The sequence below is a fragment of the Enhydra lutris genome, unplaced genomic scaffold, assembly GCF_002288905.1.
Source record: "Enhydra lutris kenyoni isolate GAN:26980312 unplaced genomic scaffold, ASM228890v2 scaffoldscaffold27, whole genome shotgun sequence".
Taxonomy (NCBI): domain Eukaryota; kingdom Metazoa; phylum Chordata; class Mammalia; order Carnivora; family Mustelidae; genus Enhydra; species Enhydra lutris.
In genome coordinates this window covers 22,518,512-22,806,869 of record NW_019154111.1, presented here as the reverse complement: position 1 = coordinate 22,806,869, position 288,358 = coordinate 22,518,512, and the positions used below count along the sequence as shown (strand labels likewise).

Sequence of the window (288,358 nt, the reverse complement as noted above, 5' to 3'; positions counted from 1 at the left end):
CTGGAGAATGAAGTCTTTAATGTGACCCTCTTTGAACTTGACTGCCACAGTGAGAATACTCTTGTTCTATCCAAGAGGTGCAGATACCCACCTGTCTTGTGCAGTTCCTTTCAGATGAAATGGACGCTGAGCTTTCTCTCTCAGTATACGGCAACTTGTGAAAACGAAGACTTCAAAAAGTGTAGTTCTTAATTCTCTACTGGATATTAATCAAAGGCAAAAGAAAAAAGGCAAAGAAAATATTATTCTGAGTGTTAACATCAAAAGTATTTTTCATTTCACCCGTACGCACAAAAAGAGGACTAAATATTAGTATTGTGACATCAGCACTTCTCAGTGAGACAGTGATTTTCTTTTAAAACATTTTCTTTAGCCCCCAGGCAGCCCTGAGTAGACAGTGATATGTCAAGGAGAGTGGCTCAGGGGGGTAATTGTGCATTTCTCCTGGCAGGACATTAGATGGTCATTTTGTCCACTCAGCGGGTTCCACCACATCTGGTTCATGCTGTCACTTAGACAAAGACTCGACTTCCATTTTTGCACTGATTCCTAAGTTGTGGCTTTCTCTTGGTTGTACAAGTCAAGGTGTGCCTTGGTTTACAGACCAGATGAACATGTGTGCTTAAAGAAAGTGTCTGTACATTCAAACAATCTCAAAATCCTTTAGGAAGCTAGATTTATCAAAGGAATCCAAGGAACATATGTGAACAAGATAGTAAATTGTTCTAACATATTAATTATAACTCATAAACATAATTTTTTGACTGCTCAATTTTCTATTATATTTGCTCTTGATAGGGAAAAGTGCTAGGAATAAAATAAAATTTTAATTTCCCACAGCTTACAACTATCTTTTTCCTTACCCTAAGGACATTGGGATGAGATAAGTGTTCGTTAGGGGCTTCTAATGTAGCTGTAATGTTTTATTTCTTTAAAGAAGACACAAAGCAACTATGATAAAATTTTAAAATTTAAGAAAACCAGGAGTGCCTAGGTGGTATAGTCACTTAAGCATCTGACTCCTGGTTTTGGCTCAGGTCATGATCTCAGGGTCCTGAAATCGAACCCCATGTTGGGCTCTGTGCTCAGCATGGAGTCTGCTTTGGACTCTCTCCTTCTGCCCCTCCTCTCTGCATGCTCTCTCTCTCTTTCAAGTAAATAAGTAAATCTTAAAAATAAAATTTAAGAAAACTAGATGGTAAGTATATGGACATTTGATTTTAAAGTATTTTTTTCTGCTTCAAGTATTTTGCAATAAAATAGTGGAAACATACAAAGATGTTTAGGTTATTCATACTTTCCTCTTTTGTTTCTTTATTGCTCTAGAAAGTATTTATATTCTCTGGAACATTTAGAAAAAACTTGGATCCCTACGGACAGTGGAATGATCAAGAAATATGGAAGGTTGCAGATGAGGTAAGGATGCCTCCTAAAATAATTTTGAAAGAGGTAGCTCGTACACACGCAGGAGTGGTCGTCATAGCTAAGATAGTTTTACACGCTAACCTTTAGGCTTGTAGGTATGTGTATAACTTTCGAGTGGAGAACACTAATATACCTGGAGCCCCCAGTACTTTGCACTAGGCCTCCCTCTTCCTCTGTGATGAGTCCCCCACTCTCAGACCCCAGAGGTAGCACTGCATTAGCCTGCTTCCCTACCAGTGTACGTCAGTGAGACAACAGACTGGGAGAGACCCAGGCACCCTACAGGGCACCAGAATTATTTGGGATTCTAAGTATCGTCTCTCCACATCTTCTCATCTACCCTTTTCTGGTTCTGAAGCTTTCCTAGCATGAGGAGAGGCCTTGGCCTGACATGATGTACTTCTCTAGGAAGCATGAGTTCAGAAATGACGATCCTTTTAGAGCATCTGCAAATGGCCGCAGCCTTCTCTGGAAGTCACCAGGAGTCAGTTGCTTTAAGAGGATGTGGCTATGAGTCTTTCTAGGCAAAAAGTCACATGACCTAGTTGTGGCGTGCACCATCCCTTGAGGTCAGTAGGGCCATATTAGGAATATATGGATTAAAATGGAATTGAAATTCCAAGTAATAAATCCCCCGTATTTACCCAATAGGTGGTTATAAACATAAACTGTTCTCTTTCATTAGCTTGAGGCTTACATCCAAAGCCCTGGTTGGTGGCAGACTGTAATTATGAGCCTTAAGAACACTGAGATTCAAAGGTCTTCTTAGAGAACAACTTTATTTCACTATTTCCCATAGTTTTGGTCTTTATTATAACCCAATTCTGTTTATCCCAAATGTTCTTTCCTTTCGTGCCTCCCTTTGGACTGGATCTTGCCAGGAGCTTTGACAGCCTTGTGAGTGTTAAACACTTATCCACTGAGTGCCCAACCTCAATGTGCCCCTCATAAAATATAGTTAGATTAACTATTTTTATTATCAAAGTTTCCTTATTACCCAACAAACAGGGATTTTAAAGAAAACATTAACTAAATTGCAAGTGGTTTATTTGAAGGTCTTTTGATGTGACTTCAGAGAATGAGCTATAGGAACACGATGTGGTGGGACAGAAACTGCGGAAGAAGACATTAGACTTTATAAAATCTGCAACTGTTGCCGAGTCACAATAAAATTTACAGGAATCAGGATCATAAAAAAATAATCTAAAATTTTAGAAAACATGGTTAAAATTTTAAACATCGCTATAGTGCGTAAATTTTACCTGTCTGTATTTTCATTTGATCAACCCTTATTTAAGTCTTTTTTACTGATTTTAAAAAACTACTTTGCTACTCATAAACCAAGATGTGCTGTCCTTACATTCATGTCATGTGCTTTGAATACTAATGATAACTTTCTACTGAGGAGGCCCAAAGATAGCATACAAATAAGCAAGGGTTCAGAGGACCTGAGAAGCAGAAAATCATTGGTTTAAAAGTTACAAGTCCTGGGCTTTTGTCCATGTGGTTGATCATATAATTTATCCAAACAGGAACATTTTGGGGTGTGTCAGTTTCTAAACTGGACGGGATACTGGGACAAAAAGCATAAACCAGTACTGTCTGGGGCAAACCAGGACACATGGCGTCTCATCTAGTCCTCGCTGTGACCTTGCTGTGACTTGTTTCAATACAGGAAAATGAACTAAGTAACAACAGGTTAGCCAAACACCTGAATCTTATCTCAACAGCACCTCCTTCATGATTCCGCTTTCCACCAAATGAAAATCACAAGTACACATGATGACAACACCAGGCCAAGAAACACTTTATTCCTACCTTGCATTTGGCCCCATACTCCAGTGTGAAACTTTACTCTTGCTGATCTGGATGAGATTTTGTGAAGCCGTGAGGATCATGCCTAGTTACTAGTTCTAAGGCTTAGAAGCAAAGCTGGCATAAATAGCTCCCTTACTCTTTGTGCCCTAGGCCCACACCTTCATCCTGGCACACTGAGACTCATCGTTCTTGGATGAAGTTAAAGCAAGTGCAAAGGAGGGCAAAAGGGTTTCTGTCTGAGACCTCACACTGAGATGGTCTAACTTTCCTATCCCCGAATGCCTCCGAGCCAGATAGCTTCTCCCCAGGAGCACTGACTTTATCAGCTGTGTAGACCAAAGAGAATTTCAAGAGACTGAATCCTAAGAGGGAAAAAAAAAAAATAGACCCCTAACATAATTGATAGAGTTGCTGTAACTTTTCTGACTTACACATATAATGGGCAAGAACAGTGCCTGGCGAATAATAGGTGTTAGGTGACTGTTAGCTATCTGATCCTATTTTCATCTGATTTTCACCTGGCCATCTCTTAAAGGTTAGTGTTTGCCCTTATAGTTAAGTCCTATTTTACTCCTTCTTCCTGGAACATTTCATGCAACCTCTTGGCTCTAATACCACAATGCTGTGACTCCCAAATCTGCCTATCAGCTCCCTACCTGACATCTCAGAGTGGACAAGCACCTTGTTTCCATAGTCACTTCTTCGGCCCCAGTGCACACAGCCATCCTGTCTTACTAATTCTAGCAAATAGCATCAGCACCTCCCAGGTGCCCCAAGCCAAGACCGGGGACTTATTCTTAACTCCCGATTTCTTCACCTCTCTCCACCTATCAAGTCCTGTTAATGCCATCTCCTGCAAATATCTAGAATGTTTCCATTCCCATCTGATAACACTCCTAACTCTCAAGCGGATGTCTGAAATAGCCTCCTAGCTGGTTTCCCTCTCATTGGCTTCCTACAATTCAGTCTGCTCTTTGTAGCTCTGGTGATCTTTCTTAACCCTATCTGATTGCTTGTTTCTCCCCTTCCTAGGGTTCTTCATCACCCTTTAAATGAAGTCCACCCTGCTTGAGGTGGCTTCCAAGGGCCTTCATGATTTGATCTTTGCTTGCCTCTCTAAACTCATGCCCCAGCCTCCCCCTGCTTACCATGATCCAGGTCCTCTAAAGTACCATGTGCTCTCTGACCTCCAGACGCTTTTTCTCATGCTGTTCTCTGAACCTGGGAAACCCTGCCAGCCCTTCAAACCTGCTTCTCCTCATCATTCATGTCTCTTCTTACATATTCCTTCTTCCAGCACCCTGCAGTCCTGAGGAGGAGACCCTCCTCACTGTGCCCTGTACCCTCAGCTCTTTCATAACATTCTTTGCGTGGGATAGACTCACCTCTTAACTTGTCCATGTTCCCCATTGGATTGTAAGTCCCTTGAGGACAGGGATTTCTGTCCCATTCACTGCAGTATTTCTAGTACCTACAGTAGTATTGGACTATGGATGGAGGTCAGTAAATATTGGTTGATTGAACAAATACATAAATGGCTTAATTCAATTTTTTAAATGAATGATTTGATTCATTTGTTTATTCACAACTGATTCACCTGTGATCTATCACAAAGACAACCTTGTGATTGGTATACGGCAGATGTTGCCATTAGTAATGAGCATTCTGAGCCTTGAGAAGTTTGAGGGGCTTGGTAGAGAACAGCTCTCTCTGCCTGCTTGGACTTCGGGTTCACAGGCTCTTACCGAAGTGAGCTTTCTTAGTCCATGGTCGGAGCAGCACATCTGTTAGTTTTAGAATGAAAGCTTTTTTTTGGTAATTGTTTGCTTTCTCTATACCTTTAACATAGTTCTCTTCCTAACACATTGATAGGTAAGTTATTTTAAAGATCAAGCTAAGTAGGAGACACAGTGGCCTTTTAACTTGAAAATCTGCCTTGGAAAACCTGCAGAGCAACAAAAGGAGTGCCTAAAGGTGTTGAGAGTGTCTGTTTTTATAGCTGCCTGCTAATGGACTGTTCAGTCCAACCACAATTCACTTTTTTGTTTTCTTTCCCCATGTTTTCTTGTCACAAGAGCAAACTCTTGTTCCATAATAACATTCCAGAGTGTGGCAATAGCAGAGTCAACATTTTGAAGAAAATGTCTGGTCCTTCACAGACCGTAGTACATTTTTTTTTAGTTTGATATGTCACAAAACAAAATTTTTTCCTTGTAAATACAGGATTTATCAGCCCAACTGGGTTAAGCTGGCAAATTCTTTTCTTCTGAAGTTTTTATTTCCAAAAACTGTTGATGCTTTTATTTACTTTCCAGGACAAGTTAGGATAAAATTAATTAGAAATGTTTGGATCCTAGTAAATTTTAATTTACCTTTGCTTAGACAGAGATAAGCTAAAATTTATATTTATTTTAAACCTACTGAAAAATAATTTGTGATATATATCAATGACATTATATCAGGAATATGTATGGATATATTATGTACATGTTAACATATAAAGAATTCTGCTACTAAATTAGATTATCTCTATGGCAATTACCTTTTCAATCCTTTTATTTTTTTTCCTCACAGCACTTTGAACAGTAATTTCTCATATATTAATTTTCTCCCTGTCTGGACCGTGAATTTCTTCAAGGAAGGGCCTAGTGTTATTCATCTTTGAATCCCCAGGTCTGCCATTGTACCTAGAATTTAATAAACCCTCATTAAGAGCCTATTAAAGAATGCATGACTCAATAGTCATTTACATTCAAATAATCTTCAGGCTAATTTAAGCCATTCTTACCAGCACATAAAGTTGGTTACACCTAGAGTATAACTTTGTATCTTTTCAAAAACAATTATTAGTCTGTCTTGCTTCCCATTTTCTCTCCAAAACCTACCACAATATCTGGTGGAAAATAGGTAATTGATAAATTTGTCAACTGTGTACTTACTTCAAAACTTAAAGTTTTACTAACTCATGTTGATCTTTCTCTAGTGAATGTGATTCAAAATTTTTTTTTACTCTACTTGATAGTAGAACAGTGAGATAGGAATGTTGCAGAATCGACCCTAGATTGTTATGTCTCACTGTCATTTTTATAATTTTGTTCTCCAAATATTGACAGTGATAAATATTTAAGTATTTAATTATTTGCCTAAGAAATAGTTTTATTTGGGAAAATACACACACAAAATATAAGATAGTAAGAGGGCTTGGGAAAAGACTATAAGATTGGTATGGATCTTGGGGGAGAATACTGTGTATGCAACCACATTTTCACCAATACCTCAACCTTGTTACTAGAGGTATAATATAAATTAATAATGTTGCAGTACTTCCTGCTAATGCACCTCCCAAGGCAACTTATGAAGGCAAAATCTTGCAAATCTTGTCTTACCAGGGTAGTGTTTCAGGACCAGGCCCCTGCCCTTGGGATTTCCCAGGTTGTACTAGTAGTTAGGGTGGATTAGGTACTTAACATGTGCAGCACTGTGTGGCAATCTCTTTCCAGAAATTATCTCACTTAATCTATGCTATAGTCCTTTGAAGTCCATACTAGTATTTTCCCCATTTTTTCCAAGGGAGGTAAATGAGACTTACAGTAACACACCTGATACCATCAGCAAATGAGTGAGGTGCAGATACAAAGCCACTTCTGTTAGACTTTGGAACTCCATTCTTTAAACAGTACTCTTATTTTTTAACTGAAGTATAATTGATGTATAACACTGTATTAGTTTCAAGTGTACAACATAATCATTTGATATTGTATAGTGTGAAAAGATCACCATGATAACCCTTGTTAACATCCATCTAATCTGTACTTTTCCTGATAGTTAATTTGACTTAAAAATTATATTAAAAAATTCTTATTAGTGTTAAGGAACTTCTAATTTTATACTTCTATTTTTAAGAGATTTTATAGAGTTTCAACGATGAGATAAAGAGGGGTGCCGGGGTGGCTCAGTGGGTTAAGGTCTCTGCCTTCAGCTCTGGTCATGGTCTTGGGGTCCTGGGATTGAGCCCAACATCGGGCTCTCTGCTCAGCAGGGAACCTGCTTCCTCCACTCTCTCTGCCTGCTTCTCTACCTACTTGTGACCTCCGTCTGTCAAATAAATAAATAAAATCTTAAAAAAAAAAATGAGAAAAAGAGAGCACACAGGGGAAGTGGCTTGTCTTAGACTGCATTCTATATTGGCAGAACAAAATCAGCCCTTGTTCACTTAGCAGGTATCATTGCTAAGTTTGGATTCATTGTTATGTTCATCAAAACCATGTTTGGAGTTTTTTTGGGGCCATCAGTGTAGGGTCTCAGTACATACTTGTTGAATAAGTAAACAAATGTTGAGGCTGACAGTACACCCAGTATTGGCATGAGGGACATAGAGCTAAAGAACATATGTTTTTACCCTCGGGAAGCAGTCTAACAGGGAAAACTTACACAGATACTACCATGGCTACGTGCCTGACTGCCCTAGAGGATGATCAGGGATATTTAGAAGGGTATGTCACAGTGTATAGGGAACTACAAGCTGTTTGCTGCTGCTGGAAGCAAGGGTGGAGGGGACTTGATTCTGGATGCCATTTATGTCACGTGAGAGAGCTTGGTTTTTATTCTGTCAGGAAGAGGTTTCAAACAGAGAAATGAGGTGGTCAACTCTGTATTTTAGAAGGATCCCTGGGGTGTTTGTGTGGTCAATTGACAGATTGACCCCTTGGAATTTACCGTGTGAAGCTTAAGGGATAATGATGGCTCCGAAATGGGGCTAGCCAGGTGAAGGATTTAAGAAGTATTAGGAATATGGCCGGGACTAGAGATAAAGATTTGAAAAATCATTAGCTTATCAGTGGTTATTGATACCCTAAAAAGGAATGAGTTCTCAGAAGGAGAATTTGGACTGTTAGGGGTGAGGAAGACTGATATTCAAGAGACAGGAAGAGGAAGAGATTCCCACACATGATAATAAGTGGTCATAGAGTATGTGGCTTATCATAAGCCAAGGAATATATGTTCAAAGAAGGAAAAAATGTTCTCTTTTGTGAGGCAGTGGTGACAACAGGCGCATCCTAATTTTTTTTGAGATTTCTACAAAGAGGGTAGATATGGAATAATAGCTAAAGTACAACCTGGAGGTATGTGATGGGAGAGACCATAGCAAGTTCACAGACTGAATCAAAGAAAAAGCAAAAAGATGAAGATGAGAAGAAAGAACACAGGTCCTCTGACTCCTCCCCAATGTCTCTATTCACATTCTCAGATCCTTGAATCTGAAAGCAGTTTTACATTTGAGTCTTCTAAGATACATCAGAGTAATCTACCTTGTCTAATTAATATGTTTACCTTCCCTACTATCTCAGAAACTCTTTTTAAAATTAATGAATTCTCACAAAGTGAGATTGCTTTAATGAGAGCCCGGTCAAGGAAAGAAGTATCACCTGCAGTACCTATCATGGACGCACAGTGTTTGCTGATCAAACATGATGATATGGGCCATCTGTGAATTCATCACTGAACTTGGGACTCTGTCCTAAAACCATAATCCCATTCTGTCTGTATTACAATTAGTATTCTATCTTCTTTCCCAGTACTAAATCCCAGATTCCCCAAGGGTAGGAACAATCATCCATGTATCTCTTTGGCCCTCAAACACTCAGGAATATTTGATGAAAAAGAAGTATTAATGCATACTTATCTGAATAAGTGATAAAAGACAAAGCTTTTAATCATTTTTGTCTTACCTTGAAAGAATTTATTTCTATATCTTGTTCACATTTTCACCTTATTATTTCCCATCTAGCTTGAAAAAATAAGCTGTTGGCCCTAACACAACTTGCATATTCCACCTCAAGATCTAAGTACCTTTAAATCTCATAGTTATATACCACTATGTTAACTTCTTTTTTTTTTTACTTCATAGTTTCATCAGTTTCTTTAAAAAAAAAAAAAAAGTTTTTATGACTTGAGGAAGCTCCCCAATTCTTTTCTCTTACCTTTAACGCTCTGTTATGACAGAGTAGGGAATGGAAGGTAGAATAAAAGAATCTGTTGTAATATACACATAACTGCATTATATACATATTATCTTTTCTAGCATATTTGATTGTAATTATTTGTGTATGTCTTTATACATCCTGAGCCTTGCAGGGGCCATGTGCCATTTACCATTTTTTTGATCCCTACTTGGAGCACCTGGCACAGAATAAACACTCACTGAAAATTTCCTGAATGAAATACGGAACTGAACCCAGTCATAGGTTTATCCTTTAGAGCTGCCATGATTATATGTAGATTTTGGTCCAGTCAAACCCAAAGAGCAAGAGTGGTGGGTCGTTGATATGAAATCGAAACTTGACCTCTCAAGTGTCTTTAACCTTCTGGTATCTAAATTGCCCTTCTAAGCACAGTGTTTTCCCTCTTTCTTTTCTGCAGGTTGGACTCAGATCTGTGATAGAGCAGTTTCCTGGGAAGCTTGATTTTGTCCTGGTGGATGGGGGTTGCGTCCTAAGCCATGGCCACAAGCAGTTGATGTGCTTGGCCAGATCTGTTCTCAGTAAGGCAAAGATCTTGCTGCTTGATGAACCCAGTGCTCATTTGGATCCAATGTGAGTTTCAGAATTCCTGCTATTGAATACCAGGATGGGAGCAGAATCTTTTTTTTTTTTTTTTTAAGATTTTATTTGTTTATTTGAGAGAGAGACAGTGAAAGAGATCATGAGAGAGGAGAAGCAGACTCCCCATGGAGCTGGGAGCCTGATGCGGGACTTGATCCTGCTACTCCGGGATCAAGACCTGAGCCAAAGGCAGTTGCTTAACCAACTGAGCCACCCAGGTGCCCCTGGGAGCAGAATCTTTGATGCTTACCTCATATTGACACAAATTCTCATTAGGCGGTCATGTCTGCAAGGGGAGGCCACCCCTACCCCCCCAGGATATGAAATGATTGCCCAGTAGAAAAGTCACTATTTGACATGAGCACAAGTGCTTATTTCCTGGTATAAGAACCCTGTGTTCTCTTCTGTGTGTAATTTTTGGAATTTCATACAAATTTACCCCCTTGTCAATGCATGAGGAAATATTTAGTTACATAGGCAAATCTGATTCTTACAATTTTCCTTTCTGTGCTATTTATACAATAAGAAATTTTTATAGCACAAAAAGAACCACTCAAGATTCCACATGATAATAAAATATATTGACTTGTGAAATTTTCTTCAAAGTATCTGTCCTGTTTGTTTATGGAAACTTAGGATCTACCCCATGGTTGAAAAGCTGATTGTGGCTGACTCTATCAGGACTATGTTAATAGAATTATTTAAGAAAGAGAAGTAATTTAAAGAACCAAATCAATAGGAAAATAAGTACATCATCAAAGGTAAGGGCAGATTATTGAGAATCTATGATGTTACTGTGGTTATTTTCTTTCTTTTCTAGATCATATCAAATCATTCGAAAAACCCTAAAACAAGCATTTGCAGATTGCACAGTAATCCTCTCTGAACACAGGATAGAAGCTATGTTGGAATGTCAGCGATTTTTGGTGAGTTTATAATTTGCTTAAGATCTCATTTCTCCTTTAATTCTTGTTAACCACATCTTATAGGAGTTCCTGCAAATCACAACACAACAATGTACAGGTCATTCCTTAAAATAAGTATCACACAGCCATCCAGCTTTGCTCAAAAGAGCTGCACAAGTTTGAGCTCTGAGGTGAGGTTAGAATCCAGTAAATCTAAAATAGCAGCATATTATTAAGTTACATTAATAAATTGGAACATCTATACATTTGAATCCTTTATTTGGGGATCAAGTCATGATAAAGTCTAAGTCCTGATGCTTTTTAATAACTAAGTCTCCCTTGGATGGGGTCCAGCACAGGCCTGCATTGTCTTGCAATCCGATGTGTGGTTTTAATGCAGTAGTTTGAAAGACTCCTTTCATTCTTCTGGTCATTGTTTGGAGCTCAGGTTAAGTGCCTCTCCCATCCACCTTCTTACCACGCTTTTAAAACTGTCACAGACTCTTTAATGTGATGTTTACATATTCCCTCGGGTTTAGTCACAAGGAAGTTCTGGGGATGTTGTAGCTCGTCCTTTCTATTAAGGCTTCTGAGGCTCCTGGAGGTAAATGCTTTTCCTACTGAAGGATTATTACCAATAAGCATCAAGTGACAAATCAGGGGGCCAGCCCACAGCCTCTTGCCTGGCTGTGGCCAGGTTCAAGAGATTGGGTAAAGCCCCTCTATCATCTGGCCTTGGGTTTCCCCCACTTGAACGTGTCAGGGAGGCCTGTTAAACTCAGGCACATCATGACCCATTTGGGACTGCTAAGCTTCAAGCTCCCTGTTGGAGAGGCTCAACTCTTTCTCATGCTGCGGATTTACATTCATTTTTAAGGTCATAAATGAGGATCTGTCAGAGATTGTTCTGGCTTACCAAGCAATGTTAGTTCCTTTAAAGTTCTCTGAAGAAGCACATTGCTCAGTCCTATACCAGTTAAAAACCAACCAAACAAAACTCTTCCAGCTGCTAAGTAGACAATTATAGCTAATTTCACAAATGGAGAAGCTCCAGAAGCAAGAGGACTCCTCAGGGAAATGAGATCTCTGACTATCCAGCCTGCCAGCCTGTGGACACCTTGTTTGCTTTTTGGCTTTTATCTTCCTTTGAGCCTCTGCCACTTTCTGTCCTTGCTCTGGTCCACCCCACCTTCTGCCCAAGACCTCACTAATGGCCACTTCCCTAGGTCATAGAGGAAAACAAGGTGCGGCAGTATGATTCCCTCCAGAAGCTGCTGAGTGAGAAGAGCCTCTTCCGGCAGGCCATCAGCCCCTCGGACCGGCTGAGGTTCTTCCCACACCGGAACTCGAGCAAGCACAAGTCTTGCTCTCAAATTGCTGCTCTGAAGGAGGAGACGGAAGAAGAGGTGCAAGAAACAAGGTTTTAGAGAACACTCCAGATACTGGCATGGGCTGCCCGCTCATGAAATTGGAGGAGAACCCAGTTTCTGCCCCTTCTTTCTGCCACAAGGATGAGTAATGTTTATTTTTAAAAGGAAAAATTTTGAGAAGCGGAATTAAGGACGCTCAGATGGGTCTGGATAAGTGGCTTCCTGGCAGTGGTCAAATTGTGTGAAAGGTACTTCAAAGCCTTGAAGATTTACCACTTGTGTTTGCAAGTCAGATCTTCCTGAAAACTTTTTCCCCTTGGTAGTAATTGGAAGGGTGGCTATCCATGTCAGCCAGTGTAATTGTTCAACGTACTGTTTAGTGAGACTTGCTAATTTGTATTATTGGAGGAGAACTGTAATCATACTACTTCGAGATATAATTAAGTAAAGATGATTGGAAACTTTAGTGGTTTATGTAAGTTTATATCACTTTGCCTCTACTCTCCCCAGATACTTAAAAATACAACTTTGCTGTCCCTTACGTATTCGGACTGTTCTATTTCAAAGCAAGTATTAGAGTACTGCAAAAGTCACCAGTCAGCTCAACACTATATACAGCATGTAACATCTAAGTATCAGGAGAGAGAACTTCCTGATCTGGAAAATCTGTGTTAATACCACTTACTGCTTTACCAAAAATCCAAATAATTCAGGCAATTAGTATACATCCCTTACCCAGGAAGAGGGCTGTTACAGTGCCATGTCAGGGACAGGATAATTGCCTTGATGCAGAAGTTGACATGACTTTCCCCAGTTTCCAGAAAGTAACAGGCTCATAAGACCTTTGAACAGAAGGATAGCTAGAAAAAAATGCTCTAATGAAAATTGGCACAGGAAATCCTTCTTGCCCCCAGAAACTCTGGAAAGAATATGTAAGCATATAGGCTGTGGGCACTGCAGGTAGATGTACATGAAATCCAAAGATGTAGGGTATGTATAGGGTAATGTCAATGCAGTTTCAAGCTAACTGTAGGCCTTTCCTCCTAGTGTAGACTGAGTGGGACAGATAATGGGAGATACAGGGAAGAGTCAATCAATTCGTTTTATATGCTCTGTTTTATAAGTTTGTAATGCAAGTAAAATTTTCTCTAGAAAATATTTATTTTAATATTTCAGACTCATAAATGGCTGTATTTTAAGAGGATTCAATTATGAATTATATTTGTATTAAAAGAATTTTATATGTGAAATGTTGGTTTTTTATGACACTAGCTCTTTTTATGATATGGCAAAATTGAAGGAAAAAAACTGGGGGGGACTATTGACCAGAAGTTACAAATTACCTTGATGGTGTGGAGAGAAGCATGGGGGCTCACAAAGATTTGCACCTCTGTACGATTCCCTGCCAGCACACAGTTTCCCTCTTGGAAAATGGTACCATGAAATCTGACCTCTCCTATCAAGGACACACACCTTCCCAACTCCAAACTAACTGTTAATATTACATTCTATTTATTACTGTAAGAAAATATCATGTGCCAATAAAATCCCTATATTTGTGTGAAACTTAGCTGTCTTCAGATGTGTTCATTACTCATGTCTCATTGATCTCTTACTTCAGTCTCTAAGAATCATGGAACACAAAACATGAATCATTTCTTTAAATACAGCTTCTTGAGAATCCCACATAAATTTAAGATGCTCTTAAAAAATGATTTATTTTTTAAAATTGTGGTAAAATACACATAACTTAACATTTATCATTTTTGAGTTTACCATTCAGTGGCCTTATGTACAATCCCATTATGACGTGGTCATCATCACCATCCCTCCACAGAACATTTTGCATCTTGCAAAACTGAAACTATGAAGCCATTCAACAAAAACTTCTATTCTTCCCTCCTCCCAGTCCCAAGCAACCTTTGTCTCTATGAATGTGACAACTCTAAGTACCTCGTGAGTGAAATCATAGAGTGCAACTGGCTTATTTCACTTACTGTGTCTTCACAGTTCATCATCTTGCAGTATATGTCAGAGTTTCCTTACTTTCTAAAGCTCAGTATTGCATTATATGGACATATCACATTGCATTTATTCATTTGTCCACTTCGGTTGCTTCCACCTTTCACTGTGTTGAATAACGCTTTTATGAACAGGGTTGTACAAATATCTTGTTGTGTTCCCCACTTCATGACTTAGGATGCTTTTGAGGGTATTTGTGTTTTGAAGGTGAGGCTAATAGAACAAAAAAAGTTGTACATTCTGTGAGTGTCCATTTATTTATTTGAAAGCCTTTTCAAATAGTGGTAGCTATCTGATAGGTCTCGATGAGCAAATCTCATCAAGAGAAATAGTATTTCTAGAAGCTGAGTGGTTTTTCTTTGTTTAAATCCTTATGTTTAATAGGTGAGGGTTCTTCAGTCTCCCTTTCTTCCTTGCAGAGTTTCTTCATGTAAGTTGCAGGGCCATGGTGTGGTAGATAGAAAGTAGACCCCTACTAAGTCCTCCAACCATGTCTTTCCTTATTTAAGAGGTTTGTTTTCACACATGACCCCAAGAGGTCAGTCTCAGAGCATGTGCTATTCTAATTTTTTTTTAAACTAATGTACCTTATATTTTAGGGCAGTTTTTAGTTCATAATAAAATTGAGCAGAAGGTACAGTCCCAATAAACTCCTTGCACTTCCATACACATAGCCTCCCCCCAACTGTCAACATTCCACACCAGAGTAGTACCTTTTTTATAATCAGCATATCATTATCACCCAAACTCAATGATTTATATGAAGTTTCACCTTTGGCGAACTCTTAGTCATCTGCTCCTTCTTCCTACTCCCAGGCAACAACTGACCTTTTTACTGTTTCTGTAGTTTTGCCTTTTCTAAATGCCACATTGTTAGAATCATAGAGTATGTAATCTTTTCCGATTGGCTGTTCTTACTTAGTAATATGCATTTAAATTTCCTTTTAAAGACATGGAGCCATGTATTTTCATGGCTTGATATTTCATTTCATTTTAGGGCAGAATAATATTCCATTATCTGGATATACCTACTGACGGACTTGACTGCCTCCACGCTTTGGCAATTATGAATGAGGCTGCTATAAACATCCTTGTTCAGGTTTTTGGGTAAATACAAGGGATCCTATGCGAGTATGTTTAGTTTTATAAGAAACCATCAAGCTGTCTTACAGAGTAGCTGTCTTTTTTGCATTTCCACAACAGTGAAGGAAAGTTCCTGTTTCTCTGCAAGCTTCCAGGCACTTTGCATTGTCTAGTGTTTGGGAATTTGACCATTCTAGTATAGATGTTTAGTGGTATCTCATTGTTGCTTTAAGATGCATTTCCCTGATGATACATGCTATTAAATGTCTTTCCATATACTAATTTTCCATTTGTCTATCTTCTTTGGTGGGGTGTCTGTTCAGGTCTTCTGTGCATCTTCTAATTAGGCTGTTTGTTTTCTTATGGGTTCTTATGACTTTGAAGAGTTCTTTGTGTATTTTGGATACTAGTCCTTTTTCAGATATGTCTTGTTTTGCAAATATTTTCTCCTAGTCTGTGGCTTGTCTTTTTATTCTCTTGACATTTTCTTTTGCAGAGCAGAAGTTTTAAATTTAAATGCAGTCCACCTTATCAGTTTTTTTTTTCACTGATTGCACCTTTGGTGTTGTATCTAAAAAGTCGACATCATACCGGAGGTCATCTAGGTTTTTTACTATGTTATCTTCTACAAGTTTTACAGTTCTGTGTTTTACATTTAAATCTGTGATCCATTTTGAGTTAGGTGTTCCAGCACCATTTGTTGAAAAAATCTTATCTTTTCTCTATTGTATTGCCTTTCCTCATAGTCACAGGTAAGTTGATCATATTTATGTGGGTCTAGTTTCGGGCTCTCTCCTCTGTTCCACAGAACTACTTGTTTATTCTTTTGCCAATACTATACTCTTGATACTGTAGCTTTATAGAATATCTTGAAATTGGGTAGTATCAGTTCTTGGATTTTATTCTTCTTCATTATTGAGTTAGGTATTCTCTGTCTTTATTTTTTCTGTGTAAACTTTAGAATCAGTGTGCTGATATCCACAAAATAACTTGCTGGGATTTTGACTGGAATTATGTTGAAACTATAAATCAAGTTGGGAAGAAGAACATCTTGACAATATGGAGTCTTCCTACCCATGAACATCGATCTCTCCCTATTTAATTCTTTTTAGATTTTGTTCACTAAAGTTTTTATCAAAGTTTATTATAATTTTCTTCATATATTGATTTTATATATATTTTGGTAGATTTGTAATTATTTCATTTTTGGAGGGCTACTAATGTAACTGGTGATGTGTTTTTAATTTCTAATTCCACTTGCTTATTGCTAGAAATAGGAAAGTGATTGAGTTTTGATATTAACCTTGTATCCTGCATCCTTGCTATAATACTTATTAGTTTCAAGAGGGTTTTTTTTTTTTCAATTCTTTTGAATTTTCTACATATATGATCATGTCATCTGTGAGGAAGGACAGTTTAATTTCTTCCTTTCCAATCTGCGTATCTTCTTTAATTTTTTAACTTTTTTTTTTCTAGATTTATGTATTTGAGAGAGAATGTGAGCCAGCTTGGAATGGGGAGGGGCAGAAGGAGAGAGAGAATCTCAGGCGGACTCCCCACCAAGTATAGAGCCTGATGTGGAGCTCAGTCTCACAACTCTGAGATCATGACCTGAGCTAAAATCAAGAGTTGGACAGTTAACCAACTGAGCCACTCAGGCATCCCAATCTGTATAATTTTTATTTCCTTTTTTTGTCTTGTTCCATAGCTAGGACTTCCAGCAGGATGCTGAAAGCAATGGTGAGAGGGGACATCTTTGACTTGTTTTTATCTTGCGGCAAAAGAGCTAAGTTTCTCACCATTAAGTATGTTGGCTGTAGGGTTTTTGTAGATGTCCGTTATCAAGTTGAGCCATTCCCCTCTATTCTTACATTCCTGAGGGTTTTTATCAAGAATTGGTATTGGATTTTGTCAATATGTTTTCTGTATCTGTAGATATAATTATGATTTTTTCTTATTTAGTCTGTAACTATGGTAGATTACGTTAATTTATTTTCTTTAGAACAAAAAAGATACACTTATTTATTTTAGAGAAAGAGTACAGGAGTGGGGCGGGGCAGAAGGAAAGGGAGAGGCAGTCTCAAGCAGACTCCTCACTGAGCATGGAGCCCAACAGGGAGCTCAATCTCATGACCCCAAGATCGCAATCTGAGCTGAAAGCAAGAGTTGGATGCTTAACTAACTAAGCCACCCAGGTACCCTGATTACATTAATTGATTGTGAAATGCTGAACCAGCCTTGCGTACCTAGGATAAATCCCACTTGATCATGGTGTATAATTCTTTTTATACATTATTGGATTAGACTTACTGATATTTTATTGAGCCTTTTGCATCTATGTTTATGAGAGATAATGATCTCTTTTCTTTGTTGGTTGAAGTATTAGGGTAATGCTGGTTTCAAGGAATTACTTAGAAAGTATCACCTCTGCTTCTATCTCCTGAAAGAAATTGTAGAGAATTGATAGAATTTCATCCTTAAATGTTTGGTAGAATTCATCAATGAACTCATCTAGGCCTGGTGCTTTTTGTTTCAGAAAGTAATTAATTACTGGGGTACCTGGGTGTCTCCGTTGGCTGAGCATCTGACTCTTGATTTCAGCTCAGGTCATGATCTCAGGGTCCTGGGATCAAGCCCTGTGTCAGGCTCAGCAATCAGTGTAGAGTCTGCTTGAGGATTCTTTCTGTGTTCCTCCACCCCTCCCCCCCATTCAAACACACTCTCTTACTCTCTAAAATAAATGAATACATAAATCTTAATAAAAGAAAGTTGCTATTGTTTTAATTTCTTTAATTGACTTATTCAGATTGACTCTTCATCTTATGTTTTAGCAGATTATATCTTTCAAGGAATTGGTCCATTTCATCTAGGTTATCAAATGTATGGGCATAGAGTTTTCCATAATATTATTTTATTATCCTTTTAATGTCCAGTAATGATTTCCCCTCTTCCATTTCTGATATTAGTGATTTATGTCCTCTCTGTTATTTTCTTAGTTAGCCAGGTTAGTGGCTCATCTATTTTATTGATCTTTACAAAGAACCAGGTTTTTTTTGTTTTATTGGTTTACTTTATTGATCTCCTATTTTCAATTTCATTAATCAGTTTTAATTTTAATTAATTTCTTTCTTCTACCTAATTTATATTTAATATGCTTTCCTTTTTTAATTTTCTAAGGTGAGAGCTTAGATAAATAAGTTTAGATCTTTCTTCTTCTCTAATATATTCATTTGATGTAGTAAATTTTCACCTAAGCACTACTTTTGCTTCATGCCACAAGTTTTGAGAAGTTATTTTTTATGTTTATGTAGTTCAAGATATTTTTCATCTATGTTGAGATTTCTTCTTTGACTCACATGTTATTTAGAAATGTAATGCTTTATCTCCAAGCATTCTGGAATTTTCCAGCTTTTTTGGTTGATTTCTAGTTTAATTCCATTGTAGTTTGACAATTAATTTCTTTTCTTTTAAAGTTGTTAAGGTATTTTATGGCCCAGAATGTGATCTAGCTTAGTGAATGTTCCATGTGAGGTTGAGAAGAGTTTGTATTTTGTTATTGTTGGATGAAGTAGTCTATGGATGTCAATTGCATCCAGTTGATTAATGGTACTATTAAGTTCTACTATGTCCATACTGATTTTCTGTCTGCTGAATCTGTTATTTACTTTGGAGTGGTAGTAAAGTCTCCAACTGTAATCTATTTCAGTTTCTCCTTAAGTTCCATCAATTTTTGCTTCATGTATTTTAATGGCTGCTGCTATTAGGCACATGTGCATTAATGAGTATCATGTAACCCTGCTATAACTTTCTTCATGCTTTTATTTTTAATCTATGCTTCTTAATATTAAAAATAGGTTTCTTTTAGATAACATATAACTGGGTCTTATTTTTTGATTCCCTCTGACAACTTCTATCTTTTAATCAGTGTTTCTGGACTATTGCAATGTATAATGATTAGATACAGTTCAATTAAAAGCTACTATTTTCTATTGGGTATTTTTGACATTCTCACTTTTTCTCCCCTTTGTGGCTTTGAGGATTTTAGATGATTCCATTTTCCCTCCTTTCTTAGCATAGCAATTGTACTTTTTTTGGGTTTTTTTAGTGGTCACCCTGAAATTTGCAATATATGTTTACAATTGATCTAAGTCTCCTTTAGTAACACTATACCACTGCATTGGTAGTATAGGCAGCTCAGAATCACAAAATATTCCTAATTCCTCTTTCTTGTTCCCTGTATTATTGCTATCATTAATTATATTTTATTTAAACATAATCATATTTATATATATAGTATATGTGATCGAATACATTGTTGTTACTACTTATTGAACAGCCTATGGTTTGTTTTGTTTTGTTTTGTTTTGTTTTGAGAGAGAGAGCAAGAGTGTGAGCAGGTGGAGGGGCAGAGGGAGAGGAAGAAAGAGAATCCCAAGCAGGCTCCATGACCAGCCTGGAGGCCGACATGAGGCTCAATCTCAGGACCATGAGATCATGACCCAAGCTGAAATCAAATCAGATGCTTAACTGACTGAGCCACTCAGGTGCCCCCAGACTGTAATTTTTTGATCAATTAAGAACAAGAAAAAAAAGCTCTCCTTTTCTCTACCATTGCAGCTTTCACAGTTGACTATTCCTCACCATGTCTTCTCCCAGGATTTTCAAGATCAAGCGATTCCTGGGCAAGAAAACAAGAGCAGAATTGTCCCATTCCCCAGTGGATTTGGATGAAAACTGGTACTAAAATCAAATACAACTCCAACAAGAGACATTAGAGAAGAACCAAGAACCTGGGTCTATAAGGAATCACACATGAGATGGTATAACTATTTATACTGCATAAAGGTCACTTGCTTGTATCATATCACTCTGTAGATATCACTATACTTGAACAATAGACATGTTTTATCAGGGAAAATGATTTTTCTGTTACCAGTTAGGTTGGTTCAGTATTAAATATGTGAGACCTTTCATTTAGGAAAAAAAAAATGAGAAAATAAAAAAGTTTTTTTTTTTTACCTTCACTTTTTCATTCTCTGATGTTCTTCTTTTTTGAATGTAGATCTGAGTTTCTGACCTAAATAATTTTCCCTCTCTCTAAAGAACTTCTTTTAACATTTCTTTTAAGTGACGTTTACTGGCTACAAATTCTCCCAATTTTTGTTTGTTTGTGACTGTCTTTCTCCTTTACTTGTGTAGGATAATTTTTGCAGAGTACAGAATTCTAGGTTGGTGGATTTTTTTTTTTTTTCCACTCTCAGTGCTTTAAATATTCCACTCCACTCTTCTTGCCTGCATGGTTTCTGAGGAATAATCATACGTAATTTTTATTTTTTCTCCTCATAGATAAAGTATATAAGTATTTTTTTTAATCTGGCTTCTTTCAAGTTTTTTTTTTTTAATTGATTTTCTGCACTTTAAATATGCCTAGGTTTGGGAGGGTTTTTTTTGGCATTTATCCTGTTTGGTGTTCACTGAGCTTCCTGGACCTGCAGTTTAGGTTTTGACATTAATTTGGGAAGCTCTCAGTCATTATTGCCTCAGATATTTATTTTGTTTCTTTCTCTCTTTTTTCTTCTGTATTCCAGCTACAGGTGTATTATACTTTTTCTAGTTATTCACGGTTCTTGAACATTCTGGGTTATATTTTTCCAGTCTGTTTTTTTCTGTGCTTTTCAGTTTGGAGATTTCTATTTTTATGTCTTCAAACTCAGGGATTCTGCCATGTTCCACCTACACGTGAGTCCATCAGAGACATTCTTCATTTCTGTTACAGTGTTTTTGATCTTCAGCATTTCTTTCTGATTCCATCAAAATTTCCATCTCTCTGCTTACATTATCTATCTGTTCTTCTATCTTGTCTACTTTTTTATTAGAGCCCTTATGATATTAATCATAGTTTTTATGCATTTCTCGTCTGATAATTTCAACATTTCTGTCATATCTTCCTCTAGCCCTGATGCTTATTTGATCTCTTTAAACTGTGTTTTTTGCCTTTGAGTATGCCTTGTAATATTTCTTCAAAGTCATACATGATATTGTAGGGAAAAGGAGCTTTGGTAAAGAAATCTTTAATTGTATAGTAATAATGTCTGGGAGGAGGCAACCATTCTGCAGTCCTCTATTTAGGTCCTAGTCTTTTGGTAAGCCTGTCTTTAGACTGTGAATTTCGCTAGTGTTTCTTAGATTTTTCTCCTCTTTTAAGTGGAGTAGGGTGATTAGAATAGACTGGAATTGGGTATTTCTTTTACCTAGGTAGGTTAGGCTCTGATAAAATAGTTTCTCCTGAGGGTAGGTCTTGGTAAGAAAAACAGAATGCTGTGTGTGTGTGTGTGTGTGTGTTCCAATAGTTAGTTTTACCCTCACTCTGCTAGAAGCAACAGATGTGAGGGTGTGAGTACCTGTTTGAGGTCCTGGAGGTAAAACATGGATGTGTTTGTCCCTCTCCTCTGAAGACTGGGTCTCCTTAGAATTTTCATCTCTCAGGTTTGTCCACACTGAGCCTCTAACAAGTCATTGGTTATAGTTTAGGTTTTCCTAACCCAGTACTGGTTCCATAGCTTTCTGCTTGGTGGTTTCTACTCAGGTAAGTGTCTGTATCCAACTCTCTTATTTCTCCACCTGTGGGGTCAACGGTTTGCCCTGTAACCTTACTTCTCTGACATATCTAAGAAGAGTTACTGTTTTTTCAGTTTGCTCAACTTTTTACTTGTTGTCAGGTTGATTGGAGTCATGACTTCTAAGATTTGTACATGCCAGATTTGAAAGCAGGAGTCTGTAGTTCATTTTGAGTTAAAAAAAAAAATAGAGTTTTCCAGGTAGAAGGAGTCAAATGCAAACAATATGTGACAAAAGAATCGCTACTTTAAGAAGAAAAGTATTGAAACAAGATGGAAAGTCAATATTGGTCACCCAGGCTCCATTGCTCGAACTAACAGTTGGCCCTTCTTTATATCAGAAGTTCTTCCCCTTCCCTTTAATGTTTAAAAAAAGTAAGCTATTTTGGTGACAGCTTCCTACTTTTAAATAATTGTTTCTATATTCAAGTTGTGAGTTGGGTTTCCCATTTCTCAGTCTATGCCTAATTCCATCTGACACACACTGTTTCATTTATTTCTTAGCCCTTTTACTTTGCAAAAAAACAAAAACGAAGTTAAAACAAATACATTTCCTTCCAGTAACCAGGGATCTTCTGGAGCTGGGAAATTGTTACATATTAGAGTGAAAGGTTAGTAAAACCCCCAATGTAAATATTTTAGTAGCTTGCTAAATAAAGAACCTCAAATACTATGTGGAAGACAATTTAGAATGAGGTTTAAAGGGCTCAATAAAACCTGCTTGGCCTGTTAAAACAGGTGTGGACTATCAACTCCATATTAAAAAACCCCTTTAAATCTTTATAAATTCAAGACAAATACATTAGGGCATGAGAACTCTAAAACAATAGGTTGGGAATTATAAGCTGTCTCCAATGTGTAGACCCAGAGACCCAAGTCATTATTTGTCATTTGAAAGGGAATTGGGGGAATTAGTCTCTATGTACTTTCTCAGAGAAGTGAGAATTCTTGGCAGAATTTTAAGGTTTAGCCTTAATTCATTATGGTAAGAATGCTCACTTCTTTTTTAATAACTCAGTTTTCTCTAGCTGTAGAATGATACAGTGTATTGGAAAAGGTGGTCAAAATTTTTTGTTTAAGTGAATATGCTAATGCTGGCTTTAATTTCAAATAGCAAAATGAATTAATGGAACAATAATGCTGAATAGTAACTTGGATAAAAAGACACAATTTATATCTTCCATTCTTCAAAGTATGGAATCTTCCAAAAATTTGGAATCTTCAGAACTGCCAAAAATCAACTTACAGAATGACCTTTAAGAACTGCCCCCTTGGGGCGCCTGGGTGGCTCAGTGGGTTAAGCCGCTGCCTTCGGCTCAGGTCATGATCTCAGGGTCCTGGGATCGAGTCCCACATCGGGCTCTCTGCTCAGCAGGGAGCCTGCTTCCCTCCCTCTTTCTGCCTGCCTCTCTACTTGTGATCTCTCTCTGTCAAATAAATAAATAAAATCTTAAAAAAAAAAAAATTATAAAAAAAAAAGAACTGCCCCCTTGTGGATATTTGGTTCTATTTTTAGTATAATTGGTTTTCCCAAAAACACATATGCCAACTACTAAATTGAGCACAGAGAGTCACACACCAACTTAAATGAACCTCCAAGACATTTTCTCCTTAAACCATTGTGAGTATTAGAAATTAAGTTAAAAGTTTTGCTGTATAAACAACTCTTTAGCTCACCTGGACTTTGATGGAATTATAGCAATGATCTTTAATTATCAGGAATGACAGATATGCTGATAAATGGAACTAAAACTGAATTGCATTCTGATTGGCAAGTATTGGCACAAAAGCTTAAAAAATACAGAAAGGTACCTTGCAATTAACTCCTATGAAATGAAAGTTATAATTTAACAAAAATTTTAATATAAAAAGTAAGTTTTCCTGTTTTCTTTAAAAAAGAAAGATTAATACACAGGGCAGAATAGTGGTTACCAAGGGCTCATATATAATCCCAGAAATTTTATAACTTCAGCTGCATATATCCTTAAAAGACAAGGACTTTTTCTCTTATTCTGTCCCCCCTTTTTGTAACATTTCCACAGTGCCATTGCCACAACCAAAAAAAGTCCTTAATATCCTCAAATATCCACTCAATATACAAGTGTCTTTGTCTCATTTTTTCAAATATAAATGGTCTTTGTTTTGCATAGTAGTATAGAACTATAAAAGTGACCATGCAAAGATAAAACAAATAATTGAAGAGAAAAATTATAATTGTTCCATGACCTTTAAAAATATTAAACAATTAAGCATTTAAAACTCCCTTACTGTTGGTTATACATATGGAAGAAAATGAAAAATCTAGTGTTAACTAATATTTACTACTGTAATTTAAAACATTATGAACATTGAGAATTAAAGTGTTTTATTTCTTGGTAAAATACTTACCAAGAAAAGTTTGAGCAGTACTTGCCTTCTGGTCGAGAGACTTACAATATGAAGACAGAATCTTTTCTATGTCTTGGCAAGCCCATCCCAAGTTTGGATTGCCTTCCAACATTTTATCCTTTGGGCCTCCAAAGTTATGCAATATCTCCAATATGTCACTTTCTCTGGGACGTCTTTGTCTTTTTGTCACAACCACTTTCCTCATTTATGTCCCTACGTTTGCCTTCACTAAGTTCTTCTGGCTGTGTATCTGCCGTCTCTTGAATGGCTGTAGTATCAGCATGTCCTCGGTCTGCTCTTTCTTCTGTAACTCGATTGAATCTCATTTCTGTCATTATTGCTTTTTACCTCTGCTGCATTTTCATCTTTGTTGGCCAGTTGTCTCTTTTGATTCTCCATTTTTGTAAAGTATCATGTCGGTTTATCACTGTGAGACAAGGAGGAAACATAACCACACACTCCACACACCTTGTTGTTTGTTAGTGTGCTGAGTAACAATTGCACAGTGACCGATCACCCACAGACTGTGAAAAAAATGATATGATTGGTCACTGAGCATGGTGCAGATCTGTTATTTAGGTAGTGATTTGTGGACTGAAAAGTTAGTAGTGACGTTTACACTTTATGCAATAATTCACTGTTGATAATACTGTGGTAACTGAAATTTGAACCAACAGTACAAAACATAGACAGCCGATAGTTTGTTTGAATCAAGATCCAGTTAAGGTTTACCTGTTGTGATTGATTCATATATCTCTTAAGCCCTTTATAGAGTGTCCCTACATTTTCTTCTCTCTCTCTCTCTCTCTCTCTTTTTTTTTTTTTCCATGCAACTTACTGGTTGAAGAACGGGATTGTTTATCCTTTGCAGTTTTCCAGTCTGGAGTTTGCTATTTTCATCTCCATAGTCTTAACAAGTTACTATCCTCCTTCCTATAAATTTGCAGTTAGATCCAGAAGCTTCTTCTTGGCTTCTAAATCTTTTTTGATACACCCTAGTAGGTTTTGATAGTTCCCTTGCATTTTGGTATATGAAGATATTCTAAGCTGACTCAGCTTACTTGCAAACATGGAATTAATCATTCCTTCAAGGAGCTGTTGTTCCTTTCAGTGGGAAATGGTGTTTGAAGACCAAAATTTGGTCACTAGAGTTGCTAAATTGGATTGGTCCTTGAATTAGTCTTTCCAATGTATTGACCTAAGAAATAAACAAAAAATATTGAAGTGAGCCAAGAAATATATCTCCATATATTTCTATTTTTATTTTTATATCTTTACCTATTTTTATATTTACTATCCTGAAAATACATCATAAGTTTATGCTATTACTTCCAATTCAAATTCTGTACTTCAGGGTTTTTGCTTACCCTCTTCTATCATCTATATGTATTTTCTTTCTTCCATGCCAAGAGTCTTGGGTCTCAACAACACCCACAATGTTAAGAATTAGGATACTATATAATTTTCCACTTGTCCTATCCCATTCCAGCTTCAAAATAACAGTACAACACAACACCAACAATGTGATTACTGAAGAATATTTAATTTCCTTTTTCTTATTTTCCCTCAAGTTGTTTTCATCTTTAGGGTATATTCCACCAGAGAGATACAGAAATATTACTATGATTTAAAATCACTTGGAAGAATCCCTCTATGTGATTAAACTACAACTGGAGACATATTTAGATTTATTTATTTTTTTTTTCTTAGCTCTTTCCCCCAATGCTCTCTGATAAATTAACTGACCCAGTGGTTTAGCTTGTTGTGCTTATTGTTCTGATGTTGTTACCAGCCATCTCAATTATTTACCACCTAAATCTCCACTGTTTCCAAGAGTGTTTTCAGGCTTGAGCTTCCCTTACTCTGTCCCAAATAAAGTCAGTTTTGGGGGGGGAGAGTTCTCTGTCCTTATGGTGTGGCTTTCCACCTAGACAAAATCTGGGAGTCAGATTTTCTGCTCCAGAGCTGGGGGCAAATATAGTTTCTATTTCTCTTGGAGCTACACCCTAGCTTTACAGCAAAGTTTTGGGTAGGCGGTGGTAGATTCTGGTCTTCTAAGCTTGCATTTCCTGGTATAGAACTTCTAGCTATGAATGAGCTGGAGTGATGGCAGTATTTTTGGCCTGCCATATCTGGGATGATCCTCTGTCCTACAATGGGGACTTGGTGGAGGAAGGGAGCCCATGACCTCCCCGTTGCACTCATCTGGAGTTAGCCTTTGCAACACAGAGCTGTGGGATAGAGGGATGAGAACTGTTGTTGACCTGCACCCCTAGGGAGACACTATGGTCCGACTATAACCTTTGGGGAGAGGGAACCCCGCAGCTGTCTTGGCCATGGCAGGTAGAGTAGAGCTTCTGTCGCAGCTAGGGGAGGCAAGAGGGAGTAAATTGTGGCTAAAGTGCGATAGACTTCTGTTGTTCTGCTAACAGTTACATATTTTCTTGCATAAGTGCTTCTTCATTTGCTGTGTGCCATTAGGACAATTTCCAGAGAGTTTAAATAGTTGTTTGATAATTTCTACCAGTAATGGTTTTTTTTCACTGGGTAGCATGTCTACAGAGCTCCTCATTTTGGTGTTTGGGAAGTTGTCCTCCAGCTTAACACTAATTCCTGTGGTTTTCAATTTTTTTCTGATCTTTCACCTCCTGGGTAACCCCTTGAACCAGCTCTTTAAACAAACAAACACACACACAAAACCAACTATGTGCCAGTTGCATTTTATATATAATTCTCATTTTGTTTCTTACATAATCTAAGGAGGTTCTTTCATTCTGAGGCTCAGAGAGGTTGCAGGTCTTTCCAGAAATCACATCTCACTCCTGAATTTTGAGCCACTGGAAAATTTAGACTCATTTCTAATCAGAGGAAAGTCGTCTGAGTTTGCCACACGGAGAGTCAGAGAATCATTTCCTAGTTTATGCTTTCATCTTTAGAGAGCCTACTGGCTCTTTTCTACCCTCCCACAGTCTTAAACTGTGGAAAATCTCAGAAAAACAGAAGGCTCACAGCAGGATCAAGCTCATGTTTTCAAGCACTACCAAGATTCAGCATTATGGCTCTGTCATCTATTTTTAATAGTCTTTGCTAATGTCTGAGTGCTTCTTTTTAACATATTCCAAAGTCTATAAAGTTGTAATAACAAAGGGTTTGAATTAGCCTGTATCAGTAGTTTCTCAGTCTGTTTAGTGGGATGTTTTAGGTTACTAGTTGTAGTAACCTCAGAGCCTATAATATGCAGAGGTTCATTTTTGACTTTATAAGAGTGGAATATTGTATGCAACGTTTCCTAGTATATTTGAGCATGCAACCCTTTTTTCATGTTCCACTTGACCTGTGTTTTGAGGAAGGTTGGCCTATAACATTTATTCAGCAAGGAAAGGACATGGGAAATCCTTACCACTGGCTGTAAAATAATTGCTTATCAACAGTGTTTCCATCTGTTATCCTTTAGGGAAGATAGTACCTGATTTTTGTTTCTTAAAGGTAGAGTTCTTGGACAAACTGCTAGTAGCTGCTAGGGTAGTGAGGGCACACCCAGTTTCCCACAGAAGCCTAATCTGCATTCCCACCTGGAGAACTCTGGAATAATCCCATAGACTAAATGCCAGTCCTTGGAAGGAATTCAGAAAAACACATTGGGACAGGTGATTAATCTTGCTATGGCAACACACTTGTATTCTCCAGTGCCCAGCATGGTGCCTTGTGAATCATAGGAGTTTAATAAATATTCATATAAATACTTTAAATAAATACTAAATCAACACAATTCAGAGTCAAACTTTCTAAAAAAGGAAAATTAGCTGTGTCCTCACTACTGGGGAGGAGACTTATTTTGAGGAAAGGGTGAGTGAAAGAGCCTCAGCTGTGGGATCTCTAGGAGCAGGTGCAGGAAATGCTGTCCCACTAAGAATTCCTAAACTCAGTCCCTGGAAAGATACTGAAGTTACTCCACAGAAATATTAATCAACCTGAAAGAACTAGACTAGTGGTTCTGAGAGGGTGATTCTGGGGCCTGTAGCATCTTAACATTCCCTATGAGCTTAGAAACTCATAGAAACCCTCCCCCAACCTATTGAATTAGAGTCACTGGGATTTGCCTGGGAAACTGTTTCAACAAACCCTCCAGGTGATTATTATTCACATTCAAGTTTTAAAAAGCCACTGATCTAGACTATCCTTTTGAAGTCAATGTGCTTCCTGTGGACTGAACATTTGTGTTTTCCCACCCCAAATTCATATGTTAAAGGAAGCAGGAAGCCAGCCAGCTCTCTCTCACCAGACACCAGATTTGCCGGCACCTTGACCTCAGACTTCCAACCTCCAGAAATGTGAGAAATAATTCTCTTGTTAGGCCACCCAGTCAGTGGTATTTTGTTATGCAGCCTGAGCTAAGATTGAGATAATCATCAGAGCAATTCTTGTGAAAACCTCCAGAACTTGAGAAGACAGGAGACAAAGCCCCAGGTCAAACCAATTAAAGGTGAGTCTTAGGAGCATGAGGTTAGGTTATTGATGTGTAAAATGCTCTCCAGGTAATTCTAATGTGCATCCAGCTAAGAATCTTTGACCATGTAGAGTGGGCTTTCAAAGTGGGTTTATGGAGTCGTGATGCTTAGGAAACCAGTGGAGCCCAGCAGCAGTTTGACCAGAGAGACTGCGGCTTGTCAACCAGGGATAAGTATAGTAGACTGGTACCTAGCACCTGAGGGTACTTTTTTTTTTAATTAAAAATTTTTTTCTCTCTTTTCCTTTTCTTTTCTTTTCCTCTTTCTTTTTTTCTTTTTCTCTTTCTTTATTTCCTTCCTTCCTTCCTTCCTTCCTTTCTTGAGAAAGGCGTGGGTGGGAAGGGCAGAGGGAGATTCCCTCTTAAGCAGGCTCCATGTCCAGCATGGAGCCCAACGTGGGGCTTGATCTCATGACCCTGAGATCATGACCTGAGCCAAAATCAAGAGTCAGATGCTTAACTGACTGAACCACCCATGTACCCCACCTGAGGGTACGTCAGAGGCATTTATTAAAAAATTGGTGGTGACATCCAGTGAAAATGCTTAACCAGATACTCAACAGATTGAGGGCCATCTCATGTGTTCTAGGTGCTAGGGATACAGCAGCAAACAAAAAGGCAGTTTTCAGTCTCGTGGAGTTTATACTCCAGTGAGCAGACACAGAAAATACGTGGTTAAACTTTGTAATATAGCAGATGGTAATTAAGGAGAAAAATAAGAAATTTAGAGGGATAATTTTATATTCCATAGTCAGAAAAGCCCTCATCAGTAAGGTGGCAATATTTTAAAGATTATTTATTTATTTGACAGAGAGCGAGCACGTGCACAAGCAGGGAGCACGGCAGAGGGAGAAGCAGGTTCCCCGCTGAGTAGGGAGACCAATGAGGGGCTGGATTCCAGGACCCTGGAATCATGACCTGAGCCAAAGTCAGCACTTAATGACTGAGCCACCTAGGGGGCCCAGTAAGATGACAGTTAAGCAGAGACCTGAAAGAAGTGAAGAAGTAATTTATGTTGGTATGGTGGAGAAAAGTATTTGCTACAGATGGAAGAACAAAAGCAAGGACAGAATCACCGTCAATACTTTGGAGGTACAGGACAGAGGCACTGTGTCCAGATTATAAAGGAAAATAGAATCAGGAATGAAGAAATGTGGAGGGTTGGGGGCAGATGATATGGGCTTCTATAGGAACACTGGCTTTTACTCCAAGTGATAAGGGAAAAAATTGGAATGTTTTGAGTGAGAAATAAAGTGATTGGAGTTATATTTTACAGGGTCACTCTGCAGCTATGTTGAGACTAGGCTGAAAGACATAGAGGGTAAATGCAGAGACCAGTTAGGAATATCTTGCAATAATCTTAGTGAGAGACCAGCCACTCAGACCAAGGTAGAAACTATGGTGTAGCTGAGAGGTGGTTGGATTTTGCACATGTGTATCTTGAGACAGAAGCAACAAAATTGGATGATAAACTAGATACTGGATGAGAAGACTCGAGGATGGTGCTAAGGTTTTTGGTCTGAGAAGCTTTAAAGATGAAATTGGTATTTACTGAGATTAAGAAATCTGAAGGAGAAGCTGGTTGAGGGATGGGACTGGATCAAGGACATATTTTAAAGATGTTAAGTTTGAGACATTCCAGTGGAATGTCAAATGAGCAGTTGAATATATGAGTCTGAAGTTCAGGAGAGTGGTCCAGAGTAGAGACAGAAATAGAAATCTATACCATATCAGTTGTGTTTCACACCTGGAGAGTGAACTAGATTTTTGCTACTTGTAGCACTGACATCATCTAAGAGCTTGTTAGAAATACAGATTCTCAGACCCTGCCCCAGGACTATAGAACAGTTGGCACTTCATCATGATCCCCAGGTGCTCTGTAGGCACTTTGAAGTTTGAGGATGCTTTCAGATTAGATGACCTAAGGTCTGAATGAATATAGAAAAGAAGATGAGAGCCTGAGACTAACTTTGGAGGCCATGGAAAAGAGATGGAGACTGAGATAATATGGGGGGAGGATTCAGAAATAAAAGTGTTCAAATCCAAGTTCAGAATGAGTTTTGAGGAGAGAGTGATCATCTTAGTCAAATGTTGAGGTCAATTAAGATGAAAGAATGAGAACTGGCTACTGGATTTAGCATTACAAATGCCATTGGTAACTTCTACAAGAACATTTCAGCCAAATTCAGAGACTGGGAAGAGAGAAAATAGAGACTGTGAGTATAGATTTTTATGAGTTTTGCTTGGAGGAAAGGAGAGAAATGGGTGGTAAGAAGATGGAGAAGTGAGGTCAAGTTTTTTTCTTTGTTTTTAAGATGAGAAAAATAACATTTCATTTAAGGGGAGGAGCAGTTGGTGGAGCTGGGGGAAGAGTTGAGAGTTGTCCCAGAATACCTTGAGTAGGTGAGAGGAAAGGGACCTGAAGCACAAGAGGAGGGGGTCTCCTTTAGTGAGGATTATGAATCTCATTCATGGGAACAGGAGAAGCAGGTTAATAGATGTGGGGTGAGAAATTATGAAAGTTTTCTTTTGATTGACTCAGTTTTTATCAATTAAATAGAATAAAGCCAGATGTTGAGCATGAAGATAGGAAAGCAAATATTGGGGATTTAAGGAGAAGGAAGTGTGAACTGTTGTCTAAGACTGCTTTCCCAATCTTTCAAAGTCATGGCACACATTTAAAATATATATATATAAAATATTTGGGTTCCACTTTTGGATAATTAGGACATTTGGAGCCCTGGGCAAGTTTATTGGGGTGGGGTCCCCCTAGCTCAGAGGTTCTGGTGGCCACAGGTCCTGCCTAGATGCCCAGATGGCTAAAGAAGGTAGTACCTTCTAATATCCTGGTTCTGTTTGGCACATGGCTTTGGAGTAAGATGTGGGAATGAATGGACTAGAGAAAAGAAAAAAGATAGAAAAAAGATAGCCAGGTATCATAAAAGGATCCATTTACAGTGGATTACATGAATCTTAAGGGAGACTGGTAAAGATGACTGGGTTTTTTAACCATTTTCAGCTATACGTATGTAGTCATGCAATAGGTAGAGACCTAGATTTAACTAGGTTTGGGGTTATGCCAGGCAATACATTGGGAAGAGAAAAAGGATGAGGGAGTTGAGAAGAATACAAAGGGAAAATGACATTTTGGAATCCAGTAATGTAAACTAAGTGAGGAGAGAAATTGGGACACAGAATGGGTGTGGTATATTGAAAAGGTCGGTGGTTCAAAGGACTGTGAATTTTGTGGGGTCTCAATGTTTTTGTAGTTGGGATACCACAGAGAAGGAGTTGGTTGGAGAATAGAATGCTTGAAATATGGTGAGATGTAGAGATTGGTAATGATAAAGCCAAGGTACTGCATGGGAGTATGTAGTTGAAGTAGGGTAGAGGAAGAGGTTGCCAAAGAGAGATGCCAGGGTATCAGGAATAATTTACCTTAATATTAAAATCACCAAAAGTGATACCATATAAGGGTAGCAGTAAACCTGGAGATAAAAACCTTCAACAAATGAGGGAGAGTAACCTAAAGACATAGCTACTATAGAAAGAAATGGTGTAATGTGGTGGTAGAGTCGGTTGTCAGAACTTCAGGGAAGGGCATTTGCGGAGGAGGAAGGTACAATGTGTGGATGGGACAGTGAGGGTCAAAGAGGAAATCATCCTCTACCTCCAGATCTGGTGGTACAAGATGTGTGAAAAAGAAAACATTCCACTTGAATGGGCCCCAGAAAAAAATAGTGTGCTTGGAAGGAGCCAGGTTTTCATTAAAACAATGTGATGAAAGAAACAGTTGGTCAGATGTGAGGGCTGTGATTCCAAAGGGTAACAATGGGAGAATTTGAGGGAGTTTGGGAGATCTGAGAGATGGGATCGAATGGGGTGGTTGGTATGTGGAGTCCCGGGGATGAGAACTCAGGTGATGAGGTGGTGGGTTTCTTGCTACTGTTACTCTGCTTTTATGGTTACAGGTGAACAAGAATTCCAGATAGTTCAGTTTTCTACCTGTGCATCTATACACTAACATCATTTTTCAGAGAAACTTTAAAAAAAAAAAAAGAAAATCTTTTTCATAATCTAGCTGAGAAAACTGCTTTGCCTTTCCTTAACACTTTCTTGAAATTTTCCTTAAGATTATCAATTCCAGAAATGAAAAATGAGCAAGAGAATCTTGTCTAATCCCCTTGCCTTCAAATAATTCATTCTAGAAAAGTGATTATCCATTTTCTTCAAGACTTTCTCTTTAAAGACTCTTTGAGTCCCCTTTGATTTGAACATTGATCTAAATCTTAACCCTGGTTCCATCTTAATCTTACATATCTGGATATGAGCCTTTGCTGTAGAAGTGAGGGTATATATGAGTACATGTGTGTGGTTGTTGGAGTGGAAGTGGTGATGTCCTGAATGCTCTTTAGACCAGATCTTTATGCATCTCTGTGGTGCTTCTATTTCCTGTAGCCTGTGGAACTTTTGTTGTGACTCATTTTGGCTAGTACTCTCTTCAAAAACGCTGTGTACTGAAGGACAGTTAGAAAATCCTAGGAATCTGTCCAAGTTCTAATTGAGATTCAATTCCCCACCCTCACAACCTTTTATTAGGCAACCTTTATGAGCAGTTGTTTTCCAAGTTACCAGATTACTCATTTCAGAGCTCAAATACCCAGAAACTTCCCACTTCCATGCCCACAATAAGAGGCAAACAACAGATGTTTGCAATCAAGTCAATCAGTAGCTAGGATAAGGGCTGGCATGTGGGGTGGTCCCATCTTTGTTGTGATCTTACAGGGAAGAGGGGAGGAGAGAAACCAGCTTTCTAGGAGGCAGTTGAGTAACCCAAACAGACATCCCATCTCATATCTTGGCAGTTGTATTAGTTTGGCTCTTGAAGGTCACAAGAAGTTCTATACACATCACCTTAGTGATGGGATTTTATTGTCCATCTATGTGAGAACATGGGATAGGATGGGAAATTTCTCAACAGCTTTACAATTCCTCTTGGTCTCAAGGTTTCAGAGCTGAGATGATGATGATGCACAACCTATTTCTTAACCTATAATCAAAGGGGAGGTAAGTAATGTGTTTTCTGTTTGTTGCTTCACACAATGGAGTGATTGAATCAGCTTTTGGCTGCTGACTGTGGGGCTACCCAACTATAATTGGGTCCCAATAATTCACCTCATTGGTGGTCAGCTTCTCTAGTATCAGAGATTTTTTTTTTTTTAAGATTTTATTTATTTATTTGACAGACAGAGATTACAAGTAGGCAGAGAGGCAGGCAGAGAGAGAGGAGGAAGCAGGCTCCCTGCTGAGCAGAGAGCCCGATGTGGGGCTCGATCCCAGGACTCTGAGATCATGACCTGAGCCGAAGGCAGAGGCTTTAACCCACTGAGCCACCCAGGCGCCCCAGAGATTTTTAATCTGTGGCAGTGTGTATCCATGAACCTCCCCAACCCCTAGAATTATATGCCTGAATGTGGGTCTGTCCATATGTCATTTTCTTGGAAGAGGATTCAGTCCCATTTCCAAAGAGGCCTTAATCCTTCAGTTGACTGGGACTAATATACCAGATTTGCATGTTAATCATGGCCCATGACAGAGTAGGCAGGCATGAGTTTGTCCAAATCACTACCCTCAAAGGGGATTCCTGTTCTGGCAGGAACAGGAGGCTTCGGAGACTCCTCTATAGCTGGTCACATAGTAATGTATTATGTGAGGCAGTTTTCTCAGTTCCTCAAACTGATTTCTTATACCTCCTTCTGGTCCTTCCATGAGTCACAGAGATTTCCCCATCTGTCTGCAAGTGCTCATATACAACCCCCTGACCTGGAGACAGAATGCAGATAGTTTTTCCTGTGTGGTTCTAAGATTAAATCAATCCCATTCAAGCTGTTCAAGTAGACTCTGCTTTATGACTTTAATGCCAGGTTCCAGAGTTCCGCCTGGTTCTGTTTATCTCCTAAGTGATTGAAGTTGAGTAAGTGAAAGGTATTCCAGGATTTTCACTTATTAGAATGTAGACGGTTTAAACATCAGTCTCCCACACTCCAGTAGCAAAGATTCTACAAATGCATATACAAAAGAATTCCAGGCAACCCCAAAGGTTCTTCTGGTTCATGCCTTTGTGCAGAGGTAAATTTTTAACTACCTCCAACAGGGTTTTCAGTATTAGGAGGGTTGACTCAGGCCTGATCAATAACAGCATAAAAAAAAAAAAAAAAAAGAACAAAAAACAAACAGCAAGTCTCAGAAGAAAGTCTAAATGGTGTTCTTCAATCACAAAGGTGGAATGGGTGACATGAATTTGTGTTGTTTTTTTTTAGTCGTTCTAAGTCAAATTCACTTCCCTCTTAATATAATTCACCCCTTTCATGATTGTAGGTCTGCCCTGGCTTCAGACTGAAGAGTTAGAGAAAATGGGAAGGACCATGAATACTCTTTGGCTTTGGAGAAATGCAACATGTGGTTGAAATTCAACCTGATATCATTAACTCTGTAAGTGACTTAGCCAGTAGCATTAACCAAAGCTAGGAAATAAAATTTATTTCAACAGAGTTTTCAGTTCACTGACAGTGAAATGGTATAGAAATATGATAATGTGAATATATCATAAACATCTTATAGTTTTTAAAGGCAACTCTGTCGAAAACAGACATGGTCACTATTCTGTTAAATTCCATTGACATCAAGGGTTATTTCTAATTTTTGTAGAAACTTTCTCATGGTGAAGATCAATGTAATTTATAAGAAATACATTTATTCTTTGGAAAAGCTAAACTCTTTTTAAAAAGGGAATGAGGGGGCGCCTGGGTGGCTCAGTTGGTTAAGCAACTGCCTTCGGCTTAGGTCATGATCCTGGAGTCTCAGGATCAAGTCCCGCATGGGGCTCCCAGCTCCATGGGGAGTCTGCTTCTCCCTCTGACCTTCTCCCCTCTCATGCTCTCTCTCATTGCCTCTCAAATAAATAAAATCTTAAAAAAAAAAAAAAGGAATGTGAACTCATTTCAATCAAAAGAGCATTTAGGGGGGCGCCTGGGTGGCTTAGTGGGTTAAGCCTCTGCCTTCGGCTCAGGTCATGATCTCAGGGTCCTGGGATAGAGCCCTGCATCAGGCTCTCTGTTCAGCGGGCAGCCTGATTCTCCCTCTCTCTCTACCTGCCTCTCTGCTTTCTTAAAAAAAAAAAAAAAAAAAAAAAAAGCATTTAGGGCTTTAATTTGTATTTTCCACATTTGTTTTTGGAGGATTGTTTATAAATACCAAGTCTTTATAATATTCTAGCCTTTAGGGTGAAAAAAGGCCAGAATTTCATTAACATGCTCTATACAAATCTTGAATGCTGTTCCCATATAAATATGTAATAGCCTCCAGGAAAGGCATATAAAGCATGCTGGTTACAGTTTACTTCGCTCTTTAGAATTGGAAGGGGCTGGAACAACATTTAAACTGGAACAAGTAGAGACAATACCCTTATGAAAGAAGACAGATTAACACAACTGGCTGGCGTTATGTTTATCCTCTCAGCATTTTTTTTTTTTTAATGTTTTTGGCTATCTTCTAACCTTGCCTTTTACACTGTGGTTCATTTGGTTTTCAGAGGGCTTAGTTCATTTCATTTGAACAGACATCCTGTTTGTTGGAAGAAGTTCCATTAAATTATCTCGTCAGCTCCCACCAAACTTTCTTTTCATGGCTCTTGCTGTCTAGGTTATAAAAACCCATGGCAAACACAAGAGGCCCTAAAGGAATGTGTGTTCGATCTTCTGGAAACATTATTGCTGCAGATCCTGTGAGTCTTTGGCTCTGGAACAGTAGCGGAGAGAAGGTAGGTCGGCCTGCATAAAATCTCTCCTAATGCAAGGGATTTTTGTTGAGATTAGCCATGGAAAGCAGTGGAGACTCAGGCACTGACTGATACCAAGGTGAGGGGTTGGGCGTGTGTTACTACTAATAAGTGTGAAATAAACAACTCTCCTGTAGGTATTTCTTGGATGATTTCCATCTAGTGCTGTTGAGTACATTCTCCCAGAGTCCAAAAAGTTGCCTCCTTTCTCCCTCAAAAACAAATGAGTTACGGATTTCAGGATTTTTGCTATGAAGACAAAAATAATATAAACATCTATGCCAACCATATCTTACTTCGGTGACCAGTTTTCTCTCCCCTCATGAGCAGTTATGGCCCATGGGACTGCCTTAGGTTAGCATAGGTGACAGCACGTCTGAAATGATCCACTCTCCCCAGGCAGGCTGCTATCTTTGGAATGCAGCCTCCGTGGGCTGTGAGACTTCTTCAGGCTTGCCTTAGGTTGGAAAAGAGATGAAAGAAAATAATCTATTTCCTTGTGCTTTTAAAACCAAAGGATGGTTTTAATCAGTACAGTAAGCAGACAATTTATATTTAAAACAAAGTGATATGCAAGTTAGACTTTAAAAATATAAAGAAATATCATTTAGGTTTGAGTGATTTTTTTTTTTTATTGAAGTATAGTAGACCCACTATAAGGTAACATAATTATTACATTGTTACATTAGATTCAGGGGTACAACATAGTGTTTCAACAACTCCATATACCATGCTTTGCTTACTGTGGTACAATACCATTGGCTATATTTATGGTGGTACAATACCATTGGCTATATTTACGGTGGTACAATACCATTGGCTATATTCCCTAAGCGGTACGTTTTCTACCCATGACTTATTCATTCCACAATTGAAAGCCTGTATTTGCCACTCCCTCCACCTATTGTGCCCATTCCCTCCCCTCTAACAATCCTAGTTCTTTTTGTTTACGGGTCTATTTCTCCTTTCAGTTTGTTCATTGGTTTTGTTTCTTAAATTCCACATATTAGTGAAATCATATGGTATTTGTTTTTCTCTGACATATTTCACTTAGCTTAATTTCCTGTAGGCACATCCATGTTGTCTCAAATGACAAGATGGCATTTTTTTTTTATGATTGAAAAATAGTCCTTTTCAGGTGTCCCAAATTCACTGTTTTTTGAATACAGGCTTTAGGGGATAGTGCCAGAGCCAAGATTAAGGTTAGTGTTAGGGCCCAAGGACTGGAGGGTCTTATCTGCCCCTAGTGTGAGACTTCCATTCAGGGCTGAGTTGAGGACAAGGGTTAGGGTTAGGGTGAGGTTCAGTTTAGGGCTTGTGTTCAGGGAGGCACTAAATGTGCGAATTGGTTTAGGTTTTCATTCAGATTACTTCTGATATAACCCAATTCCGATCTTCCAAATGACAGGATTTCCTTCTGTGCTGCTGGTTGAATTTTCTGATGTTGGTCAGGTGTGCCAAATCCCTTGTTTTTCAGAAGTAGACTTTAGGCCTGGGTGGTGCTAGAGCCATGACTAGGCTTAGGACTACAGTTCTGGATCTTGAAGGGTCCTATCTGCCAGCAGTTTGGAGACCTCCCCAGAGGCCTGAGTGCAGGGCGAGGGATAGGCTGTGGTTTGGCTTAGGGATTGTGTTCAGGGGACTCTGAATATGTGAGTTGGTTTAGGTTTTCTTTCAGATTTCTCCTGTACTAGCCTGATTCAGGTCTTCTAAGTGGCATGATTTTCTTCTGTGTTACTGGGTGAGTCTTTTGGTTTTGGTCAGTGTCCCAGATCCCTTGGTTTCTAGATCAAGTATTTGGCCTTGATGGTGGCAGAACCAAGTCTAGAGTTAGAGGAAGGCTCAGGAGCTTGGAGGGTGTTATCTGCCTGCAGTCTTCCCCTGTGGACTGATTTGAGGGTGAGGGTCAGGCTTTGGGTTTTGTGTTCAGGTAGGCCCTCAGTGTATAAATAGACTTATTTTTTTCATTCAGATTCCTCCTGTGCTAGCTCCTTTCTGGTCTTCAAAATGGCTTAATTTCCTGCAGTGTTGCTGGCTGCATCTTCTGATGTCGTTCAAGTGTCTGAAATCCCTTGGTTTTCAGACAGACGTTTTGGGCCATGGTAGTGCCAGAACCAGTTCTAAGGTTAGGGCCCAGGAGCTTGGAGGGTCCTATCTGCTGACAATATGGAGACCTCCATGGAGGCCTGATTCGAAGACTAGGGTTAGGGTGAAGGTCAGGCTTAAGGGTTTGTGTTCAGGGGGCGTGAATATGTATGTTGGTGTAGGTTTTCATTCAGATTCTTCCTGCACTAACCCCATTTTGGTCTTCCAAATGGCAAGATTTCCTGTGTTGCTGCCTGAGTCTTTTGTTGTTGGTCAGGTGTCCAAAATCCCTTCATTGTCAAACCAGTGCTTAGAGCTTCAGTAGTGCCAGAAACAAATCTGGGCTTAGTGTTAGGGCCCAGGAACTTGGTGGGTCTTATCTGCTAGCACAGTAGAGACCTCTCTGGAGGGTTAGTTATGGACATATGCCAGAGTCAAGTTTTGCAGAAACTTAACCTATATACCTATATAATGTATATATATTTGTATTTAAGTGGTTATTCATACATATATATGAACATACATATTGTGTATATATATACATATATGTACACACACACACACATTCATACACACACATGCACACACATAATACACACACACCCCCACATATTTTTTATTCATTCATCTATCAATAGACACTTACTTGTCTCTTTACTCTATGTCTTGACTACTGTAAACAATGGTACAATAAATACAGAGGGGCAATCATCTTTTGAAATTTAGTGTTTCTTTGGATAAATACCCAGTGATGGGATTACTAGATCATATGGTATTTGTATTTTTAATTTTTTGTGGAATCTCCGTATTATTTTCCATACTGGCTTTACCAGTTTATATTCACACCAACAGTGCACAAAGATTCCTTTTTCTCCACATCTTTACCGACACTTTTATTTTTTGTCATTCAGATTCTAGCCAATTGGACAACTGTGAGGTGATAATTTCATTGTAGTTTTGATTTGCATTTCCGTGATCATTAGTAATGTTGAGTGTCATTTCCAATGTCCCTTGGTCATCTCTATATCTTAGAGAAATGTCTATTTGGGTGGTCTGCCCATTTTAAATGGGATTCTTTTGTTGGTGTCATGTTGTATGAATTTTTTAGATACTTTGGATATTATCCCCTTATCAGATATATCATTTGCAAATATCTTTTCCCAGTTAGTGGTTTGCCTCTTTGTTTTGATGATGGTTTCATTCACTGAACAAAACTTTTTCATTTTGGTGTAGTCCCCGTGGTTTAATTTTGCTTTTGTTTTCCTTGCTTGAAGTGACATACCCAGAAATATGTTGCCAAGGCTAATATCAAAGAAATTACTGCCTTTCTTTTCTTCTAAGACTTTTATGGTTTCAGGTCTCCTATTTAGGTACTTAATCCATCTTGAGTTTATTTTTGTGTATGTTGTAAGAAAGTGGTCCAGTTTCATTCTTTTACATGTAGCTGTCCAGTTTTTCCAGCACTATTTATGAAGAGACTGTCTTTTCCTCATGTATATTCTTGCTCCCTTTGACCAAATTAATCTAACTCACCAAATAAGCATGGGTTCGTTTCTGGGCTCTCACTTCCATTGATCAATGTGTCTGTTTTTGTGGCAGGACCATACTGTTTTAATTACTACAGCTTTACAGTATATCTTGAAATCTGGGATTCTGTTACCTTGAGCTTTGTTCTTTTTTCTCAAGATACCTTGGCTATTCAGGGTCTTTTGTGGTTCCATGGAAATTTTAGTATATTTGTTCCAGTTCTGTGAAAAATGCTATTGGTATTTTGATAGGGATTGGATTGCATTGAATGTGTTGATTGTTTTGGAATGTGTTGATTGTATAGAAATTTCAGCAGTATTAATTATTCCAACCCATGTGCATAGACTACCTTTCCATTTATTTGTGCCATCTTCAGTTTCTTTCATCAGTGTTTCACAGTTTAGTTTCTTTCATCAGTATTTTACAGTTTTCAGAGTACAGGTCTTTCACCTCCTTGGCTAAGTTTATTCCTAGATATTTTATTATTTTTGGTGCAATTGTAAGTTAGATTTGATTTAAACATTTTCATTTATAAAATTAAGGATCATTGAGGTTTGCTAATTTGGCATGGAATGGTAAAATGTTAAACCCCGCCCACTCTGCATCAGGGGACTTATTTAATAATGTTATAGACAGTGGAAAAATCTTCCCTTTGGACTCAATGTGAATGTTATTCCTCTCACCAAAAGGAGCAAAGAAGATAGTCCTCTACCTAAATAGTCCAGGCAGAATGCATGAAGTTGAACCTTCTGAAATTGCTGATATTGACCATTTTTGCCTAACAAAATAAATACTTTCACTCATGAAACATTAGGATCAGCAGCTCCTTCCATAAAGTAGATCATGTGTGGCCTACTTCATTTTTTTCTCCTTCCCATGCTTGAGTAGAAATCCCCAGTAAGGCCACTTGTTCTGCCTCTAGAATGCACAAGGAAATGTTTCCTTTTCTCTCATCCTTCTGCAGTATCACAAAATATCTTGGAGTGTCCCATGAAACCTCAATATTATGCCTGTTCTTTCCTGAGACCCAGCCTTCTCCATCCCAAGTAATAAAGCCTCACATGTTTACTGGGGCAGAGGGAGGATGTGGGTAGAGGAGGGAGTGTTTTTCTCTTCGTGTATAAAATTATTTTCCCATAGGGTAGGTTCAGTTATTCTCAATTCTTTTTATTTCCAAATTTCTTGGGTTAAGGAACTCCTTTAGGTATTGTTAGTGAGATTTTATATATATATATATGTATATATATATATATGTATATATATATATATATATATGTATAAAATGTGTTTGTGTGTGTATATATATATACACACAATCTCAACTGATCATTTCAGTTAAGATTGTGTTACCCAAAAAGTATAGGCCAAATAAATACCATTCCTTACTTAATGCTGTGGTTTAAAGAGTATTTTACCTGTCTAGGTGTGTTACATGTTATACGTATGTAAATTTTGGCTTTCCTAGAGGCTGTCTCAGGATATATTCATATGAATCAATTAATTCTATGTTCTTGGCTTTCTGTCAGTAAAGGTAATAGCAGTGTATGCTTGTTCACTTCCCCCTCTGTTAAACTGAGCATTTATTCTCTGGCATGGGAATAGGACTTCTAATTTCTTCAAGCAAATGTCTAACAGGTCAGACCAGATCATGGTTAGTTTCTCTCCTTAAACAATCTTTCTGCTTATAGAATCTCCAGTATTTAAAATGGACAAAATTTCAGAGATCACTTTTGAACTCTTTTCATCATATTTTTAATTTTGACACCATCATGTCGATTTTGATTGATATTTTTTTGAAAAGAGAGAAGTGGTATGTTATGTTTACTCAGGATGCTGTAACAACATATCACAAAATGAGTATGTTAAAACAACAGAAAGTTCCTCTCTCACAGTACTAAAAGTTCTAGAAATCTAAAAGCATGCTGTTGATAAGGCTGTGCTCTCTCTGAAGGCTCTAGGGGAGGATCCTCTCGACTTCTTCCTAGTTTTTGGCAGGTGCCAACCGTCCATGGCATTCCCTGGCTTGTATATGCATCACTCCAGTCTTCGCCTCTGTCATCACGTGGCATTCTCTTTTGTGTCTCTCTGTGTTGGTATTTCCTCTTATAAAGACACCAGTCACTGGCTTAGGGCCCACTTTCATCTTCAACGTAATGTGATTACATCTGCAAAAACCTTATTTCCAAGTAGGGTAGGATGGGATTTTGTAGCAGAGCCAGTGGTAGTCAGATAGTAAAAGTGCTGTGAGGCAAACAGAGCATAATGGAGAGGAGGCATGGGAAGGAAGGTAATTATTTGGGTAGCCAGGAGCTAAAGAAGACATCCCTGAGAAGGTGTCACTTTAGCTCAAACACAAATGAACAGAAGTGGTCAGCCTTATAAGATCTGGGGGAAGGTGGAAGGAAGAGAAATTGGAAAGCCCTAAATTTGATGTGTCGGGTGGAAGAAAGGAGAGCTGGAACCTAGAAGATTCCAGCCTGGAAAGTCAGAAGATAGCCACAGGGAACGAGGGAAAAGAGGCAGGCAGGGCAGCTTCAGGTGAGCCTCTGTGGGCCCGGTCTTGGTTTTTCTGCACTTCCTCAGAAACCAGAAGGAACAGAAGCTCTATGGCTGCCTACAAGGAGCCAAAAACTTCACCCATGCCCACAGAGTCACTATTGGTGGTATGTGGGCTCCCACTGCATTATAAGGTATATAGTATTCTTCAATTAAGAGGGAGTGACCACTTTCTAAGATACCTTTCTTTCATTAAAGGTTGGCCCTCCTCAAAGTGTTAGAATTCATAATTTTTTTTTTTTAAGTAGGCTCCATACCCAATGTGGCGCTTAAGTGCGTGACTCTGAAATCAAGAGTCACATGCTTTACTGAAAAAGCCAGCCAGACACCTTTCACAGCCTATTTCGGAACATAGTGAAAGAGCAGAACTTTGAGATTAGTGATACCTGGATTGTAATTCCAGCCTTGCCTCGTCCTGGTATATTAAGCTCTCTGTGGGTTTGGCAACTAATTTAATCTACATGATCTTCATTTTCCTCAAATGCAAAAATGTAGTACCCACTAGGATTATGGTGTTTATTAAGTCAGATGAAATGTTCACAGGGCCTTTGATGTTGTAGAAGGTCAGAACATCGAAGTAACTGAGATTCTCTGAGGAAAAATGCACTGAGCAGAAGAACAAGTGCAAAAGCTGTGGTGTGGGGACTTTGGAGGTGAACAGCTCGAGGAGTCAGTGAAGGAGGCTGAGAGGCTGCCACCGGGGAGTAGAAAGAAGACTAAGCTTGATGACCTGGGGACCATGGGAGGAGAAAGTCTTCATGGTGAGGGAAGCGTGGTCAATGGTGACACATACAACACAGAAATATATTAATTTCAAGCTTAAAAACTGTCTATTGGTTCTGGGAATTAGAAAGTCATCGGTGATTTAAGGAATAGCAGTTTCACTAACTGAGCACATTTTAGTTGATAAAAGAATAAAGGAGCAAAGGAAAGGGCTGGATGAGAAGACATGGAAAGAGATGTCATTTGCTAGAAGGTGATCCTTTTTATTTTTTTAATGGGGGCTTTTTGAGCTCACATGCAGTTTTCAGGGAAAGCCTGAAGTGAAAGCCTGAAGTGAAAGCCTCACTACAGTGAGGGAAAATAAAAGGTACCCAGTAGGTACCTTTTGAAGGTAGCTACTTCAGAGGTAGGTACCTCTGAAGGAGCTAGGTCCTGGGATAATCATACAGGTGAGAGAGAAAACTTCATTCGTGATAGAAGTATCTTAGGGTTCTCTGGGAAGACACCAAGATGTGTTTAGATGTGTAAGACATTTATTGGGGAAAGATCAAGAAGAGGGAGCAAGAGAAATTGGGGAGATCCTTCTAACCAGTGGAGGTCTACAACTATGAAGGAAAGGGACACCAGAAGATTAGGCAGGAAGCATCTCAGGTATAACTCCGTCCTGAGGAAGTTCTGGCTAGGCCCATGGAACTGAAAAAGTCCCATGTCTCAGGGGCTGGGCCTGTCAGCATCCCTTCCATGCTCAGTCATGCTGGGGATATCATGATATCAAAACAAATGCAGCAGGAGACCCCGAGGGACAGCAGCTGGAGTCATCAGCATTTATGCCTGCACATCAGGAAATCTGGATGGTGCCTTTTCATGGGAAAGCTTTGCTGTAATGCTTTGGATATTTGTATGTCAAGAAATAAGAATAGGAGGATAAGGGAATTCCCAGCTGGTAGCCTCATTTGTTATTTATTTATTTATTTACTTACCTATTTTTTATTGACAGATAATGTATTATTTGTTTCAGGGGTACAGGTCTGTGACTCATCAGTCTTACACAATTCATAACGCTCACAGTAACATACCCTCCCCAGTGTCCATCACCCAGCCACCTATCCCTCCCACCTCTTCTACTCCAGCAACCCTAAGTTTGTTTCCTGAGATTGAGTCTCTTATGATTTATCTCCCTCTCTAGTTTCATCTTGTTTCATTTCTTCCTCTCTTCCCCTATGATCCTCTGCCTTGTTTCTCAAATTCCACATACCAGTGAGATCATCTGATAATTGTCTTTCTCTGAGGGAATTATTTCACTTAACATAGTACCCTCTAGCATCCATGTCGTTGTAAATGACAAGATTTCATTTTTTTGATGGCTACATAATATTCCTCTGTGTGTGTGTGTGTGTGTGTGTGTGTACATATACATATATATACCACATCTTCTTTATCCATTCATCTGTTGATGGACATCTAGGCTCTTTCCATAGTTTGGCTATTGTATACATTGCTGCTATAAACAATGGGGTGCAGGTGCCCCTTTGGATCACTACATTTATATCTTTGGGGTAAATAAAAGTAGTGCAATTGCTGGGTTATAGGGTAGCTCTATTTTCAACTTTTTGAGGAACCTCTGTACTCTTTTCCAGAGTGGCTGTACCAGCTTGCATTCCCACAGTGGCCTCATTTATCTTTGGAATAGGAAGCATAATGCTTTAGTCTGGCTAGAAAGAGAAAAAAGGAGGTAACAGTGTTGGGGAAGGTACTTGCATGATGAAGTTTTTGAAGAACAGGAAATGAAATAAAAAGATTTTGTGCCCCTCAAGATCTCTTTGAGGCTAGGCACTGACTGGACTGGACTGTGATGGATGGGAGTGGCACTACCAAGGCAAGGGATATAGTAAGAATAAAAAAAATAGATTGTACAACTGTTCCCTTTCCTCTTACAGGTACCCCTGCTTTCAAGGCTGCCTCAGTTTTGTAATTCTTAAGTTATTAGTAAGTTATTCCTCATTTAATTAAATGCAAAATACATATGGATTTACTGAGCACTTACTATGTATAAAGTACAGAGGGAGATATAAAAATGGGTTTCTGCCTTCAATGAGTGTGTAACTTAATAACAGCAATACCTCGGACATAAGGCAGATGATAATAAGTGGTATAAGAGAGGCACAAATAAAGCCTGTGGGACTTCAGAAGAGCACCTGAGTGGGTGATGGGATAGGAGGGTGGAGGTGGCTTTGTATAAGTAGCTTTAGGTTGGGACTTGTGGAGTGAGTATCACTGTGACAAGTTTGTCATTTTCTGTGCTAAGACAGTACTGGGCACCAACCCTTTTTCCTCCTCTGTTCTTAGTCTTCCTACTTAGGGCCTTGAATTGGGCTGGATAGTGACCACCTCATGCTTAGATTGCTAATCAGCTGCAGAGTCCCTCTTTAAATCTACTGTCTCATATGCTCAGTTTCAAACACAACTAGATAAGTTATGTTGTTCATATACTCCAGAAGTTTTTGGAGACCTCTCTCTTATTTCTCAGGTATAACGGATGCTACTGCATTTTGCACTTTTTTGTACATTGCAAGTTTTGCACATTTGCACAATGTCTTACTGCACTAGAGTGTGTCCCTCTACAAGACTGTGATAACCTGTGGGCAGGAAATGACACATGTTTGGTACCTAGTATTGTTGGTATAAGGTCTTAGCTTTCTCACCTGCCAATGAGTCTGTAAATCATAGTCAAGGTCTGGCTTTGGATAGGAAGGGAGGTAGTCCTGCTATGTTATCTAATTTACCTTAACCAGTAAACAAGCTTATTCTCAATGTTGATTCTTGGCTTAGTTCAGGATGCTATACCAAAATACTAAAGTCTGGGTGGTTTATAAACAACAGAAAAGTATTTCTCACAGTTCTGGAAGCTGGGAAGTTCAAGAAGATCAAGGCACCAGCAAGATCAGTGTCTGGTGGTGCCTGTTTCCTGGTTCATTGACAACTGTGTTTTCCTGTGTCTTCCCATGGTAGAAGGGGCAAAGGAGTACTCTGAGGTCTCTTATAAGGGCACTAAGCCCATTCATGAGGGCTCTATCCACCTGACCTAATCATCTCCCTCCTTATTATCACCACAGTGGGAATTGTGTTTCAACATATGAATTTTAGGGAGGTGCTCACTTCGGCAGCACATATACTTAAAAAAAAAAAAAAAGTGAATTTTAGGGAGACACAAACATTCATTCTATGGCGTTTCTTCACTTGGATCGTTTTAATGGTTTCCAATAGGTAGAGATTCCCACTGTTCATAATATATGGAATTATCTGAATGAAGTTTTCACCTCTCTGTGATAAAACTATTATGAGTTTCTCTTTTGCCTTTTAAACAACTTGGAGTAAGAACTACTAGAAATATAGTAAGGGTAACATCGTGTGCTAGGGTCTCCATCTTATGATGTAAAAATGGCCACTCTTTCTGGGAAATGTACTTACTGTACAGTCTGGAGGTCATTCAGTACTATCGTTAAGTTCTTCAGATGAAGCTTAATACAGTCCGTCAACTAGGCATACCTAGACTCATTATCTTCATTGTTAATGTTGCACAGTAGACTCCAGTCAAGAGATCTCCTTTAAGACCCTTCACTCACTCAGAGGTATCAATAAATAGTCATGAATGAATAAAAATCACAGAAGCTTTGTCCAACATGGTAAGCCCCTCCAAGAGACTTTTCAGATGTTTACTCACATAACCAATGTTTTGATGTTTCATAATTAGTCATTTTACATACTTTCTGAAGGTTGACATTTTATTCTCCATTTAAAGGTAAACACGGAGAACAAAGACTTCAGCTCCAATTTCTTCCTGTTATATTGCTACCATTGGTCTATCAAAGTTCCTTTTCTTCAGAGGAAAAGACCTCTTTTAGGAAACTTTGTCAAGGTCAACAGAACACAGAATGGATTTTATTTAATAATCCTTTTGTATCAACAGTATTTACTTTTAGGTTTATTGAGTTATATTTTTCCTCCCAGACAGCAAGTTGGGTTGTTGCCCCTTGGGAAACAAAGCGGGGGTGGGTGTTATGGTTTGGTGTTGTGTTAGCGTCAGAGAAGAGGCTGAAAATTTAATATCATAAAGAAAAGGAAAATGTAAATGGTTAGTACCTCAGGGCAGATAAAGAATTGGCTCCCCAGTGAATGAGGGAGGTTTATTCTTCTCTCTCAGGTGTGGTAGAAACTTCCATGTGAGATCATTCTCTAACCCATATGAAAATCTTTATTTATTTATTATTTTTTAAAGATTTTCTTTATTTGACAGAGAGAGATCACAAGTAGGCAGAGAGGCAGGCAGAGAGAGAGGGGGAAGCGGGCTCCCCGCCGAGCAGAGAGCCCGATGTGGGACTCGATCCCAGGACCCTGAGATCATGACCTGAGTGGAAGGCAGTGACTTAACCCACTGAGCCACCCAGGCGCCCTGAAAATCTTTTTTTTTAATTCTCCATGTATCTAACTTGAAGCTTTTCCTTTGCACTTTATTTTATTCTCTGAGGGTTGGGGAGGTAAGCTGCCTCTCCTTTGATTTAAGGTTCTCGCATTTTGCATGTATAACTCACTGTCTTGTCTGCACACAGAGGCCATTCAGAGCTCCATTTCAAGAAATGATTGCATCCCTGATCCAATAATCCTCTAGAACCAGAATTTGGCAATCCTTCTCAAGATCTGTTTTCCACACGGTGCTTACAACCATCATTTTCATTAGGTAAGTGCCAGGTGGATAAACCTGGCCAAACACTTTTCATGCTGCCTTGGCAAGAAACCTCTAAGACATGAAGAATTCATTGACCCACGGTTGTTGTAAGTTTGCATAATATTCAGCCACCTCTCAAGTTTGCTTTTTTGACTGCTAGGTCACCTGTGACATTGAGCTGACAGCCTACTTTTAGGCTTTCTTGTCCTCACTTATAAAATGTGATAGAATTATTTGTTCAGTGTCTCAAAATGTCTTGTGTGTAGACCACCGAAATATATTGGCTGCCTCATGTCCATATTCAGCCCTTACCTTCCTCATAATCTTCTTCCTCTCCCCTTCCTTTCCGACTTACTCAGAGACTCACAATTTAGATAAATGGCCAGTTCTCAAGCCTAGGCTTAGGAATCTGCCAAAGGAAATCACATGAAGCTAATGAAGCTTCAGTTCATGAACTGTATCATGTATCAACACTTTCCAAACCTCCATACATTCTCAGAGGTTGCAGGATAAGATAGTAGTGAAGCATGTTAGAAATACAGGGCACTTCACTTGAAACCTTGATGGTCCTGGACCAGTCCTACCTCTTTGATGCTAGAATTTGATCCTGGTAGACCTCAGTCAGCATCAGATCCTCTCTTTTGCCCCAGGGAGAAGAACCTGAATGAGTCACCGCTTTTTTCTCCAATCCAGATTGTTATGACTTAGCCTACATGGCTATCTGGTCCATCTTGCCCACAGCCAGAAATAGCACCATAGCACTACCAATAGAGCTAAAAAAAAAAAAAAAAAAAATTCTTATCCATACTGTCAATAATTAGAATGAGTTTTGAGTGGCTTTGATAGAATCAAAACTGAATTGTCTATTTTTTTCTGTAAAAATTTCATAATATCATTGTCCTATAAAAAGGAAAATAATTATGTGCAGTCTGTGAAGATAGTACAATCCTCAGATTGCAGCTTTTTGTTAGCTTTCTTAGAATCTAGAATGTTCTCTGAAGAGATTTGTGAAGGTTTCTTAAACTATTCTCTGGCTCAGATTTCCTCCTGTTTCAGTTCCTTGGTGAGGATAAACAGACACTGGGGTCCTGTTCTCTGCGCTCACATTGGCCTAGTACCCATAACTAATCACACCAATTCCTTCAAAATTAAGGCAGAACAAAGTACAATTTTCTAAGACTTTATATCAATATATCAAAGCATACAGTGGAAAAGGAAAAGATAACTGCATTATATTAGAGAATGTCTTTGCAGGTTTTAGATGGGCTTTCTTTCCTTTTCACAAAATTTGATCATTCATGGCACTGTATAATAGAAAGTGTATTAGTGGGAATTTCCAATCATGAGAGACAGAAATTTGACTTACTCTGGTTTAAGCCAAAAAGGGAAGTGATTTACTCATGTGAGCTCAGCGTGGCTTGCTCCTTGACGTGGTAAGCTAGCTACAGCAACTCCAGGCTTATAGTCTATTCTCTCAACAGCGTTGGTAGTGGAATGAATGACTACTGGAACCTGAAACATAGTCCTAGAATTGAGTATGTCTGGCCCTGATTGCCCAAACTAAATCATAGGCCAGCTCTTGAAACTGGGGAGGGAGTCAGCTCTGCCTGGTCCAGTGTCTGAGAAGAAAAGGACTTGTTTCCCGAGAAAAATCAGGGTGCATTACCAGAAGAAGTGATTATGATGATGGATTTGGAGAAGGTAAAAATAAAGGATCTTGATTAAAGAGTGCTGCAACATGAGTCATAAAATCCAGACTATAGTCTGATTGGCTACTAGGTACTTTTATTACCTTGAACAGTCATTAACTCTGTAGGCCTTGGTTTCCAGTTCTGTAAAATTGCAGACTTACATAAAAAAGTCCCCACAGTTCTCTATTCATGTAAAGTTCTAACTCATTGATGAATTTGCTAGATATTTTGGTATTAAAAACATGACTAACCTGATTTTCTTTGGTAAAATCAATACAATGACTTTCATGGGATAGCAATATATATTTATTTTTAAAATTTTAAATTCCATTAGCCAACATATAGTACATCATTCGTTTCAGATGTACAGTTCAATAATTCATCAGTTGCCTATAACACCCAGTACACAACACCTCATGTGTCCTCCTTAATACCTATCATACAATTACTCCATCCCTCCAGCAACCCTCAGTTTATTTCCTATGTATGAGAATCTCTCGTGTTTTGTATCCCTCTCTGATTTCTTCCCATTTAGTTTTCCTGCCCTTCCCAAATGATCCTCTGCACTGTTTCTTATACTCCACATATGAGTAAAACCGTATGATAATTGCCTTTCTCTGATTGAGTTATTTTGTTCAGCATAACACCCTCCAGTTCCATCCAGGTCAGTGTAAATGGTAAGCATTCATCCTTTCTGATGGCTGAGTAATATTCCATTGTATATATGAACCACATCTTCCTTATCCATCCATCTGTTGATAGACATCTCGGCTCTTTCCACAGTTTGGCTATTGTAGACATTGCTGCTATAAACATTGGGGTGCAGGTGCCCCTTCTGCCCATTACATTTGTATCTTTGGCGTAAATACCTAGCAGTGCGGTTGCTGAGTCATAGAGTTACTCTATTTTCAACTTTTTGAGGAACCTCCATACTGTTTTCCAGAGTGGCTGCACCAGCCTGGATTCCCGCCAATAGTGTAAGAGGGTTCCCCTTTCTCTGCATCCACAACAACATTTGTTATTTTCTGACTTGGTATTTTAGCCATTCTGACTGGTGTGATGTTGTATAGCAATATACCTTATAGTGAATGTAGTTCTGTCTAGAGTTGTGATGTCGTGTGCCGTCTTTGAAAATGTGTGCTGACTATAGTGTGCAAGGTTTCTAACTCATTTTTTAACTCTCCAGTCTGATTAGAGAAAGTAAAACCCTTATTTTTTAGAAGCAGTCATGCTGGATATTATTTTTATATCTTTTATATCTTCTTTATTTTTATATCTACTCTTGGGGTTTACTTAGAGCACCAATGAAGTCTTGAAGTAGCAGGGATCAATTAGAAAAAAAAATGAGATAGAATCAGGTTGTGAGCATAATCTACCCTTTTAATATGCTACTTAATAAAGGGGGAAATGGTTATCATTATAAGGTAAGAATTACAGAATTGAGCTGGAGAAAAGAATAAATCCAAAAGAAAAGTCTTAAGATATTTGATTGGTGCCATGACGAGCACTCAGTGCAGACAGCTGGCCTAGCTCATGCCATGATTAAGAGAAGCTGGGAAAGACCTCAGTGAAGAAGGGGAAAATTCCTTATGTTTGGGTATGGCACACGAATTATCTCAACTAGAGATTCTTGCTTTGGGTGTTAAAAACCTTTTATTCTTATAAGTTTTCGATCTAAATGCAAATATGTGAGTGGCCCACAGATTATTGAGACTTAAATTAAAAATCAAGACTGAAAAAAATATGACTGTTTTAGAAGTTCCATCAAAACTTGTATGCCTCATTGGTCTGTGATACTGGCAATGTACATATTGGCTTCTGACTGGTATAGATGAATCAGTCATCTGGAGTTTCAAAGCAATACCTTTTTAATTTACTGCAGGTTCTTGATCAGCTTAGACAAGAATGACAGGTACTATGGTAGGTGGACATTTTTAAGAACCCAAAGGTACCATTCACAAGAAATTCAATATAAACAGTGTCTGCTGAAGCACAAGTCTCTATCTCTTTAAAGACAGGTACTGGTTAGACTCTACAATATAGAGGTTGCCTTCACAAGGGGGAACAAGTCTTGATTTGAAATAAAAAAAAAACAGGCATTCCGTCTCAGGTCTACCCCAAAGTGCCATATGCTTCCATGAATCTGGACCTCGTCTTTGAAAAGTCTGAAGTGGTTATGAAATAAATCTGTCAAGGAAGGCATGAGAAAGAACAAAATAATAATCCATCTTGGTAATGCAAATGCTCTAATGAATAAGAGAGATGGGAGCTTAACAGGGTATAGGCTTAAATTGGAATACATATAAATAAGATTTCCATGACTGACATAACTGCCCAGTAGTGGACACTGTATAAAATGTTAGTTGGTATGGTTGTCTTCTTTAAAGTACACTGGGGTATGGGGCACCTGGGTGGTTCAGTGGGTTAAAACTTCTGCCTTTGGCTCAGGTCATGATCTCGGGGTACTGGGATCGAGCCCCGAATCGGGCTCTCTGCTTGGCAGGGAGCCTGCTTCTGCCTGCCTCTCTGCCTACTTGTGATCTCTATCTCTCTGTCAAATGAGTAAATAAAATCTTTAAAAAAAAATAAAGTACATTGGGGTAAATATTAGGTTTAAAGGTAAAGGTACTTAATGTGTAATGTTCACAAAATTAAGTGAGGTATAAGTTAGTATTTAACACTTCAAAAGAAGAAAAAGAAGATGATGATGTCATTACTCCGTAGAAGAAACTGTAACCCTTCACCTAAAATTTGGTTCAGATATCAAAACTGATGATTTTGCATGGACACACACACACCCAAGAAGGTATGAAAATTTTATTACTCCTATAATAAGGTTTTCTGGGGAAAGCAAGCCAGGTACCAAAGCAAGTCCAAAGGTGGATTGGAAGTACGGAGGATTTGGGATTTCATGGTGGTTAGGTAGTAGGGCTGGGGTGAGGGTTCCTTTGTGTATGTGAGACTTGCGTGACTGAAACTTCTCAGCCATGAGAAAAGAGAGAGCATCCAAGGTTTCTTAATAGCTTGTCCAGATGTAAATAAGGGAAAGGGGAAGTTATGCAGGTCAAAAGCTGCTAGTAGTCAATTTTAATAATTAGTACTTTTTATATCCTAAGAAAACTATGCCTAATCTAAGGTAAATTCCCCCCAATCCATGATTTCTTTTAGTAGTTATATACTTTTAGCTCTTACATTTACGTCTTTAATTAATTTGAGTTGATTTTTACATATAATGTAAAAGTTGAAGTTTTTCTTTATTCTTTTACGTCTGAGAATATGATTGTTTCATGCCATTTGTTGTAAAGATTCCCTTCCCCATTTCCTCATTGTGGGTAGGTCTATTCCAGACTCACTATTTCCAGGATCTGTATATCCGACCTTATACCAGTACTACTTATTCTCAATTACTGTAACTTTGTAGTAGGTCTTGAATTCTGTTAGTGCAGATCCTACAACTTTACCATTCTTTTCAAAATTAACTTGGCTGTTTCATCTCCTTTATATTTCCATACAAATTTAGATTTGTTTGTCAACTTCTTTAAAAAAAAAAAAAAACTGCAGAAATTTTGCTGACTCTTGCTCTGAATCTATGGGTCATTTTGAGGAGAAAAAGACTAATTCTTATATTCCCTTATATGTATATACCACATTTCCTTCATCCATTTACCCATTAATGAACTCTTAGGTTGTTTCAGTGCATTGGTTATTGTAAATAATGCTGCAGTGAACATAGGGATACAGATATCTTTATATCTTTTTGAGATTGTGATTCCTTTTCCTTTGGATAAATACCCAGAAGTAGGATTGCTGGATTATATAATTTTATCTTGAATTTTTTTGAGGAAACTCCGTAAGTTTTTCCGCAGTGCTGCCATCAATTCATATTCCCACCAACAGTACTTGAGGGTTTCCTTTCTCCACATCCTTCTCAAAACTCATTATTTCTTTTTTTTTTTTATAATAGCCATTCTATTGGTTATTTGTTTGCATTCCCTGATGATTAGTGATGTTGAACATACTTTTCATGTTCCTGTAGGTCTTTGGGAAAAGCTCTATTCACGTTCTCTGCTCATTTTTTTTTTTTTAAGATTTTATTTATTTATTTGACAGAGAGAGCTCACAAGTAGACAGAGAGGCAGGCAGAGAGAGATAGGAGGAAAGCAGGCTCCCTGCTGAGCAGAGAGCCCGATGTGGGGCTCGATCCCAGGACCCTGGGATCATGACCCAAGCCGAAAGCAGAGGCTTAACCCACTGAGCCACCCAGGTGCCCCACATTCTCTGCTCATTTTTAAAATGAGATTGTTTTCTGCATGAGTTCTTCATATATTTTAGATATTAACCCCTTATTAAATAGATGATTTGCAAATATTTTCTCCATTCCCTAGATTGTCTTTTCATTTTGCTGATGGTTACCTTTGCTGCACAAAAGCTTTTTAGTCTGATATAGTCCCACTTTTTTTTTCTTTACTTTTGTTGCCTTTAGTGTCAAATCCAAAAAAGTCACTGCCAAGTTCTATATATATCTATATTTTCTCCTAGGAGTTTTGTGGTTTCAGGTCTTACCTTTAGGTCTTTAATACATTGGAGTTAATTTTTGTGAGTGGTATGGATAGTGGTCCAGTTACATTCTTTTGCATGAGGCTGTTCAGTTTTCCCAGCATCGTCTATTGAAGTGACCATCCTTTCCCATTGAACCTTCTTGACTGTTTGTCATGAATTAATTGACCATCTATGTACAGGTTTATTTCTGGACACTGTTCTGTTCTATTGATACATGGGTCTGTTTCTATGTCAGTACCATGCTTTTTGATTAGTATGGCTTTATAATATAGTTTGAAATCAGGGAAAATGATGCCTCTAGCTTTATATGGTTTTGTTTGTTCATTTGTTTGTTTGTTTGTTTTTGTCCTCAGGATTGCTGGCTATTTGGGGTCTTTTATGGTTTCATACAAACAGGAGGGTTGTTCATTGTATTTCTGTAAAAAAAAAAAAAAATTCCACTAGAAATTTGATAAGGATTGCATTGAATCTGTATTGCTTTGAGTAATAGGGACATTTGTGACAATATAAGTTCTTCCAATCCATGAACAAAATGAGCACAGAATATCTTTCCATTTATTTTTGCCATCTTTAATTTCTCTTTAATTTCTTTCATCAGTGTCTTACAGTTTTCAGTGTGTCAAGTATACCAAGTCTTTCACCTCCTTGGTAAATTTATTCCTAGGTATTTTATTCTTTTTGAATCAAATACAAATGAGATTGGTTTTTTAATTGCTCCTTCTGATAGTTTGTTATTTGTGTATAGAAACACCTGATTTTTGTATATTTATTTTACATCCTTCAACTTTACTGAATTTGCTGTTTTAACAGTTTTTGGGTAGAGTCCTAAGGGGTTTTTTATATAGTATCATGTCATGTAACTAGTGACAATTTTACTTCTTCCTTTACAATTTGGATGCTTTTTATTTCTTTTTCTTGCCTAATTGCCCTGGCTGGGATGTCTGATACTATGTTGAATAGAAGTGGAGAAATTCCTTGCCTTGTATATGATCTTAGATGAAAAGCTTTCAGTTGGTTGTGGACTTGTCACTTATGGCTTTTATTAATATTGAGGTATGTTCCCTCTATATGCTGATTGTTGTGAGGTTTTTTTGCATGAAGGAATGTTAAGTTTTATCAAATGCTTTTTTCTGGTGTACTGAGATCATCATAGGATTTTCCCAGTTTTATTGAGAAATAATTGTACATCACTGTACAAGTTTGAAGCACACAACCTTGCTGGACATACCCTTTGAGTATGACACAGTGTCCTTCCTCATCTCTTATTATAGTCTTTGGCTTAAAATCTAATTGATCTGATATAAGGATTGCCACCCCAGGTTTCTTTTGATGTCCAGTAGTATGGTAAATTGTTTTCCACCCCCTCACTTTCAATCTGGAGGTGTCTTTGGGTCTAAAATGAGTTTCCTGTAGATAGCATATGGATGGGTTTTGTTTTTTTATCCATTTTGATACCCTGTGTCTTTTGATTGGGGCATTTAGCCCATTTACATTAAGGGTAACTATTGAAAGTTATGAGTTTAGTGCCATTTTATTACCTGTAAGGTGACTATTACTGCATATTGTCTCTGTTCCTTTCTGATCTACTTCTACTACTTTTAGGCTTTCTCGTTGTTTACCCCTTTCAATATTTCTGGTAGAGCTCATCTGGTGTTTACAAATTCTTTCAGTTTTTGTTTGTCCTGGAAGCTTTTTATCTCTCCTTCTATTTTCAATGATAGCCTAGCCGGATATAGTATTCTTGGCTGTATGTTTTTCTCATTTAGTGCTCTGAATATATCATGTCAATTCTTTCTGGCCTGCCAGGTCTCTGTGGATAAGTCCCCTGCCAATCTAATATTTTTACCATTGTATGTTACAGACTTCTTGTTGCAGGCTGCTTTCAGGATTTTCTCTTTTTCGCTAATATGTAAATTTTACTATTAGGTGACGGGGTGTAGACCTATTCTTACTGATTTTGAGGGGGGTTCCCTGCACCTCTTGGATTTTGATGCTGGTTCCCTTTGCCATATTAGGGAAATTCTCTACAATAATTCTCTTCAATGTAACTTCTGCTCCCCTCTCTCTTTCTTCTTCTTCTGGAATCCCAATTATTCTGATGTTGTTTCATCTTATGGTATCACTTATCTCTTGAATTCTCCCCTTGTGGTCCAGTAGTTGTTCGTCTCTCTTTTGCTCAGCTTCTTTATTCTCTGTCATTTTGGTCTTCTATATCACTAATTCTCTCTTCTGCCTCATTTATCCTAGCAGTAAGAGCCTCCATTTTTGATTGCACCTCATTAATAGCTTTTTTGATTTCAACCTGGTTAGATTTTAGTTCTTTTATTTCTCCAGAAAGGGCTTTTATTTCTCCGGACAGGGTTTCTCTAATATCTTCCATGCCTTTTTCGAGCCCGGCTAGCACCTTGAGACTCGTCATTCTGAACTCTAGATCTGACATATTACCAATGTCTGCATTGATTAGGTCCCTAGCCTTTGGTACTGCCTCTTGTTCTTTTTTTTGTGGTGAGTTTTTCCGCCTTGTCATTTTATCCAGATAAGAATATATGAAGAAGCGAATAAAATACTAAAAGGGTGGCAAAGACCCCAGGAAAATGTGCTTTAACCAAATCAGAAGAGACCCCAAATCATGGGGGGGAGAAAGGGGACAAGAAAAGGTTAAGGGGGAAGAAAATTTAAAAAGAGAAAAAATATAAAAGAGAAAACATATATATATTAGACTGGTGACTAGAACAGGGTCACCCACTTAATTTGGGGAGGATTTTGGTCTCTTAGAAGAAAGTACCTCCCAAAATTTTAAAGAATGAAAAATATATGTAAGGGTAAACATGATGAAGGGATGGAATATGACTATAAAGATGAAAAAAAATTTTTTTTTAATTTCTAAAACAGGAGTCGATAAGATAAGTTGGGTGGGAGAATAAAGAAAAAGAAAGTGGAGAGTATTTGCTCAGGCTGGAGACTAGAACAAAGCCCTGTGCTAGATTTGGGTATATTTTGATCTCTTAGAAGAAGTTTTATCCCAAATTTTTTTAGAAAAAAAAAAAAAAACCTATGTGTATACAAAAAATAAAGTTAGATATAATGAAGGATAAAATATGACTATACTAATGAAAGTTCAAAAAAGAGTTTTTTAATGAAAGGTATTATTAAGATAAACTAGTTAAAAAATACTAGAAGAAGAAAGAGTAAAAGTTTAAAAAAATTTAGCATAAGAAAAAAATAAAATAAAATAAATTAATTTTGCAATACTAAGGAATCATGGGGATAATGTCATGAATTCCATGCTTTGCTTTCTCCTCCTCTGGAATTCTGCTGTTCTCCTTGGTAAGTGAACTTGGTCTTGGCTGGATTTCTTGTTGATCTTCTGGGGGAGGTCCCTGTTGTCGTGATTCTCAAGTGTCTTTGCCCGAGGTGGAATTGCCCCACCCTTAACAGGGACCAGGCTAAATAATCCGCTTGTGTTTGCTTTGGGGAGCTTTTGTTCCCTGAACACTTTCTGTAGAGTTCCAGAGGACAGGAATGAAAATGGCGGCCTTCCCATATCTGGCCTGGAGGAGCTAAGAGCTCGGGCCCCAGTCCTCAGTGCACACTCGGAGAAAAGCACTCAATCACTTCCATCTCCCTGGCCTCTGGCTGTGCTCCGACCTCACCCAGCCTGTGACCAAGCATCTCTGTCTCTGGCACACAGATCCCTGTGGTCTTCTGGGGAGGTCTCCCCAGATCATGTGGTATCACTGCTCACAGAGCAGTGGCCTGTGCCATGGATCACAATTTAAGGTAACCCTGAGTTGAGAGCTCACTCCTTGGCTCTGTCTCTGTAGGCAGCTTCCCTGCTCTAATACCTGTGAGCTCTGCAACACTCAGACACCCGTGATCCTTCTGTGACCCTGCGGAACCTGAGACTATGCTGTCCCCATGTGGGCTTCACCCCAGCTTAGCCTCTGGAGCAATGTCCCTCAGTGGAGCAGCCTTTTAAAAGTTCAGATTTTGTGCTCCATTGCTCCGCCACTTGCAGGGAGCCGGCCCCTCCCCCCGTGCTCTATCTTCCTGTCACTTTGGAGTCACTTCTCTGCCATCCTACCTTTCAGAAAGTGGTCAGTTTTCTGTTTCTAGAATTGCTGCTCTTCTTCTCTTCGATCTCCTGTTGGATTTGTAGGTGTTCTGAATGGTTTGATAAGCTATCTAGCAGATCTCCTGCTACCTGATGTCATCTCAGCCTGCTACTTCTCTGCCATCTTGACTCCTCCCCTCAAGGTTTTTTTTTTTTTTTTTTGCTTTTGATATCTTCATTGACCCATGTGCAGTCTGAACAACCCATGTTGTTTACTCTCCACATATTTGTGAGTTTTTTCAGTTTTTTCCTAGTAATTGATTTCTAGTTTCATATCCTTGTGGTCAGAAAAGTTGCTTGATATGATTTCAGTTTTCTTAAATGTGTTAGGACTTATTTTGTGACCTAATACATGATCGACCCTTGAGACTGTCCATGTGAATTTCTGAAGAATAGGTGTTCTTGGTGTGCCAGTTTGTGGCTCAGTTAGTCAAGCGGCTGCCTTTGGCTCAGGTCATGATCCTGGCATACCATGTTTGAGTCCTGCACTGGGCTCCCTGCTCATCGGGGAGTTTGCTTCTCCCTCTGACCTCTCCTTTCTCATGCTTTTTCTCTCATTCTCTCTCTCAAAGAAATAAATAAATAATATTTAAAAAAAAGAATATGTGTTCTGGTGTTTTTGGGTAGAATGTTCTTCATGTATTTGTTAAGTTCATCTGGTTTAAAGTGTTGTTTAAAGCCAGTGTTTCCTTATTTTCTGTCTGGATGATCTATCTAGGAATGTGAGTAGTACATTAAAGTCCCCTATTATCATTGCATTGCTCTTCAATTTCTCCCTTTAGGTCTGTTAATATTTGCTTTATATATTTAGGCATTCCTATGTTGGGTGCATAATTACCTACAAATGTTGTATGCCCTTGTTGGGTTGACCCATTTATCAATATGTGATTCCCTTCTTTATTGTTGGTGTTTGTATTAAAATATATTGCCTGATATAAGTATAGCTCTCTTAGCTTTCTTTTGGCTTCCATTTTCATGGAATATCATTTTCCATTCCTTCCCTTTCAGTCTATGTGTGGCCTTATGTCTAAATTGAATTTCTTGTGGGCAGCATATAATTGGGTCTTTAAAAAAAAAAAATCCATTCATTCTGTGTCTTTTGAGTGGGGAATTTAGTCCATTTATATTTAAAGTAATTATTGTTAGGTATGTACCTGTTGCCATTTTGTTTCCTAGCTATTCTATAGCTCCCTGTTTCTATTTTCTTCTTCTGTTCTTTTCCTCTGTGACTTAATGACTGTCTTTGGTGATAGGCTTAGATTCATTTCTTACCAACTTTTGCACACATGCCATAGGTTTTTGCTTGGTTATTACCATGAAACTTATATAACTTCCCTTAAAGATTTTTTTTTTTTTATTTATTTGACAGATGACAAGTAGGCAGAGAGGCAGACAGAGAGAGAGGAGGAGACAAGCTCCCTGCTGAGCAGAGAGCCCGATGCGGGACTCGATCCCAGGACCCTGAGATCACGACCCAAGCTGAAGGCAGAGGCTTTAACCACTGAGCCACCCAGGCGCCCCGAAACTTATATAACTTATTTCTATGACAGTCTATTTTAAGTTGATACAGCTTAAGTTTGAACACATTCTAATGCTGTATATTTTTACTCTTTCACTCAGATTTTATTTCTGATGTCACATTTTATACTTTTGTATCTTGTGTGTCCCAAAATAAGTATTATATTTACAGTTCTTTTTATTACTTATATATTTAAACCTCAAACTAGTTTTATGAGTGATTAATGTACTACCTTTAATATATATTTTCCTTTGCCAATGAGATTTATTCTTTTATGTGTTTTCCTGTTGTTAATTAAAATCCTTTTGCTTCAGCTTAAAGACAACCCTTTAACATTTCTTGTAAGCCTGGTGTAGTGGTGCTGGACTCCTTCACCTTTCTGAGGTGTTATCTTATTCTTTTGTTTGAAACATATTGCTGTTTCTTTATTTTGCCTTATTACCTGTATTGGTTTCTATGTGTTAGATGAAACAGACATATCTCCCAGTCTGGAAGAGTTGGTCTTATGTAGAAGATAAACCTTATTGTTCAACTGTCTGCCCTAGCTCTTGGTTGACTCTCAGAACTTTGTGGTTGTACAAGCAGCCTATTTAATTTTTAATAGTTCCCAATAGTTGTATCCCCTGATCTACACACCCGGAGAGTATTTGTGTAGTCTCTAGGTGTGTGCCAATCTTGAAACCTTCCCCTAAGGCCAAAGCTCTAGGACTAGCAAGTAGACTTCTCAGAAAGGCTGGGGATGTTTCACTCTGCTCTCCATGCTGTTCCTTGGGAATAGTAGCCTGCCAAGAATGGTCTCTTGAACTGTTACAGTCCTGGGAAACCAGGAATACCAGACCCCTGGCCACCAGAGCCTGGTGATCAAGGAGTATCTCCTGGATTGCAGCCCCACAAACTAGTGTTGGTGTTTTGGAATGCAGTGGAATGAGAGTGTGGAGATATCACCCAGCCTCCAAGGCCTCAGGAAAGGTTTACAGTCAGCCCATGGATGTGTTTTTGGATAGAAGCCTGCCTGTAAGACTGAGGCTATGATGATAAATTTAAAATCTTCCAGGGTCTGTTTCCTGTGTCCTGGGGTGGTAGTTGTTTAAAAACCCTTTTTGCATTCAGTTACAGTCCTGTTGGACCCACCAGCACAAGCTGCACTGGGTCCCCAGCGCCAGGCAATGTAAAGGTGTTCTTTGGCAGCAGCTGTAAAATCAGGGTGTCTGTAAGACACCAAGCTGGAGCAGGCAGAGGAGAGCACAGAGATTGCAGCCACCAGACTCCTCTCTTCTCTTCCTTCATTCCTCAGGGAGAAGCTCTGGCTTTTGAGTTCCGTTTCAACTTTGGTTCATTCTGCCAAGGGTGGAGTTTATGGTGAGGTTGTGCCTCAGACCTTCTTACTTTCTCTGTTGTTTGCTCCATGTGAAAGAGTTGCACCACCAGTTTGTTTGTTCGTTCTTTCTTTCCTTCTTAAAGAAGAAATTGCCCCAAATATAGCTGTAGACTCAGTGAACCAATGTTAGGAGGTGAGTTCAGGATCTTCTTATATCACCATCTGGAACCAGACTCCAGTACTGTGTTGATTATTGTAATTTTGCAATATAGTTGGAAATTAGTATGATGCCTCAGCTTTTTTGCCTTTCTCAGGATTGCTTTGGCTATTCAAGGTCTTCTGTGGTACGATGCAAATTTTAGACTTTTTTTTTTTTTTTAATTTCTGTAAAGCGTGACATTGGAATTTGTTAGGGATTGTACTGAATTGTAGATGGCTTTGGATGATTTGGAAATTGCAACAATAATTCTTCCAATCCATGAACCATAGGATCTTTTTAAGTTTAGTTTTTATTTCAATTTTAGTTTTAAAGTTTTTAATTTTAGTTTTTCTAGTTGGCAATATGAATATTTAACTTATTACCTTGTACCTTTGAATAATATTATAATATTTCAGGGATAATCTAAGAAACTTAGCACAGTTACTTCCATTTCTCTCCTGTCCCATCCCTTATGCTTTGTCATATATTTACTTCTATTTAGGTTATAAACGCCATTCATTAATTATTACTTTTTTCCTTTTGAGCAATGATCTTTTAGATAACTTAAAAATAATTTTATTTCCCATGTGTATCATTTCTAGCATTGCTCATTTTGGGGGGTAAGTTAAACATTTTTATCAGGAATCAGTTGAAAACCTTCCTTTGGTATTTCTTGGAGTGGAGAGCTGAGGACAGCAAATTTGTTTGTTTTGTTTTGTTTTTTGTTCTTTGGGGTTTTTTTTTCATCTAAAAATACTTTGTCTTCATTTTTGCTATGAAATTTACTATATGTCAAAGACTTAGATTGAAAAAATAATGTAAGATATCTCAATTTTTTTATATTGATTACTTTTTAAGATAATGTTTTGGATGTAGTGGTTAAATAAACATTATTTCACCTTTTAAAGTATGGCTACTAGAAAGCTTAAAAATATGTATGTGGTTCACATTTTTGGCTAATATTACATTTTTGGGGAACAGCACCAATCTCTCTAAACAGTCTTTTAAAAATATAAATCAATGCCTGACATTAGCTTAAAACTCTTCAGTGACTTCTCATTGTGCTACAGATTCTTAGCAGAGCCTACACTCGCTGCCACACCATCCACCTTCATCCCTTTTAGTTCTTCCCTTGGTGGAATGTGTTTCAAGCCTAAGGCTCCTTCCTGTTACTTCCTTAGGGCAGTTGCCAGTTCCATAACCCATGACTCCTATGTCTCTAGATCCCTTTCATTCTTCAGGTGTCAGAGTAAATGTTAGGTCCTTGAAGACTTTTCCTTGAACTAATCTTCCCTAAAGATATCCTTCCTCCATGACCTTTCCCAAGTGTGTTCTGTCACATTGTGCTACTGGTTTCCTTTACAGAACACATGGAATATGAAGTTATTTTGTTTTGTGTATTTACTCACTCTCTCACCCCAATAGGCTGTAAGCTCCAAGCTGAGTGGCTTCCAGCACATCCTAACACTTTATCCCAGGTCCCAAGCACTTAGTATCACTTTAATAAATGAAGATCTGAAGCCACTCTGAACAAACTTATTTTTGAATTAGCTAAGGAGAAATATATTCTTGATTTCCTTAAAATATAACCCAAACCATGTTCAGAGTATGGTTAGCTAATACTCTTTTAAGGTATCGAAATGTATGGGAACAACTAACAGGGTTTCTGATTTTCTGTTGTGCTTTTCTTCTGGGGAGTAAGAAAAAGCTCTAATTTTTTTTCCCACTGAGGATACTGAAACCTAGAGATAGAAAGTGTCATCTTAGCTTTGTGGCCAGAATTTGAGGACATGGCTCCTGATATTCCAGTGTTACCTTCACCATTAACTGCATATCTGTTCTCAATGTATTTCCATAGTCCCCTCTAATTAACATTCAACAGACATCTTAGTCTGCAACTAAACATATTTGTTTATAGTCCAAACCAAACAAAGGATATCTGTTCACTGATTTACTCTTTTGATGTTTGTGGGATGTTCCCTGAGAAAAATGGATCTTGTAAAAGGGGCAGCATAGAATTCAGAAAGTATCCCATAACTTCAGACTGACTTTGCTATAATGGGTCATAATTGTTCATAACAGGCGACTAAGTCAGGCGATGGCTAGGGCTAGCCAACTGAACTTGATTTTCAGTTATTAGGTATTAACTGCAAAGAAAAAAATATCGCATTTTTAAAAATTCAACCTGTCTCTCAAATCGGCTACTTAATCCACTTTTGTGAAGCCTCTCCTTGTTTTCTTTTATGTAAGCAACTGCGAAATAAGGTAGTCTAATTTGGAGACACCTTCAAGTTCACAGAAAAGGAAAATGGAAATTGCCGGTGCATTTTATAGTTAATAGTCCGCACTTACATCTCTCTCACTTGTTTCATACAACTTGCAGCTCTATTAGGAGCATCAGATTTTAAACCCTCAGTATTTGTGAACTGATTATACTTCAAAAAGATGTTGGAACGCCACAAGGAGATGGAAGATCCCTTATTTTATGAAGAGGGAGAGGAGTAGGAACGCTTGCTTGTGTTACCTCATTTAATGCTCCTGAACAACTTGCAGTGTTGTCATGACCCTCCCTAGTCTCCTACTGAGAAAACTGCATTAAAGAAATTAAGTAACTTGAGTTAGACCAGCCAGCCAAGACCTGGCAGTGCTTAATTCAGCCGCAGGGCAGTTGATCATCGAAGACCTTCTTATCCCACGCTACCCCCCACCCGTAGGCTCCCTTATATTGTATTGACTTTGAAAAATTTGTGGCTGGGGCGCCTGGGTGGCTCAGTGGGTTAAGCCACTGCCTTCGGCTCAGGTCATGATCCCAGGGTCCTGGGATCAAGTCCCGCATCGGGCTCTCTGCTCAGCAGGGAGCCTGCTTCCCTCTCTCTCTCTGCCTGCCTCTGTCTACTGTGATCTCTCTCTGTCAAATAAATAAATAAAATCTTTAAAAAAAAAAAAAAAAAATTTGTGGCCATGACCCGCAGGAAACTATGCCTCACATCTCAGCCCAGCACATTCATGTTTACATGTACGTCACGGAAACAAAAGCGTCATAAACTTTTACTTGGATTGATGGACACTATGACGTAGTGACATTTTCCATTCTACTTTTAAAAACTGCTAGTTGTGACTCACTAAATTGATATAATGATCCATTAGATCTCTACCTGTATTTTGAAAGACCCCGAGCTAAATGACCTCTTTAGACCTCTTGCAGTCTGCACGCTGAGTGATACTGACAGATCGAAGCTGTATGGATCAGTCACTATAAGCTCTATTCATCACGCATTTTGAATTTGGTTTGGTTTTCTCTGGTGCCTGAGTACTCTAATGGGATCTTTAGTTTCAGAGAAGCCCTAAGATAAAACAGAATACTTGGGAATTCAAAATGGATGTCATCTGAGCAGGCGTACATAAGCAGGAGGAATCCCTCCTTAGAGCCACCTCCCTCTAGGTGTCCTGGTCTCTGATTTGGGGAGCGTTCTTCAGTCTGTGAAAACATGAGTAGTTATCAAATGCCACCACGGCACTAAGGATTTGAGTCCAGCTCAAAGGAGTGTGTTGAAGCCTAAGACTAGATCCCCTGGCCTCTTTCTTCTCTCCACCCTCTGTCCCTTGCTCTAGTCCCACCCCCTCCACCCCGCACCCTTCCCTGAGCAGAGGTCAGAGCTGAACACCCCCAGGATTCGCCCTGTTCAGACGAAGCCCAGGCAGAAGGCCGACACGTGTTGGAATCGAGTTCTTCCCTGTTAGACAGAGCCTCTCTGATTCACCCCTTGCGGCATAATCTTAACCACCCGTTAAGATATTTGCAGATCTTTTTGTAAAGTTCAATAGATTCAGTGTATATGTGTGTGTTTCAATGTAAGTAGCCATTCTGGTCAAGAGAGGGCTTATAATAGTCTTAGACAAGTAAATAATTCTTGGTACAAAATCATACCTTTTGGGGGATATTTATGAGAGAAAAAGATGTTTTGTTCACTGAACACCTAACTCTTAGACCTCCACTTAAACTTTTTATTTAACCCTTTCTAACAGGGGTGGGCCTTTCTGTGAACAGCTAGTGAAATACCAACAGGGAGAACACATATTATACCTGAACACAAATCTCCATTGCATGGATAAACTACTAAGAGCTATAGATAGAAACTACAGCAAAATTGTTTCACTAAATCAGTATTTTATTGACGTCAAAGCATTTTAACTCTGAGTTGTATATGCCATTTCCTTAGTAATTTTTGAAGAAACACTTCCAGAAAATATTATCAACTTTTACCAGTTGTGCTACTAGAATTAAATCGAAAAGGGAGTTAACTCTAAATTAATTTATTGAAGCATTTGCAGTTTTATATTCACTTAGGTACAAAACTTTTGTAAGAAAGATAACACTTTTATTGCATTATATAATTTCATATTTTATAGGAGTCATAATGCAAACTCATAAGCATAAATATACATAATGCAACCAATCAGCAATGTAACCATTAAAAGATTTAAAATGTAAAACTAGAATTTAACAGGCAAAATACTTAATATGGCTTTTAATGGAAAGTAACTGTTTAGAAATGATTTGTTATTGCCTCATTCTAGTCATTCAAGTGAACATAAAGTTATGATCTCTATTTAAAAGACCATGTACATTTTATAACATGTATGCAATATGGTTCCTGGACTTTGTTAAATGTACATATATACATATATATACATATACAGTACACTGACAGTTCTAGTACCCCTGAACATGTGGATTAAAACTATTACAATATTTCTATTATAAAACTACTTGAAAAGTTGGCATCACCTCCTGGTATTGAAGTTCAATCCTACAGAACTGGAAAGAAAAAAGAAAAAACAAAAACAAAAACGTTGGTTATAAATACATTCTTTACAAAAAAAATTGAATAGTGGTCCCGCACTCATACTTTATATTACAGTGAAAACATTGCCTTCATTTAAAGGTATTTACATCTTGTCCTTGTTTTCTGTGTGAAATATACAGAAGTTAAGAGTGAGACGATTGTAGGCAGGCCTATTTGTTTGGTTTTTCTACTTGTTCGTTTTTGTGGAAGTTTCAGATCTCTTCTTTTGAGTTGTTGTTGATTTCTATTTGCCTTGTATTACTGCTGCTGCTGCTTCTTTTGGTGTTCTGGGAACACTGGGTGACTTTACTTCGAGGAACAGGAAGAAAAGATTTAACTCTCGAAACACCCAGCTCAATCTTCGACTGGCTGCTGCTGCATTCTGTCGGTTGGTGGCTGCTGAAAGGACTGACCTCCTGGAGAGAAGAGAACAGAACAAGCCGGTCATGTCTGACCTGGCCGCCAACGGCTAGCAGCGGTTCTTTCCTCCTGCTCTGGGTCTCTGCCCCAGCATGGAGGAGTTTCTCCTGCAAAACCAAACAGCAGCCTACGGAGAGCAGAGGCTTAAGGATTAGCTTCCTCCAGACCCACCCCCTGATTTTCATTTAGGCCCTTCCTGGCATCAAGACTCCACGAATCGAATGTCGGAGTCTGCGAGCTTCCTGAAGTCCTAGCCCTGAAGACATCCCCAAACTGGATTGGCCAGAGCTGCTGTCTTTGTAGGGAGCTGCACAACATTGAAGTCTATCACCTCTGGTGAGTCACCTAACTTTTCTGGTCTCTTCGACACTACACAGTAAGTGCTCAAAAAATATGCATTAGCAGTTGAGCTACAAGACAGGAGCCCTGCTCTGGTGGTTTCTCCTAGAGCAGAGAACATCTGTGCTCTGACAATGGGGCTTCCCTTCTAGGGCGTCAAGGCTCGCCCACAGCTGCAGAGCTGCACAGGCGACATGATTTGTCCCCAGTCTCAGAGCGATGACACTCGGCCGGATCTCAGGCTCCCATCTTCTGCTCAAGATGTTTGCCCTCTAGAGTGTCTAAAATTCTGCCAACCAACCCACACAAAGGAAGGCCTCCTCTATGAGCTGCTCCCCATGCCTCTCAAGCAGTTCATACTGATTTTCTCTCCTTTAATGCAACTAAACAGGAATGTAACCATTAAAAGATTTACAATGTAAAACTAGAATTTAACAGGCAAAACAGTTAATGTGGCTTTTAAAGGAAAAGTAAGTAAGAAAGGAAAGTAACTGTGTGGACTCCCCTGGCAGGAACTCCCCTGGGTATGTTCTTAAATCTGGAAAATGGGACTTAGCGCTGGGCCTAGTAAAACCAAGCCCCACTTATAATTTGGTCTAAAACACCAGGAAACTCAACACATACAATATATTTAGAAGAAATGGCATATTGTAGTAAAGCCAGCTGGGTGGTATACACAACCTCTGAGCAGGGGGAGGGAATTCTTGAAGTGTCAGGGCTCAGGGAGAGAAAAGCTGATACGTGGCGTTCTTTGCTGGTTCACCTCACCGTCTGCACCATGAAGGTGAAGGGTGGCTGGGTGGCGTATCTTCATGGTCTGAGACAGGAAATGCTGACATGAAGTAAACAAGAAGCTTCCCGTGAAGCTAAACATGCCTGGGGTGTTGAGAACTGCTCTGCCTTCTTGAGGACCAGGGACCATTAAGGCTGGGACTGTAAAACAGGGCCCATGACTGAAACACAGGAGGTTCCTGCCCTGGAGCAGCTAAGCCCAGGTGTTGAGGTGTTGTCCCTAAGGCTGAGCAGTATGAGAGCCTGGGACTAGGAGACTTCAGGGTGTTAATACTTTCTGGGCTACAACCCAAAAGTTCTATTAAACACAGAATGTTACTTATCTTTGAGCTTAATATGTACAACATTGATAACTACTAGTTTGTATAGAAAGGTACTGCACCTAAATTAAATTTTAAAGTAAGATTGTTAAATTAGAGCAATTCATTCATTTAATATTGACTCACGGCTAGAAACCAGGAGGATACTATAATCCCTGCTCTCTAGTTGGGGAAGTCGGAGCCAGTTTGGGAAACACTGTAGAGAAAAGGGCCGTGAGCTGGATCTTTGAGGAGTATGAGTATGGGTGTGACAGGTGAACGAGAGAGAAAGGGTTAAGACAGGAAGGTGTGGAGGATGGTGTAGAAATAGTGGATTATATGTAAAAATAAGTTACATAAAGGTCTATCAACCCATCTAAAGACACATTTAGAAACAAAGAGGCTGGACAAAATGGAGGGCCAGATCAAAGCTGTCTTAGAGCACTGGCTGCGCCTCAGAATCACCAGTGAGCTTTTAAACACCCCAGAGTGCAAGCTGCCCCTCGTACCAATGACATCAGAACCTCTAGAGACGGCAGGGAGCATGATCTGGTCACTGGGGTTTAAAAACAAAATCCTCAAGTGGATTTCATCATGCAAAGATGGGAACTTCTGCTTTCGGGGAGTCACTTGGTTTCCATGAGAAGAAAACATATCAGCATCTGTTGTATTCGTGATTTAAATATGGGCATTTGTTTTTAATTTAGAAGGCTAACCTGCCACCAGATTAATACACCCCACTACTTTCCCTTACTGTTGGAGCAGTAAGGAATTCTGTTGTGAGAAATGATGACTGTCGAAAGTGATTGCAACTAGCCCAGAGAGCTCTTTAAAAAGAATTACTTCCTGATAACAGAAGAAACCGGGCATCTAACCAAGAAATGCTAGCTGAGTTTATCAGGATAGAAAAGAAATGAGCCTACCAAGTTTCAGAAGGCTGTCAAATGTGTTACTTTGCCCTCTGCTGGCAGGTTCTAAGAAAGACACCTCCTTGCCCTAGCGGAGCCCCTTCACCTGTGTTCAGTGTGCTGCGAAGCAGAGGGAACTGTCCTAATACCTACCTCAGCCCCACCCCATGATGCCTTTATAAGAGCCCAGACGGTGTAAAAGGACATATGTTTTTAAAGGCCTCTTTTTAAAACAATGCTGTCCTGAGTTTCCCTGAGCATATCCCACTTTCAGTACTATTTTTTGTGGATAGTACTTTCTTGGGGCAACCAGTACTGTGACAGACAAACAGGAGTACGAAACCTTGTCTTCATTAGATATTTAAACAATGCCAGTTGGTCACTACCAGTCAACATTTTGATATAGGAAAGTCACTTGGCCCTGTGGAGAAATAGTGGTTCGGGGTTCTTTCCACACCTCTGTGGCCTTTGCATGGACTGAATGTTCCACAAGAACCCTATAGAGTGGTCCTGGAGGCCCAAGAAATGTGTGGAGGAGGGGCAGCTCCTGACCAAAAGGTTTTCCAGCCAGAATTCACAATGGGGACTCCACATCCCCTCCTTAGGTCACTGTCCCTTACATGCTCTCCAAATTATGTGTTTGCTGTGCTTTCTAAACAGTTCCGTTGGGGAGACAGACATGGTGATAGTGTGAACCAGGAAGGTGATGTTCTTCTTCACAGATCATCATGTTATGTATTTTTCATTTGGGATCTCAGCCTTGCCAGTGCTTCCCACCTTCTTTCTTCTCCCAAAACCCACCACTCACATGTAACTAATTGGGACTAGAAGCTCATGAAACAGTGGGAGAACAGGGGCTGTGGTGAGCAGCTGATGAATAATTTAGTAGTCTCAGCATGCTCACTTCATAATTCTTCCCTCTGCAACCCTCCCCGTCCCAGGTCTTCCTAAGCCGCCATGGGAGAGGTTGAGAACAGGATGTGAACCACACACTCCATGTGACTGGGTGAACAGACCACCTCTTACTAAAATGTCTCTATGAAACCTGCATTCTCGCAAAATTACTACTGGGTAAGAAGTCATCATATTGTTTCTGTTCACCCAGGAGTACCGCGCTGGGCCATCTCTTGGCACTGATTAACCAATCATAGGAGTTATCTTGAGAAGTTCATGAAGTCTATTGAAATCCTGGCTCTGCCACTTGCCATTCTGACTTGTTTTTAAAGGAAAGTATCTCATGGAAACCAATGCATGCTATGGCAAGTTAAGACACAGAACTTTTTGAAGAAGGACTTAAAAAAAAAAAAAAAAAAGATTTTTACTTATTTGACAGAGTACAAGCAGGGGGAGGGAGAAGGAGACTCCCCACTGAGCAGGGAGCACAATGCAGCCCTTGATCCCAGGATCCTGGGATCAGGTCCTGAGCTGAAGGCAGATGCTTAACTGACTGAGCCCCCCCCCCCCCCAGGTACCCCTAAAAGGACTTTATATTATTTAGCCTGTTAGAATTCTAAAATGCAGGAAATTTTAAAGGTTCTCAAATGAATATATTTTAAAATAGAAGAACCAAGACAGAAGTCATATTATATCTACTTTTGACACACATTATACTTTTTTATATCATTCTTCTAAGCTATTATCTAATAAACAGTGATCTTTCTAACCTTGATTAACTACTAAATACACTTACCTTTACTTCTCTTTTCACAGCTGTGGCTGAAATATAATTCGTGATTCACACTGAAAGAAGATTTGGGGAGTCCATTCCATAGCAATCCTTTTTTGTCTCATTTTGCAGGAAAATGGGCACTTACCTTCGGTGACACTGGCATTCTTGGATTAACAGTTGCTGAAAAGGCAGGGTTGTTCCCTGGACTATCAAACCTCCTTAAATCATCCCTGGAATCAGCAATCTGGAAAAAAGACCAATTATCAAGTCACAGGTACACACTCAAGGCACAACTTAAAGTCACTACAGAAAATCTCTGTGTTACCTTTTTCTCTGACCCTCAGGGGCTCTGTGAGCACACCCTCAAGGCCTGTACTACTCACAACAGACTCCAAGGCTTTAAGTGAAACTATAAGAAAATGCATAAGAAATCATCTCTAAATCAAAAGATGACCAGATGAGCCCTATAGAAAAAAAAGAATCTGTCCTAGCAAAATTGTAAGATTCTAATCATTCCCTTTTTCCACTGTGTAAATATCTTAGCTCATTCCTGGCAAAAGGTTATTCTAGGCTGTCAATTCACCTGTGCCCCAGAGATTAGGATGTAAGAGTTTCAGTGGAACCTCTACATTGCAACTACCTTCTTATCCTTCCTATCAAGTAAAAGGCATTGATCAAGGACGTCTGGTTCAATTTGCTACAGCTGACAGAGTGCCAAAGCAAGCTGAATTCGATGCTGCTGACCCCACCTTTGAGATTCTGGGTCCCTGATTCCCTATTTGGATCTCAATTTTCACAGATTAGAGACTATATGCATTACACAGGCCAAATTTTCTTGCAAGGAAGGCTGTGGCTGTTTCTCTGTCTATAACATGAGTGCTGTGATGCCCTCTTATGGATAGGTGACTTTTATACCCACAGTAGAGAAAACAAAAGGAAGAAAAGCCTCGGGAAGGTGTAATTTGAGCTAATGCAATCAACATGCGATTTTAACCTCCGGTCTTTCAGAGGAGTTACAGAACGCAGGCTGTACTTCACAACTTCTTTATTATATAAAAGATATTTTGGAAAATATATTTCTTAAGCAAGGCAAGGAGGGTTTGATTAGCCATACTAGTCAATCAGGAATTTCTTTCTGGGTGGGAATGTGTGTTAGGCTCTGGCTCTAAGGAATCTCTTTCCTGGTCGGGGAGCCAAACTGTGTCTTAACCCCTCTGGGCTGCTTACCTTGCTTATGTCAGATTCAGATTTGCTGGAGCACATACTCTGCAGTTCCTGGACAAGGTCTGCTTCATCATCTGAACCCAGAGAGAGTCTCTGTTCCAAATTCAATGTCAATGATAGATCGTTCTCTAAAGACCTAATACAAAGTTCAGAAAGGAGTTTTTAAATATCCTATAAAAGAATCTGTCATTTGATGGCAAAATTCACTCACAGGATTTCGGCATCTCCTGCTCAAAATTTTATTCGTGGAGAAATCTACTTGGTTTAGAACATTCCAGTCTCCTTTCCTTCCCTTTCTCCAAGTCTAAATGAAACTATGACATGAAACACTGAGGAAGTAGGGGGCAATGTGATACCCTAGAACAAACTTGGCTCTACCACTTACTAGCAACATGGCCACGGTCATATTTTCTTTCTTTTTCTTTGCTTCCCATAACACTTCAGTTTCTGGGTAATCTACATGATGGAATTACTGGGGAAATTACATAGGCCGCCCTCTAGAATGGCTTCAGCTGTGCGCCTGGTCAAAAGAAACGTGTGTTATGGTTTCCTTTATCTACCTTCTTTCTTTACACTTCTCCCTCCTGCAATTCTGTGAACTTGGTTCTAAATGGTACCTGTCCAGTGACAGGACACACACTTTATTGGGTTACAATGGAGAGCTATTTACACAGTGCCCAAACATTTGTTCTATGATTAACCAAATCATCCTTTGCACCTCAAAATTTGTAAGCTGAAATAATTCCCTAGGAGAAACGTAATAAAATGATAACTTTAAACAGCACCTAAAACCATGTTTCATTTTAAAATATTGGTCATCTAAAACCTGTTTATAAAAGTTCACAAATGGAGGATTTTATCGTATCTTTATGTCAAATGCATTAATGATCAAGTTTGATTAAAAAAATGAAGCCCTGGGGCGCCTGGGTGGCTCAGTGGATTGAAGCCTCTGCCTTCGGCTCAGGTCATGATCCCAGGGTCCTGGGATCGAGTCCCGCACCGGGCTCTCTGCTCAGCAGGGAGCCTGCTTCCTCCTCTCTCTCTGCCTGCCTCTCTGCCTACTTGTGTTCTCTGTCTGACAAATAAATAAATAAAAATCTTAAAAAAAAAAAAATGAAACCCTTTTTGTTTTCTCTACTGTGGGTATAAAAGTCACCTATCCGTAAGAGGGCATTATAGCACTCGTGTTATAGACAGAGAAAAAGCCACAATCTTCCTCGTAAGAAAATCTGGCCTGTGTAATACATATAGTTATAGTCTCTAAGCTGTGAAAATTGAGATCCAAACACAGGAATCAGTGACCCCAAATCCCAAAGGTGATATCAACAGCATTTAGTATTTCTAACCTTTTCAACAAAGTAAAAGCAAAAAAAGTTTTATGTTAAGTTACATTAAGCTTAAAGAATATGTTATTTATTTATTTTTAATATTTTATTTGTTTATTTGACAGAGAGAGATCAAAAGTAGGCAGAGAGGCAGGCAGAGAGAGAGGGGGAAACGGGCCCCCCGCTGAGCAGAAAGCCCGATGCGGGACTCGATCCCAGGACCTCGAGATCATGACCTGAGCCGAAGGCAGTGGCTTAACCCACTGAGCCACCCAGGCGCCCCAAGAATATGTTTTTTAGATTTGATATGAAGGGGAGAATAAGCTCTCCCAAAATATGTCACTTTGGCCTGTGGGTTATTTTGATCTGAAGTCAATCTAGATCCAGATGACTCAAGGAAAACTTACCTCTCCCTTAAGTACCGAAGAGGATTTAGAATTTATAAACAGCTACTTCCAGAGCTAAGTTTTTTTATCTGAAATACGCACCTGTCTGGCAGGCCAAGCACCTGCTCTTACTCTCCTGTGGGTCAGCCCCTCGCCTTGAAGCCCCAGGCCCCTATCCCATTCCTTAGCTCAGGATGGGAACACAGACCTCAACTGCCTGACTCACCCTTCAGTCTCTTACCTTTGGGACTCCCAGACCCAGGAACTCAAACTCATTTTTCTTCTGGCACTTTGTCTTATGTGTCAGTTTGATTATTAGACCAAAGAACCTCCGAGGGAAACTCTTCCTACCATTATATATTCATTCATTAGATCAGTTTAACACTAGCATTTGAAAGACCTTTTTTAAAAAAAATATATTAACAGCATTATAGATACAGCAAACAATACAGGTTTTATTTGTACAAGTTAAAGGGAAACTTACTTTTGTTTTGACAGAGAAGCATTTCTGTTATAATTCAACTGAGATATAGCTTTAATTTTGATACCTGTTTAAAGAAAAAATGTCATCATTTTCAATAGAATCAATCATTGTCCCTGTGCATCTTGAACTCTGTATTTAAAAGAAACAGACTTTGGACTCTGTTTGATACTGTTTTGGGACTGAATCCATCTCTTGAGGAGTTTCTCCTCAGGGCAGTGGCGCAGGAATGGAGCTCCCTGCACAGGGATTGCTTTTATAAATAAATGGTCCCTCTTCTAAAATTATATGAATGCTGCTAGCACAAATTATCTCTAAAGAATGGTTTTGAACAGTTGATTTTAATATAACTTCAGGAAGAGATCATCAGAGACCATCTCTATACTAATTTCTTTGCCCATACTTTTGTTGTCAGAAAGGGTGGCTAGCAGATTTCCCTAATGACCCAACAGGTGCCTAGGCTTGGTCCCTGTCTCCTGAAGCCCGTGACCTGCCATCACCATAGCCTTTCTGTTTTGGGTCAGGAGAAAAAGAGGCTTTGTCTTCATGGAACTTTATGATAACCCATAGTTACCAGTGTAGAATGCAAAGTGGTTTCTATTTTGATAAATAATGGCATCAAACCAGTATCAACCCAAACACTGTAATATCAAATGTAATTATTGGGATAAAAACTTACCATTATAAAAAATTAAATATCCTAGTTACATACAATTTTATCTTTTTTAATGTGGTTTCATATTTCTAAGAATTTATTTGATATATCAAATAGTTCTAAAATATGAAATTATGATTTTATATTTATATTCAGTAATTTAACTTTTTAATATTTTACATAAGTTTTCTGAGTTGGACTTAATATTATTGTAAATTCACATTCACTTTATTGATTTTGTCAACTCTAGTGTATACACTGACCATGCATATTGTTTAGATAATTATTTGGCTCAAGCCAGAGGCTGGTCTTAAACCCTACAGATAATTGTAATAAACTCAGAAATGACAGTGAAGAGCCTGGGTGGGTCTCCCATATCTGAGTGCTTATGGATTAGTCCACGTACCATGGGATTACAGGGGCATGGATGGAGGAAAACAGCATCAAACTTGAAAGAAACAAAAACATGGATTGTGGATCCCTGTGGTGCCAGGAGAGGTGATAGGGACAGAGAGCCAACAGTTTCTGAACCTCAGTCTTGTTACCTGGAAATGGAGATGCTAATCCTTATCTGAGAGCTCTTTTGCACTACACAGAGGAATAAACAAGTAAGTGGAAGGTACAATCCTTACTGCAGATGTCCCCCTGGGAGTCTCCAGGCCATAGGAGGGGGCTGACATGTAATGACTCTACTCCCTGGATCCAACACTCTAACTCTGGGAAGTTAGGACAAGCTCTTAGAATCAGAATATGTCCTATTATACTTTTTTAAGGTGACTGCTATGTATTTATAAGTAAGCTCTCATTTAGTGACTTTCCATTCAATCATTTAAAAAAAAAATCACAGTTCACACGCATGGGGTAATAACAAAACTGCATGTGTTAATATTAAGCTTGCATTTTATGGATTTTTTAAGTATGAAGACACATGAATGAACAAAAGCAATTTTTCATGTTTTAAGATTTTTAGGCATATTCTCTTTTACAAACTCTACTACTATTAAAGTGGGCATGAAATTATACATAACAGGGTATGTTGGGGGTGGGAGGGCCTCCTGAAGACCCAAAATTACATCTAGGAGAAATAAATGTACAATGCATATGAGCTTGGAACATCTTTTCATTCTTACTCAAATATGGATTTCCTGTAGGGAAGACAATTCATATAGTAACTGATTACCCTATTAACAAAGCCAAAAAGAATAGGTCTAACACCAGAGATAAACATTTTTTATCTTGTTGGAATGAAAACTTTTTCTCAGAGAGGATGTTCCATTATATTGAATCAGTTTAAAATTTTAGGAGAATGTAAATCCTAAGAAGGCAGGGATTTTTGTGTTTGCTGTCTTTACAGGAGAAAGAAATGGGTAAAATGGATTCACTCTCGAAGGCCTTACACTGGGATCAGACATCTCTCTATATATACTTTAAAAAATTTAAGGTTGGCTCAGAGAGGACACAGAAAAGGAGAAAACGATGCCGAAGTACAACTGTCGTATTACATAGATTTGATGGTGGATGCCACAAACCAACGATTATTTCCCAGGCACGGGGCTCCCAAATATTTTTGGAAATGTACCTACTACCCTATTCATTCCATGGAAATATGCACTGAAAAACCCAACTTTGCGGAATGCATAGTGAGAAAAGTACAAGCATACCTGCCCTCCGAAAGCAGAGGGCGAGCGCCCACGTTCGTCCTGGCAGAACAGCCGCCTCACTTACCTTCCTCGCTCGGGCCCGGCTTACTCCAGGACGGTGGAGAGAAGCGGCCAGACTTCTTGCGAGGACTGGTGCTCACTCTTCTCCAGGCACCACTCTCTCCTTTCTTTCTGCTACAGCTGTTGTAACTTGAGACTATAGATAAAGGGAAACCTCCTCCTCTGAAATCCGCTACGTGCTGGTCCAGCTCTGAAACACCACAAATCGTGTTTTGCCAAAAAGAAGGCAGTGAGCATGTGGTTTCACAGTCAAGTAAAACAGAACAATTGCAATTCTCCAAGAAAGACTCTTCAAAATCACGGCTGTGCTTACTATCCAAGCAGGGATGTTGTGACTCAGCCAATTGTACTTGGAGATCTGGAATTATTGAGCCAATAATTTAAATAGCGAGTTCTCCTATGATCTCATTTATGTGTGGAATTTAAGAAACAAAACAGGATCATAGGGGAAAAGCTGAAAACAGAGAGGGAGACCAACCATAGGAGACTCTTAATCATAGGAAAAAAACTGAGGGTTGCTGGAGGGGACGTGGGGAGATGGGCATTAAGGAGGGCACATGATGTAATGAGCACTGGGTGTAATACAAGACTGATGAATCAATGACCTCTACATCTGAAAATAATAATACATTATATGTTACCTGAATTTAAATAAAAGAATTTTTAGGAGGAAAGGCAAATAAAAAAAATTTTAAAAAGTTCTGCGACGGTGTCAAATGTACATTAAGGTCGAGATAATTTCTTTACTTACGAAGAGAGAAAGAAGAGCTCTCTTAAATGAATTCAAACAAGTATTACATAAGAGTGACTTTCCTTCCCTCCCCTCCCAGCGCCAGCCCGCGTACCTGCTCTCTGGAGGGGACAGCCATGCAGCACCGCCTTATTGAGCAAGATGCTGAGAGCCGCTTTAACCACGGCCTGCTGCCCTTGGCTAGGGTGGTTTCTGGCGGCTGTCAGCCCCAGGCCGGGCTGTCTTCTCACAGATGCTCTTGACAATACTGCTTCTTGAACTCTGGGTGCGATGACAGCATTCCACAGCTTAGCCATCCACCTTGCAAGAGAAGGGCGGTTGGCAGTGAGGCCTGGTCACACCACAAAGGACAGGTTTGAAGGACGTGGAAAAAACATAAGTGTTTCTACAGATACACTAACTTTCCTAGGTAGATTTGAAATAAGTGAAATTGGGGTGCCTGGGTGGCAAAGTTAGACGGCTGCCTTGGGCTCAGATCCCAGGGTCTTGAGATTGAGCACCGCTTCGGGCTCCCTGCTCAGAGGAGAGTCTGCTTCTCCCTCTCCCGCTCCCCCGGCTTGCGTTCTCTTCCTAATAAATGACATCTTTCAAATAAAAAAGTGAAATTATCCAGTATCAAAGATGTTTGACTTTGCCGCAAAAATATGATGTTTTAGGGGCACCTGGGTGGCTCAGTGGGTTAAAGCCTCTGCCTTCAGCTCCGGTCATGATCTCAGGGTCCTGGAATCGAGCCCTGCATTGGGCTCTCAGCTCAGCAGGGAGCCTGCTTCCCCACCCCCCTGCCTGCCTCTCTGCCTACTTGTGATCTCTGTCAAATAAATAAATAAAATCTTGAAAAAAAATACGATGTTTTACAAAGGAAAGTGTTTACATGTCTTTCCTTTTACCTTCTAAGATCATGGAGAGCAGGAATCAATGCTTAAATATATGTTGAATGAAAGCATAAATAAAATACATGGAAGGGAAAGTAAATTTATAGGCAGAGGTCTAGAAAAAAGATCTCCTGGAAATTGATGTCTACATAGCTTAAACTTATATGCCCTATGTCCTTACTAAGATGCATACATTTTAATATTTCTGAAATTGGGGTAGATCTTGTACTCTGTGGCAAATGAAATCTGTCTACCCCAAGGCAAAGGCTTAGTGTCTGCACGTGGGTGTGCTTAGCTCTGCAGAGCGGGGATGGGGTCACCAGCTGTCTCCCCAGATGGACTCTTTGTAGTAACAGCTGTAGCAGTGGGACTTTACCCAAGTTTGGGGCATCCAATAGCAATTAAAATTCCTTTGTTGCAACATTTTAAAAAAACACTAGTTTCAAGGCTGTAGAAGCTAAACCACATCTCCTGCTATAACGAAATTTTCAAAGCTATTACATATTGGCATAAGTCTTTCAAGACTGTTAAAACTTCTACCCAGGTATCAAGCATCTGTGTATTGTAAGCTTCTCTTCTAATGTCTAATAATATGTAATTCGAGAGGAAAAAGGAACTATAAGAGGGGAATATAGACAAAAATCAGGCATCAGACCTGCACAGGTACTCCTTAAGGTACTAAGAGGTAAAGATGGTTTAAGCTTTAGTTTAAAAAAAAAAACAGTGCTTCCTGAACATGGCTGTTGGGAGACAATATGCATGTGTGCATATCGAGTGTTCACTTCGGTTCTCGACTCTCTTTTCAAGGATGTTAGTTAGTATAGCAAACAGCCTTGGAAGAGAGAGACAGTGTCTCCTCCTGGAGCACAAGGCAGATTTGTTTCCTTAATAGCATAATGAAAGTGATCTTTCCTGCCAGGGCAAATGGTGGACAGATCTGCTAGCACCCCCTTTAGGAGCCTGGGGGATTCTTAAGCTCCTGAGTTCGGCAGCTGGGATGCAAAGTCAGCATCCATCACCCCCCAACCCGGGGCCTGAGATGCTAGGAGAACCACTGTACATGTGGAGCACAGGCCGAGGCTGCGCCTGAGTGAGAGAGGCCTTGGCCTCCAACCCAGCCTCTGCATCTGCAGCAGCCTACCTTGTCAGCTTGCAAGTAGGGTACACGTCTCAGAGCAGAGTCTCTGTAGTTGTTGGCAATAACTGAGCTCCAGACAGGAAAGGCCCAAATTAGCTCCTAAGAATCCTGAGACTCGATGTGAAAAAGCCTTAAATTCAATCATAATACTGATGAAAAAAGAGATGATCACATGAATAAATGTATTCCTGCTCTTTAGCAAGAAAATGCTGTTATCTTAATATTGTAATTCTTCCTTTTCTCCCAATTAGCTGTTATGAAATTGACCATTTGTTACAATAGAGAAGATAATTTGTGTGCCCTGCTTTCCAAAATGGACTTCTGCCCAGGATGCCAGAAAGTACAGAATCAATGCTAACAGTTAATCACAGAACTTACTAAGCTGGATTGTGACACATTTTTTTCCTCTTGATTTTCTATTTCATTAACTTTATTGCTAATACGTCTATTCTCATAAGCTGTTATAAAGGAAAACACGGTGAGTATTTAAGTCTCATTAATAAGGAAGGGGTTTTTTTTCTTTTCTTTTCTTTCTTTTTATTTTTTTGAAAGAGTGAGCAGAGGGGAGGGGCAGAGGGAGAGAGAGAATCTTAAGCAGGCTCCATGCCCAGTGCACAGGGCCCGAGCTCATGAACTGAGCTGAAATCAAGAGTCAGATGCTTAACCAACAGAGACACCCAGGCGCCCCAAGGAGGAAGCTTTTTAATTCGTCAACAGAATGTAAGCTTTTGTGTTTTGTCATAGGGTCCTCGATGACTTTCCCATGTAAACTTTCCCAGGAGAACAATGCACTGCATGTTGAACAGGACGTGAAACTTCTGTAACAGATGGAAACTGCTACTTACTAGTCCTCAGAAAGAAGTCTCCTCTGGACCTACTTAGCAACGGATGAGTCACGGTCCTCCTCTGACAGGAAGCACAGAGCTCCTCACTCTCGCACATCCCAAACTGGCCATGGTGTTGCTTTAAATAGGTAAATAAGAAATACCACTTACTTCACTGTCGCTTGGGCATGTCCTGGCACTACAGGACAAGACAGGAAATACTCTGGCCCGAGAAGTGCTTCAGGTGTGCCCAGGCGGGCCAGGCAGGAGTTGAGCTGCCGCCAGACACCCAGGGCCCAGTCGACGGTCTTGCACACGGGATCACAGGGCGAGGGCACCTGACCTCTGAACTGCAGGGACAGAGAGGCCCGGCGTGGGGCTTGGCTTAGAACGGTGCTTTTCGTTCGGTTTTTAACAGGTCAAAAATGAAAAACAGAAACATTTAAAACTATAAAACAAAACCCCAGCTGCATCTGAGCCACCTAGGTGGCTGAAGGAGGGACAGCTAACACACAGAATTATGTGTGTTCCCTGGGATACAGACCTGTGGCTTGTCACAGGAAATGAAAGCGTTCAGACACAAAAGCGCAGTGAGAAGACTAAGAAACCTTACACAAATTCTTAAATACCAGTTCTGCTAGACATTATTATCCACAGGCATACAGAGCACTTCACAGGGCCTTGCACATAGGAGGCGCTAAAAAAGGATTCTGATTTCATGAAACAAGGAATGACCTTAAATATTTCAATATTTGGTTAAGTGACAAGATGGTCTATCTAGATCTGTGGCGTGTTCACCTTGTATTAATTTAAATTTCCCTAGAAGGAAAGTCTCAGTTAAAATGCTAATAATTTCATCAAAATGTACAGAGCTCTGCTGGCATAATGAGATTCGTTTTCAAATTTTTAAACATGCCAATTTTAAATGCTAGTATGTAATATACATAGTCTGATGGTAGCAATTCTTTTCAGAATTATGTTCTACAAAATCAAGAGTCCCTTTTTTGTAGTATAGAGGGCTCACAAAAGGACAAAGATTTCTTCAGTATTAGAAATATTCTTCAATTATTTAGAAGTCAGATATAGCAGTTAATTCAGTATTTTACCAGAAAGGGATTCCTATAAATCTTGGTTTTACCAAGTAATTATGATATTAAGACTGGGGGTAGTTTATGAATATGGGTATATCCTACTTGAAGGGATATAATTTAGCCAACTCAAAATGAAAGTGTGGTTCAGTGATCCCAGCAGCTCTGTTGAAACGGTATTACTGTGTTACATGAGGCTTTGGGCACTCTTATAATTTCTCTTCTCTTCAAAAGAGGAACAACTGTTTTTCTCTGATATTCTTCCAGCAAGAATGAGATCATGTACTACAATTAATGACAGCTGACTATTTACTTATTAATAAAATTACAATGATTATTAAATACTAGTAGGATGCCTGGTATTGTCCTGAAAGGCCTCTGATACTCCTTTTAGGAACTGGAGGAAGAAATTGTGATCAAGGGCCAGCATATGTCTGAGTGCCCCCCAAAGATCTGGTTCTGTTCTGCAGTCACAAGATTTCTGAGGTTTTGCAGGAGTCATTCATTCCCACTGTACATGTACCCAAGGAATCTGTTTTACTAACCTACTAGAAGTGACTCTTGGTAAGCAAAAGGCATTATCCCTCCCCTCTGTCTATTCTTCACAGCACACCCCACATTCCCATTCTCAAACAGTGGAGAAAAGAGCACAGCTTAGAGCGTGGAACTTTCTTTTCAAAATAAGTAAAATAAATCCTTTACAAACTATGTGTACCAGTGAGTTGGATGTGGGGGAGGTCCATTTTACCTGAAATAGTGTCACATCTACAGAACAAAACTGGGACTTTTCAGAGGATAACATGCAAATTCATGAGGCCTTCCACATTTTTCCCTTAGGTAAACTATGGGCTTTGGGTGATTATGATTTATCGATGTAGGTTCATCCTTGGTGGAAAAAAAATGTATCATTCTGGTAAGTGCTGGAGATTATACATGTAGGGAAGCAGGGGGTATATGGGAAATCTGGGTACCTTCCTCTCATTTTTAATGTAACCTAAAATTGCTCTTTAAAAAAATAAAGTTTTTAAGAAAAAAAAAAAACTAGTATCCTTTGTGATTATTTGTTTTTTGTTTTTTGGGGTTTTTTTTTGGCAAAGAGACTTAAATATTAATGATAATACTAACGGAAGCATCAGTAATTTGCAAAGCTATACACCTATGACTGTCATTACATACATTTTTCCTACTAGTGGACATGACAGGATGGCCTAGCTTTGGTCAAAAGCATGCATTTATGACCAGCCAATGGACTTTAACAGAGCTTGGGGTAGATGATTTCTCTGATTAGGAATTTCAGATACTAATTCACATCACTAATGGAAAGCATAGTTTACTGAAATAACAAAACCATTCCCGCTCCCTGTTTCTCCCCACTCTCCTCCCGTGATCCCGCACCCACAACTGCACGCACATCCACATACCCTAACACAACGGACACAGAATTTTGTTCAAGGACTTGGGGGAGCACTTCCATCTTGGGAATGTAAGTCTAGCTACCATCTGGGGCAATGGGGTGGGCACAGAACCAGTTCTGATTAATGAAACAGGCAGGGAAAATCTTCTATCTCTGGGGGTTTCAGAAAAAGATACTTTCTTCCCTGATAAGGACACTGAGAAGGCCAAAGCTCTCTTTCTCCTGTAGTGGCATCTGTGTTCCCACCTTAGAACATGCTTGGGTGCAGGTGTGGTGTCTCAAGTCCTGCTGACATCCTGCAACCTTGATGGGAGCTCAGAAGACTCCCCCAGACCCAGGACCTGACATCCTGGTGCTGAACAGATGTCAGCAACACCTTCCACCAGACATGGATTATGGAAGGAAAACATGCCTTTTTGTGAAGTAGGTAACATAGTGGTTGTTGCGTTGTTTACAGCTCAAACTATTGTGATAGAAGGATACCGTCTCCTCCAAATGTGGCCTGTGGTGCTGGATTACGGGACAAAGTCTTACTAACTCAAGCTCTAATGTTTCCAGTCAGTCCTGATGCTCAGATCCTGACTCGACTTCAGAATATTAATTAAACAGCAACGTACTAGGTTTAGTCAGCACTAATTTTGTTATTTGGGAGGACACAGAATATTTTATTCCAAAATAATCAGGAGTCATAATCGCTCTTGAAAATGTGTCAAAAGCTCAAGAATTTTAATTTTTCATGTGACTTTTTAATATTTACTCTAGCACAGAATAACAGTCACACATTAAAACTAGCTTGAGTGGATGGATAACATTTTGAAGGCCCCAAGGAAGCAGTAGCTCTTCTTAAAACAAGTGATCAGTTTTCTTAGATAGCCTTCTGTCGCACTGGAACTTGGAGAGACTCCTTGAGAACAGTTAGTAACAGCAACAAAACCTATTTGCTTTCCTTTTTTTTTTTTTTTTAAATACTTAACATAGTCCAGGAACTGTTTCAGGTTTTATATGCGTTATCTTACTTAACTCTGGGATATCTAAAAATTGCCCTTGCTGAGGCCGCCTGGCCAGTAAGTGGTAGGACCGCAGCCGGCCCTGACGCGAACACCCCTCCTCCTGACAAGAAGCTGCAGCTGCCGTTCGTTACCTTGTTCATGACTTTCCTTCGTAAGAACCTCGGCAGCAGGCCCTGCGCGGGCTCGCCGTCCCACCGCAGCTGAACCCAGCGGAAATGCTGCTGTACCAGCAAGTCAGAGCCCTGGAGACAGGCCTTGGCAATGGTTCCCATCAGAAAGCAGTTCTCGTGAAAGTAGTAACACTCAGATGTTCCATTTCCTAAAACAAACCAAATGGCCCAACCTCAGCAAGCCATACGATAAGACAGACAAAGTCAAACGAGCCTAAGGAAGAACATGAAGTACAACTCAGACTCCGGGCAACAGATTGCTGAGAATCCCACAGAGCCTTCCTTTCGGGCAAGCTCTTGCCACTCCCTTTACCTTTTTGCAAAATCCAGGGGCTTTCGGTGCTGCGGTTTTCCAGAGGGGCCAGAAAGTCCCCCAGTAACTCAGACAATGAACATTTTTCCAAATTCTCTAGGATGATGATGACTTTCTTATTCATAGGAGACTGTTTCACGGGGATCAGACAAGCTGTGGTGAGAAACAAAATTTATATATACAATGGAATACTATACAGCCATCAAAAGAAATGAAATCTTGCCATTGAGACAACGTGGATGGAACTAGAGGGTATTATGCTGAGCAAAATAAGTCAATCAGAGAAAGAAAATTGTATGATCTCGCGGATATGAAGAAATTGAGAGGCAACGTGGGGGGCTTGGGGGGTAGATAAGGAAAAAATGAAACAAGATGAGATTGGGAGGGAGACAAACCATAAGAGACTCTCAATCTCACAAAACAAACAGGGTTGCTTGGGGGGGGTAGGGATAGGGTGATTGGGTTATGGAGGGTGTGTGCTATGGTGAGTGCTGTGAAGTGTGTAAGCCTGACAATTCACAGATCTGTACCCTGGGGCTAATAATACATTATATGTTAATTTTAAAAAATTAAAAAAAAAAAGAAACAAAATTTAGTGATTAAAGCTTCCACAAAAACCTCTATGAGCTGGTTAAAAATCTAAGTCTGAAGATAGAAAGTGTTAGCAAAGATGTGACATAATCAGAATGCTCTTTAACTGCTGATGGAGTAGGAGGACTCTGGAGAAAAGTCTGGCATTGGTTGATACAGGTCCAAGTGTACACATACGATGATCCACTACTGGTTTCATGATAGATCCCAATTAGGATCAACCCCGATTCCCGCTGACAGCAGAACAGATACACAGGAGTAAATTCATAGATTGGAGAGGACAGTGAACAAACGCCCACAAGCATCAACATGGACGGTCACAAACAATTCAGTAAAAAGCAAATCGTAAAAGTACACACACAATACGATTTCAACACAAAGTTCAAACACGGGCAATACTGAATATAAAATTTAGGGATTCACAAGGGAGTAAAAGTAGTAAAGGGATTTAAAGGTAGTAAAATGATAAAGAAAAGCAAAGAAATGGTTATCACAAAAGATGGACTAATGGTTAGCTCTAGAAGGGTTTGTGAAGAGGGCACATGGCCACATTCTGGAAGCTGGGAATATCTGTTTCTTGGCCTGGTTTGGTACTTACATGGTTACATTATTTAAAATTATTCACTGATCTATAAATATGGGTAGTATGTATTTTATGAATATATATTTCATAATACAAAAGGTCAGAAATCCTTAAGTGACATTTAAATTATACCTACATGAAATATTCATAAATTATGAAGCTAGGACCTGAGAGAGAGAAGCAGATCCATCCTTTCATTTTACAGACCTCAGAGAGGTTAAAGAGGTTTGACTCGGGTTTCACGACAGATTTAAGGAAGGACTAGGACTTTGGTACTTTGTTTTTTTTTTTTAAAGACTTATTTATTTGAGAGAGAGAGTGGGTGTGCACATGCTCATGTGAGAGGGGATGAGGGAGGGAGAATCATCTGGCAGACTCCATGTTGCGTGCAGAGCCCAGTGCAGGTGTCCACTCCCGGACCCTGAGGTCATGACCTGAGCTGAAATCAGGAGTTGGATGCTCAAATGATGGAGCCAGCCAGGCACCCCAGGACTTCTGAACCTTGCCTTAGTGATCCTCCTTATGAAGGGGGCATTAAATTGCCTAACGACCCAAAACAAAGATAGAAAGTAAATGGAAGGTTGTGATTATATATAGGAATCAAGTAAGTCCATAGACGGAATGTACTTGAAACAGTGCTTAGCACCTACTAAGCACTCCAATGTTAACACTATAGTTAAAACATATTACTACTTCCCACATACCAGTGAATTATAACATTTTTAATTTTTAAGATTCTAAGATGCCTCAGTCTTAGCCAAATTAACCTTGAGAAAAAGAGATCAATTTAAAATACATAAGTAATTTTTTCATGCAGTCCATTTTTCACAAATATTCATTATAATAGATCATACTCTAGTCCCCCTTGTTACTCTAGACAAATGCATTTTCACTTTCAAAAGAACTACTTGAACATTGTAAATGAATCTCTTCTGAGACTGAAATAGCTTCTCTGCACACTGTGAAGCTTTAAAACTAGAACACTAGAAACAGTAACAGCCCCTCTCGATGTGGTCGTTTTGTGGGGGCTGTTAACCAGCGTCCGCTTGTGCTCAGTCTCCTTCAACACAGCTATTCAGTAAACAGCGCTTCTCCGCATTCACATGTTCTTTCAGAAACACACTGATTGTGGAAGTATGATGAATCTACAGTTCATTTCAACAATGATAAACCAACAAACCTTTTCTCCGTGGTGATAAAAACCAGAGCAGGCTGAATGGCTCAAGGATCTGCTTTCCTATAACCAAGGACTAAAGGCCTCCATACTTCCTGGATTTGTGTTGAGGGTACAGCTAGCTCCAGTGGCCTGAAGCCGCGGCTCCAGCCAGACTCTCCATAGGAACACGTATCTGCATTTCCACAACTGTTCATCCATGGCCCCCTTGCTGTATGCCCTAGGCTAAGTGATGTGGCATACCAGAGCGGACTGGTTCTAACTGGGGGGGTAGCATTTTAAAATGCATCTTTTTCAAGGGATAGCATGTTCCTAGGCAGTCAGGAGAAGGCTTTCATTAGTAGAGAATGAAAATGGGGCAGGAAGAGACTAAGCCATCAGGTCAAGGTCAGAATAGATGCAAGAGGGCAGGACGGTGAGGTCAAAGCTGATAGAAAAAAGAGCTCCGGTCAGGGCTGGCTAGAAGCTTGGGGTGAAGTCACATCAGTGGCATGGGATCAAGTAGCCACAGCTGTGGGCAGCGGTCCTACAGCGACCATGTCCTCCCCCCTGGGCTGCAGGGAACCATCCCGGAATGCGTCCCCATATGTTCTGACATCACTGGGCTGGGCTGGGCCACTGGCATCTTGTGTGCAGCCTGGGGTGAGAACTGAGGATATGCAGCCTCAGAATGCGGCCACAGATGACAAGTGGAAGAACTAGAATGTTGTGTCAGGAGGGAGAAATCACTGGCTCTGGGAAGCCACGAAAGTCTGAAGAAGGAGGATAACAGGATTGGATTTCAGCTTTGAAATCTCACTCTGGTGCCAAGAACGCCTGGAGAGGAAAGAAAAGGAAAACACACTTACAGGGGTCTGATTGCTGAGGTGAGTGCAGGAGGTAAGAGTCCAAGGCCAAGGTACAGATCAAAGGTGTTTGAGATGGAGTCAGGAGAGCTGAGTGGCTGGCTGTCTTGAGAGGTGCAGAGAGGAAATGTCAAGAGACAGCTCTGGTGTTCTCGCTGGAGAAGAGGCTGTACGGTTTGGGGAGGCTGAGCCCTCATGAGAAGAGCACGTGGAGCATGGGTGTGGGGGATGGGTCAGGTCTCATGGATTGGAGGAGGGAGGCATCCTGTCAGAGAGGTCCAGCGGGTGGTGGGACCTGAGCACAGGAGCAACCAGGGAGAACTGAGGCTGGTGATAAAATGAATACATTCACGGGAATGCCGGAGATCTTTTGAAAACTACTTAACGTTCTCTTAGGTCCACAAAAAAGGGCTGTATGGCTCATCCATTAATCACCCCTTAAACGGACAATCTGTGCCCTAGACAAAAAGGGGGTAGGGCTGCCGTTCAAAGCAGCTGGGTTGGGGTCCCCCCTCATCTTGGTTTATCCCGGTGTCCCATCATGTACCGACCCAGGGTCGGGGAGATGGGGCTTCTCTGATGAAAAGCTTTGTCTTCAACAATGCCAGTCTCAGGACCTCCTTTACTAAGTCACACCAACTTCTCTAACTACTCAAGTTCAAGACCCTAAACTAAGTTGGTCCAAAGGTAAATTTTATTTGCTCAATAGCATGTGCCTCCTTCAGATTATTTAGCGGAGTTTCAGGTCTAACCAAGCCCAGGAGCAGGAAGTTTCCAGTTTGAAGGATGAACCAGCCTCTGCTCAGCTTCTCCAGAGATGAGAGAGGCTACGCACCCCATGCGAGAGCTGGAGATTTCTATCAACGTCTTGCCAGAAAGTTAGCCATTTAGATTCCCTCGCCTTAGGCTACTTCAAAGCCCTATTTCTGAAATGAATCGACTCTTTTTGTCTGTTTTTGTTCCAACTTTATAGGCTGTGCCAGCCCCGCTCCTTTCCTACGGATGGATGGTCTTCATCAGACACTTCCTGGGCTGGGTTCAGGGCTACAGCCCAGTTTCGAATGTCCTTGTATTCAAAGTTCTGGAGATTCAGTTCTAGAGCAACAGTCGATGGTTTAAAAATAATTAACCTACTACATTTATAGTTAAATCCTAACTTCTTTGTGTCTAAAGCGACCACAAGTCTGGATAATCTCCCCCCTGGGATAGAAAGCAGACTGGCTTTTACAGTCCACTTAAAACAAGGCTGTGCAGGGATGACGCCCTGAGTCCGGATGAGAAGGGACAAACCTTCCGAAAGCCTCAAGTAATGTGGGGTCCAAGGAGGTAAACTGTTAATGGGGACTCCAACTGCTGACTACTGTTATTATGGCAATTCTATCTTTATTACTTCCAAAAATAAAAGTTCTCCCAAGGATTCAAAGTGTTACTTTAAAATACCAATCTAAGGGGCGCCTGGGTGGCTCAGTGGGTTAAGCCGCTGCCTTCGGCTCAGGTCATGATCTCAGGGTCCTGGGATCGAGTCCCACATCGGGCTCTCTGCTCAGTGGGGAGCCTGCTTCCCTCTCTCTCGCTCTGCCTGCCTCTCTGTCTGCTTGTGATCTCTCTCTGTCAAATAAATAAATAAAATCTTTAAAATAAATAAATAAATAAAATAAAATACCAATCTAAGTATCCAAAAAAAATTTTTTTACTGCTTATTGTCACATATAATTTTAAAAAGTATCTGTCTTGCTGACCTAACTGCATACCTTATCCTGAGGCAAAATCTGATCCAATTCTAATACACCTTCATACTGCCTTCACCGAACAACAGAGCCATATACTGTGACTACCTCTCACAAAAGGCAGCATGAAAAGGAAAATATTTTTCTGAATTTTATTTTAGGAAGACATATTTTAAAATAAACACAAAATAATGCTTGGTAATTTTTTTTAAATGTGTTCTTTTGTTCTACATTCTTTTCTTCATGGGAACCTTTTATTTTAGTCTCCATGTAATTTTTAGATTTTTTTTTTTTTTTTTTTTTTTTTTTTTGAGAGAGAGAGAGCGAGAGAGCACACAAGAGAGAGTGTGAGCAGGGAGCAGGGTCAGAAGGAGAGGGAGACAGAGAACCTTAAGCAGACTCCACGCCAGCACAGAGCCCTAAGCAGGGGCCCCCGTCTCACAACCCTGTGATCACGACCTAAGCCAAAATCAAGAATCAGACGTTTAACTGACTGTGCTACCCGTATGCCCTTAAACCTAATAATTCAAAATACATTTGCTACTCTTCCTTCTTAGATACTCTGCTCATGTCTTTCTTTTGTTCATTCTCTGTGACTCTCTCTGCTGGCTTTCTTCTGTAGTCATAGAGACAAGCCCATGAGGTGATCTATGTGCATGCATAGTGGAAGCTTACAGTTCAACATCCTAGCCCAGCCTCTTCCAAGTAGTTTAAATCTCTTCCTGTGAAGCAAACAAGGTTAAAATCAGGAAATAAATGTACTCCTTACAAATCAGTATATTCCTCAATTATACTAATATAATTTGATCAATTTAATTTCTTGGTAAAAACGCAAGAGAAAAACTGACAAGTAATTCCTATTCCAACGTTATTCTAAAAACTGCAGTGGAAGAGCCTAGGAATATGCTTTTCCTCATCCAAACCTCTGCCTCCTCTTCTCTCCACCCTTTCCCATCACCTCCTGACCAAAAGAACAGTCCCTGTTCCGGGCCTTCTGCACTACAAAAGAAGTGACACCACACCCATCAATGACTCCCCCCATTGGCTCCCAGGAGGGGACCCTGCCCTGCTCAAAACCCTGGGGCCCCACCTACTCTACAGAACGTGCACTGTCTCCGTGATCTTTCCACTGGTCTCCAGTCAACAGCAGTGGGTTCTAGGGAGAAAATGATGGGCACAATGCACGGAATTTTAGGAGATGAGGATGGACAGCAGCAAGGGAAGATCAGGGGCCAGACCCTAAGCTTCTCCACATATGATCAGAGAACCGCAGTGTTTGTCCCATAGCCACTCGAGTATAACAGCAGGGAAATGACAAGCGCAGCTTTAAACTGTAGAATGAACCCTGTGAGAGCTGCAGAGGCTTGTGAGGGGCTGACCGGAGGAAATAAGAAGCGTCAGAGACGAGATCTCCACAGTCCCTTGAGTGAGATCTGACAGGTGGAATGGCAATAGCAGGGAGGCCAAGATGAGATGCAGGGACCAGATTCGTCAGAATTCTGGGCTGACGTGCACAGAGAACAAGGCAAACTGAGGAATGTATGACAATGCTCAGGGGCCTACATTGGGCCACTGCATTCAAGGTCTCAGCAGATGAGGGGGCCTGGGTGGCTCAGTTGGTTAAGTGTCTGCCTTTGGCTCAGGTCATGATCCCGGGGTATAGGGATCAAGCCCCCAGTCGGGCTCCCTGCTCAGCTGGGCCTGCTCCTCCCTCGCCCTCTGCCCCTCCCCCTCACTTATGCGATCTCTAAATAAATAAATAAATAAATAAAAATCTAAAAAAAAAAAAAAAAAAAAAAGGCCTTAGCAGACAAACCTGCATTTGTGCCTTACCTTTGTTATTAAAAAGAGAAAAAAGGTATTTCATAATTATAAGTTACTGAGCTGAAGAGAGAATAAAATCCTGTTCCATTTACAGGTGATAGACCACTTCTTACATAATGAGGATGGTTAAAATGGAGACTTTTTTTTTTCTTTTTTTTGCTTCAGTCTGTTCAAAAACTTCATTTTTAAACTCCAGATCACTCTATCTTTATGCCCTATCATCACCTACTCCACTGTCGAGTTTTGTGCCCTCTCCTCTTGCGTCCTCCCGCATGCACACTAAGCAGGCTCTTTCACTTGCGGACACCTGAAGAGGACATATGACAAGCATTCCTTTTGTCTTTGCCTGCCTACTTCCTCTATCAGGAGACTCACCCACTCATCAGCCAATAATTATGAGCTTTAAGTGTACCCGGAAAAATAGAAGAGTAAGGTACAGTACCAGGCTTCACGGAGCTCACAATGTGTGTGTGGGCCAAGGCCAAAGCTCAAATAATACCCTCACTGCCTGGACCTATAGTTAGGTGGGGCACGTTATCAATAAAATCTACTGATGTTCACCAGAGGGAGAAGTCCTAGCTGGAGGGATCAGAGAAGTCTTCACTTGAGGTGTCCTTAGAGAATTTTAACAGGGGCTTTTTCTGTCATTTCCAGAAGGTCAAAAACCACATCTGTTTTATTCAGTACTGTACAACATAATACTCTGCAAAGTACCTGCGAGGTTGGTAGTCACAGCATATGCGTGTGGGGGGAGGGGCATTGTGTATTTACTCTAGCATTCTTGAGGAGAGCTGTAGCATGAACTAAGACTCAGAGAGTAGAAAAGAAAAGGACATGTAAAGAAGAAATAGCATATTCTGTTGGAGCACAGACATCTATTTTAAAAGGGCCAGATATTCCAAAGTAGACATACGGATGGCCAACAAGTCCATGAAAAGACACATGACATCACTAATGATCAGGGAAATGTAAAACAAAACCACAATAGGATATCACCTCACACCAGTCAGAATGGTTATCATCAGAAAGGCAATAGATAACAAGTTCTGGTAAGACTGAGGAGGAAAGGAAACCCTAGAGCACTGATGGCGGGAATATAAATTGGTACATTTCCATACTACCGAAGATAGTATGGAGGTTCCTCAAAGAATTCAAAATATCAGATTTTCCAGCAATCCCACTTCTGGGTATATATCCAAGGGAAACGAAACAAGGATCTCCAAGAATAATCTGCACTCTCATGTTCACTGCATCATTACTCACGATAGCCAACGGACGGAAAGAACCTAAGTGTCTGTCAACAGATGAACGGAATATTTTTCACTCAGGGAGAAAGAAGAAAATCCTGCCATTCTCAACAACACGGTGCACCTTGAGGGCCTTACACTAAGAGAATTAAGTCAGACAGAGAAAGACAAATACTGTATGATATTACTTATATGTGGAATCTAAAAAAGCCAAGCTTATGGAAACAGAGTAAAATGGTGGTTGGTAGTGACTTGGGGTATGGGTGAGGGAAATGGGGAGATATCAAAGGATACACAATTTCAGTTATACAATGAGTAAGTTCTGGGGATCTTAGGTCCTGCAGGGTGACTACAGTTAGCAATACTGTGTTATGTACTTGAAAGTTACTAAGAAAGTAGATCATAATTATTCTCAGCACAAGAGAAATTTTAATTGTGTGAGGTAATAGAGGCACTAGCTCATGTTATAGTAATTATTTTGCAATAAAGAAGTGTATCAAATCAACATGTTGTAAACCTTAAACTCACACAATAGTATATCTCAATAATATCTCAGTTTAAAATATAAAGGGTCAGATAAGCCCGACAGGTGGATCAATGTCCTTTAATGGAAGGCCTTGCGTGGGTGACAGAGGAATGTGTGGGGCAGGAATCACGGCTTTTAACGAAGGGTCTGACTGCCTGTGAAAGATGTTTCAGCAGGAGAAGCAGTAGGCACAGCAGCCATTCACAGGAAAGTAGATGAGACATAGGAAAGGGGGCACAAGGTAGGACGGTACCAATGGGATGGAGGAAAAAGGCGTGCTGGGACCCATCTAGCAGGACATGACTACGGACTACGTGGGACAAAGACGAGGGGTCCATGAATGAGAGGATCTATCGAGAATGAGAGTTCTATCCAGTCCTCATATGGCTTTAAAAATCAAAATAACTGACAACACTGAAAGAAGAAAATCCTACATTTTCACATAAAAATGGATTACTGACTTTTTTTGTTTGTTTGTTTTTTAAAGATTTTACTTATGTGGCAGAGAGAGAGACAGCTAGAGAGGGAACACAAGCAGGGTGAGTGGGAGAGGGAGAGAGAAGCAGGCCCTGCTGAGCAGGGTACCCAATGTGGGGCTCAATCCCAGGACCCTGGGATCACGACCTGAGCAGAAGGTAGATGCTTAATGACTGAGCCACCCAGGTGCCCCGGGATTTCTGACTTCTTAAAAGTCACAAGAGCACCTGACACTGGATCTCACTGCCATCAGCAGCTAGCTGCCCCAGTGGAGAGCCAACATCCTCTGGTAGATGGAGATAGGGCCCCCCACTCCCCACCTCACCCTTTAATGTGGCTGGCTTGCACTCTAGACATTCAGGTTGTCAAGCTTGCTGACAAGACCAGAGTTTCAAGTGGGACAGGCCAAGAGACTTGTGCCACTCGCCAAATTGGGAAATAGGAAGAGGAACTCATATGCTACACCCCCCACCCCCAAGTTTAGAAATGCTGCGCTGGTCACATCTGCATCCTTTCCAACCTGAGTCACTGGTTTCTTAGCTCTCTAAGCTTAGAGTGGAGAGCAGAATTCAGTCTATAATTGCTATCTGCTCTGACAGAGTGAGAACAAAATAGTTCAGCTTCTTATTTGAGATGAAAAAAGACTGAAAGCTGGAAAAAATGTAGTGGCCCTGCGGGGATACAGAAATGTCGATGCAGGTGAGTTTCTAAGGGGCCGTGGCCGGCAGTGGTGCAGGGCAGGCTCGGTAGCAGTCTGAGTCCTGCTGGACTGTGTCCTTGCCGGGCATTCTTTGGTCAGGGTGCTCCAACCTTCTGTTTCAAATGTTTTCATGTTTATAAATCAGGGTGTTTACAATAGGGCCTACCAGAGTCAGAGCTAAATAAATGGTAGCAATTATTAGTAACAGCCGCAGGGAAAACAGCTTTCCGCCTCTGACTTCCACTAGTTTCTGAACAAAGGCTGACCCATGCACCACAGTAACATTCAGATTCTGGTGGGATCTTCCTGTCCTTAAAATGTGCGTCTAGGGGCGCCTGGGTGGCTCAGTGGGTTAAGCCTCTGCCTTCCACTCAGGTCATGATGTCGGGGTCCTGGGATTGAGCCCCGCATCGGGCTGTCTGCTCAGCAGGGAGCCTGCTTCCTCCTCTCTCTCTGCCTGCCTCTCTGCCTGCTTGTGATCTCTCTCTGTGAAATAAATAAATAAAATCTTAAAAAAGAAATGTGCATCTAGGTCTGTGGAACCCTCAATCCCTCCCTAGACCTGCTTTTTTTTTTTTTTTTTTTTAAGATTTTATTTATTTATTTCACAGAGAGAGATCACAAGTAGGCAGAGAGGCAGGCAGAGAGAGAGACAGAGGAAGAAGCAGGTTCTCCGCCGAGCAGAGAGCCCGATGCGGGACTCGATCCCAGGACCCGGAGATCATGACCTGAGCCGAAGGCAGAGGCTTAACCCACTGAGCTACCCAGGTGCCCCCCCAGACTTGCTTCTTAACTTTATTTCTTCACTTAAGATCAGCTGGCACTTCCTTCTTCCTAAGGCTGGCATAGCTACAAGGTATCTCCCTTGATGGTGGCTGCAAAGATGAGAAACACCTCGAAGACGGGCACTTGTGTTTCATCTGTCACTGATCTTGCAACTCCGCGCCCCCTGCACCCTCTCCCCAGGGGTCTCTGTGGCTTTGGGTCCTTGGAAACTAGAGTCTGGTCCCTTTCAGTTCTGTGTCGGAGCAGCTAGTATGCTGTGCTGGGCAGGGTATGCTAACGTTCCCTGTGGTGAAGCTTGGTATGGTAACCTTGGAAGCTTAAGAGAGAAAATTCATGAAAAAGCTGTATTGGGGCCCCTGGGTGGCTCAGTCATTAAGCGTCTGCCTTCTGCTTAGGTCATCATCCCAGGGTCCTGGGATTGAGCACCGCATCGGGGTCCTTGCTCAGCCGGAAGCCTGCTTCTCCCTCTCCCACTCCCCCTGCTTGTGTTCCCTCTCTCGCTGTCTCTTCCTGTCAAATAAACACAATCTTTAAAAAAAAAAAAAAAAAAAAGCTATATTAATAAACAAACTAAACCTGATTCTTCCACTCTTTGTTCTGGCAAGATACTGAGCCTCCCTGTGCCAGCTTCCCCATGTTGGAACAGACATGACACCCACCTGCACAAGGCTATAGTGGAGATTATAGGAGATCATTAATGTGTGCAACGTGTTTAGCACAGCGCCACTCAATGATGCACCAAGGGTTAGGTGGAGGAAGTTCATGTCAGGTTTTTCAAGAAGGGGTGCTTTGGTTGTCGCAAATTTATAAATACTTCACTAAAAATCTATCTACTCTTTATGAACATCATGCAATTCTAAACAGCGTCAGTGACAGAATACTTAGTCCTGCTAGGATGGCTGGCGACTCCCAACACATGCTCCCTTAGTATCCCTCTGGTGCCAGTTACATAGTACGCAAGTTACAAGTAAAAGATGGGGGGGCGAGGGACATAGGATGAACAATAAATGCAATGAGAGATGCACGAAAATACTTTTTTTGCAAGTGTTCAGCTTGCATTTTCATCCCTGGGGTGTTAAATTCTTAAAAGTTATGTTAAATTTACCCTCCAGAAAGAAAGTTTATTTCCTTTCAACAGCATCACTGAAGATCATGCCCTTCGGTTACGAAATTCAGTTTGCTGGGATGGTCTTACCACTACTGATGAACAGGTCTCCTAGCTGTTCCTTGGAGAAACCAGCATCCACTTTGGCTCTCACTATTTCACACGTGAATCCTGCAGCCGTCTGTCTGTGCTGTGATAAGGAACAGGGATTAGTTCTACATGCTTTCAAATTTTTCTGAGAGAAGGAGATGGTACACAGGTAGTGGCTACCTTCATGCAGAGAGCAAGCTGATGTGCTATGTAGTCTTGCAAGCTTCCTTCTGGGCCATGGAAAATGACATTATGGTATTGCTCGACCTGTGAATAAACCAAGAGGAAATGTGAAGAAGAGAGAGAGAGAGAAAAAAAAAAAGGGTGGTCCCCAAGTAGAAATTTCCCTTTCTAATAGTCCTCAGCCTTTGAAAACATTAAAAATAGTATTTTCAGGGTTAACTTTATCCACTGTGTACTTGAAGTCTCTCATTTTAATAGGAAATACTGGCAGATATAGTATTTATAAACTTAGATAGTATTTTGTGTAGTATTTATTTATAGGAAGAGCTGACACTTAAGGAGCACACTCTTTCTTCCCTGTATCGTCCACACTGAGGCTCAGTACGCAGGCTGGGAACATGGTTCTTAGTGTATTTTGTCCCTTGCAAATGTTTTTCTTTATTATCTCTTGCAGATGCTCTCTAGTTTGAGTTTCCCCAATGTTTATTTTACTTTTGAGTGGTATTTAAAAATGAATTACATTATTTCAATGTATTCTGGAAAATACAACAAAACAATGAAGTAGAATACAAACCACTGATAGTCTCAGCACCGAGAAGCAACCACTGTAAATACACTTATGCTTCCCTTCATAGGCTCAGCAATCAGACAACAAAAAGAAATAAATGGTATCCAAATTAGCAGGGAAGAAATCAAATTTTCACTCTTCACAGATGACATGTTACTTTATACAGAAAGCCTGAAAGACTCACCAAAAAATTGCTACATTGGATACATGAATTCAGCAAAGTCGCAGGATATAAAATCAATGTACAAAAATCTATGGCATTTCTATACACCAATAACAAAGCAGCAAAAAGAGAAATCAACGAATCAATCCCATGTACAATTGTACCAAAAATCATAAGATATCTAAACTTAACCAAAGGGGCAAAAGATCTCTACTTGGAAAACTAGAGAACACTTATGAAAGAAACTGAAGATGACCCAAAGAAATGGGAAAACATTCCATGCTCATGGATTAGAAGACCAAATATTGTTAAAATGTTATACTACCCAAAGCAATCTACACATTCAATGCAATCCTTATCAAAAGAACACGAGCATTTTTCAGAGCTAGAACAAACAATTCTAAAATTTTTATGGAACCAGAAAAGACCCCGAAAAGCCAAAGTAATGTTGAAAAAGAAAAAGCTGGAGGCGTCACAATTCCAGACTTCAAACTCTATTACAAAGTTGTAATCATCAAGATAGTATGGTACTGGTACAAAAACACACACAGATTGATAGAACAGAATAGAGAGCCCAGAAATGGACCTTCAACTACATGGTTAACCAATCTTTGACAAAGCAGGAAGGAATAGCCAATGGAAAAAGGACAGTCTCTTCAACAAACAGTGTTGGGAAAACTGGACAGCCACATGCAGAAGAATGAAACTGGACCTTACAGCAGACACAAAAATAGATTCAAAATGGATGAAAGGCCTGAATGTGACACAGGAAACCATCAAAATCCTAGAGAAGAACACAGGCAGTAACCTCTCTGACCCAGGCCATAGCAACTTCTTACTAGACATGTTTTTGGAGGAAAGGAAAACAAAAGTAAAAATGAACTACTGGGACTTCTTCAAGATAAAAGCTTCTGAACATCAAAGGAAACAATCAACAAAACTAAAAGGTAGCCTATGAATTGGGAGAAGATATTTGCAAATAACACATTAGATAAAGGGCTGGTATCCAAAATCTATAAAGAACTTATCAAAACCAACACCCCCAAAATAAATAATCCAGTTAAGAAATGGGCAGAAGACATGAAGAGACATTTCTCCAAAGAAGACATACAAAAGGCTAACAGATGCATGAAAAAAATGTTCAATATCACTCATCATCATGGAACTACAAATCAAAACCACGATAAGATACCATCTCACACCTGTCAGAATGGCTAAAATTAACAAGTCAGGAAACAAGAGATGTTGGCAAGGATGTGGAGAAAGGGGATCCCTCTTACACTGCTGGTGGGAATCCAAACCAGTGCAGCCACTCTGGAAAACAGTATGGAGGTTCCTCAAAAAGTTAAAACTAAACCTACCCTATGATCCAGCAACTGCACTACTGGGTATTTGACCAAACGATACAAAAATACTGATCTGAAGGGGCACATGCACTGATTCAAAGGGCCCACGGGAAGAGCCCAAATGTCCATCGACTGATGAATGGTTAAAAAAAAAAAAAGTAGGATATACACACTATGGAATATTACTCAGCCGTCAAAAAGAACGAAATCTTGCCATTTGCAATGATGCGGATAGAACTAGAGTGTATTATGCTAAGTGAAATAAGTCAGTCAGAGGAAGACAAATACCACATGCTTTTACTCATATATGGAATTTAAAAAATGAAACAGATGAACATAGGGGAAGGGAAGAGAAAAATAAGACAAAAACAGAGAGGGAGGCAAGCCATAAGAGACTCTTAACTACAAAGAACCAACTGGAGGTTACTGGAGGGGCGGTGGATGGAGGGATGGGTGAAATGAGCGACGGGCATTAAGGGCGGCATGTGTTTCGATGAGTGCTGGGTGTCATATGTGAGTGATCAATCACTAAATTCTACTCCTGAAACCAATACTACACTATATGTTAACTACCTTGAATTTAAATGAAATCTTGGAAGAAGAAAAAAGAAAAAAGTACTTTATGCTTTCTTGAGCTTTTTTCTTTGTATAGTGGATATGTGTATGAATATGTATATTTATGTATTTTTTTAGAGGGCGATAGGAGTGTAATCTCTTTACAGATGTTGCATATCAGAGAATATCTTACATAAAAGACATCTGCATGGCTGTAAGATTACCGGGTCAACTATGTATACTGTCTCATTCTGGAATTCGGTGTTTCAAAGAAACCTGGGTAGAGACTGATCAATTTTACCTTTGTGAAAAAGAGAAACTGCCTGGATGCCTACACGATTTTTTTTTTTTTTTTTTTAAACACCTTTCTCCCTCACATGTGAGGGTACCTTGCCTGCGAACATGTGGAGATGCAGCATGCCCTGGGATGGAAAGCCAGTCACCATCTGCCTGGGGCAAAGACCGTGAGTGATGTGTGGAGTGAGCTGTGGAGGGGAGTCATGCTCCCCACCTTTGTCATCCCGGGGCTGAGCTCCCACTCCCAGCCTACATGCCTGGGAGCAGCTTTCTTCTTGGAAAGATCTTACAGAAGATATCTGTACAGGTGACGTGGCATCCTAACCAGTACACGTGATGTAGCTCATGTGTCCAGCTTGAGTCACCCAGACTTAGAGAAACATTAAACATGAAAGGGTCTGTTCAAGTTTAAGGACATCCATGTTGCTCTCTTGTGCTCTGATGAGCTTGTCCCTTTGAAATCCCAGGGGAAGGCCACATCCCTGAGGGTAGCTGGGGTAGATCTAGTGAAGAACAGGCCACCGGTCCATCATTACAGGAAAGATGACAATTCTGGGATATGAAAAGCTGAGGGAAAGCTGTTAGCATGGAGGGAAGAGGGAACTCCTACTTTTCCTGGGGCCTTTAGGGCTTGAGCTTTGGCCTCCAAAGACACAAAGACATGCTGAGAGTTAACTTCTGGAAAACAGAGGAAAACCAGGCTTGACCACTGGGTGTCAGACCATGAGTTGAAAAGGGAAGTATTTTGTTTTAAGATTTTATTTATTTATTTGACAGACAGAGAGATCACAAGTAGGCAGAGAGGCAGGCAGAGAGAGAGGGGGAAGCAGGCTCCCCACTCAGTAGAGAGCCTGATGTGGGGCTCCATTACAGGACCCTGAGATCACCACCAGAGCCGAAGGCAGAGGCTTAACCCACTGAGCCACCCAGGCGCCCCAAGGGAAGTGGTTCTTGAAGGGGACCACTACTGTGGGACTTGGGACTGGGTTTTAGGCTCTGAAAGACAACAGACCAGCGATTTTCTCTCAATACAAGTATTATTCCACTATTGTTAAGCCTTCACTACAGCTGGATTCCCCTGGGGCTAGAGCAGCATGACGGAGAATGATACACCTGAAAGAAACAGGACAGTGGCTACAGCTGCCCAAGAAACAGCATCCCGAAGCCACAGGATGAACTCAGCATGGCCTGGGCTGTCTTCTATGGTTCTGGGCGTCTGTGAGACAAGCAATGGTAGAAGTGGCAGCAAGGACCAAGACTGGAACAGGGACTGTACTTAAAATTTTAAAAAGTTATGCAGACTTTTCCAGTTGTGATCTCTTTCTCCCAATCTTAAATGGAACAGGGTAAATTCTTTCAATCCACAGTCAGAACTTTTTTTGGCTTAGAAATGTTTTCTTCCATTATGATTTTGGTAATTTCTTCTCTTCTAATTCTATTTTGAAGGAAGACCAATACTGCTTACATTCCCTCTATGTCACTGGAGAGGGTATCTGTCTCCTCATCATTATCGTAACTCTTGTCCTTTGCTTCCGCTTCGGGTCGAGGTCCTTAAGTTAGTCTTTCACAGCGCTGAAGAGAATCATCACCATCTCCCTTCCACTCTTTACTGTCTAAGTACAAGTTCAATGATGTCATTGCATTTTCAGTTCTTAGAGTTTCTTACCTCACGCACCTCCTTGCCGACACCTGCGCTTTAATCTTAGCCTCTCTCTACCATAGCTTTCTTGCCCTGCTTTCACAGTTGATCTTGCATTCTCTAGAGAAAGGACATCATTTTCTAAATTCTCTTCCATTTTGTGTCCTAATTTTAAGGTGTTATTATTCTGAGTTTTCAGAACAATAACTCCATTCTGTGCCGCAGTGTTCTTCCACAGGTATAATGTTGTTGACTTGTTAGTATTTATGTTCTGTGAAACCATAGAATCCACAGTAAAGCAGGCTGTGTGGACGGTCATTGGCCTCACTCGCTCTCCGCTAATTTTTCAGCTGAACTCTGCCTTAGGTCACAGCTGGATGGGGGGCCGCTGCCTGTGCTTGTGGGTTACACTCCCCGACCGGGCCATGGCTGCTGTGGGCTGACCCTGGGCGGTCCACCAAGGCAGACGAATGTGTGAGATACGCTGCAGTCCCAGGAAGCAGGGCACTCCAGCAGCCATCCTGCTGGAGGTGCTTCTGGGACACACTCCCAGACAGAGCAGCCTCACCAGTGCCTGCCCACCAACTTCCTGCTCAGGTATTTCCAGCTTTAGTCTCTGAATGAATGCAGAAGGACCTATCTTGACAGGAGACAGAGGAGGTGGTCACGGAGCTATCAAAAGCATAAACCATGCGGTAGGTATATGCCTCCAATTTTCTAACTTCTATCAACCTTGCCTTTTTGAATCATTACTATGATGGTAGGAGGAAAATAATAAAAGTGCTTTCCTATCTAATTTCAGGTAGGCCTCAAATAAGTGGGTTTAACACTCTCTTATACCTGAAGGTACTAGAAAATTTTTCCAGATTCTTGCCAAAGGAAGACCTCAGTTCTATTTTCCTCTGTTACTGTTACTTTTCAAAAGCACTTGAGGGGGAAATTTTGCTGGGTACCGCAGGCCAAGTGCAATTTTTAACCAGAAGTTTGTATTCTCCAAATTAATCCCAAACTGCCATGAGTTATTGAGTAGAAATGCTCTCACAAGGAATGGATTGTTTCATACCAGTGAAATAGGATACAGATTTTCAAGATTTACTGAATATTCTACCCCTGAGATTTTCAACTAGGACTGCTATTTAATCTTGTCTCATTTCTGAAAACAAGAGCTCTCTCTATTCATTACAGCTCTCCTGTCAAACTGCCTACACTATCTTAAGATTGATTTTGGAATCACGTAACACCAAGAGACCCAATTTCATAGATAAGCTGTCTTCAATTTCAACACCTCATTTGTTCTCAGATTGTAGGTTCTTACAAAATACAGACAGGAAACATTCCATTTGAAATTTCCTTGAAAAGGCCATTCACTAGCAGTAAGCATTTTGTCTTAACAAAGTCTAATATCCTTTCTGTAATAAGGAAAAATATAAATAAGGAAATAAATGGAAAAACAAATGCACAGACTTCCAGGTCATTCATACATTCTAATACATGCATTTCATTAGGTTTTTCCTCACTTCAGATATTATCGATTTTTTGTTAATGGTATTTTGTTCTATCTCATCTAACGGTGTAGTTGTGTTGGTTACCATTTAAGATCTGAACAACAACAAAGTAATTACCAGGAGTCCATTGCTCTATGGAGACTGGGGCAAACATACAAAGCTACGCAAAGAAAACACATTTATCTTCTCTGGCTAAAAATTACATTTCCCCAAACAGCAAGATCTGAGGTATTATAAACACACATGCTTCATGGTGCCAGCAGAGGGCTCTAAAGATAGGAAGATAGGCAGGCAGGCAGACAAGATTGGGGGTGGAGGGGGTGGTAAGTAAATATTTTAATTGTTTTGAAAGGAGATCTGCTCTTTAATAAGAAAATCAAAACTCAACTTCCGGAAGGCGAATTAGACTCACCACAATTACTCCTAAGTGCGCGTTTACAGTGGAACATTTTTGCTTATTACTAAAGGGACACTGGCCTTATTATCACAATCGGTACCAATCCCTTTTATTCTGGCATCTCCACAGCCCATTCAGGAAGTTCTTATCACATGTCAATTAGTGCTTTGTGACGCAAATGAATTCTGGATTAAATGGAAACAATGACCTCCACAAAAGCCCATCCATCCTTTGATTGTTTCCCCCCACACAGTGTCTTGCTGCTGTGTCCACCATCGTCAACTGGCCACCTGTGCTGTGTTTTCAGACTTGGGGCACTGTTTTAAAACAATAAACCTCAACTTCTGTTCAGAATTTCACTTGTCAGAGTCTTGAGGGAACGCTTCTACTGTTGAGACCTGGTTTTAGGCAGGGTTCTGCTAAGATGCTGAACTCAAAAAGGAATAAAAAAATAAAAGGTTTTTACTGAGCCAATAAATCTGAGATGGCTGTAGCTCCCAGGGTGATGGCTTTAGAGCTAGGGCCTTCATTCTGACCTCTTCTACACTGATTTTAAAGAATTTATGTAGGAAGTTAGAGCCACAAACCACACAGTTCCTGCCAACTGATTCATATACAATCCCCCAAAACAATATGGGCACAGCCAGCATCTGGGCGACAAAAAAGCTAGAGTCCTTCATGGTAGAGAGAGAGGGTTTTAGCCATATGCCGAGCTCCCTCTTTATAGAAATAGGTATAAAAGAAAAATGGGAATTTAAGAGAAAATAAAGTTTTCTACAGTTAAACTGGTTATTACGATTCCTTCTTAACCAATAGGTTAATAACTAGAATAAACTATTATTACATGCACGAGAATGGAAGACAGACTAGGTGCAACTCCTTAGGTTCTACCACTTGCTTGCTGCAAACCTTGGACAAATTACCTTCAGTCTTGGTTTATTCACCTGTAAAGTGGGGGTAACTGACATAACTATGTACCCTCATGGAATGATTCAATGAAACCATCTATATAGATCTTACAACAGAGCTTGGCACATGATAAATACTCAATAAAGTCAGATATTACTAGGTTTGCATGTTGTACAGATTTTCAACAATTCAAAGACCGATCAATGTGCCTATAGTTACTGTGGCACTGGGTGGCTAGGTCACTCTCCAGCTCAAACCCTACCAGTGGCTTTCTAGTACACCTGGAATAAAATCCCAAGTTCTTGCCATGATCCCAAGTGATCTAGCTTCTCATCTCTCAGACCTCATTGCCAGCATAGACACTTTCGTACCTGTTGTTCCATCTGCTTCCAAGACCCTTCATAAGGCTGCCATCTTCACCTCATTTAGTTTTCTGTCTCTATGTCTCTACAGAAAGGTCTTTGCTAACAACTCCACCCAAAAGTTCTTTCTGCCACCCCTCCCGCTAGTTCTTTATCTCCTTATGTGCTTTGTTTTCATTTATACTTCCATACTTTCCTGTATACTTCTCTACTGACTGGCCATGTCATTACAGATGCATTTATTCATCTGTTTCTTATTTGTCTTCCTTCACTAGAATGTAAGCTCCATGAGGTCAGGGAATGCATCTTACACAATGGTATATCCTAAGTTTCTAAAACACCATCTGCATTTAGAAGGTTCTCCATAAATACTTGTCCAACAACTAAATTAAATAACCAAACAGGATACAAAAATGTGTTAACACATTATCTGTCTCATTAGAGGGGGTTATAATCTCATATGAAGACGAAACATTTACAACCATGGTATTATATTATGGCGTGAGTCACTTTAAATTTTGAAGTGATTGCTAAAATGCATGATAAATATTTACTATCTTCATCCAGGGGTTAATTGTTGAATTTTAAAAAGCCCTTTGTGTACACTTATTAAGCTGAGAACAGAACAACTAGTTAGTCTCTAATTAGTTTGTTGGTCTTTGGTGGTCCCTATGTCTTGTGCATTAGAAGGCACACATATAAGTGTACTTGGAATATTCTGGATATAATGTACTAATAGACATTTCATTTAACAGACCTACTCAGTCAAGCCTAATGTGCAGCTGTAATTTGTTTCATCACCTTTCTATTTTATCATCTGAGAATATGAAAATCCCTAAGCCAGAACCTTGCCTGGTACAGAGAAGCTGAGAAGGGAGAAGGGAGAGAAGAAAGTGGTTCTACGAGCTCATTCTACTGGGAGCCTAGGCTCACATTCCTGAAAACCCAACAGGTCACACAACTTCAACTTTCACTAAAGCACAGGAAGAAGACAGCCCTCCTTCCCCTCCAGAGTAAGCCTCAGGCTTACTTTGGAGCCACAGGGAGAGAGGAACACATGACAGAGAAAACAAATCAAAGTCTTAGATTTGTAAGATCCCACCTCTTCTGAATTATACCATTGTGGCTACTTCTACAAAGGTCAGTCCCAGATACCAACTGATAGTTAATGGAAACAATTTTTGTAAAGGGCCTAGGCAAATCCATTTATTTAAAAAAGCTTTCCAAATTAAGGCAACAAGCAAAATGAATGTTTGCTAAAGTTTTATATTTTCAATATTAGTTTTAGATTAGATAGAGATCACACAGAGACCCCACGTGTCACAGGGACTGGGCAGTCCCAGCTGAATCACTCACTAGCCTTGTGGCCTTGAGCACAGTATGTGACCTCTGCTTCGATTTCCTCATCCATAAAATGGATGATGCTATCTACCTCATAGGGATGTTTTGAGGAATAAATAAGACATGTACAAGCATCTGGAATACCGTCTCACACGTAGTAAGACTAGACAAACGCAAAGCATTATAGTTATTCACAGTCTAGAATTTGCTACTCTCTTGATAATCATATTCTTCTTCCCTTTAATAACAGAACTAGTTTTAGCTGGGTGCATGCTGCCCAGCAAAAGACCACATAACCCAACAAGGTGTGAACTTGTGTCTCAATTCTGGTTGGTGGGTTGTGGGTAGAAATGGTGTGTGTGACTCCTCAGAAAGGAAGAGGCTTGCCTTCCAGGCTCTCTTCCCTCAGGCTAGAACCTGGTGACTCTCTTTGGCCAAACCCACATATGTAATACCCCAGGTCAGAGTGGCTGGGTGAGGGAGAAGGTGCTGACACCCTGCCGGGGTCACCCTGCCCCACATCCCCCGGCTGGCTCTTTCACCTGCTGGGATTTCTCTGTTTGAAAAAATAAACTTCTATACTGCTTAAGCTATAACCGTTTGGTTTCTGTTGGAAATGACCAAATCAGTATGTTAACTAATGCCAGCATATTTAACTTACTTTTAAATGATAAAAGTTTACAGTAAAGCATCTATAACCATTCTCTTTCATACTGATGACCAGTGACTTGATGTCAAGTTCATGTTGGGGAAAGACAATCTCCTCCTGCTGCAACTGTAACAAGTCACAGGTAATAGGTATAGGTAGTCGGCAGTGAGCACACGGATGACTGTGACAGAAAACCAGAATTAAGTGACCAGTGGTCTTATAGGGAAAGGGCTGCTGGGGAAGGTCACAGAGTTAGGGCACAGGATGAGTGGGGGCTCACACTCCTTCAAACATGAAAATGAGCCAACCAGTATCGGCCAGCATCAGAGATGGGAGTCTAACACTCCACTTGGTGGCATCCACCTACCAGCCTGAGGTAGTTCTGTAGCATCTGAAGAGGGATCATTGATGTGTAAGTCACACTGCTGAGGCAGCCTTCTTGAGGACCTATAAGAAAGCAATACATAGAAGGAAAATTGGTTTTTTTTTTTTTTTTTGGAGAGGCAGAGAGAGAGAGAGAGAAAGGAGGGGCAGAGGGAGAGAGAGACAAAAAATCTCAAACAGGCTCCACGCCCAGTGTGAGCCCAACATGGGGCTCGATCCCACAACCCCAAGATCATGACCAGAGCCCAAATCAAGAGCCAGATGCTGAATCAATGGAGCCACCCAGGCACCCCGGTTCTTCCTTATTAAATATAAATGATCAAAATACAATAATGTTTGCTTGTTTGTTGAATTATGTAGGCAGAGCTGACACCTGGCCAGCAGGTAGCTCTGTCTTTACCACTATGAAAACACTGTCACACGTTGAACTGGCTGGTAAATGACCCCTGCTCCTGGCCTCCCCAGAGCTCCCCAGCTGCCCTCCCTTCCCCTGGGAAGCCCCCCATCTCCTGTCAACCACAGCCAGGGCCTGAGGTCCTAGCTCAAATACTATGGCTAGTAACTACTCTGATCACTGGTTTCAGTATTTTCCTATCTACAAGAAAGTGTTATCAGAGGCAATCCCAACCCTCTGAAAGTTCTAGACTGGGACAGCATTAATGCAGTTCTGGGGGTTATCCTTTACGTTCTTTCCCAAACTATCTTCTTCATTTCCCTCCCAAGTTCTGCTACCCTCTTGATACAGTGCTTGAGCCTGAAGGAATTTCCCGGTATAGTCTCACACTTTCTTTTTTCTCACTTCAGTAAGTAGTTCAAACAATGGAATACAACTTTATTAGTTGGAACTTTACTAACTGAACTTTTAAAGACTCCATTCTCCACTATGGGCAATATATGATGAAATCCCTTTTAGAGTTAAGGGCTGAGAAACTGAGGATTCTTGTAACACTGGCTATCCGACTTTAGACAAGGAAATTAATCTTTCTGAGCCTAATTTCTTTGTTAATAAAATGAGGGTAAACAGAAATATGTATCTCCTTGGGTTGTTATAAGGATGAAATGAACTTATACTTGCAGTGTGCTGTAAACCACAGGGCCTAGCACATAACAGGTGCTCACTAAACATTACCTCGTACAATTATAATAATCGTATGAATCATACAGTGGACCTGACAGTAAAGGAAGGCATTTCTTTTTACCATTCTCTGTCACTCTCTTAGCACCTTAGGTTTAACCTCTGGTTTGCTCCTAGTGAGAGAGGGAGCAGAATCTCAGTGGGGCACCTGGGTGGTTCTGTTGGTTAAGCATCCAACTCTTGATTTCGGCCAAGGTCATGATCTCAGGGTCAGGGTCCTGAGATCCAGTCCCATGGCAGGATCCCCCATTCAGCAGGGAGTATGCTTGGCCCCCTCTCCCTCTGTTCCTCCCACTCCCTCCTCTCCCAACTCTCTCTCTCAAATAAATAAAATCTTGAAGAAAAAAAAAAAAAAGGAATTGCAGCAATCAATGATCAGGATGAATATCACCACAGGTGTGAGAAACATGGCTTTCTTTCTTCTCCTTAATCAAATGTTTCAAAAAACATCAATGACTTAGGAGAGGGAGTCATACATGCATTGCTAGAGAATGCAGGGCAGAAACGTGCTGATGTAAGAACCAGCACCGCGAGACAATCACGAAGCCAAACCCTGTGTCAACATTCCCCCAGTCTGGACCATCCTTACCTGATAAAAACACAGTGACTTGCTCTGCTTTATTTTTCTTCATAAAGTCCCATGGACACTGGGAGAAGCTCTGACCTGTTGACCATGGCACATTTCCTAGTTCAAAAAAATGAAACAAAATGTCAAAGAAGCTTAAAAGTAATTTTTCTTATAAGGGGCAATGTGCAATCTGTGTGAGAACCCTAACGAATCCAGAGCTTCAACTGTCAAAGCCACGCACAGAATAGGTCAAGGGTCATAGGCGTGAACTCCCAAACATGTCTATCGAAGGTCAAAAGGAGGGCCCTCCACCTACAGGCTTCTCCAGGGCTGTCTTCTGGAGCAAGGGAGAAAACTGGGGAGCAAAAGTACAACTAAATACTTCTATGGTTAAGTTTTCAGGAACAAAGCTGATGATGACTTTTCACGGCCCTTGCTGTACCTGCGTCACAAGGTCCAAGCAGTCTGGATGAGGTAACAGGTCCTTTCTGATCTGCTCCCTTCCCAACCAATTTTTAGATTCCAGAAAAAAAAGTAACTTCAGAAACTGAGAATATAGCAAGCCACCCCATGGTCTGGGCCCTCTGCTCACTCTTGCTCAGAAAGGGTCCCACGTCACAGGGGTCTGCTCTAGGGAGGGATGCGTCGGAGGTACATGTTCCATTCCTTCCCTTCCGCAGATCTTAAATCCTTAAATATTCCTACCATGTATGCATGCCCTACCTATAACTCACTGGGGTCCCTGTAACCTACTTGGGTTATCAATAGAGTCAAGTCACTTATATATATACACATTATTAACTCTTACCATAGTTGCTAACTTTCAAACAGCTACAGCCAGACGCTATGCTAAGCCCTTTACCCACAGAAGAACTCAATCATCTTTAGATCTGAAACCACCAGGGCTCCCCACCTGTCAGTGACAAGCATGAACGCTGGAGCCATGAGGCCTTATGATCCACTGCTCACAGAGCTAAATCTCTCTGATGGCGGTAAATATCCATTTGCTTACGCTTGTTTCCAGATTAGCTGCAAGAGGGCCGATGATGAAAGGCCATTTTCTTCCAAACAAGTCTGTGCTGACTTCATTTATTAGACCTCTGGGCATAACCACACCTTGAATAACAGTTCATTGTGTGCGCAAAATGGGTTACTGAGAATCATTTATGACATATTGTCCTGATGCAATTACTTAACTACACAGTAATTCTTCTGTAATAATTATTTTAATGATTTTGCCGTAGATTCATAAAATTAAGTTGCCATGAATAATCTGCCTCAAAAACTACTGAAATATACGTATTTTTTTTTAAAGATTTTACTTATTTGACAGAGATCACAAGTAGGCAGAGAGTCAGGCAGAGAGAGAGAGGGAAGCAGGCTCCTTCCTGAGCAGAGAGCCTGATGTGTGGCTCGATCCCAGGACTCTGGGATCATGACCTGAGCTGAAGACAGAGGCTTAACCCACTGAGCCACCTGGGTGCCCCTGAAATATATGTATTTTTAAAGTGACTTAGCATACATAGGTCAACAGAATAAAACACTTTCTGATCTAATAAGTGAATATATTAAAAGCATGGTGAAAATCACTTTTCCTCAACCTTGACTATTCTTTTGCAACTTACTGCTGCTGAAAATATGCAGCCCTTCCTACCAAACAGAGATCTGAATCCTGCCTGTTTTACTTCTTTGCTCTGTGATCTCAGGTGGGTCACCTTGTAACTAATTTACTTATTTGTAAAATGAGCCTGTTTTAAGGACTTGTTGAGGCGCTGTGTATACAGCTCCCAACACAGTCCTGAAATAACAGCAGGTTCCCCAAAGATGCTAGTTCTGCTGGCTAAAGATGAAAACACAGTAACCAGGGACTTTTAGAGAGCACTTTGTATGCTCAGCAGAAAACAAATCTTACCCCCTTTTTATTTTTCTAAAGATTTTATTTATTTTAAAGAGAGGGAAAGAGAGAGCAAGGGAGCAGGGGGATGAGCAGAGGGAAGGCACAGGGAGGGGGAAAGAATCCCAAACAGACTCCATGCTGAGCGCAGAGCCCAATGTGGGGCTTGATCTCACAACCCTGAGATCATGACCTGAGCTGACACCAAGAGTCAGTCGCTTAAGCGACTGAGCCGCCCAGAAGCCCCAACAAATCTTATCTTTTTAAGTTTTTTGGAGTCTGCTTCATAGTTCCTATCAAACAGAAATAACCAGTTATCACCATGACTCATCCCATGTGGGAGCTCTGATTGTATCTTCAATGGAAAGTGCTTCTTCCAACTCTAGAAGTCATAGGGCTCCTGTCCCAGAGGTTAGCTGTTACCACACTACGAGCATCCCCAGCACAGCCCAGGCACAAATCTGGAGCTGTGTTCAGAGCGCGTCCATCGGTGCGCAGCTGCAATGTGGTTAGCTTCTTGCATTTATCAGAATAGCAAGTGCAATCACAAAGCCTCATCAAGGCCTTTCTTGTTCTTTACTCGAAGTATTATCAGAGGCATAAAAGTATTTTTTATACTCGCAAGGCAACGTTATATAATGGCTGCATTGTGAATACCCAAGTTTCTCGGCACCAGCAGCTGTCACAAGTGAGCTTTGAATGTATTTAATTAATGAACTAAGTATCAGGTTATGGAGCCCATAAACATACATAAGCCCAGAAATTTGACTTTCTCTTCATCACAGGATGGCTGGTACCTAGCATGACGGATCGCACACTGCTTGTACTGAGGCCAATGCAGGAGTCGGTGGTGTTATTAAATGTCCCGTCTTCCAGACTCCGCCATCCATCAGATGAGATTGCTTGGAAATGATTTGTCAGAGTTTGACTCACTGCTTTTGAAAAATCTTCCCATGACGTCTGTTTGCGGATATTTAAAGCGCATATTGTGTTTTCACATTCAAAGTCGTCTGAACCATAGTTGCCTGGTGGAATCTCACCCCCTGAAATCCTTACAGGTATTTTAAGAGCGTCTGTTGGAAGAACAGAAGAATTAGGGGGGAAAACCTTGATAGGAAAACCCAGCAAAACTCTTATATAAAAGAGGGAGATACAAACATTTCAAAAACAAAGCAAAGGTTAACTACAATATTTCTTGAGATACAATTAACTGAGGGTTCTTCTACTGCAGTAAACTGTGGTCTCCCAAATTTCAGTTTCTTTGGACCCATGTTATTTGTTTATTGTTCCTTGTATCTTTGGCCTTTTGTAGTTCATTGGCAAGACTCTTAAAAAAAAAAAAAAATCTGGGAAAACGTGAGTGTTCTCTTGACCCTGAATTCCCTACATTGCCCTTTCTCCCCACCTTCATCGACACCATCATGAATCAGGCAGGTCACTGTTACAGAGGTCGCTGACAGTGGCTTCGCACTCCTGCAGACCTCGGTCTGAGCCTCAGGGCCAGCCTCCTACCAGCCACATGTACTTGGTAAATTACCTTCATCTCTCTATATCCCAATTCCTTCTATAAAATGTTAGGACTGTGCTGTTAAATTGTTATAAAGATGAAAGGAACTCATGTTTGAAATGAATCTGACACACTGTCAGTTACATGGTAAATGCTAGTGAGTATTTAATATATAGTAAACAGTGCAGTAGAAGCTTCTTAAGCGATCTTTCCAATCTCTCTGTGACACCAGCTGACTGAGGCCCCACCGAGGTCTCCAATGCAATTCCGTTCTCATGAACTGAATTATGCGTTCACCAAGAGTCACTTGTATTTATTTTCTAATCTTTTATGTCTATTGAGCTCATTACTATAATTGGTAAATTAAATATTCCATAAACTGATGAAATGACTTCCTGGTCCTATAAAAATGAAGTTGGACACTTTAGAGATCACGGAACAGAGGAGGTATTTTAGAAAGTCATCTAATGGGGTATAAAGGAGACAACTATATAAAATTAGAAAAAAATATCTTTAGACAGATACTGCTTTTAGTTTGTTTTATAAGTATGTTTAAGTCCTCAAACACTAGAGATCATAGATGAGACATGAGAGAGGTGGTTTTCCAATAAGAATATGTGGAACCTCAGTCAGAAAAACCATACTAAAGACCTTCACCTGAAAATTAATGAAAGAAGTATCTGCAGGATTAAAATGAAAATATAATGTTAAAAAGTCCATTTTTATGATTCCCTTCTTAAATTGTTTTTTTCTCTTAACCAACTACTAGATTATTTTTCTAACTATCACTAATTCTCAGTTCTCACCTTGTCAACAGCTTCTGACACAACTGACCCCTCTCTGTTCCGTGATCCACTCCCACAGGATTCTCTCATGCCTCAACGGTCACTCCATAATGAGTCGCTGCTGGTCCCTCCACATTTTCCAGATTTCTTAACCATAGAGTGTTGCAAGGCTCCTTTCTCGTACTTTTTCTGTGTGTGTTCACTTCCTTAGTGATCTCATCCAGTCCCATGACTTTAAATACCATCTATAAACTGCAGACTCTCAGATTTACGTATCCAACTCATACTCATCTCCGGAATCCCTGCTGACTTGGCATCTCCACACAGATCCCTGAACAGATATCTCAGATTCATACTTCTAAACCGGAACTCCTGATCTTCGTTAGCAAAATCTGCTCTAGCCACGGCCCTCCTGTTGAAAGGTGATGGCCATTCCACCCTGCCAGTTGTTGAGGCTGAATCACTGGAGGTGATACATGAAGCCCCCCACCCCTCTGTCATACTTCAGATTCAGTCCATCAGGAAGTTCTGCTGGCTCTACCTTCCAGAACCCAACCACTTCTCACCACCTCATCCGTGACAATCCTAGACTGAGCTGTCACTATGGTCTCCTGCTGCAACACATCAAGGGCCCAACAAGTCTCCCTGACTTCAGTCCTGGGACTTCCTACAATTATTCTCAACAAAGCAGCCACAGAAACTATGAAAATGTACAGCAGATCCTGTCACTCCGAAGCTCAGACATTGAAAGGGTTATCTTACAATGGCCTACAGATTCCAACCACATCAGGCCACCCCCTCATCCCATCGTATAACTTCTCTGCCCTCGCTCATTTCAACCCAGCACTCTGCCTTCTTTACGGTTCCTCAGACACAACAGGTCTGCTCCTGCTTGAGGGCTTCTGTCCACTTGATGATGTCCTGCCCGGAAAGCTCTTACCTGAGAGGTTTACGTAGCTGCTCTGCTCACCTCCTTCAATGGTTGCTCCAATGTCTTACCAGTGAGGTGACTTTGACCATCACTTTAAAAACTGAAACCCATCCTCACACTCCCAATCCTCCTGAGTCTTTTCCATAGCACAAGTTACCGTCTCAGATACCATGCAATAAATTATGTTTATTGTTCATTTTCTGTCTCAGTGTTAGAATGTAAGTTGACATATTGATACAGCTGACTGGGTAGACTGAATGATAATCTTGATATAAGAAGTTGTAATATTTGGTATGATCTGAAACTCCATATTCCATAAACCCACAAGTGAACCTTTTAGAACATGGGCTGAGGAACATATATTCTTAGAGCTGGAAGAGGCCCCAAAGTGCATCAATTGTCTTCACAGGCAGGTCAGCAAGCAGGCATTGAGAGGTAACTCTCCTACATTTATATGATCAGCTAATGGCAAAGTACCCAGCCATGATTCTTCATACCCTATTCGTCTCATGTCTTAAGAGAGACAAAATCTAAGTCCAGAAGAAAAGAGCAATAATTATTTCAATACTATCCAAGGTCATTAAAATACAAAGAAGATCTAGCATTACTTGAATAGCAACTAATTCTCTAAAAAGTCATTCTGCATGGAAAATATAATTACCACATTGATAATCAATAAAATATAATTACCACATTGATAATCAATAAAATATTTTTGTAGTTGCTAGGGCTCAAAGAAAGCTAAGAAGCGAATGAGCAAACCGTAGGTGTGTGAGTATCCTCCCATGGTGCCAGCAGCCCCAGCAGGGGGAGGAAGGGTGAACAAAGCAGCGAATGGCACTCACTCAGATTCTCCAGCAGGTGCTTGCAGTCATCAGTGGCGACATCGTGCGCGGTCCGATTGCACTTATCTCTCCTTTCTGGCTCAAGCCCTCCGTGCTTACACAAGATTTCCAGGCAGTCCTGTAAAGGCAAAGGCTCTATTACCTCACGTCCAAATGAATAAACTCAAATGAAAAATTCAAGGGAAAAGTCATTCGGCTGGAACGAGCAAATCAGAAATTCTCAGCTAGAAATTGTATTTCACTTCCAGCAACCCAAATACATTCATCTAAACACCGGCTCAAAATGGAAAGCAAGGAGGGCTTCATTCAAATGTGATCACAGGACCACAACATCGCTCCACAGAACAGCCTTTCTCAAAAGAAAAAAAGCTTACTAATCACTCATGTTGCGGAGTGAAATTAAGAAGGAAATTGACTTCAGCAGGCAGTATCCTTTTATGGTAATTTGACAATATAAAGCAAACAGACTTTTGCTACAACTGGTGCTCTGGGCTATTTTCTAGACGAACTGTTTTCCTGGTCACGTAAGTGCAGGGTTCCAATTTTAACAATTCTGAGTCCCCACCGCAAGCACATTTATATTTGTGATCTTACGCTGTCCTATTTTTATTTGAAAAATATGAACACCATGCTGAATTTTTAGAAAAATTTTCCCAATAGATACTGAAGATATGTGTCCTCTCTTTCTTAGCTCTATCTTCTTCTATGTTGCTTCAGGAAATCCCCACCAAAAAAAGTGTCAGGAACCTATGAAATGGAAACTCTAAATTCTCCAAAATTTTTCATAACAAAGTAGAAGTAAGACAATATATGTGCAAACATTTTCAAGTAAGTAATTGCATGATAGGATAGAGCATCAGGATATTGGCCAAGGACCTCTGCTATACCAACTTTGAATACTTGATGACTTGTTTACTGATTTCCCAACAGAATAAGCACAGAACTGAATAGACCAGAAACCATAAAAAGGAACTAACAATTAAACAAGCAACATCCTTTCCATCTCTCCCTTAAACACATACACACACACACACAAACACACACACGGCTTCGGACAGATGTCATTTTTTCACTTCTAACAACACTAAACCAGGTAGTTTGAAAATCTTGCTGTAAAACATCTTTTTCTGTTTTGTAAAACACAGAAATATCATTTTTTGTGTTTTTTATTTATATATATTTTTTATTGACATATACTATCCTCATACAAAAGTCGACAAATAAGCTTGAAGTATCACAGAGTGAGCATAACTATGTAAGGCGTACTCTGGAAGCCTCCTCTATGTTCCATCTCCTCCTCTTTCCCCCACAGATAACTACTGTGATGATTTCTAGTAACAGTTGCTGGTTTACCTGTTTATCAACTTAATATAAGTGGAATCATACTGTAATTTCACTTTCATATTTGGCCTCTTTTCATTCAACATAATGTCCATAAAATTCATCTACATGTTGAAACTAATCATAGTTTATTTATTTATTTTTTTAAAGTACTGTGTGGTCTTCCATGTGTGGTTTTGTGAATACATCATCACTTACTTATCTATTCTCTTGTTAATGGACATTGGGATCTACTATGAATGTTCCAGTATGCATCCTTTGATGGACACATGTACACATTTCCGTTGGATGTTATGTTCAGAGCTGACCTGCTGGGTCACAGGCTAAGCATATGTTGTTCTAGGTCATATATACTGCAAAGAGCTTTCTAGAAGTGGCTATACCAATTTCCACTCCCACCAGGAGTACATGAGTTCCAGTTGCTTCATACTGCCCTCCAAAACAGACTTTAATATGTGAGTTCATAAGGAAGTACAGGAAACCCCTAAGGGTCAAAAAGAAAGTAAGTAAGCAAAAACCACCAATTAAATGAAATCTGAACAGGAAGCCAGTGCTGGTGTGAGGGCCAAGCGGATGTAGGGAATCTTTTCAGATGATGGCAGGATGAGAGACTAGGTCTTTGGAGCCCAAAAATGGAGGAGCTGAACCAGAGGTTTGCCTGAAAAGGGAACTGACTGGAACACTGGTTTCTCACTGCCCCTGCTCAGATTGGAGGGATCTCCTCTAACAGCTATAATCAAAGTCTGTTTGTTTGTAGATAGGTCTAGGGTTCAAATTCAGAAACTCTCTAAGCCAAGAAATAAACTGGAAACAAAGTCAAATATATAAATAACAGTTCTTATCCAACTGTTTTGACTAATTGGTATAATACCAATAAATGCATTAGATAGTAGATGAGAACTTCAGAAACGCTGATTTAGAAATGAACTCTAATGGGGAATTAACCAGAATGCAATCGAACACTAAACTCAGTGAATTCCCAAAGAAGAGATAAGAATAATACTTTTATTATGCAAGTTAATTCTTGCAGCAAAAGCAGAAAAGCCAAAACAGACCTGGATCCTAATTCTGCCAATGTAAATGATTTTATCTATGACATTAGGTAAATCATTTAACATTTTTGTTTCAGTTTCCTTATCTTTGTTTAAATATCTGTACTTTCAGAGTTGTTATGTGACTTAAAAGATGCATTAAAAGGGGCGCCTGGGTGGTTAAGTGGGTTAAAGCCTCTGCCTTCAGCTCAGGTCATGATCTCGGGGTCCTGAGATCAGCCCTGCATCAGGCTCTCTGCTCAGCAGGAAGAGTGCTTCCCCGCCTATTTGTGATCTCTCTCTCTGTCAAATAAATAAATAAAATCTTGAAGAAAAAAAAAAGATGCATTAAAAGTTCATTCTCAGGGGCGCCTGGGTGGCTCAGTCGGTTAAAGCCTCTGCTTTCAGCTCAGGTCATGATCCCAGGGTCCTGGGATCGAGCCCCACATTGGGGGTCTCTGCTCAGCAGGGAGCCTTCTTCCCCCTTTCTCTCTGCTTGCCTCTCTGCCTACTTGTAATCTCTGTCAAATAAATAAATAAAATCTTAAAAAAAAAAAAGTTCATTCTCAGCATGTACTAAGCTCTTAATATTTATTAGCTGTTATTATCATAATCAACATAATCACCAATTAGAAAATAGCCCAAATATTCAATTAGTTGGTGAGGAATTATAGCACATCGACCAATGTCAATGATCTCAATATAATTCTAGGTGATGTTACTTCAAATTAGAAACAGATATGATAAAAGATCCAACCCAAATCTGCAAGATTCTTTCACCTCTGACCTTCAAAGTATACAAGTTTTACTATTCTCAGGTAGGTCAGTGGGCAATAATATAAGCAAAGACTTTCTCTATAAGGAAGCAAGCAATGTCGGTCCCCAGGAGGCTAGCAGGGTGACATGTATCCATGCTACAAGTGTGAATTCCACACCATGCCGGGTTCCACGGGGAAGAGGAAGAAGGTGAAAACCTCCACCCAACTGACACCAACAAGCGTGGCGACAGCTATCTGAATGCCCCTAAGTGCCAGGAACAGTTCTAACACTTCACAAGTATTCAGTGTTCATTAACCCCCACAACTTTAAGAGATACTAGGTCCTGCTAGAAAGGAGGTTTGTGACGATGAGCAAGACCATAGTCCTGCTTCTCAGGGAGGAATGTGAAGTGTAGTAGAGACATGGGCAAAATGCACTCAAGGGATGGCCAAGGTTGCACTAGGTGGAAGAGGAAGGAAAGGTGGAGAAAGGAATCTAAGCTCTCTCCTTGATGGGTGGGATATGTGAAGAGGGTAAATGCCATGATGCCAGTCCCTGCTTCTGGAAATCTATGTCCAACATGGGTGTCCAGCCAGGGTGTCCTACCCAAGTGACACAAAGCAAGAGATCTGGACAAGTGGGTTTAAACCAAAGTCCTATTCACCGTGCTAGAGATACATTTGCTGCAACAGAGACTTGAAAAGCGGAGGTTTTTAAGCTTAAGCTTTCATTCCCACTCACATCCCACTCACCAGAACTTAGGTAGGTGACTTTATGACCTGCCAAGGAGTCTAGAGAAAGTGATCCTTATATTGGGTGGTCATGGGCCCAGAACTCTGCAGAATCCATTACTACACAGGAAGCGGGGAAGAGATGTTGAAGGTCAGAGACACACCTCTGCCATGGTCCTTTAAGGAGAGCTGAGAAGCAAGGTAGAAGGGACAGGGAGACTAAGTAGAAACCCCAAGTCCAAGGAGCTAGATATAAGATCAAGATCAGGTCAGGGAGTCGAGAGTCTGACACTGGGCAGAGGGCGGGAGAATGAAAACAGTCCGCAAATGCACAGGGTGAACACCCCAGAGGTGTGGGTGTGCCCACGGACTTGCCGCGCAGGGAGATGGAGGCTGTTAAGATGAGAAATAATGGCATAAGCAACAGGGTAGATTTAGGGGGGAATGGCCAGAGACAAAGACATCTGGAGTTAGCTGTGAAGGGCTGAGTTCTAAGGCTGGCATGGAGATAGGTTTTCTGCAGGCATGAGGATATATTCAGGAAGCAAAGTGCCATGATAAGTTTGATTCTGAAAAGCAACTGGTAGGTTTGGAAGGTGTCCTGAAGGAAGGTGAAACGAAGGAGCTCAGTTAGGAAGAAGAGCAGTAACAGTCCACTCGCTCATCAGTTCAGCAAACAGCACTCGCAGGCCAGAGACTCTGCTGGACACGGCACATACAAAAATGGAAAAGCGTTCTTTTTTGGAGGAGATGGAGAGAGAGACAGGCATGCAAACAATTAAAGTAGAAGCACTCTAAGTGAAGTGTGGAGAGGTGCCCTGGGAACACCTCACTTCTGGAAGCCAAGACTTAAGCTGAGATGTTTTCCAGGCAAGGAAGGGTCAGGAGAGGAGAAGAGGCCATTTGAGGTAATGGGAACAGCAGACACAAAGACAGGGAGGGGAGAGCGAGCACAGGGTGTTGGCGCAGCAGCCAGCAGTGCCTGCTTAGAGCACAGAAGGCATTAGGGGAGGAGACAGGAAGCGGGCCTATGGAGGTAAACTGAGTCCAGAGCAAGAAGGGACTTGTCTGTCACCATATAGGCCTGACACTTATCCTAGACATGACAGACCCCTGGAAAGATGCTAAGCAGGGAAATTACATGACCAAGTTCCCCGGTCTGAAAGGCCCCTCTCATGGTGGGCTAAGGGGGCGGAGAGACCACAGATGAAGAGCCTGGCAGAACCTGCAGGAATCCAGACAGCAGACAAGGAGGGCTCCCCAGGGGCAGTGCCCACGGGATATGGAGGAGGCAACATAGCCAAACTCCATATGCGAAGGAATAAAATCTAGAGTTATACGAATCATCTGAACCCGTTAAGTCAGGAAGACAGAGCAAGTAAACACAAATGCCCGGTGATGGTACTGGATTCAGAAGGAACAAGAGATGCAGCAGACCGGCTAAGGGATGCAGCCAGGTGGAGCTCTCTGATGGAAGCCAAAGTGAATCTGATCGTCAATGGGGTTACCATGTAATTCCCCAACTGGTCCACTTTTAAGAGATAAAAGGGGGGAACTGTTAATAATTACACTGGGGTGACAGGCATAAAGAATGGCTCTACTGGGCAAAGGAATTTTGCTGCTCTAGTTTTCAAGGAGATGCCCTATGAACTGTGGCCCACCTGAATAGTACATTCTTGGGTAGAGTCAGGAAATGGCTAAGTAAAGCTACAGATAACATTTTGGAATCTCTATAGGTTGTAAACTGGGGATCAGTAAGATCAGGCAAGGGAAAAAGTACAGAGCGCAAGGAGGAAAAAGATCAAAACCCAGATCCACGAAAGGTGTTAGCGGAAAACAAGGAGAGTCCACGTCTTGGGTGAGGAGTGCAACGGGACTCTGGTTGGCTAAGATTAGATCAGAATCCTTCAGGATTCTGTCTGTTAATCACTGCTGCTCAAATTAAGCAAGGATGCAATGCTCTGCATTGAATATTCTGGAATAATAGCCTTCCCTTTGTTTACTAACAGCTGAGTCAGTCTGGCCTTTTCAAAAACAATTTCATAAAAGTTAAGGGGGAAGAAAAAAGAAATAATCATGGAGAATCTAAAACATAAAACAGATTCCCAAGAACAGATTTCTATGTATCATGATCAACCTCTTTGCAAAGAGTTGGTCCAACCTCACAGGTATCTTATCCTTCTCCTCTCCCAGCCAGTTACCCAATTCCACATGACAAGAAGTTGAGCGACTCCCATCATCTTATTCTCTGCAGTTATGACCCAGGGAGAGGAAATCTAAATCTTGGGTCCCCCTGTGGGCCTATACTTGAGACACATACCCTCATCAGACCACCCAGTCGGGGTGGAGGCCACTGTGCCAGAGGATGAGACTGACACTCCCTGGCTACAAGATAATTATGCATCAGGCAGACCATAGTCCTAACACAATGCAAGAATGGCATAAAGATGGTCACAATAGGGCCACTGCCTGATCAGGGGGCAGTAAGCCTGCCCAGAGATGACTGCCAGGATGCTGGAAAGAAACATCTGGAAGACAGGTAAAAAAGCCAGGTGTGGAGATTGAGGTTTGGGATGCATTACTGCAGAAGCCACAGTTCAAGCTGAAAGATTGGATAAACTCTTAAAATTAAAACAGGACAGCCAGTTGCAAATGGGGCATGGGAGTTGCTATGATTAAACAAAAGAGAAAAACCAGAAAAACAAAGAGAAAGCCTGGTCCTTGAAATAGGAGGCGAAGTGAGGATAAGGCAGGGTCTGAAAGCAGAGGAGGGAGTCTGCATGAAATAATCAACACGTTAACCCAGAGAGACTGCGTAAGAGCCTGAGTGAGAGGAAGCCACCAGCTTCGGTCATAGCACATAAACTGGAATTATAGTCTAGTCCTGCAGCCAAAAACACACACAGCCCTCCGAAATAAAGAATCTCTTTGTACGAGAGCTTCAACAACAGAGATACCAAATTCAGAAAATCTCCCTAATGTTTCTACTGCACTAATCTGGCATGTCAGAGGTCTCATGACACAACAGAGTTTCACTAAGAAACTCTTCTTTCTATTCACACTGTGATGAAAACAAAGGTTTGCCCTCGATGATAAGTCACAGGCCTGCTTTAGAGAGAGGCACTCCTTTTCCCAAACACTAAATGGTGACTTGCGTACTGGGAGAAAGACCAAGACTAAAGTGGGAGAAGCAGCACTGATTTGGGAATCTGATCTTCCATGAACTGACCTTGGGGAATTTGTTACACTATTCTCTGAGACTTGATTTTTCATCTACAAAATGAGGAGGTTGGTCTCAATAAGCTATATACCTTAGAGCTCTGAGATCACAATTTTTTATTGTAAAACACATGGAAACAAGTAATGATGTACCGCAGTCTTATGTAGGTCGGACACATAGACGCTGCTGGGCAGAGAAGAAACACTCATTTTTTTTAAGCTCGGCTTATGGTCAGGGTAGAATTTTTCACCCACGAAACGATTAACTCAGAATTATAAAATTTTTTTCCCCCCAGAAAATTAGTCTTAGGAACTTAGTTGTAAATGGATTAGCTCTCTGGAGAACTATGTCAGCCAGGATATGAACTCTGTATTAAGCAAATGACACAGAAGAACTTTCCAGTACCCTTGACTAGGAAGGAAGGCAGCATGGTACAGGGTGAAGATAATTAAATCAGGCAATCTGGGCTTCATTCCCAACTTCTATTACTCCCTCCAGGTTTTAAATGTCCTAATCATAAAATGAAGAGGCTAGCCTGGAAGATAAAGTATTCATTCTGGGGCTTAAAAAAAAAAAATCTATTATTTTAATCTATGATTTTACTCAGCAGTGTGCCAAAGTTGTCAGTCACGATCACTTTTAAAAATCTCTCTTTTCTTATTCAAAATTTATCTTATGCCTCTTAAAGAAGATACAGGGAGAGTCATATTCTATGAGAGAAAGTGGTCGTATTTCCCTTTACTCAACAATGACGGAGCATCTATGTGGGCCCGGGGCCTGAGGATCCTTGAAGATACCATCCTTGATTACAAAAAGGCACCAGGGGGGTACCTGGGTGGCTCAGTGGGTTAAGCCTCTGCCTTGGGCTCAGGTCATAATCCCAGGGTCCTGGAATCGATTCCCATATCGGGCTCTCCGCTTAGCAGGACTCCTGCTTCCTCCTCTCTTTCTGCCTACCTCTCTGCCTACTTGGGATCTCTGTCTGTCAAATAAATAAATAAAATCTTTAAGAAAGGGACGCCTGGGTGGCTCAGTTGGTTAAGCAGCTGCCTTCGGCTCAGGTCATGATCCCAGCGTCCTGGGATCGAGTCCTGCCATCGGGCTCCTTGCTCAGCAGGGAGCCTGCTTCTCCCTCTGCCTCTGCCTGCCATTCTGTTTGCCTGTGCTCTCACTCGCGCGCGCTCTCTCTCTCTCTGACAAATAAATAAATTAAAAAAAAAACTTTAAGAAAAAAAAAAAAAAAAGCACCAGGACCAAGAAGGAGTTCATAATGAAGTTCATGATCATAACCATAACTGCTGAGCAGCAACACAAGAGCCCCACACTGCAGGTAACCCACCCAGGCAGTGTTTTCTCTTCTGCAGAGCATGAGACGCTCAGCAGCGGAACAGTCTAGATCAGTGATGCTTCTTTTGTTTTTTTTTATTTTTTTATTTTTTTTAATTTTTTGGCCTCCAGGTTGAGTGTACACAACCCACTCCTATCAGTAACATCTTGCCTTATACTCAGATTTTCTTGAGCAGTAGAACAGGTTGAAAAGAACCCTTTTAATGTACCCTTCTACCACCAAGTGAGATTCACAGTCTTAGATTAACCGTGTGTTTTCCAGTGTAAAGTTTTCACAGCTCTCACCTCTGTCTCCTAAAAACTTTTACGTCATACATATTGCATCCCATTCAAGACAAGACACATATATCAAGCTCACAAAATTTTTGTACTTTTTTATTAAAGGGCAAAATGGGAGCAAACTACTAAAAAGCAAAACCTCCACATTTAACTAAATCATGCCTTTTGCTCATTAAAAAAAAAAAAAAAATGTCCAAAATGAACAGCTTCTGTTCTAGGTCGTAATAATAGGAAGTTACCCAACCAAGAGCTCCAAATGTAATTTCTAGCTATTCCCAGATATCTCCATCTGGATGAACACCTCAGCACTTAAATCCAGCATGTCTAAACCCACGTTCCGTCTTCTTGATCACAATGACGCCTCTTCTCTTCTCTTTCTGGGAACGTCACGGCACCCCTTCTTGTCAGCTCCCTCTTCTGCACCTAATCTGTCTGCAACCCAAGGGACACTTCTGGTCTGTAATGTCTCATTATTTCTGCCACTCTCTTCATCTTTCACCTACTCTATCTTCCTGCCACCCATTTTTTCATAACTCTCAATCTTCTCTATGTTATTGCTAAATTAATCATTCAACCAACAGAACTGATTGTTTTGCTCCTTTGTACAAAACATTTCAGTGGCTTTACTCTGACCAGTAAATAAAGTCCCAATTCCTTAAAACGTCACTGACACCCATGCAGTACTATGAAACCCCCAGTTCCGTCTTATTTCTCACTACCTCTCATCAGCTTAGCCGGTGCTCTTGCCCACCTCCCTCTTCCAGGCTCTGTTCCTCCTGGGGCCCAATCTCACCTACTTGCCAATCCCAACGAGAAGTGTCGAATGTAACCTACTCTGCAAGGCCAAGATCACTTCCATTGCCTCCTGAAAGGGCCATTTCTGAGCCTAAGATCCCTGTGACTCTGCTCTCTGAAACAGGTACATTTTTTTCAAAAAATAAAATAAAATTTGCATTTTCATACTGTTCCAACCACATGTCCACTACCCTTATTTTAATTTGTTGTGTTCTCTTGTCTACACTTGTCTTGTACCCTGTTCTCTTGCCACTGAACTAGCAGTTAGTTGCTCGTGTAAACAATCCAGGCAGATGTCAGCTTACACAGTGCCTTGCACTCGGGAGCTCCCTAAAAGTTTTTTATTGCTGAAGTACATTATTGCTAAACTGATCAAAACAGAAAAAAGCATGAGGGAATGGCCTACTATTTCCTTAATAATCAGAATCATTTTCTACTCTAACTGATGAGTGAAATCTTGAGACCACTTATCTACCAGTAAAACAGCCCAGCAAGAGTGTAAGTGAGGTAGTTCAGAGTTGAGAGCAAGCATTTCCATCCTGGCCCTCCCTCTAACCAGTAGCATGGCCTTGGTCCATGAATCAAACATTCCAGTTGACTAAATCAACACCAAACTCCTTCACCTAATCTTATACAAGATTAAGAAAAAAAAAAAAGTCTGAAATTACTCCCACATTTGCTAACCAACTCCAAGTATGATTTTTATAGAAGTCTCAGGGTGACTGGGTGGCTCAATCAGTTAAGCACAGGATGTCAGCTGGGGTCATGATCTCAGGGGCCTGGGATTAAGCCCCACAGGACAGGCAGGAAGTCTGCCTCTCCCTCTCCTTCTGCCTCTTGCCCTGCTTGTGCATGTTCTCTTACTCTCTTTCCTCACAAATAAATAAATAAAATCTTATTAAAAAAAAGAAGTCTCCTATACAGTTGACTGTAAGTACTATTGGTCAGGAAAAAGGTCAGTTAATATGGGTAGTTGACTGTCTCCTGCAATGGTATCACTCAATCTCCAATCATTCCATTGAAATACACTCAGTCAATAGCAGACAACTCTGTCACTCATCAAATTACAACCAGGTAATGACGCCAGCTGCTACCAGACACACCTTAAAACCTTTTGAAGCAGCAATATGGGCAGCCGTCCAGCCTTCTCTGTCAGCGTGGTTAATGAGGTCTGCAGGAACGACAGGCTTGGATGTGCCTTCAGGACTCTCTTCTCCTTGATCCAAATCAAAGACACCTGACTTGGGTTCCTCTTCATGCAAAGAGTTTCTCCGAGCTGGTGCTCTATGGTACATAAGAAGCTTGAGGCTGTCCACATTACCAGCATCCACAGCTGCGTGAACTGGTGTCCAGCCATCCTAAAGATAAAATGACCAGGAAGAAAAGGGTTGATTACAACATTAATGTTGAGAACAGTCTTATTTAAAGTTCACCTCTAAATGTTCTTGGGCATGAACCAGTGAGCAGGGAAAAGCAGGCATTCCAATCCTGAATATCATTGATGAGCTAAGTCAAGTTCTCAGACCTCTGTCAATTACCGTAATTCCCATTGCTATGACTCATGTTCGCTCTTCTGTAAGAATTTCCATTTAATGGTTAGCCATTTGGAGTTTAACAGTACAAAAAAGAATGAACTTTAGCATGAAGATTTTTCAATATTTATACCCAAATACAGTATTATTAGTAATGTACTAAATGAATGCGGCTATAAGCCAGTTTTACATACGAGGCAGAGTCTTAACTGGTGCTCTTAAAATTTTATGCCAGTGATTCTTGAAGGAAAAAATCTAGGTAATATGGAAAAGGTGGACATATAGGAAAAGCAAGGCCAAATTCACTTTGTGAAATGTCTATGGACCTCTGTTGTGAGCTCTCTGATTGTGGTTGGAAACATAAATACAAGCTTAGAAAATGTTCCAACTAAAATTATTGGGCCCATTCTCTAGAATGTTGCTGTGAGGTCTTCATTATCCATTTAGCTTGTTGACAGAGTAAATTCAGACCTCTCTTCTAGGGCAGTGGTTCTCAAGGGTGGTCACCAGACCAGCAGTAGTAGCATCACCTGGGAACTGCTAGAAATGAGAGTTGTTCAGCCTCTACCCAGACCAATTGAATGAAAAACTCTGGAGAGGAGGCCCAGCAATCTGTGCCCTCACCAGCCCTCCGGGGGATTCAGATATTCAGAAATTTGACAAGCACTTTTCTAGGGAAAACCTTTCCATCTCTCAAGGGTCTTCCTTCCACTCAGGTACCAGTCTTCATTACAGTTGTAAGACTTTCATAAAAGAACAGAATTATTTTGTTGATTTGTATCTTTTACTTTATTTTCCTTTTTGGCCAATTTTTTTTCCACAGGGTATTTCATATTGCTCTATTAAGTATATTGAAGTGAACTAAAGCACACTTTTTAAAAAAAAATAACAGGGTAGAAGACAAGGAAAGACAGTAAGTGGTAACAGTGTACATTTAGAGGAGGTCTCTGATCATTTGCTAAAGCCGTCTCTTGATGACATGGTTTTTGTCTGGTTCTGTACTTCACACCAGTGAAGTCGTCTGGCTAAGACAAGACCATGGCTAGGCAGTAAATGGAATACCTTAGAGTTCTCAGGCATACACTCCCGCTAGGCAAAGCATTTCACGGCTTAGACTTTGTTGGGCTTAGACTTCACTTGGGTAAGCCTTAATCAGGCACCGGAGTGAGTGAAAGTGCTCCTGACCTTCCCTAGAAAAAACCTCTTGACTTTTTCCTAATTTTTACATTACAAAGGCTGTGTAATCATTTCTGAAAAACTTTCAATTTTCCATTCCCCCTTTGATTTATTAAAAATCATAGGAAATAATTATTCCCTTAAGTTCCTCTATCAAATATACCGTTTTCCTCTGTACTTTGGAGACTCTATTGTTGCAATTATTCAGTTCATCAACAAGTAGCTTCAGAGCATGGACTTCTGTGTTCTCTTACAGGACGTGACTTACATTTTTATTTTTATGCTGTACTACTTACTTTTCATTCAGTTTGGTAATGTGAAATTCATTCACTTTTTATATATAAGGTAGAATTTTATATTAAATATGTGTAGTATCACAGATTTCTTAAACTGTATAAACTAAATGAGTAAGTATAACATTGGACTATTTTCTCAGATTCTCAAAAAATAAGTAAAAAGGATTTTTTTTTTAAAAGCTCTAGCAATAGGACTCAATGGAAAATGTTTATACTTGGCTTATATCCCTGGTTATAACATTAATTGTTGGTTCTCTTTTAGTAAATTATTTAAGAAAATCCACCATCTGATGCAGGTGCTATGGAAAACAGCATGGGGGTTCCTCAAAAAGTTAAAAATAGAACTAAACTATGACCCAGCAATCACACTACTGGATATTTTCCCAAAGAATATAAGAACACTAATTCACAGTGATGCATGCACCCCTATGTCTGTAGCAGCATTGTTTATAATTATCAAGATATGGAAGCAGCCCAAGCATCCACTGACTGATGAATAAAGAAGATGTGAGATATATAATCTATTATATAATGGAATATTATTCAGCCATAAAAAAGAATAAGGTTGCCATTTGCAACAACATGGATGCAGCTTGAGAATATAATGCTTAGTGAAGTCAGTCAGTCAGAGAAAGACAAGAACTTTATGATTTCACTCATAGGTGTAATTTATGAAAAAAAACACACAGAGGGAAAAAAGTTAAAGAGACAGAAATCAAGAAACAGAGTCTTAATTAACAAACTGATGATTACCAGAGGTGGGGGGCTGGAGGAAGGTGGGTTAAATAGTCAATGGGGACTAAGGAGTACACTTGTCATTAAAAAAAAAAACAACAACAACCCAGAAAAGAAAACATAAATACAACAATAATCCAGTATCTAAGGGTGACTTATAAAATAGAAAATGTGCCTTTTTATCCTGGGAAACTTTAAGGACGTTTCCTATGATGGAAGCATGAGCTTCCATCATGATCCACACTTCACTGAGCTCAGGAATTACCTTATTTTTTGTTTTTGCAGCTTCCCAGAATAATAAATGTGATGGAAGCTCCTTAACTCCTCTAGCCCAGAGAGGGAACCCTCTGAGAAATGCATGTCAGTGTGCACAGGGTTGATCCCCTGGTCTTCAAGTGTTTCACAACAGGCTGATGAAGACAAATTTGGGAGGGCTAATTGAGAAGTTTTAATTCAAATGCATTTGTGCGTGGCTGAGCCAGAAGTGTTATCCAAGGACTCTTCCACGCATCAGACTCTAATTGTCTTCACTTTCAAAATCACTGACTTTTTCTGTGCACCTTGTACAGGAGACATCAGAGCTGTGTGGGATGCAGTCAACAGCGATTTGGGGTCCACAGTGGATTTCTGCATATAGTGCTTCCAGTTCTGGGGCAAATTAGACAATGACCCTGAACTCCATGAGGTGCTACACAATCTTACAACAACAAACATCAGTCATAGGGGGAAGAGTGAGCACAGATAACTCTCCTCTGGCAATGGGCACTACCTTGTCACAAACATCTGAACATCTGTTCACTGCATACAGTTCCCAGGCACCATACCAACTATGTTATATAGATTACCTCATTTCACTTTAATACCCCTAACCATGACTACCATTATTAGACTCATTTTGTAGAGGGGTCAACCAAGGCACAGCAAAGTAACATAATTTGCCTAAGCTCACACAGCTTTGTGAAGGGATGGTTTGAGCCTCACAGGTTTGATTTCAAAGCCTGATCTCTCAGCCATTACGCAGTAATTTTAGATGACGGTTACTGCCACCACCGTAACAGGGGATCCTCCTGCAGCTCTTCTATAAAACAGACATTTTGAAAATATATCCAGAATCGGACAATTTACCACCATTTCTACCCCTCAACCTTGATCCAAACCACTATTACTTCTTCCCTGGATTAAAACAATAGATTCCTATGGGTCTCCCTTGCAGCTGCTCTGCCCCACCTACATTTTATTCTCAAGTCTGCAGCCAAAGTGGCTCTTATAGAAATGAGTCAGTTCATGTCCTTGCTCTCTTCAAAACCATCCATCCAAAAGCCTTATTCCAAGTGCTCGCCATGGCCCACGAGACCTTCTATGGCTGCCTCTAGCCACACTGGCCTGCCTGAGGTGCCCTGAGGGTACCAGAGCTCTCCACCTCCGGCCTGGCACACTGCTCCCCACATCTCTTCATGGCCCACACCCTGGCTTCTATCAGGTCTCGGCCTCAAAATGTCACATTTTCAATGAAGACTTTCCCCACCAACTGAAGGAACTCCCCCAGCCCAGGCACTCCGATCTTTAGAACATCCAGCCACTATCTGTTTGCTTACTTGCCTATGGTCACCCCTCCCGTCCCATGAGGATGTAAGATCCATGAGGACAGAACTGCTTGATTTGCTGCTGTCTCTCCTGTCCCGAGGACAGCTGGTGCTCAGGTAATACTTGTCGAATGATTAAAAACTTACACTTCTATTATCTCCCCTGATTCGGAAAATAGCCAGGCTGCAGGTACTCATTTTTCTCTTTTACAGATGAATAATTTGAGATTCAGAGGATAAAGGACTGGTTAGGCTAACGGACAAGGCTTTTCATAGCACACACTCCAACGGAAGTCAGAGATCAGACCCTGTCCGTATTCGAGAGCCTAAAAGCAAAGAAAAACAAAGCAGCCTCTATTTTAATATATTTTGTTCTAGCTACAGAGTTGGCAGACAGGGTAAATTATAGGACAAAGCCCCCCCAAAACTGGTACTTACTCTGGTTTTTACACTGCAGTCCGTTCCGGCTTCTAATAAGTGTTTGATACACTCTTTATTTCCATTTTTACAGGCCAGGTATAGAGGTGTCTGTCCTTCATCAGCAGCATGATTAATGTTGGCATCGTATGCAATTAATAATTCTACACACCTAAACACAAGATTACAATTAATCAGACTAAAACCGGTTTGATTTCAGAAGGACCTGACCCAGATATTAAATAAAGGAAATAATGCTAAAGCAATTCTGTATCTTTCTACATCAACTGTTTTTACTTATATATGTATCAACTACTGTGGGTCTTATTATATGGATACAGTTTTGTAGCAAGGCTAGAAGATATATTTTAATCACAAATTTAATCACGTCTATGGAAATTTAAGACAGCAGCATTGAACAAGTGTTTTGACACTTTTCTGTAACCAACTTGTAAACGTGGAGTCCTTGCAATGTATTTAACTAATTGGGATGAATGGCTGAACTGTGAACTTATATATATATATATATATATATATATATATATATATGTGACATACATATTATTTGTGGTTCAAAATAGCTTAAACCTTGAAAAAAGTCAGACTGCTGAGTCATTTTGAGATTTTCACTTGAGAAAATAATTATAAATAGCGCAGACAGCAGGGCGCCATGCGCCTGCACTATAAAAGGCAGCAGGGAGGCTGAGCAAAGGGCTACCTTGGGGAGAACAGACAGCACAGGCTATCCTGTCTCCTGCAGGGGGGCTATTCACAAGGAAAAAAGATGGCTAAGCAGAAACTCACTACTCTGAGAATCAAGGAGGAAAGAAACAGGTGAATTCAAGACTCTGTGGCATTTGTGCAAAGAGCTTGTAAAATGAGATGCAAATAAGTGGAGAAAAGTAGGTTAAATCATAATCAAATTAAGAAGCAATTTACAACATCTTCATTTTCTCACATCAGGTATATGCTTTTTTTCCTCCTGACTTTTCTTGAAAACTTTTGGTTTATATATGTTATTTTTTAAAAAGTTACATATTGATATGTGTTTGTATCTCATATACATTTAAACTAATCAATGCCCAGGGTTCTTCTTTTTGACAAAGCAACCCATGCCTGCATTCCTGGTACTCTAAGACTTTCCAAGTAAGTGGCACTACTCATTGCTGGGTGACAATAAATGTAAAAGCCTAGGCCTGATGAAGAAATCCCTTCTGGAGGATTCAGGACATAGGCACAATATCTACGGTCCTCAACAATACACTCACGAGGTCTGCAACTGACACACAGAAAAAAACAACGTACGCTTTAAAGATGCATTTTGAATATTTAAAACGTGACAATTAGAATCAATAACATTAGTGTGAACCTTAAAACCCGTATTATAGGAATTATGAAATATGTTAAGAATATTTCTATCAGATAGCTAATATTAACAAGTCAGGAAATGATAGATGTTGGCAATGATGCAGAGAAAGGGGAACCCTCTTACACCATTGGTGGGAATGCAAGCTGGTGCAGCCACTCTGGGAAAAGTATGGAAGTTCCTCAAAAAGCTGAAAATAGAGTGACCCTACGACCCAGCAATCGCACTAGGGATTTACCCCAAAGATACAAATGTGATCTGAAGGGGCAGCTATTCCCCAGTGTTTACAGCAGCAATGTCCACAACAGCCACATTGCCATTTGCAATGACGAGGATGGAACTAGAGCATATTATGCTGAATGAAATAAGTCAACCAGAGAAAGACAAATATCATGTGATCTCAGTCATATGTGAATTTTTTTTTCATACGTGATAGATAAGAAACAAAACAGAGGATAATAGGGGAAGAAAGGAAAAAAATAAAACAAGACAAAATCAGAGAGGGAGACAAACTATAAGAGACTGTTAATCATAGGAAACAAACTGAGGGTTGCTGGAGGGGAGGTGGGAGGATGGGGTAACTGGGAGATGGGTATTAAGGAGGGCATGTGATGTAATGAGCACTGGGTGTTACATAAGACTGATGAATCACTGAACTCTACATCTGAAACTCTTAATACATCATATGTTAGTTAACTGAATTTAAAGTTTAAAAAACTTAAAAAAAGAAAAAAGAATGTATCTATCAGGATAGTTAGATAAACAGTTTGCATTCCCTACAGGACATTTCCGCATAGGACGAGAAAGCCGGTACCTTAGTGGCATTCTATTTTATAAAACCATGACTCTTAATTTTAAAAAGCCATGTCTGTGTTCAACAGACTTGGAAGGCTCCTGAAGAAATCACTGTTAAACTTACACATATTTCAGTTGGTAGGTTCTTTTGGGTTTGTGCTCTAATTACTTTTAGTATGAAAAGTTTCTGCTTCAATTTTTTAAGATGATAAAACAAGGTGAATATACTGGGATTTAATACTGAATGAAGTGCCACTCGGAAGTTAAGATTCTCGTAATCTAATTCTAGAATTTACTTTTAATGCCATCACAAGTAAAAAAGCTTTCTTGTGTTGGGGGGTTGGTTAACAGTGAATTACAGTCTTTAATAGTGTATGTATCACTGCATACATGCTGATAGACAATAAATCGATTTTCTTCAGAAGCAAGTTCATTCATGTGAGGTCAACACACAACCCATTTCTCTTCTTCACGTTCTCCTTTAAAGAAGAAGAGCAAATTCAGGATCCTACTTCTCATTTAAATCTTCAAATATATTTAGTGAATTTATTTGCCAGTGGATTTTAAGCACTAGCTTGCACATTCAGCCAGAACTGAAATATGTGTGCAGATTATAGAGACTCTTTTCGCTGGGGGGAAAAGGAAGAATTCAGAGCACCACTTACTTGAAATGTCCCTGAGCAGCTGCAGCACACAAGGGTGTGAAGCCATTTTTATCAGCAGCATTGACTTGGGCTTCTGCATTCAGCAGCAATCTCACACAGTCTGTGGATTTGAATAGAAAGCCATTTAAATTCCCCATTTAGAGTTATGGTGAGCCAAATTCTAAACAAGCTCTACATAGATGCTAAACCTAAAGGACCTCTCCCGTGCGCAGTCCACCTGACAATTCTAGCATGGTGGATATGAGACCCCATAGGCTATATACAGAGAAAGTAGCCTCTTTTCCAGAAGATGCTAACGCCCCAGACTCACCAACTAGGTAAGACTCTGTGTGTGTGTGTGTGTGTGTGTGTATGTGTGTGTGTGTGTGTGTGTGTGTGTGTTACTTTGGGAAGAGTTGCTGATGAGAGAAAAGACTGTTATATATCAGAAAATGTTTTACCAGATTTTTCCACCAGTCTATACCAGGAGATAATGTTATTGGGTAGAGAACAAAATCTACTTGCCGAATTGAAATACCATCTTTGTATTTAAAGAGTTAAATTCTTACTTTGTGATAATTAACCTTTGAAACACTTCCATGTGATGGTCATCCTACACGTAATTCCATGGGTAAGGTAAACCCATATAAAGTCACCAACTCTGGCATAAATATCATCTAGGACTCGGGTTCCTCATGCTATTTACTAGATTTAATTTCTCGACATTAAAGAAAATTCCCACAGGGCTTTTGAAGTAAAGAAGAATCCAAAAGTACTTTTAAAATCATGAGCTATCTTCTTAGCTCACTGGATTCTTCCAATTAGTCCACTTGAACACAGTGAAGCTCTGAAAACTTCTCCAAAGTACTCAACAATCATGCAGCTTATATGAGCAATGCTATTTGATTCTGGATTTGCCGGCAAATTATCTTTTTCTGCACAACCATATGTTTTAGCAAATTTGACCACAAGACTTGAGAAACAAGAATAATTCCCAGACTTCATCAATATGTCGTTTGTAGCTGTACAACTCCTCAGTTCTCTTAAAAAATCCAAATAACTATAAATTGTTCCAATGACAGAAGTTTCAGACCCATGACCTTTTCTAACTTCTAAAACTTGCCCTCACTGTAGCATGTGTTAAGCCCTGTCACTTTGACTTTCATACACAGGTATTCTAACAGACAAATTAGAGCTATTTTGTCCTGACTAAAGTGATTATAGATGGAAGGCTTTCTTCTAAAATGTGCTTCATAGTACTAGACCCCAAATTTTGACATCACAATACATATCATTGTGCATAAAACAAAGATCACTTTTTGCTAGCTGCAATAAAATCTACTTTAAAAAGAGATTTTTATTTATTTGAGAGTGAGTGAGTGAGCATGGGAGGACAGGCAAAGGGAAAGGGGAAAGAGAGAAAATCTCAGGCAGACCCTGCGTTGAGCCTGGAGCCCAATGGGGGGTTGATCTCACAACCCTCAGATCATGACCTGAGGGGAAATCAAGAGTCAGTTGCTCAACAGACTGAGCCACCCAGGTGCCCCTGAAATTTTACATTTTTACAAAACTACAGTTTGGATTTTTTTTTTGGAACAATATTTACAAAATCGTTAAATCATGCAAAAAAAAAAAATTATCCACTACTACCTGTAAGAGAAAATCAAAACCAAAAGAATCTTTTGCCCATGGCAATGGTTACCAGTGCTTTTGACTCCCCATCCTTTTGCAAAAGGTAAGATCTTGCCATCTTTACCTGTATGTCCATTCTTAGCAGCAGAATACAAGGCAGAATGGCCATCTTCACAGGAGTAATTAATGTCCAGTCCTTCTTCATTAAGCAGCATTGATAATAAAGTGACATTTCCCTGGGCAGCAGCTTGCTGAAGAAGGGTGGGCCTGCCAGCCAGGGGGGCAGGACCACCACTCATTAGCAAAGGGGTTAGTGAGGGTGACCAGCCTGTGGGTTAAAGTGACCCTAGTTAGAGTAGGAGCAAGGACAAGAGACAGATATTACCCACTTGTTTCTGAATTACACACACACACACACACACACACACACACACACACGCACAGACATATAAATACGTATCCTTAGAGGATTATGTGGTTTCTAATATTATCAATCTGTTAATATTTACTTAGCACAAACCTGTACTGTTATTTCAATCTTGTATCTGCTAATTAAATTAATATACACGGTGACATATTATTTTTAGTTGTCAGTCTTACACATATAAATGTTAAAGTAGTGGTCGGTTTTAGGAAACTAAGATGGCTATCTCATTTTAAAAGTTCAAATTCCACTTCAAGGTTTCAAAACAATTTGAATTTTAAAATTACGAACATATTTCCTCAATTTCAATATCAGTCTGAAAAGTGAACTGACATCTTTAGGTATAGAAATAATCGTAAGAAATAGAGATTTTCTTTTTTCAACCATGTTTCCAAGGTATTTAACTAAAAATGTATACAGATCACTAAGAGGGATCAAATATTGCCAAGAAATCTATTTACGTTACTTGAATTCCCTTATTTGGGGAAAAAATAATGAAGGGACCCAAGTGCTAGTCATATCAAGAGCTAAAAGAAACACAACATATATAATTGAATCTAGAATACTGGGTACCAGTACAAATATGCAAGACATGATTCTGAAGACTTTGTCATCTGGCCAATCTTTACAACTTGTGTACCAGAAACTTTTACTAGCCAACAAAACAGGACACTCTACCATATAGTTTTAATAAGAATCATAAGAGTTATCATAGTTAGATATTTCTCATCAGTATTTAGCAGCTTTAGAAGAGAATCTGTTAAGTGTGTGAAGTCGGCTGCATATAGCATGGAAAATTTTCTGAATTCTTCCTTGGTCAAAAGGCTGTAAAAACAGTAAAGTAAAAATGTTTATTTAACGTGATATATAGGTATTTATGTGCTTTAGATACAATTAACTTTCAAAATAAGTCATTGTACTTTCTTCCTTTTGAAGCCCCAAATACCTCAAAGTAATCCCAGTGTATACGGAGTATACGGAGGGACCTATGTGCACATATTCACTCCTCAGAGTACAGTTTCTGCATAAACCCAGTAACATTCTCTGTAGTGGGACACAACAGATGATCTTTTTACGTTTCCTCCACCTTGGTATCAGGATAATATTCTACATATATGGGTATTACATTAATATGTAATAAATCTGTATAATTGAGACCTGAATTACTTTAACAAATATTAAAAACAAAAGATTTCTTGGTATTTTAAAAATTATTTGTGAAAAAAAGCAGTTTATACATATAAAACTAGTCTGTTCATTAAAAGCTGGATATTACATCTTCATAATTAATCATTTGGGTCCATGAATAATTTAATGCTTTTACCCTGTTAGACTGCAATGACACACAAAATTCAAATGCTTATAAAATTAAATATTTATCTAAGCTTTATGATATTTCCCCATTGATATTCATTAGCTCTTCTTACAAAAGTAGTATTTTTACTTCATACTTACAAGAAGGCTCCTCTCTGGTACATTTTACCTTTTGTATTTTCTTAAAAACAAACAAAAAAAACAAGCCCACAAAAATTAAATCAGTACTTATTAGAAATGGATGATAAACAGAGAAATTATAAACACCAAGGTATGACACCTTGACTGCAAAGCAAACACAAAAGTAACATGAAGGCATTGCAAGGTGGTCCTCTGTGGAACAGAAGGGAGTGTGGCTCACAACTCACAAAGTGAGTTTCTCCCCTTGAGCTCCTGGTGCGCTCTCCCAACCCTTCTCCCTCCTCCACCCCCACTGTCCTTTCTGCTACCCCCACCTTCTCTAGCTCCTCCAAACAGTCTTTGTTATTGATATCCTATAAAGAATAACAACACCTATATATCAAATGGTTTGCTCTTCTTTTAGATTTGTCTTCATTTTTTTTTTTTTTTTTTCAATGCAATTCTAGGCTTTGGGTGACAATTTAAATGCAGATATATTTCTAAATGCCTTCTACGGAAACTTGGGATATAGTATGCTGGGAAACTCTATTGTTAATGCTAAGCTATCTGAAAGAGAAAATACTTATTCAAAAATTTTCTCAATCTTTAGACCACTCAAGAAATCAGTTTTCTGTCATACAAAACAACAGAGGAATATACATGAATTTTTTTTTTATTTTCTAAGAGGTGTGGAATATATTTTTAAAAGGAAAAATGCTTTATAAATACCAAGTATTCTTAAAGTTTAAATAAAACTTTTATCCCCACTACCATTTCCAATAGCTTAAGTTATTTAAATGACTCCTTCCACCCATATGGGATAAAATAAAATTTTGCCATGGGCCTTTATTGTTCATTTGAAATTCCCAACAATGATAAAAACGGTAATATTTATTGACTGCTTAGGTAATGACAGAACAGACCTGCGTCATACAGCTACTTTAATGAGGTTAGAAAAAGGTCATTCAGCTTGGCAGCATCATATGCAAACATTAGTAAAGGTGAGCATCTTGCAGAACATGCGGTGGGTGACGAAGGGAACAGAACATGCAATGCAAGACGGAAGAGAAGTTGAGAACAGCTTCTGGCATCAGCTTCAGAGTGTGGAGAAGGTTAATGTCATAGCTCAAATAGGTCTCATTTCCAGATTTAGACTTTAAGCCAATCTTACAGGGAGGATCATTTTTTTTTTTTTTAATAAATGTTTAAGGAAAAAAATGTCTGAACCAAATAAAAAAAAAAAGTACCAAACCACTACCACCCTCCCCCCAAAAAAACCCCAAATCAAAACCAAACCAGAAACAAGTTCCCAAGGGTATGAAAACTCAGCTGCCTAGGGTGATTTCTGATTTAGACGTCTATTCACCTAACAGTTTAAATGCATTCATTGGATAAGTTCAGGAGGACAAGAAATTTTAATTCATTTAGAATTTAAAATGCTATTTAAAAATTTAACATTTGGCCATAAAAACTGCTAATAGAGAAATTTACAACATAATTCATTAAAGTGGTATCTTCTGTCATTGAAATTCTCTTCAGGAGTGCTTTAGCTAAATTGTAATTGTTTGTCACAGATATAAGCGGATACAGAAACTCAGAATTTGAGAATTTTAAAGGTATGGGATCTAGTGATTCTCTAGGAAGGGAGAGGTAGTGTACTGCTGTTTGAAAAATTCAACAGGCAAGTTTAATAAATCCTTCTGGTCTGAAACTATTTTTTTTTTTTTTTTGGTTCAATGATTTCATTTTTAGATGAAAAAGCTAATGGCTCAGAAGAAAGAGGCAGAAGTGGACCAACCCCGCCTTCTTCTTAGGCTCAGTCCAGAGCTCTACTCCTCACTGAATTTGGAACAGACATCTACCCACCAAGGATTTGGCAGATGTGCTCTATCCTCATGCCCTGCTCCTACCAACCACAATGGCATTAGTGGCTATTTAGAAGATTAATAACCTTCAATGAGCTTATGATCTGGAGAGACCCACGTTCACCTAGGCACAGATAGGTTAAGAAGCAAGACGGAAGGAGCTCTGGTGCTTCCTGACAGCTAGGGGCATGGCGGCAAACATAGGGGCAACCCAAATGAAAAGCAGTTGAAATCCTGGATCTCATTTGGAAAAGTTAGGCTGACCTGCAACCACAGTTGATTTAATCACCCTTCTTATGTTACTGTAATAACTTTTTTATTCCCCAGACTAGATGCTCAGGGAAAGCTTGCTGAATGACTATTCCTCCCCATAACCAAGTAATTTAGAAACTTATCATCCCACTGGGTAATTCTGGAATCCTGAGATGATTTTGGCCAACTGCAAAACCAGAGAACAGAAAATGAGGTACCAGTTTCACCTATCTTCAGTGGCTGCTGTTACTCTGGTTCCCTCATTTATCCTGTTTTGCTCTGTAGACACAAGCAAAGGGCATTTTTCAGAGGGATCATAGCACCTTTATCCAAAATTCCACTCTATCCTAGCTAGGTCATTCTGGCGAACATGTAACAGTCTAGGAATTCTCTTGTCTACCGAGTTTAAGATCCTGCTGACAAAATGTTCCTCAGTTATGGACGCTGATTTTAAAGCTTTTCCACTGAATCCAAGACACTTGAGGCTGAACCTCGGAGCACAGTCACGACTGAGGCAATAATTGGCGAAGCATCACAGTCCAAAGCAAAGATGGTTTTATAGTTTTTTTTAAAAGCTGACAAGGGGTGCCTGGGTGGCTCAGTCGTTGGGCATCTGCCTTGGGCTTGGGTCATGATCCCGGGGTCCTGGGGTCCCTGCATCCAGCTGCCTGCTCAGCGGGAAGCCTGTTTCTCCCTCTCCCACTCCCCCTGCTTGTGTTCTCTCTCTCCCTGTGTCTCTGTCCAATAAATAAATAAAATCTTTAAAAAATAAAATAAAATAAAATCTGACAAAACAGCAAGTGTTTTCCGTTTTACAGTTTGTGCCTTTATGTCAACAGCACCGTTGCGGCTCCCAAGGGTTTTGGAATCTCTGCTTTGAGATGGCCCTCAGACCTTAACGGTACATTCTCTGGTTCTCCTGAATGGCAGCAAAAATTCCTACTTTGAATGTGGATTTAGCTCTGGAAAACAGCTACCATCATTCTTATGCCATGGGAAGGGCTGTTCAGCTCAGTGATACCGTTTTGAATTAAAAATATGGAAGGCTAAATGCTGTAAAGATATCACAAAATATGAACAGTGACATCAATTTTAAAGCAAATTTTCGAAAATGCTTTAAGCAACAATATCAATGAAGCAAGAGTGTCACCTCTATTTATTCATCATTCATGCTGCTCCAAGTGCAAGACCAAGCTCTTTGCACATTAGGGTAGTTAATCCTAACAGCCACCCTACCTCATATGAGAAGCATAAACTCCACATGAAGAATGAGAAAATTTGCTCAGTCCAAGAGAATCACCAAAACACACAGCCATAAACTGCAGGGCCTAGATTCCAGCGCAGGTCTCACTGACAGCAAAGGCCATCCTGTTTCTAATTCCCAATTATGCACCAAAATACGAAGATCAGCCTCTCAATGAGCACAATTTCAAGGAACAGTTTATAATTAGGTTAAGTAAATGCTGGCATATTGCTCTCATTACCTGACAATTAGCAAGAACAGTGCTCCCTATTTTTCTCATTCCCACTCCCCACACTCTTGAGTTTTAAATATAAATAACATTACTCAACCCTTCACTTAATTCTTAAAGTTCCCTCTCATTAGAACCCATGGTCTCTGGTAGCCACTAAGACTCCACGGTAAGAGAGATTGCTGTCAAGTTTCAACGTATCTTTGACACTCTAACATTATTTTAGAGCCACATTTGCTCAGGGAAGAACTAATCCAGTCATGTTAATAAAAAGCAATGCTTTCTCTAGCACTGCATAACAAAAGGGAAAAACCCAGTTCTTTATCAACTCCTTCGTTTAAGAGTCATGTACTTCACAAAGCACATCTGCAGTGAAAACCTTCCCCACTATACCTACACGCGGTTACCCATCTGTGCGTGGGGGCTGGACGACAACTGCTGGGGACAGAATAAACAGCCTTTAAAATAAACTTAGAACAGGGACTTAAAATTTACGTATTCTATTTTTGAGGTTGAAAAGAATACCAAGCCACTACTAAAACTTAGAACATACCAATTATGGAGCAAATCTGATCAATTTGACAATTCAAGGTAGACTGAAGCATTCATAACCACTTGAAAGGATTTTTTAACGTTCTCTCTGAAGGGACAGAACTGAGCACAGATTGTCTGGTGACGACCCCCTACTACTGAAGCCTCGTGAGATAAATATTTAACAAGAAGGAACAGTCTTTTTTCCCATGGAAATGCTTTAGTGTCTCTAAATTAATGGTCTCCATGTGCTCCAAATCACTACTTTCAGGTTATTTTAAAAAAGAAAGCACTTAGCATCAAGAAACCACAATTCATGTAGCAAGATGAATCACCATACCCTGGAGCCATTAAAGAAAAATACAAAAAAAAAAAAAAGAGAGAGAGAGAGAGAGAGAGAGGAAAGAGATAAAGAAATAGGGAAAAAAGTATCAAATTAAAAAAAAAAAGTTCCAAGGCAATGTGAAGGAAATTAAGGTAAGTGAGAAGACAGGCCACATTCTTCAAAAAAGGGTATAATATTTCAATCCCTTTACCTGATGCTGTTACCAGGAGGCTGTCTGAGGCACCTGTTCTACAAGATGAGGCACTAACAGGGTTTATGGAAGAGCAAAAGGCAATGGTGGTGGGAATGACAAGGGAACTTTCTGAACATGCAGGTTGGCTCAGTCCAGGGGTTTCAGCAGGCCAGGCACCCACCTGAGACGTGGCCAGGGCTGAAACGCCACAGCCTGCCGGTGCCACAGTTAAATCTATGGATGGTTTTGGTGGCAGCTGAGGGGAAGATGATTTAGGGAGATTCTCCTCATTTATTACCCTGTTCCCTTGTGGCAAAGTGGAAGGAGGCGAAGCCATAGTTTTGTTATCAACTTTGGCCCCAGCACTGGAGGCCCTGCTGCTATCCATAATAACCTTGAGTTGGGGGTGTGGTGGAGAAGGAGTCTGGGAGAGCCCTGGCTTTTTTGGAGGGATAGGAGGAGGGTTTCCTCTGTCAACTCGTGCTACGCCAGGAGTCTTTAAACTGGTCCGACTGACTGGAGGGCAGGTGCCAACGTCTCCCATAGGGGACGCCCCAGGCCTTGGGGGCGCTCCTGCAGGAGGGCTCGTAAATCTTGACAGTGCTTGGGTCACAGTATTCCGAGCTAGCTGTTTGGCCACTAGGCTGTCACGACTCGTTGGAGAGACGTCTCTGGATGGAGGACTTTGGGTGGTATTTCCATTTTGGTCTGGGTCATTAGCATTGCCCTGAAATCGAAATCTGGCTGCTTGGATTCGAGGGTTTAGACCTGGATGCAAAGCTGCATTGGCACACGGTGAGTGTAAACTGTGCCCAGGTGCTGCCTGTGAGTGGCTCTGGGGAGCTATGCCTGGCGTTTGCACGGTGGGAGGGGCAGTGCTATTGGGAAGTGCGGGGGTGCTACTTGGCGAGCCAGTGCTTGGTCCGTTCTCCTCAATTTTGCTTGCACTTGGAGGTGGGACAGTAGGCAGAGAGGAGACAATCAAGTCACCGTGGGAAGCCTGCCTGTCGATACCTGGTCTGCCCAGCGCGGCACTGGGGCACACATTTCCTTTAGTGTTGGCGGAAACTAGGGGGCTCCCTGTGGGAGGCTTCACAGGCACAGTCAAAGGCAACTTCTTCACGTGGTCAATGCTCTCTATCGCTGGGTCAGTCTGGCAAGCAACAGACCTTGTCACAGGTCCTTCTGTCCCCACAGATACGGACACCAAACGCCTATCTTTCGTCTTTCGCGGGAGAGAGAGGCTTGGTTTGCTGTCATTTCCCCTTTTCAGCTGCTCGATCATTTTCTTCATCTTGTCAATCTCCTCTTTGAGGTCAGTGGTGTGCGCTTCCTCGCGGTGCAGTTTAGCACGAAGCTGTTCCCGTTCCGTGTCGAACTCAGAGAGCTGTTTCTCCATCTGAGCTTCCATTTCTGTGCTCCTTCGTTTCTCGGCGGAGAGCTCCTCTTCTAACGCACCTGTCTTCTTCTTTTCCTCTTCCAGTCTGGCCAGCACGTCTTCGAGCTTCTGGGCCTCGTCTAAGACTTTGCCCGAGAGCTGTTTGCACTCCTTGACCAGCATCAGGACCACGTGCTTGTTCTTGCCGCGCTCCTCCTCCAGGCGGGCCGCCAGCTGCTTGTGCTCTTGCTCAAGGCCCTGCAGCTGAAGCTTCTCCATCTCCAGCTGAAAGAAACCCACAGGACAGTGCTGAGTAACACGCAGAGAATCCTTTCAGCCAAAGAAGTGCTTCTTGAGAGATTTTTATTAATTGTGTTAATAGCTATGTGATTTGGGTTAGCTGAAGGGCCACATTTCTAAAATTGTTGTGATAGGAAAGATAATATTTTAGATACTCATTAAATGAGAAAATAGGTATAAATGGTTTAGCGAAAACCATCTAAGTCACAGCAATAGAGAATTTTTAAAAACCTATTAAACTAGAGAAAATGAATAGAAACCTGACACTTCAGAACACAACACAGAGTTCAGAAAGTTCTGTTTTTGTAAAAATAGAACTCTGTATGGGAGCTGATTTTTTTTTTTTTTTTTAGGTTTAATGCCGTAAGGTTGTTAATGAATCTCTGAGGTACAGTATAAGGAAAAGTGCTGAAAACAGAGGAGTTCAGTTAAATTCTAAGCTTCTGCATTTGCTGTGTTTCTTAACTTTAACCTTAAGCTTCTTATCACGGGTTGCTGTAGAAATCATACAAAATCATATCTGAATCATATTTTACTAGAACTATGATCTTCACTGATACTGATCAGTGAACCCAAAGTCCAACCCCATCTCCTCCAATCCTACTTGCTTGCTGAGCTCTCACGACATTGGCCTCCCTGGTTCCTGCACAGTGTCCTACCTCAGGGTCTTTGGCTTTCCCGTTCTCTCTGCCCAGAGTTCCACCACACACCTTCATGCAGGGTTCCTAGGCTAAGCAGCTCATGCGCTGCACAAGGAAGACCAGCTGGAGAGGTGAGTGGGAGCCCAAACCCAGCCCTGTCTACTCACCCACTGTCTGCCCAGGAATGGGGTTGTATCTGCCTGGAAAGAAGGGCACCTTTCCCTTCACAAAAAGACCCTGTCTGCTCACCAAGTCATAGGCCGTTAGGATTTATGCTTTCCAAAGAAACATTTTTCTAGCTGATCAATGCAGAGGAGCTTTAAAAAAGAAACCTCTGTGGGGCGCCTGGGTGGCTCAGTGGGTTAAAGCCTCTGCCTTCGGCTCGGGTCATGATCCCAGGGTCCTGGGATTGAGCCCCACATCGGGCTCTCGGCTCGGCGGATAGCCTGCTTCCCTTTCTCTCTCTGCCTGCCTTTCTGCCTACTTGTGATCTCTGTCTGTCAAATAAATAAATTTTTTTAAAAATCTAAAAAAAAGAAAAAAAAAAAAAAAAAAAAAGAAACCTCTGTGTCTCCAGGTGGGGTTTTCAAATAGCACAAAACCACCCAAAGCACCAAAGTCTCACTTCTTTTCCTCCAGGCCTCTGCTCAGCCGCTACCTTGACCAAGGCCTCCTTCTCACTGTCCTGGGGAAAACAGTGGTCCCTCCCACTGTACTGGTAACCCTTTGCTTAGCACCTACCTGCCCCCACTGGAATGTGACTCCATGAAGGCAGGGACTAGATCTTCTTTGCTGCTGTTCCCAAGACCTAGAATAGTATCTGGCACACAGTAATTGTTGTCTGGATGAATGAAATTAATGCAGTTCACAGAAACAACGAACTTCTGCACACTGGTGGCCTTTCTGGGTACCTCTGAGATGCCTACTATAACATGTTTATACAGGTTTCTCACTTCTTTCCAGAGGAGCACCTACTGCCATGAGATACTCATGAAGGACAAATGAGGGAGGCCCACATACTTCACCTTCCCACCTAGAGAAGCATTCCACTGGCAGTCCACCCAAGGGCCTTAGGATTCATAAAGGTTAAAGCAGATCTACCTGATAAAGACAGAAAGGACTCCCCCCACTGACCACCGCCCTAGGTGTTAAATATAAATACACTCTCATAAGATCCAGTAATTATTTAAGTCAGTAAGTCAGTTTTTAGTCATCAGTAACAGAGGAAGGAGATGCTCAGATGATCTATCAGTTGTGAGAATGTGCTCCTGTCCCCCACCCTGCTGAGAAAATCCATTGCCTGCACAGTCAGTCACGAAATCAAGAGGACAGAATGGCTCATTAGAATCCGGGATATCATTAATTTACTCTAGGATGCTTCCTGCCTTGAAAAAGTTGAATGGCATTGCATGGGTCCTATAAATAAGTGATCAGGAATACAGATAATTCCCCAAGAATAATTAGTGACAACTGTTTAGACACATACACTCTATTCTACTATATGCAATTTTAGGGGTGACTTCATAAATAGATTAGGTAAGATGTGGGGAAAAATACTGTTATCATATAACTATATTTATATGCATATTTTAGTCATCTAGATGCTTCACAGAAAATTTGACTTCTAAATAGTCAAAAGACATTCAACTCTTCTAAATGCATCAAATAGTAAGTTTCTGCAGAAGGCATACACAAAGTTAGAACTATTAAGAAAATTTTAAATTTTGTATTCACCACTGCCCCAAATTCTTATAGCAATGTTGGAAAAAGCCAAAGTAGGTCAATTTTCAGTTTATTTTAAAAATATGAGTTCCATAATTTACCTTGGAAGCCAGAAAAAAAAATGTTTTGTGGAACTTTAAGGGCTATCTTCATTTTATATAACAACTAACTAGAGGCCAAATGAGTGATCTCACACAGTAACGTCATCTCCTGAATCAGTGTCAGCATCATGAAACTCCGGGTTCCACTTGTCTCAAGCTTTCCTCACCACATCGTGCATCTTGCCCACATTATTTCTTCTCTAGGGGTCATCAGACTTTATTTTTGAAATGACTTATATCTCATACTTGAGAATCAAACTGAAGAAAGACTTCTAACAGGAGATCAACTCAACAAATCTCACATTATTTATGCAGAAAACTATAGTACTATAAAAGCGCCCATTATTCTTTTGTACCTTTGTTCTTCCATCACTCAGACCTTATTAAGTCCTATCTCAGATGAACATATTTTTAAATCTTACCATAGACAGTGGAACACAAAGGAAGCCACCTAACCAATGCACCTACAAACACAGTGAATTCTGAGACCCAGTCATTTATCACTCTCCCTTTGTTTAGCCTCCTCTATCATTTACACTTCAGGGAATATTGAAACTTCTGCCACTCTTCCCAAAACATCACCCAATTACCACTCAACTAACCCTAATTTTCTTTTATCAAGAAAATTCACTCCCTCTACATCCCATCTCCTCCCTTAAGCATTTTTTTTTTTTTTTAAATAACCACACCAATCTCTATTTACCTCCCTTCACTCTGAGAGAGGAAGATTTCTATCTGTTCAAGGTCAGGCTTTTTTCAACAATTAACTTCACTCTCTCCTGTCACTTGAGACTTGCTCCATCAGTTATCACACTGCTCTTTATAGATAATAAACATGTAGGACAGTATAAAGTGGTCTGAAGTCTACATAACTAGAGTCCAAAATGGAGAGAGCACAGGGAAGAAAAATATATTAAGAGATAAAATAGTCAAAAAAATCCACAGATTTGGTAAAAAAAATCTAGAAAGTTCAGCAATCCTAAAGCAGAATATATCTATGTTACAAAAAAATCATACCTAAGTACATCATACTAAAACTGCTGAAAACAAGGACAAGAAATAATCTTGAAAGCAGCCAAAGGAAAAAAAGAGACATTATAAACATAGAAACTATAATATAAATTATGATTGAATTATTATCTCTATTTGGAACAGAATACCCCAAGACTATAAAAGATACAGTCTTTTATACGCACTTTTATATGCACTTGCTGAGCTATTGAAAACCATCAACAATTGACAGATGACTAAAATCTTCTCCGACAACAGAATTATATACAAGTCACAGTATGATATGAAGAACAGTCCAAAATTCAAAAATAAAATAACATATTTCTAAGAAGAAATCACAAAGGAATTTAGAATATATTTTGCGCTGAATGAAAGTAAAAACACAACATATGAAAATCTGTGGGATGCAGTGAAAGAAGAGAATTTAAAACATCTAAAGCAGAGGATGGAGAGAAATTTCTATCTTTAATTGCATATATCAGAAGCGTTTTCTCAAATCAATCATCTAAGTTTCAACTTAAGAAGTTCAAAAAAGTAAGGCTAATTAAATATAGTGAAAGGAAAGACATAACAAAGGTAATAAATCAATGAAATAGGAGACAAATACTAGAGAAATTAACAAGGCCAAACTTTTTCATCTAAAAGATCAATGATACTATTAAACATTTAGGAAAAAAACAGACTGAGCAACATAGAAAACACAAATCGTAAATAATGGGACTAAAAGAGGGAATATTACTACAGAAGGAATGTTAAAGAATAATTTATAACTTTGTGTCAACAAATTCAACAAATCAAATTCCTTTGACACACGTAACTTTCAGGATTTATATAAACTGGCATAGAAAATTGGAATATGGGCATCTGGGTGACACAGTCGGTTAAGCGTCTGCCTTGGGCTCAGGAAATGATCCCAGGGTCCTGGGATTGAACCCTTGGCATCAGGCTCCCTGCTCAGCTGGAAGCCTGCTCTTCACTCTCCCTCTCCCACTGCTTGTAGGCTCTCTGTCTCTGTCAAATAAATTATAAAATCTTAAAAGAGAAAAGAAAAAGAAAACTGGAATGGCCTTATATATTTTAAGGAAACTGAATCCACAAATAAAAACTTCCCCTAAAGAAAATTTCTAGCTCATATGGCTTTACCTGTGACGTCTACCAAACATTAAAGAAATAGTGCCAAACCCATACATACCCCTTCAGAAAAGAGAGAAGGAAATGTTCCAATTCACTTTATGATCCCAGAATCACCTTCAATTCAAAACCAGTCAAGTATTTTCCTTAATTTACAGAAAAATGATCACTCATGAATCATGAATCCAATAATATATTAAAAAGTGACCCTCTGAAGTTTACATCAGGAATCCAAGTTGTTTCAGTATTTGAAAATAAGCGTAATTTGCCACCTTAAAAGACTTAAGAGAAAAACCATGACCACAGCAATAGATGCAGATAAACCATTTTACAAAATGCAAAACGCATTCATGACAAAACTTCTCAGTATAGAATAAAATCTCAGTGACATAAAGAACATCTATAGAGAAACACAGCTAACATCATACCTGATGATGAAATACACGCTTTCCTCCCTGAGAAAAGGAGAAAACACTGAAGGTCTTCTCTCACTACTTCTATTCAACAATACACCACTGCAGGTTCTAGTCAGCGCAATGATGGCGGTGTTGGGAGAACAAGGCAGGGAGGCAGATAGGCAGGCAACTTAGGAAGTGGTAAGATGGGTTCTATTCACAGACGATGTGTTTGTTTACCTACAAAATCTTAAATAATATACAAAACAACTGCTAAAACTAACAAGCAGGTTTAGCAAGATGACAAGATACAATGTCAACATACAAAACCAATGTTAATACCTGTATACTAGCAATAAATATTTGGAAAAAAAGTTTTTAAACACTGTGATTTACAATAGCATCAAAAACATAAAATACTTAGGAGTAGACCCAGCAAAAGACATTTAAGACACTACGCTGAAAACAATAAAACATTGTTAAAAGAAATTATCAAAAACTAATGTACAAATACACTGTGATAATGAGTTGGAAGACTCAATCTCATTCATGTCCATGCCTAACAAATTACTGAACAGATTCAGTAAAATTTCAGTCCCTGCAAACTTTTGGAAAAACCAACAAACTGATTTCAAATTTGTATGAGAATAGGCAAAACAATTTTAATAAAGGAAAACAAAGTTGATCTTTCCCCACCTGACTTACTTCACCTAGCAGAATACCCTCTAGATCCTTCCATGCATATCCTTTGATTTCACTTACATATGGGATTTGAAAAAAGAAAGAAAAGAAACAAACAAAAACCAGAAACAAACACATAAATACAAAAAACAAACTGATGGTTGCCTGAGGTGGGGGGTGGCCAACAGGTGGGTGAAACAGGTGAAGGGGATTAAGAGGTACAAACTTCCAGTTAAACAGGTCACAGAAATGGAAAGTACAGCAGAGGGAACACAGTCACTAATACTGTAATAATAGTGTATGGTGACAGAGAGTAGCTACACTTACCATGGTGAGCACTGTATGATGTACAGAACTGTCCAATCACTATGTTGAACACTTGAAACTATTATATATTGTATGTCAACTATACTTCAATGTTAAAAAATTTTTAAAAAAAGAAAAAAATTGAGATTTACAGCTCCTGCATTTAAGGCTTAATATTTAACTACAGTCATCATTTACCTGAAGTTCAGGTATACAGATAAGATCAATTCATGATGAAAAAACTCAGAAGACCGTTCAGTGATTGCTTGGACTGGGGAAGGAACTTACGGGGAAAGTATTCTGGGAAAACTTCTCTGGTGATGGAAGTATTTTCTATCTTATAAGAGGTACAGATTCTGGGGTGCCTGGGTGGCTCAGTGGGTTAAGCCTCTGCCTATAGCTCAGGTCGTGATCCTGGGGTCCTGGGATCAAGCCCCGCATCAGGCTCCCTGCTCGACAGGGAGCCTGCTTCTTTTTTTCTCTCTGCCTGCCTCTCTGCCTACATGTGATGTCTTTTGTCAAATAAATAAATAAAATCTTTAAAAAAAAAAAAAAAAAGAGGTACAGATTCCACAAGTCTATGCATTTTTTAAACTCATCAATTGTATACTTAAGTTGTATAAACTTCACCTCCTGGAAATATATCCTTAAAGAGCAGTAAACAATGGTGAATTCCAGGTTTGTATATTTGCTTTTTATCATACTATGGATTAGCAATTCTGAAACTACTCTGTGTGTTCTAGGCTTGAGTAAATGAGTAAATAAATTGAAGAATACTGGGAGACACATTTCTCAGTACTGGAGAAGTTAGCTTTAAATAGAGAAAGAACAAGAACATACTCTGGCTTTGGTTTAGAATCAGAGTGTATCAATATCAGTATGAATTCATGGTTAATAACAGAGATACATAAAAATAAAATACAAATATATGTGTTTATAAAAATATATATGATTTTGGGAAATATACATAATTTCCTACTCTAGATTTGTTTCTAAACACCATTTTCCATTAAAAAAAAGACTAATGGTCCTGGGAGTATAGCTAATTCCAGAGGTTGGGATAGGAAAAACACAAGATGAGCCTGGAAGAGCTTGCTGCGAGAAGGTAAGGAAGTACTCAAAGGATGATGGAAATGTGTCAGAAGGAGTCAGCTTAAAAGGGCTCTCACTGGCTCAATCTGGGACAGTTTTGAGCAGTGATCTAGGAGCTGTGGACCTAATGAATCAGGTAGGGACACCCCCACTCCCAACTCAACCACATACTACTATAATTGTAAAGGAATGTTGTCTCCCATATATGTAGATTATGGAGTTCCAGTTGACTTTTTTATATTATTGTCCAATACGTATCTACTCACAACCATTTTCAAGTAATGGCCGAATTTTCGGGAAATTCTGCATGAACAGTATCACCAAACCCTTTTGCAAAAAGCACTGGATTGTGTGGAGGAGCTTAGAACTAGGACAGCTTCATTGGTAGTGAGAAAGTGGGTGGTTGCTCCAAGAATAGCACCCAGACTGGAAGCCATGAATGAAGAAGAACCAAACAACTGTTTTTACAGAATGAAAGGGAAAACTATGTAGGTGGGAGGAGAGCTGCAATGTAAAGGCAATTAGTTTTAATTCAAAGTGGAAAGCAGAGAGGAAAGCAATTATGGTCAATTGCAAAATGAGAAAGCGGAGTGCATGTTTGTCACAACCACAAAATACTTCTGTGACATTTAACTATATTCCTCATTGCTCCCCCAAATCATTCAATACTCAGTGCATCCTGTTCCCTTCTCCACCTGGCTACCTCCACCCAAATGCCCAACCCTGGTCAACAAGTATCTAATGATGAGATGCATTAAAATATCTTCTTTAGGGGCGCCTGGGTGGCTCAGTGGGTTAAGCCTCTGCCTTCGGCTCAGGTCATGATCCCAGGGTCCTGGGATCGAGCCCCGCATCGGGCTCTCTGCTCAGCGGGGAGCCTGCTTCCTCCTCTCTCTCTGCCTGCCTCTGTGTCTGCTTGTGATCTCTGTCAAATAAATAAATAAAATAAAATAAAATAAAATCTTCTTTATCAGTCATGCTCCGCAGTTCTCATCTGACCCTTCCTCTTCATCGAGAGTTTCAAGAGAGGGAAGGCAAGACATGGATCAAAGGAACTACCCTCTCTTCCCAATCTCTGCTCAGAGCTGCAGACCTCAGTCTCCAGTTCCCTCCTTAACAATGTTCCTGGGGAGTCAAAATGAATTATACAAGAAAGATTCATGAATGAGCTAAAAAAACAACCATTTTTGTACAAGGTGTCCTAAATACTCTTTCAAAAAATATTACTTTAGCTGATTCTCTATCATGTTATTCTTGAAAGTCTAGAAAGCAACCTAAATTGCATTTCTATGTTAGAAAGCATATATAATGATATATATTGATATAATGATATTATACAATGAAGAAGAGAGTTGAATACAAATGGCAGACCCAAGTACAATTATTCATCATAGGAAGAAAAGGCATATGAAATCAATTAGAACAAATAATTTGATTGTTCTTTTCCAACCCATTTGTCATTTCTTTGGTCGTCTAGCACCTGAAACTCCTTCCTATGTTAGGCGATTTCTCCACCTTATGATTCCCCCCTGTCGAAGTGAAACATGCCCAATAGCTGCTTTCCTGATCTTCCCGATAGCTGGACAGAGGGTGTGGGGCCTAAGCCTGGCCAACCAAATGTACCTGCTCTTAGGCTTCAACTTGGAAATGAGTGATACAAAAAGCAGGGCCAGGGGAGGCACCACTCAAGACCCAGAGTGTCACGGTAGTCATGCTGTCTGGTGTCAACAAGCTGCAGTACTCACCTCCCATCAGCAGAAGCCTTGCCCACTGCAGACTAGATCGACAGTGATCATTTGTCAGTGATGCTGACGGATTAGGACCTGCTCCCCTAGCTTTCCCAGCCATGCTGGGAGCCAACTCAAACACCTTCCTGCTTAACTCCATGAATACTGGCTTTACCAGCTCACAACTAAGAATCCTGCCTGGCACATCTAGAGCCTTTCAACTGACGCTCATTTTACTAAGCTGCCACCTAGAAGAAGCTATAGCTCATACATAGAATGGCTGTTAAGTTTTTTCACTGGTTTAAAAAAAAAAAAAAAAATTGCTCCCCTCTGAATTTCCTAGTAATTATTTTGGCTTCTGACTTTTAAAGGCTCTGTTCAAATTTAAAGGTCTTTCCTATTTCAGGGCTGGAAATTATACTTTATAAGTATGAATACATGATTGAAAATAAATTAGAATAGAAATTCCATTAATATATGAGGCACATGATAAATAATAAAAACCCAAGTATCATTCCACCCTAGGTTACTGGCTCTAAACAGAAAGTAGATTACTGGAGGGAAAGTTCCGTATGATGATTACTCATTAGCTTATTCAAAGTGGCTTTACAGGCTTAGTCCATTTGCCAAATTGACTCTTGCCCAAATTTTCCTGGCACACAAATTACCAAACAGTTAACCCTCCTATTAGTAGTCTCAGCAGGAATCAATGCATGAATGAGCATAGAGCCTCTTCTCCTGCCTTGAAAGGCCAACAAGAGCAGTGCTCAGGCCAAATGTCTTCGAATTACCAAAGAGCTATGTCCAGTGTCAGATAATAAATACATGAATTGTAGATAATGGGACCTCTGCTTTCCCCGACTTCTGCTCTGGCAGTAATTTAAAGAACTGGACTCATTTAAAATAATGGATTTTTCGTCTTTCTGATTTTAGATTTCTAGAGCTTCAATTTATTCTATGTGCAAGAGAAGTGAAGATGTTTATTTAAAATATTTACTTTCAGGACTAAAGGTGACAGGTGACTTTGGTGTTTTTGCTCTTATCAGCTGATGTGATATTTTCTTTTTAAGGAAAGTTTCAGGATAAGACTACAAAATCTAACTTTTCACATGCTACAATCTACCAGAAGAGAATATTCTTTATGGACAAAGAGCAGCCCTGCTTATCAGAGCAACCTTTCACTGAGACTACACAGGCCAATGAATTTGGCCATAAAGGACTCCTGTATTCCCCTTATACGTGGGAGACAGATCACTGGCTCATTTTGTATAAGCCTCTCAGGACCCATAGGACAGAAACAATTTCCTTTCACTCCCAGCCAGGTTGGAAATGACCCAGTCATTCAGAAACAAACAGGATGTAAGTTGATTAAAAAAAAAAAAAAAAAATCAGCTAGATAATAAAATCTTTGATTCAACTTGAAATGAGTTCCTTCCTTTTTCTCCTACAAGAGAAATGACAGATAAAATGCAAAACTGAAGTAAAATGTAGGAAAGCACGCATTTTTATACATTAAATGCAATCCCAAAGAAAAATTTTTTCTTGACTTTTGATAACACAGCATGAAAGCCAGCCGCATACTTTATTATGAAATAGCGCATCTGACACGTTAAGAACATAATTGAAACGTGTCTCATCCAAGAAATACAAATGAGCTTCGGTGACATCAGCTGAAACATACTGGTTCTTGCTTCTGCGGTTCCTGGGGGATTTCTGAAAACCTCCAGGGACATCAGTGGTTGCTCTGCAGGGCTTTGTAAAAGGGTTTGCAAAGTCCAGAGTAAAACTGTTTGATTTTTGCCCCATACCCGTGGAAGGTCTTCTAGACTTCTGTGCTCTTTTACCCAGTGCTTTAGTTTTCTACCACGTGACATAATGAAGAAGAGGTTTGCTTTCATTCAACACCTATACCAGAACATGGGCACACACAGGTCAATGCAAGGATATAATTACAGGGGCAAAAACACACACATTAAATGACAGTATCATAAATATTTACAGTAATTCTGCATTCAGGTTCACCGTCAACCAGGTGTTACATGTGAACTCTAACAAGTTCTCTGGAAAGGACAAAAAGAAGAAACACTGAAATGTATGCTTTAGGAATGGTTGGAAGAACGGAGTACTTTTAATTCTAGTTATACTAGACATTATTAGCTTCTCTGACTTCCTCATTCTCTTCTAATAAATGGAATCAGTAGTCTGGGCAGCCCATCAGAAGGACAAAAGTTGAACTTCTATTTCCTTTTGGCTGGTGGCAGTAAGTCAGTTTTTATCACTTAGGACTCTTGGAAGCATGTACTCAAGTACAATAACAAATATGCGTGTGTTGGTGGGGGAGGTGAGAAAGAGCGAAGAGGTTGGTTTAAATGAAACACATGTGAGTAGGAGCCTGGAGGTCTGCAGCACACACAGTCCTCAGACCCCAGAGGCGAGTTTGAGACTAACCAGGACTTCAAGATGACACGTTGTAAGACTACATCTACCACAGAAATTTCATTCTATTCTCCTCATGCTAATTTCATTTTCCAAAGACATAATTTACAGAAGTAATTTCTAGTTGCAAAGAAATACGTGAGACAGGAGCTGGGGACGTCCCCATCTGATCAGCGTCCTGGTTGCAGTACTGGATCACAGGCCTGGCAGTAGAGCATGTCTTACGGCACTAGAAAAGGGAAGCCCCCCTCCCCATCACCGCCCCCCCAAAAGCGTATTTTAAAGAAGCATCAAAGTAACCTTTATAGGAAACATAAATTCTTTGTTATACGCATTTTAGAGCTTAGTGTTATTTTTGAATTATATTTGGAAAGGGCCACCAGGATCGGTCAGCATTTTGCCTTTTGAGACACTTATCCCATGTAAGAACACACAAGCCTAGAAATGGCGTCTTCATCCTACACTGTGATAGAGGGAAAATGACTGAAAGTCTCAATACCTTCTTTTGTCTGCTTTCAGCAGCAGCGAGCTGCGTGGACATCCTTTCTTGCATCTTCCTGCAGTGGGCCATGACTGCTTCAAGGACGGAGAGGGGGTTGGTACAAACTGGCTTCTTCTCTTTATCACCAGCACCTGCCTCATAGTCTCTCTGCAGTGCCAAGAAGGGGTCATTCAAATTAAATCTCCCATACCGTTCCTGGATAAATACCTCCTTCCTGCGAGCCTAGAACAAAATCAGAGGAATGTATTGAAGAAAGAAATAAAAATATACAGAAAGATATTTATAAGAAGGTTTTGTGATTACTTTTCCAAATGATATTCACAACTGTTTTGAGTAATGGCTTACGTATGATGTCAGGCGTTGAGTGAGGAGCGAAGGGAATGTGACCCCAATCCCTGACTAGCCTGGCATGCCATTCAGCCTACTTTCAAATTTTCTTCCTTAAAGAATGTCTTTTAAATTACAAATGATGCAAATACAGTTTTTTCCCATGATGCTCCCTCCTTCAACGATCTGTGTTTTAGGTACAGTCTCTTCCAGTTTAAAACAAAATCAGAAATACCAACTATTAAAATAACTTCTAGTGAAAGTTCAAAAATAAAATTATCTCTATCTTGATAGAACTTCTTTTTTACCTAATACTTATCAAGCTAAATCGCAAAATATAAACCTCCTACAAGTTTTGTTGAGCCACAAAGAATTTATAAGGGTATTTGCTAAAGAATAAAATACCTGATGACATTTTTATGTCAAAAAGTCACAACATTCATATTTTGTGAAGTTGGACTAAACTACCAAAAAACCTCCAGAAAATTTAAGATGATGAAAATATCTCATTGTTGAAGGGCATGAAAATAGAGTTCACAGAGTCCCAGAAAAGAATGTAACCTCATTTCATTCTCAGTGTCAGTCCCTCAGCGTCAAAGTTAATTTCACATCCACATGTCACTAAATGTTATTTTCTATAATTAGCCTACAACAGTCTTTGCATAAAATGGAAAATAGTAGAAAAATATTGAAGCTAGCAACATTTTCAGAACTCGGGTCATGTGGACTAGCCACTAGAAAATAATTATTCTATGTCGCTGTCAGTGGAAAAACTAAATTACTTTACAATGAATCAAGCTAATTGTCCAAAACGTTAAATGTGTTTTCTGAAGAAATATTACATAAACTTCCTCACTTTAAAAGTAGCTGCATTGAACAACTAGACTTTTCCATTTTTAGACCACTGTGAGCAAGCCAACAACTAGATAAACACAAGTGCAAATGACAAATGGGCAAATCTAACTATTTTTTCCTATTACCAAGTTAGATGAAGAAATACAGTTTATAAAAAGCCCAATTTCACCATGAAAATTAAGCTAGGATCATCTCAGAGGATCATTTTAAACTTAAAAGTCAACATGATTTATGAATCAAAAGGCATTTTATAGTTCTGGATTCTTCAAGTTCAATTAAGTAATCAATACACTGAGTAAGCATCACTTTCAAGATGCAATTTCAAAAGCAAGTACATTTTGCCTTCCTTCACTTCTCTCTTCATTTTTATTGAATGTAATAATTCATCCCCCACCCCTGGATGAAAACCTGAGATACCCCTATGGTTTTTTCTTATTTTTTTTTCCTCTTACTTTTCTCTAAATACAAGTCCTATAGTCATTTTAAGACATAAACCTGTCTCAATTTGATTAGAATATCCAACCTGAGTGTAGGACAGCTTCCTTTCCCCAGCAAAGATCTGTGGCAGGGTAATACATACCACTGGGAAAGGAGGGTTTACGAAAACACCTCTCCCTTTACACAAATCTTCTCCCCCTCTTTCTAAGTGGTTTCCGTTCTCTCTGGGTTAGAAGGGCCTGGAGGTGAGGGAAGCAGGACAATTCTACCAAACTGGTTCAGTTGGAAGATTATCCTTACCAACTGAGTGTGGTGAATATTTAAAGCCTACTGCTTCCCTATGAAGTGCCTGGTGACTTTAAAGGGCCACCAACGGGGCACCTGGGTGGCTCAGTGGGTTACAGCCTCTGCCATCAGCTCAGGTCATGATCCCAGGGTCCTGGGATCGAACCCCACATGGGGCTCTAGCCCTACATCGGGCTCTCTGCTCAGCAGGGAGCCTGCTTCTCTGCCTGCCTCTCTGCCTACCTGTGATCTCTGTCAAATAAATAAAATCTTTTAAAGGACACCTGGGTGGCTCAGTTGGTTGGGCAGCTGCCTTCAGCTCGGGTCATGATCCCGGCGTCCTGGGATCGAGTCCCACGTCGGGCTCCTTGCTCATCAGGGAGCCTGCTTCTCCCTCTGCCTCTGCCTGCCATTCTGTCTGCCTGTGCTTGCTCTCTCTCCCTCTCTCTCTCTGACAAATAAATAAATAAAATCTTTAAAACAAACAAACAAACAAAAAAAAATAAAATAAAATCTTTTTTAAAAAAAATAAATAAATAAAGAGCCACCAACCCCTTGTCCCACTGCTGGGGTCTCTTCATCTATAGTTTCCCTCAATGCAGACCATAAATTTAGGACTACATAATCTGCAAGACCTGGTATAAAATGAGAACATAGAGCCCTTTGTTCAAAAATTTACAATTTCAAGATGGTGACAGCATACCATTTAATCAAGCAGGGGAGGTTCCTAAGTGCATGACCCTCTGCCAATGCACAGGTTGCACACCCATGAAGCTAGCCTTGCATCACTCCTTACACAGCATCTAGAACCTGATTTTTGTCAGAAGAGGTTCCACATTCTCTAGACTTCTCTACTGAACAGCATCTGAATCAATCTTATTCTCATCTTTTGGTACTTATGGCCCAAGGTAGTGTATTGGAAACGCTCAAGAAACTTCATCTGAACATAATTCTGGGAATGCAAGACGACAGGACACCCAGTTTGCAATCTCTATTATGGGAAGAGTCCAGTCACTCTGGGCCTGGCAGGACTGTCTTCTCCTAAACCTTTGCTCTGAGCTCCTTTAAAGTAGGGGCACTTTTACTCAGCTGACATCCTGCCAACCCATCAAACACACAATGGGTGTGTAATGTATTCTTGCTGCACAGATAAATGTAGCATCCAGTGGCTTTAGGAAAATATAATTTTAACTCAGAGCCTCCTAAGGAAAGAGCTCGCGCCATTTTCTCCATTACAGGAAGTTAGGTTTCCTCACAAAGGGACCAACCTTAACAGGAAACTGGGGAAGAAGTTAGACCAATGTCAGACTCCTCTATGCAGAGCTCATTCCTGAGAAAAGGATGACCAAGTATTAGTTTACCCACTATCTGAGTCAGAACTAGGGGATCCCAGGAAGGACTCAATTAACTCTCTAAACTAAAACCAGGCAAGAGCATTTTCAGGAAAACCACAGGGGTAGCAGATGGTTTTCCATGATTCATGATTTTTTACACTACTCACACCCCAAACCTAGATTGTATATCATAGAGGCACTCTGCTAACCAGAGTTCTCAGAATACCTTTCCTAGGAAACCTCAGTCACTTTTCTGTGTAAAGGCCTTCAACATTCTCATAGTTATTAAGCGCTCTCTCCCCCATACCTTTGTCCATGTGATGCTGGCAGGCCAGGACACCCTCCCATCCTTCGCCTGTATAACTTCCCACTGACCACTAACCCTCATTGCCATCTCCTCCTCTTTTGCTCATCCCACAAGATTCAGAGTTTAGCTTAATTTGGATTTAGGCAAGCATTTATAACAACACATGCCCAAGCCAATAGACATCCCTTAATTTTACCTACTTTTCAACTAACTATTATTGCTTATTCTTTTAACATCCTTGAAAAAATGTTTACCTTTCTTAGGACATCTTACTTTATAACAAGAATATCTGATTCTTAATATACTATATTACTTTTGCCAAGGGCAGATCAACAACACATACAAGTTTTAATATTTAAGGAAATCACCTAACAAAAATGACTTGATGTTTATCATACTGGGTTTGAAGGGGCCTTTCCCTTAAAGAAGGAAGAGCTGAATGTGCAGATAACTTCTTGGTTTATGCATCAGAATTACTTGAGAATAAAATGCATTTCAGGGAAGTGAGTCATTTTAAAGACACAGACTATAATTATGAAAACAGACTTAAAGGAACCCTTAAAGCTAGCTACATTGATAGAAATGTAATTTCAATCAGAATCTGAAGTTTTATAAGATCTATAAAGATCTTTTATAAGATCTTTTATAAGATCTTTCTCTATTGAGAAAGAAATAAAAACATGCTATTACTAAGAGAGGTTTTGACAAATACAGACTTCCTACTTGGGGCTTTAATTGTTCAACCAGATCAACTTAAGTATGTTGGACCTAATTAGTAACAATAAAAAGAAAAATACTGGGTGCCTGGCTCAGTTGGTTAAGCGACTGCCTTCAATAGGGTCATGGTCCTGGAGTCCCGGGATCGAGTCCCGTGTCGGGCTGCAAGCTCCATGGGGAATCTGCTTCTCCCTCTGACCTTCTCCACTTTCATGCTCTCTCTCGCAAATAAAGAAAATCTTAAAAAAAAAAAAAAAAAAAAAAAAAAAGAAAAGAAAAATACTTAAATGTTCAACTTTTCCTAGAGTATGTAATTTTCTTAGAAAAAATCTAATACTTACATTGTGGGTCAAAATTAAAACATACCACCAATTAATTTTAACACACACTTTATTTTTCTTTATTTTTTTATTAACGTATAATGCATTATTTGCCCCAGGGGTACAGGTCTGTGAATTATCAGGCTTACATACTTCACAGCACTCACCACAGCACATATCCAATTTCCGTAACCCAACCACCCTCAGTTTGTTTCATGAGATTAAGGGTCTCTTATGGTTTGTCCCCCTCCCAATCCCATCTTGTTTCATTTTTTCCCTCCCTAGCCCCCACAACCACCAGCCCTACCTCTCAAATTCCTCATATCAGCAAGAGCATATGATAACTGTCTTTCTCTGACTGACTTATTTCGCTTAGCATAATACCCTCTAGTTCCACCCATGTCGTTGCAAATGGCAAGATTTCCTTTCTTTTGATGGCTACACAGTATTCCATTATATATATAATGGAATAGATAATAGAATAGAATAATAGAAGTGATATATACATATATATCACTTCTTCTTTATCCATTCATCCATTGATGGACATCTTAGTTTCTTTCCATAGTTTGGCTATTGTGGACATTGCTGCTATAAACATTCGGGTGCACTTTCCCCTTCGGATCACTACATTTCTATCTTTTGGGTAAATACCCAGTAGTGCGATTGCTGGGTTGTAGGGTAGCTCTATTTTCAACTTGAGGAACTTCCATGCTGTTTTCCAGAGGGGCTGCACCAGCCTGCATTCCTATCAACAGTGTAGGAGGGTTTCCCTTTCTCCGCATCCTCACCAACCTCTGTCGTTTCTTGACTTGTTAATTTTAGCCATTTTGACTGATATCAGGTGGTATCTCACTCTAGTTTTTTGTTTGTTTGTTTGTTTATTTGACAGAGAGATCACAAGTAGACACAGAGGCAGGCACAGACAGAGAGGGAAGCAGGCTCCCTGCCAAGCAGAGAGCACGATGCAGGGCTCGATCCCAGGACCCTGAGATCATGACCTGAGCCGAAGGCAGAGGCTTAACCCACTGAGCCACCCAGGCGCCCTTCACTCTAGTTTTGATTTGTATTTCCCTGATGCCGAGTGATGTTGAGCACTTTTTCTTGTGTCTATTGGCCATTTGGATGTCTTCTTTGCCAAAATGTCTGTTCATGTCTTCTGCCCATTTCTTGATTGGATTATTTGTTCTTTGGGTGTTGAGTTTAATAAGATCTTTATAGATTTTTGGATACTAGCCCTTTATCTGATATGTCATTTGCCAATGTCTTTTCCCATTCTGTCAGTTGTCTTTTGGTTTTGTTGACTGTTTCCTTTGCTGTGCAAAAGCTTTTGATCTTGATGAAGTCCCACTAGTTCATTTTTGCCCTTGCTTCCCTTGCCTTTGGAATGTTTCTAGGAAGAAGCTGCTGGGGCTGAGGTCTAAGAAGTTGCTGCCTATGTTCTCCTCAAGGATTCTGATGGATTCCTGTCTCACACTGAGGTCTTTCATCCATTTTGAGTCTATTTTTGTGTTTAACACACATTTTAAAACTTATAGCTAAAATTATTTTATCTTATGAAAAGCCAAAATGATTCTGTAATATTTTAAAAAATGATACTAATAAAAGACAACTTTTAGTGAGGTCTTACTATTATTATAGGTGTTTTATATTCATTTTCTCCTAAAAATAAGTCCAAGAGATAGCAATTACTTTAATTCATAATTTAGAGACAAGCATACTGAGGCTTAGAAAGATTAACTTACTCTCAAGGTCACTTCAACTGGAGCTAGTATTCAACCCAGCCAGTCTTACTCCAAAGCCCACACTGTTGAGTACTACAAGATTATTATGGGGGCACCTGGGTGGCTCAGTCTATTGGGCATCTGCCTTCAGCTATGGTCATGCTCCCAGAGTCCTGGGATAAAGCCCCTCACACTGGGTTCCCTGCTCCCCACTCCCTCTGCACCCGCCCCCCACCCTATGCTCTCTCTCTGGCTCTGCTCTAAAATCTCTAAAAAAAAAATAAAAAATTCAAATAAAAGATCATTATGACTAGAGTATTTTTGGAACACTAAAAAAGGTTCAAAAATAAGTCATATTTACAACACTATTCAAACCAGTACAAAGAAATGAAGTTTAAAAGACACAAATATGCCTTCATATTTCAAGAAGTTAAGAGTATTCTCAATGCTCTACATTTACTTTCATTGTTACTGACCATATGGTTAATAAGATTTAATAAAACTTAAGGGTTTTGTTCTTTTCCTAAGATTCTTCAGAGAGGGGCACCTGGGTGGCTCAGTCATTAAGCATCTGCCTTTGCCTCGGGTCATGTGTCGGGGTCCTGGGATCGAGCCCCACATGGGGCTCCCTGCTCAGTGGGGGCCTGCTTCTCCCTCTCCCTCTGTCTGCCTCTCTATCTACTTGTGATCTCTCTGTCAAATAAATAAATAAAATCTTTAAAAAAATTCTTCAGAGGGTATCATTTAAATGTAAAAAAACAATTCAACAGGAAAAAATGGTTTACTCATTAACTGAAAGTATGTTTAAAGCATTAATACTGATCTATAACTCCAAGACTAAGAAATTCTGTCCTCAGCTCTACCCTACTCTGCCACTGTCTTGGGTGCCAATGACATAAAACCACAAGGGATGGCTGAAGTCATGAGCCCAATCTGAAGAGATGGACTTTCTCAGGAATAAATAAAAGTCAGTTCTTGAGTACAAACACAGAAGCAAGTACGAAAAACCTAGGCTTGAAGTCAACACTATTTTCAAGGCATGAACAGTGAAATGGAAACGGTCCTTCCCCCACACCTTAAACCAGAAACTATATTCCAGGGTGCATTAATTAATAGAAAAAAGATATCAGAACTAGACAATTCCTGGACTACTGGGCTCACTTCTGGGTGAAATATTTAAATAGTGATCAATAGGAAAAGAGCCTGAGAACAGAACTGAGGGGGTTTTTTGGGGTTTTTTTTTGAGATTTTGTTATTTAACAGAGAGATAGAGAGAGAGCACAAGTAAGCAGAGTGGCAGGCAGTAGGAGAGAGAGAAGCAGGATTCCTGCTGAGCAGAGAGCCCGACGTGGGGCTCCATCCCAGGACCCTGGAATCATGACCTGAGCCGAAGGCAGCCACTTAGCCAAATGAGCCACCCAGGTGCCCAAAGAACCGAATTTTTAAGAGCAGAAGGAAACAGGGGAGCTAAAAAGACATACAGAGGCATGACTGCATTCTTTCAGTATCTGAAGTTATCTGGGGTTTAAAAAGGTATTGGACTATTTACATGACTCCCAAACAACTGAATTAGAGCCATAATCATAAAAATCTTTCAAGGGCAAAAGCTGTTCTAGAAATAAAATAAGCTGCAATGGACTGGAGTGAAGTCTGTGTCTGACTGTATTGCAAACAGAGGCTGAAAAAACATGTGGCCGACAGGGCTCTTAAAATCAGTAGGGTCCCTGGGTTCTAAACCGTTACACTCCTCTCAAATCATAAAAAACTATTATTTAAAATCAATATGGATGGAAAAAACAGATTTTTCTGAACAGTCAACATAAAAATTTACCTATCTAGCTCTAAAGTTCTGTCTTAGTGGAAAAGAGTTCAAACAGACCACAATTAAGCAAACAACCCTCCCCCCAAAACGTAAGAGCTCTTCTAAGAAGAAAGAAGGAAAAAATCCTACTTGTAAGTAAAAGAGAAGGGAAAACTAGAGATAAGCCATTGTCCTCAGAGATCATTCTCACTCTAAGAGGGGTAGAATAATCTAGGATCCAGTTTACACATTTATACAACACACGTGTCCACACATGAACGCACGCACACACCCACACACACAAGGAGGGGGAATATGGACAACAGAGGGTACAAAAGCAATGTAAAAATTACATAGTCTTTTGGAGCACAGTCACTGCCCTTCAATGGTTGCAAAATCTTAGAAATTCACTAGCCAGGAACAAAAGAGAACTTGGAATATGAATTAAATGCCAAAAAGTCTGAAAAGTTCATTTCAGTGAATACATTTCAGACACCATATGTGGCAAGACATACACAGCAAAGAAATGAAGGGCTGTCATGGCATCCCATGATCTGCCTGCCATACTGGCTGGAATAGTCAGCCAGAGAAGAGGCACATTTTCCCTGCTTTTTCTCCCCCCCACCCCCCCACTTCCCCAACCTTCTGCCACCTACAATGTCATAGTTGCTAAGGAACATGATCACCTGGATGTATGGAAACTGTCATGCCAGGAATATACATAATGCATATTATGAATCATATATCAAGATAGAATTATTGGTTCTTAAGGCTAAAATTGAGACGTTGCACTTCAATAAACCATTAATTTTCTCTAAAAAATGTAGACCATTATAACAAAATCCATGAAATGGCTTGGCTTCACTGAAATCGGAGCCAGAAGTAACCCATTACCAAACCCTTTATTTTGACCTCATATGCCACTTAGAGCCTTGCACACATCCATCTCAGCCAGATATGTGGGCCACGCACATCTGTAAAAATAAGATTACCTTTATTCCCTAACTAGGTCAAGAATGGCACACAGGGCTGCACCGTTCTGTCCTCTTGCTCAGAGTACACATGATTAAGTTATCAGCACACGTGAAGCTGAATCCAGGAAAAGCCTCACAATTTGTCCTAATTCATCTCTCCAGGCAGCCACCAACCATCAATCAGAACTGGAATACCCATCAACTTACCTGCCAGTGTGGCTCTAGGCATTTAATTGCTGTGATCAGCTATATCTTTATCAATACCAGACAGTTAAAACAATGACTTTTACACCTCTGTAACTTAAAGAACAACTAAGCGTGTACCCCACACATACCAGTTAGTTATTTAAGGTTAACAGAAGTAATGGTTTTCTATTACCAGGATTAGTCCTGCCTATGACTAAATGAACTTTTCATATAAAAAAAAAGTTTTAAATTTCATGAGAAAGGCACTATTATTTCAACAGTAATAAAAAACTAAGTGTATTTATTCAAATCTATAAGTATATTTGAACTATTTTATATTTTTATTTAAAATAATGCATGTTCACTAAACAATGCGGGAAAATACTGTTAGAAGGGGAAAAAAACTACCATCCATAATTCTATCACTGAAAGGCAGTCATCATTAAATTTGCCTTGTACTCTCTATTTTTTTTAAACAATGTACTAAAATAATATTTTCATCAAGGACTTAAGGGAATACGTTTAAGTAGCCTTCCCACTTAATTTGCTATTTCCTGGGATGCCTGGGTGGCTCAGTCGGTTAAGCCACTGCCTTCGGCTCGGATCATGATCCCAGGGTCCTGGGATCAAGTCCACATCAGGCTCCTTGCTCAGTGGGGAGCCTGCTTCTCCGCCTCTGCCTGCCGCTCGGCCTGATTGTGCTCTAACAAATAAATACGTAAATAAATCTTAAAAAAATCTTTTTTGCTATTTCCCATTTCAATAATCTATTATCTATATTTTTTGAAAAGGTTTGTGTATATTAACAGTATTTATTTTTTTTAATATTTAATAGCATTTACCAGCGAAATCATCCAGGCCTGGAGTTTTCCTTTGGGGAAGATTTTTCCTAATGAGTTTTTTAAATAGATATGAAGCTGTTTGGGTTTTTTCTTTCTCACAGCAATTTTGCAAGTTGTATTTATCAAAATATTTGTCTACTTCATGTAGGATGTTCAAGTTGTTCATAATATTCACGTACTAGCTCTATGATGTCTATAGGATCTGTAGTGATAATCCCTTTTTTCCTTCCCAATATGGTTATTTGTCTACTTTTGTGTTCTTGCTCATTTTAACTAAGAATGTGTCCATTTTCTCTTAGCCCCCCCCCTTTCTTTAAAGTAAGCTCCATGCCCAACATGCAGCTTGAACTCACAACCCTGAGATCAAGAGTCCCATACTCTAGGGGCGCCTAGGTGCTCAGTCGTTGGGCATCTGCCGATGGATCAGGTCATGATCCCAGGGTCCTGGGATCAAGTCCCATGTCAGGCTGCTCAGCAGGAAAAAGCCTGCTTCTCCCGCTCCCCCTGCTTGTATTCCCTCTCTCACTGTCCCTCTCCATCAAGCATTTAAAGTAGTAAATTTTCCTCTAAGTACTGTTTGAGCTGTATCTCAAATACTTTGATGTATTTTTGCTGTCATTCACTTCAAATTATCGTGATTTCGTTGTGATTTTGTCTTTGACACATGAATTACTTTTTTTTTTTTTCAGAAGCTTCCAGATATTTGGAATTTTCCTAAATAGCTTATCCTTATTGGTTTCTCATTTAACTCTGTTGAGGTTACTGAATATAATCTACGAATGTCAATTAAGGTGTTCATAGTGTTATTCATATTTTCTACGTTTTTACTGTTTTTTTCTCCCCTAACAACTACTAGTTCTATCAACTACTGAAAGAGGTATTTAAATCTATAATTATGAAATTGTCTTTTTTTCCCCTTTAAATCTGTTTTTGCGTCTCGTATTTTGAGGCTCTGTTACTAGTCATATAAACATTTATGTCTTCGTGAGGAACTGTCCCTTTTGTCATTATGAACTGTATCATTCCTACAATACTGGGTCTGTTTTTGAACCTTCTATTGTTTCCTTTATCTTTCCATTCAGAATTTGCCAGTACAAATGTTTTAATTTGTATTATTAAATCCTACCAACCAGTAGGACAAGTTTCCTGCACAATATCAGTTTCTAAAACTTTGTTATGCTACCAGCTTATTCTTCCAGATGAAATTCAGAAATTGATAAACCTTAAAAAATTATAATTTTGATTGGTATCATGTATAAATTAGATATACATTTGAAAAAAGAGGACTTTTTCATAAAATCAAGTCTTGCTACTGAAAAGTAATCTTGTCTCATCATTTATTAAAATTTGCTGTTGTATCCTACAAAAGTTGTCTATTTTTAAATCAATTAGCATAAATTTGAGAAAAAGGAAATTCTTTTCCATATTTTTGGCAATATCTGCACTTTCCTAATTATCTCTGTACATATTTTATCTTGATTAAACTTCTGGAACAGGACTTCTCAATCTAGGCTGCTCGTCAGAACCATGTGTAACTGTGAACACTCAGCTTTGGGACAACGTTCAATGAGGAGTCTACCAAGACTCCCCTAAGTACTTCAACGCCCCAACCAAGGATAAGGAGGACCAATTTCTTCTTTCCTATTACAATTTTATACCATTATTTCCATGCTTGACGCTTTACGCTTATTTCCAATTAGGTAAATCTTTAGGGCATTTATTTTTCAAAGCAGCTTTTGGATGAGTATATTTTATTTCTCTGCCAAACGAGAATTTTCATTTCCTTCTTACGTGAACACCACCATGTCTGGGTGAAAAAGTTATTTGGTGGTAATCCTCAACACTGGATAGGGTTCCACCACCTCCCGTGTTCAGTAGTGCACAGGAGCAAGTCCGAGGCCAGGTCGATTTTTCTCCCTTCAAGGGAAAACTTCTACTTTTCTGCCTAATTAAATCAATTCCTTCTCCAACGCTTAAGGCTGGCATTTTTCCTGCCCTACAGCCTTTTTGACCTAAAGATTCTGCTATATCTTCTTTACAGCATCCATTCTATTTGTTCTGATCTTTTTGAGGAACGTCAGATTTTTTTCTCCACTCCCTATCTTCCGCATACATGTGTCTTTGTTTCTGCTTTATCACTGTAATCTTTTCTTCTGGGCTCTGAGAGAACCTCTTAAATTTGTTATGGATTCAATTTTTTAGAACACTGATTTTTCACCATTGCTTCTAATACATGCTTTAACTCTCTTAGTACCTTTTAAATCCTGACAAGTATATCAGGTTGGTGTCATCATCCTCACTTTAGAGACGAGAAACCCAAAAGGGCTATGACCCAGGTGGAGGGCTAGAAGCAGGGGAGCCAGGACCTAGGCCAGAAATCTGCCTCCCACATCTGTGCTTTCTGTTCCCTGACTCTGCTGCCAGTTCACTCTTCATCATAGTCTGGGCTCATCCACCATTCAGCCTCACTTCAAAGTCTACGTTTCCTTGATTTTTAAGACACAAAGCAGATGGTGTCTAAAAATCACTTTCTAAAATTTACTTGTTTCTCATAATAATTTTGTCAGATGTAGGTCGTTTCTTTGCATGTTAAGTGTTAGGTTATCTTCCCTTTTCTTTGCTACAAAATCTTTCACAAACCGTGTGTTTTTTTTTTTTTTTTTTCCTTTTTTTTTCTGTTTACTCCATCTTTGGACCAGGAGGAGTCAACCCAGTGCTGGTGTTTATCCACAAGCAGGGCAGGTAGATTCTCCGAGTATCTTTAGTCTCCAGCTCGTTGCCATTAAAATGCTTCTCTAATATGGGGAGCGAGTGAGCAGACTGATGCCAATTTACGTGGCAGAGCTCCTTTCTGCTCAGAGGGGAGAAGACGTAATCAGAGGCACAGCCCCTAGGAGAGAAACAGGCTCTTCTGTTGGGTTTTTCCCCGCTGCCTTGCGTGTCAAGGACAAAGAGCCTCTCCAGCTACATGTGGCCACTGGGGACAGGAGTATGTGTCTATGCCACCCCTGGGCCGGCAGACGATCAGGGAGTGGCCCTGCTGCCCAGATACCTTTCTGGTAGTTGCAACAACACTGCTTTCTAGTGCATCTCCTTCACATACACAAACTATGTTTCAAGCAGCAACTCCCTACCTATCCCACAGTCTGCCCTTATCTCTCCAAATCCAGGAAGGTACCCTTTGGCTGGCTCTTTCCAAGTTACAGTTCTGCCTGCTGAGAGAGCATCACAGGGTTCCAGGAAGTGAGTCGATGCTCATTTATGCCTCAGTCTGGTCATACGGACATTGCCTCTAACAGGTATACCTTCATGTTTTAGGACATGGGTAATAGAGTAATGGAGAGGATGTGCTCAGAGATCACACAAAACAGGTCTGATGTATTCTGCTACTTCTATGTTACGTACACTTGGCCTGGTTACTTTACTCCCCTGGGGCTTCGCCAGTAATGAAAGGATAACAGAGAACTCAATCCAGGGTTTTGTTGTTGTTGTTTGGAAGGATTAATGAAATAATGCATGTAGGGCACTTAGCTGGGTACCTAAAAAACAGTAAACATCTAACAATTAGTAGCTATCATTTTAATAGTGATGACATAATTATCTCTTTCTCGTTTTTGCCTGCTTTTACATCACTTAGGCTATCTCATTAGAGAAATGGGAATTTGGGAGTCAGATGCCAACGTGCCCAAGTTTCCACTCTAGAATGCTTGGCAGCTGGGTGATTGTTTCCACAGCTTGACAACTACTGCATCTCTTCTATCACATCACACTCCTTCAGGAAAAAGACCTGGGCTCCTAACCGTCCATGAATCTAGAGCCCCCTTCGTGCATGTGCAAGGCCAAGCAGTGAGGGCATACTCAGGAGATACAGCCCATGAGATAAAAGAGAACCAACATGCTCCTGGATGGAAATGAACTCATCATTATCCAGCCCATACAGAAACACACATAAACAAGACACTCCACCAGTAGAGCCAATAGTAATAACAAATTCTTTAAACAGATTTATTTTAAAGGATTACAGAGCAAAAAGCAAAGACTCAGAACAAAATACAGCAGAATCCTATTTCAACATCACTCTTTAACATATAAAATCAGTTCTAATGTAAGTGAGATGATGTGTTCGGAAGCACTACATTTAGAGAATGGAGAGACGGCTATGGTATTAAAATTTATAAGCTTTGCCTATATTAGTGGCTGTGTTTTTCAGCTTTCAGGGTAAATTTAGACATCAACCTGCAGCCCTAAAGTAACAAATCTACACAAGCCATTCATTTGTTGAAGTTCTAAGTCATAGTCTTTATATGAAGTTTTCTAAAGCTTCTAGATACTGAGTAAATTGGCAGAATTTTCCAACAAAATAAGTAATCCCATCAAAAAACGTATCAAGGCTTTTGACATTATAATGGACTAGCAAAATAGTCCTTTGGTAAAGAGGCAACTTAGAACATCTATAAGAAGGGCGCCTGGGTGGCTCAGTTGGTTAAACGACTGCCTTCGGCTCAGATCATGATCCCAGGGTCCTGGGATCGAGTCCCACATCGGGCTCCCTGCTCAGCAGGAAGTCTGCTTCTCCCGCTGACCTCTCTACTCTCATGCTCTCTCTCTTTCATTGTCTCTCTCTACCTCTCAAATAAATAAAATATTAAAAAAAAAAGAACATCTGTAAGAAAATAGACTTCCAATGATTAAAAAGAATAAAATTTCATTTGACCATTGATTTTAAAATAAGTGAAAAATCAAGCTTCAGCAGAGTAGTCCGATATTGTTTCAAGAAGCAACTAACCACTTGGGGACAATCAATATTCCTGTGCCAAGGCCACTGGCAGGACTTCTGCAGGTACTCCCCACCCTGCTTCATATCTGCTGGATCAAATTCCTGTTTCAGAAAATTCCCAAACAGGTTTTTCCCCCACTTTCATATTATTCACCTTGTCATGACTGCACAAAACCATTTTCTCATTAGGCTTTAGTCATCTAAGAGTTTTGACTCCTAACAAGGGAAAACAAACAAACAAAAAACCCGGCATTAAACATCTTTCCTAAAATGAACATAGGAACAATTATCCAAACAGACCACCCAATCTCAAAAGGATCCAAGGTAGCTTCCTTGACATATTCCAATATTTCGTGAATAATGCAGTGCTCCAATAGGATAATTCCAGAAATACCTATTTATTTGCGACTGGAAAAGAGAAATGTGGAAGCAGCCGTAGGTGGAGGGGTAGGGGGTAGGAACGCTGCTAACAAAGCATCCTCATCCATAAAATTTTCAAGTGAAAAACAAAGAAATAAAGGCAGTCTCTTGTCAGCTGGGGATAATATAACAAATAATGTCTGTGGGCAGAGGTTGTAATTAAACATTTTAAACGGTCCTTTTCATAACTTCAGGAAACCTAAGTTGGCTTGGTTAAAAATAAAATTCCCCAAGACACAGAGAGAATAGAATGGTGGAGACAGTTTTGCTGCGCCCCCTCCCAACTCCCAACGGAGCCAGCCTGGGACACTGAGGAATAACTCACCAAATGCAAGAACCTGCTAAGCATCTGGAAAACTTAAACAAAAAGCTCTTAATAGTCTCACCTTCTTCCAGCTGAAGATGACTCACTCCATATCAACAATCAAGGGAAAAGGAATGTCAAGGGTTTGAAAGCAGCCTTTATTCAAACCCTGCCAGTAATTTTAACACCATTAGATGTTCCCCAGTCCTTGCAAGGATGTGTGTACCTACTGCTGCTCCCACAGCAAACCAGAAAACCACTGTAGCTGCCAGGAAAGGATCAGCACACAGATCTCGGGGCAACCCTGGGAGGAAGCAGAATCCCTGGAGGGTAACTTCGTCATCCGCCTACAATAAAGATGTGTGTCCATCAGACCAGTGGCAGATGTGCAAACTGCAGGTCCGATAGGTCTAGCGACTCTTAAGTCAGAGGCACGGGGACCTATGCAACGGGGAGGGGAAGACCTGATCTTGTTCAGGGAACAGACGGACTACAACAGGACAAGTGTCATTTGCAGGAACACTGAAAATCTCTTTCGGATCATGTAATTTTGTTTTCATTGTATTTGATGCAAGAACAGCTGTGAAAATGCTGTATAAGCCATCGACTGTGGTGCATGCATTGCTCGTATTAACATAAGATCAAATAGGTCATTCATCACAGGCCTATCCGTCTTGGTTCACATTGGTGAAAATGCTCAACTACTTATGTTTCTGCTAGACTTTTTGGTTTCCATTACATCATTTATTCAGTGAGAGCTCAAGTTTTGTCTATGTATGGGCCAATTTTCTCCAGCAACCAGCTTCCCTTGTCTTATTCCACTGGGCATTTGTGAGCAAAATGGGAAGGGGGTACTGTGTCTTAAACAGTCTGCAGTAGAGAATAAATTATAGAAAACTGTAGATACACGCTACACATTATGAAACAGTGAACTGTAGCATCTTCTCCAACAGAGTTTAGACCAAGACGAATGGCAAACATATCCTCAGTCTCTAACACAATTTATGACTGGCTGTGGTCAAATTCTGAAATGAGTAGACATGAACTATAGTTTAAAGTCTATTCTGGTTAATAATCCATTTTCTCAGGGTGCCTGGGTGGCTCAGTGGGTTAAAGCCTCTGCCTTCGGCTCAGGTCATGATCCCAGGGTCCTGGGGTCGAGCCCCGCATCAGGCTCTCTGCTCAGCAGGCAGCCTGCTTCCTTCCCCCTCTCTCTCTCTCTCTGCCTGCCTCTCTGCCTACTTGTGATCTCTGTCAAATAAATAAATAAAATCTTAAAAAAAAAAAAAAAGAAAAGAAAAGAAAAGAAAAAGAATCCATTTTCTCTTCTCCAAGCTCAGCCACCCACTTTCTCACTGAAAGTGGAGCATGAGTCTGGAAGCCTCCGTGGCCTCAGAGCAGATGACAGCACTCATCTGCGTAGGTGGCACATGACAGAGCTCACTGGAATTTGCTGCAGGAAGGAGACCAGGACCCTGCCATCACCACCCCCTCTATCCTGGACCAGCTACCGAAGGCATCTGTTTCTGTCCTTTCACTCCTCAGTCTCCGATTAGTACTCCTGGAGAACACAAGGATAGCAAAAGTAACAGGATGGGACTGAGGTCATCACTCTCTGCCAAAACGTATCAGTTCTTAAAACACTGGTCACTAACAGAGAACGGTTGATTAGATAGAACTAAAGCCTGTGATCACAGTCCCTCAGTGAGAGTAAACAATAGTACCATTCATATTAAGGGTGATCATGTCCTTTTCATCTGAATGTCTTTGCTTTGTATTTTGTATTTTATTTTACAAAATGACGATGCTATGAAACTTCCCCAAAGATACACATGCATAGGAGCAATTGGACTAGGAATGTGGCAACCACACACACTCATGCCCGCATTCCCATGAGTGCCGATCTCCCCACATGGCTGGCCAGCAGGAAGGACTCGGGTATAATTTAACCGTGTCTGTGCTACAGTAAATTCCCCAAAGAGGAGTCACAACCATAGCCCTGGTCACAACAGCTTCATGCTCAAACCAACAGACCTTACTACACACCAGAATTTATAAAAGGGCGGCTGTCGGATACCTAAGAGGCATCATAACTGAGTGGACTCAATACACTGCATATATTTGGAAGATCCCTCTAAAATCATCTTGTGCTTGCCAGTGGATGTACAGACTGTTTTGCCTGTGAAGTCTATTTTTAAATATTGGTACAAGGCACATGGATCCTTGCAGCTGTACTTGAAAAGTAAAGGATAGCATGTACTTGAGATTAAGCCTGGCATTCACAAAAACAATTCCTACTCTAGTCCATATAAATAATAGTATCAACAAGGAGTCCACCAAAATGACAACAAAATCAGCCTTTATAAAGAAAAACCTTAATAGCCCACTTCAAAAATAATTTTTTAAGGATTTTATCTATCTATTTGTCAGAGAGAGAGAGACAGCAAGAGTGTGAGCGAGCGCACAAAAGCAGGCAGAGTGGCAGGCAGAGGCAGAGAGAGAAGCAGGCTCCCTGCTGAGCAAGGATCCCAATGTGGGACTTGATCCCAGGACCCTGGGTTCATGACCTGAGCCAAAGGCAGGGGGCTTAACCGACTGAGCTACCCAGGTGTCCCCAAAATAATTCTTTTCGAAGCTGATTCAGTATTAGTAACACTCCTAATTTTATCACTATTTCTCAATATTAAAATGATTTTGACAGATGAAACATACAAGCAACTTATATGGAGTACACAACATGCAACCAAGTTCTCTTTATTTCCAGGAAGATAATCGAATAAATGCACTTGTAAAGGTGATCTATGTTATAGTATTTTTGCTATGATGATATTGAGCCACAATATCATGTTAGGAGGCCAATAGCAAGTGCTCCCTGGATACCTTCCAAGCTCAAGAAATTGATCAGCACCATGGCAGACTAAGACTCGACCCTAGGATTCATCAAGCCATTGGCCCCATCTGAGTGAAAGGCCCGGAGACACACTGGAACACATCTTGCATCTTGTATTCCTAGTGTTTTCCTCTCTTTCTTCATCAAGAACTAGATTTGGAAATGAGAGTCAAGAATTTAGAAATCCAAACAGACAGCCACTGGCAGGAATGTTGTCTTTAGAACAGATCCATTATTAGGAGGAAGAAGGGACCCAAGAAGGCATTAGAGCCACCAAACAGCTAATGGTTTCTACAACAGCATCGGGTTGTTCTTCCTTCATCACAAAGGCGTGTCAGAGAAAGAACACCACTCTATACGGCTACATGGCCCTAGAAAGTGCCAGCTCCTCACAGGAAATAAACACCTCCCAGTCTGAGTTAATTGAAAAAAAAAAAAAAAATGACTGGTTTTGTTTCACAAGGTATTAATAGGAATTGACATTTGAACTATTCTTTGGGCATGACGAGTCTAGATTACCAAATGATCAAAGAATCCTACTGGTTCAAAAAAAACTACTGATGTTTCCGCATATAAGCTTTGAGAGAGAGAGAGTGAGTGTGTGTGTATGGTAATGAACTGAAAAGTAAAGTATAATTCCAACTGTGAATGAAATATTTATTAGTTGTTACATTTTCATTTTCCATTCAAACATTCAGAAAAAGAGAAAACATAAAAGTGGCTTATTTAAGGTTTAATCCCCTGTATTCACTTAGGACTTTGCCAGTAACCCAGAGTACATGAATCGTATGGTTAAGCAAAGGGATCAGAACTCACAACTTCTTAATATCCTTGGCTCCAACAGCCTTCATCAGAACTCCCCCCTTGACATCCTTGTATCCTTGGCCTTCATCACGACTACACAAAGACCTCCTTTTCCCGTAGTTCATCTCCCACTCCCCAAACACGGTTTTTGTCCAACCAGTGTAGAGCTCGTATTTCTCCAGATGCTTCAATTTCTTCAAACACTTATTTTCCAATGCACTAAGTCTGGGTCTATCCAGCATCAGTCACCTGTACTCTCTCAGGATGCTAACCAGTGCTCAAGCACCTTAGCAGCTTGCTTTAAAGCCAGTACACATTTCTAGTCTCCAAGCTCACCTGGGCCCTAGAAGCCAAGACCATTAGAGGTTCAGTGAATCATATTAGTGAGAAGGAGGCCTACCCTCCCATGAGTCCCTGGTTCCATGGTGAGCATTCCAAACCTTCACTAGGCTCCTCGCTTATCCTTCTCCTCCTTGTGCCATTCACCCTGGCTTTCCTCTTCATGCTGGTGATCTTTCCCAATACTCTCAAAATTATCCATTACTCCCTTTGTCAAAGGAGACTGTTTCTTTGCCTCTGTAAGACTGTTAATCCCATCTACACCTCGTTTTCTCTACTTCCTTTTATCTCTAAGCTGCTACCAATGGTCCTATACAACCAAATCTACTTCTTCCAGAAACTTAAATTTAACTGTGTGCTAAATTACCTACCCTGGTTTTTCAATAAGGCCAGGAAACTCACTAAGTACCAGACTGAACTCTTCATCTTCTCCACTGGACAACTTTACCTCACATCTTCCCTATCTGGGCTGTGGTACCACCACCCTACAACTCACTTGAGTGTCAAAAGAGAACTGCTGCGGTGCCTGGGTGGCTCAGTGGTTAAAGCCTCTGCCTTCAGCTCAGGTCATGATCTCAGGGTCCTGGGATCGAGTCTGGCATTGGGCTCTCTGCTCAGCAGGGAGCCTGCCTCCTCCTCCTCTCTCTCTCTGCCTGCCTCTCTGCCTACTTGTGATCTGTCAAATAAATAAAAAAAAAAAAAAAGAGAGAGAGAGAGAGAACTGCTTTCACCCCTCTAGTACATCCAGCCAGTCAAGGCTCAATGTTGCTACCTTGGATTACTGCTACTTATCCCCTCCTCTCTACCCCAGCCACCACCGTCTTTCTTGAGCCCCTTGTCCACCTTACATAACACTAGCAACAATCCCCTGGTTGGCCTCCACATCTTGACCTCTCCAATCAATCTTATCGCACTGCTAAGGATTACCCTGAAATGCAGGTCTAAGGTCTTGTGGCACTGCTCAAACTCTCTCAAGAGCTCTTTACTATTTAACGATAAAGCCCAAATCTTCATCAAGGTCTTCCATGATCTAACCCCTTATTCGATCTCCACTCTCATTATTTTACATACCAACACCTACCCTCCTCCTCTTGACCTCCTAAGCTTTGTATTAACTACATTTCCTTATTTTCTGCATTCACATTCTGGCATCTGAGTCTCCCTCGCTAGGGAAAGAAATCCTTCCCAAGGCTAGCCAGTTCTTGGAAACAGGCAAGGACTCTCCTGTGAATGTGACTTTCACATGCAAACCAACCAATGCAGGCCCATGGCCCCTCTGGCTACCTCCTTTACCAGACTCTGACTGGCAGCCACGATTCCCAGCCTTGATCTCCTGCCAAGGCCAGGTATTCAACAACCAGGGGGCAGTCTCTCCATCCTGGGGCCTCCTGACATTATTCAAATTACCAATATTAAGTCTGCTTACCTTGCCTTACCCCTTCCTTCCCATTTAAACCACAATAAAGGCTTTTGCCCCTGCTTTCGTGCACTCTGTCTCCAGACTGACCCTGGTGCTTCCTTCCCCATGTGGTCTTGTGTGGCAGTGCTGTGCCTACTTCCAGAGATCGGAGTATAAAAACTTTCCCAAAACAAAACAAAACAAAACAAAGCAAAACTTACTCCTCCGTGACAGTCATTTCCACGTTTATGTGTCTTACCATATGTGATTAAAACAAAACAAGTTTCAACTACAAAACTATGTATAAGGTCCTGAGTTCACCACGCTGTTTTAGGTCTCTGAGCATATAGCTGGTAACCTGTCTTCTTCCCACGAGAGACAGTTTCTAGTTTGTCCTTCTATGCAAAGCCTTTTCTGACCACCCCAGGGCTGAAACCCTTTTCTTTGCCTTCGCTTTACACTGTCTGTGGCTCTTGCCTGAACATTTCTGTTCCACCACAATGGGGTTAATTGCTTCAAAGTCTCTCTCTCTCTCGCTCATCTCCCTTCTAAAGCCTAGGAGACTGGGCCATACTCAAGTTTATCGAGAGCACTGAGCCTAATATCCAATAATCAATTCTTTATGAATTTAAATGTACAACAAGAGTGTTAGTACTGATTAATGCTAATGACCAGCTTTGCTGCTTGAAATAGAGCTTTCCAATTAAGAATTTCCAGCTAGGAGGAAAAAAAGTTAATCAGTAATACATCTAGACATAATTTATTCTCAGTCATTTACACTACACTCTCGCCACAGTAAATATAGGTAACATCTTAATGGTGGCCCAACCAAATGTACTGACTTTGGAATGTATTTTTGTACATATATTTGGCTAGGGGGTATGTGATATAACCTTAGAATCAACAATACAGTACCTTCAAAAAAAAAAAAACAAAAAACAAAAAACAAAACAAAACAAAAAAAAAACCAAGAAAGCCAATCTGATTCAGAAGTGGGAACTTGTGCTAATTTCCTTTTTATTTCCCTACTTAAGATTCTTTTATAATTCCCTCCAGTTAGGAAATGATATAAAGCACAGATCTAAACAAACTGATCTTTCTTTTCTTCCTCACAAAAGGCAATTTAAAATTTCAATGCTAGCTTAGTTGAATTCAAGGTAAGTACATAGTCTGAGGAAAAGAGTATTTACCTGTGTCAATTTATTAAATTAACACTTAAAAATGAACAAACATTACCTTTCACTACTTTTTCAACTGTCGGTCATAAGTTTCTCCATCTTAGTATTTGGAGAAATCTCATTTAGACCATTTAAGTCTACTGCTTTCAAGAAGTGATGAGCTTGCGTAACGTGTTCTATTTTGTTTTGAGCACAGGAACAGGAATACACGGACTAATCCAGTGGTCCACGGGGAACCTGCTAAGCTGGCTTTACTTATGCTTTCAAAACAAAGTAATCTTGGCCCTTCAAAAAAGCTACACAAGCAAAAAAAAGGTTCAAGCTTTGTTTATTTAGAGGTGCCTCTTGGAAATGCCTCAAAGTTATGCAACAGCGTTCCAATTTTCCTACTCTCTTCACATAATTGCCATCATCAATAAAGGGAAAAACAGCTTACAATGCTCACTTCCTTAGGTGAAACTGTGAACCTAACCAGGCCAGCGGCCAGGCACGGACGGATGCTCTAGCCGACAAACCCCACAGAAGGTCAGCTGAAAGTTGCTTTGAGAAGTATTTGCTGGGGCAATCTTCTCTCTGGGCCCAACCAAGGACAGCCCGAGGTGTTAGCGCTGTGTTTTGTCTGCATGAAAGACAGGCACGCTCACTCACACGGCTCATATTGCTTAAAGCTAAAGGGTCCAGTTGAGCATCTGCAAAGAGATTGGAGATCCTAGAGACGCAAAGCCATATAATTCAGTCCAGAATGGACACTCTGGTTTTCGACAGTCTGGATTTAAATTCTGGCTCTTGCTAACCACCCTAAGCCTCAGTTTCTCATGTGTAAAACAGAGCTTATGAATCGCTTCTTGGCCTTTCGGCTAAGATCAAGTGAGATTATGACACCTAGGTCACAGGTTTGTTGAAAGGCTTAAGGAGATGATTAATGTACTGTGCCTAGCACGATGCCTGACACAAGGACCAGTGTTCAGTTCTCTCACTCCCAGTAAGAGAAGAAAGGTAAACTGCACACCACTTATAAATTACCTAGGCTACATCTAGGCTGGATCATGGGTCGGAGGCTTCATTGCCAAAACTGATGTTCCTACTTCCTCATGTTACTTCAGGTTTTACGCACAAGTTGTATCTTTGGATTGGCAAGCTAAGAAGCTACTGCTAAATATTTTTTAAAGACTATTTTTAAAAGCATTTTTAGAGTCACAGCAAAAATAAGAGGACAGTACAGAGATTTCCCATCTGCATCTGCCCCTACACATGCACATCCTGCATTACCACGACCCCCCCCCTCACTGGAGTGGTCCATTTGCTACAACTGATGAACCTACACTGACACATCCTCACCCAAAGTCCACCATTGACCTTAGGGCTCTCTTGGGCTTGTGCATTCTCTGGGTTTGGACAAATGAATGATATACAGCCACCATTATGGTATCATACCGAGTCGTTTTGCTGCTCCAAAAATCCTCTGTGCTCCACCAATCATCCCTCTCCCCCGCCTCCTCATTCCTGCCAACACCACAGATCCCTTGTTTCTGGTTTGTCTTTTCATAAGGTCATTGAATTAAAATCACACAGTATGTAGCCTTTTCAGATTGGCTTTGTTCACTTAGTAACATGCATTTAAGGTTTCTCCATGTCTTGTCATGGCTTGGCAGGCTCATTTCTTTTTAACACTAAATAATATGCCATTGTCTGCATGTACCATAGTTTATCCACTCACCTACTGGAGCACATCTTGGTTGCCAAATGTTGGCAGTTATGAATAAAGCTGCTATAAATCACTGTGCAAGTTTTTAGGTGGACATGAGTTTTCAACTTCTTTGGCTAACTACCAAGAAATGTGATTGCTAGATTGTACAGTAAGAGTATCTTTAGTTTAATAAGAAACCTCCAAACTGTCTTCCCGAGTGGCTGCACCATTTTGCATTCCCATGAGCAGTGAAAGAGAGCTCCCACTGGTCACCATCTTCATGAGCATTTTGTGCTGTCCTTGTTTGGACTTCAGTCATTATTTTTTTTTAAAGATTTTATTTATTTATTTGATAGACAGAGATCACAAGCAGGCAGAGAGACAGGCAGAGAGAGAGGGGGGGGAGCAGGCTCCCCACTGAGCAGAGAGCCTGATGCAGGGCCCTATCCCAGGACCCTGAGATCATGACCTGAGCCTGAAGGCAGAGGCTTTAACCCACTGAGCCACCCAGGCACCCTTGGACTTTGGTCATTCTAACAGGTATGCAGTGCAGCTAAATTTTTTATCATTTCATGGAGTTTTTTTTCTTCAAATATATCTCTTTATGAAATTGGAGAGTGTTCTTTAAGAATACTGCAAGGGTTAATAAATGTAAATTCTTCTAGAAGATACCTTAAAAGACATCTTAATCTACCAGTTCTACCAGTACCAGACTTTTCAGAGAAACCAGAGCCAGTCTTGTGCTTGAGAAGAGTTAACCTGAAGAAATCGGAGTTGAGGAAACGAGAGAGAGTGAGATGGAGCTCTCATCAACGTCATTTGAGTCCTTGGGTCCAGGTAGCCATTCCTAAAAGCTAGACTCACTTCTGTGATTTTTTGTTTACATGAGCCAATGTATTTCTTGGGAGATACTTGGTTTCTGTCACTTGCAACCAAAACAATTCTCAATAACAAGGCACTAAATTCCACACTTTTATAACAACAATACCACCAATTTTACAACAAAATATTTACTTGTTAACATCTGTGAGCTTAATAAACTCTGACTGCTTCCGTCACCACCACTAACCCTCAATGACAGTATCCTTCTCAGATTCTGATTCCTGCTTCTCCTCTCCTGGTACACCTGGCTACCTTCTTTGCTCCCTACTCTTCCTGTCATCTGCCCTACCCAATCTCTCCTAGTTAAGGAAATACCGAACACCTCTATACAAAGGATGGTCTAGAGCCCCAGAAAAGTGGCATCCACCACCTAAAGCCATTCCTCTTTCCTCTGACCTCTGTCGTCTCTGCCTCACACTACCACCCTATTCCCCACACTAGCCCAGGTGAAGCCAGCCAACCTACAAAGACCATGACAGGAACAAATCATTACTTAAAAACAGAAACTCTGGGTGTAGCTTGTGATGTGGCCATAGATAACTGGAACACTGGCCTGAGGAATACAGTCTCCTAGGACGCCTGGGTGGCTCAGTGGGTTAAGCCGATGCCCTCGGCTCAGGTCATGATGCCGGGGTTCTGGGATCGAGTCCCGCATTGGGATCCTTGCTGAACGGGGAGCCTGCTTCTCTCTCTGCCTCTGCCTGCCACTCTGCCTGCTTGTGTTCTCTCTCTCTCTCTCTCTCTCTCTGACAAAAAAATAAATAAAAAAAAACTTAAAAAAAAAAAAAAAAAAAAAAAGGAATAGTCTCCTGAGGGGAGATACATCAATTCCACCTTGGGGTAAGTATGACGTTAACAAGATGCTCAGTAACACTGCACAGCTTATTGCTTTCTACAACTCCTCCAAGCATCAGAAATCACCCTTGGTGTTAGCAACAATCATGGTGAGGTGGGGGAAAAACCAGACTCGGAACGCAAAGATCAAAGTTCTGCCACTCAGACCACTGGAGAGTTCACACACAGAGCTCAGTTTCCCATTTAGTAAAATGGAGCAGGTTATAAAGAATGCATAGCACAAAACATGAGTGCGGTCTGTAATGCTAACATTATTTTTGAAGGGCCTTATATGATATCTGATGCCTTGTTTGAGGGCATAACTTAGACCATAGGCAATTCTTCTATCATATGCTATTTAATCATTACAGAGAGAACAGAAAGAAGAATTTTAAAAATTCATTAACATATATTAACTCTGCATTAATCACAGTCCCAATCTTTGAAAACCCTTCTATTAAAAGGATTTATAGATCTGAATGCAGTCTTCCCCCCACCCCCCAAAAAATGATAAGCTGTCTACAAGTGATCTAGCTTGAAAGATTTGAGGCAGAAATTCTCCAAAAATGTACGATTTCATTTCAGGGGTTCAACAATTATATATCACTTTTGATTCTGTCTTAAAAAATTGTTAATGAGGGGTGCCTGGGTGGCTCAGTGGGTTAAAGCCTCTGCCTTCGGCTCGGGTCATGATCTTGGGGTCCTGGGATCAAGCCCCGCATCGAGCTCTCTGCTCAGCGGGGAGCCTGCTTCCCTTCCTCTCTCTCTCTGCCTGCCTCTCTGCCTACCTGTGATCTCTGTCAAAATAAATAAATGAAATTAAAAAAAAATTGTTAATGAAAACAGTGGCATATAAAATAATGAAATAATTCTGCAGTAAGATAAAGATTTCAGGACTTACTATCATTTCTCTAGGTTTTTTCTTATGAATCTTTTTAATAATAAGCACTTATATAACAGTGGGGAGGTACTGAACCATCTTATTATTTAGAATTTCTTCACTTCTTTGAAGAGTTTTCCACATTTTGTTTAATAATGTATATGAATGTTCTAAATGGGAGCTTTTAAAAAAAAAAATTCTCTAGGGGCGCCTGGGTGGCTCAGTGGGTTAAAGCCTCTGCCTTCAGCTCTGGTCATGATCTCAGGGTCCTGGGATAGAGCCCCGCATTGGGCTCTCTGCTCCACGGGGAGCCTGCTTCTCTCTCTCTCTCTCTCTCTCTCTCTCTCTCTCTGCCTGCCCCTGGCTGCTTGTGATCTCTGTCAAATAAATAAATAAAATCTTAAAAAAAAAATCCTCTAAAATGTAATTTCCATAGGTTCATGATGATGTCCCAGAGAAACATGGAAATTCATTTTAAAGCCTTCTCTAATCACCTTATCTAAAGTAGGAACCTACCTATTATTCTTTTAGTACAAAATCTTGTCAAATTAGTCATTCTTTCACAGTTTTCCCTCTGCCCCCTCTCCCTACCCACATCATGATGGCAAGGTAACTGTTAGGTATTACTACAAGAATTTACATATGTAGCCTCATTAAAACCTACCAGCCACATTAAGATAGCTATTTATACTCTATTATCAAAGTGGTAAATGAGATCTAAGCTATGGGAATATATTTCCTAAAGTCTCACAGCTATTAAAGGCAAGGCCTGGACTTAGTCCCAAAGCCCTGTATTAATATCAGAGAACTGCCTTAATAGTGCATCTAAACGGTTAGCAAAAATCCTCTAGAAACCGCTAAAGGGATCACAATAAATGAAAAATTCAACACACTTACAATGTGAAAACCATTATTTTTACTATACCAGCACATTATTCATTTTAATGGTATCCAAACACTTTACTCTTGTTAATGTGCTCTTAGGAGCATGTTAGCCACACAATTTAATAAAAATACTACTTCTATCCAAAGAAGAAATAAGGTCAAATCTCTGAATGATGAGGCAAATCCCAGGTAATCAAAAGAGAATGCTCGGCGTGGGGTCCAAAGCAACAATGGGTGCACGCGAGACACAGGTGAACATGAGCAAGTTATATTTCAAAAGCCAAATTATCTTACCAGTGGTTCTCTTTTTGGTCTCAGGACCACTCTTCAAAATTATTAAAGACCCAAATAACTTGCTCATGTGGGTTATGGCTGTCGCCATTGATCTTACTAGCAATTAAAACTGAGAAAATTAAAATCTATTCATTTATTTTAAAGCAACAAACCCATGGCATATTAACATAAACATGTTTTACAGAAAAAAAAAATCACTATAGTTTCCAAACCAAAGTGAGAAAAATGGCATTATTCTATATTTGTGCAAACTGCTTTAATGTCTAGCATAATAAAAAATAGTCAGATTATTTTATCTGCTTCTTCATTTGATCTGTTGCCTAATCGTACATCACATAAGCTCTAGAATACTCCCATCTAGACTCCCGACAGGGTTAGAGTGAAAAAAGAAATGCTGTCTATACTTATTATAAAAATTGTTATCTCCTGGACTTAGAAGGGTCTTGGGGATTCTGAGGACACTGCACCACACCTTGGGAGATGCTGGTCTAGCTTCCACTACTGTCTTCATTTTACTCTCATCTTCACCCTTTCGTTAAATCCTCTCCAACATTTCTTCCTTGTATCAGTTTTGCTACAGAGAATGAAGAGCCCTCTACACCCTCTTGTGCCAGAAAGTCAATGAGAGAATAACAACCCTCACATATCAAGGTGCTGGTAGGCTTGGGACCCTAAAATGGTCTACACCTCTCCAAAGATAAAGTAGATTTCAAATACAAAGCTAGGGCCTTCTGGTAGGATTTCTTCTTTCCACCAAAAATCACATGCATGGAATCCAAAAGAAGGTAGGAAAGGATGCTGAATACAAGGTCGCCTGCCATGTGCAGAAGGTTAGAGACACCAACTGCTGTGGTCAGATAAAAGACCACCTTCTTTTCCTGTGATGGTTAAAAAATCATGGGGTACTAAAAGGAACAGAAAGTCAAAGCATTTAAAAAAGAAAGAAAGAAAGAAAGAAAGAAAGAAAGAATAGTAGCAACTAGAAGTAGTTGCCATGAGAACCCACAACCAGAACAGCAAATGGCAGAGAAGAAACAAAAGAAACCACAGTTCCCCTGGCTTTAGGGAGAACATGGGGAAAAGGGACACCTGGTTGGGCCACAGTTTCCCAAAAGCTCCTCCAGGCTTTGTGGCACCCCTCTAACCACTGATTTATGTCATAGGGTGAACAAACAAAAAGCTACAATAAAGTACAGAAAAGTATTCCAGGCTCCCTAGAAATGTGCACTCAAGTTAACACTACAAAGTAGTACATCAAAACGGTCCTCTATGGAAAAAGAAAATAGAGGCAGGAAAAAAAAAAAGGATTACCTGAAAATCAGAAAATGTATATTTCTGTGTAACACGAAAAAGATACAAAACAGACTACAATAGCATATGTCTTTGGCTATGCCATATTCATTGATCTAATTTCCTGGATATGAAGATGCACCTCTATTTCACAGGAGAAATTTGGAGTCAATCGAAATCCATCCATTGAGCCAGATGCAACAGAGCAGTGAACAAAACAAAATCCCTGCCCTCACAGAGCTTATATTCTACTGGGAAAATAAACACAAACTTATATATGTTAAGCATGTAATATAAAAAATATATAGCATATTAAATGGCAATAAATGCAATGCAACTAAAGAAAGCAAGAAAGGAGGATGGGGGTTGCATGTGATATTGACAGGGGTGAGATTTTAAAAGAGGATGGTCAGAGAGAGCCTCGTTAAGATGACATTTGAGCAAAGACCTACAGAGGTGAGAGAAAGATCCACAGGTGCGTTCAGAAAACCTTTTTCCCAGGCAGTGGAAACAGATGCAGGAGCCCACTGGAACAGACAAGGGAGCCAGCAGGGCTGTGGAAGTACGAGGAGAGGCACAAGGGAGACAGAAGTCAGGGAGACCATGTTGCCGAGAGATAGTGATCACTAAAGGTTGTGAGCTGAAGGATGCCATGCTCTGCCTCCTGTTGTAAGAGGACCATTCTGGCTGCTCTGGAGAAGACGGACTATGTTGGGGCAGCTGCAGAAGTGGAGGGACCACTGAGGAGGCTATCGAAATAATCCAGGCAAGAGGGTTTCAGTAGACAGAATAATTACCTACAAAGATGTCCTAATCTCTGGAACCTTTGATTATATTACCTTACCTGGCAAAAGGGACTGCACAGATGTGATTAAGTTAAGGATACTGAGTATCTAAGATTATGAAGGTGAGCCAATTATAGTCACGTGGGTCCTCGAAAGAGAACCAGAAGTGTCAGAAGGAGAGGAGACTATGGAAGGAGAGAAGGGAGGAGAAACGACTTAGTATACAGCTGGCTTTGAAGACGGAGGAAGGGACCAGAAGCTAAGGAATGTAGGCAGCCTCTAGAAGCTGGGAAGGACAAGGAAATATTCTCCAACAGACCCTCCAGAAGGAACCAAGCCCTGACCACCCATTTTATACTTCTGACCTTGGAAATATAAGTTAATAATCTGTGTTATTTTTAAAGCCACTAAGTTTGTGATAATTTTATTATAGCAGTGCCATACTAAATGTTTGTGTCCCCTTAAAATTCATACGTTAAAACCTAATCCCTAAGGTGATGGCATCTGGAGATGGAGCCTTTGGGAGGTGACTGGGTCAAGAGGGGAGTCTCTTTATGAACAGAAGGGTTCCCTTGTACCTTCCAACATGTGAGGACATGAACATGGGCTCTTCACCAAACACGGAGTCTTGATCTTGGACTTCCCAGCCTCCACAACTATGGAAACGTTTGTTTTTAGAGTCACCCAATCTATGTGTGGCGTTTTTGTTACAGCAGCGCAAAAGGACCTAGACAAACAACAACAGGAACTAATACAGAGAAGTGTCAGTGGAAATGGGAGCAGCAGTCAGACTGTATCTTATAGTTAGAGCCAAAGAGATTTGCAGAGAGACTGCATATGAGGGTGGGAAGAAAAAGAGGAACCAAGTCTTACTCCAAGTTTTGTTTTGTTTTCTTCTCCTGGCAACTACAAGAATGGACTGACTTTTGGTTGGGCTAGTGCTAGAAAAAGCCTAACTAGAATAGGACCAAGAAAGAATGGAAGACAAGGGATGGCATCAACTAGTAGGCAACTATTTCAATGAGATTTGCTGTAACAGAGGGGGGAAAATGCAGCTGCAGAGTGAGGGAAGGCAGGGTCAAATGAAGGATAAAATTTGATGACCCACAAGGGTGGGATAACTGCTGAAGATGTAACTGGATATTTGAAAAGGCACAGAATCAGGTGCACAACGGCCAGCTGAACCAGAGCCCAGCACATGGACAGTTTGCCCTCGGTGACAGGAGATGTGAGTATGTGGTGCAGATGCCAGTGAACGGAGTAACATGATACTGACAAGACTATGCAAGTTCTAATTGCTTCTGGCTCCCAGTGAAATTGAAAGAAGCTGAGAATGAAGCAAAGGGAGGACGTGCTGAAGGAAGATCTCAGAAGGCAGAAGTGTGAAAGAATTTAGGGGAACAGGTGACCCGAGTGTTAAGAAATGTGATAAAATGCCAACCAGCATAAAGTGTCCAGAAGAGAATACTGTTGTGAATTTAAAGACCAGTCAGCAAGGTTGGGTGGTTTTTCTCCACCTTGCATAACCCTACTTGTATGGGCATGAAGTAGGCAGAAAGTTGAATTTAAATAAGCATCAGGTTTTTGCCAAGTGACCGGGCAAAGTAAGAGGACCAAGGGAACTGGGGGTGCCTTCAAAGGAGGAGCCACAGCAATAACTCATATAATCTAAGATGGTGAGTAGATTTTGGACCACTGAGGTTTATTAAATCCATGATATGCAGCAATTAAAAATCACAATGTTGAAGAGTATCTAGCAATATGTTCACAATATATTAGGAAAACAGGTTGCTGAGGGGTGCCTGGGTGGCTTAATTGGTTAAATATCTGCCTCTTTTTTTTTTTTTTAAGATTTTTTTTTTTTAAGATTTTATTTACTTATTTGACAAGCAGGCAGAGAGGTAGGCAGAGAGAGAGAAGTGGAAACAGGCTCCCTGCTGAGCAGAGAGCCTGATGAGGGTCTCGATCCCAAACCCTGGGATCATGACCTGAGCCAAAGGCAGAGGCTTAACCCAGTGAGCCACCCTAGGCACCCCAAATGTCTGCCTCTTGATTTCAGCTCAGGTCATGATCTCAGGGTTGTGAAATAAAGCCCCACAAATGGCTCATGCTTGGTGCAGAATCTTCTTGGGATTCTCTCTCTCCCTCTCCCTGTGCCCCTCCTGCTCCTCACACTCTCTCTAAAATAAATAAATAAAATCTTACCAAAAAAAAAAAAAGAAAGAAAGAAAGAAAAGAGAGAGAGTGAAGGAAAACAGGTCCCCAAATTACTATGTAGAGCATGATCCTGTTTTAAGAGAGATTATATCTGTTCATTAATGCAGAGAAAAATGGTTACTTCTGAATGATGAAAATATCATTTTGTGCCTTTTTAAGATACTCTACAAAGAACATTTACTGCTTTAATAATTAGAGGAAATTATACATGTTAAATAGTAAAACTGTTAAAATTCCTTGTAAATTATGTCATTTAAAACCATTCCCACTTAAACTATAGGTTTCATTCTATATGAACAGGTCATCCTGAAATCATTAGCAGGTGTTACTAACGTGCATTATGAGGACACTGACTTTTACAAGCCAGTGCATTTGAACAGGCTGCACATCTCCTAAGAAGGCTTTTTCTAAGCTAAAACATTTCTAAAAGATACCCATGGCAAAGGCTCTTGTTCAGCCAGTATGCGTCAAGATGATATAATGGGTGTCATCTGTCCTGGTTAGTTAGGCATCCTTTTTGATTCATAGTGCCTGTGTGGTTTCTGCTGAAAATCACCCATTTACATAGCTAGCAGAAAAACAACAGATGAGAGAACACAGAAAAATAATTAAGTTGTAGTTCTTCAACCATATGAAATACCGTAAGTCAACAAGGCTACAATTTATGAACATTAGAAACATGGAAAATATTTAAAATGATTAAAAAATGGAGAACATGAAACAGTGTTGAGATAACCTAGTTACATCTATGTTAGGATGGTAATATTTGGGGGTAAATTTTTTTTTTTTTTAAGATTTTATTTATTTATTTGTCAGAGAGAGAGAGAGAGAGAGAGAGTGAGCACAGGCAGACAGAATGGCAGGCAGAGGCAGAGGGAGAAGCAGGCTCCCTGATGAGCAAGGAGCCCGATGTGGGACTCGATCCCAGGACGCTGGGATCATGACCTGAGCCGAAGGCAGCTGCTTAACCAACTGAGCCACCCAGGCGTCCCTGGGGGTAAATTTTTAAGTCAGAATTTAACAATCTGGTGATACAGGTTTCCATTAAGTAAAAGTAGTATAACTTTAAAAAAACAGCCACAGAAAAACAGTAATCCTGTGGATCCTATAAATCATGTATAAAATTTAAAAAAAAAAAAAAGAGCTGTGACTAAAGCATCACATAATGCTACCTGTGCAGTTAAGACAAAGACCAATGAAGAGACATTTGAACAGCTTGTAGAGGAAACTGTTACATTTTACGAAGCTTATATAAATTCTCAATTCTCATAAATAATTATTTTTACTAGTAAAACCGTTAAAAGTCTGCTCCATTATTATTGCTATCTGGTCATCTTCACTCCTCTGTTACGTATATCAAGATAAAAGCTAGTTTCTTATACAGTGACTTTTTTTCTTAAACAGACATTTATATAATTTAATATTGCCTCATAACTAAAAATAATCCCATTGTAAAGGGAGTAGCCTAACTTGCTATGAAGCAAAAATGGCAGTGAATGTTCATCATAAGTGATACTTGTTTAGCTACAATTTAAAAACAAACTATCCACTCAATGACACCACAGAAAGCAGCAACAAGGGGATGAAAATCAATAGGCAACTCACTGGGCAGGAAGAAACAAATGAGTGACAACACTGTGTTACAGGGCTGTCAAAATGCAGGTAACACTTTAAACCATTAGAGCTGTTCCAGGTGTGGCAGAAACTGGTTGTCAAACCATAAAGAACAAAGAGAGCTGCAAAGTCCGAAACCAAACATGTTGAAAACTGATAAGCTTTCAAACTGATGAACTTCCAAGTTGAAGTACATTGACAAAAGGCCTTGTTTTGCAAAATTATTACAGTGCTATAGGAAAATGCTTAATGTCAACTAACAGTACTTAAACCACAAAGTATATTCATAAAATCCTAACAAACAATGTCTGTCACAGCCAGACATCATAAATTTGTAGAAAAAGTGTTATAAGGCAAAATTATTTAACACTGACTCTCATTTTCTTTTGGAAACACATACAAGTATTTGCTTTGATCCCATGTTCAAATTTTTACAGGTACTGCTTAGCCTAACCATATCTGAATATAAGTGATAGATAGATTTGTTCAGTCTGAAAAGCGTGTACACAAACTGACTGGACAAAAACACCAGCAATGATATGAGATCATCCTGGCAAATGGTTTGAAGGTCACACAGCCCATCTGTTTATTTAGAGGATCTAATGCATGCCTCGTCCCCAGCAGAATCAGAAAGCTGTGCGTTTAAAACCCCACTGTCCTGGCCAGCCCTCACGGCCACCCAACGCCCTTCACCTTCACCCCAGCTCCTTCATCTGGCCTCTCACTCAGGTCCCTGGATGATACACCCTCAGCTATCACACTTTACGTGGATGGTGCTGAAAACAACGCACACTACCCAACACCTCCAATTTGAAGAGGCACAAGAGAAATTTTAGACCTCAGGACCAAGAGTTTGCCTTCTCCCGAGGAAGTAACTGCCAGGCAGTTTTCCTTATGAACAATACAAATCCTGTCGTCCTATTCCTGTTTGATTTTCCCTCGCAGGAGGCTTACAGCCCCAAACTCTGCTTCCACCCAGTGGCTCGGCTTGTTTTCAATGTACGGCCCCTCAAGTGACATCTTGTTAGAAGAAAGCATCTTATGACTCCAAGGTTGGTAAACTGCTGTTCTGGTTCCAAAATCTTCATTTTCACACACTCCTATTTTCCTATTTTGCTATTTTATATTCTTGTCAGCCACCTTAAATCCCCTGTGGAACACATAGGGATATAAGAAGTAAATAAAAACGACAACAACTGTAATAGGATACAGTTATTGCACACAGTTCTTAATGTCTTCATAACTGATGTTTTATTTTAATCCAAGAATTAAAGAAAGCTCCTTGAGCATTATTTCCACAGAATTCTTTGAGAACATGTCTGGACAGAGTTACTTTGAGGCACTTAATGATGGCTTTTGGAGAAGCTGTCCTGAGACTAGCCATTGGCTGCCTTTTCCTCATCAAACTCTCTTTACAACCAGAACCAACATCAGCCACCAATTTGGCTGCCCATTCTGCTGACTGAGCAGAAAGTCTTTCCAGCTTTCAGGGATTTCAATCAGCAGTAGGGATTTTAAGTGCACCCTGATGTTATGTTACCTAAACACACCGGCTTCACAACAAATGACCATCCCTCACATCAGTGGTTCTCAAACTGGAGCCCACCACCACCTGGAGGGCGGGTGAAACCACAGAATACTTTGCTCTATCCACAGAGTTTCTGAGTTAGTCTGTCTAAGGTGAGGGTCTAAGAATTTACATTTCCAGCAAGGTTCCTATGGGATGCTGACGCAGCTGGTCTGGAAACCCACTTTAAGAACCAATGCCTCAAGTTATTAGTCCATTCTCCTGCTCAAAAATCCTGAGGGACTCTGCCATGCCTATCCTATTAGGCACCCAAATGTATCAGCTTGACATTCCAAACCTGCCTGATGCAGCCTGTCCTATCTCCTGCTCCACTGGTCCATAAGCCTGTGCTCCAGGCCAACTTACCTCCCGTGTCCAGAGCACACACAGACCCTGTGCTCATGCTGCTCTTCAGACACACATCCATTTCTCATTTCTAGTTATTAATGTACTCATTCCTCAAAAGACTCCTGGAATGCCACCTCTTCTCAGAAGGCATCCACAGTTCATCTTCATTAGAACTCTTTCATCTGTTAATTACTCTTACATATAAGCCGGTCCTGCATTCGACTTGGTAGCAAAGACATTGCTCTCCTGCCCTAGATTACTCAGGAGGATGGTTAAAAAGATGCACTTGGGAGTCAGCAAGCCTGGGTCCAAGTTCTGGCTCCCCACTTGTCAGTTGTGTGACACAGAACATGTTACTTAACCATGAGTCTGAAAGCGAGATAACAATAGTATCTCCTTCAAGGGAGACCTGTGAGGAATAAATGAGATCATCCACGTTGAGTGCAAAATAGCAGTTTTAACAGATAAGGTTCAGTAAATGACAAGTAGCAGTTTTCTGGAGTTTTAAGAACATTATCACGTTCTTTGACGCTCCTTCCAGGTGATCAGGTCTGTGTCTCTTCCCCCTGAATCTCAGTCCTGTAACTGCTTAATAGAGCGAATGGAGTGCAAAGTAACTTTATGACCCAGATGTTAAAGAACTGGCAGATTCTATCTCCTGCTTCTTAGGATGCTCACTGATGGGTTCCAGCCACTTTGTGACAAGGAAGCCCAAGTGGGGAACCCAAGCCCCCAGGCCACAGTCCCCACAGAGCTCCTAGCAGACAGCCGGCATGAGGGAACTGTCTTGGAAGGAGATCCTCCCCTCCTCTCAGTCCCCTCCACTGCTAAATGAGATGCAGACTGTGAGCTGCCCATCCCAAACCCTAACTAAACTGACAATTTGTGAGCAAAATAAATGTCTGATGTTGCTTAAAGCCATTAAGTCTTGGGGTGGGTTTGGAGCATAGCAAAGGAGGACAAAGTGGGAGCACGTTATTACCTTTGCATCCTTGATCTCCTCTCTGGCAGGCAGGACCACAGGTAAGAACCTTAGAGAGTGTCCATCGCAAGACACAAACTTGTCTAGATAGAAAATACTCCCAGAGGATCTCTTTTTGTGAGTAAACACAGGACTTCCTAAGAAAGAATTCATTTTAAAGTGAAATGCCTTAATCTTCATCTTGCCTAACCACCACCAGAATTGTGGCAGAGTCCTACAGAATTGATAATAGGATATACGTAAGTAATAAATGGGGCTTAAAAAAAAATCTCTTTCAAGTCAGTAGTACAAATAGCAGTACTGCTTTGTAATCTCATATAACTCAATAATGTTAAGTAGGGGAGACTAGCACCCACTTTGAAAAGCAAAAAAATGCAGGAAGCCACCATCTGCATCTAAGAAAGGAGCAGGAGACAAAGCACAGCAGGAGATACCCCAAAACAAACAATTTGGGGAGGAGCTGCATAGAATCTAGGGAACACAATAGGTAGGGAGCAAACTGGGGAAGCACAGCTATTTTCCTTTTATTAAATACACTGGAAAATGTTAATACTTTGCTTAGTGATTAATATGCTTACTTTGACCCTGCTGTTACATGGCCTTCCATGGTGAGTCCGAGAAACACAGCAGAATTATGGGACATAATCTTAGTGCTCAGTACTTGTCCTTTGCTGCATTTGTCACAAATGGGACTTGTTAGTCATGGTTAGTTTCCTGTCCTAGACAGTAAATCCCATGAGTGCAGGGACTGCCTTGCTGCTACTCTCTTCCCAGTGCCCTGCACCTGGCATGACAGAATATATTCAATAAATATTTGTTGGATGAATGTTGAAGGACTAGCACTATTGCTATAAAAAAAGCTATTGGGAGAACTGCAGCTGATGCCGAATTACTTAAGTATGAATTCACATGGGGCACAAACACAATATCCTTTAAAAATAAAAAGGGTTTATACCCTGACACTGAAATTGCTTTTGAAATTACTGGTTGCTGTCACGAGTTAGAAAATAATGTGCTCTTATCCTGGAGGAGTTATTTTTATTCACAATCTCCTCTCAATCTATTCAAGTCCTTGTAATACTCTCCAATAGTGTATCACCTACATTTAGAGCCATCTCGCAGAATTCAGAGTTTTACAGAACCTGTACTTTAATAAATGTCAACTGTAATTGCCTCCTCAGATCCCTTCTCTCCCTTAGTCTGTCAATCTACGTTCAAAAGTGGTTAACATAATCTCCCTTAAACACTGTTTTTGTCATATCCTTTCCTACCTCAGAGCCTACAGTGAATTTCAATCCTCAACTATTTGAAATTTAAACTCATTAAGAATTTCACATATTAACAATTCCCATGAAGGGTCTCTAAAGTTCTTCCTTTAATTGTGCGACCTATCATCCCTCCAAACCAAACTCACATCTTATTGCTATCCCCCACAACAGGCACAAAAATTCATGGAACCTCTGAACCAGCCAAGCAGAGAGGATGATGGAAGGTTTCTTCTCAATACACCAGTGAGGTTTTATTATTTTGTCAAGATACTATAGAACAAAGTCCAATGCACCTTCCAGAGTGTCTATGTAAGATTTCTTCCCAGTTGCTCATGGGAAAAGACCCATCAACAGAAAAATCACTGTCAACTCCAAATTAATTTTTAGGGATTAGTTAGAGGTTTATCTAAAATGATCTTTTTAAAAACGATATGATTCTGTTGATTTAGCCTCTGTGAAAGGAAATCTAACAAGGTCAATGACATATCTGTATTTTAACATGCTAATTATTAAGAATACTGAACTCTTTATTGGTAGTGAATCTATTATTACCTGCCTACATAACACACTCTCAGGAACTCCTTGCATTCATGAATTATACTGATTGGGGGAAAAAAAAGAATCAAAGGATTATATAACTCAAGGAAATCAGTACAACACCCTTTCATGAAAACCAAACTAAATTTCTATTTAACGACTCAATTTACCACCTGCCATTTTTTAGATGCAAATGAAAACTGAAAAAACAAGGTGATCAAATACCAAAAAAAACCTCAAAAAATGAAATAAAATTAACTACAAGAAACAGATTTAATAATGACTAAGAAGCAGGAAGGTAAGAATGGAAATGGCAGTTCCCTAACTATCGCATTCTTGTCCATTTTATAAATCTTCATTTTCCTAGAGTAAATTTGGATAATACGGCATTCAAATGTTCCAACATGTTCTCATCCAGAAGATGAGAATATCCTAGTTACAGAAAAGTACAAACTTTTTTGCACTTGGGATGATAATTAGAGTAAAACATTTTAAGAAATCAATGATGCTTTTCTACATTATCATAATTGCCATTCAATAAGATCTTAGAAGTCTTGCAGGATTTACTTCTGTTTGTAATTACCTGCAGTCAGTCGGGAGGGAACAGCAAATGAATGATTACACACTGAAGATTGCCTAACCATTACCGCACAGCTTTTGATATTTACAATTGATTACAGGTGCGTGGGAAATGTTCTGGGAATTCATAGCGTTTAAAATAAAGAACCCACAAATGTCAACCAGCTCTAGTTTCATTAATGCCTCCTTTGAAGCAGAAGAATCGTGAGTTGAGGTTAGGAGTAAGACAGAAAATGGCTTACTCTCTCAGTCTGTTTCTCCATTCCTACAGCGGGGGCACGATCACTGATTTCAAGGGATGTTACAGAGACGAGAGGAGAGAATATAGGGGAAGTGCCTGGCACATGATAAAAACATCACAATGCTAAATCCCTTTTCATCTCTATGTCCTGCTCTGACTTCAACCTACAGGAAACCGCCCCAAACCTCGCCACTCCTGAGCAACACAGGCCAAATCCAACAGCCCCTTCTTTGGATTTCAGTTTGTCTGCTGCGTAACCCACAATCACAGAGTGGAGGGAGGAGGCTGTGGAAAAGAAACTGTTTCGGTTTAATATTGAACCACCTCCCTCCTTTCACTTTTACATGATTGCAAACAGAGGTGGTTGCAAACAATTATTCATGCGAAGTTAACGCCACTAAAAATCAAAGATTTAATATTATAAAGAATACGATGTCTACATACCGAGATGGGGGAAAAGACCGGCAAACCAAAAAGTACAAGTTTATAATTTGTAGAGCTAGTATTTTTATCATGCCATTCCCACACACGTAAAAAGTCGCTTTTAAAAATAATACAATAGTATCTGATTCCCAATACATTTTAGAAGCTTGTCAAATTCCTAAGCCCTCTGGGCAGGGCAGGGAGGGGAATAGTTCTGCCAGGACAACACCTGACACATCACCTCTCTCTCTCCAAGTTGCTCTCACAACCAAACCCTGCAGGCCTTGCAGCAGTCACTATTTTCCCACTAGCCTGCGGCTTGCTGGCAAGAGAGATTAATAGACAGATTTGCCTTAGTTCCCATCTGGCACCCTCCACCTTGAAGAGAGTTCTACCCTGAAGAATGAGGCACCGCCCATTTTATGAGATACAAAGTTGACCAAGATCTGTCCTGTACCTCAAAGTATAAAGAAAAGGAGAAAGTTTAAGGGGAAGTCTTTTTCACTACAGCATAATCATGTGAACATGGGCCCCGCAATGGTCCACTTGAGACAGGCCAAAATGGACACATCCGAGCAGGACAAATTCAGACACTGCTGAAACACTTTTATTGTTGCTAGGTCACTTTTAGCACCACGTGAAGCCGTCTTCTGCTACTCTACCCAATCCTATGTGAAAAAATTAAAAAGGAAGTTTATTTTAGAACAGATATGCCTGTAGAAATGAATAGTAATCTTGAAAGAAGAGGGCTTCTAACTATAAAATTCATTTAATGTAAAAATCTAAACTGAACTGAGATGAACTGGATTGGAAAGAGTAAAACTGAAGACAGAATTTTGCCTTTCAAAAAATTTCACGTGGAGAACGTACCTTATCAATTCTATTTTAGGTGCACAACACCTTAAAAACCATAATCAGCTTAACAGTCTAAAGAAAGACACTGTTCACTGCTACATGACAAAAGTGACGAGCAGGAACATTTTCCATGCCTTCTTAAAGGGCAATAATTATAAGCATCTGAGATATTCACATTTCTTAGACAACCCCTATGACATTCTGCCTTCATTCTGGCTCTCCTACAAACTTTCGTCTGTCTTGCAGCTAGGGTGACCTTTGTAATTTTTTCCCTTGACAATGGTGATAAATTTTAAATATTTACATTAAATATTCACATTTAATAAATTAAAATTAAAATTTTAATGCAAAAAATCAAATGCAATATAATTATGCTGTTAGAATCTTTTGGAAGATCATATTGAATCCCTGGCATTCTCAAGCTTAAACACTTCAATGGCTACCCTGACATAAAATGAAATCCAACCTTATCAAGTCCTTCACTCTCCAGCATAACCTGGCCACAGCCTAGCTCTGCATCTCATCTTGTGCCATTCTCTCTTGTTCTCCGAATTCCTGCAGTTCATATAAATTGCCAAGCTCCGTCTTCTCTTAGGGTCCTTGAATGTGCTGTTCCCTTTGTAAGAACACTCTTCTTCTAACTAGATTCCTGATATCCCTCCAAGTCTCAGGGGGGTGTCAATTTCTCAGAGAGAACTTTCTTGACCCAATCTAGAGTAATCTCTCTTCTCATGGCATTCTTTCCTTGGTAATCGTAATGTGAGCTTCAGTATTTTGCTTTATTATTTTAATGTCCCTCTGTCCCACTGGACTCTTAAGAAAACTCATGCTCCTTGCTCACCACCACTGAAACCCAAGACATACTTAAAGATACAAACATCTGTTGAATGAATGGATACATGGATCCCCCAATCCCCCTGCCTTCTTCTCAAAGATCCCCACCACGTTCAAAGATCATTTCACGTAGACAAACAGATACAAATACTCCTATGTGTTCAATACCTATTTACATTTTGACTCCAAAAATCAAAAGGGAGAAGATGAAACCTCTTATGCTTCTTTCCAAAATAATCACAACCAGAGAGAAGGCAGAATTTTGAATACTATCTTAGATCCTTGTTTCCTCTTCTAATCAAGACCATGTTTGTCATAAACATAGCAAATGAAATTCCCGTAAGAACATATGACCTCAGCTGAGCCACTGAGTATAACATGAGGTGGTTAAAGTGTTATCAGAAGGCCTCACCTCGGAGGAACATTCTGTATTCTCAGATCACAAGGAAGTAATTCTTAAAAGGACCTATTAAGTGAACAGTCCCCAAAATTATGATAATCTGCAAAGTCTCCAAAATGTATTCCTGTTTTCATGCCATTTGTAACTCTGAATCTATCCTGAACCCAGTGTAAAACAAATGGTACATCATTGAGCTGAACAATGTGCTTTAGTTTGTTCTCACAGATGTCCTAATGATTTATTAATAATCATCAGCAAGAAAATGTTGCTTGAGTTCAGTTGCTTATTACATAATATTGATTAAACATTTTGCTTTCACAGCACATCAATCTTCATTTCTTAATATATAAAAAAGCATTATTTTGCCTGGTATCCCATTTTTTCCCTTCACTAGTAGTAAATGTTCATCAGGGAAAATAAAATTTCTCAGAAGAATCAAAAGTGACACTTCCTATGTCTGTCCTACTGGACAAATTACAATGCTATTTAAGAATGATCAGCTATTTCTATTTTATGAGAAGTGATTTGCATGCAAAAACAACACACCGTCTGGTCAACTCCTCTTCCTTTTCTCTAGACATGGAACAAAAACGTTATCTCAGTGGACAGAAAAGGAAACAATTTATGTTTTCATGAATTCAGCTCTGCTCAGCAAATTAAATCATTCATTAATTAAAAGGAACAAAAAAGGGTATGTTTTGGTCAATCAATTGCCTGAAGTCATAGGAGAATTCTGAAATACAAAAGGCTGCATGTTTTACTTAGCTGAAACCAGAATGCTCCTCTTTTATCATGATTTAACAGACATGTCATATGAGGAAAAGCTCACAACACTCTGCAGTACAGCAGTGGCTGCTTTCAAACCCAGAGTGGAAGCATTCTTCTGTTTAATGATTTATTTTATTTGAAGAGTTCGCCTTTGTTCTATGTGAAGACTCCAACACTGAGCCATGCAACTATACAGGTTTTTTAACAGAAAAAGCAAAGCATTTCATTCCTGCACATAAAACTATAATGCAATTTTAAATAAAATGTGGTGTGTTTTGAAAGAGTCACGAAATTTCTTAAATGGGCATTTTAAAATATTTAGTTTTGAAGGAAAATAGTTCAAAGACAAATCACTTGTTTCATAAGAAAATGTATTTTTAATTCCAGTATAGTTAATATACGGTGTTTATTAGTTTCAGGTGTACAATACAGTGATTCGACAATTCTACACATTACTCAGTGTTCGTTATGATAAATGTACGCATAATCCCCTTCACCTATTTCACCCATCCCTCCACCATCCTCTCCTCTGATATCCATCAGTTTGCTCTCTCTAGTTAAAAGTTTGTTTTCTGTCTCTTTTTCTTGTTCATTTTGATTTCCAAATATAAGTGAAATCATCTCTGACTTATTTCACTTAGCACTATACCTTCTAGATACATTCATGTTGCAAACAGCCCAGATTTCATTCCTTTTTATGACTAATATTCCATTGTGTGTGTGTGTATATATATATGTGTGTGTATATATATACATATATATACACACACCACATTTTTTAAAGATTTTATTTGTCAGAGAGAGAGCACGTGCACTCAAATAAGGGGAGTGACAGGCAGAGCAAGAAGCAGGCTCCCAGAGGAGCAAGGAACCTGACACAGGACTCAGATCCCAGGATCCTAAGATCATGATCTGGGCCAAAAGCAGGCGCTTAACTGACTGCCCCACCCAAGCGTCCCACACACCATATATTCTTTATCCATTTATCCACCTATGGACACTTGGGCTGCTTCCATAATTTGGCTATTGTAAATTATGCTGCTATAAACATATGGGTTCAAGTAGCTTTTCAAACCAGTGTTTTTGTATTCTTTGGGTAAATACCCAACAGTGGAATTACTGGATCACATGGTAGTTCTATTTTTAACTTTTTAAAGAACCTCCGTACCATTTTCCACAGTAACTGCTAAAGTTTGCATTCCCTCAACAGTGGATGAGGGCTCCTTTTTCTCCACATCCTCACCAACACTTGTTGGTTTCTTGGGTCTTTGAGGTTAGCCATTCTGACAGGTGTGAGGCGATATCTCATTGTGGTTTTGATTTGCATGTCCCTGATGATGAGTGATGTTGATTGAGCATCTTTTCTTGAGTCCCTTTGCCATCTGTTTGTCTTCACTGGAGAAATGTCTGTTCATACCTTCTGTCCATTTTTAATTAGATTTTGTTTGGCATTGAGTGTATTAAGTTCCTTATATATTTTGGATACTAACTCTTTATTGGTTAGGTTATTTGCAAATGTATTCTCCCATTCTGTTGTCTTTCAGTTTTGTTGACTTTCCTTTGTTGTGTAGAAGTTTGTATTTTGATGTTGTCCTAATAGTTTATTTTTGCTTTTGTTTCTCTTGCCTCAGGAGACCTTTCTAGAAAAATGCTATGGCCGATGCCAGACTTCCCTCTTGGATTTTTATGGTTTCAGGTCTCACATTTAGGTCTTTAATCCATTTTGAGTTTATTTTTGCGTATGGTATGAGAAAGTCATCCAGTTTCATTCCTTCACATATAGTTGTTCAGTTTTCCTAACACAATTCGTTGAAGAGACTTTTTCCCATTGCATGTTCTGGTCTCCTTTGTTGAAGATTAATTGACCACATAATTGTGGGTTTTATTTCTGCATTTTCTATTCTGCTCCATTGAGCTATGTGTTTAATTTTTGTGCCAGTACCTTACTATTTGGGTTTTTTTAAAGTAGTCTCTACTCCCAATGTGGGGCTCAAACTTACAACCCTGAGATCAAGAGTCCCCTGCTCTTCCAACGGAGCCAGCCAGGTACCACAGCACCATAATACTGTTTTGATTACTACAGCTTTGTAGTCTATCTTGAAACCCGGGACTGTGATACCACCAAGTTTTGTTCTTTTTTAAGAATGCTTTAGCTATTTAGGGTCTTTTATGGTTCCACACCAATTTTAGGATTATATGTTCTACTTCTGTGAAAAATGCTATTGGTATTTTGTAGAGGTTGCATTAAATCTGTAGATTGCTTTGGGTAGTATGGACATCTTGATAATATTTATTCTTCTAATCCATGAACATGAAAGGGCTTCCCCTTTGTGTTGTCTTCAGTTTCTTTCATCAAGGTTTTATAGTTTTCAGAGTACAAGTTCTTCATCTCCTTGGTTAAGTTTATTCCTAGGTATTTTAACATTTTTAGTGCAATTGTAAATAGGATTTTCTTAATTTCTTTCTGCCAATTCATTATTAGTGTATAGAAATGCAACAGATTTCTGTATACTGATTTTGTATCCTGTGACCCTAGTGACCTTACTAGTTCTAGTAGTTTTCTGGTGGATTCTTTAGGATTTTCTACATATAGTAACATGTCATCTGCAAACAGTGGAAGTTTTACTTCTTCCTTATCAATCTGGATACCTTTTATTTATTTTTCTTGTCTGATTGCTATGGCTAGGACTTCTATGCTGAATAAAAGTGGTGAGAGTAGACATCCTTGTCCCATTCCTGATCTTAGGAGAAAAGCTCTTAATTTTTTCACCACTGACTATGGTGTTAGCTGTTGGTTTTTCATATGAAGTATGTTGAGGTATGTTCCCTCTAAAGCTACACTGTCAAGAGTTTTTAATCAATAATGGATGCTGTGCTTACAATGAAATGTATTTGAGCAGCATTTTCTTGACCAGTATTACTTTACAACAGTGCTTCCCAAGTGATTGTGTACCCCCCAAGGAAAGACCTTTTTGGCTGCCACACCTACAGAGGTGCTACTGGCATCTAGTGAGCAGACAGACCAGGGCCGCTGCATAGCATACTGTAGTGTACAAGATAGCCTCTCTTCTCACAACAACCACAACAAATACCCAGTCCCAAATGTCACTAGTGCTGAGGGGAGAAAACCTGCTTCAAAGCAAAACCATTCAGAGCATTTTTTTAATTGCGTTTTGAACCCAATGAACAGTTAACATTTTTAGAAAGGAAGATCATTCTAGACAAAATCTGAACATATAGAGTCAGAGTCTGAGAAAACTAAAACATGGCCCCAAATGACATTACTTGGAACAATTAATTTTAAACATATAAAAGGTATATACAATGTTCTAAATGGACCCAATTTTGGCACAATAATTAATCTCCACTTATATTCACTTTCAACTTTCATTTTTGTACCTGGCATACAGTAGGTACTCAACAAGTATTTGAAGGAAGGAGGAAAGGAAGGATCTATCTTCTTGTACCATACCCTAGGATATTTTATAACATTAAACCAAGATAATGGAGTGCATTAGGTTATTAGATTTCCTCCAAAGTCTTCCCTTCCCAGGGAGCCAGTCAGCCACCCAGGACCATTCCCCAGAACTCTGCTAGGTGTGTCCACAAAGTTCTCCCCTATGCACATGATGCTTCTCCTTCATTTCCTCTCTTGCCCTCTTTACCATAGGTTTGGGATGTAGGCATGTCACTGACAGTTTCAATCATACCAATGAGGGAAATTCCCTAAGGAGAGCAGTAAGATAGATATAATCTGGGCTGTTAAATGACCACTTGGCTTAGAAATACCTCCCCAGCACAAATGACTCACCTCCAGATTGGGAGGAGAAATAAACTTCATATTTAATCTATCATACTTTTGGTCTCTTTGTTGCAGCCATTTATACAAGACAATTCCCTAATTTGATATCCCATATGATGTTAAGATTTTACTTATTTACTTGACAGACAGAGATCACAAGCAGGCAGAGAGACAGACAGAGAGAGGGAAGCAGGCTCCCTGCTGAGCAGAGAGCCTGATGTGGGGCTCAATCCCAGGATCCTGGGACCATGACCTGAGCCGAAGGCAGAGGCTTTAGCTCACTGAGCCACCCAGGCACCCTTCCCATATGATGTTAAATACTATAAATACATTCTATCCAAAGAAATAAACTGGTAATTTCTACAGTTTCAGTGCAAATAATACTTAAAAATCTGTATCACATACTTTATAGTAACTATAGGTTATGAGGAAGAAATGCCATGTCAATAATACTATTAATTCTCATTTATCAGGAAAAAGAAGGCATACAAGAAATCTGGATCTGATTGCCTAAGGAATTCATTGTTTCAGTGATATAACATTTATGTAAATTCACAGTAATAACAGCCAGCTGGATCCTGTAAATGTAAGCTAAAACACAATTCTGACTCCTAAAATTCTATAATTAGAGCTTTTTCATGTTTTTGCCCTCATTTCCATTTGACTAAGATACTGGTAAAAACTCTAGAAGCAAGAGGGAAAAAGAGGTGAAAGCCAGAAGATTCCACAAACTAAACAATTATCATCAAATAGATGATCTCTTAACAGGTTAATTATTTAATTAAATTTAACTCAAAAAGCTCTGTATCTATTGTGGTTTTCAGAAAATTTAGCATATTCTCAATTAAACTTCACAGTATTTTTCTCTAAATGTCATTCAGCGTATCTATTTAGTCAAAGATTTATTCCTACTTTTTGTGGATGAGGGGGTATCATTCATAGCCTATTTCCTATGCAATTAAGACATATTTCAGTTAAGCAGTTCATATTTTCCAAAAATGTACTTTTTAAAGTATGATCCCCCCCCCAATAAAAATGAATCTCCTGAACATTACATCTGTTATAAAACCAAGGAGTTTTACTGGGAAATATTTTTACCTTAAACATGAAAATAGTAAATGTACCAAGATATGTATTATAATTTCATAATACCCTCCCCCCAACCATATCTATGAATTGTTCTGAAAAGCTTATTGCCATTAATCCAATAATCTATGTAATTTTTTATGTTTGGCTCAGGTCATGATCTCGGGGTCCCAAGATCAATTCCCACATCAGGAACCACACTGAGCATGCTTTTGGATTTTCTCTCTCCCTTCACTGCCACTGGAACTCTCTCCCTCTCTCAAAAAAAATACATCAAGGTAGCATGATTAAACAAAGTAAAAAAGCTTGGTCCAAAATATTTTTTTTTTAAGATTTTTATTTATGTGATAGAGAGAGAGTGAGATCACACAAGCAGGGGAAGTGGCAGACAGAGGGAGAAGCAGACCACACTCCCTGCTGAGCAAGGAGCCCAATGCAGGGCTTGATCCCAGGACGGTGGGATCATGACCGGAGCTGAAGGCAGATGTTTAACCAACTGAGCCACCCAGGCACACCAAAATATCTTTTTAAAGATTCCAAAACTCTAAAGGATTTAAATGCCTCATAACACAATCATTTCTAAATTTTCATATAGTTCATGGTACATATTAAGTTTAAAAAATATTTCCCACCTTCAGAGAAATATTACTTTTGACTTTTTTTTAAAACAAGGTATATTTCTCTCCCAACTGAATAACAACATACTGATTGGACAGATTTTGAATTCAGGAATATGTTTATCTCCTAATATGAAATAAAATTAAAAGTTTCACATTCTCTCTATTCCCAGTTTTTAGCCAGTCACTAACTTATACTCCACTGGTGAAGGAAATGGCACCTAATGACACATCTGGACCCAAGTAGGTATTTTAGTTTCAGTGAATGCCCTCGAGGGAACAATCAGTAAATGACCACAGTGAGTCTATGACAGGTATACAAAAATCATATCCTCTATTCTTAAAAACATAATCACCTAAATAAATCAATCACAATTCTCAAATTTAAAAAATGACAAAAAGCTTTAAGAATCTCCAAACATACCAACTTCAAGGATGCTACATTTTCGACCTGAGATTAAGTCACAATCTCTCTGGGCTTCCTCTGTGTTTTGTTTGGACTTTAATACACGAACAAAGCCAGTGCTTCTCCACAGGGCCAGCACCCTAGACAGTGATCTGTAAGCACAGTGACTGGCACTTAGGAGGCAGGGCTAAGTGTGTGCCCCACATCCAGGAACTGTCTCAAGTCCCCTGGAACTTTCAAATGTCCCTCTAGTCATTCCTTTCAGTAGAACCTTCAGTTCAGAATGATGACCTGAGCTAAAGAGTAACTCCTTTTCACACACAAATAAGTTGTTTTAATTTAAACAAACAAAGAATTTTCCATGGACTCCGCTTCCATGTAAGTGTGCACTTTTGTTTGGAACTTTACCAAGAGTCATTCACCATCTCAGGGAAAAAATCACCTCGTGCACAGCAAACCCACTCACTGTGTCTGAGGCTCAGTACAGCACGCCTGGATCAGGATTCTTTTGCAATGACTGCATTCAGGCAATGCTACGAAAAGGCACCGATTGCTGCTTCCTTTATCATGTCTTCCACGAGATATGCCTGACCACATATATACTGAAATGTGTGTTTTGTTATACATTACTTTCCTGTTATTTTATGTCACAATTAGGGCACTGCACTGGTTATTTTTAACATAACCTACTTACATGTGCACTTATCCATACATTTCACTGGATAGTAAAAGAATAATACAAAACATTTTATTAAAAAAAAAGCAAAACAAAACAAAACAAAACACACCACTAGATTTGGAGGGATGCAAACCACTGACCTAGACTATGGAGTAAGGCTCCTGACAGCACCAATATTCCTTGATTCTATGAAAAACTTTCAGTTTGGCAAGCCCTCATCATTAGCAGGCCTTTAATTCTACTTATATTTGTAAGTATTGCAATTAAGTTAAAAAGAGAAATAAATAGGCTTGCTCAGGTGATACACAAAAACACAGGCTCTGCTAAAGGTTCAAACATCTGTGCAAGTAGTGGGAAATGCCCCAGGAGCTGATGCCTTTTACAGGTTAACAGAAAGGGACACAAAGATCCCTAAGGGAGAACTGGAGCTTTCATATCCATTTGGTCTCAAGAGTCTACACTATTGGCCTCACAGGGGACCCTGTTCTCTCCTGAAGTGGAGTGGAATACATGTTAGTGATCCACTGTTTTAGCATGTCTCCCACCAAGTTCATTAGTCCGGAAAATATACATTGGCAAGTAATGTGAATATTTCCAATGAGGAACGAGAGGAGTCCCTCTCACAACCAAACTGTGCACAAGTCCACCAGAAAGCACCACCTTCAACTTGTTATTGGCTTACAGATGGTAAAACTCTACTCCCATTTTTCAGAGGCAATCATTCTCTGTCACCAGACTAAGGAGTAATCATTATCTCCACTGTACCAATTTCCAGTTTGTGAAAGTGAACTGTAGCCACCCCTTCCTCACACAACTGAATTCTCAGCATGCCCATCGTCTTCATTATGTCTGACCATCCACCATTAGTATTACCTCTTTCCCCCACTATATTAGCACCCATAGGCAGCGACAATTTGACCTCCATAGGTTTTCCTATGTTAAAACAACCTCCTAAGACAAAGTTTGAGGACATACTCCATAGCGGGGACGAGGGGGGAGACCAAGTCCACACTTCATATATAATATAGCCATCCTGGCCAAATGACCGAAAGCCAGGAAACAACTGATTATATACAAAGTATTTTATATCAAAAAAAAAGAAAAAAAATGCTTAGGTTTGGCTAATATACCAAAACAAGTACAAGATTAAGAACAACTAATTATGAGATTGTGCATCATGAAAACATTATTTTTACAGAATTTTGGGTATCCAAGTAACATATTAGAAGATAATACTTCACAAGTTATGAAAATTTCAAAATTCCTAGAAGATCAGATGAAAAAGTAATAAAACTATGTGAAAATATACACGTAGCTTTTAAGAGGGATATAGATTAGTTTTCAACTCTTAGACGTTTCAGAACATAAGTCATTTATAATTTACATAGGAAGGAAAAGCTCTATTATCAGTAATATCTTTTATAAATGACTCAATTTTTCCTCCCTGACCTCACATACATGTATGATACCAAATTACCAATTTTCTAAACATTTATTACCAAATAACCACATGAAACAATACAGCTCAAGTCTCAAGCTTCCCACACTAAACAGCTCAGTCTCGATCCCCACCGTGAGAACGACCATCTGACTTCAGTGTTTGGGTTTATAAAGATTATGGGTTGGCATTTGTGGTGAGGGGCACATTTTAACCAGATGTAACATTTTAAATCTACCTGGTTCAAAAATTAAGAAAAGCAGCTTTGTCATTGGCCCTTCAAAAAAAGGAAACAATACCGAACAGGGCTGGGCCTTAGGAGCTCCTTACCCGCAAGGCCTCGATGACCAGGTCTCTGGCCTCCAGCTCCCCTTCCATCACGCTGAGGAGCATTCGAAGCTCTGATTTACTGAGGGTGTCCACGTCAAACTCTTTTTTCTGTAACACAAATATTTAAAAAGCAATGAAAAAGCTATTCATAGGACAATACACGTCTTAAAGGCATACAATGGATTGTTTTTATCTCAGTGGCTCAGCAAATCTTAGAAGCACAGGGGCCCTCTTCAACAGCAGATAATCTATGCCCAGACCTTCTAGGAGGGGTAAAAACTCTTAAGGCTAAAGTCCCAAATCTCTTCATTAAGGAAATCTATTTTCCCAGCCTGCCTGCACACCTGGATTCAGGATCTCTTCAAATTGTGACAGTAATTTAAAGTCTCCAGAGTTTCTATCAAAACAGGCCTAGTGTATGTTCAGGAAAAGTTGCAGGGGTAGCAAAGAAAGTACGAGAATGTATTCCTAGAAGGGCCCCAATGCAGAGGCTCCTGGGAGGTTATTATAAATTCTGGGACATCCAATAATAACAGGTCATGTTTATAGAACACTGCAGCAGAGGTAACCAGCTGGCAGGCTACAGCCAAATCTGGCCTACAGATGTGTGTAACTTGGGCCTCAAAGCGTTGTTTTTTTTTTTTTTTTTACTCAGCCAGCATTTTAAAAAGAACCTGAAGATGTCACCAAAAAATACAGATCTCTGGTTTCTCTTCAGAACAGAGATAACCGGTTAACCCCAGATTCACATTCTCACACAGCAACCATCTACAGAACCAAGTAGCAGTCCCTTTAGAAGGGACATGCTCTTGCCTTTGCTGCCCTGCTCTCCCTGTCTCTCACAGACACAGGGCAGGCCTGCGTACTTCCAAGAGGCCTAGTCCACCACCCACATTTAGTCAACTGCGTCTATGGTCAGGTGAGTCTGGAACCTGCTACGTGGTGATCAAATGCTTTCTTAAGCAATGCCTCTATAGCTTCTTGCCATTCCAAAAGTAGGCCGAGGCTGGAGTAAGCTTTCCAGAGACTCAGTTCCACCACAAGGTATCAGCACCATGACCCAAGGATCACGAGCCTCATCCATGACTCTTCCAGTTCCAGTGTCTTCTCTACATTCCTTCCCTGCTAACTGCATCAAATCTCTCCTCTTTAAATCCCACTGATGTACCACTGATGCCCAATACTTTGGTCTCCAACTCTGCCTTCTCCTTTTCTGACAACTTTATGAGCAGGTCTTCTGGCAGCCATCTTAGAGAAGCTCAACCAGAGCGCTCACAGCTCAGCTTAGGTGAATCCACAGGTGGAGCTCCCTCTACACACACAGTCCATGCTACCCATCTGTGCAGGGATTCCTTTGATAAACCCATTACCCTCAGAGGGAGGGCAACGCACGTTCATTCCCAAATGCCTCAGAATACCCAACCTCAGAAGCCATTCCTGAGGCCATTCCAGAACATTATTTCACATTTGCATAGCACCCCAATGGTTTCCAAAGTAATCGAGAAGAACCAAATCTAATATGTAAGATATAATCTCTATTTTCAGTTAAGAAAACCACAACTCAGAGAAGTCAGATAACATACCCACATCATTCAGCCAGGAAATGACAAAACTACACCTAAGTGCTATGACCTGTCTACACACTTTACCAGCACAGGTACAACATTGCTGAGATGAAAAATAGTGGCATCCTATCAATCAGCTAGTAAGAACCAGCTTAGCACCTAGATACATGACCTTCTATTATCCTTGTGATGACATAGAAGTAAACATGGCAAGCCCATAAATGATTCCAGGACTTTCAAACAGGCATAACCAGAACTGGCTCTTTCTCGGTTTCAAAGAGACCTTCTAGAAGGAGATAAAAGTACAAAGGGGAAAGAGACCAGAACTAGCTGGTTCTCCAAGGAAAGATTTTAAAAGGGTCTTCCTCTTAAAATTGTTTCTTTTTGCATATATATTAGAGAAGTTATTTAGAAAGGCAGGGGCTCAGGACCGAAAGAGAGAAAAAGAAAAACCTATGGCAAAACCTAAAGGAGAAGTTATTTCTAGGATGCCCTTGCTTAGAAAGTTAACTTAAGAGATATTCCCTGTTGGGGCACCTGGGTGGCTTGGTCAGTTGAGCTTGTGACTCTTGGTTTTGGCTCAGGTCATGATCTCAGGGTCCTGGGACTGAGCCCCACAAGGAGCTCCGTACTCAGCATGGAGTCTGCTGGAATCTCTCCCTCTGCGCCAACCCCCTCCCCACTCGAGTGTACTTGTGCTCTGGCTTGCTCTCTATGGAATAAATAAATAAATTGGTAAGAAAAAAAAATCAAGTTTGCCTATAAATAGTAAAATCTAATATACTGGAGCTCAAATTCTGCTCCCACTACATAACTGTGTCACATGGGTCTTTAACCCAATTGTTCTCAAAGGCAGGCAAGCATAAGAATTCTGTAGAGACCTTGTTAACAGGGACTGCAGGACCCCGTCTCTAGAGTTTCTGATACAGGTCTGTAGGGGAGCCTTAAATTCAACTTTATAACAAGCTCCTGTTGCTTCTGCTGGTTCAAGGACTATACCTGGAAGAGGCATTTCTGTATCTTACCTGATGTGTTTTCTCATCTATGTAATGCACATCCTAACACTCACCCCGCAAAGTTCTTCTGAGCATTAAACAAGAACACATAAATGAAGTAAGTGCTAAATAAAAGTGGTGCTTGTTATTATTCAAGCCGAGAGCAGCCAGATGTTTTATGTAGGGAGATGTGGGCTATTGGCTATAAGCCTATTTCTTTGAGTATCTACCAGCCGAAGTGCAATAAAAACTCAGTTTATTGACTGTGATGAAAGACAGACTCTTTTATCCTGCTTTTTCCCACTGAGATGGGAGAGTAAGCTGCAATTGTTAGGAGCTTTAGAAGGTAATGTTTTATTAATGCTACTGCTGGTTGTTCTAAAGATTTTAATTAATTGTGTATTTTATTGTCCTTGTTTCCCCGAAGCTTCATAAGCAAAGCACTCCTTTTTAAATACTAATAAATTATGAAAGACATTGCCAAGATTCTGATTCATATCAGAGTCAGGAGTGCTTGCCCTGGTTCCATCATCATCAACATTACATGTGACCTGCAACCAACACTGCTGTTTTTTAATATATCACCATCAATAAAAAGGGAAATTTGTTAAAATAAAAACCAGTTATAAGGGTTTTTGATAAACCATTGATTAGATTACATAGAATGTTTAAAAAAAAAAATCATGTTTCCCATCACAGTGTATTAAGTGATGCACTATTTCAAATATAGAGTTTGTTTGCCCGCCAGCTACTCTCTCTCCCCTATGCTTCTCACCCCTGGGTCCTCACTAAAAACACTACTGCCTTCTGGCCTTCAAGAATAAGAATATTATCGTGGTATTTTCAAACTGTCATTCTCCAATGTTTGATGTTTCTGTCCACTATTTTGGCAAAACAGAGTATATGAAACCATGTTAGAGGTCATTTATTTTACAAATAAATTTGAAGCACGTTAGTATTTTTAGAAATATAAAAAAGCCCAAACACAAAAATCCCAAGAAAAAAGTATGTCCGTTTCTTATGAAGTGGCATTTATCTGACTTGATGCATGTATGGTACAAAAGTACTCAGATATATAAGAATTATTAATGTTCTTTGGTTTAAGAACAAAATAATTGTTCTAAATCTTTTATTTTTTAAACCACATTGAGGCATGATTGACATACAAAATGCTGTACATATTTAATATGTACAACTTGATGAGTTTGGAGAGACAGGAAACCATCACCATAATATAGGCCATAAACAAATCTATCACCTCCAAGTTTCTTCCTTACCTGTTGTGGGTTTTTTTGATAAATTTTATATTTTTAAGAGGCAAAATAACTTGATAACTTAATTTTCAAAAAAAGATAGAAGACAAGAGAGAGCCAAACGCCACCACTCACATAAAAGATTAGGATCTTTATCAGGAGATCCATGAAAACATGACACCCCAGACCCCCAACAACAACAAAATCATAGCAGACATGTTCACACACCAAGCTTTATTATTAGTGCATTTGTTTTCCTTAATAAAGAAATCCCAGATCTCATCTTTAAGTGAAAGCAAGGTACTAAAAAAAAAAAAAAAAAAGGAAAGAAGGAAAAAACCCAGCTAGATTGCAACTCTAGAGGCCACCCCTCTGCCTGTCATGTTTGACGGTTGCTAGGAAAAGTAGTCCAGGAACAGTGCTTAACACCTAGTTTTAAAAATCTGACAGAGGCAGCTTAAACTAATCCAGAGTTTGGTCATCAAACTAAGAGCCTTCTTCAGGACATAACACGAAAGAAGAGACACAATCCCAAACTCGTACTGTTCAACACAGAAGTCTTCAACAAGCTCTAAATCACTTGCAGTGGTGTGGGGAGGGCATTCTTCCAGATTTTCTTATACAGGCTCAGAGAGAGAGAGGGAGAAGACAAAATAAAACCTAGCTGAGTTAAGTTGCCAGAACTACATAGAGGCCAATACCAGTTTCCTCCACTACCACTCCATACCCTCACCTCTAGGGGAAAACAAACAAACAACCAAACAAAAAACAGAACAAAAACTAAAATAAAAAACTAAAATAGTGGGTTTTATGTAAGGAATTTCAACAGTCACAGCCCAATAGGGCCAGAAGATCCTTACCCATATCCTTTCAGAATTAAAGGGGTCAGAACATTGATGGTTGCCAGAGCATTTAAGAGATTAGGCGTCATAGTGGCAGAAGTACCTCCCAGATCTTTGTCCAAACTTCCAGTTATGGTAAAAATCTAGTGATCGAACACAGAGCCAGATATTTTCTCTGGTACTTCCCACAGACACCGAGAGTACCTTTTCCAGTTTCAAATCTAGTGGGCTACCCTACATTTGATCAGTGAGTTTACCACATGGGAAGGAGGTGAGGTACCGGAGAAAGCCAGTGGGCTAGAAGAGCATTAATTCATCTGTTTGGACCTCAAGTTTCTCAGCAGTAAAATAAGTATGTTGTACTAAGTGATCCCTAAAATCTCCCCCAGCTCCCAAATGTTCTGATTTCACAGACGATCAGGCTAACTAGATTACTGGACTGAGGAAATTTAGGTCATTCCATGAAGCCTCTGAGAAACAGTTGAGGTAAATTGATTTTGCCTCTTTGCTCTGAAGTTACAGAAATGTATTTTCTTCCCAGTCTAATAGGGCATGCTAATAATTAATAAGGCACATTTAGAACTTCCTATGTAAGCAAGATTTATGGCTCGGGGATGAGTAAGAGGCTGTAAAGAAGGGGAAACCAATCAAATCCATCTTGAAATTACAAGGAGAAAACAAAAAGCTGAAGACTATCATTAACATGAAAAAAAAAATCCAACTTTCCAGGTACACAGAACATTTATAATGTTAAAATATGAACTCACACAATTATATGGATTTTCTTGAAGAAAAGTACATTTTCATGCTCTAAAACTACTTCAAATCTCTGACATGACATCCTGCTTTGAGATTATTCCTCCCGATTTCATCTATTAAGAGGTTTACTTACAGGGTTTGCATACCTTTGATTTTGTTCTTCCTAATCCTTTGTCCTCTAATTCATGGGAATCCTACTTTCTTCAGGACATAGCTCACATCTCACATCCACAGGTCTTTATGGACTCCAGAAATCTGTCCTTTTCTACACTCAGTCTTACTGTCTGTTCTAGTACTTCATTTGGCAATTAATCATGTCTTGCCTTGTGTATTTCCTCATATTGTCTATCTTAATGCTCTATTTTTTTCACCCCTACTAGAAATGGGAGGACAGCCAGAGTATCAAATCCTCACATGATTCTACCTAACATTCACGCCCACCCACATTTGTCATAAAAGCCTATTTCACACAATATGAACACACAAAGCATGTAAGTCATGTGTAAAGGATACACCTGTCTTACTAAAATACAAGGTTATGGCCCCACTCTTAGGCCAACTAAGTAACTGGTCAATCATCTTCATTTATCGTTTCAAAAATCATCTAGAGCAATCTACGCTAGGGCCACTTGGTGTGGGACTTAAAAGCAACATACTGAGAACTTGGGGTCAGCTCTCCAGGGCCTTACACCTCAAATCAACCCCACTGCCCGAGGTCTTTCATGCAAGACAAGCAACTGAGTATACTGGAAGGAGGCAGAACTGACAAGTAAACAGAATGTCAGGAAGGAAACCTCGCAGTGGGTAGAACTAATTTTGAGTACAAGAAAACTGGAATGAAAAGCAGAGAAATGGCTCGGGCAGGGGTGACAAGCTCTGATAATTAAATGCAGCTATGTCCCTTTTCCTCCTTTCAGATCTCCTGTCTCCATTTCCTCTTTGGAAAAAGAAAAAGAAAAAGACCATATCTCAGATAAAACAAATTCCTATTTCCATCCTAACTCAGCTTTTCCATGTTCTATGAGCCCTACATGGGACATCTCCACATGGGAACTAGCATGCAGATCCAATAATTGTCCTTAAAGAAGCTTATCATGCATTGAATATCAGCTTGATTATCTGTAGGTGGCGAATGGCAGCATGCTGATTTTCAAATGAAAAGACTGAGACATAGATGGCTAGATGATACTCTTACAGTTACAAAGGCCTTCTGTGGAATATCTCGGGCCTTTGGGATCATCTTTTTGCCTTTTCAATGAAATATAAAAGTGTCAGAATCAAATCATTTATGAACAAGCATTCATTTCTGCATAGTGACGTTGATTTAGTAATACCACTTTTACGATAAAAAACCTTTTAACTCCATCCTTAATCTACCTGGTTATTGACTAACAATTTCAAGAGTGATTTTTTTCCCTAAAAATCAGGATTTCTCCATACATGGCATCGTTTTATGCACAGCATTAATATGATCTCATTATTTTTATGCAAGTTATTTATAAAAGATGAATACATCTTTAAAAATCCTTTGATTTCAATGTCATCATCATCTTTCTCATACCAGTTTTCCTTTTTTTTTTACTTAATATCTAAGAGACAAGTTTCCTTTTCCATATTACACAAGTCTTGGAGCCCCAGTAGAGAATAATACAACTGAGTGCATTCAAATAGTCTTTTCTAAAACAACACTCAGATGTGCTTAGGTGGCAACGTATACGAGGGCAGAAGGGGAGAAAAACTGCTCCATCTTTCCTAGGCACATTTTCAGTTTGAATTCTAGTCCCAGATTTCTGGGCATGAGCAGACTATGCCAAAGCCTTGCCTGTCTTCCTGTCCAATCTTCCCTTTTATTCCCCCTTTTCCTGTTTCCAAACTCCCTTTCATTTCTGCCTTGACCCCCCCCCTCCTCAATCAACCCCTCCCTCCACACCCTGGTGGGTGATTTGACCTTTGCTCAATTATAGGAAGAATTCAGGATGGGAGGGATGTAGTTACCATTCCCAGCCTCAGCCATGATTCTGAAGAGAGATAATCTAAAGGGAAAACTAAAGTGTTGGAAATTAATGTTTTTAAAAATCTGTGAATCTGAAATGTCACTGAGAAAAGCAGCTTGGAAAGAGACAATCTACAAATAAAAATAAGAACAAAAAAAAATCAGAAAATCAGGATCATCTTTCAGAAACAAGAAAAGCTCTGTAACATCTATAATGTTAATTACTACAAATCACAGGCCAATAGTTTCATTACACTCTAGTAACACACAAAGTAAATTTCCCAATTAGCCAAACAACAGTAAGTATTAGGACATGACTTCTTGGTGAGCATTCATTTTCTTCATTCCATATTGGTGAAACACCTACCATGTATTTGCCTGGCACAGTACTTATCCTTTGCTTTCCTTCATTTTTTTTTTTTTAAGATTTTATTATTTATTTATTTGACAGGGAGAGAGAGAGAGAGAGATCACAAGTAGGCAGAGAGGTAGGCAGGGAGAGAGAGGGAAGCAGGCTCCCTGCTAAGCAGAGAGTCCTAAACGAGATCCCAAGGTCCTGAGATCCTGACCTGAGCCAAGGGCAGAGGCTTAACCCACTGAGCCACCCAGTTGCCCTTGCTTTCTTTTAGAAACAAAACTCACACAGCCTTTCTTGAAGAAGTCTGCTCTCTTCCAGCTCCAGCCCTGTGTCCATAAGATCAACAGCAGATATTTATAAATGGCTGAATAAGTACTCAGTCTGTGAAACATTTTCTCACCTCATAAAGTTACATGAAACACAAGAGGAAAGAACCAACTGGCAATCTAGCTTAGGCAGGGATTCAATCACAGAGAAGATAAATGCTTTTCTCTAAACAAAATTGTTCCTATGAGCAATGTAACAGCAATGATACCAACACCAATATGAAGTCAAAAAACAGGCACAGAAATATATATTATTTAAGATGAAAAAAGAGTGAAAAGCATCCTGTTGAAAAGCATCAGTTATATTTCAGTCTATTTCCTCAACTTCTAACCTATTTTTCTAAAATACACTGTTGCAACTAAAGTTGAAACCTCTGTGCTCATCTTTGAAGGCCCCTCATTTGTGGCCCAGGCCACCTTTCATGGAATCCTAAGAACAGCTACATGGCCCACAGCTTCCTGCAGTCTTCACTTCCAAGTCTTCCTTCCATCTCAAGGCCCAACTCAAATGCCATCCTTCTGTGGAATGTTTCCAGGTCCTTCCACTAGGAATCCTTTCCATGACTCTTCCTCTCGAGACTCCTAATTATTTGTGCCTTTCATGACATCATCATGTCTGACTTGATTCCTGGCCATTTATCAGTTTCCACCATTGGAATGGGATGTGTTACTTTTATGGCAACAAAATGCCACCATTTTGGTAAGTGGACAGTAATGTGTTAAGTCTAAATTATTCCTTACTTAAAAATTATGCTGTGAAACTTACAATATTCTTTTTTTTTTAAAGATTGTATTTATTTATTTGACAGGGAGAGAGAGAGAGAGATAGATCACAAGTAGGTAGAGAGGCAGGCAGAGCTGGGGCGGGGGAGGGCGGTAAGGAGGCTCCCTGCTGAGCAAAGAGCCCTATGCAGGGCTCTATCCCAGGACCCTGAGATCATGACCTAAGCCCAAGGCAGAGACTTAACCCACTGAGCCACCCAGGTGCCCATCTTTCAATATTCTTTAGCTGCCATATAACTATGGTTGTTTTAAGAAAGCTTAGCAAAATTGGCTATGAAAATGTTTTTCTTTGCATTTACATTCAATATTGTCACCTGGAAACAAAAATTTCCAAGGTACCAGCTGCTAATTTAATATTCCTGTTGTGCATTTAATAAAAGCACTGTCCAAGTTTTTTTGTCATTATCACCATGACAACAAAAATTTTTATCTACTTTTTTCATATTATTTGCTCCACAAAAGTCCTGAATGACAAGAATGTTGATCAGCTTCCCAAACACAGCTCTAAAGAGATCTCCATTTTCCTTTCACTCAAATTCTTTGGTGACAATAAAAAAAAGCAGGAAGATTTCTGTTTTCCATACTGCCTTATCCATTAGGAGTTATTTTCAGAGTAGAAATAGCAATATAGCCTATAAAAGTCATCACATTTGGTTGAGGCACTGAAAATAACCCAGGTTTCTCGGCATGGTTCACAGCAAAGACTATTAATATGATCCTACTGAATACTGTAGCTGTTACCCAGCTTTACACTTGGGATGCTTTCAGGATTTAAACAGCTAAGAACAAGGATCACAAACTAAATTTAAAACACTCCACTGAAAATCACATTAAACTGAAAACTATAAATTAAACTTGTCTCTAAGCAACAATCTAAATAGTCAAAACTTAGTGAAAACACTCACTTTCAAAAATAGCCTACTGCTTTGGAGTCTCCATTGGCTCATGACTGCCAAATGTACATATAAAAATGCATAATATGTAAACCAATTTGAAATGAAATAAATCTCTAAAATGCAAAAAAAAAAAACCCTATTCCCTAAAAATTAAAAAAAAAAGTTAAGTCCTCAGTTGCCATGAATCCAAAATGCATAAAAATGTCTTTGATTTTTAATCATTAGGTAAGAAGCTTTTAAATGACAAATATCATTCTTCAATCCAGCTTTAAGTATCAAGCTGTAAATCAAGTGGCTGATACAGGAGGACCATATGTTATTAAAAGTAAAATGCCCAGTCTACTGCATAATAAGCCATCATCAGAATTTTGCTAAGAAGTTATTTTAAAAAATTATTGGATTAAGTGTCCTTATTGCATCCTCCAAGGATTGTACAGAAGTAACAAGTTTTACTTTCACAGATTTTTCCGTGGCTATCATTAACCAGGGTGAAATTACAAAATCTCCACCTATGTGCAGTGAAAAGTCAGACTCCTGAAAATTCTCAACAGCAGAAAGGGAACAGAGGCCTTGTTAACACAAAAATCTGTCCGGCGTCCAAGATCCTGTTTGCAATCTAACCAAATAAAACTATAGATCAGCTACAGACCATAAATCAGATGTTTGTGTTTGGTTTAATTGTCAGGTGATTAAAGACTGAGGGTAATAGAAAAAAGGCTGTTCCAAGTCGATTAACCAAATTCAGCCTTCCTGGGCAACAAACACACACACCCCTACCTCTTTTTCTCTCCCCTCCCTTTAGCATCTCATGGGGATGAAGGTACTCAATCATTTGAACTTCCCAGGGAGGTTTGTGTTGTCTTAATAGCTAGCTTATCCTTATTGTATTTCACAAAAGGGAACTGACTCATAGCATCACAAGCGAGCAGGTTTTATTTGAAATCTTAAGTTCACGTTTTCCATGCAAAGAATGAAAAACCAATTTTCCTAAAAGTTTCAAATTAAAACTTGCAAGTTTCACAAGTGGAAATCAACAGCCCTCCTCTTTCTCCGTTTTGCCATCTCTCCCTGTTTCTTTTTTCCTGCCCAGGCTCAGCTCAAGCAGCCTCCTCCACCTCCACATCTCTCCTCTCCCTCTCCAGAAAAGCCCAAGTCTCAATAGTGAGGGAAGAAGTTCCAACTGCCCAGATGATTCACACCTGGCTCTCCCTCTGCTGCTCGTGCACCGACTCTGTCCAGGAAAGAACGGAGGGGCGTCCAGGCTCTTCTCAGTCCACACCACCCGGGATCTCCCGCTACAGCAGCGGGACCGCGCCAAGGGTGGGAGGCGCTCCCAGGGCTGCCTTTCTTTGCAGATCCTTGCAGCTCCAGCGAAGCTGCTTTTCAACTCCGAAAACGTTTCCACCCAGGAAATGTGGGTCCAGCCCTCCCCCCGAGGTACGGACTGGAAACCACCGTTCAGTCTCCGTGCACAGGGATACAGTAGGGCCGAAAGTGGGGTCAGTGTTGGATGGAAACTCATTAGGCTTCTAGATCGCAGCGAAGAACAATGTGTGGACACTAGGTGCTCAATCTCCACCTTGCCTGGGCACCTTCTTGGGAAGAACGAGAACACCTTCCCACCCCGGCCCCCCATCACCAAGTGATGGGGCAGCATGCAGCCAGGACCCAAGGCTCTGACGCTCAGCGGGAGGCAGCAGCGCCCAAAGCCGGACACCCGGCCTCTCTAAAGGGGCCTCAGGCACATGAACACACACACACAATGGGCATCCCCACACCTGCCTGGCGATGACCCGTCTCCCCGTAGCTGCCTTCCTGGGTCCGCTGAGAGATGCCAGGCAGCCCCGAAACACTCGCCCACCACCAAGCGCGCAGCAAGAGGCGAACAATGGGGGGTCAAGTTCGCCTAGAAACGCACGCCAGCCCCCGCCCCTGACCAAACCCCACAGCAGCTGAGGGAGTGGGCAAAGGGGTCGCATAGGACACGCAGGGAGCCCCAGAACCGGGAGGCCCAGGACTGCTTCCCGCAAGGCTGGGGAAGGACGGCAGTGATCCCGAGCCCAGGAGGCCGCCTCACCCTCCTCGACCCGGGCTCCAGCCGTGAGGCACCTCAAGGAGGGGGCACCCAGGGGAGGGGGCACCCCGGGGAGCCCGGGCTTGCGAAGCGCCCCGGGGTGCAAGCCGGGTCCAGCCCGAGCCCCAGCCCTCGTCTACGCTCTCCCCGCGCCCACCCCGGGACCTCCGTTACCGCAGCCTCCGCCGTGGCCCCCTCCGCGTCCTCTGGGGCGCGGGAGAAGTCAGGCTCGCAGCTCGCGCCGTCCGTCGCCATCTTCCTGCTCTAGCGGATCCGAATGCGAGCTCGGAGCGGTGGCTCCGGGTTCAGCCCTCTCGGCGCGGGCGGCGCTTAACCCGCTGCGGTCCGGGGACGCGGGCGCTCGCAGCCCGGCCGCCGCTGCCGCGCTCCCTCCTCCCCTGGTCGCCGCCCCCGCCGTCTTAACCCGCCGCGTGCCGGAGCGCCACCCGCCGCCTGGTCCCCGCCCCGCCGCCCGCGCTGGGCGGCCAGCAATCAGCGGTGCGTGGAGGGAGGTACGGGAAATGGGCACGCGCCCAGGCCCAGCTAGGAAACTGCGGGAAGAAGGGGGAACCAGAGCCCTGGAGGAGGTGCAGGAAAGGGCCCAGTAGGTGATCTCCCAGCTCAGTCCCCACCAACCCTGCTGTGTACAGAACAACCCGATGAAACGTCAAGCCTCCCAGATTCTGAATTCTCTGTAAGGTCAAGGGAAAGCATTTAGTCCCCTCTATTCCACCGCTAGGAATCACATAAGGCATCCTTTTCTTTCTTGGATTTGTTTGTTGTTGTTGGTTTTTGTTTTTGTTTTTGTTTTGCGAGACTGCCACCAAGGGCGTGTTTCCCCTCCTGGTGTATACATCAGGCTTTGTTCTTCTACCATTGCCTTGAGTCTTTCCCCTTGGCCTATTCCTTTTTATACAACCTCTTTTTCAAGAAAGGTGGAGCAAGGCCTTTTGTTTTGTTCTGTGTTTTGACCCCAAGTCTGGGGTGCTTTTTGAAGCGTTAACCGAAAAATGTTTAGTGCCATTCTTGTAAAAGGAAGCTCTCTACTTTTAAGAGAATTTAAGAGATCTCCATGAGGTGGGGACAGCACACATAATTTTTTCCTAAAACCTGATTTTATGGGAATTATAAGTCTCAAGATATATCATGAGATGAATTAGACCCAAACTCTTAATTTTCTCTTCCCACATCTGATTCCGTTCCTACCCTTTCCTGCCAATTCCCAGGATGTGAAAATCTATCACCTTATCAAGACCATATGGTACAGGCCTTCCCAAATCACCAGATCCCAAAAACGTGTTGAAAGCACAAAATCAAATCACATTCAAGCTGTGTCTCAAAAAAGTAAATTCAAACCACAACCAAATCCTGGACTTAAAATTCTGGAATTGAACGCTTGGAATGTTCAGTTCAAGGGTTAACAGATCAAAGCTCTTTTTTTTCTTTTTTTTTTTTTTTAATGGCAGACTCCTAATGAAAGGTTTTGGCACTTTAATTGCCTCACTTTCTAAAGTAGATCTAAATATGATACAAACCATGGCAGAGAATATCTTTTCAAGGACCTGAAAAGTGTGGATCGATAAGTTGTTAAAAGTTCCTTCCCAGAAAGGGTCTACATCAAGAACTTCCACCTGGAACCCTGGGGTTAAGGGTCACAGGCATAGAAATCACCTCCAGGTTATCCTGTAAGCAGAGATGATCATTTATTTATTGTCTTTGACTTTATTCTGGTAGCTAGTCCTTCTCTGAACCCTCTGATTTCCATCTCTGTTCATTATATCATTTCTTTTATCAAACATTCTCTCTGAAATTGCTCAATATTAGAATAACTAGACTCTTTATCCAATGAAAGAAAAGCATTCGACTGTAAAACTTCAATGCTGAACGGATAGTAAAAACTTGAAGTTTGAACCAAAAAAATTCCTTGTTCTTTTCAAAATTCATTTTCACACATCAAAAGGCAATGAATTTTCTTGACACTGATACTTGTACTGATGTTCAATTACCACCAAAGAAATTAACTAGCTCCCTTCTAAGGGAAAAAATAATAATAATAAACTGCACTTAGGTGTTAAGAACTAAGGATATGACATGACAATATCCCTAAGAAGCAACTCCCATTTATTTTATACATGCAGTTCAATTAAAAAAAATATATCATTGGGAAGAAATCGCTTCTATAAGTCTAAATGCAATTAAAGCAGAATTGTCACAAAAGATTCAAACCCTGAGTGATGTCTTACCTCCCACTCCACTCCCCCACCTTTTTTAAGTAAAATAAAAAAAATAAACAGTTGAAAAAAATCACAGAACAGCACATTTTCTAGGGCCAAAATCCAAGACCTGGTAAGGAAAATAAATAGCATTTTGTCCCTGCCTTAAAGCTGCCATTGCCTACTGCCAAGGATTGAAGGAATTTCCCACCTTACTGCACAGAAAAGCACACCAGGAGTTAACTCCCTCACCAGTGGCCTGGCCTGGGGCTGCTTCTCTACCAGGAGGACACTTGCTGGTTTAAATTCTCTCCTGAGAATTAATCTCTATTGAGACTGCAAATTAACTCTTTCTGAAAGACTTTCTTTGCACAAAGACGGGCTCTGCTAGAGTCAGACCAAATAGATCTGAAAGAGTGGTGACTTGATGGCTCTAGAAATTAAATTTTTTGAGGCTTCATTAAATAGCTTTAAAAAAAAAAAAAAAAAAAAAAAGACATCCCAGGGCTAGAGTGAAAATTTCTGAAAAGCCGGGAAAAGGAAAAGATATGGAAGTGTATATGCAGGAAGAAAAGAAATCCTTATAGAAAAAAATAAGTCATGATTTTTAATCAGTACATTTCTTTCAGCATTAAAATGGAAGGAGAGATAACTGAATACATTGCTAACAGAAAACTATTAGTTATATTGTCTTCTTCTCTGAACACAACAATGTGGCTGACCCACTGACAAATGAATATATTTTGTCAGATTAGAACAGTTTATGTTCTGAACCCTAGAACAGAGGTGCTTGTGCTGAGCTATACTCCAAGATTCTCTTTTAAGACCAGTGAAATGGGTTGCTGCAGCTAGGAATGCAGACTGTGGCTGGGGAGCCAAGTGGTTTTCTGATGAGACCATGGCCTTGGCCTCCACCAGCCACATCCTCCAACCCACTAAACCAAAAACCCAGAGAGTTATATATAGCGATGCAAAGGGATTCTTCCTTCCATGTGAGAAGATAAAGGAACAGACACATAGCCCAAAACCGTTTCGCTGATGGAGTAAGAGAATCCTTTATTTCAGTTAAATGACAACATTTATGCGAACTCCAAAGAGCAAACCATATGTTATCATGTCTTAGTATTGCCAAATGACAAAATTACCAAGTAGCAAATCATTTCTGACTGCATTCACAAAGCTATAGTTATACAATTTAAATATTCCAGACCATGCTTATCCCTGTCTACACGATGGTGAGCCACCTAGAAGGACCCAGATCTTGACACTGGGAACTCTAACAAAAGAGAGCCGAAGACCTTGAGTCCCCTGTATCTATCCCATGTTTTTGAAACCAAGACATTGCCAGAAATGAATTTTCATCTGACCTAACTACATTCCCTCCTAGTCAACTTGTCATTATCTACATGTGCTTAGGCTCTTTGTGGATTTTACTCAGTAAATCTAATCCTAATCTAGTTAGCCACTCTTGTCAACAACCTATGGTTTTGGAAGGCCTCCTCCATCAACTGCAGCTGGAGTGTGTACCAAGGGGATGCAAGCTAATTTTACCTAAGCTAAAGCAAAACATAATTAGGAAATTAAATCTGCTAGGTAGGATGCAAGCCAAAGCCAAACATAAATATATCATTATAATCACTCCCAGCCCCTTTTAACACCACCTTTAGCTGGAAACTGCATTTGGCCATTCAATGCTAAAGTGATGTCCAAATAGAAGGTTTTATCAAAGATTTAAAGGTACAGTAAGAACATTATTCCCCAACCTGGTCACTCAGAACAGAAACTCAGGCTCATTGAGAACAATTAAGCAATGTTGATTCAGTTCTGTTGAATGTTTTTAAAATGTTAAGCCATTATTTGTTAGTTTCAGCTCTTACCTGCAGAAGTCATTTACTAAAACTAAGTTCTAGTGCAAAAGATGTTTTAGTGCAAAACCATTATGGAAAAACAATTTTAACAAAGAAATCTGGCCCACTGCTGCCCCTCATCCACCTGAACTGGAAATGGATCTGAATATTTCCATTTATTCAGCCTCATTAGCAACCCTACAAGCCTGCAGTAAGTAGTTACTAGGCAACCACTAAGGCAGGGGTGTTTATACCATTAGGCATCAATTATAACAAGCTTTATTTTTCTTAGAAAGTTTAAAAACTATATAAATAGGTTGTGAGATCTGACCCTTTTCTCATCTGATTAGGAGTGTAGAGCTAGCTATAAAACCAAAGCTGACATTTTCTTTTCACTATGGGGTATGTAATGTTCAATTCAAAAGGAAATGTAGTGTTTGAAGAATTAATAAGGACAAAATATTGATGCCCTTCAATTTTAATAAATATGCAGATGTTTTTTATGATCCACTCAGTGATGATTTATTTATGATACAAAATACAGGAGAAAAGCCATGAATGTGTAAGTCTCCCATATTTGTGAAATAAGCCACATACACCAACATTTTCCTGGCAATCATAATCAATTAGCTGTACACTAAGTTAATAGAGTTTCAAAAGGCTTTGGAGGGTGCCTGGGTGGCTCAGTGGGTTAAGCCTCTGCCTTCGGCTCAGGTCATGATTTTAGGGTCCTGGGATCGAGCCCCGCATCAGGCTCTCTGTTCCGTGGGGAGCCTGCTTCCTCCTCTCTGCCTGCCTCTCTGCCTACTTGTGATCCCTGTCTATCAAATACATAAATAAAATCTTTAAAAAAAAAAAAAGGCTTTTGAATTTGGAAAAAAAATTCCAAAGCCTTTTTTTTTTTTTTTAAGATTGATTTATTTCTTTGAGAGAGAGTGAAAGCACGAGTGGGAGGGGCAGAGGAGAGGGAGAGAGAATCCCAGGCAGACTCCACACTGAGCGTGGAGCCCTACGCCGGACTCCATTGTAGGACCCAAAGATCACAACCTGAGTGGAAACCCAGTAGGACTCTTAACTGACTGAGCCACCTAGGCACCCCGCTTTGGAATTTTTGACACATAAATTCCATCTTACATCATCCAAAATCTCACTTGATGACAAGTTTTTGTCTACCACATTTTTAAAATTCAAATCAGTTGAGATCACTTAAAATTGCCTGAAAATATGATGCCATTATTTGAAGATTTTATTTATTTATTTATTTGACAGACAGAGATCACAAGTAGGCAGAGAGGCGGGCAGAGAGAGAGGAAGGGAAGCAGGCTCCCTGCTGAGCAGAGAGCCAAATGCAGGGCTCCATCCCAGGACCCTGAGATCATGACCTGAGACGAAGGCAGAGGCTTTAACTCACTGAGCCACCCAGGCGCCCCTGATGCCATTATTTGAAAAGAAATAAAATAAATATATTTAGCAGAAATTATTCAATTAACCAACAAATATAAAAAAATTAATTCAGAATATTTATAAAACAATGTCATGGCTAGACTTGAAGCCTTAATTATATTTATGATTTAAGAACTGAAAGAGAAAAGAAACATCAGTGTAGCTATTTCATTCCAGGGAAGGGGAAGTCACTTACAGAGTAAAGAAAAATACTTCTGACAAAGCAACATTTAAATAGTCCAGAATGTTTTATTCTCACAATTAAAGAAATTTAACCACTGAAGTAGTTTTATGCTATCAATACAATGTTTTTTTCCTTATGGAAAATCAGAAATAACCACATACTGACCATTACTATCAGACTCAACATCCCTTTATCATTACATCATCTTTTAACGTTCATGATTTATCACGTTCAGCATTAACTTCTTCATTGTTAAGAATCAATTCAGTTGGGGGACACCTGAGTGGCTTAGTTGGTTAAGTGTCTGCCTTTGGCTCAGGTCATGATCCCAGGGGCCTGGAATTAAGTCCAGCATCCAGCTCCTTGCTCATCGGGGAGCCTGCTTCTCCCTCCCCTTCTCTCCCCGACTTGTTCTCTCTCTCTCTTTATCTCTGACAAATAAATAAATAAAAGATTAAAAAAAAAAAGGAATCAATTCAGTTGGGAAGTATTTTACTGGTACTTTTTCCTTCCTTCAGATCTGTTAAGGACCCTATTTTGTCACCTTTAGCCTCTACTTCCTGATTAGTGACCATCCAAAAGGGATGAGGCCATTTGGGTCATGAGATACCTTTGCTGGACATATTCTTCTTGGACAGCTCTCAACCCCCACCCCATGTGGCCATAGATGCCAACTGGAATGGTGATAGGGAACCTCCTTTCCAGAATTTAAAATCTGAGGCAGGGGCAAGGGAGAAGTTGAACAGAAGCATTTCCAGACGCCCTGAGTTTGAGCAGTGGGTAAAGTCACCCTGCTTAGAAAAACCACATTGTATAGCTCAATTTCCTGTGAAGAATTATTTTGAGAGCTAGAGAAACACAAAAATGGAATCATAGATTCAAATGTGAAAGGTGAAGCAATAGAGCTTCTAACAGGAAAATATTTTCATGAATTTGTAAATCAGAACATAAGTTCTGACTTTTAATGCAATCCAATTTATCAGTCTTTTTTCTTGTGTGGTTAGTGTTTCACGTCCTGTTTATGAAATCTTTGCTCAGCTCCTTGGCCCCTCAGATGCTGTTTTGTGTTGGCTTTCTTGGAGTCTCATCCTGCACATGCTCAGCTTAGAATTTAGCCTAAAATTTGAGAGGAAATCATGTACAGATTTTTTTTGAATCTTAAGTTTCTTCTCTGGGACTTTGTCCTTCAAGTCCCACATAATTTGGCAACCTTCAAATCCTGACCTTTATCTCTCTGGTCCAGTAAAACTCATTTTTCTCCAACTGTTCCCTACCCCCATCCTCCTCATTCACTCAAAAATCATAGCCCCTCAAATCCTGTCTGCATGTATGACTTGCCAACCCCTCTACCAGTGGTTTCATATGTATGTTGTTTCACCTCTTTTTGTTGTTTTTAATAGGAGGATTGACCCTATACTAAGTACCCTGTCATAACTAGAACTGAAAACCACATGTGCTTACTTTAAGAAGGAATGTTTATAAAGAAAAAAAACTTCCTAATGTTCACTTGCCTAACTGGATTGTATCCAGGACCGTATTATTTATTTTCTCATCCTGGGGTTGGGGGTACCCAGATGAGACTCTCCAGTTGCCACTGACAAACAGAATCCAGGCACTGATCTGCTACCTCCTCCAGAGTCAGACATGAAAAACCATGTTGGAAATAAAGGATGACATTGCACCAGTAGACATATAAATTCTATTACCAGTCTTAAAAATGGAGCAATATGCCTCCTATTTCTAGGGTGTAGCATGCCTGACAGCTTTCAGAAATTAAAAGAAAAATGAGAGATCGAAAAGAGGAGAGGAAGAATAGAGTGAGGCTGGCCTTGGGTTTCCCTTAGTTAAGAGACTGATGGTCAAAGGGACATCTTTCGAAGAACAAACATCTCGAATGTGAAGATTCTTGTACATTCTGGAAAACTTTTGCAGATTTTCTGGACTTTGAAGTCAAATGAATATTGGTGGGTATGGAAGAACATCAACTCCAAGCTTGCAATACCTAACACTGAGCCAGCACATGACAAGAAGTCAATAAATATTTAGTCAAATTAATTCAATGGAACCAATGGATGGAAGGATGGAAAGTTAGGTGAATAAATGGATGGAGTAAATATCACTACCTACTTACTTTTTTGTATCGTTGGCCCCTTAGGCATTGTGGTGAAACTTAGGGATTCCTTCTCAGAAAAAAATTTTAAATGCATAAAACAAAACAGAGCATTATAAAGAAAATTACTTATGTTCAAATCCAGTGATCAAAATTCTGCACGTAAAAAAAGAAAATTTTGTAACATAGGAATAGAGGTGTTTCTCTCTTCCATAAAGAAATAAGATGGTATAGTGGTAGACCCATAAATAATATAATTTTGAAGTCTCCATGAATGTAAATGATATTTTAGGATCTCTGTAACGATTATATTGTGATTTTAAAAATATCTGTGATTTCTACTGAGACAAAGTCATAGGTACTCCCAGGTCTGTTATGGTCCATTGCCTAAATTCATAATTGAAGTAAATGTTAACAATCAGCAAGAGTGAATGAACATGGAAATAAAATTAAAAAAAAAATTTTTCATGGACTTCTCATGGAATTCTATCAATGAATCCTATCATTTAAGAAGCGCACTCAATAGATATTAAGGAGAGTTCATACCTGTTAAAATAAAACTTTCTATCCAATTTGAGACTTTTAGTGAGTTACATATATAAATATATATTTATATAAACTTGTATGTGTGTATGTGTGTGTGTGTGTGTGTGTGTGTGTGTGTATATATATATATATATATATATATATATATATATATTTTTTTTTTTAGAGGTGGAGAAGGATGGAAATTTTGATGTATTAGGCCAAGTAGGGTATGCCCAGAAGGGTTAAAGATTCCCAAATGGTACTCCCGCTCATCCTCCAAACAAAACAAAACAGCTCAGTCCACATACTGCAGAGAGGTTGTTAAGTGCAGGGTTCCATGATTAAGAGCCTTTTTCTAGCTGTGTGACCTTGGGCAAATGCTCTTCTCAGTTATCTCATCTGTTAAGTGGCAATCATAATGGCTCTTGCCTCTACAGCGTTGTTGGGAGGATTAAACTGAGTGATTCATTTAAAGCACTTAGTACAGTGTTTGGCCTCCAATAAACTCCTAGTAAGTTTTCCTTCATTACTATTTTCATGCTCTGCATACACCTGTTAAAGAATAAACAGTCACTCTTATGCACATGACATTTCGGAAACAATTTATTGAATTAATTAAAATGATTCTACAACTACACAACAGTCCTAACAGGCTCTTTTGTATAAACTTAAATTTTTAAGTCAAGTATTCTAAGATTTTAGATTGAATAGTAAAAACTCCCCATAAATTCTTGCAAAAGTCACAGTCAAGAAATGTGGATCCTCTAAGTCAGTTCTCACCAAACTGATGATTGCTACATTTAAAGCACACCTCTTTTTACTCAATGAGGAAGTGTTGTAACTAAATAATACTTAGTATTGATCCAAAAATATCATTAGGGATTAGTTAACTGGTCAGTTTAGATTAGCTCTAAACTCAGCCTAATTTAAGCCGATGGGCTAATTTCTTGTTTTGTTTAACTCATATAATGTTATTTTTTTAAGGAAATAATTGCTCACATTTTACAATTGGAGGATTTCATATAAAAATTCAGCCTTTCAACCTCTCAGAAGTTTAAGAGTACCTGAAACCACTGTGCTCACGCTGAGTCCCTTTGAGACTGAGACTTGTTCTCTCCAGCTGTCTAGAATCTCCACTGCCCTGTTTCATTCTACTTTACTTTCTTGTTTCCCATAATTACATTACTTTCTTGTTTTTCTGTAGGGTTTTAACTTCATGATCCCTAAGTCAGAACATTGCAGTTTATGTGATTCCAGTAAGATTGTGTGTATTTATTCATTTTAATCAAAATAGTGGAGGAAACTTGGGCTTAAAAACATGTTTAAGATCTAGTAATGTAGGTATCTTGCCATCCACCATCAAAATGCACGTTAACAATTCAGAAATCCTTTGAAAAATGTCAATATAAGCATCTGTTATGAACTAAATTATGTCCCCCTCAAAATACATTCGTTGAAGTCCTAAACCCGAGTACCTCAGAACATCACTTATTTGGGAAAGCCTTTACAGAGGTAATTAAGGTAAAATGAGGTTGGGTGGGGGGGGTCTAATCCAACATGTCTGGTATCCCTATAAAAGGAGATCAGAACACACACACACACACACACACACACACACACACACACACACGGAGGAAAACCGTCTGGAAGAGGAGACAATGGCCATCTGCAAACCAAGGAGAAAGTCCTCAGAAGAAACCAACGCTGCTGCCAACTTGATCTTGGACTTCTAGCCTCCAAAACAGTAAGAAGATAAATTTCTGTTGTTAAAATCATCCAGTCTATGGTACTTTGTTATGGTAGCCCTAGCAAACTAATACAGCATCTGTTCTGAATGAACTCATTCTTCCTGGGCTCTCCCACAAGTGACTTTACATCACCCAGGTCATCTCTGGAGTAAGCTCACATCTCTAGGGTAAGAAGTTATGGACAGAATTGAGGCAGTGAGGAATGCCTTGGTGCTTCTCGGTGCAAATGTTCCAATATATGGGCTTGTCAACCTGTAATTTCAAGTAATTTGTCCCTAGTAATAGGCATAATTCTGAAGTTTGCATCTTTCTTTTCTTTCTTTTTTTTGGTGGGGGGGTGGGTAGTGGGGTTACTGAAAAATGAGATCAGATTCAAGGTCGTTTCTATATCATCTCATTCATGAGATTTTGAATATGCTTCAATGAGTTTGACAAGAAGAGCACTTATTGCCAGCTCACCAGGAATTGCACAAAGCTTGCCACGTATCTTATTTATGTCTGTAGTGTACCCCGTATGCAACTTTTTTATCAGTGTGCCCTGGCTCAGAACTGCCCATACCGCACAACTCCAGGAGGCTCCATTCCTCCAGTGACTGAATAAGGCTGAATAAGAGTTAAAAACACTGGCTGCCATTTCAGCTGCAGGGCCTTGGTATTAGAAGACTGGTTTGACCTGAAGCAAGTGACTATCTTTTCCTCATTATAAAATGGGAATGAGCATTTCAATAGTTACTTCACAGGGTTGTGGTGAGGATTGAAAGAGATTAACATGTACAAGTGCCTCAGATGCTGAAAAGAGCTACACAAGGAGTATTATGATTTTGAGGAACCTTCCAGCCCTCAGGTTCAAGGATCTTTCAGCCGGACATCTGCTGCCTCATCATTAAGAAATACCACCAGCCCTTGGCTAGACCATGGTGGAGCTTCCATCCTGTACACACATATTTCTGAGTTCTTCGTTAAGGAAATGCTTCCAGGGTTAAGACATGGAAGGAGTTTCTCTTTCCCTTATTACCACATTTTTTTAATAAGAGTAAAATTTCCCCTGTCAGAACACATCAAGATACCATGGTGACAATTGCTATAGAAATGCTAGATTTAGAAAGAAACAAGGTGATTTCAATTCTGTTTCCTGCTACCTGTGTTCAACAGCCTAAACCAAACCTATGCTGGCCGGAAGACAGAAAGGGAACACCTGTCCCAACTATCTTGCCCACTCTGCTCTAGAACCTAGAACGTCCACTTCCTGCGGCCTCCCAGAAGTACTGCATAGAATAAAGTGCTAGCTTAATATTATTTGGAACACATATATACTGGGATAACATTAACAAAAAAAATTTTTTTAACATGTAACTATCCGCTGGTATCTAGATCATAGGCTGTTAACTCAAATGATTACCAAAAGCCAGATATATGGGTTATCTGAATAAGGGTGGCCAAGGGTTTAAGGCAATAGAGAATGATGGGGGACTTGAGCCAATAGAAAGGCACAGGCTCTGTCCAACTAAACGGGAATATTTCCTTGAGCCGAACCAAGAAACACAAATGCAGCAATGTCAGAGCTTCTCATTTTTTCAAGAGATGGAAGAAATCAAATGTTTATGTTAAATTTTCCAATTTTAAAACATATCTGCAAGTCAAATCTGGCCATGGCTGCCAGTGTTCTGGTTGATTGATGCCCTGAATCCAAGAATCATCTCCTCCCAGTCTTAAAGTAGAGAAAAATGGAAGCATGCTGAAAACGTGCATTCTCAGTAGCCTCCACAGATATCCTTATTGAATAAGGCCCTTTCGGAAGCTAAGCTGTATGTTTTACCCAGCAGCCCAGGAGATTCATCTGGAGATCACTCAGGGACCACCTTTTGGAGCATGCTGCTGAAGACCACAAGCTACTCCTAAGATAATACTCATCTTTGTGCCCCTGGGCCTAGTACATTATCAAGCATGGGAAATTTTAGGAGTAAATGAATTCTTCCTTATCCCAGGGCTGTATCACCACACTAGTATATATTTACTAAAAGGTGTATTAATTCATTTTCATCTAATTGTCCTTAAGTAGACTAAGCAAATAACTTTGGATTGAGGCAGAAGATAAGAGCAAGAAAAATTCTGGAACATGGGACATTTTCTGGGGAGAGCAGGTCTGAGTGTCAATGTATGATTCCCACAGCGTCCAAAGAGCTCAGAGGTGCTGAGAAACGCTTAAAGGGATCAGAGTAACTACAACTGTTGTACCACAACAGCAAAGTTCGACACATTGGAAAATAATTAGGCCCTGAATATGTAGCAATTACCATTTATCTTCAGGTATTTTCATTTCTTAAAATTATAGCGGTTAATAAAATATATCTATGAATTAAGGACAGATAGTAATAGAAATCTCTCAATCAAAATACAATAAGTATTGATATCTTATTTCAAACTCCACATTTTCTTGTCTTAATTTCCCTTGAAACTCATTTATATATTCCTCTAATTATCTTTAGCGTAAATCACACATTTTCATTTATTAGAAGTATCTATGCAGCAATATTTCCTGCTTCTCAAGAGGGGGTAGTGAATTTTTAATCAAAGTTGATTTTGGAATAACACTAAAGAATATTTAAAGGTTTAGATTTTCCTAAATTAATTATTTTGAGGGCTAGCAGAGTAAAAATGATAAGAAAAGGATATAATAAAAACAATACATAGTGACATTTAACATCTTCTTACTAATTATCAGGATCTCCCATTCTCCACCTTCTTTTTTTAATAGAAATTGGAGTTTCCTTGTCCTCTTCTTTGTCTCAATAAACTAGACTGCTGGACCCCCAGCTTGGTCCTCTTATCTCAACTCGTTTAGCTCTGTCCTCTCTGTTATCTGCTTGGAATCTATCCCATTTTGCCTTGTGACATTATCTGATGATCCTAATATAATTGTTGGCAAACTTTTTCTATAAAGTGCAGGGTGGTAAATATTTTAGGCTTTTGGACATACACTGTAGCAACCACTCAACTCTGCCCTGTGCAGTGTGAGAGTGGCTATAGAGGCTGGGCCAGAGTTGTTCTGCAATGAGCCAATATTTTGCTTATCTTTGTTCTAATAGAAAAGTATGTACTTTTTGCATTATTTACAATTATATCTTGTCCTCCCAAATAGACTGTAAATTCCTTGCAGATAGGGAAGTCTGTATCCTGTTTTATAACACCTATGTCTACAATGTTTTGATCCTTAAATGGGATTGATAAATGTTGGGTGATTGTTTGATTTTATGTGTGTGTGCAGGGGGAAAGTCTCAGAAAATGAGAGAATTTTTGAATGGAAGAGACCTTGGCTCTCATCCATTCTCTAACTTTACAGATAAAAAACCAAGCCCTCTCCCCCCCACAAATTTTATATTAATTAGAATTTTAAGAACAAAAGTAAATCAAGGCCCAGATCAGCTTTTGATTTTAGCCACACAGAAGTCACTTGTTATGCTTCAAACAAATTTAATTCTAGTGATGACAACTTTGTCCACTTTCTTTTAACATCCAAATGAAATAATGTGAGCTCTCATCCCATACAACCAGGTATGTCCAGGGCCCTTTTCTATATTTCTAAGGATTTCCTAGAGGCATTTTTAGTCCCCTGATGTTAGTCCCTTTCCCACTGCTCTGAATTCTTACCTTTTGACCTACTTGCCCTCAGATCTCCAAATCATGCCATGGGTTTCTTTTTTCTGCACAGTGGAGGATATATTTTTAGCTTTTCCCATCATAAAAAAAAAAAAAAAAAAGAAAAGAAAAAAGTCTCCACATTTAAACCCAATGTGCTTTTTAATAAATGTAAAACTCCAATCCCCTGCTGATTCAGAAAACTCCAACCCGGCTGAAGGTTGCCAACATTTGTATATTCCCAGCAGCCGAGAAGATGGTTGAATTTTACTTGTAAAAGTTTCAGCATAAAAACACTTATTTTTCAAAATATAAAATTGCATTGTTATGCTAAATATGTTTTTTCTTACCACACTCACTGCCCATACCTTCAGAGATCCTAATTTCCACCTACCAGCCCAGAAATCCAGGCTTCCCTGGTGAGAATCATGAGCCTTAAGGAACGGAGTACAACTCCAACACTGCCAGCAAAACCAGGGTAAATTTACAGAGTACCCAGGCTCAGATTCCAGGGAACAGACAGATGATGGTAACATCCTGCTTCTTCTGGAGTCCTACAGAAGGCAGGCAGCCAATTTTACATACTTCATATGTAAATAGCAAATAACAATAAAGGCTCTCATTTAAAGAAAAAGCACCACAGTGCTGTGATCAGTGATAATAGTAGTGGTGGGAGACTTCCAACTGGATTAATGGAATTGAGGGGTAAAATAAAAAGATGACCCAGAACAAAGGGTATTCTCTTAACTATGCCTGGCTAATGAGATCTTTAAATCCTTATAGGGAATGAACTGGAATATATATCATTTGTGGTGGTCAAGTAACATAATGTCTGAGCAGAATTATCATTCTACAAAACAGGTTTCCTAATTCTAAACCAATCCTTTTGATGATTCATCCAGGTATTTTATAATAGCTGTCTAAACTAAGGAACAAAAGAGGGTAATAATTTTTGACCTTTTATAGAGTTTATATTATGTCTCCATGTGCTGTTATATGTTATGCTGGATATTTAGCCTACATAAATTTTCGATCTCAACCAAGTTCTATAAACTAGTTCTCTTATGGCCTTTCACAAAATAGAATAAAAGTGTGGCAGAGGCAATGCTCTGCTCTCTAAGTCCATTTGATCACAGGAGGATGGCATTTCTCAGCCTGATGGGTAGTTTGGGGTGAAGTGACTAGTTCTGGTAACTTGGCTATAAAGAGAATTGACACATACAACACATCCAGGCCATAGCACAGAGAACAGCTATGATCTCTTTTCCCCTGATCAAGGATTTAGAAATCAACAACTCCATATGGCATAGCTACAAAGTATATCGTTGAATCACCACCTGGATGAGGGGTGCCTCCAAGAGTTACTGGGAGTAAGAAAACATGTTGGTTGTGTCGAAGTGAAATGGGGGGGAGTAATTTATTACCACAGTATCATCAGAGCCTATCTCAGCATAAACAATTTGAAGAAAGAAAGAGGAAGGAAGGAAGGAAGGAAAGAAGGAAAGGAGAAAGAAAGAAAGAAGAAAGAAGGAAAAAGAAAGAAAGAAAGAGGGAGGGAGAGAGAGGGAGAGAGGAAGGAAGGAAGGAAGGAAGGAAGGAAGGAAGGAAGGAAGGAAAAGAAAGAAAGGTGCCTGGGTGGCTCAGAGGGTTAAGCCTCTGTCTTCTGCTCAGATCATGGTCTCAGGGTCCTGGGAACAAGCCCCGCATCAGGCTCTCTGCTTGGCAGGGAGCCTGCTTCCCCTTCTCTCTCTGTCTGCCTCTCTGCCTACTTGTGACCTCTCTCTCTGTGTCAAATAAATAAATAAAATATTATTTATTTATTTATTTATTTATTTTTAAAGATTTTATTTATTTATTTGACAGAGAGAGATCACAAGTAGACAGAGAGGCAGGCAGAGAGAGAGAGAGAGAGGGAAGCAGGCTCCCTGCCGAGCAGAGAGCCGGATGCGGGACCCGATCCCAGGACCCTGAGATCATGACCTGAGCCGAAGGCAGCGGCTTAACCCACTGAGCCAGCCAGGCGCCCCATTAAATAAAATATTTTTTAAAAAATAAAGAAAGAAAGAGAGAAAGAAAGAAAGGTGATATTTAAAATACTAGGAAAAATTATAAAAATAAAACACAATTAAAAATTGGAATTAGAAAATATTTTAAAAGAAATGCAGTTTGGGGGCGCCTGGGTGGCTCAGCGGGTTAAAGCCTCTGCCTTCAGCTAGGTCACGATCCCAGGGTCCTGGGATCGAGCCCCACATGGGCTCTCTGCTTGGCAGGGAGCCTGCTTCCTCTCTCTCTGCCTGCCTCTCTGCCTACTTGTGGTCTCTGTCTGTCAAATGAATAAATAAAATCTTAAAAAAAAATGCAGTTTTGTGACTTTCTGTGATATTCATTACCTGAGAATAATGAACTATGTTTTTGGTTCTTTTTAAAGATTTTTTATTTATTTATTTGACAGACAGAAATCACAAGTAGGCAGAGAAGCAGGCAGAGAGAGAGGAGGAAGCAGGCTCCCTGTTGAGCAGAGAGCCGGATGCGAGGCTCGATCCCAGGACCCTGAGATCATGACCTGAGCCGAAGGCAGAGGCTTTAACCCACTGAGCCACCCAGGCGCCCCAATAATGAACTATGTTAATGAGGTGAATCACAATCTTGGATTGCATAACAAATTATATAAACAATAAATTCTTAGAACTTGAAAGTGAGTTTAATGATTCTTTAAGACTTAAAACCTTTTGGTACTGATCCCAGATAGAACAACTTTGGCGTCATACAAGGCCCCAAACATTATAGCAAATCCATAAAACTATTTACATTGTAAACAGTAGTTTATTTTCATGTATATCTATGTTATACAAATTAAACAATAAGGCCACCATGTTAAAGAAGACTGGTTTCCAGTGCTCTTGGAAACCCAGGCTACTACCTGTTTTTGTAAATAAACTTTTCTTGGAACACAGCTGTGATCATTAACTTATGTACTGTCTATTTCTTCAACAGCCTAACTGAGTGGCTGCAAGGGCGACCGTGCAGTTTGCAAAAGCTAGAATCTTTGCGCTCCAGCCCTTTATGGATAAAGAAGACCACAGCAAAAACGTAAAACAAACACAAAAAGCTTTGTTCTTTGAATCCTAGGATATTCCGTAGGTTTTTAACTACATCCAATTTTTATCTTAACACACCGACATTTATATGCACCACTCTGTGATGGACTGAATGTTTATTCTGCTCTCCCAGCACCCATTCGTATGTGGAAATCCTTATCCCAGTGTGATGACATTAGGAGATGGGGCCTTTGGGAGGTAACTAGGTCGTTAGGGTGGAGCCTTCCTGAAATGTATTAGCGCTCTTACAAGAAAAGACCAAAGAGTTAGCTGACTTTCTTTCTGCCTTGTGAGGACACAGAGAACAGATAGCCATCTGTGAGGAAGAGACCACTCACCAAAAACCTGGTCATGCTGGCTTCCTGATCTCAGACTTCCAGGCCTCAGAACTGTGGGAAATTAACTAGTGTTATTTCTAAGTCACCCAGTCTATCATACTTCGTTCTAGCAGCCTGAACTAAAACACACGCATCGGATGTGAAATCTTAACGCCTCATCTAATTATCTCAAATTCTGAATGAGAGGAGTAAAGAGTACCTTACATTTTACCGTTTATGAGATGCGTCTTCAATGTCTGGCTCTATTGCTTCTAATTCTTCTTCCAAATTATCTTGCACATTATTGTCAGAATAATCTTTCAATTTATTGGTAAAACTTCTAATTAGTAGCTCTTCTATAGTCTCTATAGCCTTGATAACATTCACTAGCTTCTCAATGCTCATGGTATCAAACAGATCTTCCATTCTCCATAATCTAACTAGCCCCTCCAAGACAATATTATTTTCTATCTCTCCATAACATTCTTTCTGTGTCAATCTCATAAGAATTTTCACTTTTTTCTTAATATATTGTATTGGGAAGAATTGCATTTTGTCTTTAAGTCACCGAAAACTTGACTATAATGGCTTAAGCAAATAAGGATTAATTTTTTTCCTCCCAAATAACAAAAAATGGGGAAGGGAGTGGCAACCGTTTGACTTAGAAATTCAACAATTTTGGCCATATATATATATATATATATATATATTTTTTAAAAGAGAGAAGGAGGACACCAGTTTGGGGGAGGGGCATAGGGAGAGAGAGAAGCAGACTCCCACTGAGCAGGGAGTCAGAACTGATGCAGGGCTTGATCCCAGGACCCCAAAACCATGCCCCAAGCTGAAGGCAGACACTTAACCTACTGAACCACCCAGGCACCCCCAGGGCCTTGCATTTCTTGAACTCTCTAGACTTTTTCCTCATAGTCACAAGATAGTTACTGTAGCACCAGCCATCAAATTTAATATTCAAGGCAGAAAGAAAGGGGAGAGGTTAGTATAGACCATAGCTATCCCTTTTATCAACAAAGCAAAAAGTATGCCTGAAACCCCAAGTGGAGTTCTATTCATGTGGCTTATTACCCAGAACTAAGTTTCATGTTCACATGACCTCCTTTAGACACAAAGGAGGCTTGGGGATTATTTCCCTTCTCTGAGTCCTAAGTAGAGGCAGACAAGGACAAAGGGCTAGAAAACCATGTTGGGGTCTACCATATAGACATTAAGCTCCTGTCTCTCTCTATGTTCTCCCACATGATTTCCCCCCTTTGTAAAATGCTTCCTCCCTCTCTTCTTAGCCAAATCATACTCATTATTTTTCCCGTGTCCAGGTTCACATTCCATGTCTTTTGTTAAGCATACACTGAAGCTTCCAGCCACCATGATCCCTCCTTTCTCTGAAAACATTTTTTTGCACACATAAACACATAAAAATCTAAATTTTTAAAAAACTAAATTATGTTCTCCTTAGGTCAAATATCCTCCTGATAGAATCCTTAGTTCTTGATGGCAAGACTGTAGTATTTTCTCTTCAGTATCTTCTCCAAAAGACAGTCTTTTTTAGGTATAAGTAGATGTCTTCAAAAGAGACACTTTTATTTCAACTATGTTTCAAAGGACCTCACAGAATTTAAATTATTTTTTAAAACTATATTTAAAACCACTATTGTGGCTTTACAGTAATGAAACCGGACCCTTAAGCCAAACACAAGTATAACTTTAGGTTATAGCTTATACATTTTGGTACATTTACCATTATTTATAAGACAAAAGATAGTGACTTTAAAATGCAATGTATTTTTACATCTCTCCTTTTTTTTTTTAAAACTTTTTAGACGCTGATATCTTATTGGACTGTAAGAACTCCAATTCACATATATTACATCACATAGCAGGTCAGCTTATGATAGTTTCAAAAAATGTGGATTAGCTAGGAATTTAAACAGAGTTCTTCTTTGTGTTCTTAAGGAACTTAAGAGGTTGGAACTTTTTTAAAAAAATCTTTTTCGGGCCCCCTAACCGACTTTTTAAAAAGCTCTAATCTGTTTTTTAGTACTTCTTTACTCATAAGGTAAATCTTATTTTTCTCCCCACTCTTCTTTAGGGCTTTGTGTTCTCCCTTCTGAGCTAAGTACTTTCAGATTTGGTTTTTCAGATCAAATATATGCCTTTCTCTCACATCAGAATGATTCTTTCTCCAAACAGATGACCAAGTAATTGAACATTGCTTTAATTTCCTAGGTGGAGATTTGAATGCATATAATTTGTAATAACTCACATGATTGCATATGTAGGGACACTTTTGAAAAAAATGTGGAATATGAATCATTGAAAAGAATTCCTAGATGACTTAAAGTGAATCTGAGCGTTGGGTACCAATGTTGGCTTAGAACACGTTGCCCCACCAACAGGAACAAGGTCTTGAGAAGATACTGAGAATCTGAAGCAGGAAAAGCTGTAGGGCTATAGGTTACACATGCTTTGACATAAAAAGAACGCAGCGGGCCATAGGCCCAGATGAGAGGATGCAGCCCCACTCCTGGCCTGCTTCTCAGGGAACAGGCTCTTCCATGGAGGAAGAAACCATGTACCTTTTGAAGTTCTGCCACATCAATCACAGGTCTTTATATACTGATTAACTGCCTCTCTCTCGGCAAGAAGGATGAGCCAGCTAGCTTTCTCAGCACAAAGAAACCAGTTTTGCCTCTCGTGAATTAACCCTTCTATTGCCAGGTGAAGTATTTTTCTGGATAATGAAAACAAAGAAGTAACATGTTTCATAGGATTGGCTAGCAAAAATAAATAGTGATTATCTTCTGGCTAAACTTTTGCTGAAAACTCCAAGATCATTACCTACTGACGTGAAAGGACTGCTAAAACCCCAGAGTTAGCAAAGGAAAGAGAAGCAAATTGAAAGTGTTCCTGTGCATTCAGTTGGCAGCCGTCTGAATCCATTTGAGATGAGCAAGAAACCCAAGTAGACATGGGTTCACAGAGAACTACTGTATGCTTGATGTTTGGGAGAATGCATGCAAGAATGTATTTGCAGTGTTGAGCAAGTAAATTATCCAATTCTGCCACTTGGATTGATGCCCAAACAGGGAACAGTAATGATACCTTACTTTTGAAAATTTAGTTACAGGGTACTGTCGCATGCATTGTCTCTTTAATCTCTCTAATAACCTTCTGATGTAGGTGTTATTCTTATTTTACAGATGAAGAAACGGAAACTGGGAGGTGCCATGCCTAATTTCCCAGCTAATAGGGGGCAAACTTTGGACTTAAACCCAGGTTTTTAATCCACACCTCCTTCTGGCATCCTATTAAACTCTCAATGATTCCCAGCTTTGGTTGCATACTGGGATCATTGGAATTGCTCACAAAGTGCTGATGCTTGGCTCCTCCCCTGAGACATTCAGAGGTAACTGGTCTAGGGGAGTGGCCTGGGTATTAGGACTTTTTTTTTTTTTCAAGGACTTTAATGCAGAATTTTTCAAGCTCAACGGGATTGATGTGTGGGGGCAGATAATTATTTGTGGAGGAGGGGTTTTCTGTGCCCTGTAGGATGTTTAGCAGCACCCCGACCTCTCTTCCAGATGTTAGTATTGACAATCCAGTTGTGGCAATCAAATATCTCCAGATGTGGCCAATATTCCCTGGGAGGTAAGATTACCTGGTTGAGAAGCACTGCTTAAGTTACAAAGTTGTGAATAAATGACTGATCAATAACTTCATTATCAGCAGCAACTATCAATTTATTTCTTAATTTACTCCATTCATGTCATGTCAAGGAGTTGGAACAATTCATCATATGTGCCTTTTCCCAGTTGCATCAAAATTAGGAACTGCACTTGACAAATAATTTTGGAATACTGTGTTTATGTGATGATTATTTGATCTAAAGGAGAAGAGAAAGTTCTATTCATTTGTAGTTCTTTAATTCACTCAGTTATATTTTCTTAGTGTTAACTACATATTGGGCCAGTATTTCTCAATCTTACCTGATGATAAGAATCAGCTGGAATGCTTGCTAGAACAGCAGATTCCTAGGCCCTAACCCAGAATTACTGAATCAGAATTTCTAGAAAAAGGCCAGATGATCCAGAAAATTTATCAAATGCCCCTAGTCTTTGGGGAACTTTGAGAAAAACTGGGTAAGGCATGGGGGATACAGAGATGAAGAAGACACAGTCCTCCTCTCAAGGAGCTATGAATCAAATAATTGTAAGTATGATGATAAGAGCAAACATACAGCCTAGAACCTAGCATAAGGAATGAATCTTACTTTGGTTGAGGAGGCATTGCTCCGAGAAGGGTGTATGTAGGATGATATCTAGCTTGGATTCTGATGCATAAGTAGAACTAGCCAGAGGTACAAGGTATACAAAAGTACATATCAGGTGGAGAAAAGCAACAAGAGAAAAGGCCTCCTGGTTCCAGTTCTATTCTATAGCCTACAGCCATACACATAGTAGATACTCAATAAATATCTGTTCTTTGGTCAGTCTTAAACCCACTGTTCATCCATCATAGTGCCCTCTTGCCAATGATTCTCACTCTTATCCTCAAATGGGTGTGAGAAAAATTTGCTTAGGCGGGAGGGTGGCCAATAGGTCAACATTGTGCATCTCATTTAAGCCCCCGATATACCCAAATTTAATTTTTTTTTTCCCCCTCAGAATTAGCTTTTCTATGCTTTCCTACCAACAATCTGATAACTGTGGATTTTTGAAAACTTACCCCATACATAGCTCTTTGTAGTAGCTGAATTACTGTGTATTATGTAATTACTGTGTGGGCAGAAAAGGACTCAACAAACTCCTTGAGAGTGTTATTGGAAACTAGTATTTCTTGGTTGTGTAGAAAACCTATCATAAATGGACAATGGCCCTGGCATGCAAGGCTACATGAAGATTTGGGGACATCCTTGTATGTCCTTGCTCCAAAGGCTATTTCTGGGGAAGCCTGATAAGGCAAGGTTCCTTCCAGAAGTACAAAGCCAATTCTAATGTAATCTCAGAATGGCTTTCTAGAACTACCCACTTACCATTTCCTTCATTGTTCTTTCTTATCTTTTTCATAGTATTTATCATTCACCGACATTATATTATTTATCTATTTATTTGTAGTTTCTCTTTCTTTTACTAGATTGTAAGTTCCACCAGGCCAGGGACTCTGGTAGTCTTATTCACTGTTGAATCCCCAGTACCTAAAAAATGTCTTTTATACATAGTAGCTACTCATTAAACAATTGTAGAATACTGAGTTGGTTCTAGGTCCATCTAGAGTCTTGGTTTTCGCCTCTGTGGACTCAACATGTTTGTCATTACTTGTCAATGTCTAACTCTTTCTCTGGACTGTTACATTAATTATGGCAGGGACAGTGTCTATCTTGGTTTCTATTTATCCCCTGGCCCAGCATGTAGGCTATTCTTAGTAACTATTGATTGGATTAATAGATCAGTGAATGAGTAAGCAAATTGAAACAGAAGGCCAGCACTAAATGGCTTTCATCCCATGAGCCCCATTTCTCCTATAGCACACTCACCCTCAGCATAGATGTTTGGTTCAGCAAATTCCAGGAATGAACAGGTCTGATTATTAGAGTAGTCAGCTTTTCTTGAGACAGTAGTAAGAACTAGAACAATGAGATGGCTGATGAGCAATAATCTTGCGACACTTGAGGTAGTAAGAAAAAAATCAAGGAAGAAAAATCCATACATTGGTGACAGGGAATCTGTTTGAAATAGTTGGTCAATATAAGTGAAACAGAGGGATTTACAAGCCAAGAAATGTGGACACATCCAGTGAGGAGAGAGCAGAGGTCAGGGAGCTGAGTCTAAGGGTATAGCATGAACCCAAAAGCCTAATGGAAACCAATGGAAGCCATGGTTCAAGGTTTATCTCTTGAGTTCATGTTTACTATTTGTAGTAAGGATTCTACTCTAAGAAGTCACTCCCAACCTGAAAATGGATTTCACATTAAAAGAGGGTTATCTCTTGACATCTCCTTTAAACAAAAACCTGCTTCATGCTCAGTATATGACTATGTTCTAGATTTCTTGGCTCTCAAAAAAGGAGCTCTGGTTTTTGCAGGGTAGTTGTTGTCAGTGTCCTCAAATAAGCCTTATGACATCCTTTTCCACCATGCCACACAAAGTACATGATAATATTTGTATGACATACTTGAATACTTGAATAAAAATGTGTGGCTACTTCACCTGCCAACTGGAGGGCCCAGGAAAGCAGTATGTCAGGCACACTGGAACTCCTTAGAGAGGTAGCAATGGGGGTGCAGCCCACTGTCTAGAAGTTCTACACTGGCGGATGTGTTATCAATTTCCAAAAGTTGTGGAGGGATGATTTCATGGTAGGGTTTTTTTTCATCCAAGAACTATTTACTGAGCACCCACCATGTTCCAGGCACTTTTCAAATCAAAGCACAAAACTGTGAATAAAACACAAACCCCTCTTTCAAAGTCACACTCCAGTAAAGTGAGATCGAAAAAAGACAAACAGACCTGTATCATGTGATAACTGGGCTGTGAAAATCAATCCAGCAGTGTGAGCAGAACAGCAAGGAATGGGTATAGGGGCAGAGACATGAGCAATCTTATGCAGACAGTGAGAAGATGTCTGTTAGTTTCCTACTGCGGCTATAATAAGTTACCACAAACTTGGTGGCATACAACAACACAAATTTATTATCTTACAGTTTTGGAGGTCAGAGTCAAAAATAGATTGGCAAAGCTGCATTCCTTCTAGATGCTCTAGGTGAGACTCGAGTTCCGTGCTGTTTTCAGCTTCTAGAGGCTCCCTGCATTCCTTGGCTCCTGATCCATTCGTCCATCTTTAAAGCCAGAAACACAACATCTTCAAATCCCCCTCCTCTCCTTCTCTCTCTTCCTTCTTATAAGGACCCTGTGATTATAGTTGGTCCCCTTAGAGAGTCCGGGATAATCTCCCTATCCCAACACCCTTAACTTAATCACAACTGCAAGGTCTATTTAGCCACAGGTCTATTTTGCTACATAAGGTAACACATCTGTGGGTTCCAAGGACTGGGACGTCATCTTTGCGGGGGGGGTATTATTCTTCCTACTATAGTAGGATTCTCTGGTAAGGTGTCATTTGAGCAATGGACCCCAAAGGAGGCTCGGGAGAGCTCCCCTGAGCCATGCAGGTCTCAGGGAAGAGGGTTCTCACCAGTGGGAACAGCAAATGCAAAGGCCCTGAGAAGGGCGTGGACTTGGCTTGCTTAAGGAATGGGAAAGAGCCCAGCATGCCTGGAGCAGAGTGAGGGAGAACTATGATAGGAGAAAAGATCACAGAGGGGTAGCAGCAGTTCAGGTCAGGTGTGTAGGGCTTAGTGGACCACATCAAGACCACATAAATAACCTTATTCAATCTTACCTGATAAGGTAGCTGCTATTATTTGCCTCATTTTCGAGGTTAAGAAACTGAGGCTCAGGAAAGTTAAGTATAATGAGCTCGAGGTTCCACAACTCACAAGGAGTAAAGAACAGTTTTATCCTGGGCTACCGGATTCCAGAGTTCTCACACTTGACCCCTCTGCCGCGCTGCCTCCTCAACGTTCTGCGGTCCAAAGAGCTAGCACGCAACTAGTACTCTTAGAGGAATGAGAAGTCCACTGAGGTGGAGAAAACACCCTTGTCCTTTGGGGTCACTCTTTCCACTACGATGCAGATGCCATGTCGGTGGGACAGAAAGCACGAGGGGCAAGGCCCAGATAACTGCCCTCCTACCAATTCCCCAACTGACAACAAAATTAAGGACTGTGGCAGCAAGTTTGTAACTAAAATTAAGCCAGGTAACCTTTTGTCCTTCATTCAGGTGTAGCATCTGTTAGTGGGGACACACAGTTGTAAATGTATCTTTGCAATGGGAAAGAAAAGAGAAATTCAGATGAATATGAATTTTCAAAACAGAAAAATGGGACTTGGTGCCATGAAAGACCCTCGGTATTAACAAAAGATCATCCAAAGCTTTCTCTATAATAAGTTGTCTGCTGCTTGTGTGCATGCTTGCACACGCACACACACACACACACAATTTCTGATATTTAATCGACTTTTTTTTTTTTTTTTTAGAAAAGCACTAGTCACCAGAAGTGCCTTTATTTTGCATTGCCTACCTCAGTTCTTTTCCTTTAGCTCAGAGATCTTGTCATACTTCTTCGTAAAAGAGAGGAGTCTTGGGATGGTTTCGTAGGTTGTGTCCCCATGGGGCTCCTGGAAAGGATTAAAAATTTCTAGAGATTTCTTAGTCACAGAGAAATCTTTCTTCCTTCTTCCCCAAGTCTCATGCTCAGTGAGTGTGGTGCGTTTAGAGGAAGAGTCAGGCCCAGTGTGGTTGGAATTGTTGCTAGAACAGTCCAGTCATGTGGACTATTAATAAAATTATATGTTTATAGAAAATTGGGCAATTTAAAAGCAGAGCTATGTGTTCCTTTCCAAACACCTTCTCGGTTGTTTAGAATAGAATTGTTAAGCATGTGAGTTGATTCTTTAGTTTCCAGTATTCACAGCTCCCACTCACATCTTTGAAAATTCCTTTATGGCATCTACTTACAGTAGTCAAACTGCAAAAGTTAAATAATATGTATTAAGAAAAAAATACACCCCTGTGGCTGTTTGAGCTTTTGTCATCACGTTGGAGCCAGAAAACCTAGGGGACCTGCATTGTTCCTGCAGAAACAAAACAGGGTACGCAGCATTTGAAATCATAAAGCATTCCCTTGGTGGGATCCGTACCACGGCCCCCTGCTTGGCCACGAGGTCATGCTTCCCACACACCCCCGCCTCTCCCGCCTCCCCGGATTCCTTTACACATGTGGTAGCTCTGCAGAGAAGGAGGCCCCCGTCACTACATTGTGATGTTCAACCTCTCATGTCTCTCTACCTCGACCCTATGTTGTCCCACAGCTGCCAATAAAGACCAACAGACCCGAACAAGCAGAACAAATCCAGGTGAAGTCTGAGAAACATCCCCCAGGGGAAATTTTGCCTTGTGGCCTCTGTCGTTAGCACGATGAGGCAAGAAAACATCACAGTGGGGAACCCAGAGGAAAATGGCCTTTTTGACAGGGGAAACATAGCCCCACGTAGTGTTGCCACATTTAAAGATATTCCACGATGCACTGATTACAAGTATAATGTCTCAATTTTTTAGAGACCGAGGGTCCCTGAAATGAGCAAAACATGCTCCTGTGACTTTAAGGGTTCACGTGACCCATGCTCAAGCTTCATCTAGTTATCTGGCTGCGCATTTGGGGCAGTCAGCTCTGCTGACAGGGAGGGGCAACTGGGAATGAAATTGGAAAGCAACAGGTCTGAGCTTAGGTTTTTCCATGTATGAATGCTTGCATATCCCTCTGAACCTCAATGTCCACATAAGGAATATGGGCTTAATAATATTTCTCTTACTGGGCTGCTGTGAAATGAAAATGACATCATACCAGGGGAATTACTTTATAAGTCATAAAATGCTACAAAAATGTAATTTATTGAATCAATAGTGGGAAAACCCAGAACTAACGTATTGGCCTGGTACTCATCTATTTCGTTCTGTTTAAGTGTGGTAACCTCTTTCCAGATGAGGTTTTGATATCTTGTCAGTAATTGGTGCCATCAGAGACCAACTCATTCTTAATATTATTTTCAACTGGCTAGTAATAACGTAATAATGCAGAATTGCATTAGTTATCATGAAAACACATAACTCCTACTTGTGAAGTAGTTGTAAGATTTCAAAACCACGCAGCTATTTTGGAAGACTGACCAGGGGACAGGTTGGCTGAAGTTGCACTGGGCTCTTCTATTGTAACCAGAGCTAGGCATTTTTGTTTGCAGAAGGGCTGGTTTCTTCATGTGGAAGCTAGTTTCTCTTAGACCAAGACAACTGTGTAATTCTCCACTAGTCATGATTTAAATGTAGCCCAAAACATGACACATGGCATGAGTAATGTGGTGACTCAAACTGTTTGATTCTGCATGATGGTGCCTACAAGTGTGCGCGCTCTAAGTTCAATGCAATAGCTTCAGGCATTGCTGCTCTGGGGGGATGGTCTTCCTCTGTCTGCATTTGGTTTTTTTTTTTTTTTCTCTCCTTCCTTTTTATTTCTTTTTTTCTGATGGTTATTATGCCCTCACTCCCTTTTTTTATTCAGTTCTTTGTCTCTGTAACACCAAGAAAAGCTTACAGTTGGTCACACTCAATCAGGCAAGCAGCTTTGGTCGGTGAATCAGATCAAATTAATACAGTTTGGTGGAACCCTTTGCTGTTGAAACCCCTCGATCTCCACTCAGGAGCATCTCTGCTGAGGGAACTGGATTGTACTATTAGGCCGCGTGCTGGAGTGGGAGAGGTACATGCAGGCACATTTTGGGAAAGAAGCAAATACACTATAGTTGGAAAACAAGAGGCAAGTGCAGCTCTCCATTCAACATACTCAGAGTGGAATGGAAAAGGGCAGGAAGGCTGTTTGACATACCAGAAACATGGCCAGGTAATCCAGCAAACACGACGTGCCGGCGTTATAAATTGCTTGAGTGACCTTTGATGAGAATTAAAATGCTACACATATCTCTAATTGAATATTTTTCATTTTCTCTTCTGAGTCTGATAAATCTGTGAGAACACAGAGGCATATGTAACCTACATCTTTACCCTTAACATTATTGTGATTTTCTGAGTTGTCCCATTAATTAGAGTGATTTTCTCCACATGCTCAAATTGTCAGAGTATGAATAAGAGAAATGTCTTAATGATATGATTTATTGCAGCAGCACAGAATGTTCAGAAGTAGAGAGCAAAGACCTTTTATATTTTTTTCTGTTTTCATGCCCAGGCTTTCAAGAAAATAGATGTGAACAGTTCAAATTAGTTTTTCCAGGACTAGGAAACCTCAGTTGCCATTTTAGTTGCTTCTGCATTTCTAGCCCTGAAATAATATATACCATCTGCGCTCCATAAATACAGAAATGGAGTGTAAATTTGATTGTTCTATTACTTGGAACCCAGTCTTAATATCTAAAGATTTTTCATATTTTTGCCATATCCTTGAACTCAATTTAGAGAAAAAAATGAATTCAATCATCCTTAAAAAGAAACAAGGTAAAAATCTTCTAGAATCTTCACTTGGGTTGATATTTTCCTTTTTTCACTCCTGCAGTAACAACAAAAACAACAACAAATATATATACACACATATATATATAAAACAAATTATAATATCAAGGAGATTACAATTTGAGAATCTTTTTAAATCTTAACTGAATTTCCCATAAATAACATACATATAAAAGATTTTACTAGAAAATATTTATTCACCTTGGTTTAAAATATAAGCAGATTCCATTACTTATGGTGAATTATTTTTGAAATGACTGATAGAAGTCATCAGGTACTGTAGACAGGTATTACCAGAAACATTCAGTTCATAGAGAATATTTTAAAATACATAGAGTCCTTTATTTAGTATGAAAATCTGTTTTCATTAGGTTGGTCATAGAATTTTATCATACCCTGAGCAAATAAATGGAGAGGTACTTAAAATTTAAAATATGTTTTCCCAGTGTAAATTGTTTCTGTCCTCTAGGCTGGGAACTGCGTCTGAGGCATTTGTATTTATTTGGTACCAGGCAAAACAGCTGAATCAGTTTCTGGTGAGTTCTGGACAGTGAAATGGGCTCTGCTTGATCTTTTATTTTCCCTGATCTTCTGCAATAGGCTCGGTCCTCTTCCTGATCTCTAGAAGTCATACACTCGTTCTTCTATATTAGCCTCCTTGTCTGCTAGCACCTACCACAACTCATCTAGGGTCGGCTCAAACTACCCTCGAGAACGTGAAACTGGGGAGTCCCCAGCCACGGTTCTGTCTGGCTCTGAACCATCAGTGCCTCTGCATCGGGAGTGAGACCAGTACTGAGCTGGTTGACGCAGCAGCAGCAGCTGAGCTGAGAAACCAGATTCCCCAGCATCTTTTCTCCTAGAGGTACGGGGCCTGGAGAGCTGCTCATTCAAGACCTTGCCTCCAGTGTTAGCTGGGCAGCCCCCCACACAGTGAGCAACACCTTCACGAAAGGGTAACCCATTACTCAAAAGCAAGTTCTTCACGCATGGACAAGGTTATGATGACTCTTGTGTTACGTAAAGCGTATTTATGAGATCCAGAAAGAACACATCTGCTTCCTTCTCAGCTCAGACTCCACCATTCCAGTGTTTCTTGTGTTTGGCAGATCGACTCTCTCATTTCCATCACAGCAAAACTAACTCTAAAACGGTACTTAGATGAGGCAAAACTTCTAGTTACAAGTTAAAATGTACTCAATATGATTACTTAACATCAAGTAGAATCTCCTATTAATATTTTTCCGTGAAATTGTCTGTTTTCAAATTAGACTCCTCTATTTTTTGGAAAAAAGGTTAAACAAAATACATAGAACTTGACCTAATAAATAGCTGTTTGATTTTCCCAGGCTTCCACCTCTCCCTCTTCACTGGCCTTTTCTCTTCCATCTAAAACCCTCTGCTCACTCTTTGTCCTCTTTGGTGTCCTCTTCACCGTCCAGCTTCTCGCTCTCCCTACTCCATCCTGCAACCACTCCCCTCTTCTGCAATCCGATTTACCTCCCACTATAAGCTTCCCCCAGGAAGCCAACAATGATCTCCCAGATGCTATCCTTCAGGTACTTTTCAATCTTATTTGTGTTTTTCTGAAGCATTTCAGGGTTCCATTTTATTTCCTCTTTCCTCCTCGGGCTACATTTCTTTGCATGTTTTTATTTATACTCACAATGTCTGTATTAGTTAGGGTGTGAACCAAAACCAATAGGATATATATAGACAATATGAGAAGATTTATTCTAGGAATTGGCTCACACAGTTATGGAGGCCCAGAGTTCTGTGATCTGCTGCCTGCAGGCTAGAGAACCAAGAATGATGGCAGTGTTATTCTATCTGTGTCTGAAGGCCTGAGAACAGAGGGCCCAGTGGTTGAAGTCCCAGCCTGAACCAGAAGTGCCTGATGTCCAAAGGAAGAAGAATATGGATACCTCAGCTCAGTCAGAGAGCGAATTCCCCCTTCCTCTACCTTTTTATTTTCTACAGGCCCTCAACCAGTTGGATGATACCCACACACGTTGGTGAAGACGGTCTTCTTCAGTCTACCAATTCAAATGCTAATCTCTTCCAGAGACATCCTTATAGACACACCCAGAAAAAATGTTTAACTGGCTATTTGATAACTCTTATCATAATCAGGTTGACACAAAATTAATCACCATAACTTCAAATATCAACCAAAGGTCCCTGAGTCCCAGATGAATAGTTTTGGTCCAGACCTCATTCCTGGGCTCTGAATTTCATTTCTATTTGCCTATCAGGCATCTCTGTTTAGATATTTCATAGTGATGGCATCCCAGACAGAATTCATCCTCTTCACAGTGATCCTACATGCTGCCTCCATATATCTTTTCTCCATTTCTTATCTTATAAATGATATTTTCTTAACTCAGCTGCCCAAGTTAGAGATGAGGGTATCACCCAGGTAAGTGTTTCTCCTTTAAAGCTCACGTTTTGTCAATTCCAGTGTTGCTGGGATCTTGTCTCCTAAGTAGCACTCCTTTTAGCCCTCAGGATCACCTATGTAGTTCATGACCTTAGTGTCACTTGCCCATTTGTCATAAGAGGCCCCTTTCTCGCCTTACCTTCCCATCCTTCATAAAGCTGCTAAAGTGACATTTCTAATGTGAAAATCTGATCCTTCCCTCAAACAGCTCAGAATTCTGCAAGGGCTTGGTTGCCTTCAGATAAATTGGGTTGGGAGTGTTTTGCTTACAAAGTCTTCTATGATCAAGACTCTGTCCCACCTCTATCCCTGTCCTCTACTTGTCCTCTCCCCACTGAACACTTTACATACTGGGAATATTGAGCCATTTTCAGTTTCCCCAAATACTTGTGGTCTACACACTGCTTGACTTGTATGCTGTTTTTCTCCTGGCTTGCCATCCACATTTATCTGCCCATTTTGTAAGACTCAGTTAAGTACTACCTTCATGTGAGGAAACTTTTTCCTCCTGAAATCGCATGCCGCCCATGTACATAGGCCTTATTTCATAACTGGAAGACTCCTTTCTCTTTGCCTCTGTTTCTCCTATAGATTGCAATTGTGTTTTCCATCTGTGTATTTGTATCACGTACAGGTGTCTAACACATAGCAGGAACCCAATAAATATTTGTTAAAGCAATGAATAAGGGAATGAATAAATGAGCGAAATTACTAAAACCATCAAGGGTTTGAAACTATGTGACGCCAAATTTTCTTCCATTTCAGTTTTTATCTTGATTCTGTGCAGACACATCATTAATTAAATTCTGGGTGTATGACAAGCCTTATAGAGCATGATTATATTTCTATCTAAGATGAAGATAAAAATATTTGCATGTAAATGAGACAATACTCAGCCTCAGAGAAGCTCTCTCTCTCAATACTCCAAATAAACTCTATTACCTGTTGGGAAATAAATGAAAATGAATCCACTGCAGTAATGGGTTTTCAGGCCAATTTTCCAAGCAAGAGCTCATTTCTCGCTGAAAGTAAATATGCTTCCTGAGCGCATGAAATCTGCTATTGCTTATGTGTACACATGCACTGAGGATGAGTTCCCATCTCATTCAGATCCATGAGCTTTGAAATGAGCCCCAAGTGTAAGACATCTGTAGGTTCTACCAATTTCGTTTGCACAAATTAACAAGCAAAACCTTAAGATTTAAAATAATTTGAGTTATGAAGGTCCCTCATATTTGAAGCATTTGCTCCTGTCTCTAAATAGAAAACTGTTTCTTAACTCCAGAAATGGAAGTGTAAGGCAATAAGGCAGGAAAATGCCCCTATTCTTTTGGTGGTTTTAGTTCAGTCTTTCTTCCCTCCTGGTTCATTCCCTTCTTAAATCTCTTCAGTTCCCTCAAGTTGCTAATGGCAGGGTGTGAGGACTTAGTATGTGCCAGCACTAGATGAAGCCATCATTGTAATGAAATTTAATCCTCCTAACAATGCCATGAAATGGATACTATCATTACCATCTCCATGTAACTGCCTGATGCCGGCAGAGGGCAAGTTGTATAGCTCTTAACTGGTAAATCCAGAGCTCAAACCCGGATCTGATTCTAGGACCTTGCCTGTAACCCTTTGTGGCCTGCCTCATCCGAAGCACGGTTAACCTTTGTGAGATGAAAAATTATTCCAGCTCCTTTTGAAGTCCTCATACTCTGCTTAGCAAGAATTGCACACATCCCATTGTTACATCACTCTTTACGTGCTATTTCATGAAGCAGGAGGTTTCTAGTTTGTGATATGTAATAACTTGTTCAGACAGGTGAAGGACCCCCAAAACAAGAGAAGGGACTTAGGGAGGGAAATTTTTCTACTTCCTAAACATGTTATTGAGAAATAACAAAACAAAACAACATAAAAAAAAAAAAATAGAGAGATTTCAGGCTAAGCAGCACTGCCAAACTTGTTTCTAAAGGAAGAGGCAGTAAATATTGTGGGTGTAGCAGTTTCTGTCTCAACTATTCAGCTCTGCTGTCACAATGTGAAAGAAACTACAGGCAAGATATAAATGAATGAGTGTGGCTGTGTTCCAATAAAACTTTATTTACAAAAATAGGTAGTAGGCCAGATTGAGCCCATGGGCCATAGTTTGTTGACCCTCGCTTTAAAGTGTCCAGATATATTCCTTACATTGTATTAGCACCCCAGATGTTTGGAAATACCTAGATGATTAGCAGAATGTAGGTGACTGATAGGAGATGGATAGCATTTTGTCTTATCAGGATTGTTTCTGTGTTCCATTGCTATAGCACCACTGTTTAACTGGATGTTGTAGGAGTTCAAAGGGAGGTAATCTATTTAGACTCTAGGAGCAGGCTGTCTGGCAATTTGTGGCATCAAACTGGGAAGGCTTAGAAAAGCTTTTGACAGTGATGGAACTGTGTTCATACAATTTAGAATTGCAATCTTAGCTGGGAAAATTTAGATTCAGACTCAAATACAGATAATGCAAACAAGGGTGCTATAAATCTTTGCAGTGAAACCAACAAGTGAAGCTGGGCACAGCAGATTTATGGTGCAAACTGATAAATTGCAATTTTTTCCTTCAAAAACATCAGAAAGAAGGAAAAACAGAGCCTTGCATGCAAATTTCAAGTTCATGGCTCTCTTTAAAGTTCTATTTACTTAAAAAATGGCAAGCCTCATTTAAGGTCATTGTTACTGGTATTTTCAGATGGATGTAGGGTGGTGGAGAAGTCTATGGCCATAGAGTATTTGATCTGGGCACGCTACCCTGGCATTTCCTAGCTGTGTGCACCAGTTCTCAAACCTCTTAAGCCTGCACATAAAGTCCATAGCACAGGCCTGGCACACACTGACTTCTCAACAAGTATTTGCAAAAATGACGATGTGCCTCTTCTTGATTTCTTCTGTCTCAAAGTGTGAGTCTCTGCTTTATTGGAAATAAAAAGGAAAACTAAATCTGAATGTGGAATTTTAATGACTCAAATACTTAGGAGAAAGGCTTGTAGCTATTTCTAATAATTGATCCCAGAGTCTACAAATAGATCATTCATTACCAGTTAGTCAATTCCTCAGCCTTTCAATGATGGAAAAGAAAATGAAATTCTCTTCTTATGGGCTTTTGGTATCATTAAAAAATAATTTGTATGTAAACCTGTTGTTTGCATTTGATACTTTGCTTAAAGGAAACATGTTGCTCTTTCCTGTATTTGTGTGTGTGTGTGTGTGTGTGTGTGTGTGTGTGTGTGTGTGTGTGAAAGAGAGCAAGAGCAAGAGAGAGAGACAGAGAGACAGAGAGAAAGGAAGAGGAAGAGGAAGAGGAAGAAGGCTAATGTGCTTCCTCTGGGTAATATACATAGATGGGGAAAATCAAGCCAAATTTCTTCCTATTTGTCCACCTTACTGATATTTCAGGAAAAGAGAGTACCCATGTACAGCTTGCACTTCCCTTCTATCCCAGGTCTGGAGGCAGAAGTTTCCAGACCCTTATACCCCAACTCTAAATTCCATGCGGTTGAGGGAGACACAAATAATACCCAAATAGACAACTAGATTAAAAGAGCAATTATAGGTAATGAAAAGACTGTTCAGGAAATAGGGTGATGTGATAGGAAGTGTTTCTTTTATACGTGCTTTCTATCAGTGATTTTTAAGGAAATAGGTAAAAACTTAAAGTGCATTTCACGCATAGCATCAGAGTCTAAATTTTCTGGTACTTGATCAATTGAATTCAAGTTTGACACTGAATATGTTGTATTAAAGTTAAAAATAAGAAGAAAGTTACTGTTTGAAACAGTCTGAATTAGAATAAATATAGAAATAAAACAAAGATTCACACCATCTGATGTTCATCTATCAGTCTACCTAGACATAATTTTTCTTTATGTAATATTCCAAGCTCATGCAATGTTATTAGCCTCATGAATTTTTGGATGTTCATAGAACTGCATTAAATCATCTTTTTATTCCTCAGTCATTGAATAATAACAAAGTCATCCAAATCCACTCTTAATATTATAGAAAACATTTTGGAAAATGTATTGTCACCAGAACATTTTAACTCTCTATGAGTTATTAATTATTATTAAAATATTGTATGCTATTAACTAAGTAAAAAATAACTACTTAGTAATGTTAGTATTTATTGAGCACCAATTATGTGCCAAGCATTTTATATTTTCTTACCAATCTTCCAACAACCCTGTGTTTGTGTGTGTTTGTGTGTGTGTGTGTAGAGGAGTATATTATTAACCCCATAAGGAAATGAGGCTCAGAGAGCTTTCATTTATTATCTGTGACCAAATAACAGCTCAGGCAGCAAAAGGATTTAAACCTAGGTTGGTCTGTTCTCAAACAAATCTCACGTTAACTTCCAAATTTGATTATTTGAATTTTTATTATAAAATATATTCTTCATAAAAGTGTGTATGTAAAAAAATGTAATGACTAATAATAAAATGACAAATACTTCCAGTCTGCGTAGAAACTAGATGATCAGAACTTGAAAGTCCCCATGTGTCCCTACCTGATTACATCCTTCTCCTTCTCCTGCAGATTGAAACACTATTCCCAAATCCATATTAAGCTTCCCTCTTATTTTATTTACAATTAAAAAATCTAAATAGATATCTCTAAACCTGTATTGTCCACTAGAAATATGACAGCCATATTTGTAATTAAAATTTTCTAATAGCTACATTAAAAAAATTAAAAACAGATGTAGTTTTATATCTTATTTAACCCAACATATACAAAATATTATTTCAACATCTAATCAACATAAAAATTATCTAAAAAATTCTCTTTTTTTATATTCTCTCTTTTTCTTTGCACTTCAAGATCTGAAAATCTGATGTGTATTTTATATTTAGAATACCTCTCAGGTTGGGCTAGGCAGACTTCAAGTTCTCAGTAGGTACATAGGACTGTGGTGGATACTGTGTTACTAACACAACTCTGAATAATGTATTATTTTGCTCTGCCAGTTTTTGAGCTTTATATAAATGATGTCAATCTTTTGGGAATTGTTACTTTTGCTCAATTTATATTTTAGAGACTCACTTGTGATAATGCACAATTTTCATTTCATTGAATAATATTTCATGATGTGTATATTCCGCAGATAATGTATTCTTCCTAATTCTGATACACCTGTGTGTTGTTTCTTTTAATATGAATGTTGATCTATTTATGTAGGTTTCAGGTGCACATTTACAACAGTATTTTTGGTAAAAATACTTGGAAGTAAAACTGTGGTATAAATTATAGGACTTGTTTTTTCTAATGAGTTGTACCATTTTATCATTAGCAGTAAGTGAGATTATTCCCATCACTACATCCTTATTAACATTTGAGATTGTGAAATTTTAAAACATTTTTTCAATCCAGTGGGCTTGAAATAGATTCCCAATATAATTTTAATTTGCATTTTCCTAATTTCCTAATGAGGTGGATATGTCTTATGTATTATATACAAATATAAATGTCTCATATATTACATAATATAAAGACTCTAGATATTATAAGATGTTTGTATTCCTTCTGTTGAGATGTGGTAGTCTTTTGCTCATCTCCCCCCCACCCCCGCCATTGATTGCTTGTCTTTTACTTATTGTTCTGTAAGATTTTAAAAAATATATTCTAGAGCATGATCCTCAGATTATAGGTAAAGAAAATATCTTTTATAGTTTGTGACTTGTCTTTTTATTCCTTTTTGTGCTCTTTGGTGAACTGAGTTCTTAATTATGAGGCAGTCAAATTTGTCACTCTTTTTCCTGTTGATTTATACTTTTTATGGTCTGATGTAAGAAATCTTCTTTATCTTAAGGCCATAAAATTATTTTTAAATGGTCTTCTAAAAGTTTTGCCATTTTTTTTTTTTTTTAAAGATTTTATTTATTTATTTGACAGACAGAGATCACAAGCAGGCAGAGAGGCAGGCAGAGAGAGAGGAGGAGGCAGGCTCCCCGCTGAGCAGAGAGCCCGATGCGGGGCTCGATCCCAGGACCCTGAGATCATGACCTGAGCTGAAGGCAGCGGCTTAACCCACTGAGCCACCCAGGCGCCCCTAGATAAGTAACTTTCATGTTCATCCTACTAACTTTTATGAGGAATGTAGGGTAAAATGATTGTCTATGTTAGAGAAGAATAAATGTGCACATGAAGGCTTACTGTTCTTGCCCAAAGTAAGTGTAAGGTAGAATCAGAATGACTGTTCAGTTCTTTCTTCTCTAACGTATCACAGTCAGGATGGTCAAACAGAAACTGCCCCCTATAGCAGAATCTGGGGAAGTCAAATTGAGAGGGCTGGAGAATGGGGGAGCAATTGGCATTGCATTGACATTGATTTTATAGTTCTGCACTGGCTTCCTTATTCTACCACAAATTGAATGTTAATTTAGTAAGGAGTCTTGGAGATGCTTGATCACAAAAGTATTATCCTTTTTATTTAACTACTCTCTAAAACAGAAGTTTCTTGGTTCAGTGGTCCTAATAATTATATCCAAGACTTTAAAAAGCCAAGAAAAGCAGAATTAGATATGTAGAGACTGCCTTTGATCCTGAAATACCAGTCAAGGAAAAGTGCTGACTTGACTTCAAGCATAGGAAAGGCTTATTTTTTGTTGAAATTCAAGTTCAAAATATTATGTGTTTTTGGTCTAATAATTTTTCATAATGTAGATTTTTTTTTACTATCTCTGATAACATTTCTACTACAATAAGCTGTTTTAAAAGTGAAACAATATACATCACTATTTTTAAAAAAATTCAGTGCAGATGAATGCATAAAGAAGTAGGATGCCTGGGTGGCTCAGGCAGTTAAGCCTCTGCCTTTGGCTCAGTCCCACATCAGGCTCCTTGCTCAGCAGGGAGCCTGCTTCTCCCTCTGCCTGCTGCTCCCCATGCTGCTCCCCCTGCTTGTGCTCTCTCTCTCTGACAAATAAATAAATAAAATCTTAAAAAAAAAAAAAGATGTGATACACACACACACACACACACACACACACCCAGGATTATTACTCAGCCATCAGAGAAGATGAAACCTTATCATTTGCGTGGATGGATGGAACTGAAGGGTTTTATGCTGAGTGAAATAAGTCAATCAGAGAAAGACAATTAATATGGTTTCACTCATATATGAAATACAAGAAACAGTACAGAGGATCATAGGGGAAAGGAGGGAAAACTGAATGGGAAGAAATCAGAGAGGAAGACAAACCATGAGAGATTCTTTGACTCTTAACCATAGGAAACAGACTGAGGGTTGCTGGAGAGGAAGTGGGTGGGGTAAGTGGGTGAGGGGCATTAAGGAAGGCATGTGATGTAATGAGCACTGGGTGTTATATGCAACCAGTGAATAACTGAACTCTAGATCTGAAACTAATGATGTACTGTATGTTGGCTATTGAATTTAAATTAGAAGAATTCAATATAACATCCATGCATAAGATAGCATTGTTGAACCGACAGAGTTGATGCCTCCAGTGGTTTCAGGATTTCTTTTCCTTTAGTGCCTGCAGTTCTTAGTCATGCCTCTTCAAAGAATGAAGCGGTAGACCAAATGAAGAGCGGTGGGCAGCAAAGCAAAGTTTATTGATAGTAAGAAGCTCCCATAGAGGGAGCTTTTTTGGCATTTAAATCTAGGGATTTTTAATGGCCTTGTTGGGGGCTGTTTTAATCTGATTAACCCTCCATGTGTCTGTCACCCAATCAGGTTTTTGTCGTGTGTTCAGCTACCTATCCGGTAGTTGTTCATGTGGGAAAGTGTGGAGGGCTCCTTCCGAGGGGTGGTGTGGTATAATCCTCTTAGGACGGGGCCCCTTGCCCTGCCTGCCTTTCTTCTGGCTATCCTCTATTATAATGATCCCTTGTCAATAGTGTGATAATGTAATTTTCTTCACTACATTCACTAAATATGTCTTAATACCTTGACGGGACTAGCTTGAGAGGAGAACTGCAGATCTACCTTTCATTTTATTTGGTATAATTTACCAAGTGCTATGCCATTTGGGGTAGAACTGGATGAAAGGCTTTGGCATGTTGTACTCCAGTCATTAAAAAAGGACATATGGGAGATGCCTGAGTGCTCAGTTGGTTGAGTATCCAACTCTTGATTTCAGCTGGGTCTTGACCTCAGGGTTGTGGTAATGAGCCCTACATGGGGCTCCCCACTCCACAGGGAGCCTGCCTGAGATTCTTTCCCTCTGCCTCTCCCCCAGCTCATGCTTTTGCACATGCTCTCTCTAAAAATAAATGAATAAATCTTTTTTTAAAAAAGGACATTTGGTTAAAATATTCATCCTCGATCTTGATTACTCCTTTTATGGTTTCCCTAAACCTAGTTTCTTGATGATGCTTAAACATTTTCATGTAGATCTTGATTCAAGCTCTACAATTTGGACTCTGTGTAGTTTAATGTTTAATATATAACTATGGTCTCCCAAAGTTCAAAATAATTTTCTAAATTTTATCTTCTAACTTACTGTAATGATTACATCAACAATTCCACATATATTCACCTTTTCCACACTGGGACACAACCCATATTTCTTCCCAGTTAGTGTGGCCATCTCTGAGTCTATAATGTCTGTTTAATGTCCATTCTTCTCAATCAAGTCTTGATAGGGCGGCTTGTGATCCCTGCTACTATGTTCCAAATGAGAAAATTAACCACCCCTAACATATCCAACATACAAATACAAGAAACATTAATTAAAAAAAAAAACAAAAACAAAAAAACCCTTCCACTTAAAAAAGATGATTACATAGAAATAGGGGGTAGGGAAGTAGTGCACAATGGCACTAGCCTTACCTTGCTGGAAAAGGAAGCAGGTTAATTCTGCTGGGACAGTCTCCTTTATAGCAATGGATGATCTACAGGATTAGTCCTCTAGGTGGGTCTGTTATCTACTGGAAAGGTTTAATGTACTTAGTGTTTTATATGGTTTTGATCATCAGGGACACCTGGGAGGAATTTTCAATTGGGAGATACATTAAATTAGTCTTTGATAACAAAACCAACAAACATGTAAAAGCACAATAAGATGGAAGTTTCTATCCTGCTTATGTAATAGCCCAGAAAAGTTCCAGTGTTGCCATGTGCAACATGCAGTTTCTGAAGTTGTCCTTGTGGTCTTCTCCCCCTCTACCAACTAGACAGGGGGAAAGAACATGGAGATGTATGTGTAGTAGGTTTTCACAAGCCAGAACTAGAGAGGAAGATAGCACATCCTCTCATTTATCACTGGAGAAGATTTAGTCAAAGAACTACAACTCACTGCAAGGGAGTCTTGGTGCGTGCTTAAAGGGAAAACACTATCTTGGTGGACAGTTGAGTGTCTTTGCCCTGGGGCCTCCTTAGCTGCGCATTTCTTGTTGGTGATTTAGAGCATGAAGAATTGCCTTAGGCAGTGGGCAGTCCTGGATTCCTTTAAGCCAGGCTTGTTTTTATGTTATCTTTCTTTGTTTGGGGATGTTGGTGATAACAGAACCATCTTGGAACCCTGGTACGTTGCCTGTTTAGAACTCCAGTTTGCTAGTAAATAAAGCCAGTAATCTTGACGTGTCAAGGTATTTGAATCAGGCTCCCCACCCCCTCCAAAGTCAAGCCTTTGGTGACTCTTCAAGGGGCACTGCCCACCCTTCCCCACCAATTTTAGTGCATCTTACTTTGGTCTCTGTGTCTGCTGGGTGGGCTGCCATGTTGGGGCAGGGCCAATTGTCCCTTTACCCCAGGTGCTCCCAATATCCTTTGTTACTTGGGGAAAGGAGAACGACCCTTGCCAGGTGGCAGTGCTTTGTGAATATTTAGGGGAATTGGCTTCTTCATTCTGGATGTGTATTGGCTGGTGATTTTGGTGTAGTGGGATGCCTTTTGGAATCCAGAGCTTGCCTAGTGGCAGAAGGGGATCTCTTTATACAATTGTGCTAGGCCACTACTCCTGCTCCACTTTCAGATGGCTCTGCTTGGACCACTTTTTTTTCTTGCAACACCTTACTAAAGTTTGCAAGAAGTAGCCAACGCCTCCAAATCCCATTTTGTTTTCTACCAAGTTCAGTAAACCTCTAAGCTCAGTAAGGATAGGCCCATATCCTGAATAACAATAAATAACCTGTAATAATTAACTAACTGCTTTGCTCCTAAGTTTCCTAACTCATGATGGGGAAAATCTCCCTGACCCTTCTGCACCTGAACATAGCCAATTCCACATTTTGGATCTATCCCTCTCAATGCCTCTGTTCCAGCTACAAAATTTGGCATTAATTAGGGCTCTCTCAGTTGCCAATGACACAAACTCCACCCAGAGTAGCTAAACAAGAAACAAACAAACCAAAAACACAGACTCACAAGTAAGCAGTGCTATTTCAATAGAAATATAATTTGAGACTCATATGTAATATAAATATTTCCAGAAGCTGCATTGGATAAAGAGGTAAAATTCATGTTAAAATCTAGGTTATTTAAACTAATACATCCAACTTATTATAATTTCACATGTATTCATTATAAGAAATTATTAATGATGTATTTTGCATTCTTGTTTTTATGCCAAGTCTTAGAAATCCAGTATTATTTCAAACCATATAAAACAATTCTGTTTGGACTGGCCATATTTCAAGTGACCCCCTAGACACACGTGGCCAGTGGCTATCATATTAAACAGCAGAGCACTGAAGCACATTAGTGTAATTCTTAGAATCAGAGGAGTTGCTTAAAACCAACTCTGCTTTTCAGATTATCTCAATTTTTTTTAAAGTAATCTCTATACCCAACATGGGGCTTTAATTCATGACTCTGAGATCAAGAGGCACATGTTCTTCTGACCAAGGCAGCTGGGTGCCCCACCACCTCTGCTTTTGTATGATAGCTTCATTTTTGTTTGCTTCTGATTTGCTTTCTCAGTATGCCTGGCCACATGGCTATTAGCCTCTCTGTACTCATACACCCATAGCTTCACCATCAGAGAGGGGAGAACTCTTTTTCTTCTTCCTATTGCTGTTCTCCTGAGTACTCCAATTCCAGTTAAAGAAATCTTTGGGAAGAACTGTGACTGGGCCTATTTCCAGGCCAATCAGGTCACCTTGATGAGGTGAGGAGATGTGCTTGGTCTAGCTTGGGATAGGAATTGATTTCTGTGACTGGCAGCACCCAGTAAAATGTTATAACCAGAGTAGGGAAGGGAGGGCTCCTGGAAAGGAGAGGGGCTGCTATTGGGAAGCAAAACCAATAAATAGATATTACCATACCTAAGAAAGAATAAAAATAGCTCTTAATGATAGTACTATGAGTCTTTATGCTTAGATTAACTGAAAACTTGAGGATAGATAGTAGCATATGTGCTTGCTACATAAATATTCCATGAACAGGTTTGGAATGTCAGGAAAATGAAAATGATAGCTTCATTTAACAATTAACTTCTCAATCAACCTATTACTCACACTTATTTTTGTTCCTTTGTTAAAAAATAATCAGGAAGTGTAACACATTGATTTGGTAGTTTAATATTAAACTGTAAAATGTTGTGTTCCTAACCAGGAATGAATGTGTGGAATGTTTGAATCAAAAAACAAATTTTCAGGGATAAATAGCATTTTTGAGAATACAGTTATGGTGATTATTTTACAGAAGGGAAAGGAAAATGTCAGAATCCCATAAAACTGATAAGCAACAGACCCTACTGATTCCGGAACTTTGCCAATTACTGTCATTTTACAAAGTCCTTCTTAGAAAGATTGACTGATATGTAAGTGAAACCTTGGATCTTTTCAGATCCAGACACAGAACAACAACTACTCTAGCTGCTGTGGCAGATAATCATTTTAAGGTTAAGGTTAAGGATGACTATTTATTTTCATCCACTGGGATCCATCGGTAGCTGTCAACACTATGACTGTAGGATTGCTCATATTCCTCTTAAATGTTCTGGCTCATGTAAAGGAGCCAACTTTCTCCAGGGTAAATGCTGTCCTAACACACAATAACCAACCATGTTCCTGTGTTTAGTCTAAGTTGGTATTGACTGCAGAGAATGTCTTGAGAATAGGCAGAGTTGAGAAAAATCTTTTATATTTTTTTCTTATGTTCTTTCTATCTCTCCTATGCTTTGCTGGGGAGTCAAAGGCAGAGAAGGTCACCACTACCCCCTCTTCATCACAGAATCAGCAGTTCTTTATGCAGCCATCACAAGCAGCTAGGTAGGTGCTGGCTGAAAGTGTATCTCTGGGCCCCACCATTAGAGACCCTGTGTATATCTGGGTGGGCCTTAGGAATACAGATGTTTGATAAGCCCTACAGGAGATTCTACTATAGATCACACTTTAAGGAAACCTACTTTAGTTCATAAATTGTGTCAGTCGAATTCTCTCTTCTCACCATGTATGGAGGAATGAACTAAAATGAAATGAAGTCATTCCCTTCGTGTAAGTCTCCTTCTGAAACCTTCCAGGGGTTCCCAGGGAAAGAAGGCCCTGGAGGAGCTCTACACGTCTGTGAAACTGCTGAGATGGTATGCATCATTTTGTACACATGTGCACTTTTCTGGGGGAAGGGCATCCAGAACTTTTACTGCATTCTCAAAATTCTCAAGCATTGCATTAATGGCTCCCTACTGACCACTGAATTAAATACAAATCCCTCAACTTGGCATTTGAGAGACGCAGAAAACTACCCTAAATTTCCTTTCTAGTTGTTCTCTCACTCCTCTGCATGTACCCTAATTCTAGTCAGAGACTATTGATTGCTCCCTGAGTTTGTTTCTATTTCTGTACTTACTCAGTCCAGGCTGCTACAGCAAATCTCCATCAGCTGGGTGGCTTAAACAACAAACATTTATTTCTCATCATTCTGGAGGGTGAGATGGCCTCCTCTTCTTACAAAGGCAATACTTTTCCTCATGAGGGTTCCACCCTTATGACCTAATCGCCTTCCAAAGTCCCCATCTCCAAATGCCATCATAACAAAGAGGTAAGCTTCAACATATGAATGGGGGGGATGGGGAGGGAGAACAGGCATGCAGTTCATGGTATTCACCTTTGCCCCCACAGTTCCACAGGGGATTTCCCTTTTTGTTGAAATCCATAATCATCCATTTTCTGTTTTCAATCTCATCTCATCTATCTGAAAGATATCCTCCCATTTGGGTATGATTATTTCCTCTCCTAAGAATCCAAAGCATCTGATTTGGATCAGTTTGGTGTTAGAGTTACTTGCTTCTTATTTTATATTTTTTTCTAACTAGAGGAGAATTGTTTCTCAGTCATCTCTATAACCAGCCCTGTACCTGGTATATACTGTCTTCCACAAAAAATCATAAATAAATATTTGTTAAGTTGACTAAATAAGTAGTCACTTTTTGGATGTCATACACTTATTTCAATAAGCAAAACACTTTTACAACTCTTCTTTAGGAACTAAAGGCAGAACGTGTAATATGTCTTGTTTGTGTTTTGTGTATCTTCAATGGTAGAAACATCATCATCCTTTGAGAAAGACTTGATATCAGGAAACAATTAAAAATCATGGAAAACCAGGGAGGGTATGTGCTATGGTGAGTGCTGTGAAGTGTGTAAACCTGGCGATTCACAGACCTGTACCCCTGGGGATAAAAATACATTATATGTTTATAAAAAATAATAATAATAAATTAAAAAATTTAAAAAACATCATGGAAAACCAAGTCAGCAGCAGTTGCCACTAAGTGTCACTATGAAACTGATATCCACAAGGTTCCAAAGTATTTGTTCCATACATTTTAAACCAAGAGGTACATAAACCTATAGCACTTTTTAAATTCAGGATTAGTGAGGTATAATTTATATTCAGTAAACTACTGCTTTTATAGGTGTATGTACAATTTAAGTTTTGACCAACGTACACAGTTGTGTAATTCCCACAGACATCAAGACATGGATTATACTCATTGACTATCTCCTCACTAGTTCCCTTGTGTCCTGGGAGAGAATACTCACTCCACCCCTCTTCTCCGAAGCCCCTGACAACTACTAATCCTGTTTTCTGGCATGACGGTTTGCCCGCTTTCTCCAGGGCAAATGCATGTTCTATGAATGAAATTACCTAGTATGTCACTGGTGAGCCTGGCTTCTTTCACTCAGTATAATATTTTTGAGACCTGAGGTGACTTCTAAAAACAGGACATCATTCTTTTGTGCATACTTTGGCAGATTGAGAAAAATCACACCAGGGAACCCCATACACATTTTCTACTGCTTGGTGACTTTATTCATTTCCTAAGGCTGCCGTAGCACATTACTTGGTGGCTTAAGACAACAAAAATTTATTCTCTCATCGTTATAGAGGGGAGAATTCTAAAATCACTGTCAGGAGGGCCATGATCCCTCCAGGGGCTCTAGGAAAGATGACATTCTTTTCCTCTTCATGGTTCTGGTGATTGCTGGCATTTCTGGGCTTGTGAATGTCATTCCTCTCTGTCTTTGTCTTCACACACCCTTCTCCTCTTTTCTGTGTGTCCCTCATCTGGGTATCTTTTATAAGGATGCTTGCCAATGAATTTAGGGCCCACGTGGATAATCCAGAATGATCTTATCTTAAAATCCTCAATTATGTCTGCAAAGACCCTTTTTCCAAATAAGGTCACACTCACAGGTTCCAAGTATTGGGATGTGAGCATATCTCCGGGGGGTGGGGGAGTCACCATAAAACCCACTATAGGCTATTCTCTGGTTCTCCAAAATTCACATCTGTCCCATGTGCAAAATACATTCACCCCATCCCAACACCCCCAAATATCTCAACCAATTATGGCATCAAGTCTAGGTTCAAAGCCTCGTCTAATTATCACCAGGTCAAAAAGTTCCAAATCACATCATCTACATCAGCCAAATCAGGTGCAGGTGAGATTTTGGTGTTACTGATCCTGAGGCAAAATTCCTCTCCATTGATGGATCTATGAAACTAGAGCAGAAGGCATCTGCTTCCAAAATTCCCATTCCAAAAGGGAGCAAAGGGAAAGAATAAAGGAATAACCAGCCTGAAGCAAGTTCCAAATAGGCCAAGCAAATTCCATTTCATTTCTGTGGCTCAAGGTTCTGTCCTCTGAGACCACCACAGCCCTGGACCTCTGTGCCTGGAACTCCTGCCTCAGGCCATGCCACTGTCCTCCAAGTCATTTTTCCTTTGTCTTGAAGGGTAGCACATGTTTGCAGTCAAGTTACTATAGCAGCCATTCCCTAAGTAGAATTTTGGAAGTACGACAGCCCTCTTTTACTTTGTCCTCTCTCTGTCACTTTTAGTCCAAGCAGGGAGTGTTTCTGCTTACACAACGGCTTCAGAAACCTTGTGGGTTTTCGTCAATGGGATTAACATATACATCAGTTGACTTTAAATAAAGGAGATGACCTCAATAATTCCCGTCGCCTCAAGAGCAGAACCAAGGCTTCCCCCGGCAAGAAGAGATCCTGCCTGGGGAAGTGGCATCAGCCCCTGCTCAAGAATTTCCAGTCTGCCTGCCTTGTGGATTTGGGGCAGGTTCCTTCCTCACCATCACAATGGCGGCCACCACGTGTTCTCTCTGAAAGCCATCCACCTTTTTTTATGCCTCCCGCTAGTTTTAACAGTTTCAGAGTAAAAAAAACAAATGGGATAACAGATGCAACCAACGCAGAAATTTTACAAACATTCCCACTGGGCTGCAAAATGTTAACAAGCCATTTTAAGAAACAGGAAACAAGATTCTTCAGGGCTTTTATTTATTTGCGGGAGGGGCTCACCAAACAACCCTTCTACTAATCTTTCCTTTCTCAAGGGCCTTTTAGTAACAAAAGGGTGACAGAGGCGACATTCTTTGTCTTGGGTGACCAGTCTTCTTCTCTGTTGAGAGATGGCAGAGTCCTATTACCTCTCATGTCTTTGGCTGACAGGCAAAATTATATGGCTTTTAAATTCTAACTTGTTTAATACTGCTCATAAGACAACAGTTTTTTCTAGCCCAATAATGTGAATATTTTTTTAAATATCAAAATTCAAGGGGTGCCTGGGTGGCTCAGTGGGTTAAAGCCTCTGCCTTCAGCTCAGGTCATGATCCCAGGGTCCTGGGATCGAGCCCCGCATTGGGCTCTCTGCTCAGCAGGGAGCCTGCTTCCCCCTCTCTCTCTGCCTGCCTCTCTGCCTACTTGTGGTCTCTGTCTGTCAAATAAATAAAATCTTAAAAAAAAAATCAAAATTCAAGGCATGACTGTTCATCACACCCAAGCTCATCATCACTGATTGGATTTCTAACACCTCATTTATTTAGGATGACTGAAAAGAACTTCAAAATGAATGCCAAGGCAAATTAAAATGACCCTAGAGAGAATGGTCAAAATCTTTTTTAGTTCCTATCTTATATCAAGAAAGATAATTCTATTGCAAAGAAATGAATACCGGGAAGACTTTGTTAAATAGAGATGTGGCAGGGTTCTACTCTTTCATGCTATTTCACTGTATGACACTCAAAGTGTTTACAGACAAATTTAGTATCATAGCACTTCAGACCAACGGGAATGACATGTTCACATTTTGTCTTTCCGCATTCAAGCTCAACAAGCAAGAGAGTGCACGATATACTAGTGAATCCTGAGATTTTATAATACGGACAAATCGAAAGTCATCAAAATGTGAATGTTTTTGAGATAATTTTTCTGTGCTAACTATGAAAATGAACTACTGTGTCCATAATGATTTTCCAAGAGCCAACGAGTATCAGCTATGCAGTCCCAGACGTGGTATACTGTGCTATAGAAGGAAAGGAGACAGTGCATGATGAAAAAAAATGCAATTTTCTATTTTTAAGTCTCATGACTGCCCCTAAATCCCTTGCCTCATTTCCTTCTAACAGCTGTCTTTGAAATTGGAGAGAATATGTGTCCAAGATTAAATAAAGGCCAAGGCTTTCAAATGTTCCTCTGGGGATTGTATGTATCAAATTTCCTTCATATAGATCATTTATTCTTTAGTTTTGAAACCATATACCTCATTCAGGTCCGTGAAACTTGATATGTAACTGAATTTTGCTGTTATGATGAGGATAAAGATCAATATCTCTCAAGTTTTTAAAAAAGTTTTGAGCAGATATATATGCCTTATGAATATCTCATTTTTAAAGATAGGTCCATGTACACAGAGTTTTTTGATATAATAAAATAAAAGGAAATTTATTTATTCATTCATCAGATATTTATCCTTTACTAGCTTTCTGACTTGGATAAATCATGTAACCTCAAGGGGTTTCAGTTTTCTCATTTATAAAATAGAGATACTAATAAAATGCATAACTCAAAGGACTGTTTGGAAATAACTCACTTAGCAGACTGCCTGGCACACTGCTGGCACTTGTAGCTTGCATTATTTTTATCATTGTGGCTGATAATATTATTCATAGTTCAGGTCGATACACAGGCGATCTCCTAGGCACATGGCATGAAAGGAATAAATCTGCCATGGTCCCTTCTTTTGAGAAAATCCTCGTCTAATGGGGGAAAAGACCTATAAACATTTGATTGTACTTCGTGGTTACACCTGCAAAAATTGAGGCCCACTGTATAAAGCATTATGGCAAGCCATAGGAGAGAATGTTAACATGTCCTGGGATTAGCAGGAAAGGTTTGGAAGAAGAGCTGACTTTTGAGTTGAGTCTTGAAGGATGGGAGGGCACCTTCTAAATCAGACCAGAAGGGAAGGAAATTTTTCTAAGTAAGGAAAATAACATCTGAGAAATATGAATGAAAATGGCTCATTTATAGAAGAGCTGGGAGTTCAGGAGAGACACAGCATGGAGCACAGTTGAGCACATGGGAAAAGAGGAACAGTATGATACTACTCCATTATTTGTTTATTTTTATCTATATTTCCCATTCAAATATAAATGTAAATTTCATCAGGTACAGGAGTTAGCTTATTTTGTTTTCTTCCTTCTGTAGCTCCAGCAACTACCAAAGTTTCTGAAACATGGGATAAATGTATATTGGTTGAATAAACAAATTAATCCCTTATCTATTAATTACTCAAGGTATATGCCTCTGATATCTTTTTTATCCACTCCGTATGTGCCTCTTGCCACTTAGTAACTTAGAAACTCGATCTACTTTTCTGTGTACATCTGTCATCTCTCTTACAGATTAGAAGCTCTCTGGGAAACTCCGTCAGTGTTATGGCAGCTAGCATAGGGTTGATGTGCAGAAATGTTGGCCAAAGTTAAATACTAAAGTGTAAAACGCTCCTATCAGGTGATTTCCTATTTCATTATAGGACATGAATTTGGTGGATGCTGCAAGTAAATAGGGTAGAAAGAAAGAGGCAAAAGGCAAGCTAGCCCTCCCTCACAATTATGCATCTGGAGGCGATCTGCCCTCACCGGCTTTCGAGTAGGTACAAGGTGCCCGAATGTTCCACCGACGGTTTCAGTGCCGCATGCAGGGAACCTGAGGTAGTAGTTACCAGATATTTATGTCTTTGCCTGCACAGGATGAATAACTCAAATACTTGTTGAGGCAATGTTAGTAGACCCAAACACATTTGGAATGCTCTCCTCACCCCTCTACATTTTTGTAGGCAAACCTTTTTACATAAATAAAACACGGGACTCTTGTGGGGCCTGGTGGAGTGATTTAGGGAGGTCAAAACTAACAATACAGCCAATGACCATCAACTCCCTTTTCTAAGAGCTATCCCTGGAATTTTTCACACTTTAACCTCCCTCGCCCTCCTTGAATTGTGACATGGTGGTTATAAAAATGTGTGATCTTTTCCCTCCAGGATTTATAGCCAGCTAGAGAAGAGATTTTTAATAAGAAAATTACAGCATAAGGCAGAATGGGATGGTTGTAACAGTCAGCTCCACTCAGAAACAATCATGAACCTAAACTTCAGGTGTTAAAATGATCAAGTGTTCCATTTTCTTTTTTTTTTTTTTTTTTTTTTTTTTTAAGATTTTATTTATTTATTTGACAGAGAGAGATCACAAGTAGGCAGAGAGGCAGGCAGAGAGAGAGGAGGAAGCAGGCTCCCTGCTGAGCAGAAAGCCCGATGTGGGGCTTGAACCCAGGACCTGGGATCATGACCTGAGCCGAAGGCAGCGGCTTAACCCACTGAGCCACCCAGGCGCCCCAAGTGTTCCATTTTCTTAATGGTTAGATTAACTCTAGGAGGGCCAAGACCCTATCAACCCTATGTACTGTTGCATCTCAGTCCCTAGTCCAGTGCCTAGCATAGTAGGTGTTCAATACATATTTGTGGGATAAAGGGTTGAATCCTTTCTCATCTTGTAGAAGAGTTTTGTTGTCTTACCAACACAGTATGACGCCTCTGCAGCTCCTTATAAGCAAATTTTTTGTACAAGGGCTAGTTCAGTCTTCATCAACCTCTTGTAGTGTATATGGGTGTGTGTGTGGGGGGGGAATGTACGTGTGTCCTCCAGTGAAGCTGTATGATAAGGAGAGGGATGTGGTAGAAAGAGTGCTCGCTTTATTATTATTTTGAGTCCCTTTCCTAGCATTCCTGGATGTGTCACCTGAGTAACTCCCTTAACTCTGAGACCCAAGTGTTAGTGGGAATAGTTCCTCTCTGGCTATCTTCCTGAAACTGCTGCATACAAAAGTGCTTGCAAATTATCAGGTGATATAACACATATAAATACCTGTTAGGCCAAACGGAAAGTCAGGATGGGCAAAATGGCTGTGCTCCTGAAGCTGTTTGCTGAGCCTTCTTGACCACCAAGTCTCCCCCTGACCTCATCAAGGAGAGCGATCAGACCACTCATGAAGGCAGATGCTCTTTGCAGCAGGTCCAGTTCCTACAGGAGGCAAGTCACATCACAGTGATGGGACATCCCGGCTGTGTGCAAGAATGGCATGTCACATAGGCATTATCATGACTTCTCAGACTTGGTTTTATATTTTTGTTTTTTTCAATCTTTGCTATTTCTTGCCCATATTGCTTAGCGAGAAGGCCTCAGAGACTGGCTATCAGCTCTTCTCTGCTGAGGAATGCCTATAAATATTCACCTAGCCTTGAGGTAAATTCAGGCCTTAGATATTGGCTGTGAATGCTGTTGGCAGCTTCACAAGGGATATGAATCTAGATGTGACAACAAAGCCAGAAGCAGACTCTCGTATCAATCCATCCTTAGGCTTAAAGCTGAAATGCAAACACCCATCAGAGAGTTAGTCATTAAATATTATCAATCACCTATGTATGTGTGAATACAAATGCTGTTCTCTTGATATAGGACTGTGGTAGTCATGGACAGAAGGTGCAGCAAGTGCTGGAAAGGGAGGGAGGATGAGTGGAGCAAAGGAGCCCCTAGAGAAAGACCATCAGGGGAGCACTAGGAGATAAAGTCTGTTAAAGGCCAAAATTATATTAATTTCAGTTATTGTACCAACTACATATATTAATTCATGATAAATTACAAACTTATTTAAACATTCTAGGGAGGGGTGCCTGGGTGGCTCAGTGGGTTAAAGCCTCTGCCTTCGGCTCAGGTCATGATCTCAGGGTCCTGGGATCGAGCCCCAGGTTGGGCTCTCTGCTCAGCAGGGAGCCTGCTTCCTCATTCCACCCCCTCTCTGCCTGCCTCTTTGCCTACTTGTGGTCTCTCTCTGTCAAGTAAAATAAATAAATAAATCTTAAAAAAAAAAACAAAAAACAACCTTCTAGGGAAAACCTGCATGTTCAAGCATTTTGTTTTATTTCTAGAAACAGAGGAGGAATTTAAGTGGTATCATACACTTGACTAGCCAATTTCTTTTAACACATTTTCTTGGTTGGTCAAAATTCCTTCTTGTTCATGCAGTGAGACTCCAGGTTGATTTATTTATGAAGTTTTCTCTTCTTTCTGTGAAGTGTACATTATAGACATGACAGTGGCTTTCTAGATGACCAAAACATTCAGTGTTCCTCCAGGTACTTTTGGCAGAGTCTTCGTATTGGAGCATGGGGGTTTTGAGCATGCAACTTGAGTGTACAAAAGAACAATATAATTCCCACCAGAGTTCCTTTTTCTGTTAAGGAGAGGATTTTTAAGGATATGTCTTTTTTTTTTTAAAGATTTTATTTATTTATTTGACAGAGAGAGACCATGAGAGAGGGAACACAAGCAGCGGGGAGCTGGAGAGGGAGAAGCAGGCTCCCTGCTGAGCGGGGAGCCTGACATGGGGCTGGATCCCAGTATGCTGGGATCATGACCTGAACTGAAGGCAGATGCTTAACGACTGAGCCACTGAGGTGCCCCTAAGGATATGTCTTTTATTCAACATTCCTCTAGTGCTCCTGAAAGATATATCCATTCTTTCCAGGAAGAGGTCTTGTGGGATTTAGAAGGCTCTTTAAAGCTGTGTCAGAAATACACTAGGAAAAAGCATTTTATCCACCATTTGACTACATGTGAGTCTAGAGAGTCAGAATTCTGAAAATTCAGTGCTTTGGAGAATAAGAGAATGTTGGAATGTTTGGGGAGGTACATTTGGGATTATGTCTATGAAAATCAGGATACAATAGAGAACACATCAGCTAGAGTTCTTAGGTGAAAACAATAGAACCCTAGAACCCTATCATGCTAGTTTATAGTAAAAAGCATGCGTTAAAGGATATGAGGTAGCTCCTAAACTCTGGGAGGCCAGACAATGGTCAAGAACAATGTCCACAACATACACTGAGGTTAATCCAGCAGATATCCTACTGCTGTTGCTACTCAGCACAGATACACAACTTGCCTCACTGTTGCTTGGCACTTGATTCTAGAACTTCTGTCACTGCTTCTCTATAAATCAGATTATCTCTGTGGTTATGCTTTCTAATGGATTCTCTTTGGTACTGGCTTCCTCATGTTCAGTTCTTTCTGTATAGAAATCTCAGCTAATACATCTGACAATTTTTACCCTAGCTTCAAGAAAGGCTGGGAGAGAGTTCAACCCTAAGGATATGGGACGCAATAAGGGAAATACTTCGAATAATAGAAAGATCATTAAAAAGATACTGGTCACATTCATCAAAAAGGTTCATAACAACTGAAATGTCTCTACTTGCTTTTTCCTTCAGCTAATGTGGGATGTCAGCCTCTAGCAAAGATACCTTTAAAATATCATGGGATTTCTGGATAAATCCCATCCATGCTCATAAGTAAATTTAGACCATTATCACATGGGGATAGATTTGGACATAATGTCTCTCAACACTTCTGATGCTATACTCTATTAAAGAATGTCAACATGGTCTGGATTACTCCCCAAGGTCTCATAGAACTTGTAAGAAAACATCTATTATATTTAAATTCAATTAGCCAACATATAGTACATCATTAGTTTCAGATGTAGAGTTCAATAATTCATCAGTTTAATACCTAGTGCTCATCACATATATGCCCTCCTTAATGCTCATCACCCAGTTACCCCCTTCCCACCTCCGCACCCCCCCAACAACCTTCATTTTGTTTCTTATAGTTAAGAGTCTCTCATTGTTTTTCTCCCTCTCTTATGACTTCCCATTCATTTTCTTTCCCTTCCTCAATGATCCTCTGCACTCTTTCTTATATTCCACACATGAGTGTGAGTGAAACCGTATGATAATTGTCTTTCTCTGATTGACTTACTTCGCTCAGCATAATACCCTCCAGTTTCATCCACATTGATGTAAATGGTAAGTATTCATCCTTTCTGATGGCTGAATAAATATAATAAATAAATATACAGATATATATATACACACATATATGTGTATATATATATCTTGCATCTTCTTTATTCATTCATCTCTCAATGGAGAGCTCAACTCTTTCCACAGTTTGGCCTTTGTGGACATTATTGCTTTATGCAGTGTGGTGCAGGTGCCCCTTAGGATCAATACATTTGTATCTTTGGGGTAAATACCTACTAGTACAATTTTTGGGTCATAGGGTAGCTCTATTTTTAACTTCTTGAGGAACCTCCATACTGTTTTCCAGAGTGGCTGTACCAGCTTGCATTCCTACCAAGAGTGTATGAGGGTTCCCCTTTCTCTGTATCCTCACCAACATTTGTTATTTCCTGACTTGTTAACTTTAGCCATTCTGACTGGTGTGAGGTGGTATCTCACTGTAGTTTTGATTTGGTTTTCCCTGATGCCTAATGATGTGAAGCATTTTTCATGTGTCTGTTGGCCATTGGTATGTCTTCTTTGGAGAAAGTTCTGTTTATGTCTTCTGCTCATTTCTTGACAGGATTCTTCTTCTTCTTCTTCTTTTTTTTTTTTTTTTTTTGGTGTGTGTATGTGTGCATGTGTGTGTTGAGTTTGATAAGTTGTTGATAGATCTTGGATAATAGCCCTTTTTCTGATATGTCATTTGCAAATATCTTCTCCCATTCCCTAGGCTACCTTTAAGTTTTGTTGACTGTTCCCTTTGCTGTTCAAAAGCTTTTTATCTTGATGAAGTCCCAATAATTCATTTTTGCCTTTGTTTCCATTTTTGCATTATGCTCATTAGGGATATTAGTTTGTAATTCTCTTTTTTGATGGGGTGTTTGTCTGGTTTTGGGATCAAGGTAGCACTGGTTTCATAGAACAAGTTTGGAAGTTTTCCTTCCATTTCTATTTTTTTAAAACAGTTCCAGAATACATATTAGTTCTTCTTTAAATGTTTGGTAGAATTCCCCATGGGAAGCTATCCTGGACTCTGGTTTGTGGGGAGATTTTTGATTACTTCTTCAATTTCCTTGCTGGTTATGGGTCTATTCAGGTTTTCTATTTCTTCCTGTTTCAGTTTTGGTAGTTTATACGTTTCTAGGAATGCATCTATTTCTTCCAGATTGCCTAATTTGTTGCCATATAGTTGCTCATAACATGATCTTAAAATTGTATTTCCTTGGTGTTGGTCATGATCTCTCCTCTTTCATTCATGATTTTATTAATTTGAGTCCCTTCTCTTTTATTTTTGATAAGTGTTGCTAGGGGTTTTTCAATCTTTGTAATTCTTTCAAAGAACCAGCTTCTAGTTTTGTTGATCTGTTAATGTTAGTTAATGTTATCTGTTCTTTTGGTTTCTAGTTCATTGATTTCTGCTCTAATCTTTATTATTTCTCTTCTTCTGCTTGGTTTAAGCTTTATTTGGTGTACTTTCTCTGGTTCCTTTAGGTGTAAGATTAGCTTGTGTATTTGAGACTTCCAATTTCTTGAGAAAGGCTTGTATTGCTATATACTTTCCTCTTAGGACAGCCTTTGCTGCATCCCAAAGGTTTTGCACAGTTGTGTTTTCAGTTTCATTTGTTCCCATGAATTTTTAAAATTCTTTAATTTCCTCCATTCATTCTTTAGTAGGATGTCCAAATATCCGAGTTCCTTCTATATTTCCTCTTGTGATTGAGATCAGTTTCAAAGCACTGTGGTATGAAAATATGCAGGGAGTGATCCCAATCTTTTGGTACCAGTTGAGACCTGATTGGTGACCCAGGATGTGATTTATTCTGGAGAATGTTCCATGTGCACTGGAGAAGAATATGTTTTCTGTTGCGTTAGAATGGAATGTTCTGAGTATATCTGTGAAGCCCATCAAATCCAGTGTGTCATTTAAAACCCTTGCTTCCTTTTTGAGCTTCTGCTTAGATGATCTGTCCATTGCTGTGAGTGGGCTGTTAAAGTCCTCTACTATTATTGTATCATTATTGATGTGTTTCTTTAATTTTGTTATTAACTGGCTTATACAATTGGCTAATCCCATGTTGGGGGATAAATATTCACAATTGTTAGATCTTCATGTAGGATAGACCCTTTAATTACGGTATAGTGTCCTTCCTCATCTCTTATTACAGTCTTTGGTTTAAAATCTAATTTGTCTTAAATAAGAATTGCCATTCCAGTTTTCTTTTGATATCCATTAGCTTGATAAATGGGTTTTGGGCCCCTCACTTTAAATTTGGAATTGTCTTTGGGTCTGAAATGAGTTTCTTACAGAGAGCATATCGATTGGTCTTGCTTTTTTATCCAATTTGATATCCTGTGTCTTTTGATTGAGGTATTTAGCCCATTTACATTCAAAGTAACTATTAAAAGATACGAATTTAGTGCCATTGTATTACCTGTAAAATCACTGTTTCTCTGTATTGTTTCTGTTCCTTTCTGGTCTATGTTACTTTTGGGCTCTCTCTTCACTTACAGGATCCCCTTTAATATTTCTTGCAGAGCTGGTTTAGTGATCACAAATTCTTTCAGTTTCTGTTTGTCCTGTTTGTCTTTTTATCTCTCCTTCCATTCTGAATGACAGTCTTGCTGAATAAAGTATTCTTGCCTGTATGTTTTTCTTCATTTAGTACCCTGAATATATCAGGCCAGCCTTTTTTGCCCTGCCAGATCTCTGGGAATAGGTCTGCTGTCAGTCTAATGTTCCTACCCTTGTACATTAAGGACCTCTTGTCTCAAGTAGCTTTCAGGATTTTCTCTGAAATTTACAAACTCCACTATTATATGATGGGGTGTTGATCTATTTTATTGATAGAGACGGGGGTTCTCTGTGCCTCCTGGACTTAATACCTGTTTCTTTCTCAGATTAGGAAGTTATCAGCTGTGATTTCTCATATATACCTTCTGTCCTGCTTTCTCTCTTTCTTCTTCCTTTGGGACCCCAATAATTCTAATATTGTTTTGCTTCATGGTATTGCTGATTGATCAAGGCTCCCCTTTATGGTCCATTAGTTGTTTTGCTCTCTTTTCCTCAGCTTCCTTCCTTTCCATAATTTTGCCTCCTATGTCACTGACTCTGTCTTCTGCTTCATCTTCCCTAGCTGTTAAAGCATTCATTTTAGACTGCATCTCAGTAAAACGTTTTCGATTTTGGCCTGAGTAGGTTTTATTTCTGCACTAAAGAGTCTCCAATGTCTTTTATGCTTTTTTTCAAGCCCATCTGGTAACTTTCTTTTTTTTTTTAAATTTTTTTAAAGATTTTATTTATTTATTTGACAGACAGAGATCACAAGTAGGCAGAGAGGCAGGCAGAGAGAGGGAGGGGGAAGCAGGCTCCCTGCTGAGCAGAGAGCCCAATGTGGGGCTTGATCCCAGGACGCTGGGATCATGACCTGAGCCGAAAGCAGAGGCTTTAACCCACTGAGTCACCCAGGTGCTCCCCATCTGGTAACTTTCTAATCATGATTCTGAATTCTAGTTCTGACATTTTACTTATATCCATATCAATTAGATCTATGATCAGAGTATTGCCTCTGATTCTTTCTTGTGCTGTGAATTTCTCCTGCTAGTCATTTTGTCCAGAGTAGAATAGATGAATGAGAGAGAAAAATCAAAAATATCAACCATAACCCCAGTGAAACACACTAGATAAATCTGAAGCAGTTAGTAACCAAACAAGAAAAGAAAAAAAGACAAGAAAAAGGAGAATATAATCTTGAACAAAACAGGGTGGTCCATTTGGTCCTTGCTATATTTTGGTCTGTTTGTTAGAAGACACTAAATCCCAAAATTATAAAGAAAGAAAAGTTATATATATATACAAAAATAAAATTGAATACAGTGAAAGGAAGCAAAAAATGAAGAATATATTTATAAAATGCAAATGTAAAACTGAAAATTAAAAAAGACTTCAAAACAAAGAGTTGACAAAATAGGAAACTAGTTGATAAGGAAAAAAAAGAAAACAGAAAAATTTAAACTGAAAGACTAAAGAATCATGAGAATAAACCTTGAATTCTATATACTATTTTCCCCCTAGTACAGGAGTTTTTCAATTCTGAATGATCCATCAACTTGGTATTTGCCCAATGTTCCTGCTGGTCTTCTGGGAGAGGGACCTGCTGTGCTGATTCTCAAGTGTCTTTGCCTGGGTGGAGTTGCACCACCCCTTTCCAGGGGGCCAAACTCAGTGTAAGCTGCTCTGGGTAGCTCTATGTGCCTTTTGTTCCCTGAAGGCCTCTTGTGCCCATTTAGAGGATGAAAAAAGTAAAAATGGCAGCGCCCTGATATCCAGCTTTGGAGCTGAACGATCGCTGGCTCCACTCTTCAGTACACCCTCAGGGAAAAGCAGTCAATCCCTTTTGTGTGTACCAAACTCCACAGACCTGCGGTGCACACCTGCACAAATCCTCCCAGTGGGTGGGGGATGGGAGGGGTTCACCATGGTCCTGCGGCTTGCTGGGCCCCTGCTTGGGGAACGGTTGCCTGATTGTGTGCACACCTGCACCATTCTGCCTGGGGGAAGGAGGAGGTTTTCTCATCACTTGTCACTTACTGGGCCCCTGCTTGGAGAGTGGTGGCTCAATCATAGGGTGATTCAAACTTTATGGCAATACCTCACTAAGAGGCTGCTCTGGGGCTCACTAATTGTAGCCAGTGACCCTGCTTCAATGCTGCTGCACTGAAGCACTGTGTTCTTTCTGTGACCACACTGTCCCATCTAGGATACCTCCCTGCTTGGCCACCTGAGTGTCTTTCAGACAGGGATGTCTCTCACAAGAGCAGACTTTCAAAAATTCCCATTTTGCATTCCACTGCTGTATCACTTTCTGGTAGCCAGCTTACAGAGCCTCCCTACCACCAAGGTTTATCTACTGATGTATCCCCTTGGTTCACTTCTCCACAACATCTACCTTCCAAAAAGGTGTTGCTTTTCTATTTGTAGAATTGCAGCAATTCTTTTCTTAGATCTCAGGTTGAATTCACAGGTGTTCAGAGTAATTTGATAGATAACTAGCTGAATTAAAAGGACCAGATGAAACACAGTTCCCCTACTCTTCCACCATCTTCCCTCCTCCTTCATTTGAGGTTTTGATGTAGCCAAGTTGACTCTCTCTGAAGGCCTAGGCTTGAAAGTAGGTGCATCTATTTCAGTCTCTCCTAGCTGGGTCTTTGTTTTCTTTTTTCTTTCTTTCTTTTTTTAAATTTATTTATTTGACAGACAGAGATCACAAGTAGGCAGAGAAGCAGGCAGAGAGAGAGGAGGAAGCAGCCTCCCTGCCAAACAGAGAGCCTGATGTGGGGCTCGATCCCAGGACTCTGAGATCATGACCTGAGCTGAAGGCAGAAGCTTTAACTCACTGAGCCACCCAGGCGCCCCGTCTTTGTTTTCTTTATCAGACCTCAAGGATTAGGTCATTTCCTGCTTTGTGCTTCCCACTGCTGATTCTCTGGCCACCAAGTACTGTTAGAATAGCTGGAACCTGCTGGTTTCTGTTCCCGGTTTGCCCATGTCTCCCTATGCTTGGTCTGCAATTCATAGACCTTCTACTCCTGAAGCATCCACCTCAGCTGCCAGGTCCTCTCTTTTACAGGAGCTGGCTTTGAAGGTTCAGGATTTTTGCATTTCACGGTTCCAGCCTTCTTCTAAGATGATATGAGGTGATAAGATGCCCATGTGTAAGACAAGTCTTAGTTTTTAATTACAGCTAGGTTTGTGTCTTCATCACTGGCTTCAGATACAAATCCTATGGGTACTGGGCCCTGTGCAAAATCTAAGTGACTGTACACTGCACTCAAAATAGTACTGTTCCTGCACCCATTATCACTGAACTTAAAGGGTCAATCTGCTTCTCATTTTTCTTTTCTTTATTTTTTTTTAAAGATTTTATTTATTTATTTGACAGAGAGAGATCAAAAGTAGGTAGAAAGGCAGGCAGAGAGAGAGAGAGAGAGGAGGAAGCAGGATCCCTGCCAAGCAGAGAGCCTGATGCAGGACTCGATCCCAGGACTCTGAGATCATGACCTGAGCTGAAGGCAGAGGCTTTACCCACTGAGACACCCAGGTGCCCTGCTTCTCATTTTTCTTAAGATACCTTTCCTACCAAAAGATGTCTCAGTCCCTCCTGCAAACAGACTTCAGGATGACTTAATTATCCAAACTTGCCAGGACATTTATGAGTTCTCCTTAGACACTAGCATACTTTCTCAGCTCTTGTATATTTGAAAAGTCTTTATTTCACTTTTTGAAAGAAACTTTTACTAGGTATAGAATTCTAGATTGAGAATTTACTTTTCTCAATAATTTAAAGGTGTCTCCCCATTTTCTTCTCACTTATAATGCTTCTGAGGAGAAATCTACTGGTCATTCTTATATTTGTGCCTCTTTATATAATGCCTTTCTCCCCGCTTTGAGAACTCTTAAGATTGCCTTTTATCATTAGTTTTTAGTAGCTTGAATATCATGTACAGCGATGTTATTTCCTTTTGGTGCTCATGAGTTTTTTTTGAAAAATTAGAAGGAAATAAAGATTTTCAGACATATTAGAGCTGGCAGACTTTATTGCCAACCAGGTCTGCTCTAAGTTGTAATGTAATGTAATGTAATGGCATATGTTTATAAAATAGATTTCTAGGAAAAAAACCCTCTAGGTTTGTTGCATATTCTGATTTCCATGTTCTAAATACTCCTACAATGAGCCTGTGTGGCTTAGTCATTAAGCATTTGACTTTGGCTCAGGTCATGATCCCATCATCCTGGGATTGAGCCCCACTTTGGGCTCCCTGCTCAGTAGGAAGCCTGCTTCTCCCTCTCCCACTCCCCCTGCTTGTGTTCCTTCTCTTGCTATTTCTTTCTCTGTCAAATAAATAAATAAATAAAATCTTTAAAACAAACAAATAAATAAACAATCCTAGAATGACCAATTTTAAAAAAAAGATTTTATTTATTTATTTGACAGAGCGAGAGAGATAACAAGTAGGCAGAGCAGCAAGGGGTGGGGGGAAGCGTCCCAACAATAGCCAATTTTAAGCTATCAACCAGTCATCTCTGAGCACAGAGTAGGGAAGAAATGCACATAATTTGTTCTGGTAAGCCTATGTGAGTTGGCTCCAGCACACCATTGCCTGCACTGTAGAAATATTAAAGGAACTCCTTCAGGTAGAAGAAAAATGATAATGGATGAAAATTTGTATTTACATAAAGAAATGAAAAACACTAGAAATTAAAAATATATGGGTAAATATAAAATACTTTTTTCTAATTGTGTTTTGCTTTAAAAGATAATTGACTGCCTAAAGTAAAAATAAACTCTAGTGTAACCATTAAAAAACAATGAAAACAACAGCAAAGAGACACAGGTAATAAGAAAATGGAGAAAAATAAAATTATACACAAATTATTTCATTAATCTCCTTACCCCTCTCCTCGAAAGGCAGAAGAAGAAAACAAAGAAACAGTTCGAATGGGATGCCTAAGCCCAACCATGCTGATTATTACATGAAATTTAAATAGTATAACCACTGCAATTACCAGGTTGAGATTATCAGATTGCATTAAAAGGAAGCCCAACTGTATACTGTCTTTAAGAAACCCACTCATTCATATATAACCCTCTCACAATAGGTCAAAAGAGATACTTGTACAAATCTCACTGAGGGAAGCCATTGGTGATTTATACATAATATAAAATTTTAATATTTGAAGAAACTTTATGATCTATGTTTTCAAATTAATAGACAATTTGTACCACCTGTAAGGAGTTCAGCTGGGCCCTGAGGTGAAGGAAACAAAAGATTATAGCATGTCATCTCTAAATTTAACAACAGATTAATCATATTCTAAAAAGAATGAAGTAAATTTATAGTGTCTTGGATTTAGAATCTGGGTAGGTGGTCTCAGATGCACACTTTATTAGCTATATGGTTTTTGAGAAAGCATATGACTCAATTTCTTTTTCTATAGAATAGTGGGCTCTCTAAGGAAGTGGGGAGTCACTTACCAGAACTTTAAAATATTTGTGAAACCATCTCATAAACCTCCCAGACTTTAATATACTCTCAGGTTGAGTCAGGAGGTTCCACACAATCTGTGTACATATTTTCAAAAAGCTCTCCTGTAATTCTGATGAACAAGGCCCACCCCCATTCCTACAGCCTACCCACCAGTTAAAGATTGCTGAAGTAGACTATTTCTGTGGACCCTCCCATCTGTGACACTTTATGATTCTCTATTTTGTACAGAATTAATATTTGGGTGTTCTTCAAATTACCTCAGATTTGTAGCCAAGTATTGGCTAACACTGACAAGACCCAGCCTAGCTTCTTGGCATCTTGCCATTTCCTTTCAACTGATGTATTGGAAGTGGCCCATTGTAATTTTGTTGATTCACCTACAAATATTTTATTTCAGAGTGAAGGCGTATATCCAATAAAGAATACACTGTTGATGCACATATTCAGTTGTCTAAGCAATTCACTTCACTACAGCAGGATTGCTTAGGGACTGTTTAATGCTGCCTTGGGCTAGGGTGGCTGGCATTGATCTGCTGAAAAATCAATGAAGTTTGTGCTTTGGAAAAGAGAGCACTATATTAGTTTCACTGGTTCACAAAACTAGAAAGTAGGTCATTGCCCAACATTTCAGCAATTGCTATTGGTTCTGTGGGAGGCTTAGTGGCAGATACTGAGGGACAGGATAGCCACCCAGAGCCCTAGGGATAGAGGGAGTAAGGCCCCATGATTCCAAGAGGGGCTAGCCAAAGCATCATCTTCAAAAAGGGAGAGGAGAACCTCCCCATTAAGCCTTCATCTAGGGCTGCAGGAAATAATTTTTTGCCAAAGCATATGGTTTGTTTTAGTCTTAATATGTCAGAGATGTTTCCTTTAATTATTTTCTCATTACTTTCTGCTTTTTTAGAAAAGACTTTTACCCTCCCTCCCCTGAGAGTGCTTGAGGATTCTGTGTTATTTCATTTCTAACATGTTGCATTTCAAAAGATTTGCAGAATTAAATCTTGGCAGAAAAAGAGGGGGCTAATTAAGTGAGAGTGGGTCATGTTCTAATTTCTCATTCTCTGTCAGAATGAAAGTCTTTTTAATTGTAAGGCTTAAGTTAAGGGACTAAAATTTTTATTTTAATAATATGAACATCACCCTATCATACATAGGTCAAAAGAGAAACTTGACAAATCCCACTGAGGGAAGCCATTAATGATTTCAGAGGGAAGGAGATAGGAGGCAAAGGAGAATAACAAGGGATCGCAGGCAAAAGTGATACAGCTCTGGTGTTAGCTATCCTATGGCATGTAGTGTGTTAATCTCTCTTTTTTTTTTTTTTAAGATTATTTATTTTGGAGAAAGAGAGAGAGCAGAGAGGAGGGGCAGAGGGAGAGAGAAGGAGAGTCTCCAGCAGACTCCTTGCTGAGCACAGAGTCAGATGCTGGGCTCTATCCCATGACCCTGAGATCATGACCTGAATTGAAATCAAGAATCAGACAGTTAACCAACTGAGCCACCCAGATGTCCCAAAGTGTATTACTCCAGTGGTCCTTGGTAGAGACCTAGACTATAGATTTAACAAGGGCTAGACTGTACTGAAATAAAAAAAATATAAGAAGTCCTTTCCCCCTGACTTCCTATTTCAGTTCCTTTTTACATTGGCCTGACTCCCAATGTCTCCCCTTCCATTCTGCTCTTCTTCCCACAGAGAAGGTACCTATCTTGCCCTTAGTTACTAATCAACAATGCCATGACATAGCGTAACCCCAGAAGGCCCCATTTAGAGGTTCAACTGGCAGTGGTGTCTGGAGTTGGGTAATATGATGACTCTGTTAATGCCACTTAAAGGTTAAGGTCTTTGAGGCCAAAGACGCTCACCCTCCAGTAAGTGGGGCATCAGGAAATTTGTCAGGGGATTAGAGAAACATTTGAACTGGTAACTCCCCAGTGTTTGAGCATAACTACATTTGTAAGGGATTGTGCATCATATGCCCTAGCAATGATTCTTCATGGATGGCATCACTGCCACATTGTTCAGTACATTTTCTAGAGAATGTGATAGGAAGGATAATAATTTGTTACTAGAGATCTTGTGTTGTGATATCTGCAAAGTGCTCTGACATACACCATATTCTTCCAGACTCTTGACATCATTATGGGGCTAGGACTATCAGACATTATTATGTCCACTATATTAAATTAGAAACGAAACCTGAGAGACCAACCTACACTCCTAATATTCACAAATCAACAATTGAGCTCCACTAGAAGTCAAGCATCCTGCCTCTTAATCCATCTTGTCCTAAGTGTGTGTGTGTATGTGTGTGGTATTAATTCTCCACATTCCTTTCACAGTAGAGAGTTCCATTTTGGAGTAGGTCCACTTAGGCCTATGAAATAGAAGCCAAAACAAACACGTATAGTTCTTTGGTCTTTTGGCCCAGGTTCTCTAGAAAACAGAGCCTGAGACAAAATCTTACATGCTACTACTTTATTAGGGGTGTATCCCAGGAAATTAAGAGTTACAGAAAGAAAGAAATGAGGGAGGGAAGGGAAAAAAATTTAGTGGATGCTGTGATTTGGCACTTGGATCCCACTTCAGGAATGTAGGGTTATTCCCCCAGCTGCTGGAACTGCTGCTAGGGGGTAATCCTTAGCTGTCAACCCTCTTCAGGAATTGCCTTGGTTGAAGAGTGATGCCTTCTCCTAGCGACTCTCTTCCCAATGACTGGTCAATGCAGCAACATAAAATCCTGGCCCTCTTGTCTCAATTTGAGACAACTTCAAAGGCTCATCTCAGTTCCAGAGTTCCCCCATAGAGTCAGATGGTGCCTTTGTTATGGCTCATCATAGCCCACCTTTCTTTACCCACCTCTGTTTCATTCCCTTTGCAAGATCACTCCCTAATAAACTTCTTGGATGTTAATCTCTGACTTAGTCTGCTTTCCCAGCAGCCCAACTTGTAAAAATATGCATTAACATTTTGCAATAGGCCTATGTTAACTCTCTTCCCCTCTGTCATGAGATTGTCCAAAGAGATCTGGATTATCGGCAGATCATTATACTGGTCCATTTTATTGAGGATGTCATGCCAACTGGACCATAAAAGTGAGAAGTGGTAAATATTTCTCGGGCTTTGGTAAGACACAAATGCCCTAGCAGGTGGGAGATACAAAGACTCAAGGGCCTATTACCTTAGTGAGACTTTAGGTGTCCTATGCTATAGGAATCTCCTCCAAATAAAAAGGAAATTATTGTATCTTCCATCTCCCACTACCAAAAAAGAATCACTACATCTAATAGACCTCCTCAGAACCTAAGGTAGCATATTCAGTTTTTGGGACTATTGCTCTATACCAGGGGGCATGAGAGACTTCCAGCTCCGTGTGGGGTCTAGAATAGGAAAGAGCTCTTCAGCTGGTACAGGCAACAGGCCTGTTGTTTGGGCCACACAAATGAGCTGACCCTATAGTATTAAAGGCATCAATGGTGGGAAAGTTACCACATGGAGTCTATAGTAAGCCCCAATGGGAATGATAATACAGACTGCTAAGGTCCTGTCATATGTAGAGAAGAATTACATACTTGTTAAAAAACAATTTCTGTCCTACCACTAGGTAGGGATTGAATACCTGACTATGGGACATTAAATGACTGTGGGGCCAGGACTGCCATCGTGAGCAGGGCTCTGTCCAGCTCACTAGGCTTTAGGTTCAGGAGGGCAGCAGTAACCCATCTCAAGATGGAAGAGCTGCATCCCAGCCTGAGCCCAAGCAAGACCAGAGTCTACAAGCAAGCTGCCTAACATGTGGCCCAGACCCATCATGTCATCTACCACTGTTGTTCCAGGTCCTCTCCCTGAATCCACTCTTATAGCAGCAGTGGGGAATCTCATGCCCAGCAGATAGAGGAAAATCCTCAGGTTGGTTCACTGATGGAATGGCTTGGTACGTAGGTATAACTCAAAAGTGAATGGTGGCTATTTTACAGCCTGGCTTGAGTCTGATCAGCGGGAAGCACTTTGGTTGGTGTCCCTGATTAACTGACTCTATGAACAAAGAGAATCTGCCCAAGGTTATAATATATCCAGATGCATGGGCAATGGAAAATGTCTTATCCAGCTAATAAAGGGTCCTGAAGGAGAAAGATTGTAAGGATTATTAACATGTAGGAATGGGCACAATATACAAAGATTTCTGTATTACATGCAACATCTGCTAGAGAGCATCTGTCACAGAAGAAGCACTAAACAATCATGTATGGAAAATAACTCAGAGAGTTAACATCAACTACCTTTTGTCATTGCCCACTTAATGTTGGCATAATGAACTCATGACTGGAGTAACCACAGTAGTGGGGCCCAACAATAGGAGCCCAATGGTGTTCACTTCTGCTTATGTTGGCTGATCTATTATTGCCATTGCCAAAGTCCAACATACCATCAACTCTATGTCCCTGATATAACATCATCACTGAACAAGCCATTTAGTGGTAAATTGACATTAGTCTCCTTCAGTCTGGATGCTCTAGCAATTCACTCAATTACAATACATATTCCTGGCATGGGTTTTCCTTTCCTGCCCACAGAAACTACCAAAGATCTTACAGAGTATTTGATCTACTAGCATGTGATCCCACATACTATTGCATCAGACCAAGGGACCTACTTTACACCAAAAGGTGCACAAAAATAGGCACATGACCCGATTGTGGGCTTCACCACTCAGAAGGTACTGGCCTGATAGAGCAAAGGATTGGCCTGACAAAAGTACAGTGGAAGCATCAGCTCAGAAGTGATATCTTGCCAGAAGGGAAAACCTTCCTACAGGATATAGTATACACTTGGAGTCAACAACTTTGTATGATATGTTCCCAGTTAGTAGATTACATGGGTACAGGACCAAGGAGTAGAAGCAAGAGTGGCCTGTTTACCATCACTTTCAAGAACCCATTGGGGAAATTTTGTGTTTCCCATCCTCACATCTCTGACCTCTGTGATTCTAGGGGTTCTGGTTCCAAAGAAGGAATACTTCCACCAGAGGACATCAAGGGTCACATTGAACTCTAAGATATGGCTGCTGCTTGGGCACTTCAGTGTTACCATCCTGTCAGGGTTTAACCGAAACTGAAGTCAGGCTAATGCTATACTATGAGGATATAAAGAAATACATTTTCCCTCCCCTTTAAGGTGGTCCATCTGGACGTCTCTTCAGATGGTAAAGGGCATGGTGCTAGAGAGACTCAGATTGCTCAGGGATGAGGGACTGAGTCATGCTGCTGAGTTAACCATTGAGACCAGCAGAGGTGCAAGCTGAAGGTGAGGGGAACCAAAAGGGATGACAGAGGGAGATAATTAGTATCAATCAAGGTCCTGAGACCAGCTGCTGCAATGGTGGCTATCATCAACCCTATTAACCTTCTTCTTATAAGTTTTTTCCCAGAAAAACAGCTCACCAGAGTCCTAAGAGAGCTGCTCCCAGTACTTATACAAAGCACTGGATCTCAGTAGTATAGGGGTACATTGAAGTGGATGCTGTGATTCACTCTCACATGCCTGTTCAGGAATGGTGGACTTATTCCCTTAACTGCTGGGATGGTGTCAGAAGAGAGCCCTCAACTGTCAACCTTCTTCAGGATTTGCTTCTCTCAAGGTCATGTTCCCACCCCAGGACATCCTCCACCCAATGACTGGCTGATGCGGGATGAAGAGTGCCCAGTCCCCTGGCACCAATTTGGGATAATTCTAGTGGGCCATAAAAGCTTCCAAGTTATCTGTAGGAATGGCTGGTGTCTTCATTGAGACTATATAAAAACCAAACTTCTTTTTCTGCTCAAACTATTTCTCCCTTCCCTTCTCTAGGCATTGATCCCAAAAGTTTTCCCTGATGCAGCACACTATATTTTGTTCCCTGCTTCCCATGTAACACATTCTGTGACAGAGATCAAACACAAAGGTGTATATTACCAAGATGACTACATCAATCACCAAACATAACTGGTTGCTCAAGTTTTATAGGACAAATAGAGAGACTGTATGAAAGAACTGCATCTCAGAACTAACCATGGGGATGGAGAGAGAAGAGGAAGACAGAGCACTTTATCTCCTGGCTCCTTCCTCTCTCCCACAGGTCCAAGTCTGCTCCATTGGGTGACAGCACCTCCATACTTCTACATTTGTTCCCTCAGCTATTGCAGGTGAGCACTGGGAAAGCCAGATCCTTCTCTAGTGAGATCCAGCCAGTATCTCAGGACAGGGAGTTCTCCTTGTCAGTCAGAAGTTCCCAGGGGGCTCCCAAACCTATGGTGGTGGTAGCCACAGCAGCCAGAATTCCTGACCACAGGCAGAACATGAGCCATCAATTCTGTCCCTTTGATCAGACGGGAGAGCAAGAGACTGAGGATACAGGGCCGAGTAGAGCTGTGATAGAACATAAACCACAATCAGTATAATCAGTGGGGATATATATATACACACATCTAATTTCTGAAGGACCTAGCTGTATGTTTATCCTACTACAAAGTATATACTTCTCTTATCTGATTTTGGGGGAGGGAGGAAGCAGCATAGTGAGAGTGACAAAACAATAACAATATTAATAACAAATCTTATGATTGTGTCATTCTTCATGGCTAACAAAAATGGAAAAATATATGCTCTTGTAGAAGAGAAATTGTGAGACCTTTTCCCTCCACTCACTCAACAAGCATTATAACTTATTCTCTCTTTCAGCAAAGCAGAGAATTTGATGGCTGGCCTCAACTGGATTTTCCTACACAAAGGAAGGCTAGGAAGAAGCCATAGACACCCAGGTATTGAAGGACACTGGAGGTGACACATAATCCAACCGCCTCACTTCACAAATTAGGAAGCAGATCCAGAGAGCGAAAATGAGCTCTGTGTCAGCTTTTGATTTAGGAGGAAATGATTAAGAAAGAAGTGATTGCATGCCTGTTAAAATTAAGTGGTGTCCTCATTAAAACTTCGCCTCTGAGGAAAGAGCAGGCATGGGTGGAGGCTAGTGTTTACTGAATCCCTACTATGGTCCATGGATTTCACGTTCATTATTTCCTCTGGTTAACTGATTAATCTTCACAAAATCCTCAGAGGTAGATATCATTACACCTATTAATTAAGAAGTTGAGTAGCCTATACAAAGCCAGACTCATAATTAGCAGCTCCTGGAATCAAACCCTGATTTCTGACCTGAAGTGTTATGCCCACACAACAGAATCACACTGACTCCAGAAGTGAAGCCGTTAAAGATTACCGAAGCCCCAAACAATGGAATCATATTTTCATCTCAATATGCTGTTTCCACTTCCTTGTCATTATGTGAGTTAAAAACATCAAAGATTAGAGAACAATGGCTTTTCCCAAGTTAATTTTCCATTTGGCTCAATAAAACACTAACATAAATATGAGCAAAAACATTTGGGAAAGACCCAGTTCCAAATCTCCTCACCACCAGCTGGGTCAGAAGCACTCAAGTCCTTCCACTCCAGTATTATTCTGTGTAAAATGAGGGCATTGCCCTCCTGGGCCTTCTAGCTCTAAAACATAACATAACAGGGGCACCTGGGTGGCTCAGTGGGTTAAGCCGCTGCCTTCGGCTCAGGTCATGATCTCAGGGTCCTGGGATGGAGTCCCGCATCCGGCTCTCTGCTCAGCAGGGGGCCTGCTTCCCTTCCTGCCTCTCTGACTACTTGTGATCTCTCTCTGACAAAACAAAAACAAAAACAAAAACAAAACAAAACCAAAAAAACATAACACAACACGACACAACATAGCCACTATGGGCATGCACGGTTCCTTTCTTTTCTTTCTTTTCCTTTAATGTTTTCAAGGGAAATCTTTGAAACTTCCAAGAATAGTACTACCAAAAAGGAAGGGGCAGTCTCACTGAGCTGCTGGCCTAGGGCACACACAGGAAGTGCAGTTGCTTCTGGAGCGTGGAGCAAGTCACCGTGAGCATTCTGAGCTTTTACTTGTGGTGAGTTAGATTCACTGCCTTATGCTGGCTGTCCACACAGCTCATGGGCAGCCGGGATGCTATTGTTATGGCCTGGTCAGCTCTCAGGCATTGCTTGAAAAGGGCAAGTGATCCCTTTAGACTCACCTAGCTGATCACTCACAGGGAATATTTAATTTTTTTCTTAAATAAGTCATTGGCTTTCCCCCTCCCTTTTTCTCTCCTCCCATCTCTTCCCCTTCTCAGGCTTACTATATACCAGGCACAGTTCTAAGTACTTTATATGTTTTAACCCTGAAAAAGTTATATTTGCTGTTCTCATTTTACAGACAAAACCACTGATGTACAAAAAAGTAAATAAATATCTTTGGTCCCACAGTAGATATATTTGGGGGCCAGGGCTTGAACCCAAGCAGCTTGGCTCAGGAGTCTTTCACCCATAATCTCAATGCTATTCAGTTATCAGTTAAAGTCATAAGCTGCACGTGCTTCCTACTTCCCAGACTTGGTTAACTAGGTGCTTATTGACAAAGGTCACTAAAGATACTTGGGTCAACCCAAAGCATTTTCATCCACTTTTAGCTTATTTGCAAGTCTCAAAGACAATCACAGTGAAATTGCCTTTTTTTCTAACAGCATGACCTTGGGCTGCTTAAGGTCACACTTGTGTAGCTGTTCAGTTGATTCCTTTATTCCTCGTCTCAGCTTCAGGCTCATGTGCAGCCTTCCAACTTCCATGTTCCAGCCACCGCTGCCATCCTACTGCACTGTCATGCTTCTGTGCTTTGCCCACACTCTTCCTCCTGTCCCTAATATCCTTCCTTCCCTTCTATACCTTAGGGACAAACGCCACTCTTCTAGCCCTACCATTCTAGACAGTTAAGTAGAAACATTATAATGACTTCTGTGTCTTTTGTTCCTCTAGATTGAATATCCCCTGAGGGACATGCAATGTTTTATTCTTCTGTATGTCATTTCCCATAAGAGTTAATACAATAAACACACCCAGTTCACTTATACATGTTTTATCAAGAAAAATGTAAATGTGAAGAAAACCCTTTTAGGTATATCTGGTATTTAAAACATTAATAATTCATTTTAGGGAAGAGTCGTTCAGCGCCGAGTTCATAATCCGCTTACTCTAAGACCTTCAACCAGCAAGAGAAAAATATATATAAAGATAATACAATGAAAAAGTTCATGATAAAAATAAACTTGTGTTATTCTACGTAACCCACTGTGATTTGTCACAAACTGTCAAGTACCTACGGGTCATTCCCCTCTGTTAGCACAATGCCTGGCTGAAGAGATGCATGTTCTCTGCTACAAGGGATTTGGAATTTAAGGCTTGCACAGTGCCAGGTAATTTAAGTAATTTAAAGTAATTTAAGTAATTTAATTTATTTAGGACCCAAGACGGTGCCACAAAGAGAGTTCTCAAAACTTAACCAATGAGAAGGACTGGACTTGATGCTCTTCTTGGAGAGAAGAGCTTGGGCTAGAGAAGATCCTCCCACTGCAGATAAGACTAAAGTTGAGGGTAGTCTGGCTGGGGTCTCACACTACCTTATCAACCAAGAGCTGATGAGCACAGATGTGCCACAGCTGTGTTCATCTGACACTTTGTTGAGCCCATAGGAGCATGTGATGAGGATCCAGAAGAATCTGGCTAGGATGTGACCCCCACCTCATCCAATAAAGGAAAACCAACATGGAAGCAGGTCGGAAGAGCACACATCAAATACTATGGGCAAGTGGATCTGTAGCCTTATGGAAAAGGCAGATTGATACCAATATTTAGTTTTTATTTTATGTTACTCATCAGAAACCAGCCAGAAGAGAACTAACATGTGATTCATGGCTAGATAAGAACTGTAATAATAAAGTAGACACAAAATAGCATCATTAAACTATTGGTTGACTTTCTTCCCCTAATACACTGAGGGCCTATTTTAGGATAAAAAGGAAATTGATATTCTATTTCAGGAATTTCAGGGACTAATTTTGCTCAAAGTTAAAAATGTTTGAACTCTCTTCACCCGTAACCCCAGTTTCCTGAAGGTAATACAGGTTCACAATTCTTTATCAACAATTTTGAAAACTAAAAGTTTTTCAGAACTCATTTGGTGGCAATATCCGATCGGAACTCTCTTGGCAGGAAAATCAGATCTAAATACATAGGAAGCTGTTTAGAATCTTTATTTATCCCACTCAGTGTGAATTATTTATACAGTTCTTAACAGAAATATGAATGTGTTTAATTTGGGTTGCTACCCCAGATCTGGAAGAAGGTGTCTACCATATGCCTGTTTCACCTTCCTAGTAATGACAAACTCTGCATCCTAAAACACTCCCAGTTTCAAAGGTTTCAGGTATTTGACAGTGGACTTGTAAACAGATAACAATCCCTGCCTGGACACCAGTCTTCTTGTCATCCTACAGAGACTCAAATGCATTTCGAGGGGCAATCAACCAGCAGCTTGATGCTTAATCTCCTGTGGGCTGCACATGAAAAAAAAGTTAAATTTTTTTGGTGGAGTTCAAAATAAATCAGGGGAGGTTATCATCATGCTTTTTTCCCTCCCCACATGGATAAAGAGTTGGTTTTCCATCTTTTCACTGCTGAAATCATAAAATTATTCTCTCTCCTGGGCTTCTAAGAACAATTATCCTGGGTTTATATATATAAAAAAAATTATCCTCTTTTATCCCCAGGATGGTATCCCTTCTATTCAATGAAGGTGAAAGCAGAATGTTTATTTTGCATTTTCTACACCAATAAGCCAATTCTAGGGATAGAACCACCAGGTACAAAAGTTAGGAGGTTCTCAAAGATAAACAGTTCAAGGCTCTAGTCAGGCCTAGCTCTCTCTGACAGGTAATAAATCCAAGACAAAGAATAGATGTTCCTTCTTAGAGGTTAGTGATGATCATAGTTGTAT

At 40.0% G+C, this 288,358-nt stretch overlaps 2 protein-coding genes across 2 annotated transcripts in view; one reads left to right on the top strand and one right to left on the bottom strand.

Annotated features, from left to right (window-relative positions):
• The window catches only part of LOC111152043 (cystic fibrosis transmembrane conductance regulator), a 163,960-nt gene extending 151,277 nt beyond the window's left edge, over positions 1 to 12,683 (top strand). Inside the window, exons 24-27 of the mRNA XM_022510327.1 lie at positions 1,327 to 1,416; positions 9,664 to 9,836; positions 10,666 to 10,771; positions 11,977 to 12,683. Coding sequence (XP_022366035.1) covers positions 1,327 to 1,416; positions 9,664 to 9,836; positions 10,666 to 10,771; positions 11,977 to 12,177 — 570 coding nt within the window. The 3' untranslated portion in view covers positions 12,178 to 12,683. The remainder of the gene's footprint in view (positions 1 to 1,326; positions 1,417 to 9,663; positions 9,837 to 10,665; positions 10,772 to 11,976) is intronic.
• A 53,063-nt stretch (positions 12,684 to 65,746) lies between these two features.
• Positions 65,747 to 216,319, bottom strand: LOC111152046 (cortactin binding protein 2). The gene is made up of 23 exons (XM_022510331.1): positions 216,239 to 216,319; positions 204,221 to 204,328; positions 153,469 to 153,693; positions 140,067 to 141,711; positions 133,677 to 133,880; positions 131,942 to 132,041; positions 129,137 to 129,287; positions 124,480 to 124,734; positions 113,874 to 113,991; positions 110,603 to 110,878; positions 107,933 to 108,028; positions 106,192 to 106,271; positions 96,091 to 96,177; positions 95,911 to 96,010; positions 84,236 to 84,388; positions 83,884 to 84,071; positions 80,412 to 80,590; positions 77,501 to 77,706; positions 76,660 to 76,845; positions 74,283 to 74,346; positions 72,091 to 72,223; positions 71,009 to 71,107; positions 65,747 to 66,852 (listed from the first exon to the last, which is right to left on the bottom strand). Exons 1-23 carry the CDS (start codon positions 216,317 to 216,319, stop codon positions 66,649 to 66,651), a joined length of 4,938 nt encoding a protein of 1,645 aa, XP_022366039.1. The 3' UTR covers positions 65,747 to 66,648.
• Positions 216,320 to 288,358: the final 72,039 nt, after the last annotated feature.

Coding starts and splice junctions, on each gene's coding strand:
- LOC111152046 (XM_022510331.1), bottom strand. CDS start 216,319: ATGGCGACGGACGGCGCGAGCTGCGAGCCTGACTTCTCCCGCGCCCCA. Junction 96,011..96,090: donor AGCTTGCTCTCTGCATGAAG/GTAGCCACTACC, acceptor TCCTTATCACAG/CACAGACAGACGGCTGCAGG. Junction 72,224..74,282: donor GCTTCTCTGTCAAAACAAAA/GTAAGTTTCCCT, acceptor ACTTTGTATTAG/GTCTTTAGAGAACGATCTAT.